The 288,358-nt window shown below is 37.7% G+C and overlaps 1 protein-coding gene across 6 annotated transcripts; it reads right to left on the bottom strand.

Annotated features, from left to right (window-relative positions):
* Positions 1-14,596: 14,596 nt before the first annotated feature.
* On the bottom strand, positions 14,597-185,847 carry PEX5L (peroxisomal biogenesis factor 5 like). 6 transcript variants are annotated; one of them, XM_057740111.1, is made up of 15 exons: positions 185,719-185,847; positions 184,193-184,264; positions 117,323-117,427; positions 107,379-107,490; positions 99,350-99,544; positions 95,970-96,093; positions 94,541-94,637; positions 84,640-84,735; positions 29,465-29,581; positions 27,087-27,230; positions 24,083-24,153; positions 22,589-22,786; positions 21,750-21,915; positions 21,208-21,365; positions 14,597-14,801 (listed from the first exon to the last, which is right to left on the bottom strand). In XM_057740111.1, exons 1-15 carry the CDS (start codon positions 185,809-185,811, stop codon positions 14,597-14,599), a joined length of 1,953 nt encoding a protein of 650 aa, XP_057596094.1. In that variant the 5' UTR covers positions 185,812-185,847. The 6 variants fall into 6 exon arrangements, with proteins under 6 accessions (XP_057596094.1, XP_057596091.1, XP_057596097.1 ...); XM_057740108.1 differs by having other exon boundaries at positions 95,970-96,096; positions 185,719-185,822; XM_057740114.1 differs by lacking the exon at positions 117,323-117,427.
* Positions 185,848-288,358: the final 102,511 nt, after the last annotated feature.

The following is a 288,358-nucleotide window of genomic DNA, read 5'->3' on the forward strand; positions in this document are numbered from 1 at the left end:
TGGAAGGTAATTCTGTGAGGCATCCAGGCAGAGAGAAGCAACACAAACATTTTTGTTGGAGTTGGGAGCAATGTGAGTTACACAATGCCTTCCAGAAAGCAGATTTTTCTACATAAGAACCAATATATACAAGACCCCAATTAAAAACCAAAAGCAAGTGAGCCCAAACCCTGTTCCTTCAGCTTTGCTAGAAGCTGCCAACTTTGCATTTATTTTTCAAGCATATTCCAGGTGCCAAGGATGTTAGCCACATGAGGGTGTTGGGCGATTTGTTTCACTTTGGGCAACATTCTCTTGTGGTTTCCCCTCCCCAGGTATTGTTTCCTCTGTTCAGAGCTGGGTGTGTTGAAATACGGTGCAAATCTGGCCGCTCCTCCTGGCCTCAGCAGAGGCTGAGGCTGTGGCCCGCGCCTATCTGCTTGGCAGGTTTTGACGTTGGCTCCTGAAAGAGTTTGTGTTTATTTTGCACTAACACAGTTGTTGTTTAAAATATCTCAAATGTTTTTGGAGACTATTTGCCTGTGATGGAAAGAGAGATGGATGATTTATTGCTTCAATTGTTTTAAAATTAAAAGCTATTCTCACAATCTAAGGTCCCTTTATGTCTCTCTCTCTCTTTTTTTTTTCTTTTGCAACATACCAAGTAAATTGCTTCTGCCTTTTGCAGGTTCTTATCCATCAGTGGAACAGGTAACTTGAAACAGTGACTAATTTTATTTCTCTTTAGGGTTTCTTTGTGTGGGCAGTGAGGCTGCGGGTCCCATCAATAGTGGAATATCCGTGATGGCAAGATTGTACTTCTGTGAAGGAGGGAGGGGCAGGGCAGGGGGAAGTCTGCTCTCTTTCTCCACTGGGTGCCAAGTTGCATATTGGAGTCAACTGAGACCATTCTGTGGTTCCTTTCAGTTTGCTGGTGGCTTTCTTAATGCAGGTATAAGCAGAATCAACACTAGTTGCATCTAGGGATTTCAGCATTTTTATGACATTGTGTTTCTAGGCTGTATGCGTTTCCTATTGCTGCTGTAACAAATTACCACAAACTTAGTGGCTTAAAACTATACACTTGTTAGGTCAGAGGTCTGGAGATGGGTCTCACAGGGCTAAAATCCAGGTGCTGGCAGAGAAGCTGTGGGAGAAAGTCCATTCCTTGCTTCTTCCAGCTTTGGGAAGCTGTTGGCATTCCTTGGTGTCACTCCAGCATCTGCTTCCGTTGTCATATCTCCTTTACTGCCTCTCCTGTCTCTTTCTTACATAGACCCTTGTGATTACATTGGGTTCACCCAGATAGTCCAGAATAATCTTCCCATCTGAGGATCCTTAGTCACAGCAGCAATGTTCCTTTTGCCACGTAAGGTGATTAGGATTTGCACGTCTTTGGGGGGGCGGGGCGTTATTTTGTCTACCGTATAGGCTAATTACTACTTAAAATGTGTTTATTCAATTCTTAAAATTTTTAAAAGAACGAACCTAAGTATTTTTAAAAATCCAAGTAAAATGACTGACACATCAGTGTTGTGCCATCTGTTTTGGTGAGGGAATTAGTGGGGAAGGAAATGATGGGGATAGTGAGGGGTTGTTTACCATTCAGAGAATTGTAAAGTTTCAAGACAGTGTTTGCAAGCCAGCTGCTGTTTATGTTCACTTGATGTATCCCATCATGTCCAGTGGGAGAGTTCACCGGTGTGTGTATGCGCCCTTTGAACTCACGGTCCAGCTTTTCAAATGTCGTCAGTAACAAACTTCAGTCGTGGTGGTGAAATTTAACATGAAAGTGGTAAGTAACTCTTGTCCCCATGTAACCAGTTATTTAAAAATCTACTAGAAAAAGTCTTTCAGTGAGGTAGGGAGGCAGGGTGGGATGATGGCCAGGGTAGAAGCATACAGACAAGTTCAAATCCTGTTCCCAACATAGACTAGCTGTGTGACTTCAGTAAGCACTTAATATCCTGAGACTCAGTCTTCTCATCTATTCAGTGGGCGTAATAATACTTGTCGTGAGTTATGTAAAGCATCTGACAATTTGGTGGACACAGGATACTTTTACTGTGCTATTTTATGTCATCATTTTAACCCACGCAGCATTTTGACTCTATGGAGGTTTTGACCCATTGTTTCAGTCTAAAAAAAATTTTTTTTTAAAATAATCAATTATACCAACATTGATGACTTTTTTCAAAAGTTTTTTTCTGGAGATAATTCCATTAAGCCAATTTATTTTGTTAATCTGTATAGCATGGTTCGTCATTCAATAACTACTAAACATCTCTGTACTAGGCATTGTTTTTCTTAGACTTCTCAGTAAACAAAGTAGATATGGGTCTTTGCCCTTGCTGAGTTAATTTTCTACTAGGGAGAGACAGATACTAAATATAAGAAATAAGTAAATATAAGAAATAAGTAAATGATACGTTAAAAGCTGTCGAGTCCTATGGAAAAAGGAAAATGTAGATCAGGGTGAAGGTGCAGGTTGAGGTACTAAATCAGATACTCAGAGAAGTGCCTGATCAGGGAAGGCATCATTTGTTTTTGTTTTTGTTTTTTTAATATTTATTTTTATTTATCTTAAATTTATTTTTGGCTACATCGGGTCTTAGTTGCTGCATGCGGGATCTTTGTTGAGGCATGTGGAATCTTTTGTTGCACCAGGCAGGCTTCTATCTAGTTGTGGTGGGTGGGTTTTCTCTTCTCTAGTTGTGGCACACAGACTCCACGGCGCACGGGCTCTGTAGTTGTGGCGCATGGGCTTAGTTGTCCTGCAGCATGTGGGATCTTAGTTCCCTGACCAGGGATCGAACCTGCATCCCCTGCATTGGAAGGCAGATTCTTTACCACTGGACCACCAGGGAAGTTCCCAGGGAAGCTGTCATTTGGAGGTGAGATTTGAGAGAAGACTTGAAGGAGGTGAAGGTGTCATGCAAACAGATGTTTGGGGGAAGGATATGCTTGGCAGAGGGACTAGCTGGAGCAGTAGCTCCAGGGCGGGAAAGTGTTTGATATGTCAGAGAAGCAGCAAGGGGACCAGTGTGGTTAGAGAGAAGGGAGGGAAGTGGGGGAGGCAGGTAGGAGAGGAGGAGAGAGGGAGCCAGATCACCTGAGCCCAGGGGACATTGGAAGAGCTTGGCTCTAGAGTGAAATGGGGAGGCATTACAGGGTTTTGAGCAGAGCAATGACTTGCTCTGACCAAAGTTTCAGGGAGATTGTTCTGCCTAGATGACAGGAGGGGAAGGACAGAAGTAGGGGCTACTGTGGTAAGAGAGGAGAGAGGATGATGCTTAGAGGGACAGAGGGTAGCAGTGGGGGTAGTGTGGATGGGCAGATTCTGGATACATTTGAAGGTGAGACCAATAGGATTTACTGGTGAGGTTTGAGGGAATGAGAGAGTAAGACTGTACCCAGAGTTTTTGTTCTGAGCAATTGAAGAATGTAGTTGCAATTAACTAAGGTAGTGAGGGTGTGGTGAGGTTAAAGGTGGTGGTGGGGAAAGATGGTCAGGAGTTTGGTTTGGGACGTGTTGAGTTTGAAATGCCTGTTAGACCTCCGTGGTTGATGTTGAGTAGGAAGCTGGACATACACAACTCTGGACTTTGGTAGAGAAGTCTGCACTGTAGATATAAAATTGGGAGCGGTTGGTATCTAGATGGTATTGAAAAGCCATGGGCCTGGGTGGGATCATCAGTGGAGGGAGACAGGAAATAGAGGTCCAGGGGCTGAGCCCGTCAACATAAGTCCGGGAGAAGACGAGCCAGCAAAGGAGACTTGAGACGAGTGACCACCACCATGCACAGAAACCAAGGGCATGGTGTCTGGAAGTGGACGCCAAGTGAAGAAAGCAACTTGAGGAGGTGAGAGTGACCAAATAACTGTGAGAGGTTAAGTAAGATGCGTGCTCTGTGAGATTGGTCAACTTGCAGTCATGTGTGGTCTCCATGGGAACAGTTTGGGAGGAGAGGAGTTGCACAGGATGAATGCAGACCACTCGCTGGGGAGTTTTGCTGCAAAGGATAGCAGAGAAAGTGGGGTGGTCACTGATAGGGGAAATGGGTGGGATTGAGAGAAGCTTTTCCTTTTAGATGTGAGAAATAAGATGGTCAAACAGAAAGTACAACATGGAGGACGTAGGAGGGATAGAGAAGGAGTGCTGATCTGCTGCTCTTGAACAGGCAAGAGGATCCGGAGCCAAAGTCGGAGCTGACTTTAGGCAGGGCCTGGAAGACCTGTTGCGGGTAGGAGGAGGGCAGAGATGGAGTGCAGACGCCATGGTGAGGAGACCAGGAGACTGACTGCTGTGAGTCTGGGCGTTCCTTCCTGTTCATTTTCTCAGGGAAGTAGGACGCAAGGTGGCCAGCGTAAGAGGGAGTATGGGGGAGACAGGATGTGAGGAGCAGAAGGTAAGACAGAGTTACCCAGCTGAACTCTTCCCAGACTTTGACCTTTTTTCTATTTTAATTAACTTAATTGGTAACAGCTTTGTAAAGTTTATAAGGACGGGCGTAGTCTTCAGTTTGTTTTCCGTCATCAGCTTGTCCCTGCTATAACTTTTGCTGTTACAGATTCCCCTTTGCAGCCATTATTTCCACTGGGTCCAGCTTTACCAGGTCAAATTTTGCAAATCTCAATTTTGTGAAGATGATTTTGTTCTATCAACTTTTAACCAATAGCAAATTTTACTATGAGTAGTGACAGCCACTGTCTTGGTAATTTCTCTCAAACCTACTTTTTCCCAGGTCAGTTTTTGTCTTTTTTTTTTTTTTTTTTTTTTTTAGTATTAGATGTGATCTTTAGTCTGTTTCTAATCTCTAAGACATTTTTTTCACCTGGCACAATTGTTGCTATTATGTTAATTATTTGCAGAAATACTAATAATGGACTGGATACAATTATCAGTAGAGCAAAGGTTTAAGACCTGGGTGCCCATCAAGGTTAAAATGACAGAATAGAAACATGCAGCCGAGGAATCTGGCACATGATAGGTTCCAGTAAATGGAACGGCTGTACTGCCTGGATTCCACCTTTCTAAACTCAGTGGGCAAACTCTAGCAGGGCACCTACTGAGAATCAGTAGTTTAGTTTCCCAGGGCAAAGTACTAAAATTAACCATTGTTGCCTAAAGTTCTGATTTCTTAAGATGATTACCAGGCGGCATTATTTCTTATGTGGTGTAAGTAAGGAAAAAAAAAATGTCAGTCCTTTGTGAGCCCTGTTGTTCTGGATAGGTTAATGTATTAACTTAAGGTGCCCCGTAAAGAAATGTAAGAAACCATTCAAATCTTGGGCTGTGTTTGTATACACACACGGAGTGAAGCAGCTATTTGAGGAAATTAATATTCATGTTTAAAAAGTGTGTGGGGGGGGTAGGAGACATAAAAAGGGTTTGAGTTATGTAAGAGGTGGGAAGAGGAGCCACAGTTCACCACTAGGTAGATGGAACTTTACTGCATGTAGAATAACTGTGAAGTGGGAAAAGAAAGATGTACAGCTTGATTTTACAGAGGATTTTTAATCCCACCAAGGTTAAGTGCTGCCTCAGATGGAAAGAGAGGGCAGTGAAGAGGGAGAGCTTGTCCCCAGCTCCACGTGGCTGGCTTCTTGTCATTCAAATCTCAGCCCAAACATCAGGTAAGAGAAACCTTTCCTGACCACCTATAGATAAAGGATCCCCGTCACTCTCATACCTTACTGGCCCTGTTCTCTAGCACTTTGCAGCACATGGCATTCTTATTTGTTAAAGTATTTGTTGATCTCTCACAGAAAGCTAAGCTCTTCGAGGGCTTGATTTAATTTACTTACCACTGTCCTGCACTAGAACAGTACCTGTACTTAGTAGGTGCTCAAATATTTGACCCCCCCCCCAAAAAAAAGAGAAAGACCCTAAAACAAATACATTTAAATACTTTTATTCTAAAAAAAAACCCCACAAAATCCAATTTCAGCTTAAATAATATTTTAGTGTTTAAAAATTAACAAAGGAAGGAGGTTTTAAAGTTTTGTTTTGTATCTAAAAATGCATTCCTGATTTCCAGATAACTCATGCAAAATCGTACGTAGTGATATTCAATAAAAGGACCTTTTACCCAGCAGTACAAATTGGATTCTATTTGATTTGAAGCAGTTCTGATCCCCAGTATCCCATTTGGAAAGATTTCTGAAAAGACCTTGAAGCCACAGACAAAGTTTATTTGAAAACATAGTTTAAAATTACACAAATATAAATACAATTTAATAATGTGAAAAAGGGAAGGCATGCTTCCAATTAATAGTACAAAAATACTACCTTAATCTTGGTACTTTGCAAATTATGAGCCAATGGAGTAAATTAAACACATCAATATAAGAGATTTTTATGGTAGTAATTTTATTTCAAAGAGCAATGCAGGGAAATACTAAGATGAAATCTTAATACCCAACAGAGTTGTGCTATGATATATAATATTTCACTAAACACACAGACACATTATCATGTAGTATGCCAATCACTTTTATGCCCCTGCTCCCACTGCCATTAATTTCCTATAGGTCACTTAATTTGGATTGGTTTTAATTTAAAAACGCAATGTAAACATTTAAGGTTGAATTTTTTTCTGTTCTCTATTTCAGCTTAAGAAATGAAATCCCAAGATTTTAAACATTATTGAGCATGATAAGGAAACATCACAGAAGAATTTGTCTAATGGTATTTTAGGTTAGATATGCAATATTCATAGATATACAAAATATATAGAAATATCTTTTCTAAATAGTTAATAAATGCTTGTTATAGTTTGTAAAAAGTTTACTAAATTAATCAGGTTTATTTTCAATAAATGTAAACAAATTTGGGCAATGAAAATTGAAGAGGGTTTGGGTTACATGATATGGGGATAGGGAATTGAAACTAAATTGGTAGAATTTAGGCTTGGTACATTTCCTTTCTCTACTGATAACACATTCCATCATGAACATATTTCTCACGTGACACAATTCTTTGATGGTATTTTTATAAATCTCAATGAAAATGCTAGACTACCTAAATGAGTGTGTATATTCCTTAGTTCTTTTGTGTCATACTACTTCCCTCTCCAAGAAATTCAAAGGGGGAAAACAAAAAACACATGGGTGAGCAAAGAACACCTCCTTCTTTTCATCGTAGTTATTTTGAGTGCAGGTTTCTAGAAGTGTCCCAATGAGTCTGTCGGGGTTTTGCTGTGACACTACAAGACAGTTTTCTCTTGGAGAGCAGTCCTAAGAAAACAGTTCTGAGGTTGGGGATTGGGGCACTTGTTTCCAGAGTGTTACTTTGGTATTTCTGCAGAGCGTGCAGGTAGTGGAAACTTTACTCAAGGCAAAATACCCCCTGAGAGGAGAGTTTGTGAAACCTCACACTTGAGTTTTCTTTTTTTTTCTCCTCTTACCTGTTAATGCCTCCACACAAGGGGCGTGGCTGGGAGTGCATCTGCATGTGGGGAGGGGGAGGAAGTGGTGACAGAGCTGTCACTAACATAAAATGCCCCCAATTGTCTTACTGAGCTCTGCTGCCTCCATTTCTGGTTTCCTTGTCCTTATTTTCTCCTAAAGCAGGGCCACAGAAAGTCAGTGAGTTGGTTCTGAGTGATCGAGAAATCACCTTACCAACCCTGAATTTCAGTGTTTTTAGACATATTGACCACGTCCAGTTTCTCAAGGGATGTGGGCCCAAGTAGCTCACTTGCCATACAAATAGGGCCGTGTTGAGGACAGTAGTGTGGCCAGACATCCCACATGCTGTGTGACATTTGTGGAAATGAAGGTCCCGGGTCCACTTTGCCTTGTGATGGTTTTCACGTGCCTGACATTACCCTGACCTCCCCACCTTATTTAGAATGTCAGCATTTCTAAATTAGAAAAACCTGCAATGCACTGGTTCAGAATTTAGAACCCCAAACCGTGCTGAGGCAATCAACATGATTTTGTTTAGTAGCATTCAGACATGTGGGTTTTGTTTCTGTTTTGCATCTGTTGTGCCTCAACTGGTTTTTAAAAATTGTTTGGCTGTCTAAATATCTGGATTCCTCACAGGATTAGGTTGGCACTGGCTGCAAGACTGCATAAACCAGACGTGTGAATCTCTGTAAAGTTCAGTGTGATCAATCTCAAGGACAGGATATTAAAAGCAAATAGAAAAACTGGAACACAAAGCTCATGAAAATGCTTCCTTGTTCAGAAGCAAGGAAAAATAAGCTAATCTATGAGACTTAATCATGCACAGGGTAAATTTACATTCAGTAAAGTTATCTTGCATGCTTTGGTTAATATTTGAGTAGGCAGATTTGCAAGTACTAATGCATGCGTTATTTTGGTACCTGAGGTTATATGTTTTACTTTTTAAAAACTGCCTTTTTACAAACCTTATGCCAGAGTTCACCTACAAACACTCTTAAAAAATATATAGATCTATCTACTTCTTAGTTCAAAACAGTTTAATTTCAACCAGTTCTATAAATACTGAAATGATAAGGAAACTGTGCAGTAAAATCTGGCGAAGGAATACATTTGAAATTATTTTACAAAGTTGAAATCATGCCTTGCATGTGTAATAATTTCTAAAACAGGAGGCCTCAAAAAGATGGCACACAAATTAAGCCTTTAGAATACCCTGTTACTAGAATGCTTCTAGAAGCATTTCAAGCAATAAAACAACAATTGCAACAACAACTAACTTAAATTACAGTCCAGTCCTGTGGAACTGATTCAGGGACAAATGAGGAAGGGATACAAAACAACCATCTTGCTTTTTCTTTCTATTCCCAAGGAGCTCACAAAATTTATGGTACAGAGTTTGGGAGCTCCTGTTATAAGTAGGACTAGCTACAGTTGTATTCGAGTCTTGCTTGTAGGGCACAAATATACTAGAAAGATTTATCTAATATTAATATCTAGACATGGTGCTAAGATCTTATGTAATAGTTCTCTTCAAAGAAAAGAATGAGGAAAGTGGCAAAAAAACTCTGAAAGTGAGTGGGCTCTGGACATTCCAACCTGGTTATGTGCTACAAATTTGCTATTCTAGTTGAAACACAGATTGACTGAGAAAGCACAGCTCATAGTGTTCTACTAACGTTTCCCGGTGGATAAGATCTGCCTTTCTTTCAAGGAGTCCTGGGGAGTGAGCTTGGGAGAAAGTGAAGAGAGGGATGACTCAATATGATTGGCCCAGTAAGTGGATGCCTTATTTCTCCTTCTCCCTAACCCTCCTCTGCCTCACTGTGAAGGTACAGGAGCACATGGAAATAGCCCACCAGATACAGTTGTATTTTGAAATTCAGTAATGATCACTGGCCTTCTCTGCATTTTCATCCCATTGACTAGTGAAATTGGTCTTCGAAAGTCACATTTATGAAACTGAGTGGTCATTCTAGTAAAATATTACCATCTCTAATTTATTACTATTTATTCCTCAGTAACACAAGAAAAAAGATACTCAAAGCCTTCCCAAAGTGCCCCAGAAGGTAACCCAAAACACCCCTTTCAAATGGAAAGAGTAATTTAAATGACAGTTTCACACCATGAGGATAAGATGCCAAAAAACAGTTCTGCCTTAAAAAAAGTCATAGTTAAAAAAAAAAGTATGCAATAAAGACTGTTTTAAAATCTTGCTACTTAATGTTTGGTGGTGCTCTGATTTACGTAAACTTTCACTTGCTTTCTAGTAACTGTTTTCACTAAATTTTGTTTAAAAGTATCATTATATAAATGAACTTATTTACAAAACAGGAATAGACTCACAGAACTCACGTATGGTTACCAAAGGGGAAACATGGCAGGAGGGATAAATTAGGAGCTTGGGATTAGAATACACACACTATTATATTAAAATAGCCAACAAGGACCTACTTTATGGCATAGGGAACTCTACTCAATATTCTGTAGTAAGCTATATGGGAAAAAATCTGAAAAAGAATGAATATATGTATAACTGAATCACTATTCTGTACACCTGAAACTAACATTGTAAATCAACTATACTCCAATAAAACAAAAACAAAATTCAAAAAAAGTATCATTGAAGGAAAGATACCCCATGCTTTTGGATTATAAGAATATTGTTAAAGTTGCCATACTACCCAAAGCAATGTACAAATTTAATGCAATCCCTTTCAATTTACCCATGACATTTTTCACAGAACTAGAGCACATAATCCTAAAATGTATGTGGAACCATAAAAAATCCAAAGCTGCCAAAGCAATACTGAGGAAAAAGAACAAAGCAGGAGGCATAACCCTCTCAGACTTCAGACACTACTACAAAGCTACAGTAATCAAAACATCATGGTATTGGCACAAAAACAGACATAGGGATCAATGGAATAGAGTAGCGAGCCCAGAAATAAACCCACACACCTACAGTCAATTAATCTTTGACAAAGGAGACAAGAATATAAAATGAATAAAAGATACTCTCTTCACCAAGTTGTGTTGGGAAAGTTGGACAGACACGTAAATCAGTGAAGTTACATTACACCTTCTCACCATGTACAAAAATAAACTCAAAATGGCTTATAGACTTTAATATAAGACATGACACCATAAAACTCCTAGAAGAGAACATAGGCAATACATTCTCTAACATAAATCGTAGCAATGTTTTCTTAGGTCAGTTTCCCAAGGTAATAGAAATAAAAGCAAAAATATATAGGACCTAATCAAACAAGCTTTTGCACAACAAAAGAAACCATAAGCAAAATGAAAAGACAACCTACAGACTAGGAGAAAATATTTGCAAATGATGTGACCAACAAGGGCTTAATTTTCAAAATATGTAAACAGCTCATACAACTCAACAACAAAAGAAACAACCCAATCAAAAAAATGGGCAGAAGACCTAAATAGACATTTCTTTAAAGAAGATATCTAGATGACCAACAGGCACATGAAAAGATGCTCAACATAGTTAATTATTAGAGAAATGCAAATCAAAACTATAATGAGGTACTATCTCGCACTGGTCAGAATGGCCATCACTGAAAAAAATCTATAACAAATGCTGGAGAGGGTGTGCAGAAAAGGGAACCCACCTGCACTGTTGGTGGGAATGTAAGTTGGTGCAGCCACTATGGAGAACAGTATGGAAGTTCCTCAAAAAACTAAAAATATACCTCCCATATACCCCAGCTATTCCACTCCTGTCCATATATCCAGAGAAGACCATAATCCAAAAAGATACATGCACCCCTACGTTCATAGCAGCACTATTCACAATAGCCAAGACATGAAAACAACCTAAGTGTCCATAGGCAGATGAATGGATAAAGAAGATGTGGTACATATATACAATGGAATACTACTCAGCTATAAAAAAGAACAAAATAACGCCATTTGCAGCAACATGGATGGATCTAGAGATTAACATACTAAGTGAAGTAAGTCAGAAAGACATATACCATATGATATTGGTTATATGTGGAATTTAAAATATAACATGGGGCGGGGGAAGGGATATTTAGGGAGTTTGGGATTGACATGCACATGCTGCTATATGGATAACCAACAAGGACCTACTTTATAGCACAGGGAAATCTGCTCAATATTATGTAACAACCTAAATGGGAAAAGAATTTGCAAAAAATAGATATATGTATATGTGTAACTGAATCACTCTGCTGTACACTTGAAACTATCACAACATTGTTAATCAACTATATTACAGTATAAAATAAAAAGTTAAAAAAAACTGGAAACAAAGACACAAATGAACCTATCTACAAAACAGAAACAGACTCACAGACATAGAAATCAGACTTATGGTTGTCAAGGGGGAGGGGGGAGGGGAGAAGGATGAATTAGGAATTTGGGGTTAGCAGATGCAAACTATTATATATAGAATGGATAAACAACAAGGTCCTACTGTATAGCACAGGGAACTATATTTAATATCCCATGATATACCATAATGGCAAAGAATTTATAAAGAAATGTATACATATGTATAACAATCACTTTGCTGTACAGGAGAAACTGACAACATTGTAACAATCAACTATATGTCAATTCAAAGAAAAGTATCATTGAAAAACTTCTTGGGCAACAATTCTGCACTTCTTGACAGGTAACAGCCTATGAAAATTCTGGTTCTGACGGACACAGATGTCTTGGAGAAAATCTTATTGAACGCTCCGCACATTACCAAATTATGATGGGAATGGAAGGTTGTCTCCTCTAACACAACTCTTTGGAGTGTGAAGTTACTTTGTATTCCAAAAACAAAATAAAACTTGGGCTGCAAAATCTGCCACCACTTAGCAACAATCAAATTAAGTCACAATATTGCACATTTACCATACTGTCAGTCTTTAAATTGTTACTGATCTCATGTAGGTCGTGCCCGCAAGGCTAAGAAAACAGCCTTTCGTTATTGCAGATTCAGTGACTGTTGATTATCGAATGACATCATAAACAGAACACCTGCAAAGCTTGCTCCTCGTGGACTATGATGGATGCAAGTCAGCTGGCCAGCCAGTGAATGCACAGGGATTGGGAAGGGGGAACGTGCAGAGAATGGATGCTGTTCTATCGGGGATATTCAAGCAACAGCTGTCATGGGTTTGAGGCTGGGCCCCAAGAGTCCTTCCCAGACTGAGTTTCTAGGATTCTAAAATTCTAAAAAATACCACTTATTCTTTAGAAAATACTGTTGAGCTTTACTTTGCTTCTCAGACTTCAGGGAAGGAGGCCAAGCCAGGGTTGTGACTCCTGTCCAACAGGGAATGAATGGCTTAATGCCTCTGCCTCCTGCTGGCCCTCTGGAGGCATCACCTAGCCCAAGGGAGCTTGATATGAAGATAAAAGCCTGGCACCACCACAGTGCCCTCAACTCTCTTGTCTTTATAAACTAGACTAGGTTTTGATGTACAGAAGCCTCAAGCACTTGTCGTTTCATGTGTCCTGGGGACCCCTTCCTACCCCAGAGACTTCCAACGTAACAGAAGAGAGGATTTCTACCTGTACCTAGAGTTCCATGTCCTGCATGTGTGTACATTTCCTCTCCTCTCCCCCAGCAGACGCTAACTCCCCAGTCAATGATACTCTTGACCCAAATGCTGTTTTGCATGGTAACTATAATCATGATGTAACCAGCTATTACGAACCAAAGAACATGAAGAAAAAGTTGGGATCAGATTGCTTTGGGGAAGATTCTGGAAGAAGGAAGGAGACACAATGAAGAAGAATGGGACAACTTACCAGGACAAATTGCTAGAATTGGACATCCGTGAAATTATATTTTGGTTAGCATTTTGCAGACAATTTTTCTAATTTTTTAAAAAACGATGTCTTTCCAACTAATCACCAAACTCCCAATAGGCACGAAGCATTCTGAGGAACTGAGTGGAATGTAACCAGTTAAATAAAACACCACTGCCAGCAGGAAATTCCTGATACTTGACAAACGTTCAAAGTGAAAGCCAGGCATGCATCTTCCATATTAAATCACTGACATTCAGTGAGGACCAGCTAGAAAATACTGATCACTTAGAATGCAAAAGGGTGAGCAGTGCAGATTATTAAGGAACTAAGAAAACATAATTTTAAGGAAAAGATGTATTTATCACTCTTAAGAAATACTATTTAAAATGTTAACAGTTTAAAAGGAATATTAACTGTGCAGGGCAGTTAGAAAGCAAGGAAAATATGTTATTTAAGCAAGTTAATGTTAATGCAATAGAAATCACAATATCATCAAACTTTCTTCCTGCAGAGAATTTGTGAAGAGATGCTACCTCATCTCTTGCTTAAGTTCATACAGTTCCAGAAGAGCATGTGACATAAGCATTTACACCTTATGTCATATCTGCTTTAAGAAAAAACATTCCTTCAAAACCCTACACTATGAAAAACTATTTTCAGGAATTTTTATTTGGTCCGTTGATCTAACAAGGCTGAGTTCTCAAATCTTTCACCCCCAAGTTAAAAATTGGAGCAACAAAACAAAACTCCAGCAAGGCATAAATAAGATATTAAAGTGCATATATACAGTCCCAGAAAAGTTTTGATTGGGAAGAGCAAAAATTTCTAGTGCAAAAACTGCTTTTGCCAGCAAAGCTCCCTCTCTGGAATCAAAGGGCTACAATAAAAGTTAAAATTGGAACATATTTAAGCAATGCCTCTCTTCAGTTAAGAGTTAATATATGTGCATGCACCTTGGCCCAAACTATGGTCAATCTGGTAAAAGGGGACAGTTCAGAAACAGTCAGAATTCCCTGATCCAAGGCAGTGCTTTCTCCAGGTGTCCCATGAGCAAGTTCCTTAGATGTGTCATCAGCTGCAAGTGGGGACAAAACCCCAAAGAACATACTTGCAATATGCTTGCAGCTTGTAAAGAGTATTCACACACAGTTACTTTGTCTTGGTTTGTCTTGTGTCTCTCAGTTCTTCTTTTGAGCCGAACCTTAACTCCCTATACAACATTTTGTGCTTTTGTATCTAAACAGAGGCTGGGCATTGTCTGTAGGAATTCCCTTGGGTTATATCACCATGGCCTTTTGAACATCCGTTTTATCCTTTTTGGAATTCATAATAAAGTAGTTTTGCATTTCTCAGTACAATTACCCAGATGAGGGATTCTTATTTTTTATTTTTTTCTTTTCCTTCAAGGATCCAAGTTGAAAGCTCTTAGGAGGACATCCAGGTCACCGAGATTAGCTGCCTGGAAGAGTTCCGGTTGGTCCATCAGAGAGAGGGCAATTCTGAGGGCAGCCCAGATATTCCCAGAGATTGCAGGATGAGGAACTTGCTGTTGATTCCTGCTCTTTCTTTGCAAACTGAGGGCAGTGAGAAAATTGCTGACCGCTTCTCTAAGAGGGTAGAAAAATAGACATTTAAAAAGGCAACAGATTTCAGAGTTAGCCAACTTAGAAATAAAACAAAAATGAATTAAGTTATCTCAGTCTAAAGTCCTAAATCACCTCTCTGGTGTTTTGGATCATCAATCCACTTTCTGATTCTCTCATCATTTCTTTGTGAAAAGTCATTGTTAAATATAGTGAAATCAGAAAGAAAAAAGGAAAGCAAACTTTATTTTAGGTATGTCATGTGGGACAGGAAGAATAAAAGCAAAACCATTGTTAACTCATTAATGCATTTGATCTTCCCCCTACTCCAGGAATGATTTGAAGACCTAATACATTTGCATAAGTGATTTATATAACCAGGGGAGGCATCTGGCCTTACTCAGAAACAAAATTTAATTTTTCTAATTAGTTTAACTTTTCCCAAAGTAGGAGGCAGCTGGGGTTGAGTTGAGTTTGTTATCAAAGCAGTTGGGCTTGAATCCCAATTATTTAGCCTTAAGCATATTTCTTCTCCAAGCATCAGTTTCCCCAACTGTATTACAGGGAGAATAAAAGTGATTTTAAAGCTTTCTTGTGAGGTGTGGCTGAATCATTTATGCGAAAGCTTTTATTAAGTTAGGTCAGTAGTTCTCCATGTGTGGTCTGGGGAACTCTGGGGATCAGTGAAGTCAAAATTATTTTTATAATAATACTGAGATGTTATTTTACCTTTTCACTCTCATTTTCTCATGAATATACACTGGAATTTTCCAGTGACTATATGATGTGTGATATCCCAATAGATTGAATGCAGAAGCAGAGGTGAGAATGTGTCTTCTATAAGCAATATATTAAAGAAATTTGTAAAAATGATAAAAGAATGTCATTCTCACTAAACTGTTTCGGAGAATAATTTTTTTTGTAAAATATATAATTTAACATGTAATTAGTTTCTTATTATTTTTAAATGAATCTCAAATTTCTTTCAATTTCTAATATGGTAAATATTGATAGGTATAACTCACATAAACAAAAGCCCCTTGAGTTTCTCAATAATTGTTAAAAGTGTAAAGGGGTCCGAAGAACACAAAGCTTGTGACCTGCTGAGTCAGATGTTGTCCAGAGGCCTAGTTCCTGTGGTCCAGGGCTGCTCTGTTGCTCATGTGCCCGGTGTACCTGCTGGAACTGCCCTCTTCAACTTCCCTGTCACCTGGAATGTGTATTATGTATCTGACAAACTTGTCTTTGCGAAGAATGATGCCTCTTTAATTTGTGTCTTCTTTATGCTTCTTAAAAGCTTTTCACACCCTTGATCTCATTTAATCCTAAGAGGTAGTCACTGTCAGGCCTCTGGTAAGAAACCACAAAGAAAGCGAGGATGGATTTCTGATTCCAATGCACATGATCCAGGCATTTGCTCATCTGTATTGTTAGATATGCCTGGAAGTAAAGGGTGACTGGGGAATGGTTGCACCTGGGGAATGGAAGGGAGTGGGTGTTCTTATCATCCCTCTTCTGGATTTCTTGTGACCAGGCAAGAGGAGCAGGATTTATAGCCGGTGCACACAGAGAGTTTACTTTGGAGGCCCTTTCTGGCTTCCTGGGCACAAGGTGGCAGCTTGGATGACAATGACTGCATTTCCTCTCATTAGGCCAGTGAGAACTCTGGGGAAGGAAGATGCTGGAATGGCCTCCTGCACGGGCTGCTCCTGCCCTGGTGTGTGGCAGTGGTCTCCAAGGGCCGTGGAGAGTAATAGTATAGTCTCACCTGTTAGCCTCGTCAAGCAAGTCCAGGTTTTTCTCACGAGGGTAGTCTAAACCTGTTCCCCAACTTGAGAACTAAGAGTCCTTTTGGGGGACTCAGAAGATTGTACATGTACAAGTGTGAATAATTTTCAAAGATTACACACATATGTATGAATAAGTTGAAATTGTTTTAAATGTTATATCATGATTAATAAAAAGCACATGCATTTAAAAGCATTCTTCACTTTATAGTCGTTGTCCCTCATTATACGAATACTAAAGACGTCACCATCAAAGGGGATGAGATTAATGTTTTCAATTAAAAAGGGGTCCTCACGATTGAAAAGGTTACGATTTTTTGGTCTAAGTTCTACTTTGTAGCTCCTACTGACGAAAGGGTAGCATTTTAAGCTCCACCCAGGTTTCACACCAACAATTTCCTCTGCTTGTTTCAACTGTATACAGTATGAGGAGAGGGCTTGCCTTTGACTCTTTATAGGACATGTGAGATGACAAACAGCGCGTGTTATAGCTACAGACACAGACACCTGCAGTTCTTGAGGGAGAGGTCCCAAGACTGGTGGATACCAGCTCCTGGCTTTCTTCTGGGCCATGTCCTAAGCACACACTTATACTGCAAGTGAAACTTATTTTCAGAATGCATTTAAGGCTTATGTCTCACTGGATGGTCTTTTTTTCTCAGGAAAAAGTGCAAGATTTTTATTACTTCAAAGAGTTCCCATATCCTACATGACAATAAAATATCCACATATTTTAGCCAAAACATTTTGCTGTTCCAAAGGATCTATTGATCAAAATGGACAGATATTGCAAACAAGAATACAGGAATGTAGGATGCACAGTTAAGTTTAAATTTCAGATAAACAATGAGTAATTTTTAGTATAAGTTATGTCCCATGCAATATTTAGGAAACACTTATCTTAAAAACATATTTGGTGTTTATCTGAAATTCAGATCTAGCTGGGCATTCTGCATTTTATCCGGCAACCCTAAAACTGATTTGTTCCTGTACAGGAAACTTTCTGCTTGAGATTAAAAATTCACACCTCAACAAGTTTGTCCATTTCTACCTCTACAGATTTTCATGGCCTCCTGCAAATAGTTGCCCTACTGAGTCTTACATCTGTGAATGCCAAGAAAGTATTTTATTGGCCCCTTAAGTACTTTTTTCTACACTAAGATACAATTAAAACTCATCTGGAAGCTTTGGAAAATTTACATGCAAAAGGAGGCTTTCTAAAATTTAGCATGTAAATCAATGAAGTTAGAACACTACCTCACACCATACACAACAGTAGACTCAAAATGGCTTAAGGACTTAAATATAAGATGTGACACCATAAAGCTCCTAGAAGAGAACATAGGCAAAACATTCTATGACATAAATTGTGCCAATATTTTCTTAGGTCAGTCTCCCAAGGCAAAAGAAATAAAGGCAGAAATAAATGAGACCTAACCAAACTTATAAGCTTTTGCACAGCAAAGGCACCATCAACAAAATGAGAAGACAATCTATGGAATGGGAGGAAATGTTTGCAAATGATGCAACAGACAAGGGATTAATTACCAAAATATACAAACAGCTCATACAGCTCAATGTCAAAAAACCAAACAACCCAATAAAATAATGGGCAGAAGGGAATTCCATGGTGTTCCAGTGGTTAGGACACCGGGCTTTCACTGCCAAAGGTGCGGGTTTGATCCCTGGTGGGGAACTAAGATCCAGCAAGCCACGTGGCGTGGCAAAAAAAAAAAAAAAAAAAAAAAAAAAAAAAGGCAGAAAACCTAAACAGACATTTCTCCAAAGAAGACATGCAAATGGCCAATAGGCACATGAAAAGATGCTCTACATTGCTAATTATTAGGGAAATGCAAATCAAAACTATAATCACACCGGTCAGAATGGCCATCATCAAAAAGTCTACAAATAATAAATGCTGGAGAGGGTGTGGAGGAAAGGGAACCTTCCTACACTGTTGGTGGGAATGTAAATTGGTGTAGCCACTATGGAAAACAGTATGGGGTTTCCTTAGAAAACTAAAAATAGAGTTACCATATGATCCAGCAATCTTACTCCTGGGCATACATTTGGAAAAGACGAAATCTCTAACTTGAGAAGACGTGCACCCCAATGTTCAAGGCAGCACTATTTACAATAGCCAAGACGTGGCAGCAGCCTAAATGTCCACTGACAGATGAATGGATAAAGAAGTGGTATATACATACAATGGAACACTACTCAGCCATAAAAAAGAATGAAATAATACCATTTGCAGCAACATAGGTGGACCTAGAGATTATCATACTAAGTGAAGTAAGTCAGAAAGAGAAAGACAAATATCATATATCATTTATTTGTGGAATCTAAAAAAATGATATAAATGAACTTATTTACCAAACAGAAACATACTCACAGACACAGAAAACAAACTTATAGCTACCAAAGGGGAAAGGTGGGGAGAGAGAAATTAGGAGTTTGGGATTAACAGATACACACTACTATCTATAAAATAAACAAGGATTTACTGTATAGCACAGGTAACTATATATCTTGTAAGAAACTATAATGGAAAAGAATCTGAAAAATAATATATGTGTGTGTGTGTGTGTGTGTGTATATATATTTATATAAACTGAATCACTTTGCTGTACACCTAAAACACAACATTGTAAATCAACTATACTTCAATTCTTTTTTAAAAGGCCTCCTTTAGTGAATTCAAAATGTCTATGTGTACATATGTATTTATTTACATCTCTCCCTGTTCCAAAAAAAAGGACTTCAGGTGTCATAAAATACATATACACAACCAACCTAGTAAGTGAATAAAGAGAGTAAAGATAAAATCAGGTTAAGGAAATCAGACAGACCCAGGAATGAAGCTAGTATATGGAATGGATATCGTCAGGCTGATGTGCAGGGAGGTGGCACAGATCTGCCTCTGGCCCTTTGCACAGCTGGTGTAAAGAAGGCCTCTGCAGTGGCACATTTCACAACGTCTGCAAGTAAAACAAACCGGTTGCTCAGGAGCCACTCAGCTACTCTTGGTTTTGACCTAAGATCGCCTTAGAGGACAGAGTATAATCCAGTGACTAATGTTCTTCCGAAGATCCTTGGAGTATAAATGCAGCAACTAGTTTCTAAAGCTTCAATATCTGCCAGCGGCACAATGCTCTAACACAGTTCAGAGACCGCAATTCTTCGGATGTCAAAAGAATGCAATCCAGTTATGCAGCTCTCTCATGACTTAGCTAAATAAGGATGAGGATACTGAGGATACTGATGATGGCAATGATAATACTCATAATAATAATGCCTACTAGGTAGTGAGCATATGCTCAGTGCTGGGCAATTACACTTAACCTGCACGCTAATCCTGCAAGGTAGAGCTTATTACCTCTTCTCTTATGCAAGTGAAGAAACTGAGGCTCAAAGTTATGTGTCCAGAGTTATAAAACCAGTAAATGGCAGAGCTGTGATTTGAACCAGAGTTTGTCTGATTCTAAAAGCCTGGCTCAGGACTTCCCTGGTTGCACAGTGGTTAAGAATCCACCGGCCAATGCAGGGGACATGGGTTCGAGCCCTGATCCAGGAAGATCCCACATGCCATGGAGCAACTTAGCCCGTGAGCCACAACTACTGAGCCTGCATGCCACAACTACTGAAGCCTGTACCCTTAGAGCCCGTGCTCTGCAGCAAGAGAAGCCACCGCAATGAGAAGCCCCGCACTGCAATGAAGAGTAGCCCTCACTCCCTGAAACTAGAGAAAGCCCTCACACAGCAAAGACCCAACGTAGCCCAAAAAAAAAAAAAAAAAAAAAAGCAACGTAAATCTCTCCCCCCCGCCCCCCCACTGCCCAAAAGAAAAAAAACACCTAGCTCTTTCTGAGAATGAGAAAGGGTTTACATTTTTTGTGGAGTTTAAAACTAACATTAATTCTCCTTTTTTCTAATTAAGAAAGTAATACCGGTTGATTTAGAAAAGAGAAAAAAAAATAGGAAAAGAAAGAAGAAAACAATCACCCAAACTCATTACTGAAAAGAAATAAAGGTCCTTTATGGTCCGTGTTGATGGGGAACAGATAGAGGATCTAGGCCTACATGATGATGAGGGGTCACGAGAGGAGGAAAAAGACATTGCAAACACTGAACCCACCATTTAAAATTTTTCCTTTTTTTAAAATTAACTTTACTGGTAAATTAGGTTTAGAAAACTTGGATTCTTGGTTGTGCTGTGCCAACAACTGGCCTTGAGACCTTCTTAGTCATTCTGCTGTGTTCCCCTCCCCCTCTCCCCAAGGTTCTTTTTTTCCTTACCTGGGAAATGAAGGGTTGAACTACTCATGTTTCTCAAAGAAGAGTTGCTCTTGGGGCTGTTACAAACCCAGATGACTTGTCCTAACCCCCAATCAAAGTCTCTGGGAGAGGGGGCTGGGAATCTACGTTTCACAAGATGCCCAATGGCTGCTGTTCTCTAAAGGTTAAGAAACACGGAGGCAAACTCTTCCTTTGTCAACAGCCCTCGGGATCTGAAGCTCTGAAACGTACCCTTAACAAGAGGAGATTACAGAAGGAGGTATTTTTACTGGGAAACAAGCTTTCAGGTTAGTCAGCCTCAGCCCTGGCATGGCCCTTGGCTGTCAGCCTGCTGCCATACTCACCTGTAGGCACCCAGGTTGATGCAGCTTATCCCCAGGTTGTATCTGGACCGGATGAAGCCTGGCTGAATCTCCAGTGCTCGAGTGTAGGCCTCCACAGCTTCCTCACTGCGGTCTCCGTTCGCCAAGGTTGCCCCAAGACGGTTCCATAATGAATAGTCCTGACGACAAAATTAGAGCTCTCTAACAACCTGTACAAGCCACAGTGACCTAGTATGCCAACATTCCCTGTTAAAGGATGACAGCTAAAAATGTATCCAGTGCTCATGGATAAGGACTGACTGGTGAATTACTCAAAAATCTTTATGGACAACCCTCTGAAATGACTTTCATTCATCAAAGAGCAGCTACCATTGGATGCTGTCAAGAATTCATGTTTCTATTTTAGGTATCTAAGTATTAACAGCCACTGTAGCAAGTCATTAGTACTGATCACTTTAAACCATTGGATGCAGGGAAATAAAGTGCAGCAGAAATGCACAAAATGTAGCCTGTGAAAACTTATTTTTAACAGAGAACCTTATGGTATCTTGCTGTGCACTTACCTCTGGCCGAACAGTTAAGGCAGCGTTAAATGCATCTATTGCTCTATTAAATTCTCCACTCAGGTGGAACAGTACCCCCAGACCTGTCTGCAGGTCTGGGTCAATCATATCTCCATTTTGGTGGGCAGCCTCCAGATATAATTCCTTCACTCCTTCCAGAACAGAGCTACAAGGGAAACGAGTTAGATATATAATCCAAATAGTCTGAACATAAACAATTTACTATTATGTTCTCTGTTCCAGGAGAACATTGCATACTGGAAAAATCTTGCTTAAAATATCTTAGCTTAATGAGAAGACTCTTAATACTGCAGGTTAAAAAATACTTGCTGATTTTCACAAAATATTTTGTTGTACACAAATAAGACTGTGCTAAGTAAGGTAGTGACAAAGAGAGTTCCATGGACCCTACGATGCCAATGTAGAAAATCCCAGGGCTAAATTTCCCAAGCCTTCAGTGACAATTTAACATGATTTATTGCTGATAGAAACAAAATTCCCGGAAGAAAGAATTTTCCCTTTTCCGTATAATGAATTCTCAGGCTTTATAAAACTTGGCACATTGATATTTATTATAACTTATTTTAGGTTAATTACATGTCCAAATTGTTTGGCTTTGAAATATGGTACTCAGATAAACATCTGGGAGTGTCCACAATGTAGATCATGTGTCCAAATTTTGCCTCTGTTTCTGCATCAATCTTTTTTAGTTAGTGCTGTTCTTCCTGCAGAATGCTGTCCTACAAACCATCCTGAAATGGTTGGTGGTGGAGACCTGAGGCTCATTAATTGCCTGGAAGGTGATTGTGTACATGGATGTAATTTAATGAGAAGGATACCTATCAACAGGAGACTTAGACATCCGCCGGGTGAGGCCTGGAGATCCCTTCTTGCTTTTCACAAGGTATTTGTACTTTGGATTTTGCTTAATCCAGTTCTTTAAAGCTTCACAGGCATCCTGCTGATGGCCAGTGTTAGTGTAACTCACGGCTAAAGCCATCAAAGCTTTCAAGTTGTTGGGCTGCAATTCTAAGCACCTGAAACAAGGCAAAATAAAAGCCAATTTCAGATTTTTTCTTTGGAGCCAGAGTCTGAACAGTTCTTTAGAAAATTTGAGGTCTTTATTAATTAATGGTGCAAAAGCATTGCTAAGTTTAAGTCTCTGGAAAATACCATATTTATCTATCTGAAAATTGGGACCTCAGAACATTTTTAAGAAAGTTAAAACTTAGCCTGATGAGTGCTAGGTTTGGTAATTTTAATGAAATGGTTTAATAACTATACAAAATGTGGCTAATCCCTGCACATAATTTGTTAGTAATTAGTTTATCTAAACAGAAGTAGAGAATATCATTATTTTAATGCTGCTCTGCTATCAATATATAAAATGTATCCTATCCACAAAGTAAACTGACTTGAACTAAATTTGGATGTTACGAGATGAAAGATTGAATAGTGTTCCGTAAAGGAGAGGGGAATTCTGCATGTTTCTAGCTTACCGCTGTGGGTTTAGGAGGCACAGGCTACAGCCGCTCCCCCTCATGTTATCCCACTGGCCTCTGACAAGGGCTATTCAGACTTAGATGTGCATGAGAATCATCTGGGGATCTGGTAAAATGCAGATTCTGATACAGTAGGCCTGGGGGGCGGGGAAGGGGGAGCGGCCCGAGGCTGTGCAGGTCCGACCAGCTCCCAGGTGATGACGATGCTGGTGATCTGTGGCTACGACTTTGATTAGCACGTCCTGGTACCTATATCAGTTCTTTAGGAACAGGTTATAAATATATGGTTGTATCATAAATATTTACTTATTTATAAGAAAGAGTAGGGAAAGGGAAAGTCTATTTGGTAGAGGCTATTTTTAGCAGGGTTTAAATAGGGGCTCAATCAAGCAAGACATGATGCTACAACTTTAGTCAGGGGCTCAGGATTCTGAAACTATCTCAGGATTTTCTCCGTAGACACGTGGAGCTAAAATTACATTGAGATTATTTTGTATGTTTTTCCTGAAGAAAACTTTCAGATGCTGCAAAAGGCTAGAAAGCTAAAAAGAACTATTGATATAATGAGTCTATTTTATGACTGCTTTTGACATAGACTCTTTTGTGCCAATGAAGGTCAATTTGTAGATGGTAAAACATTGCAATTTAAGAACATGATTTCTTCATAAATTGTTTTCCAGAGCTAAATGTAAGTAATACGTGGCATCTTGGCACTTATCCTGGTCACATTTTTTACAATGTACTTAAGGGTCAAAACACAAATCTGAAACGAGGAGAAGTCCATTAACAAGTATCCACCAGGCCCATGATTTTGCACTTAGCTTCATCTACCTCTGGAGGGCGACAATAGCTGCTTGTTCATTTTCATTCTCTGCCTGGGTTATCCCGAGGAACTGCCATGCCTACAAAAAACAACTGATGTCAACATTGCAAGAGGAAGCAGCACCACTCATGTGCTTTTGTTGGTTTGTTTACATGTGACAGATCCCTCTGTGCAGAGCAGACTGTCTCGGATGCGAGAGCTTGTAAAAGGGGAAAACGTCACATGCATTTCTTCATTCAAACTCTCTCGTGACATCTGGGTCAAGATTCTCTGTCACTGTTTACAAACTCTAAGTATTTATTCTCTCCTGTGGCTCATGGAAACCTGAATTTCTGAGATTTCATGATACCAGGTATTTTAAAACCAAAAGAAAAATATATAAAAGTATGCATTTATCAGGAAAAGAGGTAGAAAAATAACTTAGAAATATAGCTAAACAGTCTAAAATTTACAATAAGGAATCTCAAGATGTACAAAATAAAATTAGTTTGTATAAAGGAAAGTCAAGCAATTATCATAAGAGGCAACAGGAAATTTAGGAACCGGAGGAAACAAACCCCCCTACAATGTGTTCACACTTAATATAGTCGTTCAAAAGCACGAAACACATGTAAAATGCAATATAGTGTATATATAATTTTATAGCCTACATTTACACTTTAAACTACATTATTAGCACTTTCATGTTTTTATAAAATCCCCCCACCTATAATTTTTAATTTGAATTTTGTTAAATGGATATCCCATTATTCCCTCAACCAACTCCCTTGTTGCTCTGCATTGTTTCTAATCCTTTGCTATGGTCAAAACTGTCAAGAATATCTTCAAGCAGATATCGTTTTTCACATCTGGAATGAAAAATTTTAATATAAAATTTTCTACTTATATACTTATAAGAACAGTAAGCCCAATATGCATCAAGAAAACCTCTCATTACACACATTGTCCTCAAATTTGCTGGGGGGTGTATCAGTCTTAGGGATTTAAAAAGGTTTGTGTAACTCTCCCACCTTTGAGAATCAATGCTATGAACATTTTAAAACAAAACTCTATGTAAACATATAGAATCATCTTAAAGTACTGTAAACATTTTATCAGCTTTCCCCCTCATGGGTTATTATTATATATACCATACAAGCTCATAAAAAATACTGAATATTTCTCCCCCAGAGTATCAGTGATCTTTTAAGTCTTTCAAATATATACAGAGAAGCTTCTAATTTGATTTCACCTTTCATACACCTTAGAATGCTTCTTAAGAAAAGACTGATGAAACAGTCTTTCTCTGAGGGCATCTTCCTAGCCTCTGGGTGTGGTGTCATTTTCACCATTCACAGACTGTCCATTATCTTAGCCTTGGGGTCTCCATCGGTTCAGAAGCCCTGGGTCCTTGTCTAGGATCCATTCGTTACCAAGTGTCCTCATTTTCTTTTATGAGTCTGGGATAATAATGTATACCTTTTCATTAAACTTCCCAGGGTTGTTGTGTCAAATGATATAATATATATGAAAACACATAGCATTTAGAAATGTAAGGTGATATTTTGTTGGGGGAGGGGCGTTGTAGTTTCCTCAATGCAGTGACTTTCTCTTCTACATCGATATTTAGATCTTTTAGAAATTCCAATATTTTGGTTCAGAATTCCAACTCTCAATTCAATCTCATTTCACTGACACCATTTTGACTAACAAGATACTAAGGGCTTTAAGTAGTAATTAGTTTACTTGTTCTTTCTACACAAACTAAGTACAGCCAATAATAATGATGAAGGCTAAATACTGATGTGCCAGGCACTAAACCAAGCATTTTATCTGTATGAACTTATTTAATCCTCACAGCACCCAATGAGATAGTTATAATTGTGAGGAAACTGAACCTTAGAGGCTTTAAATGGCTTGTCCCAGATCACGTGGCAAATGGCTAACAAGTGGAAGAGCAGGGATGTGAACCCACAAAGTTAGGACAGCAGAGCCCAGAAGCTTAACTACTACATTCCATACTGCCTTCTCAGCACTGTATATATAATAAATTTCTGCAAATTCCTCTGAGAATATCCTCCTATAAGATGTTTCCTGAAAACCACCTACAGACTGAAAAAGAAGCTTTTATACCTGCCAGTATCTTACTACAGGCCTTTGGAGTTTGGGAAACTTATTGGACCGAGATAAAATTGCAGAAGCTTCTTTGGTAGTCTCCCAGTCTCCATCTCCAATCACCCTTCACGTCTCAGAGAAAGAGGCTTTTCGAACAGGCATATCTGATCGTGTCCTCTCCCACAGTGGTTCCCCATGGCTTTCAGGATGTTCAGTTCTTGGCTACCTCTTCATGCCTCCTCTCCCGCCACTGTCTCTTCCACCCTGTCCCTCTGCCCATCCAAGAACCATTTCCTCTTAACAACAGCTGGACTCCCCTGCAGTTTTTAATCCTCTCTCCTTCAAAACTCAGCTTTGGATTCACTTGGAGGGGCAGGCTGGGTCAGACCCCTTCCTCTCTGCTCTCCTAGCATCCTGTGCATATTCTGACAATCATTTATTACACTGCATTGATTTATTTACTTGTCTTCCAGACAGATTGCAAACCTGTCCTTTCAACTGGTCCATTTTTTCCAGCTTTTCAAAATTTTAAGCCAATGCCTGGCACAATTCTTGGGACATAATATGTGCTCAATAAATGTTGAGCGAGTAAATCATGGGTGAGATATGGTGTGGCTCTAGACCCAAACAAAACCATACTCTGCCCCATGAAAACTACTGCTGAGCCTCCAGGCTGGCAATTTTGATTTTTCATTTCTTGTCTCCTTTTATTTTGGGGCACCATAGACACTGCAGATTTGGTTAGAAAATGGGTACCTATTCGTAACTTTCAAACACATATCAGACTTAGCCACATTAACTACTTTGGGAAACTTTACTTGATGAAAATGTCACCTAGTAGAACTCTCTGTCACCCTCTGCCCCTTGTTAGCACATGAAGCCCCTTTCTGAGCCTGGCAGGATAAAGGGAAATGACACCTCTGCATCTCCAGGGTCCTGAAGAATTGCTGCCTCCATGAACAGGATGGTAACTGGCAGGTCCCCTTCCTTCAGCCTTTTTAAGCCTTCTTCAAACGCTCCAGGCCAGTCCTTGAAGGGGTTTTCAGTGTGAAAGTAATATCCCTGCAACACAGAGAGGGGCCAACACAGATCCATTGATTTCACTCTAAATTGTTACATTGTCAGTTCTTTTTGAATTTAATTTTATTTATTTAAATTATTTATTAATTTCTATTAAGTTTAAATTGCTGCTTTTTCCTTATTGTGACTGTAGTACATTTTCATGGTGTAAATGTTAAATAACATTATTTTGTTACTGAATAATACAAAAAGAAACAGAAAGTTACCTATAATGTCCGCAACCTAAATAAGATCACTGCTAATATTTTGGAGTCTGTTTTCCTTCTAATATTTCTTTTGTGCTTTTTGTTTTAGCCATTTCCCTGCAAGATTTTTAAAATACTGACTTCTGGGACATATTTTTGCTAAGTACTGCCACTCCCTTGAAATAATGCCACATACTATACATCTTATATACAATGGCCCTTTGGAGGGCTACAAACCATTGTAGTATCATCTAAGATTTTTTCTATTCCTCAAATCAGTTTTTGACCTCCTGGGAGGCTATATCTCTGCATTGAGGATGCATGTTTTAAAGTTACAGATATTCCTTTATTGCAAAAATTTAAACAATGTGGAATGTACAAATAATCTTCTAGTATTTTTCTATGAGTATATAAGTTAAACAAGTTCATATTATATATGCAGGTTTGTAGCTTAAGCTCCACTTAGTTTTAGTTATTAAAATTATTTATGTTATGCTAAAAAGGAATCAATCCTCTTTTGATGACATTCAGGTTACTTTCAATTTTTTTTTGTTGTTATCATAAATAAAGCTACAGTGAAAGTCTCATGCTCAAATCTTTGTCTGCATGTAATTATTACCTTAGGATAGACTTCCAGAAGGATTTATTAGGCTAAAGGCTATGAACTATTTTTAGGTCCCTGATATATATAGCTGAATTGTTTTTGAGAAAGTATGTCCTGACAAACCCTCATCAGAAGAATCAGAGATATTATTTGTTGCGACCTTGTTCGCAGAGATGATTGTAAAATCCTTCCAATTTGATAGATACAAATAAGCTAGTCTGTTGATGATGTTACTAAGGTTTTTAAATATGTCAAATGGAGACCTTCACTCTCCACAGGTGCTTAAAAGACAAAACTCTGTCAAAATCCATAAAGGACGACCAGCTTATGTAGTGGTGGTATTAGGGATACGGGGACGTGGAGTGGAGAGCTCTGGTGCATGAATTATAGCCCAGGGACTGATGTTCTGCATCAATGTTTTCTCTTCTCACTTACTCTTAATGTCTTTGTGGAAAATTAATTTAATTAATTTTAATGAGATGGTTGATCTGATTATGAGAGTGCCTTGCTTCCTGTGGGACAGAAGATACTGGAAGGAGGAAGGCATTTTAATGACTATGTATATTGCTAATCCCCTAGGATCAGAGGGTATTCATCATAGTCCCCAGTATCTAGAGCAGAGCAAATGGTAAAATTTGTTGGATTGAACTAAATATCACAGAAGTTATACAGAATTGAATACAATTGAGAATTCCTCTACCACAAAAAACCATGACATAAACATTTATATCTATTTCCCTTGTGTAAGAAAATTCTATCTTTCCATCTCTTTCTATCTTTCAAGTCATTTAAACTTATTTCTCAAGTGTTCTCTTTTTTCCAAGTGCTTTTAAAAGCATAAATCCTAGAGCTACTGGGACTTCACGGGTATCTGGGTGGCTGTTGACTGTACTCACTCATTTGCTGGGGCTCTTTATCAGGGGACTATCTGTGAGGACTCTCCTTGGGACTTGACCTGGTTGTGTGAGGGGTATCTTTCCCACTGAGTTATTTGCTAGTTGCATGAAGACGAGCTGTGACATACAGCCCTGAGCCCCCCTTCTCACCCTCTTGCTCATTGATTTCACTTCTGTCAGCTTACTGCCACGGCTCAAACATTGTGGGATTCGCCCCATTCTTATTCGAACCCACCCTTAATGTTACTTCAGTAACGGGCCAAGCTCTGGTTGGCTGCCAAACTGTCTATCTTAACATTGGTGAAAAAATAAGGGTACTCCATTCCAGCTTTGCTGCCTTCACGCATTGAATGATTACACCGTTTTCATCTACCAAAATTTCTTCGAGGTCAGATTGACACTAAATAGTCTCTTTAATTCTTGGACTCTTCTTTTTTTTTTTTCACAAAATAGTTATCAACTAATTTATAAAAATATGATCCAAAGAGGCTAAGAAAACTAGTCAGCATATGTAAGAAGAGAAATGGTCACCTTCTCACTAGCTGAGATTGTAACCTGGTTCTGTGCTTCTTGGTTCTCTGATATCCAGTTCCTCCGGGCCATTTCTTCCCATTCAGCTTGCATCTTATCCCAAAACTCTGTGTCTGACTAGGAGACAGGAAAAATGAAGAGAGATGGATATAAGAACAGGCTATATCATTTATTTCCAGAGTTTTCCTCATAGATAAAAATGAATTCAGAAGAGGAATGAAGTGTTCAAACTGGCCACATCCAACGATACTCATGGTTGAAGAGCCTCTGGAGGGTACTCAGTGCTCAAAGTGTCAAACTGGATTCGTTGTGACTTTTTCCTGGAGGAAAATAGTTACCATCTGAGGGACGAGGATCACATAGACCAAATTCAGCTAAAAATCCATTATTTGAACAGTTTCAAGTGTGGGTACCAGGCACACATTTTAGGAAGGACAGTCTCTCCTAGAGTTGCTCCTAGGCTAAGAGGAATTAGAGCAGCTGCTTTGGGACGCCTGGACAGTGACTTGGAGAGGTAGCTGGCCATGGACAAGGGAAAGCAACATTCATTGATCCTGTTTGGTGCCAAGTACTGTGCTAGGAGAAAACGGATCCTAGAGGGTTATGGTCCTAAAGCTGGGATTGCACAGGACCTGAACCACAGTCTGTCTTCTAAGCCCATGCTCATCACCTTACGGCAAACGAGGCCTCCTGGTGCTGAAGAAAGAAGGAGACCGGCTTTGGGTGTGAACTCGATTGAATCCTCTTCAAGGTCTTTTCTATAGCAGGATGATTTTTGAAACATACTACTTTGTGTTTTCCTCTTTATAACTTTCCTTTATGTCTTCCAAAGGGGAAACCAGGCCATTTGCTCTCCTTTATTTCAGGGGAAATGTGTGTTCCTGGACTGAGGCAGAATTTTTCTGCAAGATCTGCCCCTGTTTGGCTTCTATTTTACTAAGCCTGAAGAGAGTACTTGAGGAGATACTGGAAGGAGAAAGGTGTCCAGGGAGGAGAACAAAGGGTATCTCAAAGAACTTAAGAGAGGAGGAGGAATTTCCATGGGCAGGAAAAGAGAAGGAGGGTGGTGGGGCTGAGATGAGTTGGAAATGATGCTTAGCTTTTAGCTATTTCCTTGGCAAATTGGCTTGACCTCCAAGAGGATGACAGAGGGTGTGCTAGGAACTCTGATCCTCACATGACAGAAAAGTAGAGAGACACTGGATTTTGAGGAGCCATGTGGGGCATGGTTGGCTGTTAGCAGTCCGCATGACAGACAAGAGGATGGAGGCTCTGTCCTTGTTTTCTGGTGCCACATAAGCCTTCCATATTTGATGCCTGAGACTAAGTTACCTGCCAGAGATGCTCAGAAGCTACTTTATTTTCCTTAAACAAAGAAATGGGTATTCCTTGAACATGTGAATCTGGGACTGAGATCCAATTTCTGTGCAAATCTCAATTTCTATGATTCTAAATCCTGTGACTTGTTAACACCCCATCAAAGGTTGCTCTTCATCTTTTAATCCTCCCAGTCTCACCCTCTACTCCACCCTCATGCCTGGGTGGTGGTTGTTCTGTGGTGGGACCTCTTCTTCAAAGTTGCTCTATATGATAAATGTAAGCTTATTTCTTCTGAATACAAATATACAGGGAGAAAGGGCCAGCCCAATGTGATTAATCCCAGGCTACTAAGTAAATAGTACTTCTTGTTCTCCTTCATTATGTCCAGAATACTCATTGCTACCCCAGATATGGGTCCTGTCCCTTCAGTAGAGGCCTTCCCTTCACAAAGGCTCAGGACAGCAGGCATCTTGATAATCTGTTCAATGATTCTTTCTGGTAGAACACCAAATTGTGCAAACAGAATGATCTCAGATATATTTGCAACAGCTAGATAAAAGACTAGAAGAAAATATCCTACCATGTTAAGAGTAATCTGTCTTTCAATAAAGGGATGATGGGTGCTGTTTTTCCTGCTTCTTTATGCTCTTCTGTACTTCTTAAATTTTCTGTATTTTTTATAATTTAAGAAAGGTTAAAAAATAATAAAAAGAAAAATGATCTTTCTTTTTTAAAAAACCATGAAACCTGCACATTTAGATACTGAGGAGACTCTTTCTTGAATATGCAGGTTAAGCTTGTCTGCATAGAAACAAAGAGAAATCTATCAAGTGAATTTTATAATATTTACTGACTTTCCCAAGCCCCCGATGGGTGATGTGAAATGCCAATGACTTCAAGTACTTTCTAAGACAGTCAAATTTCCTTAGTGAGATTCCTTGGAATCTAAAGCTATTACAAGTCTTTTGAATGAAAATGAGGAAGATTATGTAATGTGTACATTTGGATTACAAAAGTCACCTTTTCTGCAGTTTCAAATTAGAGCAGTAGATGCATAAATAAGACTGCTGTGGAAAGAGAACCTCAGTTGAGGTGGGGCTGTCGTGCCCTAACTTAATGAGATACACTAGGACTGACTGTTACCACTTAGAATAAGTTCTGCTGACTAATTAAAGTGCACCGCACAGTTTCATTTAATTACAGAAGACTACTTTTAGCACAATCAATTTTCATCTGGTCTCAGAATCCAGACTTCATTCACGTAACTGCAATTAACCCTGCTTCTTTTTTTCTATTCCTAATCAATTTCAGAGAAACCTGAAACATATTTGAGTTTTAAACATTTTAGACATGACTGAGGGGATTTTATGTATTGATGATTTTCTTAGCTGTTCTGGGATGTTGGTAGATTGTTTTTTACACTCTATAGGTAATAAATTATCTGCTTACACCAGAAATGAGCTATTGTTTACAATCCATTTTCATTTTTAAAATAGCTTTCTGATTATAACAATGGTAGATAGTCATTAAAAACTTGGGATATGCAGTGTGGTGGTGAAGAACAGAAGCTTTCTCCTCATATGGACCTGGGAACAAATTCTGGCTCCATCACTGGCCTTCTGCAAGTCCCTTAACATCTCCAGGTCTCATTTTCCTTATTCTTAAAATGAGTATAGACTAGTGATCTTGGTTAGTCATTATTAGCACTAAATGAGAAAACGTATCTGTGTCATAAAGCACATGGCAAACGCTCAATAAAAGTAGGTGTGTTTACTAGTGTTTTTGTACCATTGAGAAAAATATAAAGAGTGAAACAAAAATCACCTACAAACTCAAAGCTCAAATACACATCTGTGAGTATTTTGGTGTTTTAATTTTCTGTATATATAAATATATACCTTCTTCTAGATACCTTTCCTCTCTTCATTTGAATTTTTCCTTTCTGCCTAATTACTCAAAAATAAGAGCAAGAAGATTACTGCAAAAATGGACTGTTACATGGCAATTAAAATGGCATTTATGAAGTTTATTACAACATGGAATAGGCCTTGAGTTATAATGTTCCTTGATATGTAGTATGAGCACAATGATAGAAAACAAGTAGTATGTAAGGAAAAAAAAAGACTATAGAGAAATGCATCTACAGTACTGCGTTCATGGGCTGGGATTATGAAGAATTTGCCCCATCACCTTGCCTTGTACTTTTCAGCATTTCCCAAATCTTCTATTGCTAGCATGTGTTATTTTAGTGTAAAAGTAAGATTTGCTTAAAAAAAAAGCTTACATCATTTCAGTTTCAATTCCTCCACGACGTTTTCTCCAAAGACCCTACACTAGAGGAATCCCTTACCTCTCTGAATTCCAATACCAAGGTTCTGGATCGGTGGTTTGGAAGAAGAGAGGTATGTGCTAGAAGCTGCCATTATCCCCGTGAACTTGAGCATGTCATTTATACTCATCTGTACATTATTTTTTGTCTTTTGTAAAGCGAGAAGACTGCGCTCATTCGACAATAGCTCAGGCTTCTTTTCCTGTGCAGTTTGACTCAGAAGATCAGAATAAGGGGGAAGGGAGAGCACAGTCCAGGATCACGTTTTTCTTGTGGAAGGGGGCTGTTCACTGATCCAGCCTGTTCACTGATCTCCATAAATTATTCTTTAGAACATTTCCCTAGAAGTATATTTGACATTTTCCTTTCACTTTGATTGTAAAACTAGTATATAAAAATTTCTGTAAGAACCATGACAAAATTAAATATTAATTAAAATATGAAGAATAAGAAAATAAGCAATTTAATTTAGAACCAGGGAATTTTAAGGGATAGCGGCATGTTATCAGCTCCCCCTCACCAGTCTATTTTGGTTATCTTGAGTTAAAATAGAGTTCCTTTCAATTTTGAGGTCAAACATAAGTGTTGCTTAGAAAGATCCTGGGGTTGCGTTGTGAAGGAACTGACGGATGTGAGATTACATGTCCGTTTTGCCTGTGAGGAGTCTGACTTTCCTTTCACCTCTTTAGACATCCATTGATTAACTGTCACTGGATCAAAACTTACAAAAAAAAGAAAAACCCACCAAACAACCAAACAACCCATTCTGCATATGCAAGAGAAAAGAAAGTACCCCTTGCAAGGTGTGGAATGAAGATCACTATGCAAAGCTGGATAAAGTCTTTACCACAATAAATGATTTTCATTGAAGTGACATTATATGCAGATGAGTTAAGGACCTCATTGCCCTGGATCTAGTAGCACAGGCTGGTGAACTGTCTCTGAAACGTCCCCATTCACGACTTGTTGACTGAAAGCTCAGCATTAGTTGAGGATTCCATGTGGCTGCCCTAAGAAGATATTCAACGTAAGGCTGCAAAGATGTGCAGCACCTGATCAAGGATAGGATGGAATTTCTTTTCAAACAAAACAAAACAAAAAAATCGAAGTATAGTTGATTTACAAGGTTGTGTTAGTTTCAGGTGTATAGCACAGTGATTCAGTTAGACATACATATATATCTATTTTTTTTTCAGATTCTTTTCTCTTGCAGGTTACTACAAAATTTGAGTATAGTTTCCTGTGCTATACAGTAGGCCCTTGTTGGTTATCTATTTTATACATAGTAGTGTGTAGATGTTAATCCCAAATTCCTAATTTATCCCTCCTGTCCTCTTTCCCCTTTGGTAATCATAAATTTTTCTATGTCTGTGGGTCTGTTTCTATTTTGTATATAAGTTCATTTGTATCATTTTTTAAAAAAGATTCTTCATATAAGCGGTGTCATATTTGTCTTTCTCTGTCTGGCTTACTTCACTTAGTCTGATAATCTTTAGGTCCCAGGGATAGGATAAAATTTTGATTGGTCAGAATTAGTTTGAGTTCTGGGTGCAGCCCTGGGTGTCCCACATAGTGAGGGTCACTGACAAACTGGAGTCTCTTCAGGCAGGAGTGGATGGGCAGGAGTAAGCCTGTTTAGGAAGCAACCTGGTAAAGCAAGGCTCAGAGGGGTGCTGAGCGCAAAGCAAGCAGTTTTTGCAGACAGCAGAATTAGGATGAATGAATGGCAGTTCCAGGGGGACAGATTTTTATCAAACACAACATGAAGCTGCCTGAAAGTGGAATGGGCTTCTTCTTCCTCAGAGGGATGGGTTCCCTAGTATTAGAAATCTTCAGAGACACAATGACCAATGTGAGCAGTGCTCTACAGATGATTCACGGGTCAGTTTGACCTGATGAATTCTATAGTCCCTTACAAGCCTGAGTGTCTTTGCTTGCAGTGTTATTAATGAATTGATTTATTGAGTCAAACAGGAAGGTTCAAAATTAATAAAATCTCTATGAGATAAGAAATGGATCTATCATACATGCACCATTCTCAAGCTAAACAGTATAAGGAAGGAAAACAGGCTTTGGCATCAGGTAGAACAATATGCAGTTCTGGCTATGCTCCTCATCATGTGACTTTCGGCAATTTACTTTATCTCTTTAATTCAGTTTCCTGGTCTGTAAAATGGTTGTGTGGGTTAAGTGAAGCAATGTATGTAAAGTGCTTAGAATTTGTAACATAGAAGAACTAAGGAATTGGCAATTAATGTTATTTTATGTTTGTAAATGAAAAAGAATACATGCCAGGATAGAGAGAGGATGCAATCCCACAAACTGTAAACTGTGGTTCAGAAGGGTTGAAAAACAAAAATATTGGTACTAGCACTCAACAGAGATTTTCCAGTTGCCTCTGGGTTAGACATGTTTCCCTGTATAGTGGAGTCGGCCATCACTGCCAGTGTTGGCAGCCACCTGGGTAAACAGCCTGAGGCTCTCACCAAACAACATGCCAACCTGTTAACTGCAGAAACATGGGGAGGAAAAATTGGAAATGATGGAATGGAGAGGAATGGGCACGGAAGTTGGAAATAATGCAATACAAGACTTGAGGAGACTGTCAGAGGCAACCAAAAGCCATTTCTAACAGAGAATCTAAAACAGTTTCCTGTTCTTTGCTTTCTATTCTCCTTCATCTGGCAAGTGGCAAAGAGGAATGGAGTATTAAAGCACAGTGAACACAGCCTGTTGTCCAAATGGGCAGGGGTCATTTTTGAAAGGGCTTTTACGGTATTTATTAGCAAATGAACACCTTTGCAGTACCAGAATTTCACATGATTATATCTGTATTTGTAGTCCCAGTGGTACTTGCATTCATAACAAGGAACTGCTCTGAAGATGCCCTGAAATGAGGTTTGGAGACTAAGCCTGGGGTTTGCTGCTGCTTTGGGAGCAAGGTTTTGTGAGGCCAGTTTCTCAGAGGTTACTTATTTCTTGCAGGCCTCCTGGCTGCTCTGTGGGCTGCCAGCAGCATGAGACTACAGGGCTACTTTACCACAGGCTTGGGAGATGTGGGGGACCCTTGGGTTTGACCCTTGTCTCATGTTCCATGTGATAAGTCATGTGGTGAGGGAAGGGGCAGGTGGGTAGTTACAGTGTAAGCCCTGACCATCAGCATTTCTGCCTGTAAAGCAAGTGCCTGACTTAAGCTTTCATTGCTGAGGTATCTACTTCAAAGAGGCACCCACTTCGAAGACAGTATCCTCTTCAAAATTGGCTATCTTGAATAAACACATCGCAGGCTACAAGACTACATAAAAAGCTAGGATGTCCCCCCCATCCCCTCTATTACCTCCTAGGCTCCTTTGTTTTAGAGTTCTTTGACAGCCGACCATTTGGGAAGATTGTTTTTTTCTCTTCCTGAGCTTTAAATTCCCACTCTTATATTTTAAATTCACTAATAAAGAGTGAGCCATTGAAACCCTAGGCCCCCACTCTCAAACCCAATAAAAGGAGAACCTCAGACCCATGCTTGTGTTCTTTCTCTCTACCTGTGACTTTGCTGTGTGGCCCCAGGTGGGCAATGTAATTTCTAGGACCTATAAGTAACAAACCTTTATTTTCCTTTAAAAGTTTCCTGATAGTTATTGCTGAGGGCATCTTGCAATCATAGTAAGAACCACAAGGGCCAGCCCAACCACAACACTGGTTAGGCGGAGACAGGCACAGAACAACAGTGAACTGCAAGCAATGTGACTCAGTTCCAAAGGGGTTTAATTCTCCATTAGCCATGCCTACAAGTGGGGAAAGTTACTGGGAAACTCCCTACTAGCTTTATAAAATAAGGTGTTAGAAATATTTGCTAAACCCAAACTATATGTTTGAGCTTGCATCACAGTGATATTAAACAAAACAAAAACACACCTAGGTGTGGATGCTACTCTCAAGAAGCTCACTGTCCAATGATAAAATAAAAATAGAAATAACTGTAATTCAAGAGAGGGTGAACAAATGTTGCAAAAAGAAATAAAGTTACTTGCTCAAAATCATACTATTATTGGTAAATAAAAGATCTGGAATTCAAGATACTTTACTCTTCCCTTTTAGGGCATATTGCATGTTCCAAAAATGGCTACAGTGGTGTTTCTGGTCCCCCAGCCTCTTCAGAACTTTGCCACATTCCACTAAGTGCTGGAGTTTATGGCCATGTCTTTGAACACTTGCCTTGACAAACAGAATGCAATGGAAATGAACTGGTATGACTTTTGAGGCTAGATCCTAAAAGGTGATACAGCTTCTTCCTGCCTCTCTCTTACTTTCCAGCCTTCACCCTTAGAATCTAGCCACCATGCTGGAAGGAAGCCCGAGCCTTAAAGAAAGGCCACCTGTAGGTGTTTTAGCCATCTACTGCATGAAGGTCTCAGGTGGCTACCAGCCACCCTCTCTGAGCCCCACCCAAATTGCAGATTTGGGGGCAAAGTAAGTATTATTGTTTTAAGTCACAAGTGCTGGAATAATTTATCACACATCCAGAGTAACTGGAACATATTTTAGGTCAGAGGACTGGAGCAGGGAAGGGGGACTAGGTGTAGACAAGGGACCTTATGATGGGGCTTCCTAGAAGGGTTGGGCAGGCTAATGATGTGTGGTAGCATTTCCTCAAAAAGTGTTGTAGGAACAAAGACTTCTGTGGTCAAACAAGCTTGAGAAACTTTAGGTTAAACCAGAGGCTGTAAATTGGTGGCCTATAGGTCAGGCCTATCCAAGAGTCATATTTTCTACCCTCTTATCCTAGATGTGAAATTTCACATCAAAACTTGGATTTCAGGAGAGCAGACAAGATGGCAGAGTGGAAAGACCCTGAGCTCACCTCCTCTCACAAGCATGCCAAAATCACAACTATCTGCAGAACAACCATTGATGAGAAAAACGTGGAACCTACCAGAAAAGATCTTCTATAACTAGAGACATAAGAAGGAACCACAACGAGAAAGGTAGGAGGGGAGAACTCTTGATATAGTCAAATCCCATACCCCTCAGGTGGGCAACACACAAACTGGAGAAAAATTATATTGCAGAGGTTCTTCCACAGAAGTGAAAGGTTGAGCTCCATGTCAGGCTCCCCAGCCTGGGGGTCCAGCACCAGGAAGACAAACCCCCAGAGCATTAGGCTTTGAAGGCCAGTGGGGCTTAACTGCAGGAGCCTGTTAGGACTGGAGGGAAGAGACTTCACTTTTGAAGGGCACACATAAATCTCATGTGCACTGGGACCCAGGGCAAAATTAGTAATTTGATAGGAGCCTGGGCCAGACCTGCTGGTCTTGGAGGGTCTCCTGGAGAGATGAGGGGTGGCTGTGGCTCACCCTGGGGACATAAACACTAGTGGCATACTGGGGAACATTCAAATGTGTGAACACTGCTGCTGGCAACTGCTATCTTGGTTCATTAGCACCCAAACCTGGCCCCACCCAGTAGTCTGTAGGTGCCAATGCTGGGGCACCTCAAGATAAACAACTAACTGGGTGGGGACACTGACACACCCATCAGCAGACAGGCTGCCTAAAGACTTCCTGAGCTCACAGTCACCTCTAGACATGCCTCTAGACACAGCCCTGCCTGCTAGAGGGCCAAGACCTAGCTCCATCAGTGGTCAGGCACTGGCCCTTCCCACCGAGAAGTCTGCACAAGCCTCTAGACCAGCCTAGAGCATATAGCTTAGGTGATGAGAGTGCACTGCTGGGAATGCATAGAACATCTCCTACAGAGGGCCACCTCTCCAGGGTTGAGAAATGTAACTAACCTACCACATATATAAAAATACAAATAGTAATTGAGACAAAATGAGGTGGCAGAGGAATACCTTCCAGAAAAAGGAACAAGGTAAAGCTCCAGAAGAAGAACTAAGTGAAGTGGAGATAGGCAATCTACCTTAGAAAGAGTTCAGAGTAATGATTGTAAAGATAAAGAACTCTGGAGGAGAATGATTGCACAGAGTGAGAAGCTAGATGTTTTTAACAAAAAGTTAGAAAATATAAAGAATAACCAAACAGAGATGAAGAATACAACAACTGAAATGAAAAAATACACTAGAAGGAATCAATAGTAGACTAAATGATACAGAAAAATGGATCAGTGAGTTAGAAGACAGAGTAGTGGAAATCACTGCTGCTGAATAGAAAAAAGAATGAAAAGAAATGAGGACAGTTAAGAGACCTCTAGTACAACATTAAGTGTATTAATATTCACATTATAGGGGTCCCAGAAAGAGAAGAGAGAGAAAAAGGGCCTGAGAAAACATTTGAAGACATAATGGCTGAAAACTTCCATAACTTGAGAAAGGAAACAGTCATCCAAGTCCAGGAAGCTCAGAGAGTCCCATACAGGGTTAACCCAAAGAGGAACACACTAAGACACATTGTAATCAAAATGACAAAAATTAAAGATAAAGAGAGACTATTAAAAGAAGCAAGGGAGGGCTTCCTAGGTGGCGCAGTGGTTAAGAATCCGCCTGCCAATGCAGAGGTCACGGGTTCGATCCCAGCTCCAGGAAGATCCCACATGCCACGGAGCAACTAAGCCCGTGTGCCCCCAAAAAAAAAAAAAAAAAAAAAAGAAGCAAGGGAAAAGCAACAAATAACATACAAGGGAAGTCCCATAAGGCTATCAGCTGATTTTTCAGTAGAAACACTGCAGGCCAGAAGGGAGTGGCATGATATACTTAAAGTGATGAAAGGGAAAAACCTACAACCAAGAATACTCTACCCAGCAAGGCTCTCATTCAGATTTGATGGAGAAATCAAAAGCTTTACAGACAAGGAGAAGCTAAAAGAATCCATCACCACCAAACAAGCTTTACAACAAATGTTAAAGGAATTTCTCTAGGTGAAAAAGAAAAGGCCACAACTAGAAACAAGAAAATTACAAAATGAAAAATTCACTGGCAAAAGGCAAACATACAGTAAAGGTAGGAAAATCACCCACACACAAAGCTAATAGGGAGGTTAAAAGACAAAAGTAGCAAAATCAACTGTATCCATAATAAGCTGTTAAGGGATACACAAAACAGCTGCAAAATATGATATCAAAAACATTAATCATGAAGGGAGAATACAAATGCAGGGTTTTAAAAATGCATTTGAAATTAAGAGATCAGCAACTTAATACAATCATGTATATGTATAGACTGCTATATGAAAACCTCATGGTAACTGCAAACCAAAAATATATAATATGTATACACACAAAAAAGAAAAAGGAATCCAAACATAACAGTCTTCAAATCAAAGAGAACAAAAGAAGAAAGGTGGTGGTGGGGGGGGGGAAGACCTATGGAAACAAATCCAAAACAATTTTAAAAATGGCAATAAGAACATACATATCGATAAGTACCTTAAAAGTAAACTAATGCTCCAACAAAAGACAGAGTGGCTGAATGGATACAAAAACAAGACCTGTATATATGCTGCTTACAAGATGCTCACTTGAGATCTGGAGACACATACAGACTGAAAGTTAGGGCATGGAAAAAGGTATTCCACCCCAATGGAAATCAAAAGAAAGCCAGAGTAGCAATACTTATATCAGACAAAATTGAATTTAAAATAAAGACTATTTCAAGAGACAAAGAAGGACATCACATAATGATCAAAGGATCAATCCAAGAAGAAGATATAACAATTGTAAATATATATGACCCAACATAGGAGCACCTCAATATGTAAGGCAAATATTAACAGACATAAAAGGAGAAATTGACAGTAACACAATAATATTAGGAGACTTTAACACCCCACTTACATCAATGGACAGATAATCCAGACAGAAAAGCAATAGGGAAACACAGGCCTTAAATGACACATTGGACCATGTGAGATTAATTGATATATAGAGAGCATTCCATTTGAAAACAGCAAAATACATATTTTTTTCAAGTGCACATGGAACATTCTCCAGGATAGATCACATGCTAGGCCACAAAACAAGGCTCAGTAAATTTTAGAAAACCGAAATCATATCAAGCATCTTTTCCAAACTGCAACACTGTGAGACTAGAAATCAACTACAATAAAAAAACTGGAAAGAACACAAACACGTGAAGGCTAAAGAATATGCTACTAAACAACCAATGTATCACTGAAGAAATCAAAGAGGAAATAAAAAAATACTAGCGACAAATGAAAACAAAAATAGGATGATCCAAAATCTATGGGACACAGCAAAAGCAGCTCTAAGAGGGAAGTTTGTAACAATATAAGCTTACCTCAGGTAACAAGAAAAATCTCAAATAAACAATCTATTATTACACCTAAAGGAACCAAAGAAGAACAAATAAAATCCAAAGTTAGTAGAAGGAAAGAAATCATAAAGATCAGAGCAGAGATAGATGAACTAGAGACCAAGAACAGAAAAGATCAATGAAACTAAAAGTAAGTTCTTTGAAAAGATAAACAAAATTGATAAACCTCTAGCCAGATTCATCAAGAAAAAAAGAGATCCCAAATCAATAAAATCAGAAATGAAAAAGAAGTTCCAACTGATACCACAGAAACACAAAGCATCATAAGAGATTACTATGAGCAACTATAGGACAATAAAATGGATAGCCTAGAAGAAACAAATTTTTAGAAAGGTACAACCTCCCAAGGCTGAACCAGGAAGAAATAGAAAATATGAATAGATCAATTACAACTAATGAAATTGAATCAGTATTAAAAAACTCACAATGAACAAAAGTCCAGGACCAGATGGCTTCACAGGTGAATTCTACCAAACATTTAGAGAAGAGTTAACACTTATCTTTCTGAAACTATTCCAAAAAACTTTTTTTTTTGGAATGCATAAAAAGGAACATTTCTAAACTCATTCTATGAGGTTACCATCATCCTGATATCAAAACCAAAGATATCACACAAAAAGGATATTACAGGCCTATCAGTAGTATTCTACTGATGAACACAGATGCAAAAATCGTCAGCAAAATACTATCAAACTAACTCCAAGAGTACTTTAAAGGCATCATACACCATGCTCAAGAGGGATTTATCCCAAGGATGCAAGGATTTTTTAATATCTGAAAATTGATGAAGGTGATAAACATTAACAAATTGAAGAATAAAAGCCATATGATCATCTCAATAGATGCAGAAAAAGCTTTTGATAAAATTAAACACCCATTCATGATAAAAAAAAACTCTCCAGAAAGTAGGCATAGAGGGAACATACCTCAACAAGAAGAGGCCACATGTGGCAAATCCACAGCTAACATCATACTCAATGGTGAAAAGATGAAAGCATTTCCTCTAAGATCAGGAACAAGACAAGGATGCCCACTCTTGCCACTTTTATTCAACATAGTTTTGGGAGCCCCAGTCACAGCAATTGGAGAAGAAAAAGAAATAAAAGGAATCCAAACTGAAAAGGAAAAAGTAAATCTGTCTCTGTTTTCAGATGACATGATACTATACATAGAAAATCCTAAAGACACCACCAGAAGTCTACTAGAGCTCACCAATGAATTCGATAAAGTTGTAGGTACAAAATTAATATAGAGAAATCTGTTGCCTTTCTATATACTAACAACAAACTGTCAGAAAGAGAAATTAAGGAAACAATCCCATTTACCATCACATCAAGAAGAATAAAATATCTAGGAATAAACCTACTTAAGGAGGCAAAAGATCTGTACTCCCCAAACTATAAGATGTTGATGAAAGAAATGGAAGATGACACACAGATTGAAAGACATACTGTGTTCTTGGATTGGAAGAATCACTATTGTTAAAATAATAATACTACTCAAGGTAATCTACAGATTTAATGCAATCCCTATCAAATTAAAAATAGCATTTTTCAGAGAACTAGAATAAATAATTTAAAAATTTGTATGGAAACACAAAAGATCCCAAATAGCCAAAGCAATCTTGAGAAAGAAGAACAAAGCTGGAGAAATCACACTTCCTGACTTTAGACTATACTACAAAGCTATACTAAATAAAACTGTATGGTACTGGCACAACAAACAACACATAGATCAATGAAACAGGATAGAGACTCCAGAAATAACCCCACACACTTATGGTCAATTAAAGAGGCAAGAATAAGTGGTTCTGGGGAAACTGGACAGCTACATGTAGGAGAATGAAATGAGGACATTCTCTAACATCATACAAAAATAAAGTCAAAATGGATTAAGACCTAAATGTAACACCAGATACCATAAAACTCCTAGAGGAAAACATAGGTGGAACACTCTTTGACATAAATCACAGCAATATGTTTTTGGATCCATCTCCTAGAGTAATGGAACTAAAACCAAAAATAAGAAAATGGGACCGAATCAAACTTATAAGCTTTTGCATGGCAAAGGAAACCATAAACAAAATGAAAAAACAACCTACAGACTAAGAGAAAATATTTGCCAACAATGCAAGTGATAAGGGCTTCATTTTCACAATATACAAACAGCTCATACAGCTTAATATAAAAAACAAACAAAACAACCCAATCAAAAAATGGACAGAAGACCTAAATAGAAATTTCTCCAAAGACATCCAGATGGCCAACAGACACATAAAAAGGTGCTCAGCATTGCTAATAATTAGAGAAATGCAAATAGAAACTATAATGAGGTAATGGTCAAAATGGCCATCATCAAAAACTTACAAGTAATAAGTGCTGGAGAGGATGTGGAGAAAAGGGAACCCTCCTACACTTTTGGTGGGAATGTAAATTGGTGCAGCCACTATGGAGAAAAGCATGGAGGTTCCTTAAGAAACTACAGAAATAGAGTTACCATATAATCTAGCAATCTCAATCCTGGGCATATATCCAGAAAAGACAAAAACTAATTATAAAAGATACATGCACCCCAGTGTTCATAGCAGCACTATTTAGAATAGCCGAGACATGGAAGCAACCTAAGTGTCCGTTGACAGATGAATAGATAAAGAAGATGTAGTGTGTTTGTGTGTGTGTGTGTGTAAAATGGAATACTACTCAGCCATAAAAAGAATGAAATACTGCCATTTCCAGCAACATGGAAGGACCTAGAGATTATCACACTAAGTGAAGTAAGTCAGAGAGAGAAAGACAAATATCATATGATATCACTTGTATGTGGCATCTAAAAACAATGATACAAATGAACTTATTTACCAAACACATATAGACTCACAGACATAGAAAAGTACCTTATGGTTACCAAAGGGGAGAGTAGGGCAGGGATAAATTAGCAGTTTGGGATTAACAGATACACACCACTATATATGAAATAAACAACAAGGGCCTACTTTACAGCACATGGAACTATATTCAATATCTTATAATAACATAGTGGAAAAAATATATATTTACATAGCTGAATCACTTTGCTGTATACCAGGAACTAATACAACACTGTAAATCAATCATACTTCAATTAAAAAAAACCCCCAGATTTCAGACATTTCATGAAGATCTATTAATATCAGGCCCACATGTCTAGAAGCAGCAACTCTCTGGTGGTATGTGTGATCTCCACTTCACCACAGTCACCAGCAGATCATGACCTTTACCTGCCTGGCTCCTGGAGGTAACTGAGTTTGCAACTTCTGGACAAATGTGAGCTGGTTCTTTTCTGCATGACTTCCTGGAATCTTCATCTGCTAACATGCATTTTAAATATTTAAGAGGGGTATTTAAGCAGTAATCCGTAAATGTAATTACCTTGAAACTCTGTGTGTGTGTATGTGTGTGGTGTCAGGGTTCTCTAGAACACAGCTTGGAAAATGCTGATACAGAGACCCAGAGCATAAGCATCTGAAACAGAGCTCGTTGGTGGGATAAGTTTGGTATATCCTGAGAAGTTATCAGGGATAGGAATTTACCACACATTGTTTTTATGTAATTGTTTCCAGTGGAGACTCATCTCCAATTAGCCAGCAGGTTCTCTGATCCTCACATCTGCTGTGTGAATCAGAATTCTTCAATTTTGTTCTTGTTGTTGTTCCAGAAAGGAAAATGAAACTCAGAATGTGGAAGGAAGAATTAAAATAATTTTTGTATGTTTTTGAGAAGACAACGTATTTGATACATTTATCATTTTAATACTAATTAGTCATTTAAAATGTCCTTTGAAACTATGTGTAATTGCGTATACAGATTGGACAAAGACTTGTTGCCTTCAAAATAATTTAAATAAGAGAATATCTTTGATAAAGGAGTAATTTTCCAGTGATCAACAATTATTAAGTTCTGTGCTTGGTTCAGGGTCTGTAAAACATGCAAACCTTCTTTATGCTGGGAATAGCAATTAAGAGCAGGAGTTTTGGAGTTAGACGTGATCAGAATCCCAGTTCTACCACTTACTTGTGGTGTGACCCTGAGTACATCACTGAGTCTCTCTGTCTCAGTTTTCCCACATTAAAATGGGAGTAACACTCCCCAGACAGTATTGCTATGAGCTCTGAGTGTCATGATGGATGTAAAACACTGGGCTCAGAATATGGAGCCCACCTGGGGGCAGCACAAAACTACAACTAAAGCAAACTTGGGACGGCTGGACATGTAAACCAGTTCTTTCCTCCATCCCTTTCCTTGGCTTCAGGGCAAGGCCACCAGAGGCACTAGTTTAGGAGCACTCTCCTTTATACCAGTTTTTCCTGGTGATAAAGACTTTAAGTTGCTGTACCTAATATCCATGTAGACACTGCCTTCCATGGTGGAAATCAGCCCTCCCTCATCCTGTCAGGATATTTAAGGAGAACAAAACTGAGCCTGTCATTTTGACAGGAAAAGTCAGATTAAAAATTCACTCATACTGTATTGATCATATTGTACTGATATTTTGCTTTTCTCCTTTTTCCTTTTGACTACTTGATTGTCACAGTGGTGGACCACGCGTGAAGATAGTCTAGATCCTGTTTATTACCTAATGAGGATAATGGGAAGGAAAATGGTGGAAGCGGCTTTCTTTGACACTGAAATCAAACTGGCTGACTCAATGGCAAAGTAAAGATTCGGATGAGCCGCCAGAAGCTCCCCAACCCTGGATCAGGGTGGTGTTGTCATGTGGTGAGGGGACCGTGTTCATGCCACCTTGAGCGAATATCAGCTGTTCATAGCTACTGTGGAGCTAGGCAGTTTCTGTCACACTCACCAGTGCCTTAAAAAATTCCAGATGGTCAAAATTACCACACATTCTCCTTGTGTATTGATTTATTGGCCTGTGAGCATTAATTTGGATAGAACTGGAGAAATATTTTCTCTGCCGAGGATACTAGGCATTGGATCTAACTTCTTGGCAGCAGCTGCCTGTTCTCAGTGTCAAAGCACAGAAGAGAGGCCCAGTAAAATGCCAGGCCAGAGACTCCACGGGCCCAGGAGAAAATATGCTGCTGGAACACTCGTTTCTACACAACCTGTAGAGGAGGTTATGGATGGAGTGACATGCCTTTATTTTCAATTATACTGCACTTGCAAGACTTGCTGGGCTTTAACAAATGCTAATACCTGCATTGCTCTCAGGAGCGATTATGTAATTAGGAACACATTTTGAAAGGTTAGGCACAACATTTTGAAAAGGAAACACTTAGATGTACAAGATGGTATTGTTTTTCTAATGTTTTTATAAAATGGATTATTTTTCATATAGAACCCTTTTCATTGAGGTAATCCACAAAATTTGTATCTTCTCAAAGTAATTTATTATATACACACACATTTAATTCTCTCATTCAGCAAAATTATTGGCAAGCCTGCTCTGTAACAGGCAGTGTTCTAGTCACTAGGGTATAGCAGTGAACAAGACAAAAACTGATCCTGCTACTGTGTGTAGTCTGGTGGGGCACAGATAAATCCAACACAGTGCTGTAAGATAAGGGGGGAAAGGTTCTCTAGGAACAAAGAGGAGGAGAACCCAATCTAGACTTAAGGGATCTTCCTGAAAGCAGTGAAAGCCAAGTGAGATTCTAAGAGTGAACAGAAGTTAGCCAGGTAATGGAGTGAGGGACAAATAGCATGTGCAAAAGCTAGGAAGAAGATTGCATGGCCTGATGAGGTATTATGCTGCCAGTGTATACATCAAGGTGGGAGACAGAGTTGAGGATGTAGAGGCAAGAATGGTCCAAATCATGAAGGACCCTATAAAGTTAGGTCCATGAGTTCAGACTTAATTCTGTAAGTGGGAAGTCATTATTCAGATCTGTGTTTTAGAAAGATCATTTGGCTGAAATGAAGAGAATGGGATAAATGGAGCATTCCATTCTCTACTCTGGAGGCAGGGAGACCAGTTCCAAGGCTGTTATAGTTGTGTGTATAAGATGATGGTGACCAGAGTAGTGTGTTGGCAGTAGAGATGGAGAGAAATGGATGGATTTGAGAGATATTTAGTAGAATCAACAGGACTTGGTCTTTGATTAGATATTTGAGGAGAGAGATTTGTGTGTTGAGGGGAGAGAGATAGACAGAGACAGAAAGAGATAGAGACAGAGAGAGATGAGGCCTTTTGCTTGGAGGAGCGTCCTCCCTGAGTTAGAGAACAGAAAAGGTGAGGTAGGGTTGTGGTGAAAGAGCTCGGATCTGATGTGCAGTTTAAGGTGTCTTTGGTATGAGGGAGCATTGGCGTTGATTAGGCTGTGGGCTATGGGGTTTGGTCTCAAGAGAACAGTCAGAGCCAGAGATGTGGAATTTGGAGTCATCAGCATGTGAGTGGTAAACTGGAATCACAGGCGGGGACTCCAGGGAGAGGTGTCAGGAGAGAAGAGCAGGCTGCCCAGGGTTGCACTCCAGGAACATCAGCAATGAGGAACAGGCAGAGGAGGAAGAACTCACTCGGGAGAGAGAGAGAGTTTGGGTTCAGAAAATCCGAAAGAAGAGAACTGTTAAGTGGAGGAAGTGTTTAACAGTGTCGAATCCTGCAGAGAGAGCGTGGACAGTAATGGAGATGTGATTTTGGCCAGAGCAATGTCCACGGAATAGGAGTGGAAGGCAAATTGCCACGGATTGAGAGCAAGTGAGAATACACACACACACACATATACACACACACAGGGTCATACATTGGAACAGTAAATACAGCTATCTCTGGAGTGTTTGTGGAGTTACTGAGACTGTGAAATAGCTGAAAAATTCCAATCTTCACTTAGTTGTTTTTTTCCTCCTCAATTGAATGTATTTATACCTATCCATCCACCTACCTATTTACTTATTTATCAATCTCATCTTTAACTGTTAAGCCAAATGCCTTATTTGAATCATAGGCAAGGCTAAGGATGGGAGTGGGGTAAGGAAAGGAACAGCCATGTTTTCTTTTCCTGTTTATTGTCTCATAGGATCTGAGCATCATTAAGAGGAAGGAATACGTCTTCGGAGCATCTGGTCCAACCCTTCCCAATGGGGATGAACTGGGAGTGGGGAGGGGCAGAAGAGAGACACATTAGGAGGCTATTATAGTAGTTTGGGCTGAGACCAGGCTGACTGCAAAGGGAACAGAGAAGAAAGACTGAATCAGAGGTTTTCTAAGTGAAGAAATAAGAGGATTTAGTGAGAAAACTGCATTGCTTCTTACTAAAAGCAACAGTATTGTTACCTTGATGTGTATAATTTTTAAAAAGCTTTCAAGTGTATTAACTTATTTGACCTTTATCAGTGACTTCCACAAGGTCACCAGCTAGTTAATAATGAACCCAAGGCCAGACCCACACCTCCTAATTTCCACTCTCACAACTTTTTCATTAATGCAACCTTGTTTCCTTCATCCTGCTCTGCAGCTCGAAACTTTCCTTAGCGTTAAGGATCAATCAAGGTTGTCACTTGGCAAATATTATCTTGGTGAGGAAAGAGCAGAACAGAGCCCTTCTGCTTGTCTCTTGTCACTTAATTTTCTGAGACAAACCAAGTTCATTCTGCTTAGAAATACAAGGTCAATGATACCACACTCAGCTGCTTTTCCATCAGGAATGAAGGAAACGGCAACGGAATGTTAAAATGGGACTCTTTCAGTCTAAGTTTTGGCTGTGGTTCCAAAAAAAGGAAAGAAAAAAGAATGAAACAATAGGTGCCTGACTTGCAAAAGGAATGGCTATATATATATATAAATATCTATCTATCTATCTCCCAACATTCAGCCTGTAATCCTTATAAAAGGGCTAATGTTGAAGGGGCTGGGGAGAGCATTTCCATGCAGTGAAAGGTCAAGGATGTGTGTTTCTCATGACCAGGTCTGGGCAATCTAGGGGCGAGTCAACCTGAGCGATCTTGAATTCTATCTGAGCGGCCTTACGGGAAGGTTGAGGATGGGTGACCTTCTCACTGGAACTACAGTTGGCTATTCTCAGCAGAAATCTCAGTCCTAAAGGCACTCCTAGTTTGGGGAGGCAAGGAGCTCTAAATTGTGACTGTGGAAGGGGGCATGTAATTATTACAGAGGACTGGATGTCTGAGTTATTTAAACAACATTGTTCTTGAGAACCAAAGTGTCTGGAGGACTTTTTATCATCATAGAGTGACTAGAAAATCTATGGGACTCTTACAGATTGAGTTGTGTTCTCCTCAAAAATATTGTGGGGCCTAACCTCTGGTGTCTATGAATGTGATCTTATTTGAAAATGGGTCTTTGCGATGTAATCAAGTTCAGGTGAGGTTCTTATGGTGGACCCTTAATCCAATATCACTGGTATCCCGATAAGAAGAAGGGAATTTGGACACAGACACAGAGGGAACACGGCCCTGTGAAGCTGGAGGAGAGATTAGAGTTATGTAGCCACAAGCCAAGGAACACCTGGGGCTACCAGAAACTGGAAGAGGCAAGGAAGGATCCTAGAGGCTTCAGACGGGGGTGGGGGTGGAGGCGGAATGGCCCTGCCAACACCTTGATTTCAGAATTGTAGCTTCCAGAGCTGTAAGACAATAAATTTCTTTTGTTTTAAGTCACCTGGGTTGTGGTGCGTTGTTACAAAAGCTGTAGGAAACTACTACAAGTGACCAACCTATGATTTCAGTCAGAGGCTAGCTCACAAATGGGGTTTGAATAGGCAGAAGAAGATACAATGAAGTTTTCTTTTACTCTTACCCTATGAAGTTCTGCCCATTAATTGAAATGCTAGCCTAGTGCCTGATACATGTTCAACAAATAAATACCCACTGTGAATGAATGGTTTCCCTAGCTTACTGAGATGTACTTTTTCTTACATCTTATTTCATTTAATTCTTCAAATGGGCTTATATGCATTTTTTCCATTTTTATAAATGAGGAGGCTGATGTCACAGAGATTTAATAATTTGCCTAAGGAAAATGGTTCAGAGTGCAGAACTGAGATTTGGACAGAGGTCCTCCTGACTCCAGTCTGTATTTTCTTCCTACTCTACTATCATCAGATTAATCCAGAAACAATCGGCAGGATGTCCAATGGCCTGAATCCTCTTATAGTTCATGTTCAGAGAATTATGCCTCATTTTTCAAAATTATTTTTTTAAAAGTTTTATTATGGAAACAAACATGGACAAATAGTAATTAAAAAGCACAATGACCTGTCATATAACCATCACAAATTTCAACAATTTTCATGAAAACTATTTTTAAACCTTACATAAATCACATAGATAAAACATCTTTATATTTATGTGATTAATTGATGTTATGTTTTTATATCTATATGTAACTATATAGGCAGAAAGAGAGATATCTCCAAATTTACACTCTGAGATGCAGGTCCAAACCCCCTAAAAGCTGACCCCCTTCCTGCCATCCCATCCCAAGGGCACGAGGACAGGTCACCAGAAAGAGGCCAGCTCCTCTGTCATAGGGACAGGACATTGTGTCCTTCCAATCCATCATTCACTAGGAACGCAATGCTGTGGGGGGCACCTTTAAGAGCCCACGACTGCTGAAGAGCCCCCATGAGCAAAATCACTGCAGTCACAAAGGCACTGTGTTGGCTGTGGGCAAACTGACTTCGCAGCTGCTACTGAGGATGCTCAGTGTGGCAGATTACCATGCCTCATTTTGAAATGATTTCTTAGAATCTGGATGCAAGAATATATTTTCTTGGCAACTTTGGTCCTTAAAAAGACTAATTGAAAAGTCCACCTATAGGAAAGTGCATAGGTTGGGTAGCTCAGATAAATTGAACATGTATCAAACTCTGGATTCTAGATCTGTGCTGCTTTGTTCTTGGATCAAGGAACTCACAGTCACTTGGAAGGAATTTCTTTGGGTGTTGAAAAGTATTCTGGACCAGTGGTCAGAAGATGTGGACTCTTGTCCTGGTGCCACAACTCTTTAGGGGTGTGATGTCAGCCAAATCAAATAACCTTTTTTCATTTCCACATTTGGGGGACATTTTTCTATAAACTGTAAAGAATTATATCAGAGTTAGGTGATGTTATTGTGTTTTCATAAAAACACTTTTCTTGTATGATTTAAGTGTCTGAAGAGATGTGACACAATATATTAGTCAATAACGGCTGCTGCTAACTAGCTAAGCAAAAACAACCCTGCTTAAATTCCGTAAGGATGAAACTGCATTAGGGGCATTTTTTTCCCTTGGAGACAGAGCTTGTGACTTATTTTTTTAAAAGGATCTTTAGAATCCGAAGAACATTGCTGACTCAAGGGAAATGTAAAGGTCAGTTGTTGCATCTAAGCTGTGCTGTCATGACATTTGAATAATTGGAAGGCTTTTTTTCAGAGATAATTGTAGTCCCACACTTCACTAAGTATTTAATACAGTAAACTATAAACATGCTCTGTTTTCATACGGGAAACTCCCCAGAGCCTATTAACTGTCCAGACGGCAGGAAATAGAAGGATTAAAACATATTTAAATTAGGGATCACCCAAATCTTTCAAACTAGATTTTAGTGGGTGCTAAGAGTGTATTTTAGAGACTTCCTAAAACTCATTCAAAGTATGAGAGGGCAAAGACTTTTATTTCATTTAGGTCTTTGTTTTGGGGTTGACTTTTAAAATAAAATACTTAAAAAATTTAAAAAAATTATGTAATACTCTTTCCTGATAGGCAAATTAGAAAAAAAAATAGATAAGCAAAAAGAAGAAATAGCCCTATTAATTTTACTACCTAGATATAACAACTGTGAACATTTTGGTATATCTCATTTGGGGTTTTTCCTTATATTTATGCATAAAAACCATTGCTTATGAACTCTCAGTCTTAGGGCCAGTTGCTTCCTCCTCTGAGCTCCAGTTGTCTCATCTATTAAAAAGGAGTTAAGTATATACCTCATATGGTAGTTTTGAGGAGTGAATTTCATAATACTTATAAAATATTTAGAAGAGTGTCTGGAACATAATAATGTTCAATAAATGTTAGCTATTTTAGTTATTTCATTATTTACTTGTGAAAACGGAACCTTACTGTACAAGTGGTTGTTTAACCTTTTATTATGGACATATATGCATGTCAATAAATATACAACTGGGACTTCCCTGGCACAGTGGCTGAGAATCCGCCTGCCAATGCAGGGGACACGGGTTCAGTTCCTGGGCCAGGAAGATCCCACATGCCAAAGAACAACTAAGCCCGTGTGCCACAACTACTGAGCCCATGCACCGCAACTACCGAGCCTGTGTGCTACAACTACTGAAGCCTGTGTGCCTAGAGCCTGTGCTCTGCATCAAGAGAAGCCACTGCAATGAGAATCCCATGCACCGCAACAAAGAGTAGCCCCCACTTGCTGCAACTAGAGAAAAACCACACACAGCAACAAAGACCCAATGCAGCCCCCCCAAAAAAAATACACACACACACACAACTGTTACATCATTTTAATGACCTACTAGTATCCCATTATATAGATTTATCTCAATACATTTCACCTTCTCCTATTATTGCTATTGTAAAAATTTGTGTCAAATATCAGGGGCATGTATCTCTACGCACAAGTGATTATTTCTTTAGGATTATCAAGGAATTGTTCAGTCAAAAGGAAAGAAGCGTTTGGAAGCTTTTGGTATATTTTGAAATTGCCTTTTGGAAATATCACACAAGTCCATTCTTCCACTAGTACTGACTATTATTATTTAAAAAAATTCTTTGCCACTGTGGCCGCTAATGATGCCAGACATATTTTTTTTTCACATACATATTCCTGGTTGTTAGAAAATTTGTAAAACTGTCTCTGGCTGGTGAGAAGACTTTAATGATTCCATTTATTTAATGGTCATAGGACAATTATGGTTGAATATTTCTTCTTGAGTCAGTACTGGTAAATTATATTCTACCAAGAATTATTTCTCTAAATTTTTCAACTTCTGATCTTTTTTTCTTTACTATTTTAAATCTGTCTTATCTTCAGATAGTCTTCCCTTTTCACTTTTAATAGTATGTATTTGTGCCTTTCTTTTTTCTTAATCAACATTATCAGAAGTTTGTCAATTTTATGAATCTTAAAAAACCCTAAGTTTTTGGCGTTGTTGCTCTTTTCTATCTTTGTTTTCTAGTTTGTTAATTTCTGCTGTTATTGTTATTCTTTTCTTCCTATTTTCTTTGGGTTAATTGTTCTCTAACTTTTTAGTTGTCTTAAGCTGATGCTTAATCTACCAAAGTTTAGTCTTCTCTCCTAAATTTTTTTTTTTGGCTGCATTGGATCTTTGTTGCTGTGTATGGGCTTTCTCTAGTTGCCGAGAGTGGGGGCTACTCTGTTGTGGTGTGTGGGGTTCTCATTGTAGTGGCTTCTCTTGTGGAGCATGGGATCTAGGTGCATCCGCTTCAGTAGTTGTGGTACAAGGGCTTCGGCAGTTGTGGCTCACGGGCTTAGTTGCTCTGCAGCATGTGGGATCTTCCTGGACTAGGCATATTCTTAACCACTGTACCACCAGGGAAGTCCTTAAAGTAAATATTTAAAAGTATCTAATACCCTTGAAGTATTGCTTTATCTACATTCTACAAGTTTCATTTTGTTTATTCTGAAGGGTGTTTTTAAATGACCAAATATACGACCTTTTGCATTGTGGTCAGAGAAGATGATTTACATGAAATAAATCCTTTGAAATATGTTGAGACTAGCTGTATGGCATGATCGAATTTGGTAACTGTTCCTAGGTGTGTCTAGAAACAATGTATATTCTGCAACTGTGTGCAGCATTTTATATATGGGCACTAGATTAAATCTTCTCTATCTTTACTGATCTCTTTCTGCATCATACCAATTTCTTAAAGAGGCATATTAAAACAGCCATTGTAATGGTAGATTTATTTCTCCTTATAGTTTTATCCATTTTTGCTTTATATATTTTAGAATATATCTTTTTAGTTTTATACAAGTTTTGGAATGGTTTTATCTTCCTATGAATTGAGCCTTTTATATTGGTTAGAAATTCTTTTTTGCCTTCAGTATTGCTTTTGCCTTAAGATGTTTTGTTTTGTTTTTTCTTTTTCTTGTACATGATGCTAATAGCTATGTCAGCTTTCTTTCTTTTGATTATAGTTTGCTTGGTATACACTTCCATAATTTTTCTTTCAGACTTTTTGTGTCCTTATGCCTTTGGTGTGTCTTTTATAAACAGTCTAGAATTTGTTTTATTTTAAATCTAATCAGCTAATCTGTGTCATTTAACTGGAGAGATAGGATAATTTACACAATAACTTATTTTTGTGGATTTATTTCTCCGTCTTATTTTGTTCTCCTTTTCTCCTTTTTGCCATTGTTTTAGATGACCAAGGCTTTAGAAAATTCTTTAATTCTATTTTTTTTCTCCCTTAATAGACTGGAAGTCATACATTCTATTTTTATCATTTTCGTGATTAGCCTTAAAAATTTAACATGTATATTTCACAAAAGTCTAAAGTTAACACATACATTTATCCTCCTGAAGAACACAAAAACTTAGGCTCAAATTGCAACCATTATTATATTTTTTCTAAAAGTTCTATTTTTTTCCAAATTTGTCCAGTTACTATTGATAGTCATTTGTCTTTTACTGGTGCTTTCGATTCCCTATTTTATTTATTTAAATATATGAAACATTCTTCTCTTATATTCTATATCTGATAATTCTCAAGTCTTTGAGGTATGATCTATTTGTTGTTTCTGCTAACTGTCCCTCATGGTTTCCTTTCTTATGTGTTTTGAGTTATCTGATCTTGAACTTACATATTTTGGGAAATTTATCTGTGAACATTTCCTGGGGCTTGGTTTGAGAAGCATTCCTTTGGAGAGAATATGTGTGTGTGTGTTTATGTATGGATGTCTATGTATGTGTATACTTACGCATGTGTATCATGTATGTGCACATGCTATGTGTCATGTATGTGTGGTTTAACATACACGTGTGTATTTGTGTTTGTTTATATATGCATATATGTGTTTATGTGTGTTTGTGTATGTTTATGCACCTGTGTTTATGTATGCGTGTATGTGTGTGTTTATGTGTATGCATGTTTGGCAGATGGCTGGAGGTACCACCATGCGAGGCCACTTTAAATTGAACGCTTGACTTAATATTTTTGGGACCACACAAGTATGGAATTACAGCCTAACTTGCATGAAGACTGATCATTGTTCCATATTCTTTTAGAAGACCTCACTAACCAATTTTATATACTTTTAGAATTCCTCAAAGTTTCTGGTCTGTTACAGTATTCCTATCTTATTATCAATAAATGATACACATTTCCCTCCCTTGCTTATCCTTCATTGACATGTGGCCCTTCAAGTTCCCTGGCGTTTTAAAAACTTAACTCCCCACTTTGCTTAGGCCCAAGATTTTGTTTATTATCAACCATGTGACTGTTAAAATCCTTAGCTGTAAGTAAATGGGATTAATAGATAATTTAAGGTAGCTACTAGTGTTAGTGCTTGCTTATACTCTGAATTTATTTTCCTACTTCACATTTTCGGCCTCAGGAGACTTCTCTTCCTCTGTTTAATGCTAATTCACACACTTAAAAGATTTTTAAAAATTTAATATTTGCATTTAAATATTAATATTTATAATAGAAGAGTTGAAGAGTACCTAGTCTACCATATTGCAGGCCTTTCTTTGTATTTTTAACTTTTTATTTTCTATGTTTGATTATACATTCAATGCATAAAGATTCATAGTTATTATATCTTCAAGGTAAAATTTACTTGTAATCAATATAAACTGTCTGTTATTCCATTTAACCCTTTTTGGTTTGAATTCTACTTTACCTAGTATTGTGTCTAGTTAATCTTTGCCCATGTCATTGTTACTAATTTTTCTGTATAATTATGTTTTCTGTATAATTTTGTATTTCTTTTAAAAAAAATTTATTGTAATTTATATTTGAAACTGTGAGAATATCTGTTTTCTAATAGAAAAAATTAACATTCATATTTATTGTGAAAATTGACTTTGGCTCTTTTAGCCCTATCATTTGCCATACTGATAAGTTTTCTTCTCCTGCTTTTTGTCCTTTATTAATTCAAAAGTGTTACATTAATTTTTATTGTATTAGCAATTACCATTCAATTAAAGACAATTTTGACTTTTTATTCCTCTACTAATTCAATAACCAATATAATATTGAATTCCTTCATTTAAGGTGAGAGATTATTTATCCTTTTAATTCCTTTCCACTTCTACATTAGCTTCCGAGTATTTGCTGAAAAAATCAAGGTTATAGCCCTAGATTGTTAATAAAGACATTATGCATATTTTCTTTCAGGAATAATCTTAGAATATTTTTACAAATTCTTACAAATTTCTGGCATTTTAGTGGCATCCATTCCCATCATTCAGTGCTGATAAAGATTTTTTTCCACCTGTGTTTTGTTTCTTTGATAATTTCAATAATAATTTGAGACAGAGGAATTAAGTGCAGGTTAAAAACAGACAAATAAAATTCAGAATTCAGAAAATTAAAATTTGACCAGAGAGCAGACAGCAAAAGCAAGAAGAACTACAATCCTGCAGCTGAGAAACAAAAACCACAATCACAGAAAGGTAGACAAAATGAAAATGCAGAGGACTATGTCTCGGATAAAGGAACAAGATAAAACCCCAGAAAAACAACTAAATGAAGTGGAGATAGGCAACCTTTCAGAAAAAGAATTCAGAATAATAACAGTGAAGATGATCCAGGACCTTGGAAAAAGAATAGAGGCAAAGATCAAGAAGATGCAAGAAATGTTTAACAAAGACCTAGAATTAAAGAACAAACAGAGATGAGCAATACAATAACTGAAATGAAAAATACACTAGAAGGAATCAATAGCAGAATAACTGAGGCATAAGAACGGATAAGTGACCTGGAAGACAGAATGATGGAAATCACTGCTGTGGAACAGAATAAAGAAAAAAGAATGAAAAGAAATGAAGAAAGCCTAGGAGACCTTTGGGACAACATTAAATGCACCTACATTCACATTATAGGGGTCCCAGAAGGAGACCAGAAGAGAGAGAGAAAGGACCCGAGAAAATATTTGAAGAGATTATAGTTGAAAAATTCCCTAACATGGGAAAAGAAATAGTTACCCAAGTCCAGGAACCAGAGTTTCAGGCAGGATAAACCCAAGGAGAAACATGCCAAGACACATACTAATCAAACTGACAAAAATTAAAGACAAAGAAAAATTGTTAAAAGCAACAAGTGAAAAATGACAAATAATATACAAGGGAACTCCCATGAGATTGACAGCTGATTTCTCAGCAGAAACTCTGAAAACCAGAAGGGACTGGCATGATATATTTCAAGTGATGAAAGGGAAGAAACTACAACCAAGAATAATCTACCTGGCAAGGATCTCTTCAGATTTGATGGAGAAATCAAAAGTTTTACAGACAAGCAACAGCTAAGAGAAATCAGCACCACCAAACCAGCTCTATAACAAACACTAAAGGAACTTCTCTAAGTGGGAAACACAAGAAAAGGACCTACAAAAACAAACCCAAAACAATTAAGAAAATGGTAATAGGAACACACATATCGATAATTACCTTAAATGTGAATGGCTTAAATGCTCCAACCAAAAGACACAGACTGGCTGAATGGATACAAAAAAAAAAAAAAAAAAAAAAAAGACCCATATATATATATATATATATATATATATATATGCTGTCTACAAGAGACCCAATTCAGACCTAGGGACACATACAGCCTAAAAGTGAGGGGATGGAAAAAGATATTCCATGCAAATGGAAATCAAAAGAAAGCTGGAGTAGCAATACTCATATCAGATAAACTAGACTTTAAAATAAAAAATGTTGCAAGAGACAAAGAAGGACACTACGTAATGATCAAGGGACCAATCCAAGAAGAAGATATAACAATTATAAATATATATGCACCCAGTATAGGAGCACCTCAAAACATAAGGCAAATGCTAACAAATATAAAAGAGGAAATTGACAGTAACCCAATAATAGTGGGGGGCTTTAACACCTCACTTACACCAATGGACAGATCATCCAGACAGAAAATTAATAAGGAAACACAAGCTTTTAATGACACAATAGACCAGATAGATTTAATTGACATTATAGGAGATTCCATCCAAAAACAGCAGATTACACTTTCTTCTCAAGTGCACATGGAACATTCTCCAGGATAGATCACATCTCGGGTCACAAATCAAGCCTTGGTAAATTGAAGAAAATTGAAGTTGTATCAAGCATCTTTTCTGACCACAATGCTATGAGACTAGAAATAAATTACAGGAAAAAAACCCATAAAAATGCAAATGCATGGAGGCTAAGCAATAAGCTACTAAATAACCAAGAGATCACTGAAGAAATCAAAGAGGAAATCAAAAAATACCTAGAGGCAAATGACAATGAAAATGTGATGACCGAAAACCTATGGGATGCAGTGAAAGCAGTTCTAAAAAGGAAGTTTATAGCAATACAATCCTACCTCAAGAAACAAGAAAAATCTCAAGTAAGAAATCTAACCTTACACCTAAAGGAACTAGAGAAAGCAGAACAAACAAAACCCAAAGTTAGTAGAAGGAAAGAAATCATAAAGATCAGAGCAGAAATAAATGAAATAGAAACAAAGAAAACAATAGCAAAGATCAATAAAACTAAAAGCTGGTTCTTTGAGAAGACAAACAAAATTGATAAAACTTTAGCCAGACTCACCAAGGAAAAGAGGGAGAGGACTCAAATCAATAAAATTGGAAATGAAACAGGAGAAGTTACAACGGACACTGCAGAAATACAAAGCATCATAAGAGACTACTACAAGCAACTACATGCCAATAAAATGGACAACCTGGAAGAAATGGAGAAATTCTTAGAAATGGTCCAAGACTGAACCAGGAAGAAATAGAAAATATGAACAGACCAATCAGAAGTAATGAAATTGAAATGGTGATTAAAAATCTTCCAAAAAACAAAAGTCCAGGACCAGATGGCTTCACAGGTGAATTCTATCAAACATTTAAAGAAGAGCTATCCCTGTCAAACTCTTTGAAAAAATTGCAGAGGAAGGAACACTCCCAAACTCATTCTACAAGGCCACCATCACCCTGATACCAAAACCAAAGACGTTACAAAAAAAATTACAGAGCAATATCACTGATGAATATAGATGCAAAAATCCTCAACAAAATACTAGCAAACAGAATCCAACAACACATTAAAAGGATAATAAACTGTGATCAAGTGGAATTTATCCCAGGGATGCAAGCATTCTTCAGTATACACAAATCAATCAATGTGATACACCATATCAACAAATGGAAGAATAAAAACCATATGATCATCCCAATAGAAGCAGAAAAAGCTTTTGACAAAATTCAACACCGATTTGTGATAAAAACTCTCCAGAAAGTGGAGATAGAGGGAACCTACCTCAACGTAAAGGCCATACATGTCAAATCCACAGCAAACATCATTCTCAATGGTGAAAAACTGAAAGCATTTCCTTTAAGATCAGGAACAAGACAAGGAAACAAGGATGTCCACTTGCTAATTTATTCAACATAGTTTTGGAAGTCCTAGCCATGGCAATCAGAGAAGAAAAAGAAATAAAAGGGATACAAACTGGAAAAGAAGTATTAAAACTGTCACTGTTTTCAGACGACATGATACTATACATAGAAAATCCTAAAGATGCTACCACAAAAATACTAGACCTAATCAATGAATTTGGTAAAACTGCAGGATATAAAATTAATGCACAGAAATCTCTTGCATTCCTATACACTAACAATGAAAGATTAGAAAGAGAAATTAAGGAAACAATCCCATTCACCACTGCAACAAAAAGAATAAAATACCTAGGAATAAACCTACCTAAAGAGGTAAAAGACCTGTATACAGAAAACTACAAGACACCGATGGAAGAAATCAAAGATGACACAAACAGATGGAGAGATATACCATGTTCTTGGATTGGAAGAATCAATATTGTGAAAATGACTACTACCCAAAGCAATCTACAGATTCAATGCAATCCCAATTCAATGTGGCATTTTTCACAGAAATAGAACAAAAAATATTAAAATTTGTATGGAGACACAAAAGGCCCTGAATAGCCAAAGCAATCTTAAGATTAAAAAAAAGGAGCTGGAGGAATCAGACTCCCTGACTTCAGACTATACTACAAAGCTACAGTAATCAAAACAATATGGTGCTGGCACAAAAACTGAAATATAGATTGATGGAACAGGATAGAAAGCCCAGAGATAAACCCATGTACCTATGGTCAACTAATGTATGACAAAGGAGGCAAGGATATACAATGGAGAAAAGACAGTCTCTTCAATAATTGGTGCTGGGAAAACTGGACAGCTACATGTAAAAGAATGAAATAAGAATGCTCCCTAACACCATACACACACACAAAAATCTTCAAATGGATTAAAGACCTAAATGTAAGACTGGACAGTATAAAACTCTTAGAGGAAAACATAGGAAGTACACTCTTTGACATAAATCACAGCAAGATCTTATTTGACCCACCTCCTAGAGTAATGGAAATAAAAACAAAAGTAAACAAGTGGGACCTAATGAAATTTAAAAGCTATTGCACAGCAAAGGAAACTATAAACAAGATGAAAAGACAACCTTCAGAATGAGAGAAAATATTTGCAAATGAATCAATGAACAAAGGATTAATCTCCAAAATATATAAATAGTTCATGCAGCTCAAAATCAAAAAAACAAACAACCCAATCAAAAAATGGGCAGAAGACCTAAATAGGCATTTCTCCAAAGAAGACATACAGATGGCCAACAAACACATGAAAAACTGCTTAACATCACTAATCATTAGAGAAATGCAAATCAAAACTACAATGAGATATCATCTCACACTGGTTAGAATGGACATCATCAGAAAATCTACAAACAGTAAATGCTGGAGAGGGTGTGGAATAAAGGGAACCCTCTTGCACTGTTGGTGGGAATGTAAATTGATATAGCCACTATGGAGGTTCCTTATAAAACTAAAAATAGAATAACCATATGACCTAGCAATCCCACTACTGGGCATATACCCAGAGAAAACCATAATTCAAAAAGACAAATGCATCCCAATGTTCACTGCAGCACTATTTACAATAGCCAGGTCACGGAAGCAACCTAAATGTCCATTGACAGAAAGATGGATAATGAAGATGTGGCACATGTATAGAATGGAATATTACTCAGCCATAAAAAGGAAAGAAATTGGGTCATTTGTAGAGATGTAGATGGACCTAGAGACTGTCATACAGAGTGAAGAAGTTGGAACAGGAAAAGAAATATCGTATATTAATGCACATATGTGGCATGTAGAAAAATGGTAGAGACGAACCATTTGCAAGACAGAAATAGAGACAAAGACGTAGAGAACAAACATGGATACCAAGGCGGGAAGGGGGGTGGTCGGGTGAATTGGGAGATTGGGATTGATATATATATACAGTAATATATACGAAATAGAGAACTAATAGAACCTTCTGTATAGCACAGGGAACTTCGCTGTACAGTAGAAACTAACACAACATTGTAAAGCAACTATACCCCAACTAAAAAAAAGGGAAAATTAAATTTTGCTTAAATTGCATTTAACTTGAATGTTAATGCAATGCTTCTTCTACATACTGATACATCCTTAAAATGCATGAATCCAACTCCAAGTGTATTAAATAATGGAGGTCTTTACTACAGCTTTTCTTGAAGAAGTGTTAACAGTCCCTTATCTTGAAGCCATAAATTCATTTACTTCTGATGAGTTGTGTAAGTTTTGCTGGGATTCAGGAGATTTAGATTTTAGATCCACTACTGTTATTAGACTTGGGAAATTTTACTTAAAATCTCTGGAGAAGGCAACATTATGTACGGAGGGTCACTGTCCTTGGACCTGAAAGGCTTGGGTTTGAATTCGATCGCTACTTACTAGCATATTACTATGCACCTTTGGGGAATTTCTCCATCTACAAATGGATTACTACTATTTAACTCTTAAGATTATTTTGAGAATGAAATGTGATAGACTATGTACAAAACAGTACAGGCTTGATAAATAACAGGTGCTTACTAGTGTTACAGCATGGTAGGATAACAGCAAATAAAGATATCTTAAAATAAGGGATTTGAAAAATAATTTAACCGATGTATTGATTCATTTCACTAAGAAGAAAACACTTAAGACTTTATATATATATGTATATATACATACATATATGTAGTCTCATCCCCCTCACCGTCCCCTCCCCCCCATCACCGCCACCCCAGTGCTCTGATATAGCTTGCTCTGTAATTACAGGCTTTTAAGGAGAAAAAAGTTTTCAACACAGGCTATTAAGTGTGTTGGTTGTTATGGAGACCATAGTCTCTGAACTAATCAGCAAATCTAGAATCTGATAATCTTGTTGAAAGAGGAGTCTTTCTCCTTTGAGAAGAGAAAATCTACTCTTTCTGGTAGAAGAGGTGGGGATTCATTCTGGCAGGTGACATCTTATGGTGTAATGATATGGATTTTCCTTTCCCTTTGGCCTTGAGGTAAGGAAACATAAGGATCTGACTTCTAAATAAGATTCAGGAAAAATTCCAGTTTCAAGAAGATTGCTCAAATTTGTTTGCAAAATCAGGTATAGATTAAAAAGCAACTGATACAAATTAATGTTTTTTAAGTAAAGACCTAACTGTCCCTAGATTTTTATACTGTTCTTTAATATGCTGTAATTCAGGATCATGTTTTTTACATCAAAAATTTAAGTGGAGCACAGCCCTCAGTCTAGTTTTTAGACTGACACCCCATAAAATCATAAACATTGCTACTTGGTCAAGTTTTCCTAAAGAAAATAGGGCAGAAATGTCCGAATGAGTGCTAGACTATCAAATTATGCTATTGTGCTAATGTCTTACATTGAAGAGAATAAATAGAATTCTTTGGGTACAGTCAACAGAAGGTTGAATTGTACTTTTCAATGCCATATAAAATCATGTAAATTATATACTTTTCCTTCATTTGTACTGAGAACAGTTTGTGACTACGTATCTGTGCACCATTCTGGGGAGTGGAGACACAACAGTAAACATGACAAAGTCCCCACTGTCGTGGAGTTTCCAGTCTAGTAGAAGGACACGATAATAAAAAAAATACATAGACAAATGAGTAAGTTCAGATGATTATTAGCACCTTAAGAAATAATTATATAGGACAAATATGGATAACTTCTTTTAGAAGACTTCTTTTAGTGGTCAAGGAAGACCTCTTAAAAGGGGTGACATGTGGGCCAAGACCTAAACAACCCAGGCAAGAGCATTCTGGGCAGGGAATATGGAGATAGGCATGAGCTTGGAGGGATGAAGGAACAGAAGAGCCAGCGTGGCTAAAATGTCCTATGGGATGGGGAGGAGGGACAAGAGGGAATGACAGCAGTGGTCAGATCATGCCCTGTGGATCATGTCCTATGGACCATAAGCAAGGACTTTGGATCTCATTTTATTTGTGATGGGAAGCTACTGGCAGATTTCAACTGCCATTATTGGCAGGGAAGTAATAGGATCTGATATACTCTTTGAGAAGAGAACATATAGTTCTCCAGGGGAGCAAGACTGGAAGCTGGGAGACAAAGTAGGAGGCTGTGGCAGTGCTTTGGGCCAGAGATGCTGCTGGTGTGTCTGAAGTTGTGAGCAGAGGATATAATAGATGTAGTTTGATTCCTTTTGTTTGGTCATTATTCCAACAGGTCCTCCTACTGGATTGGCTGTGAGGCTGTAGGGAAAGGAAGGGCATCTTCCAGGATTTTGGTTTTAGCTGACTGTGGTGCTATTACTGAAGTGGAGTAGGCATTGGTTTGGAATGGGAGAATAAGAGTTCATTTTTTTGACATGTTACCCATACAATGGATATTAGAACCCAAGTGGCAGTATCAATAGGCAACTGGATATCCGATTTAGGATCTCTGGGGAAAGGTCAAGGTTGAAAAATCACATTGAGAGAGCCATCAGGGTATAGGTGGTATTTATATCCATAGGGCTGAAAGAGATGGCTAAGAAGAAAATGTAGATGGAGAAAAGAAGGAGCGAGGGTTGTGTCCCGGGGCTCTGTAATATAAACACAAGTGGAGGAGCCAGCAAAGGAGACTGGGGAGGAATGGCCTGTGAGGCAGGAGAAAACCAGTATCTAGCACGATGCATTGCTTGGCACAAAATACACATTCCACACAAATCTGCTGAAGGAGAGCATGAATGATCTGGCTTCTGCCTCCTCTGCCTATCTCTTCATCTCATCTCCCACTGCTCCTCCAGGCCCACTCTGCATTCTAACCATACCCAATGACGCCTGCAGGTCCTCAATGCACAGACAATCATCTATGCCTCATTTCTTCCCTCTGCTTTGAGTGCCTTCCCCCTTCTGCTCATACTCCCTTTCTAAACTGTGAGTGTGATGCCTGCTCTTGGAAAACCTTCTCTGTCCCTGTATTAGGATTCTTAATTATCTTCCACCAGATTCTGAACAAGCTGAAGGCAAGGATAGCTATCTCTCATTTTGGTATCTCTAGTGCTTTTAATGTAGAGTCTGAAAATAATAGTCACTTAACAAGCGTAATGCTTTTTTAAAATGAATAAATGAAGACACCATTCAATTTGTGAGGGTGACTTCACATTTTCCCTAGCTTATGTATTACCTGCCCACCCCTCAATTCTATGAGCAGGTTTCTGGTTAGTTTACCAAACCCACAGAACAAGGTGGCACAGCACGTTCAGAGCTCTCTACTTGTGTGTATGTTACTGAAACAGAGGATGCCTTCTGTTCTGTGCACATCTCATCCATATTTTATACAAGAGAAATCTCCTTTGACAAGTTTTTAGAAACATCACCATTTCACCACAGAAACGATTTAGATATCAACAGTGTAGAAGAGATAAAAAGTATACAGCATGGCTCAAGTCATATCATAAAGGTTCCTTACGCAGTCAGCATCATTCAGTGGATTCATGTAAAATGCTCTTGTTCTTTTGAAAATATTTCAAAGATCCTATAAAGATCATGAAGAAGTCCGATGAATTGGAATAATTTTACTTGATCACAATGCTGCTCAATCACTCTTACGTTTAACAATGAGGCAACAATACACATGCACCATCAATTCCTCAAAGCGGCTGCTAAAACACAGATGTGACACAGCTGTGATGTGGAACCAAGTCCTTCTATGCAGTTCAGATTTCATCAAGACCTTGTACCCAGAAATCTGTGACCAGGACAGGCAACTGTTTCTATTTTCATTTGCAAACGAACGGTGCATAACAAGGTGTAAGAAAGGTTCACATCAAATGGTCATAAACACAAAGAACAAAGTGAGCCTTGGGGCTAGTGTTCAGAGCTAAAACAGGAGCCTATGTAAGAGAAATTTAAAAAGAGGGCTCTTATTCACGTCATTAATCCTTCCTGAATCCTGGTACAATTGTAAAGCACATCAAACCATATTTTTTCAGCATGGGAAAGAATTATTTTGTAAGCGGCATAGTATTTTCAGTCATTTTAGTTGAACCTTGAGTATTTGTCCAGAACATATGACATATTCCTTGTAATTCATTTTGTTGAAATCTGTTAACTTCAACAAGTATACTAATAAAGGAAGGAAAAACACTAAAGAGTGATAGAGAAAATCTGGGAAGAAGGCTAAGAAAAACAATAAAAAAACATGAAAGGAATAGTCAGCCAATAATAAAATATATAAAGTATTATAAAATACATAATTTAATTATATATAGTTTATATATAAAATTAAATTATATAATTCAGTGGCCAATTAAGATGACAAAGGACATATAGAAATGGGAAAAACTGAAAAGACAAATATATATTCAGTAGGTAAACAGGAAGATGCTTGTTTATTTACTAAAAATATGCTTCAATCCTAGTGATATCTTCTCTTTGAAATTATTATTCCCAAGTTTAAAAAAATTAAAAATTGAAAATATACTGTCCTTAAGAACTTCATAGGAACACAGATCTAGGAATGATTTTGGCAGAAACTGGAAAGTATACTCTGTGTGATAGAGCAGCAAGTAATCTTGCGTTTCTCCCTCACTATCAGAATCTTGATAAGGAACTTGTTAGGTAAAGATCTGGTAATTAGAGAATTTACTTGGGGTGAAAAATAACTGAAGTCAGTGATGTAAGTTCATGCAAGGAATTCAGAAACAAATCCAATCAGAACTAGATGCTCTCTTTTCCCATAATGGCTTAAATTGCTGCGGTAGGAATTTAGATTATACATAAGGAAATATATTCTGATTGAAATGATCGCAAGACATTGAAATGGGTCACCTAGGAAAGTTTTGGAATATTATTTCCTAGCAACTGCTAAAAATAGAACTGATACTCAGGGATGGCCCTAGGCAAATGTGAAGAATCATAGACTCACAGACCGTGACAGCAGAAGACAACCTTAGAAATCATCAAATCCAGAGGTTCCCAAATTTGTCTTTACACTGAATCACCTAGGGATCATTTCAAAATTCCCAAACTGAGGCCACAACCAGGGCCACTGCAATCACAGTATCTTGGAGTGGGACAGGCATCTGGATTTTGGGAAGCTCCCCAGGTATTTCCAGTGGGCAGCCCAATTAGGGTACCATGGACCTAATGAATGGTCTCAGGTTACAGATAAAGAAACTGAGGCACAGAGAAGGAATAGGACTTTTCCAAGCCTGCTAGGGCAGCAAGTGGCCCAGGAGAAATAGAGAGCCCAAGTTTCCTGACCCTGAGCTGACACACAGAGTGTGTTTTAAGAAAAAAACAACATGTTTATGTAATCAATACATTATTATAATTTAAAAGAATCATTGAGGGGGGTCGAAAGATGGCGGTGAAGTAGAGGGACATAGAATGCATCCCTCTGCACAGATGCATTGGGAATGCACCAAAAGACACAATAATTCCCACAGAGAAACAAAAGAACACCAGCAGATGACCTTGGGCACCAGAAAGGACTGCAAGGATCTTGACATAACTGGTAGGGAGGCATTTATGACAGCTCAAAGAGGGTGAAGTGGCTGAGCTGTGGCAGAAGGGAGGAAGTGAGAAACACATGGAGGGTCTGCACCACGGCTCAGTGTTCCTGGACTGAGATGTCGATTCACAGCTGAACAGGGGGTCTGGGAGTGGGAGCGTGGGAATTGGAGAACTGGTTCTGGGTGAGAAACATTGTTGGGGAAATGGACAGAGAGGACAGGAAGGAAGAGGTCTGCAGCAAGGAGTGCCTGCCCCAGAGAGATGCAGGGCCATGGTGGCAGCTGGATGCTCCTGGCTCATGTGCAGAGGGCAGGAGCCACGGGCATAGCCTCTCTCTCTCTCTCAGCACCTGCAATGGGCAGAGGAAGGACGCCTGTGGGCCAAGCTAAGGCACTCAGGGATAACAAAGACGCTCGGGCGGGGCTGGCTTAGAGTGCCGGCAGCAGAGAGCAAAAAAGCCCTGAGAGAGGCCCAACTCTGAGACATTCTGTTTACACCTGAACCACCGGCGTCCCTCTGCAACAGGCACCTCCACACCTGACTGAACTGCCGTGACCCAGACAGTGCATCACTGCTCATTCACTCCCAGGGGAAGGAGCCACTATGGTACCCTCTCTCTCCCCACACACCAGCACTTACAGACAAACAATAAAGCAAGCTCTGCTGGTCGCGGAATGATACAAAAAACCCAAGGCGGGTAGAAAGACACTTACAGCTGAGACTCCAAGGAAACAGAAATATTAGTATTAATTCTATTGAACTGGTCCATTCTGGGGTCAGTTCTAGTTTTTTTTTTTCTTTTTCTTTTTCATTAATTACGATCTTAGCCCTAAGGGATCTACAAGTTTTATAACATATTTTTTTATTCTATTTCTTATTCTGTTTTTATTTTTAGCCTTTTTATATATTTCTATTTCTAGCTAAGTTTTTTGTAGTGCTGACTATATAACTCTCCTACCTTATTTTCATCTCAATCTTTTATACATTTCTATTTCTTTCTTTTTATTTTCATATTCCCAGTCACACTACACTTTTCTGTTGCCCTGTCTTCTATCTTTTTTAGTTTATTTTATCTTAACATACTCATAAGCAACGTTATTGATCTGCTCAGTCTCCTTGCTTTATTCTCCAGATGACACACCGCCTTGGTATTTATTATTAGGTTTTTGTCTTTATCTTAGTTCTTAGTATAATTGTCTGATTTCATTCTGAGAATCTCCAGTCTGTCTGGTGGTACTCCAGCTCTTTTTTATATTTGATCCTAGCTTTCAATATCTCCCTGGATTTGTGTTTGTGTGTGTGTGGTGTTATTTGCTTGTTTGTTTGTTTGTTTTTGCTTTTGTTTCTGTTTTGTTATGTTTTGATTTTGAATTTCTGTTGGTTTCTTCTTTGAATGTCTGATAGCATACTGGGGTTCTTCTGTCAGGTCTTCTAGTGCCTTATGTTCTACTGGACTCAGTATTTGTGTGTCTCAAACATGTATGTGTTTCCTAGACTTAGTATTTGTTTGACTCAACACTCTGCCATTAGTCTGGGGCTTGGACAGTCTTCTTTAAACCCCTTTATTGCTGGGACAAGTAACCCCTGAAGTTTGGACTACCATGGGAAAACAAAGAAACACCATGCAGGCAAAGGAGCAGGAAAAAAACCCCACAAGACCAAATAAATGAAGAGGAAATAGAAAAAATGCCTGAAAAAGAGTTCAGAGTAATGATAGTAAAGATGATACAAAATCTCAATAACAAAATACAGAAAATACAAGAAACAGTTAATAAGGGCTCAGAAGAACTAAAGAACAAACAGCAATGGACAACAAAATAAATGAAATTAAAAATACTCTAGATGGTATAAACAGCAGAATAACTGAGGCAGAAGAACGAATAAGTGAGTTGGAAGATAGAATGGGGGAAATAACTGCCACAGAGTAGGAAAAAGAAAAAAGAATAAAAAGAACAGAAGACAGTCTCAGAGACCTTAGTGATAACATTAAGCACACCAACATTTGAATCATAGGCATCCCAGAAGAAGAAGAAAAAAGGGGTCTGAGAAAATATCTGAAGAGGTTATAGTGGAAAACTTCCCTAACATGGGAAAGGAAATAATTAACCAAGTCCAAGAAGCACAGAGAGTCCCATACAGAATAAACCCAAGGAGAAATACACCAAGGCACATACTAATCAAACTAACAAAAATTAAACACAAAGAAAAAATATTAAAAGCAGCAAGAGAAAAGCAACAAATAACATATAAAGGAAAACCCATAAGGATAACAGCTGACCTTTCTACAGAAACTCTGCAGGCCAGGAGGGAATGGCAGGATATATGGAAAGTCCTGAGAGAGAAAAACCAACAGCCAAGAATACTCTACCCAGCAAGAATCTCACTCAGATTCGATGGAGAAATCAAAAGCTTTCCAGACAAGCAAAAGTTAAGAGAATACAGCACCACCAAACCAGCCTTACAACAAGTGCTAAAGGAACTTCTCTAAGTAGGAAACACAAGAGAAGGAAAACACCTGCAAAAACAAACCCAAAACAATTAAGAAAATGTAACAGGAACACACATGTCAATAATCACCTTAAATGTAAATGGATTAAATGCTCCAACCAGAAGACACAGACTGGCTGAATGGATACAAAAATAAGACCCTTCTATATGCTGCCTATAAGAAACCCACTTCAGACCAAAGGATACATATAGACTGAAAGTAAAGGGATAGAAAAAGATATTCCATGCAAATGGAAGTCAAAAAAAAGCTGGAGTAGCAATACTCATACCAGACAAACTAGACTTTAAAGTAAAGACTATTACAAGAGACAAGGAAGAACACTACATAATGATCTAGGGATCCATCCAAGAAGAACATATCACGATGGTAAATATCTATGCCCCCAACATAGGAGCACCTCAATACATAAGGCAAATGCTAACAGCCATAAAAGGGGACATCGACAGTAACACAATAATAGTGGGAGACTTAAACACCCCACTTACATCAATGGACAGATCATCCAAACAGAAAATAAATAAGAACACACAAGCTTTAAATGACCCAGTAGACCATCTCGACTTAATTGATATTTATAGGACATTCCATCCAAAAACAATAGAATACACTTTCTTCTCAAGTGCACATGGAATATTTTCCAGAATAGATCACATCTTGGGTCACAAATCAAACCTTGGCAAATTCAAGAAAATTGAAATCATATCAAGCATCTTCTCTGACCACAATGCCATGAGACTAGATATCAATTACATGAAAAAAACTGCAAAAAATACAAACACATGGAGGCTAAACAATACACTATTAAACAACAAAGAAATCATTAAAGAAATCAAAGAGGAAATCAAAAAACATCTAGAAACAAATGACAATGAAAACACAACAACCCAAAACCTATGGGAAGCAGCAAAAGCAGTTCTAAGAGGGAAGTTTATAGCAATACAGTCCTTCCTTAAGAAACAAGAAAAATATCGAATAAACAACCTAACCTTACACCTAAAACAATTAGAGAAAGAAGAACAAAGAAACCCCAAAGTGAGCAGAAGGAAAGAAATCATAAAGATCAGATCAGAGATAAATGAAAAAGAAAGGAAGGAAACAATAGCAAAAATTAATGAAACTAAAAGCTGGTTCTTTGAGAAGATAAACAAAATTGATAAACCATTAGCCAGACTCATCAGCAAAAAAAGGGAGAAGACACAAATCAACAGAATTAGAAATGAAAAAGAAGTAACAACAGACACCACAGAAATACAAAAGATCATGAGAGACTACTACAAGCAACTATATGCCAATAAATTGGATAATCTGGAAGAAATGGATACATTCTTAGAAAAATACAATCTTCCAAGACTGAACCAGGAAGAAATAGAAACTATGAACAGACCAATCACAAGTACAGAAATTGAGTCTGTGATTAAAAATCTCCCAACAAACAAAAGCCCAGGGCCAGATGGCTTCACAGGTGAATTCTATCAAACATTTCAAGAAGAACTAACACCTAAACTTCTCAAACTCTTCCAAAATATAGCAGAAGGAGGAACACTCCCAAACTCATTCTATGAGGCCATCATCCCCCTGATACCAAAACCAGGCAAAGATGTCACAAAAAAAGAAAATTACAGACCAATATCACTGATGAATATAGATGCAAAAATCCTCAACAAAATACTAGCTAACGGAATCCAACAGCACATTAAAAAAATCATACACCATGATCAAGTGGGGTTTATCCCTGGAATGCAAGGATTCTTCAGTATATGCAAATCAATCAACGTGATACATCATATCAACAAACTGAAGGATAAAAACCATATGATAAACTCAATAGATGCAGAAAAAGCTTTTGACAAAATTCAACATCCATTTATGATCAAAACTCTCCAGAAAATGGGCACAGAAGGAAATTACCTCAACATAATAAAAGTCATATATGACAAACCAAAAGCCAACGTCATTCTAAATGGGGAAAAACTGAAAGAATTCCCTCTTAGAACAGGAACAAGACAAGGGTGTCCACTCTCACCATTATTATTCAACATAGTTTTGGAAGTTTTAGCCAGAGCAATCAGAGAAGAAAGTGAAATAAAAGCAATCCAAATGGGAAAAGAAGAAGTAAAATTGTCACTTTTTGCAGATGACATGATATTATACATAGAAAACCCGAAAGACTCTACCAGAAAGCTGTTAGCACTAATTGATGAATTTAGTAAAGCGGCAGCATACAGAATTAATGTGCAGAAATCTCTTGCATTCCTATACACTAACAATGAAAGAGCAGAAAGAGAAATTAAGGAAACTCTCCCTTTACCATTGCAACAAAAAGAATAAAATACCTAGGAATAAACCTGCCTAAGGAGGCAAAAGAATTGTATGCAAAAAACTGTAAGACACTGATGAAAGAACTCAAAGATGACACAAACAGATGGAGGGACATACCATGTTCTTGGATTGGAAGAATCAACATTGTGAAAATGACTGTACTACTGAAAGCAATTTACAGATTCAATGCAATCCCTATCAAATTACCAATGACATTCTTCACAGAACTAGAACAAGAAATCTTACAATTTGTATGGAAATGCAAAAGACCCCGAATAGCCAAAGCAATCTTGAGAAGGAAAGATGGAGTTGGTGGAATTAGGTTTCCTGACTTCAAACTATACTATAAGGCCACAGTGATCAAGACAGTATGGTACTGGCACAAAAATAGAAAGGAAGATCAATGGAACAGAATAGAGAACTCAGAGGTAAGCCCAAGCACATACGGGCACCTTATCTTTGACAAAGGAGGCAAGAATATACAATGGAAAAAAGACAGCCTCTTCAATAAGTGGTGCTGGGAAAATTGGACAGCTACATGTCAAAGAATGAAATTAGAACACTTCCTAACACCATACACAAAAGTAAACTCAAAATGGATTAACGACTTAAATGTAAGGCCAGACACTATAAAACTCCTAGAGGAAAACATAGGCAGAACACTCTATGACATCCATCAAAGCAAGATCCTTTTTGACTCACCTCCTAGAATCATGGAAATAAAATCAAGAATAAACAAATGGGACCTCATGAAACTTAAAAGCTTTTACACAGTGAAAGAAACCATAAACAAGACAAGAAGGCAACCCTCAGAATGGGAAAAAGTAGTTGCCAACGAAACAACGGACAAAGGATTAATCTCCAAAATATACAAGCAGGTCACGCAGCTTCATACCAAAAAAGCAAATAACCCAATCCAAAAATGGGCGGAAGACCTAAATAGACATTTCTCCAAAGAAGACATACAGATGGTCAACAAACACATGAAAAGATGCTCACCATCACTCATCATTAGAGAAATGCAAGGCAAAACCACAATGAGGTATTACTTCACACTGGTCAGAATGGCCATCATCAAAATATCTAGAAATAACAAATGTTGGGAGAGGGTGTGGAGAAAAGGGAACTCTCCTGCACTGTTGGTGGGAATGCAAATTGGTACAGCCACTATGGAAAACAGTTTGGAGGTTCCTTAAAAAACTAAAAATAGAACTACTAGATGATCCAGTCATCCCACTACTGGGCATATAACCTGAGAAAACCATAATCCAAAAAAAACATGTACCGTAATGTTTATTGCAGCACTATTTACAATAGCCAGGACATGGAAGCAACCTAAATGCTCATCAACAGATGAATGGATAAAGAAGATGTGGCATATATATACAATGGAATATTACTCAGCTATAAAAAGGAGTGAGATTGAGCTATATGTAATGAGATGGATAGACCTAGAGTCTGTCATACAGAGTGAAGTAAGCCAGAAAGAGAAAAACAAATATTGTATGCTAACTCATATATATGGAATCTAAAAAAAAAAAAAAAAAAAAATGGTAGTGATGAACCCAGTGACGTGACAAGAATAAGGAGGCAGATGCAGAGAATGGACTGGAGGACACGAGGTTGGGGGGGGGGGGCGGGGGTGAAGGGGAAGCTGGGACGAAGTGAGACAGTAGCACAGACATATATATACTACCACCTGTAAAACAGATAGCCAGTGGGAAGTTGCTGTATAATAAAGGGAGATCAACTCGATGATGGATGCCTTAGAGGGCCGGGACAGGGAGGGTGGGGGGGAGTCATGGGAGGGAGGGGATATGGGGATATGTGTATAAATACAGCTGATTCACTTTGGTGTACCTCAAAAACTGGTACAAGAGTGTGAAGCAATTATATTCCAAAAAAAAAAAAAAAAGAATCATTGAAACTGTCAATGAAAACTAATAATCTCTGAATCTCACTATCAGAGATGTTATTAATCACTGTTGATACATTTGCATTTCCTTCTATCCTTTTCTCAAAGTTTATGTGTACTTAAAATTCTGTAATAGTTTAGATCACCCCTATGAGCATGGCAGTAGGCTTTCTGGAAATCCGGGGAGCCTGAGGTACTGGGGCCGTTGGGCGATGCTCCGGCACATCGCTGCCATTTTCTCCTCATCCCTTGATGAATACACAGCGTGAGGCCCCATCTTTTCTGACACCTGCATTTAGCCAGAGAATCAAATGGATTCAGGATGGACTATGTAAGTTCTTCCTGAGTAAAGACACAAAGCCCAAGTGTAAAAGGCCTGCCTTGTGGGCTTAGTGTCACCAACAGCTGCACACGCATATTAGGGACTCTAGAGGAAGCCAGACTGAGAAGCGGCATCTACTTCCACTCACGTGGCCACTTCACTTCCATTATGCTTGGGATCCTTGTCTGAATAAGTCAGGACCTTCCCTAAATTTACAGTGTGTGTTATGTGTGCATGTGTATATGTGTGTTCTCACCCATCCTGGGCAGCCTGAACCATGCAAAGCTATTATTTTGAATGGGGTAAATCTTTATCATTGATCCAAATAATCACTGTGAGTTGACAGATCCATTAAATCAAACTTCACTAATGAAAGAAATAATTCCAGTTTCGAAGCCCAAATTGTTGCCAGCTGGCCAATTAAAACAAACCTAATTTATGAGGTCACTTAAATCTGATGCTCACAATTCACTGTCTGTTCAGCACAGGTAGAGAATGAACATGCTTCAGTATCAAAAACCAGCTTATTTTGGAAAGGAAGGTTCTGTTTAGAATACCAAATGAGTCATAAGAAATGATTTAGACAAGGACGTGGCTAACTTGAAATGGAGCTTTCTCAAGTGTGTTCTTTACATCAATGGCTTCGATAAACACCGTTTCCATCACAGAAACACATCTGAATTTAATTAAGGGATTGGTTTTACTTATTCTGTGAAAATGAAATATTTTTTCACATTTGAGTTTAAGGATAGAGTGATCTATCTACTTCCCTTCTGAAGTCAGAGCAGGTAGTCAGTCTTGTGTATGTCTGCATTTTCACTCTAGAGCCACACAGGACTGCAGAAACAGACTATCTGACTGCTCAACTCTTTTCTATGACTACCCAAGCTTTTTGATATAGGAAGCAAATGGTGTTAATAACCATAATATTCTGACTTTTGGACTTGACTTGAGGTTACTTATTTATCCACTTTTATTCTTTGGATATAAAGTAACTAGCATGGGATATCCCTGGAAACCTTTACTCTCAGATTTCACCATGCAGTCAGTTTTTCATGGGAAATCAAATTCATCTCCAATTCATCACATGTGGCTCATGTATCATATTGATAATTTCTAGCTATGTTTTAATACCTCTCTGCCTTTTACTTTCTCTCCACACCTCTAGCCCTCTCGGTTCACTAAATATAGCTGTCCATGTCAGGGGTTGATGTGTATTTCAAATAATACCAAGTTACTTTAATATAAATTAAAACCAATATATTAAAGAAATCTGATATAAGAAAAAAAATACATCTCTAAACCAAATTCCAAGTTAGAGTAATTTTTAATACTGTATTGATCACTATCTGAATTCAGAAGTTCCTCCCTTTATCAACAGCTCCAAGGTAATGTGGGTTCTAGTTCTGCCTGCAGTGATCTGCAGTGTGTGCTTGGGCAAGTCCCTTAGCATCTCTGAATTTCAGCCTTTCCTCTGTGTTGATGGGGCAGGCCCCATGAATCCCTGGCATGGAGCACTAACTCTAAAATAGCCTGTGACATCTCTCACAGTTCAGTATCAGAGGTTCCAGAGAAGACTGGGGATCTCTGGGAATGTTATTAAGATCAGTTTATGATGGTTAGTTTATGTGTCAACTTGACTGGGCTATAGAGTACACAGACATGTGGTTGAACATTTCTGTGTCTGTTTTTATATGAGATTAGCATTTGAATTGGTAGACTGAGTAAAGCAGTGGCCCTCTCCAATGTAGGTGACCATCACATAATCGGTTGAGGGCCTGAAAAGTACACAAAGGCAGAGGAAGGGAGAATTCTTTCTATTTGTCTGCTTGAGTTGGGAAATTGGTCTTCTCCTATATTCAGACTGGGACTTATACCAATGGCTCTCCTGGACCTCAGGTCTTTGGGTTTGGACTGAAATGACACCACCAGCTTTTCTGGGTTTCCAGCTTTCAGATGGCAGATTGTGGGACTTCTCAGCCTCCAAAAATGTGTGAACCAATTCCTTATAGTATATCTCAGTCTCTGTCTTTATCTCTATAACCTACTGGCTCTATTTCTTTGGAGAACACTGACTAATACAAGATCTAAGAGGCTGGTGATTGATCATCTTGGAGGAGGAAGAAGGACTGGTTACCCTCATGGAAAAGAACCACTTTCTTAATCCATAGGAATTATTTATGTATGGAACATCAACTATGTACCTTCATTGTGTGGTATATTATATGCCCTCATCAAATGAATAAAGGAAATTCAAGATGCTGCTTTGCCCACAGGGAGTTTACTAATTCTTTACTGAACTCTGTAGGGTTGTGTGTTTGATGTTCTACTTATTAAACGAATGAGCAGCATAAAGTGTTTGTCATTAAAAAAGAGATCTCTCTCATCATCTAGTATTTTGATTTTATTTTATAAAAAGCCTTTTGAAACCAAAATGGACAGATAGCTCTACTGACCTGAATATAGCATTAAAGACTAGAATTATTTTAACCTCCGACTTCACTACTTGACAAAAATAAGGTATTTAACCTGCAGATCTTGTTTTTGTTCCTTTTCAATAAACCAAGATGAATAATATTCAACATTACAGGAAGATTTACAGAATAGTGATGATTGGTTTACATGGCACAGAATTGCTAACTTAGAGAAGGGGTTTTGAAGATACAGAAAACAAACTTATGGTTACCAAAGGGGAAAGGGGGAGGGAGAGGATAGATTAGGAGTCTGGGATTAGCAGACACAAACTACTATATAAAAAATAGATAAACAAGGTCCTACTGTATAGCACAGGGAACTATAGTCAATATCCCATAATAAACCATAATGGAAAAGAATATGAAAAAGAATATATATATGTGTGTGTGTGTGTGTATGTATAACTGAATCACTTTGCTGTATACCATTTGCAATATTATAAATAAATTATACTTCAATAAAAAAAGGGGATTTTATATGTTCCAGATAAATAGAATGACAGTATTCCTCCTACAGAAATTCCTAGAAAATTATTTAATAGTTGGTCCTAAAAGTTAAAAAAAAAAAAAAAAAAAGTCCAGGAGAGAGAAAGAGATATTGAGAGAGAGAGGCTTTCTAATATTCCTACACATATCAGAGCTGGAGGGTACCTGTGGCAGAGACTGCTAGCTGTCATTCAAAATACACTTTCCTTTCTTCTGTGGTGGTAGAACGGTGGCCATTTCTCACTTGCAGATTGGGGCATGGGTGGTGGTGGAGCTGGTGGTGGTGTGATGTGTTTGACTAAGCTCCAGCCAGCAGAGTGTGAGCAGACGAGATCTGGGCCAGAGCTTTTAGGAAGGTGGGCCTGCCTCCTTCAAGCTCTCCTTCCCCTGATGGGGGCTGGAGAAACAACATACCTGGAACTTGGTTTTGACCATCCTTAGGGAGGATAACACCCTAAGGGGTCAAGGAGAAACAAGTTGCAAGGAACCTGGGACCCTAAATGGTGGCACTGAGCAGATCTGCCTGTTAGTCTGGGAGTTAAGGGAATTTATCCAAGCCACTTTTTGGTCTGGAGCTTATAGACCATCATACAAATATGATGGTCTAGAAGACCAATCTGTAGATAACTGAGGTTTTGTTAGAATGGGTCAAGTCACTACTATATATAAAGCAAATAACCACTAAGAATCTACTGTATAGCACAATCTACCCAATACTCTGTAATGGCCTATATGGGAAAAGAATCTAAAAAAAGTGGATGCATGTATAGATATGACAGATTCACTTTGCTGTACACGTGAAACTAACACAACATTGTAAATCAACTATACTCCAATAAAAATTTTTAAAAAAGAGAACGGGCCAAGTCAAAGACTTAATTACTTTAGTATTTACACAATGGATATCAAGGGACAGTGAAAGAATACAGTAACTGTTCAAAACACCTACGTAAATTGTGGGTGGACTCTAAATATCGCTATTCCTTTAAACTGCTTACATACATTTATCTCAGACCATCTTATACCACTTTGTACTTTCACCCATATCACCTATGAGGGTTTAATCACAAGTCACTCGACAATAAGACTCATCTATGCTTCAAATCGTTTTCGAAAATCAATTTTTCTTTGTTTAAAATGGAAGGATATTGAATCGTTATGAAATCAACACTGCCAGTTTCCCAATGAATTCACAACACATCTAATCTTTATGTGATTTATCTACACTCTAACGTGGGAAGCACGTTCGCGAACATGACATGCTAATAAGCTTTAGGAAATCTGTATCTTAAGCAGTTAACCTCAAGATCCCTTCAATATTGCCCAATGTTTCCATATATTTTCAGAAGATTTTCTCTTTTTTGGATATTGAACCTAAGTCAGAATGATTTAAGTAGTGTTTAATCCATTAATCTCTTCCATCTACTTCAAAGAGATGACACTGTCATAGAAAGCAAGAGAAAATATGAGGGGGTGGTAGAGATAGTTAATCTTCTTGGTAGGAGGGCACCAAAGTCAGCAGTTTCTTACATAATCCTATGTTAACAAAAGGAGTTCAAGTCTCCAATTCCCTTCAATCACTGAGTATTTCTGAGGTGCCTATCAGATGTTACATTGTTTTGAACATGACATTTCCTAGTTAAACTTAACAGAGATAAAGAGGGTCACTCACATTTCCAGACCAAGGAATTACTAGTTAGCATTAAACTCTTTCACTATCCATGTTCTTAAACAGTAATTACCAATTTGCCTGTGCTTTTTCATATAGTGCTGCTGAGGGAAAGTTAGCCTGGAGTCTGAAGGAGAGTCATCTTGAGAGCTATGTCCTTTGAGATAGGACACAGAAATGGGGAGTTAGGAGGTAGCTTTCAATGACCCTTGTCAGGGCACAAAGTTCATCTTCTGTTAGTAAGTTAGTGATATTTTTTAAACACACACTAAGGAAGAGATGTGTAGATGAAATAAATGCATTAAAGGAAGAAGTTGCTAATATGTTCATTTATTTATTCAGCAAAAGTTTGTGGGGCCTTGGTCTGGGCCAGCCTCTCTGAAAGGTGCTAAGAACATAAAGAAAGATGAGACATGGTCCCACCTGTAAAAGGTCAAAATCTAATGTGGAGATGGACATGTAAATCCACAGTAACTATACCATGGGATAAACTATACTTGATGATCTCCTGAGCTGCAAAATACCTGCAATTCTTCCAGATCTCTAAGGGCAGAGCTATCTTACTCAGTTTTCTATTCCTAGCACCTAGCCCACAGGAGCTTCAAACATGTCTGATGAATTTGTTGCTATATCAAGTTTATTTTGAAGGCTGAGGCACCTAGAGAGACTACCTAGCTAAACACAGTACCAGATGCTGGCTGACTCTTTTCCTCCCTGCTAACAGTGATAAGAGGTATTTTTGATGTGCTGTTGCAGGTATGCTGACTGCCCATGTGACCTCCTCTCTCCTCTGCAGATGCAGCACAGGTCTCTCTAGGGATCTCCGTTCCTGGGAGGCAGCTTCAGGGCTCACTGAGCTCCCAGGGCTCCTTCCCTGCTTCTCATTTTTGCACCTCCCTGTGCATCTTTACCAGGGACTTGTTAAAGCTGACAGTGTGTTTAGGCTGCTGGCTAGGAAGAAAATCCAGGAGGAAGCATGGAGGAAGCTGCTTCAGGGAAGAGGCATTTTTTTGAAATCCCAAATAGGAATATTTAGCTCTTTGCCCTAAAATTACAATATTTTGAGCGGAGATGAATTTGCAGTGATTTTTCAATAAAATGTAAGATATGGAGGCAAAAAGCTTCACCCACATGAGGCCTCACTAGATCTAACTGTTCAACCCGAGCTTGGAGCAATGTTAGTCTTTGCACATTAACAGGTTCCCAGGTCATTTAAGATACGCAATAAGTATGCACATGGTGTTAGCTGTCTTTACTCTAGTAGAAGAGATGGAATTTTAGGGCATTTTAGCTCAATGTTAGTTAAACTGCATGTTGTCAGGTATTATGTAGTATAAGTATAGACAAGTTCATACTGTGCAGAATATAAAACATGCCCAATGTTACTCATGGTAAGATTGGTTGGTGTTACCTGCATTGTAATAAATGTGCCCCATGGACTGACACTGAGACCAAGACAGAGGACACTTCAGTACAGTCCCTGGTAGAAATCTGTATGCTACAGACAGAATTGTTTACATCAGCTATGAAAATGCAAATACTAAATTACATTAGAAGATATGGCACTTTATAAGCAACATTAGATAGACTGAAAGAAGTGTGTCTCACATTAGATGATGAACAATTAGCTATCCATCCATCCATTAACTCAACAAGTATTTATTAAATGCTTATTAGGTACCAGGCACTGTTTTAGATCTTGGGGTACAGTGTTAAATAAGAGACAATTTCCCTTTTCTCACGGAGGTTATATTTTAAAGTGGACTGAGAACAAGCAGACAAATAAAAACAAACAGCGGAATACAAAGTGAGAAATATAAGGAGGAAAACCAAAACTCTAGGTGCTGTGATAGCAGCTGGTGGTCAGGTCCAGCTTTTCTGAGGCGTTCACGCCAAAGCGAAAATTTGAATGACAAGAAGGAACCTGCCACGAGGATCTGGGGGAGAAATGTTCCCTGTAGAGGAAAGACAAAGTGGCGACAGCAGGCAATGAGGCTGCTGTGCAAGAGGAACGGAGAGCACGGTGGTGCCCCGGAGCTCTTGAGGGGATGGGGCACAGAAGGAGCTGGAAAGGGGACCAGGTGCCCGGTCACGAGGCAAGATGATGACTTAAAAAAAATGAGGGTTTAAGGATGGAACAGAATGTGAAATAGAAGGAATACTGGAATCAGATGATATAAAAGTGGAGACTTTGGAAAAATTCAACTTGCTCCAGGCATGGTTTTCATCTGGGTCTTACTAGTGCTTAGAACAGTGTCTGATGAAGCCAGTCTGCGGTGCTATTCTTCATTGGTCTTGAAATGAAGAATGTGGCACTTTTAGTTCTCTTAAGAATCTGAGATTCTACTATAGTACCTATAACTTACCACTTCTTTTCTGATTACCAACATGTTACGACAGAACATTTGGAAAATACAGATAAGCTAATAGAAGAAATTAAATCCCTCCAAATCCAGCCACCCAAGGATAACTACAGTCAACATTTGGGCACAGACACTCTTTACACTTATACAGTGCAGTGATTCAGAATACGGGCTCTGGAGTCTGGGTGAAAATCATGACTTTGTAACTTGCTAAATGAGAGCTGGTCATTTTCAGTCTATTGTAATTGCTTATAAAATGCCACATAACTGTCTCCAATATCTTTAAGCTTCAGTTTTCTCATCTGCAGAATGAGAATAGTAATATTACCTTCCTCATAGGACTGCTGTGAGGATTAAATGAGAATCCATGCAAAGCTCCTGACGTGGTGCCTTGCACGCCGTATGTATTCTAACATGTTGGGTATTAAGCTATTATCATTTTATGAATTTGGGATCATATTGTAAAACTGTCAGTATATAAATTATTCCAATTATTGCTGGACATTTTAAAATGATCTTAAATATTTTTCTATGATGTAGTTTTTGATGGTTACACAGCATTTTACTGTAGAGATAATAACTTAGTTAATTCTCTGTTATGGGACAGTTGGGCTATTCCCAAATTTTTGCTATTTAAAAAAATTCTACAGATAAAATATTGCAAACTTTCATGATTATTTCTTTAAGATAAATTCTAAGAAGTAGCTGGGTCAAGGGCCATGTATATTTCTAAGACTCTTTGATGCATTTTATAATGTCTTCTACTCTGGATTTAGATTAAACCCTGGATAAAAATAATGTCGGAAAGTAAGTAGTTCACGCATGTTTGCAATTTTGAAGGCCTGATTTACCATCAGCTTAGTGAAATAGAACCCCTGCCCCCACGACTTGCACCTTTTTCTCCACAACTGTTCACACCTTCTGGTCAGCAGCATCCTCCCTCATTCCTTAAGGGAGCGTCTCAGTTCCAGGCTTCCAGCTGGGCAAACGTGCTTACGAGTTTCTGCTTTGCTGGGAATTCTGTACTTACTATTCACTTCACTTGAAGCTAAAAACATATAGCATTCTTAGTATTTTATAAATCTAAACCCCTCATCTTATAATGAAGAAACTAGAAGGGAGCAAATGATTTGTCTAAGTTGGACATCTGGTCCATACCATTGTTAGACAACGACTCAAAGCTAGCTCATTCCTTGATCTCTTGTACCTAGTTCAGCAGCCAGCACATACAGACAGACAGTAATGTTTGCTGCATAACTACTGGAAGTAACAGCCTTTTAGGATTTTTCAGCTGGAAAGGACCATAGAGATGCAGAAAAATGAGACTCATATGGTTAAAGAGATGTATGTTGTTATTTAGGTATTAGCGACAAGTTAGAAGGGATTCACCTAACTTTTGCCTTGTTTCAGAGAGGGCAAAGCCTGGGGTAAGAAACCTGGTAGCTGCTGTAGGCCAATTTCAGCCCAATTCAGGGAAGATCTTTTTAATAGTTAGGATTGTCCAAAACTGAAATAGGTTTTCTTGAAAAGAAGTGTTGCTCCTAATTGGAAACATTCAAGTAGAATCAGGGTATGTTTGAATAAGTAGTTTATTATGTATGTTTGAAAAAATTGTTTTGTGTGCCTGGTTAGGAGAGATGACTTCTAAGGTCTCCACTAAAACTAAGATTAAGTGATTTTACGAAGAGATAGACAGATGGACAATTTTTTCCTTGTTGATGTTACTATGTAATTAAGTCTTTGGGGTGTGAACCCATTGTCTCATTATAAATGGGACCAGATAAATTATAGTCTTTCCTGCCCCAAGATTCTATGGTTCTAAATAATCTTCTTTTTAATGTTAATTCAGTGTGCTATACACAGTAGGCGTTCAAAAGAAACTTAAATTAGCTCAAGTCCGGAAAAATCTACAGTTAAGAGAAACTGAGCTACAGGATCCATGCAGTTGAGCAATTTGATTGAGCTCAGCTGGTCTCAATCAAATCTATCACTTAATCACATTCAAGAGCACTAAATATACATTAACTTTTTTTTAATAAAAAGAATTAAAATTAAAAGAAGAAATTTGGGTGGATTGTACTGTGGTGAGATAAAAGTGTTCTCTTATTAGGTTTCTGAATGACGATATGAAATTTGGCTGGAATTATTTCCTAGAATATAAAGAATCCTTTTAATATTAAATCACAAGTCTGATTTAATTGCACTTCAAGTATGGAGTTACTGAAAGACTACCCATAGTATAATCCTTTCATCCAAATTCTAGTGGTAAGATGGCCACATAAATGAGCCATATTACAGGAATACTTTCAATTTTCAAGATTTCATATCAGTAATAGAAATGGAGGTCCTGACACGTTCATACTTGGGTTGGGTGCAAAGCTCCCCTCTCAAATAGTCATCTAGCAAAGCTCTGGTGAGAGTCCTAGATGGCACCCTGTGATGCACTATGTGCTTCTACCCAGGAAGGAAATGGATAAAAACAGCAAAGGATGCTTTTTTTTTGGCTTCCCTTTACCTTTTCTTTCTTTCCTCCTCCTCCTCTCTCTCTCTCTCTCAGGCTAAATAAAGAAAGTAATGTTCAAATTAAATGTTTCATTTGATTCATCAACATTGCCATTGTTTTGAACAGTCAACAGTAAAAAAAAAAAAAAATATGACTCAAGATTAGGCTATCCATTGATTAGAATATCTCAGCCCTGCCTTTTTCCCCACTCAGGAGAATGTATAATATTTCAGGGGCATTAAAACCTTCTATGTTTCGGACGTTGTGCTAGATGCCAGAGAGATAAAAACATCAGGCATGAGCCTTGGCCTCACAGAAGCATAGCAAATGCATAGCATAGGTTCATTTTGGGACCCAGACGAGGCTCAGAGTTCTTTCTGACCCAAGACTCCAGAAGTCACTGCTAATCTACCACAGAATTGACGTAAGAGTGACATCTATTAGTCACGCTGGGTGGTAAGTCAAAAGTTATATGGTAACAGGTCTCATTCCAATAATCATAGTCATGATTATTTCATGTCTATAAAGACCCATTTCATGTGTACTCTGCTGAAGTTTGATTGTTTTGAATTCCACTCTCAGAAACATGAAACAGAAAAACAAACCAAAAAACTTACCTCTACTGCTGCTTTTGCCCTTTCAAATTCCTCTTCTAAGGAGTGGTTTCTGGAAAGCAATGCACTTCCCCAGCGCTGTTCTTTGGTCAGTCGAGCCTGAAATAAATAAAACACTTGGTGTTATAATTTTGGAATCCTGTAATACAAAAATACAAATATTTTTCCTTTTCCCATAGTCCCCTAGAATTTAAGAAACCTGCAACTGATGTCATTTTTGGAGTACTTTGCAAGCACGATGGTGCCCAGACTGGGATGGTGCCCAAACTGGGATGGTGCCCAAACTGAGATGGTGCACGCATGCATCTTCGAACAGTGAGTCTCGGCCCTGGTTGTATTAAAAATACCCAGGCCCAGCCTCCTAAAGGTCTTACTTTTCATTGGTTTTGGTTCAAGGCATTGATAGTTTAGTAAGTCTCCCCATGTGATTCTAATATGCAGCTAGGATGGAGAATCTCTGTTAGTAGGCTAGACCTGGAAGCTGATATTCGAGCTTTCAGCTTGTTAGCAGGACCAGCCTCAGGTGAAACTGTGAAAGTTGCAGATATGGAAGGTAGCTGCTAGATCCTTCTCTTTATACACTCAGCTGAGCTTTGTGCTGAATTCTCTTTCTTTGCCTTCCCTCTATTGGCACACATCTGTCTCATGTCCCATTTCCTCAGGACGTTGCTCTCTGCTAAATAATAGTCACTTAGATAGAATCATGTCTGGTAATGCCAACTGCTTTGTCACAATTAACAGGCAATATGATACACATCTTAACTTAGCTACATGCAAATATTTCCAGAAGGTCCCCCACAAAGAGTTTGCTGGAATTTAAAAAATGTTAATTTTAAATTTCACAAACAATGAGTACATTCTTTTGGAAAACAAATAATCATGGAAAAGAGGTGTAATTCTAGACCTTTTTTCTTTGAAGTTATATATTTATGCACCCATAGGTAAAATATCACAATGTATTTCAAAAAGTTTTGAAATGTGAAACATACATGGTATGCTAGTCTGTGGCTTACTTGTTTCTATTCAACAATGTGCCTTGGAGAGTTTCCACATTTTGTACTTACAGATCTACCTCTGTCTTTTCCCAGGGATTTCCTAGTAAGCATACACTATAATTTTAGAACTCTCTCCAAGAGCATTCAGAGTGTTTCTGATTTTTCTCCATGTAACTGCTTGTTTTCTTCTCTATCTTCTTGCTTTGCTGTGGGATCCACGTTGGTAGGATTTTGTCTGATAACTTGTGAACTGCCCCATCCCAAGTCCAGGGCCTGACAAGCGATGCATGCCCGAAGGATGCCTGTGGACAAACTGCAGGAGGAGGGATTGCACTGCTAAGGCAACTAGGCCTTGAGGAGTGGCGGGAGAGAGGCTTGGAGTGAAGTCCCCCACCCCCTTTCATTGCAGGGCAGGGGTGGCTCCTTGGCCATGTGGTAGATTGCTGTCCTGCAGGGATGCTCAAACCCTGCTTCTCTGGGAATTACTTGAACAGGCCTGGGCCCCACCCCAGACCAGTGAAGTGATCTCTGAAGGTGGGGCCCAGGAATTAAATGTTTGAAAAGCTCCTGTAGTGACTTTGAAAAGCAGTCATGTTTGAAAACCAAAACTATAGCGAAACTGCTCTTCACCCAGCACGTACCATCTATTCCGCTCAGCTGCTTTTAATTCTTTCTCCACCATCACTGGTCCTCAAGAGGAATCCCCATCTTTAATGATTACACGGTGGTAATACCAGGGCTCACGACATGCCAGCCGCTGTTTCAAGTCCTTTACCTACTCTAACTCATGCTGTCTTTTCAACAAGCTGAGGTAAACGATTACCATTAACTCTACGATTTTGAGGCACAGAGAGCTTAATTAACTTGCCCCTAGTCTCACAGCTAGTTAAGTGGTAGGGCTGGTGCTTCTGGGCCATGCTCACAACCACTGCATGCATTGCCCTCCACAGGAGGCTGTGCTCAACTGGCCATTTTAGGAAGATGCAAAATATAGAAAAGCTGTCCCTTGGAGGTTCATGTATGGTTGAGGGAGTTAGCCAAGAAGCCGTCTAGGATGCTGTGGGCTGAAAATAATAATAAAGTAATTATTAGGAAAATTTCCGAGCATAGACAACAGTCAGACTGCATTTTGCTTTAATGAATGTGAAAGGTTAATTTATAGGAACATTAATTTATGTTTTCTCCTCCTTGTTGTATTTATTCCCTGCTGTATCCCTGGCATCTCCTGCAAACAGTAGGTGCTCCATAAATAATCAGTAAATATTTGTTGAAAACATGCTATCAGGGAATTTATGACTGACTGAATTAAAGATGTTTCTGTCCCCTACTTTCAGAAGGTAGCTATGTGTTCTCAGTCAAGGTCTCCTGGACAATCTAGAGTCTAAGGAGAGTTTATAGGAGATTGAGAGGGAGTTGATTTTTTTGTCCTGTGCCTGGAGTGGCAGAGGTCTGTGCTAGCAAGCCCTGATTTTGGGGGTGGGGAATGGCTGCAGGATGCCCTAGTGGGGTACCTAGTAAAGAGCGAGGCCTGTGAGCGGCTCAGGGTTGAGGCCTCTGGAGCAGTGCCTGTGGTCAGAAAAGGGAGGGCGATGAGGGCAGGTCGGGGCCTGCCTTGGCATGAGTGCCTTGCTCTTTGGTGGACCAGGTCCAATGGCCACCATAAATAAGCATCCTCCCTTGTTCTCTGAATCCTGTGGAAGCTACTACCTTTTTCTAATCCAGGCAACTGAGGCAGGGAGGGGGAGACTGATACAGGTTCCAGAGATTAGGATGTGAACATATCTTTTGGGAGGCCACCATTCAGCCCAGTACAATCCCCTCATCTGACCCTCTTGGGTGACAATATATTTGACTAACAAATATAAAGGTGCAGATGATTCATAACCTTTTAGAATTGATAGCTTGTTAGGGTGTTACAGCCTGGTAGAGAAGTTAACCCCAAAGATGATAGGACTTTATTGTCTTGTAGAAAGTTAATCAATCTTGTATCTAACTTGGTAAACTTATTTTGGCATTTCTTTCCCAACTGGCTATACAAATCTCTGTTCCTTAATCCTTTGCTTTTGGAACCAACTCTCATCTTCCTGCTGGTTCATTTATGAATGAAATAAACAAATTTTAAAAAATGTGGATACATGGTAAGAAATAAACTTTGTGCATTTATATAATAATGTCATGAATGACATTAGGAGAAGAAAGAGAAAGCACTAATATTTTTGTCCCAAGGCACCTCCTTTCATTAGAGTCACTTTTCACCCGTGAAATATGATCTGTCTTTCCTGTTAAGCCTGACCTAACAGGACTCCATTACTGTCACTGGCTTCCCTTCATCAATGTTTCACGACCCAAGTGGATTATGAATCACACGATGCGAAGGGCACCATATATCAGGAAGAAGAGGAAAATCTCTCTCTCTGGATTCCAGACTTACAGTTCATATTCTCTTTACCGCCTAAAACCGCAAGTGTAAATAGAATCTTACTGTGCAAATGAAATCTTATTTTGATAGTACAATTACTATTTAGGTTAGTGCCATTTTCCACATAGTTAGAAAAACCTTATGTTATTACTAATTCAAATGTTATCTACCTCACATTTCAAAGCCATTTATTTTGCCCAAGGAAGCATAAAGTAAATGCTATAAAATGTAAGTAGATACTGAATGTAAACAGGGGCAGTTTTCAAGCTGAGGGTGGTATACATCTAAAGGTTCTGAAACTTTTTAGCAGCTCAGCAGTGTGCCCAGACATGCTGATTTAGGACTGGGAACGAAATACAGACTATAACGCACAGTCAAGATCAGCCTTCTTTTTGAACAACACTTTTTTTTTTTTTTTACATCTAATTTCATTACAGGCAAAACTGTAATATGGGAAAACATAGAAACAATGCTTGTAAACTGCAAATATTTCTTAGCATTTAAGTAGAGGAATGATAAACAGGACAATTACACCTGTAAGTTTAAGCTGCAGCTATTTTGGTAGCACAATGGCTGTAATAGCAGTTCTCAAGCTATAGCATGCATTGGAATCACCTGGAGGTCCTGTTCAAACACAGTTTGCAGGCCTCCACTCCCTGGGTTTCTGAGTCAGTAGGTGCGGGGTGGGGCTATAGAATCGTCATTTCTAACAAGTTCCCAGGAGATGCTGACACTGCTGGTCTAGGGACCACACTGTGAGAACTTCTACTCTAGAAATTGACATTATGTGCATGTAGGTGGAACTCTGCAGTTCACAAACATACTCTGACGTAGGCATTTCCTTTCTTCTTTGCATGATTTTGAAAAATTCTCCACAGTTAACAGCAACCTCCTGGAAGTGCCTTGCTTTAGAAACAGCATTTTAATTGGTTTAAGCTAATTGGATTTTAGGGTATTACAGTCTCCAAAGAAGAAGAAAGCATTTAATTTCCCCAGCTGTTGATTGCACTGAATGATCTGCACGAGGTGAAGGGAAAGAAGAATTAAATAACTCTAAAAATAATATTATGCTTTGTTCTCTTTACTCAAAATTATGACTGTGATCAACATTATGATTTGCAAATGACTGTATTTGTGGCTGTGGTCATCCTAGCATAATTTTGTTGGCTAACCTCTATAGCAGTCGTTCATAGTTTCTCATACAATTGCTGGAGATCTTCAACCCAAACACATTTTAAAAAAGCTTAGCATCTTTCCAAAAGAAACTGAAGGAGAAAAGAGATCTGCTTAACTGTAGAAAAGAAAAATATAACAACTAGCAGATCTTATATAATGGTCGTTAAAAGCATACTCTATAAAGTCAGACTGCCTCGGGTCAAGTCCTGATTTACCATTTAGTATTAATGGTGACCTTGGACAAATTACTTAATCTCTATAATCCTCACTATTTTTTTTTTTTTTTTGCCATCCGTGCCGCACAGCTTGTAGGATCTTAGTTCCCTCACCAGGGATTGAATCTGGGGCCCTTGGCAGTGAAAGCGCGGATTCCTAACCGCTGAACCACCAGGGTATTCCCAATCCTCAGTATTCCCATCCGCAAAGTGTATACTCACTTCAGGAGTCTGTATAAGAATTAAGTGCAATAATTCATGTAAATAATACACACAAAATGCTCAGTACATAGTACGTGCTCAATAAAATTGGCTTTATTAAATTATCATTTTTCTGGTTAGTGGTTATCAGGTGTGACTGGAAATTCATTTAAAAAATCTGTGTTTAGACCACTTTTGTTTAGTGGTTATTGCAGACTACTTAGACTCACGCTAGAAGAGATCATCTAAACACCCGCCTCATTAAGATGGTCATGATAGTTTTTCTTAATCAGTCAATAGACGTTTACCATAGGAAGTACACAAAAAAACTGTGCCTTATGTGTCAAGAGCAAATTCCCAGAGTTTCGTGCAAAGGTGGATAGCTTATGGTTCCCATCTCCCTCCAATTATGAAATTCTATGTTATGGAACATCAAGGCAAATCAGGGCTAATTTTTAAAGGAGATGGACAGTCTATTAGCATACATAACTAAAAATCATTTTTGAAACTAGCTTCAAAATGATGAAAGAATAAAAATAAAATTTTATTTTTTTGTCCTTTAACCACTAGTCTCTACTTCTGAATTTTTTAATGGTTTTGTTTCTTTTTTGTTAGCATCCCTTGTTTTTTCACTTTAAAAAGTATTTGTTGAGTACCTAGTAAGTGCAGATTTTCTACTATGCTGAAAATGATCTTCAGATTTCTTTCCTTCTTTTTTGCCTTCCTGTTGTCCTTGCCTTTCTTCCTTCTTTGCTGTGTTCCTTCCTTCCATCTTCCCTTGCTTTCTTCCTCATTGGTACCTCACTGTGTGTGGCCAGAAAGGGAAAAGGGAAGTTGATGTGGTTCCTCTGCCATCTTCCGAAAAGCAAAACTATATTTACAGTGTACTATCTAATTGTTTCTACTAGACATAAAGGTCTTCATACTTCTTACAATCTGTCTCATTTTTTAAACTTTTCCACTGCCTCACTTACGGCTTTATGGATAGTAGACATTAAATCTCATCTGTTGGAAGCCATTAGCATTTCTAAGAGTAAGAGGTTGAGAATGAATTTGGAAGGGGAGGCGCAAAATTGTGTACCGCCTCGGATCAGATGACAATCCTGAGTCATCTTCAGAGTTTCTGGAGGAAAGTGATATTCTTTAAAATCACTTAACTCATGTTAACCCGATAAACTAAGTAATAATCAGGACTTGCAATGAGAAGGGAAATCGATGGTGTGTGAGTTCTCTCAGGTGGATAAGCTAGATGTGGCCGATAAGAGGTGATGAGTGATGAAGAACAAGGGCTGGTGGGTGTGATTTGAGTGCTGATGCCTCTCCATCTTGGCTGTGTCACCTTGGAAAAGTTACTTCTGTTCTCTAAGATGCATTTCTTATCTGAGAAATGGAGATAACATTAATTCCCAAGATTGCTGTAAACATTTCAAATAGTGTATTAGAAATATATTACTATTAACATGCATTTCCTTTTACATTACTCCTTTAAAAAGTTAGAAATTATTTGCACTTTTAAAGTTTAAATTGTTCTGGTTTGGGATACTGCCAACTTGATGGAATTAGGACAATGTGGAAGGAAGCATTTGCTCTGCCAAAATCAGCAAAATCAGAGCGTTACACGATTGTGACTCAGTGTTTGGAGAGCCTGGCTGCTGCACCTTCTTGTGAAGTCCAGATTAGGGTGGCAAGAGCCTGTCTTGGAGCTCTCCTTCCAGTGTCCAGACTTGAAAAAGAAATGCGTGAACCATTACTCTCTGGCAGAAGTTGGATTCTCTTTCTTTTGCCTCACCACTATCTCAACTCATTTATGAAAAAAACTAATTTTATATCATTACCTTCTGTGTTTTTCTTCAATTCTTCAAATGTTCTTAAATTTTTCAGATTGCATGATTTCTTTAAACAATTAACTCCAGGGAATACAAATTACACAGTTTGCATAATATCAAGAAACTTTATTCTTAAATATACAGAGATTATATAATTTATTATAATCTCCTGCCTCTCTGGTTAGTGTATTCAAAATACTATTCGAAAGACACTAGTCTATGTTTTTCCTTTTCCTCATCTTGAAAGAAAATTAACTAACATAAGAATTCTTCTCATTGTGAGCCTTCATTCTCTTTGTGATTCTGAAGTACACTTTTTTACAACATTTATTTATTTATTTATTCACTGTGTTGGGTCTTCATTGCTGTGTGCAGGCTCACTCTAGTTGTGGTGAGTGGGGGCTACTCTTCATTGTGGTGCGTGGGCTTCTCATTGTGGTGGCTTCTCTTGCTGAGGAGCATGGGCTCTAGGCATGTGGGCTTCAGTAGTTGCAGCACACGGGCTCAATAGTTGTGGCACATGGGCTCTAAAGTGCAGGCTTAATAGTTGTGGCCCACAGGCTTAACTGCTCTACGGCATGTGGGATCTTCCCAGGCCGGGGCTGGAACCCGTGTCCTCCCCAATGGCAGGTGGATTCTTAATCACTGTGCCAACAGGGAAGCCCTGAAATATGATTTTTAAGCAAGGCCTGTAAATAGCTCCTCACCTGTTAAGATAATTTATATTGGCTTGAGAGAGAAGAAGACATTTCCTTGATTTTCCTGTGAACCATTTGAGTGATAGTGGAGCAGTAACAAATTCCGGTGAGCTGAAATTGTTTAATTGAATAGCTGCAAGTCAGTTTTAGGTTGAATTTTTAAACCACTTCATCATCTTATTTATGTAGAGAGATAGTATATTTAAGAGCAGTATGCATCTAACAGTAAAAACACCCGTCTTTTATTACAAATAGATGAATCAATCTTTTCTCTTGCTTTTCCACTTGAGTGACTTAATACTTTAGGTGATTAAATCCCTAATTCATGAAATTTTCCTAATTTAACCATAGGTTGGAATTAAAACTAGATTATAAATTTCCTCAGTAGGCAAATCTTGTTAAGTAAACATGCAGTTGTTTTTTAAAAAACAACTTAAGGGATAAATGCTTTATGAATAATTGGTAACCTTCTAAAAGAATTCACTATGATTTACCTAGACAGAACTATCTCAGGGCATTTTACATTATGTTTTGGAGGACAATATTGGGAATCTCATACAAATTTTCCAAAGCACATTGTGTTTGCTTAGAGGCACAGCGGTGAGTAAGTGGAAGGACAATGTGGTGGGATGAAATCAGACAACCAGCGGGAGAGTAGCAGTCGTTGGAATAATAAGATAAGTGTATTGTGGGTCTCCACGGCAACCGAGGACCCCAGCTGATCCTCCTTCCTTCCAGCTCCATGTGGAACAGCCCACCTGTGCCAAGCCTCCCCCTGCTGCAGAAACAAGTGTTCTCTTGCTACATTAAATTGTTCCAAAGATTCCAGTTTATGAAACTGGATTACTTTAGCTGAGTCTAAATTGCTGATGCACTTATCAAGAAACGTTTCTCTATCAATTTGCTTTTTAAAAAGATACATTTAGAATAAACAAAGATGAAGAAAATACATTTTCATGCTACATTTACAATTCATTAAGCTTCCCAGGGTTATTTGTTCTGGAAGTTAGCTGACTTGTTTTCCAGCTGAGTTCTGGGAGCAGTAATGCCCACTCCTCTCTTGTGGAGGGTGAAGCGTACCCAGTGGGGGCTGTTAATGGCGTAGAATGGTTTCCATATGCCTTCCATTTCCTATGTGTCCTCCTTGTCTCTGCCACTTACTGGTTGTAAGTGTATTGACAATTTTTTTAGTCTCACTGTGCCTTAGTTTCCCCCTCTATAAAATGGGGGTATTAAACACACTTAACTCATAGAGTCATTTGTCAGGATCAAATGAGCAAATTAATATATATTAGAAGGGCTTCTCATAGCACTCAATAATATTTGCTATTATATAGTTATCCCTTTACTCACTTTGGACAATGTATCTTCCTGCTTAGTTTCAATAGCTTATCTAATAAACTCAGGAGAACCTCTCTTGCTCATTTCATCCCGCTTATTTCCAACTAGATTGTAGATGCATGAATGTGGACACATTTCTTAGGAGATCAAGGCTGTACCCTTGTAAAGTGTTTGAGAAAATGAAAACACTGAGACTCACTTGGCCCTTCTTGGCACAGTCTTAACCACAGGAGGTAACTAGTTACAGACAAGCCAGTTACATTGGAGTCGAGGGTCAAGTAGCAGACAGGAAGGTCTTGTTCACACTCTACTTCCACCAGTGATTAGCTGGGTGCCCCAGTAAAAGCATTTTGACTTTACCAAGACTCTTCAAAGACCTTTAAAGTGAGGCCAATAATAATTCACAGAATTACTTGAGTATTAGATATAAAATATGGAAATCACATACTAAAGTCTCTAATACTTAGAGGGTACCCACAAATGGTAGTTCTTAGTATTATAATGATTGCTAATACTGTATTTATTCCTTAGCAACACATTTATTTTAATGTGACAGTCAGGATCCTGATATGTGAGTACCTTGGTCTGCGGGGCAAAGTTGTGAATGAATGCTCAAGATGTAATTTCCTTTTCTTTGTTACATAAATAGTGCTAATACGGGAATAAAACAGATTTTGTATTAGAAAATAATGTAACAGGAAGGTAGAACAAGGAAAAAAGCTAAGTACATAGTGAGTTTACTGACCCATTTTCCAGCTAAATCTATCTATCTATCTATCTATCTATCTATCTATCTATCTATCTACCTACCTATCTATCATCTATCATCATCATCATCTATCTACCTACCTACCTACCTATCAATCATCAATTATTTTAAGCATTGAGACAGATACTGAGTGAGAAAGCACATGAAATAAAAAATACAGAGAAAATACTTCAAATTTTTTTTTGGTGAAAATTTAAATAAAATATTTATGACACAAATTATCTATTAGAAAAAATAGGTGCACTGAGGAATTGGTTTTGGTACCTGTGTTGGAGGCACTAATTCCAGCTCCGAAGCTGACTCAGAGTTCAGGGCGCTTTTCCCACCACTCAGCTCTGGCTGAGATCTGTGCTCTGAGGACCTATAAGGGACCCATAGAGGAAATTAATGTAAATCGAGAAGCAAATTCAGCTAGAAAGCCAGTCAAGAAATCTGGTTAATTTGGATGCTTGAGAACCATGGTAACAAAGCTCTCAACAGACTTTTGATGAAAAAGATAACATATATTTCCGTTATAATGACCTCGTTTGGAATTTATGTGGCTGCAATGTGTTAGGTGTTACTGTCTCTGACTGATTTTTGAATTCAGTTCAGTTATATGCAAAAAGTAAATAAATGCAAAACCATTTTTGTTACAGAAAGTTCTGCTCCATTAAAAAAGTAATTTTTGGGTGGGGAGGGGAGCTTCTCACAAAGTGTCTCAGTGAGACTTGATCTTTATATAGAATCTGAAATGTCATAATAAATGGAGATGTGTGAGGGGCAACAGGAGACTAAAACACACTGTCCTTTAGGAAGCTTTAAAAACGTGGTAAAATTCAAGTGGTTAGTCTTTCTCATGGGCAACCATGGATCATTCTTAATTAGTGCATTATTTGACAGTGGCGATTAAGAAAGTCAGAAAAGGTTACCTGTGGTAGCCAGAAACATTTAATTTAACTATCATTCACATAATACATTGAATACACACATATGTGAACATATACATGCATCTATTTTGATAGGCTGGCTCAGTTACATGTTCAGAAAATTATCAACAAATATTGGACAAATATTGAATATTAAATTATGAATTTACCAAAATCCTTATTGGTTGAATTTCTGACAATTCAGAAGAAATAATTTAGTTTTAGAAGCCACAGTTATTAACACTGATAAATAGGGGGTGATAGATGGCAGCAAGCATCTGGATTGACTAGCTCATTGGCTATTTCAGTAGATGAATACATGACACATAAATGGCTATTTTCTTTCTTTCTTTTTTTAGTTTTTTTAGAAATTTTAATTTAGTTTTAAAAATTAAAAATTTTTATACAATTTTTAAAGGTTACCCTCCATTTATAGTTATTACAAAATCCTGGCTATTCCCCGTGTAGTACAATGAATCCTTGTAGCCTTACACCCACTAGTTTATACTTCCCACTCCCCCACCCCTGTATTGCCACCTCAACCGATAACCATTAGTTTATTCTCTATATCTGTGAGTCTGCGTCTTTTTTTGTTATATTCACTAGCTTGTTATATTTTTTAGATTCCACATATAAGTGATATCATACAGTATTTGTCTTTCTCTGTCTGACATTTCACTTAGCATAATGCCTTCCAAGTCCACCCATGTTGCTGTGAATGGCAAAATTTCATTCTTTTTTATGGCTAATATAAATGACTATTTTCTGATATTAAAATATCTTACCATAAAAGTTCTTTTGATCCAGTTCTAGATGAGCTTGATTTTCTCTCTGCCATGGGATGCCCCTTGCTGTTTCGATCTCCATGAAACTTTACATCATCCCATTTTTCCAGTTGTGTTTGAATGTCTACTAAGGAGACAGGAAAGGGGTGAAGGGGACAGGGGGAGAATATGAGGTGTAGAGAGAAGAAGAGAGATGGATTAAGACTGAGAAGTCTTATACAAGTGAACTTTACTTAATCGATGCTCTTCTACCCCAAGACTAAAGGTTGCATGAAAATTAATTAAAACATGTACAGCTAAGTAAATATGGGACCTATTAAGAGAAATTGGATTGCTTTTACAGTTAAACAATCAAGTTTATTTTTTCACCTGAATTCATTTAAAGAGCTATGTGCATTCTGAATTTTGTGTATGAGCCCATGGGATCTGGTATAGGATGATGGTATGGTGTACTCTCCTACAGGCCTCCAGCTAAGGAGGTGGACTTGAGGCACTTCTGACACATTCCTAGAAAGAAATTCTGTTTAAAGAGATGAGCCTCGTTATTAAAAGGAGGTGGGAAGAAACCGGAACACTTTTCACAGTCTTTGTTATAGACTACCTAATTTTTCACCAAAGAAGGGAATTTATAATGGGGATAGAGAGGACGGAGGCAATGGAGAAAGTTAAGTGTATGAACCATTGTCTCCCTGTGGCTTAATTCTTACAAAGAACCTGGCTGGGTTCTCTCTCATGAACAGGTGTGTGACTGTGAACAATCCACTTAAACAACCTTGGGGGCCAGTTTTTTCATTTATAAATAGATAGGTTTGCAGTCAGTGTCCTCTAAAGTCATTTAAATTAAGAATTTTTTATATGACTTCTTCATGGGACATTTTCTCAAAAGCAGAGAAATGAAAGTTTCATTTGTTTGTCGTATTTTATTGTAATGTATTTAACACTATTTCCTTATGCATATGTATAAATTTCATTTATTGAAATGGAATAAACCTAGAACACATGGTGCTGAGGAGATATTTATAAAATTTTCCTCCAAAGAGACAGGCCTCAAGAAGGGCCGTGGCCGGGGAGCGTGGAGCCCACATGTGCCACGGTGCGAGCAGTGTGCCGGTTCTCTTCCTTTTCTCTACGATCCAGCCTTGCTGAGCTCATACTACACCCGTGATTGTGACAGCTGTTCACAAGCTTCTGACTTTCAAACCTCTATTTCCTGCTCAGTTCTCTTTCCCGAGTTCTAGATTTGCTCGTTTAACAGTCCATTGCACATCTCTACAGAGACGCTCCACAGTTTCCTCATATATAACAGGTTTGAAACTGAACCCAGCAGGTTCCACCTTGCCTTCCTCCCCACCCCCTCCTTTTCCTCTTGTGCCCTCATCACTTTCTATCTGAGTTTGGCACATTCCATGTGTCTTCCTTGCTGGCATACACACATCTGCCCAGTCCACAAACTCTGTCTTAATTTTTGTTTTGACCCGTCTCCCTCTCACTATCCTCTCTGTCACTCTCTTAGATGCCTGTATTGGTCTCCCTGCCTCCATTCCTTTCTCCACACATCCAACAGAGAAAAAATTTTCTAAATTAGAATCTGTTGATGTCACTCTCCTGAGTAAAACCTCTTCAACCCTGCCCTCCCCCCAAACTTAAGGGCGTGGCATCTAACTCCCATTATCTGACCCTTGGCAACTCTCAGATTTATTTCTCAGTACCCTACTGTTCTTGAATACTGTGGCAATGCTTGTATTTGCTTGAAAAGGCATCTTTCTGTGTTTACTTGAGTATGAGACTCCCTTTCTCTTCTGTATCAGGAAGGCCCTGCCCCTTCTTCCCCACCTCTCTCTGATCCATATTTTTCATCTGGAAAATTCTTACTCATCCTTCAAGGCTCTGCTCACATAGTACCTCCTATAAGATACCTTCTATTAACCCTCTGGCTGTGTGAGGGGTTTTATGAAGGTGCACATGTGGTAACTAACCTGGGCTTTTCTTTATTGCAGCACATAGTACATATTCTGATTATTTAATCATTTTTCTCTCTCTCCACTAGACTGTAAACTTACTAGCGGGCGGAAAGCTTATTATTTATCTTTGTATTCCCAGCACACAGTATGGAACACAATAGCCATTTAGAGAAATGTTTACTGAACAGATGAATAAATTAATTCACAGACATCTAACATGTATGTATCACAGTGCTAAGCGATTTTACATACACACACACACATCCCCTTTAACCTTCACAACTTTATGGATAAGTTACTAACATGCTCATTTTATGGATACTTACCCATCCATGTTTTCCTTGGCTTTCTGAAACACCTGTTACCTTTCTTTCTCTTAAGAAAGGAGAGCTTAATTGACTGGTTCCATGACCTGAGGTTAAGGTCTCCTTCCTCAGGAAGAGGTACAGTGGAGAGAAGTATGGGCTTTGCAGTTAATTAGAGCTTGGCTCAAATTCCAGCTCTTTCTCACACTAACTGGGATCTTGGGCAAGTTATTTAAATTTGAAAATTTGGTTCCTCATTCATTTCAAAGAGTTGTGATAAATTAATGGGCTAATACATGTAAATCATGCAGTGCAGTCCTGGACATTGTAAGTCATCAATAAATGGTAGCTATTATTGTATTGGACGTATCCCCACGCATGTTACATGTTACTGTTCCATCTGGTTATTCCCAGACCCTGGATTAGAGTTTTCTCTCTCTTTCTGGACTCTCTTCCCCTCTAAACTGAATTCTCCTAGAGAGCAAGATTCGTGTCTTATTTTTATTGTAACTCCAGTGCCTAGTGTGGTGCCTGCCATCTATCAAAAACTCAATACACGGGGGCTTCCTAGGTGGCGCAGTGGTTAAGAATCCGCCTGCCAATGCAGGGGACATGGGTTCGATCCCTGCTCCAGGAAGATCCCACATGCCACGGAACAACTAAGCCCATGCGCCACGACTATTGAGCCTGCGCTTTAGAGCTTGTGAGCCACAACTATTGAGCCCATGTGCTGCAACTACTGAAGTCCACGAGCCTAGAGCCTGTGCTCCGCAACAAGAGAAGCCATGGCAATGAGGAGCCCGCACACCACAATGAAGAGCAGCCTCCACTCACTGCAACCAAAGAAAGCCCGTGCACAGCAAAAAAAAAAAAAAAAAAAAAAAAAAAAACACCTCAATACAGGGATTGTATAAATAAATGTATAAATCCACACCAGTTCTGCAAAGTTGAACTTCTCAATTGCTATTTAATCACAAAGAAGTGTGTCCTGCCCAGGTTCCTACAGAGAATTAATCTTTTCTACTGCTTTGCCCACGGTTTTAATGTCATTTGTAGAACTTTCTTGTTGTATCAAGCACAAGTGAACAGCAGTAGACACAAGCTATTGCCTTACCTAAGTCTAAGGATGCCATCTCTGAGTTTCGGAGAGCCTGGCTTCTCTGCTCAGCATCTGCACTGATGAGGTCAGACCCATCAGCCTTTTTCTTGAAGGACGAGGTTTTCGATGAGGTCTCCAACTTCTTGGCTTTGGTTTGGGTTTGAGAGACAGGTTCACTCAGGTCAAGGAGATCTAAACCTGTGGTCAATACTATCAAAGATGGAAGAGGTTAAGAGAAGCTCACTCACTGCTCTGAAATTATTTTTTAAAAATAGGTTTCAGTTGGGTGCAGAAGGATTTTGTGTTTGTAGTGTAGGTTAGAGGCACCAAATTAAGTTAGCTCACCACTGATTTATAAAAACAGTTTGTATTTAGACTGGAAACTTGCTGCCTGTTCTCCTTTATTTGGCACAGTAGAAATTCACAGAATAGGACTTAGCTCAGCCTCACCAGTGATGAAGGTTTGAATGGAATTAAAATGATAAAATTGAATCTGAGTTCAGGTACTATTTACTTTATTGCTTTGCTTTATTTATATAGAGGTTTATTTTAGAGTACAGTTTTTACAGAGCAATCTATCATATTCAGAGAGATGCTTGCAAAACAGTGATGAGGAAGATTTGGTAAAGTTTATGAATGCCTTTGTGTTTTAATTTCAAACTACTAAAGTATCCAGGGTATAAAGGAATGCTGTTAATCATCTTTTATTTAATTAAGCAGTTCAGTCAGAAAACGGCTTGCTGTTTGGGCTCACACTAGAGAGGTATTTTATAATCCATAGTTGATGAATAGGGTACACATGTTAATGCCTTTGCTGCTTAATATGCAAATTTAAATTTCAATGTAACAAACCATAAAATGGTTACACTTTTACTTCCCAGCAGGTTGATTACATTGTGTTAAATACTCTAATGAAGGCAGAAATAATAATTTGTTCAAATGCAAACTAGGAAAATGAGAATTAAAAAGGCAAGTTCTGTAACTCTTCATTCTTCTTTCTCTTAAGTGCAAGTAACTGGTATTTGACTAGCTCACTTTGAGAAATGGAAAATTCCTATTAGAAAAGGTGCCTCCAGTCCAACCTCTCTTTCAGCCGCAGGGAACCTTGGAGGCTGGCTTCTGAACTGGTCTGATGGCTTCCTGACCTAGGATCACTTCACCCAGCTAGCTTAGGAAACCCACTAAAGTGACAGAGACAGTCCTTGTGCTAACCCTTCCTGGCACCCTCTATGACAGCTGATGCACTGCTCCTTCTCTTCTTTGATATCCTGGCTTTTCCTCTTGGTAGGAAATAGATTTTTGTTGACATCTCAACACTCTTCCATCTATTTCCCCCTTGCATTCAAGGCAGGGTAAGGACTTAGTTCACAACAAGGATTTCTTTAGTACTGAACTGTCCTCATGAGCTAACCATCCTATAGGATCCTTATGATAGGATGTAAAGCTTTACTCTCAATAATCTTGCTTTCTGATTTCAATCATAAATCACGACAGTTGGATGTTACTGGTGAAGTGGAAAGACCTGGCTCTACTACTGCTTAGCTGAGTGACTTGGAGTAAGCTTCTTGACCTCTCTGAGTTTCAGTGTCTTCATCTGAAAAATGCAGAATTAAGTCTGTACTTTAGGTATGATATGAAGATTAAATTATCTAATTTGTAAATCGAATGTGTAAAGTGCCAGGCATCCCATAGGCATTCAGTAAATGTTATTTCCATTTTTTAGTGGCCAATTTGTGATGCTTTTTTTTCCCCTTTTCCTTTTTTGTCGATCTCCTATTTTCCCCACTCTTCTCTATTTCAGGCAAGAATCAGATCCATACACTGACAGAAAGAGGAAACACCACTGGGAATAAAATGGAAGATGAGACAAGGATATTGGTTCTACAGAAGATGCTATGAAGTAAATTTATCATAAAATGGCCTGAAAGTGTCATCTCATCTGAGTTTATCTTGTCCCAGTCTTCCTGATGAGATAGGAGCCACTGTCCAATGTAAGATGCTCTGGGCTATGAGGAGTGTTTCGTGGCTAGCAAGTATTTGAATGTGAGGGGAAAGAGTGGCTTTCAGAGCTCAGCTGCCTGGCTTGATGTCTAAAATTTAAGCACGGCAAGCAGCCAAGGTAGGCTAGGATGCCACACATTTCATATCCTTTGAATGTTTAAATAGAAATTTCCAGGCCACTGTTGTGTTGGCAGGGATTCTAGGCCCACCATGATTTCCTTATAACAGAAGCAAGGAAGTGAATAACAGTCTCTGGAATGCCATATATGTCTTTTTACTAATTGCACAAACAGTTAAGAATTAGTCATTTGTTCCTACACTTCTTTTAGAAGCAAATTATATAGGACTCATCTGCTTGTATATAGGAAGTCCATTTGCTACAGAATAATAACTGATGAGTATTAATTTAATTCTATATCTGTTTCTCACCATTCAGAATAAATGAATTACTCAAAGACTGAATTGTGAATTCAAACTTGGCTCAGTAACATTCTTTCCCCCTCCAAACTGTCCTCAGCACTTCCTGTGTTTGTTCTGAGCTCTCTGTTCCTTTGTTCTTTTCCCAGCAAATGTGAACCAACTGCTTGGCACACACAAAAAGCCTTATTTGTTACCCAGTTGATGAAGGCGGTGCCTTGGAGGTTGAATGGCAAGCTTGAAGCTGAGAGAGTCCCTGGGGAACAACATTTCAAAAGCATAGAAGGATGTGTGCAAGCTTTTCACTTTGTGAAGAAAGACAAATCTCATTTTAGCATGTGAGTGTGTGTGCACGTGCGCAGTGTGCACTTTAGTAAAGATAAAAATAAGGGGTCTCACTGTTCCATATGGTGTTCAAAGATAGCACACCTTAGCATGGAAGGGGGTGTCTACTCTACTGATTTTTTCAACCTGATTTAAAAGATTGCCTTAGGTACATAAGGGTTTGTGTTCCAGAATTTGCATGTTTAAATTAAAATAACCACCTGTTATAGTGGGTGTGAAACTGTGTGTGTACAAATGTGTGTGTGTGTGAGAGAGAGAGAGAGGGGAGTGGGGAGAAGGAAACAGAGAGAGTGGCTTGAAGATGCTAGATTGCTGGCTCTGCAGACGGAACACAGGGCCACAAACCAAGGTATTCTAGGTACCATCTAGAAACTGGAAAAGGTAAGGAAATGAATTCCCCTTTAGAGCCTCCAGAGGGAATGCGGCCCTCCCAACACCTTGATTTTAGGACAGATGAGTTCCAGAATTGTAGGATAATAAATTTGTGTTGTTTTAAGCCACTGAATTTGTGGCAATTTGTTACAGCAGCAATAGGAAACTAATACAGCTGGTAGGTCAGTGTCCACACAGGATTCAAATACAGTCCCATCACCCCCAAAGCCATGCTCTTCACCACTGCTCTCTAGACTTTATGTGAACTTGGAAGGAATGTGCTGCCTCTGTTGATGTGGCTTTGATTATTTTTTGTTTTAGTTACCAATTATTTGCCAGTTTGGGTAGTCTAAGGCATAGTTTAAATAGCTGGCAATCTTAGAAAGTTTTTATTTTTTGATAACTTAATTCCATTGGGTGGAACTTCCTGAAGATAGAAGATGTAATACGTTACATACGTATTTGTTTCCATCTATCTCAAGGACACTTGATTGAAGATCGCAGCCTATTGAACTAGAAGGCTCCTACGGGGCACTGAAGATGTTTATGAATACTAGATTACTTGGGCCCTGGGAGGTGATGCTGCTTAGAACAGTTAGGATAAAATAGAACCTATTATGAAGCACTGATATGATACTTTAATGGTAAGTATAATGCTATTAACACCACTACTGTATAATGAGCCTCAGATTTTTAGTGACTTCTCTAATGGAATAAATCTACAAGGAGTGGTCAGAGAGGAAAGACCATGGACAGTCCTGACTGGGGCAGTCACAGAATGTGCTACAAGGAGCTGATGAAATCTCTGTTCTGATTTGTAAGCTACTCTGGCATTTCAGAAAACATGGAATTCTTTAATATAATGCTTACAAAGCAAACTCCTTTAGCAAATCTTTCCTTCAGGAAAGATTTTGCCAGTGATGTCAAATAGATAAATTGGACTTAAAAAATTCACCCAACTTTTGCCTTTTTATTGGAATACACAATTAAAGCTACTTCCCAAATTTCTAAGTTCTCTAAAGAGGCTTGCCATTGGGTTCATGGCTACTTGGGTTTTATAAAAATATATTTGGAACAAAAATTAAACTAATTTTGCAGTTAAGATATTTAATTAGCTGTCTGTGATGGCATTGTGAACTTTGTTATATCTTTCCCCTTATATATGGGTCTCTTTGATAGGTATACAGGTCCCATAACAAGGAGTGATATTATCATTTTTTAATCCATGAAAAATGTTTCTTCTATAGTAACTGTCCACCTAATAGCTCAAGATTATGGATAATTTTTTTTAGCTTGTGTAGATAGATAAATGCAAACCAAGGACCCCCTATTCTTCTTGCTCTTTAGAAAGGAGTCCTTCCTATACTTTGACATATATTAGATTTTTTTGAGTTTATAGGCCAAGAAGTTATTACTGCCAGTTTTAAAGTAATTATCCTATAACATAATCAGTATCTTAAAAATATTTATTTTCTAATTACTTTCAGAGCATTTGACATATGCATCTGTGTATAATATGTACTTATTTGCCACTTAGAAATCAAGGATATTAGCAATCTTGGTCTACATACCACTTAAGGATACAATTTGAGAGGGCCAAAGAATTAGCTGTCCATCCAGATTAGAGATGAATAAAAGATAATTTAGGATGTTAATGGCAAAAAAAATGGAAAACATCCTTGTTTGATCAGCTTGAAGTTATCATTGGATGACAAAAGTTAATCCAAATATAGAAAGAAACAGAAAGTAAAAAAAATAATTGAAATACTTAAAAACAAAATTATAATTCAGAACTTCTATGAGGTAGAAGATTGACATGTTCTTTTAGGGTCAGAGAGAAAAAAAAATCTGTCATTTGACTGACCTTTGGAAGAGATAATTCCTATATTGTTTACTTTGTGTTAATTTATATAAGAACTATATTCCTGATACATTTTAGGAGTTGTCAAGATTGTGGCACGCTGGCTTTATTTTTTCATTGGAAGAAAATGCTGAGTATAAAAGCCTCTCATCTTAATACAAGGTTCTACAAATTTCTGCAGATTTCCCCCCATATTTTACTCCAAGACTGTTTACTATCCATTCCTTAAGTGTAAAGACATACATAAAGCTTGGAATATAGTAGACACTTAATGTTCAACGACTGTCCTGATTTTGCAATGTAATTTCATACTATTCTATAAAATGATGATATTCCATTTAAAATGACTATTTTTTAGAAATTTGGACAAAAAATGATAACTATAACTTTTGCCCCGAATCTTAGCTATAAAATTATTGGACCACGTTAGAATTCTTTCCAAGGTGTTTGTATGCTAAAACTTTTCCATTTTAAAAATGTATAATAATGTGAATTATGTTGCATATTGAGATATAAATTGTGGGTCTGTAATAATTTTAAAAAAAAGAACCATAATCCTTAGGGATTAACAAACATATAGTTGCTTCTGCCTTGACATATATTTTTAAGATGAAAAAACGTACGATCAAACAAGACTCTTCCTTAAGGATAAAAATCTGTGTGACCCAGATGCACTGAATGCTGAGGCCAAGAAATGAAAAACCCATAGTTTCAACATACCGTTTTCCCTAACCTTTTACTTTGGAGGGTGTTATGGATTGAGTTGTGTCCCCCCAAAACTCATATGTTGAAGTTTTAACCCCCAGTACCTCAGAGTGCAACTTTATTTGGAAACAGGGTCATTGGAGATGTAATTAGTTAAGATGAGATGGGGGTAGGGTAGGCCCCTAATCAAGAGAGTAAATTTGGACACAGAGACTGCCATGCATACTGGGAGACATGCGCGCAGAGAGAATGTCATGTGAAGATTAGAGTTATGCTGCCACAAGCCAAGGAGCTACCAGAAACCAGGAGAGAGGCCTGGAACAGACCCTTCCCAAGCACCTTCAGAGGGAGCACGGTCCTGCTGACACCTTGATTTTGGACTTCTAGCTTCTAGAATTGTGAGACAATACATCTCTGTTGTTTAAGCCACTCATTTTGCTGTATTTTGTCACGGCAGACCTAGGAAACTAATACAGAAGGCAATACTGTAGGTATTGGGATTGCAAGAGATTACACATTCTTTTGATTTTTTTCCTCCAATATTTCACAGGTCTCTCTATGTTAGAAAAATTAAGGTGAAAAGCAGCTTTTGGGTTAGATATTATGTTGCTCTCTCTGGTGGGCCCTTCCTATGTGACTTAGTTCTATCATCACTGAGTGTTGCAAAGGGTACCAGAATCAAGATCTGAGAATTACGCTTTGCAGATTTTTGCTAGAACAGCGGGAATTTCTCAGTGTATCCCATTCTCATGGATTTTCTTGCAATTAGAGGCACCAGGCTCCTCTGTAATTTTCTGGGGGAAGCTCAGTTTTGGAAGGGTGAGCTCCAGTTTCATAGATAAGGAAGATGAAGCTGATCTGATCTGATCTGAACTTGTTTCATTTCCTGCCTAAAATGTACCAAGTACAATTTTATTTCTTGATAACTCAAAGCGATAGTTGAATTTAGAAAGTGATTGCTTTGGTGTGATATAAAGAAAGTTAATGCACTTGAAAAGGGAAGTGTTGGGTGTACTGTTTTCACCCAATATTTCGCGGTAATGGTAACATCTGTTAGAGCTTACATGGTGTTAGCACTTACATAGATTGCCTCATTTAATCCTCCCAAATAACCTATGAGATATAGATTTTACTATTATTAGACAGATGAGGAAATAGGCTTAGTTATGCAACTTGTTCAAGGACACAGAGCTGCTAAGTGGCAGAGCTGGGGCTGGAAATCACGAAGTTTGACTTCAGAGTCTGTCAACTACACTCCCACATAAAGTGGCTCTATCTTGTGTTAGTTACTCTTATTGTAATTTTTAGCACTTCTTAAAAATCACAATTTCCTTCACTTGTGATTTTCTTCACTTACTTAAACACATAATAAAACTATACCAGGTAGCAGCAAGCTGAGGACATGACGGGGAAATGAAATGAACAAGACAGTATGTAATTATCCTCTCCTTTCTCCATTAAATTATCTCCTGCAACCTAACATAACCTTTGTTCTTTGATTCTGGACATCATTTTTCATTCTTATTTGAACAACATACCTTTGAATGTGAATGTTGACTGAATGAAATCAATGCAGAAAGGCTGCCTCGGATCCAGAAGGTGAAAAGTAGCTTTTGAGTCAGATCTTCTGTTGTGGCTTCAGGGTGGGCCGAACCTAAGTGACTTAGTTTTTACTTCAGTGAGAATTGTTAAGTGCAGAGGATGCTGGAGAGGGTGTGATTGATACACTGGCATCCTGTATTCACTCATTGGATGGCTACGTATTAGTCCCTATACAGATAGTTTACTGTTTGATTATGTTTAATCCAGAACAATGTTCAAATAAATTGCTGTAAGAAGGAGCAAGTAACCCATTTACATGACAAAAAAAGAAAAAGAAATTGTCTAGATAATATCCCAAGTCTCTAGGACATTTTAATTGTCACTCAAATCCACTTGAAGGGGCTGCCTATATTTTTATTTTACTGGCCTTCAGTCATACAAAATATTTTCTGCCAGAACTTGAAAAACCTTACTCTGAAAGAGATGCTTTTGTTTTAAAGATATCCTATGTGATGTGACTTGAAATACAAAGATGTAAATATGAAAATTGGCATTGACAAATGACTCATTGCTAATAGTGGTACTCTCTAATGTTCAGCAAAATTGGTTGGATAATATCCATTGGATTTTCTTGTGTAAAGAAAAGTGATTTATTGGTTCATGTTGACAGTACATGTTCCAAACTTTCCTTTGGTTGCGAACATTATTCTCCACTTAAAATGCATTGTGGAAAGAAAATGCGCATTTTTCTATTGTGAAAATTAACTCCACTTGAAGATCAGTTAAAAGTGAAAGAATTACCGGCTGTGTTGGACGTTACTGGCCTTGCTATTGCCTCCGATTTGGTTTCACAGAGAAAGTCATCGATGGAGGGACTCAGGAGGGGTCTGCTTTCTTGCTGTTCATTCACCAGCTGAGAACAAATGAACACAGGTGTCAAAGGGCTTTGTCAAACTGAAGAATCAGATGAATTAAAATGCAGCCTTGCAACAAAATGAGAATAGCAAGCCTACCAAAAAATAAATCCATCAATAAATCATGGGGTAGGGGCAAGAAAGAAAAAAAAAATCAAGGGATGGGAAATGAGCCTTTTAGCATTGTCATATTTTTGATGCAGCCAACTTCAATTTTTAAAGCTCAAGCTTTTTTTCTCCTCCTAGAATAGTTTTGGAATTAGTCTCTAATTTCAATATGTAGAATATGACACCTATTGAATCACAGTTCTAAGGGCCAATGTCACTCTTCACTTGGGCAAAAGGTTCCTACTGAGACCTGGAACAGTGGCTTCAGACCTTGAGGTGACACATTCTGTTTAAGACTAGTCAGTCAGTGCTATGTGGTAAGAGCACACACATACACACACACACACAGATACGTGTGTGTGGATAAATGCTCTTTTTCTCCCTCTCTTAAAAAGCTCAAGTCACCTAAAGGCCTTCCTTACATTTCCTTGGAAGGTTTAGCAAACATTTTGAGAGAGTAGAAAATATTGTTATATTAACTGTACGGGTATCCAGTATATATGTTTGTGAAAATCTACATGTAAGATAGATTTCTGTGAATTCAATTATATTTCTCCATTGGCTTGTTCTCTAATTTCAGATATCTTTCAGTTTGATTTTTATTAGGTCTCATTATCAGTGGCAGCTAACTATTTACTTTCAGTTATTCTGCACCTTTTTGAATCCAAACATCCTTAAGTTCCGTTTCTATGGTTAAGGGAAAAATTACACTTAACGTACACAAGTCGTTAGCCCCTAAATGAACTGTCTTAGTTTTTTGGGAGTTTTTATATTGGCCTTTCTTAAAATGGGCATAGCCATCTAGTTTTCTACTTGTTATAAGAAAAAGATGTGCCACATAACTCTAGATTTTAAAATACTTATTTGCAAGGCTGTATTTTGAGAGACACATAAAATAACAAATAAAGTGTTTTGAAGTATTGCCAAATTAAAATATTTTCTATGACGCACTTTCACTTCATTGTTTCTCTGGCAGTGTTAGTGGTATTATAGCTTAGAGTTTATGGATGATGACAAGAGACCTAAATAATGGTAAATATGGGAAGAAAAAATGCAATACTATTGGTGAAGGAGGAATATGGAAACATGTGGTGATCATTTGGGGACTGAAAACCAAGAGGCACCTTTGGTACTTTTACACATTCTTGCTATTATCTTAACATGGATAAATCTCAGATCTTCACTAAAGTCTAAGATTTTGACATAGAGCTAGCAATTTAATTTTTATGCCTATTAATTTGTACTTGTTACCGAGGGCTAAGCATTAAGAATGCTCATTTTCTTTTCTTTTTTGTTTTTAGCTCTTTATTGGAGTGTAATTGCTTTACACTGTTGTGCCAGTTTCTGCTGTACAACAAAGTGAATCAGCTGTATTTATACATATATCCCTATGTCACCTAAGAATGCTTATTTTCTTTTAGTGTTCAAACTACAGAGATAGAAAAATTTTCAATTATTTTAAGTTTTAGTGTTACTATGTACAAAGACTCACAGACTTCTCTAAATTATCTGAGGTCTGTTTTGGTCGTAACCTTTTTTGGGGATGCTCCTTTAACCCATGCATGAAACTCTTGAGTTTCTTTGCATTTTGTTTTCTGAATTTGAACATTCTTGGATATCACCCATTCTATTTATATTGAAATACGTTTTAATATTGAGGGACTATGAGCCTTTCATGTTTCTGGGATAAAATATATTAGAACTTTGGTAAATGCTATGGTTTATGCCAGTTCTTCTGAAAATGTGATTAGTTTTCCAGGATCTGTTTTTCATTTACAGGTATTTCATGTAAAACCTGTGTTTATGCAATTTCTTAAAGACCCATACATTAATGTATATTTCTTGGTAGGACTTGCCCTTTTAACTTTATGTGCTTAGCGTAATGAACCCATCTAGCATGATATCACCATAGTGATGTAGTCCTGATGTAGCAGCAATGCCTACCTCCAGGCTGTGTCATTCTCACGGCTGTCAAGTGAGAGCTGGATTCTGCTGTGCTACAAACATCACGGAAGATGAAGGTCGCCATCAAATATGGCACCACACTATACTCACAGAAGTTATTGCAACAGACTTATGTTTATTATGTTGTACATGCTCACTACTAGGTCTTATTGACCCAGGCTAAAGTGAAAAAGGTGCAAAAACTCAGTACAACCAATACAACTCTGACTTTAAAATATGTATGTGTGTATAATAAATGTGTATGTGTGATGTCATAACTCTCTTTGTTAGCCATTATTTCTCTGAAGAAGTCTGATTTTATTGATATAGAACTAAGAAAATGTATTCTCTTAGTCATGCTTTTCAGAAATGTCAACTATTATGTAAAGATACGTATGGTTTATTTTCCACAAAAGCCCGCTTATACTTTTTCTTTACTTTGGATACAGTTAAATTCCTTTGTAAATAAAAGGACTAATAATTTATTTCCAAATCAAAGCTCAATGAGTAGATGTGTAGGTTAGACCTAGATTACCTATAGTTTTAGAAGACCAGGGTATTAGATTTCTGTACATACTTTTAGCTATAAACACTGAAAAATTACAGTCTAAATTTAATAAAAGAATTCTAGAATGTGAAACCTTTCCACATAAATATCTAAATGGAAAAACAAAGGAAAGGCACAATTAATTGAAAGGCCTATCCTCTTAGGTAAGTCTGCTTTATCAGAGGTAACAGGAATTTTTTTTTTTTTGAGTCTCTCTCCTCATTCAAAATTCAGACTTATTTTCTAGAGAAAGCACTTCCAGCACTCAGATTTTCTCAGCATAGGAAGAAAAGAATACCAAAGAGAAGGTTGTTCAGAGAGACCCTAGAGAGCCCAAAACTAAGGTGTGGCTTCTCCTTATAAGGTCTTTTCCACACCTACTGTCTCATTTGTGACCACACTTCACCCCTGGATTGGAGTTGTTATGTCTGTGCCATTCCCATAACTGAGCTGTCCCTGTGACTTTCTTCCATAGATACAAATCAAGGAGGAAACTTCATATTACTTTCTGAGCCTGTGCTTTTCAAGCTAGAGCACAGTTTAGCTGTCAGGAAATGCTGAGATTGGAGTAGGGGATCGCGGCAGCGCTCAGGGGTAAAAAGGATGAAGGGCCAGATTTCAGATAGCATGGAAAGGTAATTTGGGAACTGAAGGTTTTTTGGTTTTGATTGAGATATGGAAGATGAAACAGGAGATATCACGGAAAAAAATCTTTTCTTATAAACTCTGAGGTCAGAGGCTATGTCTTACTCATATTTAGATCCTTCACAACTTCAAATAGAATGTCTTCATATAAGAGGGGTTCAATAAATGGCTACCAAATGGGACAGTAACTTTGCAGAAACTGAAGATATAAAAATATCTATCTTAAACAGTCCAATTTTGAACTGTGTCTTCAGTCAGATGAATTTAAGAATTATTATTTTAGTCATACTAAGTCCCATTTTGTTTTCATTTGTATAGATAAGAATGGCTTTTCACATGCCCCCCTCCTGATTTTCAAACAAATTTATGATTTTCCTATGGTGACTTGAGAATAAGCAAACCTTTTAGGTCATAAAGGAATATTGCGAACTGAACTGAATCCCCCAAATAGATCCCCTAAGCTTTACTCCCAAATAGTATGCCATTTCTTCTGTCTTTATTCATCGGTAGGATATAGCTTATTGACTTTCTCTTAGAATTACTTCCTTCATTTTGAAAATACTTTATGAACTTACCTCATTTCCTCCTTTTGGCACAGAACACATTGATGTTATAAAAATAATAAAAGGTGAGTCAAAAGGTTTCCAATTTTTTTTTTTTTGAATAACTGAGATGGAGTGATTGCAATTTTGGTCCAATCAGATGATCATATCTGAGTTAAAATGACCCACTTCATTAGTTGCCAAGGCCTTTGTCTCAAATTTACATTTAAAAAAGTTCCTTTATTATCCTTCTTTGTCCTCTTTTCAATATTTAGATTAGTTCAAAGGCCTTTTTAATGGTGACAGATTTATTTCTCTTTCAGGACTCCGTTCTATTGACACACTGTCTGGAAACCTTCTTCAGTGCTAGGCAGCAAATGCTTTCTTATAGCATCTCCATGTGCCCATGCTTTACCCAGTTTTATAACCTTAGTTTTATCTGTTTTCCTCCCACTAGACTATGATCTCTTTGAAGGTAGAGATCTCATCTAATTAATTTTTGTATCTCATAGTAGCAGTTTAATAAATGTTGACTGATTTTTTACAGTCCAATTGAATGGTGAATTGTACAAAAGAATGATTGCATGGGCATCCTCAATTTCATACTGGGTTTGATCAACTCATAGAGAGGCCAGTGGTCCTCAGAAATGTTTACTAAATTCTTGACAAATTTTAAACCATAAATCTAAGTACATTTCCCCCCACTGTCACATCACTGAAATGCTTGGAAACCTAGAGGTACCTAAAGGAACATTTCCAAATGCAAGGCTTCTCTACCAAGAAGTCGAAAATGCAGAGTGAATACCTAATGAGAAAAACTGAAATAAAGGCATGGACCTGCCTCATTCCATCTTTGGAAGCAGGACATGGACCAATGCAAATGGGAGGCCAGTGGCACTTCAAGAAATAACACCACTACCTCACACAGGGATTTTAAATCAGAGATTCAAATTTGTAGATTTTGAGGAAAAACCATTACATGGTCAGTGGACATGGAAACAAAAGGAAATAGCAGAAGTAAGAAGACAGGTGAGAACTTGCATGTAGGAGCTTCTTGTCACTCAGAATTTAAAAGACTATTGAACCTTTACACCTTCCTTGTAATCATAGGTTGTAAATGAAATATTCAGTCAAATGCCTTCAATTTAGACCAGTCAGTTGATGTGGCTAATAGCAGCCACCACCGGACCAAATTGGTTCTTATTTTATATTGATACTATGTTTAGTGTTGAGTAAAATGCAGACAATATCATCCAGCTTTAATAAATTATTGTCTGTTTTAAAACTTTGTCTAAAAATGCATTTGCCTTAATTCAACGTGAATTTCCTTAATTTAAATGTTAAAAAATTAAATTATTCTATGATCTAATAAGCTACAGGAGAATATTTAACCAAGATGAAAGGAGAGTATTTTGTTTTTAAATACTGCCTGCTATTTAAGCTCCAGTGCATTAAAGATGGCTTGTTTTGTGACAAGTATATTTATCATTAAACAATATATTGCTTAGGTGTTTCATTAAAAAACACAGAGCTAAAGTTTGTGGTAGCTTATATCACTAAGAATTAACTCCAAACTAAAATACATTTTAGGTGATAAAAAAAGGTATATAAAGGATAATAATTCATTATTCTACAATTTTACGCTTCAGATTGATGATCTCAATCTGTTTAGTTTAAAGTAAAATATTCTATTTTTATATTTAAACATTTTAGTATTTAAAGAATAATTTTAAAAGTTAAAACATTGAAGCTAATAAGTTTAAAAATGGTTGACAAATATCTCACGTTTGTAATGTTGATTTAAAAATTTGCAAAAAATACCAGTCTTTTTACCTTATCTAAATAACAGAAAAAAATTAAGTTTTGTTTTTATATAAATAAAAATACAAATATGCTTTCAATAGCTATATCTTTATGCATTTTGAAAATTCCTGTATTATTTATATTCTTTTGATTAAAAGTACAATATGTATCATTTAAGTAAGTTTTTGTTCATGATTTTGTAATTAAACTATCTGTTTAAAACATGGCTTTATTAGTCTTATCCAAGTTTAGAAATGTGTGTAAAGCCCATCAAAATAGTCACCACATTAAAACTAAGTTGACTGACTCAATCTATTGAAAAGACAAAACAACTAAATCATTACTATTCACCCCTTAAGTATTCAGCCTTTGAAGGCTTTGTCATGGTAACTCTGCCACCCAATGGAGTTAGTTTCTCCTGAGTTAATAGTACTAATAACGGTACTGCCCCATCCCCAGTTCTATATATACGGGTCCCAGGGGATCTTCCTGTAAAGGATAATCATGTGATAGTTTTCAACTCTTTGACTAATCTAAATGTCAACCAACTGACTACAAATACTTTGCTGACAGGACAGTTAGGCTTATAAAATGTGACTCTATTTATGGGGAACTGAACAAATATTACCGTTTACAGTTTGGGTAGTACTAACATCAAGGCAGGAAGAATATAATTCAAGCAATTGTTCCAAATTAGTAATAGAAAACCCAAACAAGACTGTACTTAGCAGCCTTGTGAATGTTTTTCCAATCAAGGACATTACTCTTTTTATCTTTATCAGACACAAAATTAAATCAATATCGAAGTATAAGGAGTGGGGACAGATAGAAAAACAACGGCTGAGTTTAAAAAAAATTCCCTTGACAAGAAGAGGTTTGGAACACACAGTTTTGAGACACTGTGCCCTACAGCAAGAAACAAATGGACTATACCTTGCTAACAAAAGTAACAGGGGAGGTGGTTAAATTGAAAATTTCTGAAAGTTCCTTATGAGAAAAAAATATTCCCTAAAGCCATTTCATTCTCATAAAGAAGAATAAAAATATTTCTGATATACTCAATCTTCTGGCACATAGTTTTCTCTTTTAGCCTCAAACTGGATTTATTTATACTGTTACAGTCTAGAGCAGTGCTGTTCAATGGAAATATGAGAGCCTGGTAATTAAAAATTTTCTAGTAGCTACCTTAAAAATAGTGAAAAGAAACAGGTGAAAATAATTTTAATAACATATTTTATTTAGCTCAATATATCCAAAACATTATCATTTCAACATGTAATCAATATAAAAATTATTAATATGATAGTTACATTATTTTCCTTTGGGCTAAATCTTCAACATGTGGTGTGTATTTTATACTCACAGCATATTTCAGTTTGAGGTATCTACAAAGCACTCAATAGCCATGTGTAGCTAGTGCCTACTCGATTGAATAGCACAGGTCTAGACAAGGTTTATTTCCTCCAAGACTTGATGGTTCACATATTTTTTCCCTTCAAAACTCTCATCAATGCACATTTGTTTCCATATTGTTTGACTTAAAGTGTTAGTCTAGGACAACATGAACTTGAGCTTCTATGAAGAGCTTGACATATTGTTTAGCAAAAGAATTAATAATTAAATGAAACAAAAAGAGCAAGTCTCAGGGATCCGACAATTTCTGAGTTCAGGTCACCTGGCCAACTCCTTTGTTTTGTTCAATTTATTCAATGTACTATAAATGACTTGACTGGAGGATGCTTGGCTAAATCTCTCTAAAAGTGATCCCAATAATCACATAATACAAAAATACTTCAATATAAACTATTCTACACTTACCAATCTGTGGAATGAATAGTTACTAAACAAGTTAGGGACTCAGTGTTTCAAGGACTTATTCTATATTTTATCAATTATGATTGTCCTGAAGGCATTATTGAGAGAGTAGCAATTAGCTTCAGATATTTCTGGAATCTATGAATGAGCAGCTGGCATTGACACACCAGTGATGAAGATGAGTCAATGTGTCCCGCAGTATGTAGTACTATGTCATAGGGGCTTTACAGGAGACACGGGACAGACATGTTTCAAGACACTAATACATTCACACAAAATAACGAGTAAGAATGTGGTATGGTACACAGATTGGATGCTGTGGTTGCCATGAGAAGTACTCACTTTTTCTGATCATTCTGCTGCTTTTTGGCTTGTGCATGCCACTGGTGCATAGCAGGGAAGAAGCCACTTGTGTATAGTGGAAAAAGTATATCAACTAATAAAACCACATTTGACCGAGAAATAATTGTATCACAGCTGTCAGAGGATTAATTTCATAAAGTTGTCAACACAATAGGTGCATTGCATTTTATGAATCAGACCTCCCCGTTTGCTGATTCATAAACTAGCCAATATGCAACAAGGATACGATGCATCAAAGAAAGCATTACATCATCGTCATGCAGTAAAATTGTAACTAGCACCTCAAAAACAGTTAATGCAACATTAGACAGGGATTAAAGAAGGAACTTGGTACACATAAATGTTCTGAATATGAGAAAATGGTAATAATCACAGTTTCTTTCCTGATTTAAAAAACTGAAATTCTTATTTTGCGTTAAATTTAAATTCAAGTTTAGGTTATAGTGTTAATTTTGGACATTTGAAAAGGATTACTGGAAAGCACACAGCAGTGCATGGTTTTGAAGAAAGAGAATTTTGGGCATTAGAGCCTGTCCTGAAATGATACTGGCAGCACAACTATGCCAATTGCAGATTTGGATAGGTCTTATCTACTGATGAATATGGCTCTGCCATGAACCGAGAACTCCAGTAGTTCTCACCTCCCAGAGCCTTCACCTGAGGAACTGTAGTCTGTACATTTTGGACATGGATTCTATTACAAAGTGCAGGAGATCAACGTAAAACTGTATATGCTTTACTACGTAAACTAAGTAAAGATTGGAGGCCTTGGTAAATATCAAGCAAATTTCTTTCCAACTATTACTTTGTGTTGCTAGGAAGAAGCATCTCTTCTTTTGGATTAAAAAAAAAACAAAAACCCCAAAAACGAAACAAAACCCCACAATATAAGATTATCCCAAAGTCCTGGGAACCTTTAACAACTTTTTTTATTATTCAACTTTGACATTATATGTTGTTATAATTTTCATTACTTACAACATAATGTTTAGAATGAAATAAAACCACACATGTTGGCAGCAGCTGGGGATGTGATCTGATGATACTCTAAAAATAAATTGCCATAATTTAGCTTTTGATATAAATGCCTTTCATGAGGAATTTAAATGGACATTTTTCTAAATCTAGACATGTTCATATAATTGGAACTGAATCACTGCATTTACTATTGCATTATGGAAAAAAAAAGAAATGTTTAAGATAACAATCTAATCTAAATTATAAGATAAATGCAAGTAAAAATATTTTGCATTTAAGAATTTAAAACTGATAGTTCCACAGAGTGGTGATGAGTATATTATACATATGTATGTGGATTTTACAGGGTGTTTCAAAAGTCCCTGAGGACATACAGGATTCACTCTCAGTGTGTCTTTGCATACAAATGCAAACCTTTTTCTATACTTGTTATAATAAATGCTGAAAATGGCCCTCATGTGCTTTTAACAGAGATGATATTTTTGTTGTCAAGGTCATTAAGTAGAAGAGGGGTCACAAATGCCATTTTCTGCATGGAGACTCAGGGACTTCTGGCTCATTCCTGTAAATGAGTTATCCATATAAATATGTATAGACATATATGTAGTATGCATAGTCACAACATAAATATATTTAACAATTAAGAAAATTTAGATATTCTATTGGTAAACTGACATATGTATGCAATATAAGTTGTATTTATTCATAGGAATTTGACTTTTTTTTTTTTTTGGTTGTTGTTGTTCAAATGTACCATTATCTTAATTGTTATTTCTTTCCCAAAGTTGTTAACAAGACTCCTTTATAAAGAAGCAACATGTTTTACTTGCACATACATTTTCTTTTTCTTTTTTTTTAACTAAAGTTGAGTAATGAAAATTAATATTCATGAATAAGTAACTAAATAATGGAATTTTCCTTTTTTTAGTAATTTTGGTTTTCATTTTATATTGTATAATTGTTTCATTGAAACTGTGTTTTTTAAAAATTGGATCGAGTTAATGTTTTTTTTTTTTCTAGTTAAAAATCACATCTGATATATTAACATATGTCAGCTTCCTACAGGAACCCTAAGGGTCTGCCCACCTGTGATGTCATAGTAAGGAGGGGCTTTTCTTCAGCAGACTCCTCCCTCGGTATCTCCTTCATCACCATGGCAACAGCCTTATCTGCCGCCCTAGAGCCTTTTCCCTATAACAGTGAAATCAACAATGACTTGTGTCAGGAAAATCTTTAACTGATTATTTATCACAAGATATTCTAATTTTAAAGAGCAATCGAACATAAATGAAGAGGTAGGCTGCTGCAAGTGAATCTTGAGGCTTTTGGCTGAGGAGAAAACACACAAAATCTGAAAGAAGATTATTTGTGAACTTTTTAGTTAGCTACTTTTTTACCTTTACAGCTGACATATTATATTTAATTTTAACATAGTATTTTATATGTATAATATATTTTAAGGCAATTTACATGACATGACAATTTTTATAGTATCGATTTAAAAACACTATGGATTGCCTGTTATATTCATTTAAAAATTGTTTCTATATAATCCCTAAGTGTTTGAATGATAGTGAGGGGTCTGGGATAGGGATTAGGATCAGGGTCTCACTCCCACAGAGGACTTTTGCTGGGTGGTCTCTGGAGTCTGTCATTTTTTAGTGGATCAGGCATAAAAAGTAAACGTGTCATAAAACCTCTCAAAGTTCTTTGGCGGCCTAGCATCACAGGAAATCACCCAACTTGTTTATTTTGGGAAGGTAGTATAAAAAAAAATTGCAACTCTCAATGTTCTTGAGATTAAGAAATTTTAATAGAATTTTAGAAATGTCTTTTAATTGGAGAATCTCATAAATTCAGATGTAAATAAAGGAAGATTAATAATAGAGGGTCTGATATATTGATATGTACAATTTTTTGGTCTCATACAAGCATAATTATGGACTGTAAAAGGGTAGGCTGGCTTTCTGTGGTTTTAGTTTACCAGATTATTAAGTTTTTGAGAATAGATAGGGCATAATGGAAAATAAACAAAAAACAAAATGCCATCTTCCCAACCCAATTAGCAACATCTCATACTATGTAAAAATTAAATAATCTATAAACACTTTAAAAACAAAAACTTCCATTTTTCTTTGGTCTCTAGGTAGTGCCTTCCCTGGAGAAAATAATCTTATACTAAGTGCACACGTGAATATCTGTGTCGTAAATCTACCTAAAATACAAATGTAGCACACAGAGATATCATAGGCAAAGACACAAAAATGGACATTTGAGGGTCCGTTGACTGAAAGGGAATTAAGAGCTAGGGTCAATATTAACTCCAGAGGTTAATAAATCTTGATAGTCTCTATGCAACTAAAAAGGATGGAATTACATTATTACCTTTGGTTTGCACAGGGTTTTGAGTATTTAGAAAGTAGGTTGACCCTAGGAAGCAGAACACTGTCCTTTTTTTCAGGCATTGCCTTTCTAAAATGTAGCAAGTGGCAGCTTTTATTTATGAGAATAAAGAAAAACTTTCTGTATAGTTACTGCATTAAAAAATGTGTTAATCTTTACAATGCTGAAAGTTGGTTTGGTTTGTTAAGAACTAGAATTGAATGACAGTGTGTTATTTCTATGATAGAATATCAATTATTAGAGAATTTACTCAGCAGATATAACAGTGGTAATTTTCTTACGTGTTCTGAAAAGTTTATATGGGCACAATCCTTAGATTCACTAAATTCTGGAAGAATAAAGGGCAACAGTGATTCACTGCATGACAAGTTGGGGTGCATAATGACCCCAGGCTTTTCCTTTACTGAAGCGTCACCTTCCTAAAACAGAGATACATACAATTCTGAATTCTGGGAAAAAGATTTACGGCACTGTTAAACTATTTGACTTTTTTTCAAAATATAAAAATTATTTGGATAAAACATTACATACTATAAGCTCAGTATACCTTTGTAAGCTCCACTCATTTATAGACTATATATATTTAACACATATTTTTGCAGCTTATTTTCTCAAAAGAGCAAAATCATTTGTGAAGATTCTTTCCATGCTCCAAGAAGTTTAATAATATAGCAATAAACCATGTGGCATGCTTATATTTAAATTCCTAATATATTTTTAAAAACACATCTAATGTTACAAGGTAAAATTTAAAAAATAATTCAGACTCTTTTCTTGGGCTAAGAAAAAAATATCAATTGATAAGCATCTCAAAAAATTTCAGGTCACTATTTCAATATACCATTTATTTGAAATGCTACCAATCCGTAAACTATGTATAGGTGTTTTTCACATGTGCAACTATACCAGCTAGAATTAGCAACAGACATGCCATTTCACTAAAACAAAAACAAAAGGAAACAAAAATTAGTCCTTTCATGCTGAACTCTAGAACAAAGCAGTGGTCAGCTAGAAAGGATGTATAATAAACACATGCGGTGCTTTTTATTTCTTGCAGAAAAACCCACCAAAGCCAGGGTCAGGTCACTTTTTTGAAGACAGTGCCACTTTTTCTTCAAGGTTACACCTACTACCTGAAAAGAGTCATGACACCCAGGTTAGTGCCTGCTAGCAACTTTTTTTCTTTATAGCCTTTTGGCTTTTGTGTTATTACCCCACGCGCCTCACTGTTTTACAAGTGTGGTACAGTCCGAGAACAGAGCAGGAAGGTCAGCCACGTGACATCTCCATGGTTCCAGATTGAGTGTCTAAAACCACTGCCAAATCATGTGAATGCGTTCATATATGAAAGCAAGACTCCCCCAGGTTGTATTGCCACCTCCACCCAGTATCTTAAAATCAAGCTGTGTCATTTCCGACTTGTCCATTTATCTTGTTGGATAATGCTTCTGGAATTCAGAACCTGGCTGATAACTGAGTTGGTAAGTCATGAAACTATACAACTTGGCTTATCAGCAGCTCTGCAGGGCTGACAGTAATACAGCTGTGCAGGTTTTTTGTTTTTTGCTTTTTGTTTTTTTAATGCAGTGGCTTAAAACATTGTAAGAAATATATATGCATAATTATCCATACTTCAAGCTCAATTTTCTAAATATAACTACACCATAAAGTCAATATTAATCTATTATTTGAAACATCATGAAGACAGCAAAAAGGAAATACACACTCCCTATACACTCAAGCATATAAACGGATTTAGATTACATTAAACTGGTATGCTTCTAATATGTCATTCTAGACACAAGAGAAGAATAGTGAAAATTTACAAGTTGATTATCACATCATGACACCCTCCAGCAATTATTTCAGCCTATTTCTTTTCAAATAATACTTCAAAATCACCTTTTCCCACTTCCTTATTGAATCTCTTGAGATATTTTTGACTGTTTAGACAATAGTCTCATCATAAAGGGAAACATCCCTCTTTTATGGTGATTTGCTGTAGAAAATTCTTTGATTTTTAAAAAATTTCTTTTATCATTTTCTTCCTTCACAAATGAAATATACAAAACAAATAAATTTTCTAACAAATAACAATTCTTAAGAGTAAACTTTTAAATTAATTTCTATTATAATACTAGGCATAAATGAATGAAACACAGGGAGTACAGCAAGTGACACTAACATTTATTAAGAAAACTCAATTTTGGCCCACTTCTTTTTTTTTAATGCAGAATATAAGAAACAGAGTAGGAAACACTGGAAGTCACAGAATCTTCTCAGGCCGGATACCAGGCTGTGAAGCTGTCATATATCCTCAGAGGTGCAGGTGTTGGCCCCAGGCCTGTCTCACAGGGAAGGAATCTAACCTATCTGGAGAAGCTACTATGTGCTGAGGACTCTGCTGGGTGTTTCACGCGTTTTTACTTGTTTGATTTCATGAGAGCTCTGTGGGGTACATATTACTGTCTTCGCTAGACAATTCTGGGTGTTGAGGCTAAGAGACTGTGTGATTTGGCCAAGGCCTTAAAGCTAAGCCAGGATGGAAACCCAGACAGACTTCCCAGCCTGTGTGCTTCCCTCTCTACCACACTATTCTCTCTCCATTCGGCTTTGTGAGGCTGAAGGGCTCTCCCACACCACCCTCATCGACTGCCCTAAAGGCAGGTTGTTCCAAAGGTTTCACCCAAGTTTGGGGCAGCAATCACTTCCCAGTATAATTGCACCGTATGGATCTAAGCAGGCATTTATGAGAAATATTTTCTTCCGTCTGCAATGGTCAGTAAGAATCAACCACCCGTAACTTCACTGAGCACATTTCTAACAAAATGCTTTTGTTTTTTCTGTCTTCAAAGAAAACGAACTTAAGCATTTCAGGTACACATACTTCTTTCTATTCTGTAGATCTTAAAAGGCTTATAAGCTTTAGCATCTCTCTAATTCTTATTAAAAGCTAACTCAATGCCATTAAATGCCCTCTTTACTAGGATTTTCCTGAGATCTGTCTTGGACACTTGAAATAAAATAAGTAATTTCAGAGTAACACAGTCCATTCATAAGCAACTTTCTAGTTGCCGATTCTATTACTGCTATTATGGAGTTTGTAACAAAAATTATTTTTATTATTCTTAATCTATCAACAATAATACAGAGGTTCTTTATCAGAGATACTAAACAGAAGAAAGGGAGATAAATTAGGGTAAAAGTAAAAGACTACAATACTAGACATCTCTGCTAATCCTAAATTAGCCAATACGTGAATTTAAAAAAAGTCTTCTTTTTGTTCTGACTGTAAAATTAACGTGTGCTATTACCAAAAATTGAGGAAAAAACAGAAACAAGAAAATAAAAATAGCAACCCTAACATTTTCATGCATTTCCCCCCAAATTTTATATTTACAATATTGGATTTTAAATAGTTTTTGTAGGATGACTGTTCTAAGGATAGACAAACTACAATCAAGTTTACAAGTGGGAATGTATTGAATATATTTCTTCATATATACATACACATGAGCAAATATCTGCCATTTAGATCATTTTAGCAACATTGTTTGAAATGAAATGATATTCAATATTGCAGATGCTGAAAAATTATATATCTCATAAATTCCAGATCCTGGACTTACATGCACCTGCAGGAAACTGTCCACAAAAAGGTTAATTTCTGACGGCTATTCTTGCCTCTCACATGCAGAGCCAGGATAACCTTCGTTTACTCGGGAAGGTAAATGTCATGGTATCATGCTCTCTTCAAACTTCTCTTTCAACACAGGAAAATGTCAGAGCAGTGTTCCCTGAACGGTGGCGATCTCTGCCTACCGTCTTATGTGCTTTCCTAGTTGTGTGTTCCTGTAGATTTCTTCCAATATATAGTAGGGGTCAAACCATGCTGGTTCTATCACAGTAACCTCTAACTCATCCACCCCGCCCCCAATAGAATGTTTTGTAAATTTTAAAAGTGGTACAAATAGAACTAAATCCGAGCATACTGGTCAATCCTTGTTTCTAAACATCCTGAAGGAAGCACAGATTTAGATGTAAACAACTGGGAAGCATGGACAGAATTCTCTCTTTTCTTAATTAGCGATTCATAAGAGGAATTGAAAAATCATAATGAATTCACCATTGGTTCAGTGATCTGTTTATAGCTGGAAATAATGTGATTACTGATTCCTTAATAAGGGTAGTCAAGTTAACAGAAAGGAAATCGATGCCTCTAGTTAAAATAATGACACATGGCATTAAAAAGGAAGATATCTAGTTGATTCTCCATATCTTTCTCTCTTACCATCTTTTTCTTTTTTCTTTTTCCCCTCCAGGATTGTTTTTTCCAGATGACTCCCCAGACCATCACCTTTGCCATGAAGTCTTCTGAGGTGAATGAGGACTGATTCTAATTACATTCTACTATATAACTCCTATGCCCTCAGTTTGCGTTACGTGCTATTTGGCACTTTTTGTTGTATGTGGTGTACGTGTATGTGGTGATGGGAGAGTCGTGGATAACAATCTCTTTAATTCTAAGCCTCCACACATAAAAGTCGCTGGGATTCCAAGCCCCTTGCATGCACACTCACTACCCTTGGCCTGAATGATTTGTGTAGGGACTCTTTATGACTTCTATAGGTCCTCAACCTTTGGCCTTCATGGGTCCCTTCCTCCATAAAAAAATGTAGAAGATCGTATTTTATGACAAAGCTTTATCAAGAAAAATATAATCCAGACTGGATTTATTATTACACATTCATTATTATAATAGTCATTTTGGAGGTTCCGATTTTAAGAAAGATATAGTTAAAGATTTTTATGGGTCCTTAAGAGTATTTTGGGCCCTCTGAACTGTGTCCACTGTGCCTAGTGAATAAGTTGACCCCGGGTTGGTGTCTTCTCATCAGTCAGTATGGTGTCCCTGGGCTGCTCTCTCTCTCACCTCTGGAGCTGCTGCTTCCATCACCTCCTCAGCCCTTCCTTCGCAGCTGTTCCTGCCCTAACAGGCCCCCTTAGCACCACCACTGCTCTCACTACGTCTGTTAGCATTCAGGGTGTCTCCCCTAACAGGACTCACAAATCATTAATGGGTGCCCAATCAGTAGCTTTCATCTTGTAGTTCTTAAAACACCCTCAGAAAACCGGGAACATTTAGGCCTGAAGCAGAAAACACTGGTGTGTAAAACTGTTACGACTCTTAAAATGTGGTTTCTCCCTCAGAAAATAAGCCCAAGCACTTTAGGCTCTCCTGCCTCAAGGTGTGCTCTTGATCATCCAGGAACACTTTGAGGAAGTCGAGTCAACCTCTATCCCTACTTTTATTTTAAAAAATCAGCCCTCAATGACTAGAGTCACCAATTGGTTCTAAAGTACTCCATGTCATTTTTTCTAATTACACAGTGGGTCACTTGAGGAGCAGAATTGCCCCATATCCAAAATTCCTGAGTTGTGTATGCAGATTAAGCTGCTCCCAGGGACCTTGTTATAATCCTTTATTTTGTAAAATGTTCTCTGTCTCATCAATGAAACTGCCTTGTGCGAGCAAAGATTGTGCTTGTTTCTTTTGAACTACTTTGCATTATTTGGTATAGTGATAGACACTCAAGTTAACTCAGTAAATACAAGCAACTATTAAATACCTTTTTCAAATTATTTAAGATACTGAAATCACATAATATGGCCAACTTTGATGGAAGGTGATTTCGAATTACATAAAAAGTCTTAGACATTTAAAGAAATGAAATAGTTTCAAGCATCTAAATAAAAATTCATTAAAATTAATAAAGCGTTGCCAAATAGAGATGCTTAAAATCGGCTCTGAAGGACAGATAAGACTTCTTTTTAATTAACAAGATCCCTTTGTCCATAATTTACCATTTGTTTGTTCTCTGAAGAAGGTTAAACATACCCCATCTCACTCCTACCTTGTCCCCAGGCTTATTTACTCTGTTTGCTTAGCAACCTTTCCTGACAAATGGTCAAAGTCACAACACTCAGTTCTCATTCACCTATAAGCAGTTCTCAATTAGTGAAGTTTTACTCTCAGGCTTACTCTGATTAACGTGGCTTTAAATTACTTGGAATCTATTTCACCTTAATATTGAGTTTATTATGTACCTGTAAGCGACTTTTGCTACCTAAAGTGGTCTGGTTTAAAAAAAATTGTTTTCGTTTAACCTTGCTTGGCTTTATGCTGAGGATGACATAAATAATACGTAGTCAATAATTAAGAAGTAACTGTAGAATCTGGTGGTAAGTTTTCCTTTCTGTTATGATAAATCCCAAATTTGTTATTTATATTTATATAAATATATTTATGTTTGAGAGGGCTTTGATGATGGTGTGAAATATGTAATCAAAAAATGTAATTGTAATTCAAGGGTTACTCTTGTTATTTTCAATTCCTTGTTAAATATCTCAGATAATTTGCAAAACAGGCATTTTGGGGGGGGTTATTTTTAAGTAAAATGACTAAAATGCAAAACCCTAAAGATTACTTTGTTATTTTTTTCTTTTCCAAAGATATCCTCCCAAATACAAGTACTCCAAACTGCTCGTATCTTACTTGCACAAATGGGTGGATGTCCAACACTTAAGAGAAAGTAGGGTGTTCTGAGAATCATTCATCACCAGCATGGATAGCTGCTTAAACTCTGCTGAGTCAATGGTGTTTTGGGCACAGGGGGAGGTGAGACATGGCCTCTTCCTGGGAGGGGTTAGGAGAAGAGGTATTGAGGTCTGGTGTCTAAGTGTTTGCAATTAGCTAAGGTGGGGCAGTATACAAGATAGTAGAATGTGGAAAGCTGGTGGTAAGGAAACTTGGGAGGAACCACGTACAAAAAACTGGTTTCTTTATCATTCCTGTCTATTCCACATAGTCTTGATTGGAAAATTTTCCAAAGTAAATATAATGAATAAGAATCCCTGTAGGTAATATACATGGTTAGGATCCTGAAACAGTTCCCTTGAACTGATCACCTATGAAACTCTTTCTTACCAGTGATTAGATGCATCCCTCAACTTCTTGCCCCTAGTAAGTAAAATCTAGTTACCAAGTTAAAAAACAAGTCAGAAGAAAGAATTGTATCCCTTTACCAAATTGGAGGCCTTTAAATGTTGACTGTTGTTATCTTAGAGCAAAGAAACTGAATCCCGCTTCCTTTAAAAAAAACAGATGTAAAGACCATATGGTAAATATATTGTTCCTAAATTTTTGAATTTGAGATAGCAAATTTATGCAGATGTCATAAGGTAGAATTACACTGTGTCCATTTTCTTTTTAGAGGACGACTAGTAACTAGTGAACTTGAAGTCCCCTTTATGAATGTTTCAGGTAAATTCTATTACTAATTTATGAATAAGAGTTGTGGGCTTGGAGTCTGACTATTCAGTAGCCTTCTTTTGTAGCTTTCATTTCTGGCAGGTGCAAGTGTTTTTACCAGCTTGTTCTCCAGTCACCAAATGCCTCAGTTTTGTTGATATAACTTAGGAAAACTACATTACAGAAACTAGGCTAAATTCACAAGCTACTAGCCAAACAGGTCTCAGCTAAGGTACTCCATCTGCCTGACTTCCCTGAAACAGCTCTAAGAGAGAAGCTGAGGCTTTGGGCATTTCTATTCTAAAATTTTGGATCAGACTCTGGCATCTCTGTTTATCTTGGTAGCCCTCTGGGCGTCATCGGCAGTGTGTGAGTTGACTCCTCCCTAATGCCTTCTGGTTCCTTAAAAGGATGAGCAGTCTTTCTCACTCTGTGGAGAGGAGTTAGGGAAGGTATGGAGAGATCTCAGAGCAGCGCCCCAGTCACTGTGTGGCCAGGGGATTAACAGCTAATGGAGCCAGTGTAGCCTCCATGGTCAATGGAAGGGAAAGAAGGATGGCCATGTGGCATGTTGGTACCAATACTGGGACTGGAGTCAGAAGACAGGAGTTTCAAATCCCAGCTCTGCCTTTTATAAATTATTCTAAGGCTTCATTTTACCTTCGGAAAATAGGGTAGAAATACTACCTAGCTACTTCATAAATTTGTGAGAATTAAATGAGAGTGTGTATGAAAGCACTTCCACAATGTCTGGCACATGGTAGGTATTTGATAGATATTGACTCTGAACTGTTACTGCTGCACTCATGGACTATGTGGACTAAGTGTCCTTATGAAGTAGGTAGCAAAAGATACAATAGTATGTTTGTGAGATTCATCCATGGAGTAAGTAGCAATAGTTATTACATTCTCTCCACTGTACAGTATTTCATCATCTGAACATACCACAATTTATCCATTCAACTGCTGCTGGACATTTGGGTTGTTTCTGGTTTTTGGTTATTATAGAAACCACGGTAATGAACTTGAGTTTAGAAGCCATAAGGAACGTAAGAGGGCCAATAGGTATGAAAGCAGAAAAGAGATTTCAGTAACAGCAACAGAGGCAGAGAAAGTCGCAATATGGATAGGAGACCGGGTTGGGGTAACCTAAATCAAAAAGGACTAATAAGGCACAGAAATCAAGGATCCGAAGCAAGACCAGGATGCTGAATCTAGCCACCAGGAATGATGAGAAACTAGTTTCTAATGAGTTGAGATTAGTAACTGTTATGGTCTGAATTAGAATTCATATATTGAAGGCCTAACCCCCAGTAGCTCAGAATGTGACTGTATTTGGAGGTAGGGTCTTTATTAAAGTGGTAATTAAGTTAAAATGAAGTATAAGGGTGGGTCCTAATCCAATATGTCTCGTATTCTTACAAGAAGAGGAAATTAGGACATAGAAGGAAGACTATGTGAAGACATGGGGAAAAGACAGCCATCTATAAGCCAAGGAGAGAGGCTTCTGAAGAAGCCAATCCTTCTGACACCTTGATCTCAGAATTCCAGTCTCCAGAACTGTGAGCAAATAAATTTCTGTTGTTTAAGTCAACCAGCCTGCAGAACTTTGTTATGAATGCCCTAGTAAACTAATACAATAACGAAACAACTACCTATGATTACAAAGTAATCTTACTTTTATACTTTAATAAATTGTTTAGAAACATCAAAAGACAATTCAGTTACAGGTTTACTCAGTTAATTCCTTTTGTGATTTCTAATCTGATCAAAAGGACTTTGTAGATACCGAAAACGAGGAATTCTGAACCCAGGTGGCCAAAGTTGGGATATCACCACTGTGGTGATATCCCATCAGGGACGATGACCTACTTGTCAGAGAGTGTTGCCTAAAAGAAATTCAAATGAAGATTGTACCTGGAGGGGCCACCCAGTGCCAACAGGAGCGTGCGTTCATTCTCAAACTCAAATTGAGCTTTTAGTCACATGACCTCCAATTATAGTTTGGAACTTGAAAAGAATTTTCCTGTGAAAAACAAATTTCTCTTGGTTTTGAAATCTGAATGCTCCATGGAAGTTATTTCCAACTAAAAGTTTATTAGATTATATAAATTTTAGAGACTTAGATTAGTTAATACATACATCAGCTAATATATAATGGTTATGCACATAAACAAAGAACAATTAAAAAAATAAAACAACTGGAAAGTAATCATTTATCACAGGTAGTGGGCTTTTTTTTTTTTTTCCTTTTCAAAAGTTCTTGCTAATATCTCTGCAGCTTATTTTGCAGTAGAGCTCACAGCTTGTCCTGAATGAAGATGTCACTTTGGGATGATGTCCATAGGGGACTTTAAATGAATCAGAATCCCTGGAGTGCCTGAATGTTTTAAATAAAGCCAGTTTCCCTCTTTCTAATCATCTAATCTGTAACTCACACTTATATTGTTATACAGATGATGTACTAGTTCATTTTACTGTTCTGTCAAACTTTCTGGCTAAAATCACAGTTTGATTAATTTCAAATATAGGACACCATTATAATTATATCAATAGATGAATGAAATTTGCTCTTGAAGCTACCATTTAAGTGCTTATTAAAAAAACAACCTCTCAATTCTCTCCCCCATTGCATGTTTTGACATCATGAACGTGACAGGCTGGATTAGGAGGACAATGAGGTAGGCCATTCCAGCTGGTCAGTATTTTAGAGGTTTTGAAGCCAGTGTTTACCTTGTGCCTAGACTCATGTCCCACTCTCTACGTCACATATTTCCTTTTTTGGAGTTTCTCCTCCAACTGAAAAACCAGAATGGGAAAGAAGTAGCTGTCAAGTTTCTGCCTTTTCTTGGGTATAATTCCATTTGCCTGTCTATCAATTCCAAGTTGTCAAGGGATACCCTCACCCAATGGTGTGTGGCAACATGGCTTTATATATATGTGGTTACTGAGGTTAGACAGGTGCAGTCTGGGTTGACAGAGCATGGGATATTAAGTTGGAAACCCAGGGTTTGAGACACAGAAATAACACTTTCCATTTCTGTGTGACCTAAGGCAGAGAGCTTAGTTTTCTCTAAGTTGGAGAGTGAGATTGGTACTAATAACTGCCTCACTGACTTTGCAGGTTTTTGTGATGATCAAATACATAACATATAAAAGTGAGTACTCAATATGCACTAATGATTGTATAAATCAGCAAAATCCCATTAGCTGAATAAATTATTTTCCATACGTATTTGGGAGTCTACAGTATCTAAAAGAAGTATTTATTATTTTGAAAGAGTAATTTGATAAGGTTATACAATATTGAAATGAAAAAGTTAATGGACTTCCCCTAACAATAGAAAAACAAGGCATGTCTGGATCTGACCCATTCAGGTAGCAATGGCAAAACTCCAAGGTACCATTAGATTGCTGATGAATTCACAGAGTGCATTATGTGCTCTAGGGTTGACAAATGTAGGGCCATATTAGGAAATCTATTCAACCAGAGTTATATAATCACAATAAAAAGGATGACTTTCAACTTTCAAAGTCTAAGAAAGGATTCAGCATAGAAGACTTTAAGATTGTTAAAACATTTCTAGCAGTTTATATATTTTTATTAACGAGTTCACTGGTTTGTCTGATGAATTTTAAATAGACACCACCTTCATATCTTGTTCCTAATTCTGAAGAACTAAAACAGTTTGGTGGATCATTGAGTTCATGGAGGTGTTGAGTCATTTCTACACCCTACTTTAGATAGATTGCCTATATAGCCTATACTGGATACAGGCATATGTCTATAATCTGTGTCCCAAGGCACTATAAATAGGCAGAAGAGTGATTTGATAATATTAATTTTAAATTGCCTACAAAGTTTTCCTCAGTCTCCTAAAGATGGATTCTCTGCTATCCCCTACATTTTCTTCCTCTTGAATCTCAGATATATATCAAAATAGATTAAATTAACATTTAAAATAGATTTGGCCTGAACTCATTTCAACTTACTAAATAATGAATTCTGGTCTATTAGGTTCAAAGATAAAAGCAACTACCTGATACTGAGATTTCATTAGACAGATTGAAATTGATTCTAATTCTAGATAGATGTTATGTGTATAGAAAAAATTAATTTCTTTAAGATCCTAGTTGTTCCCACATTAACATATGCCAGAGTTTATTAAGCTTTACCAAGTTTCCCAGAAAGGGTGAAAGGTCTTAGGTTCTCCACTTAAGCTATTCCTCTAAACACTAAATTAAGGAAAGCTCAAAATGGTTTAAATCTATCAAAATTTATTTGTCTGAAAATTTACCATTACTCTTCCCTCCTCCATAGATTAACAATATCACACTATTTCCTTTTAGCCACTTATAACCTGTTCAGTTATAGTAAAAAAAAAAAAAACCTAATTAACCAGTATCCTCAATTAATTTTTCCAGAAAATATCATGTTTAGAAGAAAAAATTAATTTACAAAAAAACAACCTCATTAGAAGTATACTAAAAATTCTAAGTTATGCCCCACAGCCAGTATATACTCAGCCCATCACTGACAATTACATCTGGGTACCACTCAGTAAGGAGAGAGGCACTGAGCAATAGCCTTGAGGACTGTAATATCTCTATTCTTCAAAGAAAGAATTAGGTATAGTATTATTGTACTTAGTAATAGAGAAAGAACCATTAATACATTTTAGAAAGATCTGCCACTAAAAAAGTTTTTTTTTCTCCTTTTAGTCAATCTTGATGTGATGAAAAATTTCAATTAATAACAACACTCAAGTAGCTCTGAGTGTTCTGGTTAATTGAAATCTTGTAATATTTCGCTAGACTCAAAAACACAAAGACTTCTTTTTAATTTCTTAAACACTGTTTTTCCTCAAATGTCACCACCAAAGTCATAGAAGATCAGTTATTTTAAAAGCTTATTTCATTTTTTCCCTTAGTCCATCACAGATCACAGTTGCTTTTAGGTGTGACATACATGTATGTCATGTATATATTTTCTGTCATACTTAAACATACATATTATATATGTTACCTAACACTACATCAATATCCATATCTATACCTACATCATGGCTAATTTATTCAACTGAATAAAAATGTTAGATTCATTTTCTAGTCTTATTTCCATCTATAATAAACGTTTATAAAAACCTTATTGCAAATGCCTTTTAAGAGATTTTAAATTTTAGTAAATATATAAAAATATATAACATACTCTGTTGTAGAACTTTGTATATTAATCAAAATTTATAAATTCCAGAAATATTTTTTCTGCTTGACCTTTCCAACAGCTTAAAAAAATTTCTTTCAGTAGGTTTAGAGTTATGCTGACATTTTCTTTGAAAAGTGAAAATGAAGTTCACATTTTTACCGTCATTTTAAAAAAAACGCTTCTTTTTTTTTTTTTTTAAAGAACACACTATCATTGCTTAGCCTATGCATGTGCTCTCATTTTATTCACTTTTCTTTTCTTTAAGATTTATTTATTATTTATTTATTTACTTTTGGCTGGATTGGGTCTTCATTGCTGGGCCCGGGCTTTCTCCAGTTGTGGCAAGCGGGGGCTACTCTTCACTGCGGCAGGGGGGCTTCTCATTGCCATGGCTTCTCTTGTTGCGAAGCATGGGCTCTAGGTGTGCAGACTTCAGTAGTTGTGGCGTGTGGGCTCAGTAGTTGTGGCACACAGGCTTAGTTGCTTTGTGGCATGTGGGATCTTCCCGTGCCAGAGCTCAAACCTGTGTCCCCTACATTGGCAGAAGGATTCCTAACCACTGTGCCACCAGGAAAGTCCCCCAAATGCTTATTTTCTTAGAGAAGATTTAATTGGAAATAGAAATGTGTTTCTTGACTTTGGATATTTTAACGTCATACTGGTTTCAGTTACAACAATAATACAAACTATATCACAGTAAACAAAGTGACTGACAGTTTTTGAAAGACTTTAACTTGGATTTCTCTTTTATGGAACTTATTGCCTATTTCAGTCTCTTTTAATTAGTACTGTAGAATTTTACTCATTTATTTGTTTTCAGTTTAAATTTTGTGAAGGTTTATAGTTTTATTTAAAAATCATACCATGTCAATATTTTTATCTTTTTCCCCTTCTCCAAAGTGAACAATGAAATTAGGTATTTTATATGTTGGGATCTTTTATAAATGTGGTTTCTCTCTATATGATATTTGTGACTGCAGAGGCAAGAGCAAGAGCTGACAAAAATACATGGGCTGGATCTTTCATTTGATTAACCTGGGTTTCAGAAAATTTATGTCTCAAGTGCCAACATGGCTCTCAGAATGTCAATCTTCCTACAGGGCATCAAATTTTGACAGAGGATGGTCCAAACTGTATGAGGTGCCTGGCATCATGAATATTCTTGAGAGAAGGGGCTCTTTGTGACTGGTCCCTCCTTAGGTCTGCAGCATCCTCTTCTCTCACTTCTTTACCTGCAGCTGCCCTCTCACCAGCTCTTCTGTGCCACTCACCCCACCAGTGAAGGCTGTATGGAGGCAAGTTTCTGCATCTCTGCAGAGACTATTTTCTTCACTTGAAATTCCCATCTCCTCATCTCTACTTGTTGAATTTAATGTATTCTTCTAGACCCCACTCAATCACAATTTTTTCTTTGCCGTAGTCTAGACTTTGATCTTCCTGAAGTTGGACAGTGAGTCTCAAATTCTGTTGGTGTTGGCACAAGCACAGTGTCTTGTGGGTACCGAGGTGCTAAATGAAGCCTTGCTGTGTGAATGAATGAACGAGCAAATGAAGGCATGGGTAGATGGACAGAGGATATATAGTCCTACCTGCCTAACACTTCTTGAGTTTTCTTCTAAACCTGGGTTACAGAAGTATGACAGCATCTCCTTCCCATACCCCTCACCACTAAGCAGAAACTGGAAATTTTGGCTCCGGGCTAAGAATTCAATGGAGTCCTCACCTGGGATAATTTAAAGCCCTTTGATCTCATTGCAGTAGCCAAGGGAAAGGCTATTATGAGTTTATGGCTCATCTGTGGGTTTTTCTGCAAAGCCTTTTGTGGAGGTAGTGAAAATCACATTTACTTTGGATCAAAACATAGTAGGAATTTGAAATAGGGAGAAAGGAGAGAAAGAAAATTGTCTAAACAAACTCTGCATAACTAAAAAAAAATTTTGGTGGCAATTTAGTCCTCTCTTCTACCTCCTTCCCCTTCAAGTTACATCCCCAAACCTCCAGTGATATCTGCTGGAGACACACATACCTTCTGTAAGATGCAACTTTTTTATTTGTAATTGAGGTATAGAACCATGTTCCACATTCATATTGACAAGGTGTGGAAGAAGGAGAGAAAACAGAGAAGTGACTTGTATGTTTGTACCACATATGAAGAGCTCAGAACAGTGTCTGATACAGATTAGGTTGAATGAATTTTTAAAAATCCACAAACACCTCTGACAAAGCAGAAGCAGGAGCTCAGAGCCAGAACACTTAGTACCCCCCAAATGTGCAGAAATCTTGTGAAGCGGTGCTGGGATGGAGAGGCACTAAATTTCACAGTGCAGGAGTGCTTTGAGTCAATCTTATTTTGATCCTATGATTCAGGGAGACCCAACTGGCATAGAGGTTATATAAAATAAAAGAGAAGAGACTGTAACTTTAATCAAAGATGCCTTAAGGAGGGACTAGTACATTCTTGTTCAGCGATATTGAAACCAACACAAATTAAAGTCACCCAATTTTTGAAGATTATTGGGGAAAGTTGAAAATTGATGTTGGATGTGGAAATACAGTGATTATGTGTTCTGTCTGGAGGAAGGTAGAAAGCATTTTCTGACTTTCTGAGTTAAACAATCTCCTGAACAATATGAGAATGAAGGAGACAGGGGGAGAGTGTTGTAGAGTTACCCCTGGAGAAGATGGTTGTGTGCATTAGATGTGCTCTTCACTTTGACGCCTCCAAAAATAAAACAGTTCTTTACTTGATGTTTAATGGTGAACACAGCAATTTCTACTTTTTGGGAAACTACTCAGAACTGTAAACTTATTTGAAGAGTGTCATGGTCCAAAGAAGAGATGAACATCAGAGCATCTAGCTAATTAAAATAACTATCAAAATGGTATTAAGCATGTTATAGTTTCCCGTTGAATTCTCACAAACACTTCTTTGAAGTGGATATGATTATATCCTCATTTTAGAGAAGGGGTACTTGAAACTCAGAAAGAATAACTTACCCAAAGACAGGTACCTAGTAATCGTGGTGGTAGTAATAACAGTAATCCCCTACTGACATCTAAAATGTACCAGGTATTGTGCTGAATACTTTACATCTATTTCAATTGTACCTAGGTCATACCAACTCTTTGAGGGGTACTTCTATTACAACCACTTTACAGATGAAGACACTGAAGACAAAGAGAGTTAAGCAGAAAGAGCTAGTGTCAGAACTGGGATAGGGGCCCAGAGTCTGACCTCAGGGTCTGTGTTTTTAACTACTATGTTTTATTGTGTCTTGTTCGAGCTGTGATCAGAAGTCAAGTCTGTCTAACGCTGGGGCCACACTCTTAGCTGTGCTCCTCTACTACCACTAGGTTCTTTCTTAGTAATACTTCCGAATTTTCATTGCAGTTTATTTCCTCCTTGGGCAAAAATGTATGGATTCCAAGTAACCATATGTGGATAAATTCCTAGTGCTAAACAGGCCACAAAGCTGATGCGAAAGGTGAGCACAAGGATTTGGGCACAGACACATTCGACCCCCAAGCCCATGCCCCCTCTTCTATACGACGCTCGATAGCGTGACAGGAAAATCCCTGAAGACACCACAGCAGAGCAGCTTATTTAGTGTCACTGAAGTGATTCATCAGTAGAAGTTCCTTTCTACCTCCCTCTGGACCAAAAGGCAGAAAGCCTAGGTTTAAATCCCAGAACTTCCACTTATGAGGGTGTCGCTTTGGGTAAAGTTGCCTTTCCGAGCTTCTCCGTTCTCATCTGTTAAAATGGGAATAATGATACCCACTTCACAGTGCTGTGTGAAAGAACTCAGCAAAGGGAGTGAACAGTGTGGGTGTTTGATAGACATTAGTTTCCTTTTTCTTCTTCCTTGCTCTTTTGTCTCTCATATCTCTCTTCTCTTGGGCAAGACAAGAGATAACACCATTTTTAAGTGATTTAAGCACTGTGCTACAATTGGTGTATATCTGTGTATACTTCATGAGAATCCACAGATGGTAGAGAAGAAATCAGGTCCTATGAAATGAAAACATTTGAGAATTTTTTCAGTCTTCAAGTCCTATTGAATTCTCTAATATACCATATATTTCAGGCCAGCTCAAGTCCAGCCGTGCGTTTGGAAGCACATTCCACAGATACCAGGACTTGATCAAGTACCATCTCATTCTGTGCTCTTATGACTTCACATCCGTATAGCCTGGATTGTCTTTTGTGTCCACCACAGGTACTAGCACAAAGGGAAAGGCAAGGTCAGGGAAGTAACAAGACACTCTGTCAAACTCTTTATGTTGGAGAGCAAATAGAATTCTTAAAACACCCCAGAAAAGTAGGTCCTAATACTTCCTTTGATAATGCTGAAGGTTAAAGTGTCAAGGTGGGATTTAATCTGGGTTTGTTTAACTCTGAAGCTGAAGATCTTCTGACAGCTACATCAAGCTGCCTCCCTCTAGGTACTTGATAAGCACAAGCTGAATGGAAATAGTTTTTAGGCTCATGAAAATCTTTCCCAGCCAGAACTGCTCCTCGTTAAAGGATAGGTCTATTTTGGTGAACGATTAAGGGGATCCTTCACAGGCACCCTTGAGTCAACACTTGATGGAACTCAGGCTGCTTACATGTAGAAGTTGCAGGGTCAGCATTTAGGAGAATGTTTATTTCCATTTGAGTAGTTTGTCTGCAAATAGGATAGGCTGCTACTGGGTGAGTAGTTCACAGTAGGGCTATAAATGCATCGTATTTCTGTGATGAATAGGAAGACAAGCTTCACAAGGGCTTTCACTCAACTCTCTATCTTTGAAATGAAAAAAGAAAAAAAATCAAACAACAAATAACTTCTTTAAAATAGTTAAGTGTCACTTCCTTAAAATATTTAAATGTTAGATGTTAAATGTTTGCCTTTCTTAGATCTGGAGAGAGACCTGACAAGATGTCCATCAGAAAAAAGAATAAGGAACTGCCCTTGTAGGTTCTCTGCTCCCAAATTTATTCTCTGCAGCCAAAATATACTAAAGAGGAAAGAGGAAGCCCAAGCTTCTGATCTGGGAGGAACCTCTATAATGGCCGTATGTCATCTCTCTGCTCCTAATCAGAACCAGTTCTCTTTCCTTCAGATGGCTCTTTCTTAATCCTTTTCTTTTTAGAGGGGAACTCACTTATGCTTCCCCTTTCCCTTTTCAACTTCTTTTTTGACTTAGGTTAGGTCATTAATAAAGTGAAATTTGTGTTTAAACATCCATTCTGTTATCTCTAACAGAGAACCTGAAACACCCATTTTTCTGAAGCAAAGTTTAAGTCAGAAGCATTTAGACAAAATGTATCACGGTTTTAAGTGGGAAAAGACAAACGTATTAATGGAGAACCTATTATGGGACAGGAATACATTGCATGTTGAATCTAATTTAATTCTCACAAAAATCTTTCAAAATGAAGGTATTATTCTGCCCAAGTTTAATAAAAAGGAGATAGACTTAAAGGAGTTAAGTAATTTGCTCAAGATCATTGGGAGGATATGTACCTGTTTCCTAGAACGCCTTCATAAACTTTTGTCCTTACAAACTTAAGTTCCACAAGTATAGATAGGAACCACATTAGTTTTGTTCACCATGAAATCCCTATCACGTCAGAGAGTTTTTCACACTTAGTAGGTGCTCAGAAAGTATTTTGAAATAAACTTATTTGCACCTTGCTATATAAATGGATATAAGTTAGCTTTCAAAATTAATAAAATAGAGAAAGAAAACACATAATCTCTGTATATAGATTCAGTGTAGCATAATATAGAGTCAAAAGTAAGTCTGGTACGCCCATAACTGGTCTCATGGAACGCTTTGTGCCGAGCTGTCACTTATACTCAGCAGCTTCCTTGCGGCAGAGCAGGGCTGAGGGGAGGGGCTATGTTTATGTAACGTTCACAGGGCAGGGAAGATCTTATGGTGCTCCATCATGAACTGACACCAGTGCCCAGCAATCACTGTGTCCGCCTTCCCTGTCCAGCACCTACATGTAGAGGTCAGGCCACTGGACCAACTGACACTTGGGTTGCTGGAAAGCCCGGGCTGTTTTTTTCTTAAATATGTTTTGTAATACTGCACAACCAAATCTACCCTCCAAGGCCCTGGGGCCTCATTGGTTCCACTGATTGAAAGCTCTTTCTCTTCCATGGACTTTAGTTTAAGCCCAGTAAGAAAGAGAAATCGAGAGGGGAAAGAGAGTACCATCCTTCTTCCAGGCCCTTGACTGCTCCTTGGCACTGGGTCAAGGTTTGCACCTACCACACCATGCATGACTCAGATGCCCTCAGGTCCCTTTTCTCTACAGTATGTATCCTGTGGGTGTTTGGGTTGAAGCACTACCTGACATTAAAGGAAGGATTTGGAGAGAAGAAAAAAAAAAAAAAAGTCTGGTACAGAAATGAATACCACGAGTTTCATTTTCCTAAGATACTTATTACTAACTGGGAACGCTGAATCCTAATCAGTTACATAATTTCTAGTTTCTTTAAAACAGGAAACAAACCAATTGCTCTGGACATCTACAGCTCTTCTAAAAAGATATTTCTCTATCTTCCCAGGGAATTCCACCCTAGGAGAGGGTACTAGATAATATAACGTCATGTTCTAAAAATGTCTTTAAGGGAGTCATGGTAATGAGGGCACTCTACTAGGCTATTCTCACTGTGTCTTTCCACACTGTCCAGTAGCCTCATGCTAGAGCATAATCCAACAAACGCCATCAGGTCAATTGGACAAAAGCTTAAGGAACTAGCAGAATGAAGACTTTTACTTACGATCTTTGTCGGCACAGGTAGTACTCATCTATCTGATGCTGGCAACTCATATTTCAACTAAATCACAAATATATTCTGCTCAATTATTTGCTTAGTGTCCATCTAAAGTTTTTCCTATCTATGCCCTCAATCTTTATGATTATTCTTCCAGTACTTCGAAACCCACAAAGTATTATCACAAGAACAATGGGAGTGAAGTAAGACATATGTGATCCAAGAATCTGAGAAGGATGACTCAGTCAGCATCCTCTCCCTTGGTGTACAGGGATAGGGACAGCTACTGTGTCATCCGGAGCATGGAATGAGCACAGTCACTGGTTCTTCCTGATATAGCTTGCAACCATCTGGGCCTCGCACATCCATTCACATTCAGGCACATCCCCTACTACTCCAACTCCTACATCTTTTGGCAGGAAATACCCACACAGCTGGATTGGATTCATAGGATGTTTTTATTTTTTGCCTCATTAAACTGTAGCTTTCCTCAAGCAATGTGTGTTTTCTTTATATTCTAGCTCAGAAATCATTTAATGGGAAGAAGGCATCTCAGAGAAGTGCTTCAGGAAAAGGCTTTGCAATGGGCAACAAAAGTACGTTGCTTCTGATTTACGGAGCGTCTGCACAATTCTTTCTCCTCTGTCCCCTGCGATACACAAGTATTTACTGTATATTCTGTAACAAGTTCTCTCTGGAGCTGGCTAGGCAGATTTGTAACTGCTGTGACTATGATTTGTTGCCTGTAAGATTATGGATTAGAGAGCAGTAAGTCAGCCAGTCAACAAATGTTGCCAAGCACTGTACCAGGTTGAGGAGATAGTGGTAAACAAGACAGATGCGATCCTTACAACTTAGAAGCAATGAGATATAGTCTACAAATATTTTCAAGTGTGATAAATGCCATCAAGGAGAAGCACAGGATGCTATAAGAAGAGACAACAGCGGGATGTAAGACAAATACCTTTTCCTTTATTTAAATGTGCCAGGATAACATCTCCTTCTCTTGCCTGTCCAGTGCTGCCTTTAGAATTTGAGAGCTTTCGTGCTTTAACTTCTTATATCATCTCTCTATTTGATGGACAAAATATTCACTGAAACTATTATAAGCTGGTGATCAAATGCCATTCAGTTAATTTAAAACTCTTCATTCATGTAGGAAGATCAACCTTGCCCTTTATGAAAAAGAATTCCATATTCATTTCATAGGAAAATTTAATTAGGAACTTTAATATATTGGTTGCTTTAAATTCTCTGTGAATCAATCTGTTCAAAGACGTCAACTGAATTTTTGATTATTCCAATAAAGGGAAAATTGGCATAAATCTTTATCCAGTGAGATTGGATTCACATTCCTCCACAGAGCACTGGAAAACCACCATTGGTAGGAGAGGAGCAGATGGCCGTGGTTCTCAAATGCAGCACCTGCAGCAGTGGCTTCAGCAACACCTAGGAACTCATTAGAAATGCAAATTCTTGGACCCTACTCTCAATCTACTGAATCAGAAACTCTAGGGGTGGAGCCATCAAGCCATGTTTTAACCAGCCTTCCAGGTGTTCTGGTGCGTGTGCTAAAGTTTGAAAACCAGTGGCATAGTGGTTAAGATCATGCGTTTGGAATCACACAGATCTGGATTCAACTCCTAGTTCTACCACTTAGTAGCTGTGGGACTATAGATAACAACCTCTTTAAGCCTTCATTTCCCAATCTGTATAATGGGCACAGTAATAATAGTGTCTAACTTGTGAGTTTGATGTAAGGATTAAAAGAAGCAATGCTTATAAAAGTAGGTGAGCACAGCAAGTATTTAAAAAGTGTTGGCTGTTATTTTTAATTAAGTTTTAGCTGTGTTTCACTTACATGACTGGACTAATGGGGTTATTGACCTTGTCTATGTGCAGGACAAAGTGGGGCTCTGTTTATTTCTAATCAGGTGACATCCTGTTCAAGTAAACAGTATCAAAACTATCATCAGAGCTATCAAAGTATTTCAAAGACATGTGAACTAAGGTATATAATCAAGAGCTATCCCTTGGCCACCACGTTGGCAGCCCTGGGTACGGCAGGCTTCTTTCACACTAGGAGGTTTTCACAGGCTTCAGTTTTATCTGGGGTAGGTCTGACCCAGACCCTATCAGAGCATCCTCTGCCTGGGACTCTGTGATGACGTCTTCCCTGTTGCCTTGGCAGCTCAGCTGATACCTGTCTCTTTAGAACACTTTCTCTGAACCTCTCCTAAGGCACTGATCATTTCTGCTGTGTATTATGTGTATTATAGCTAATTATGAGCATGCTGTTACTCCCCAACTAGATGTCACCTTCTTGAGACAGGGCCTGAATCTGAGTCATCTTCATACTGCCCTCAGCATCTACCGTCATGCCTAGCCCCTGGGATGGGATCAGCATCTTTGGGATGAAAGTATGAGTGCATTAATGTTTTCAAACCTAAGTGGAAAAGCTGAAACAATGTACTTTATACTCTTACCACAGTAGATAGGCACTCGCTGTCAGAAAAGAGATCATCACCTAGGAAAAAAATGGAAGCAAGTGGATTTTTGTCTCCTAGACCCAGGTGGCAAATGCATATTCTGTTCTCATTAAGTACTTGTGATTTCAGGCCAGTGATTCAATCTCTTAGGACCGTGGAAATATCCCCACCTGCAAAGAGGATGGTATTTCCTTGCCACCTTATACTTTAAATATATTAAGAGGATCAATAAAAAAGTTAGATTAATCTTTGTATTTTAGGATATAGTGCCATATACGGCACATAGGAGGTGCTCAATCAATATTTATTGAATAAATGAATGAAAGAAAAAGGGCTGTGAAGCACTGAACTTGGCAGAGTAAGAAGAAAGCAATTAAGAAAATATAATAAGATGACATCACTTTCATCTTAGAAGCCAGACATTCTGGCTCTTTCTTAACTCAAGTTGGAAGACTCTGTGCAGAATCTGAGAAGGTAGAATTGGAAAGTGCAGTAGAAGGAAGAGTTCACATTAGAAATTCATCTTCCTCTTTCCCAGGCAGAGATGCTCAGAGGCCAGAGGAAGGGACTTGCTTAAAAAAGGTTTCACAGGCAGCAATGTGTTTTTAACAATAAAGCTGGTCATTCTTTGAACTCTGCCTAGTGTCATGTTTCTTTTTTTAATTTAATTTTTTGAACAGGTGATACATGGCTCAAAAATTTAAAAAATTAAAGAAGATAACTAATGGAATATCTTCCTCACACCCTATCCCCCATCTCCCCAATTCATCCATCCACAGTGCCCCATCCATAAGTAACACTGTGATTAGTTTCTTATGTATCCTCCCAGAGCTTCTTTATGCTTATACAAGGAAACACAGATACTATACACATTTTTATTTTCCCACCCTTTTAATGACAAGAGGTAACACACTTTACCAATTATTCTGTACCTTGTTTTTACCACTTAATACATCTTAAGGTTTTGCTATATCAGTACATAGAGAATTTCTTCATTTTTATTATATCTGCATGATATTTAGTTGTAAGGGTATACCTTTATGTATCTAGAATCTTATTAGTAACTATTTTCTATTTTTTGCTATTAAAATCATTGCTATAATAAATAACCTTGAACATAGTGCTACGTATTTTCAAGGAGCAATGTTAACTCACTATCCCTAAATTTAGGAAAATTATCTTGATTTTAGGTCAGACAAAAACAAATGAATATGAATATTCCATAAGTGATAACATTTCAGTTACTTGATTTTATTATTCTTTGTAACTCTGGCTACTCTTCTCTTACATAATAATTAAAATATTATAGCATAAAATATAAGCACAGATAAATTCATTAAAGAAAATGTCAGTATGGTGAGGTTTCTGATGGATTCCATTGAAAAGTACTTTCTCTCTGTGGTCTATACTATGTGTCATTTACCCTACACACACCTTTACTTTTGATTTCAAGCCAATCCTCACCCTCCAAATGTCCCTCCTAGGTCTTCAAGATCCCTGTTTTGGGCATCAGTATTCATTCAGTAGCTCAGGTCAAAACTCTTGGACTTATCCTGAGTCCTCTCTCTCCCCTCCAACATCCAATCCATCAGCCAGTTTTGTCACCTCTACCTTCAAATTAAATCTTGAATCTGACTACTTCTCATCACCACCACTGCTGCCACCCTGATCTCATCTTTCACCTGGACTGCTGAACTAGCCTCCTAGCTGATGTCCTCTTCTCCCTGTTGCCTCCTCCCCACCAACGCCCTCAGTATTCTCCTTAACAATTGGAGTGGTCTTTTGAAAAGGCTAATCACAATTGGCCACCATTGACCTTTCCCACCTTGAACACTTCTCCTGCTCTTTCACCACGTGCCCCAGTCACAATTCCTGGTCCTGGAACAGAACTGGACTCATTCTCAGCCCAAGCCTTTGCAGTTGCTATCCCCTTTGCCTGCCACCATAACCTTGTGGCTTCGTTTCATGTTCAGGTCTCAACTCAAGTGTCACCTCCTTAGACTGGCCTCTGATCACATTATCAAAAATGGTACCTCCATCACTCTTTACCCCTTTATCTTGTGCTTATTCTCTTCACAGGACTTACCACCAATTATGGGCATTTTCCTAAGTGTCTGCTGATGTCTCTACCACTAAACTGAGACTCAGCAGAGCCTGGGCTTTCTCATTTGTTGCTACAGCTGTAGCATTTATAGTAAAACATAGTAGGTGTTCAGTAAATATCTGTGGAATGAATATATGGATTATAAAATACACCTTTGCTAGTGCAAATTTTCTAGATAGTTTTGGAAATGACATAGTATTGAAAGCTAGGCTTCAACTCATAGAAATGCTATCACCCAAAACAGCTTTCATAATGTCTGTGTAATGTCCCATTTTAGAATGTGTCATAAAAAAGGAGTGGTGTGGAAGCTGACAGATCTGAAATAGTTTTAAGTATATATATGTCTTTGGAAATTTTGGGCAAATTGCTTCAATTCTCTGTTTGAACGATACAAACTCAAGTTATATTTTAATTTTCTATAAATTGAACAAGCATTTCTTGAACATCTACTGTGTTCCAGTCACTGTGCGGGTCATTTGGGATCCTCGGTGAACAAGGCTGATGACAGCACTCCTTTTGTGGAGTTTACAGCTTAGTAAGCTGTGGTTGATGGGTGGTTCTAGTTAATTAGGCAAGGAGAGGTTGGGGAAACTTCTGGGCAGTGGGGACAATCCTGCCAGGGCAAGGAGGGTGGCACATTCCGAGAAGGGGAAGCAGGCCAATGGGGCTGCCTGTGGAGCGACAGGGAGAAGTAGGCTGGGGCTACCCTGTGTCACTCAAAGTGTGCTGTGCAGACCTGTGAACTGTCTGTTACCATATTGCGATGAGATAGGTATGGAAGTTGAAAGTATGTGTTTAGAAATTTTTATAGCAACTTCACAAAGCAATTTTATGTTGTTTAACCTAATAATAAAAACTTGAACTTAAATTTTGCATGACTTTTGGTTTTCATTTCATTTATCTGAGTAATTAATCTTTATTATATTTATAAAAGCATCAATCCACAACAGATTGGACATTAAAAAGCAAAAGTAGCCCTTCAGTAAAGATAGAGCAGCTGTGGGCTGGATCTTGTTTGGTTTTCATCCAAGTTTGGTTTGCATCTTTTGAGAAATAAGCATCAATGCAGCAAATGCTCATGTAGCTGGCATAACAATGAACAGTTTGAATGGGAGGTAAAATGTTTCAGCCAACAATTTCCTTTACCTCAATAATAGCTGAGTAAAACCAACCTACATGCACTTACAGGAAACTAGTAGTAAATTGTGAGACTTTGGAAGGGATTTATTCTTTCCTGGATCTCCAGATCCTACTTAATTACAGGGAGAAGTTCGATAATATTGCTGAATTAAATTACAGCTATAATTCAGAATAGTCACTCTCAAAGTTTTCAGCCTGTGACCCAACTGAGAGCACCTGTACCACTCCCGTTAGACCCCTGCTTTGTCCAAGGCTCAGTTTCAGGAGAGAAAAGGGCCATCTGCAGATGGGGAATGAGGCAGGGCTATGGCCTCACTGGGAAACACACACACTTCCCATCCCGAGCTTCAGAAACAGGATGCAAAGTGGCTTTTGAAAACAATTAAGAACAAGTGGTGAGTGGGGAAGAGGTGGCATTTAAACAGTTGTGAATCTGAATTACAATCTCAACTTTCCATCTGATTCTGGCTTGAATTTTAAGCACTTTCTTCATTTCCCACAAGTAACCATCAGTTACCACCAGCAGCACATAGTTCTTTCTGTGTCAGATCTAAAGCTCAGTGATTCTTATAAAAACCCAGCAGTACCTATTGATGTTACAGAGAAGAATTGAGGACAAAGGACTGGAGTTGGCTTACACTCATTCGGTTTTATCACATGGTGAACAAAATCACCAGAGCATAAACCCCAGTTTTTGTTGAAGGTAATTAAACGCAAACACACTCCAGCAAAATCACCAAGATCCAAGCTCGAAGCCCCTTTATTCTATTACCCTTCAAGTACATCCTCTTTAGCCTGATGACTGAAATATGGAAGCAGTTGTCCCCGTCAGTAGTGTGAGCTATTGAGAGCCCAGCTGTAATTCTATCCTTCTTTTCTGACTCTAAGTTATATCCCAAAGGGAAATGTGTCATGCTAGTAGGACTCCCATGGCAATGACTTAGCCCGTCAAGTTTTAATAGTCTTATAATGGAGAAAAGCGGTGGCAAAGATGATTCGAAACAAGGGATAATCCTAAGTGACATGTTTAGAAATCCTGATTTTGTTTGTTTGTTTGTTTGAAGAATAGCTCTAACCTCCTCAATACAGTTAAAATCAGGTTGATTCCCTGGCTGACAGCAGGGGGCAGCAGATCAGAGTTGGCTCCAGCTCTGTAAAAGCAGTTTCAAAGACGGAAAATTTACTGCAGAAAAATCCTCAAAGTGCTTAAATCTAAATATGGGAAACTGAAGAGTTGATTCCTCATTTAAATTTTTAAAAAAAGATCTGAGTTAGCATAAAGAGTTTTGCATTTATTTTCAGTTCATATTCTAGTTTATATTAGGTTGAACCTCATGAAATTGCCATTTTTTTGTGTGTGTAAGCAAAAGCTATTAAGTGTTGGCAATTTCAAAGGGTTAAAGCAAATATTTTGAGCAGAATTTAGATATAGGACTTCTCTTCAAGAGACATGAAGAAGAGCACATGTTCGCAGGCAGCAACAGACCTTGGTTTAGAGAGACAGTGATGAGTCCTTGTGGACAGTGAGGCCAGGTCCTGTCTAATGGGCCTGTTCCCCACAACTGGGATCATGGGTATCCCCCAAACCCTTGTCCATGATGTCTGTTTCTGAACCAAGCACTTCTTCAGCTTCGGTCACACTGCTCCCGCCCACCCTGTGAATATTCACCTTGCTGTCCCAGTCATTCTCTGCTCACCAGATCAGAGCTCAGCTCTGGTTAAAATCACAGGCTCCACAGTACTCTCCTTCCTTTCAGACCTCCTATTTGGAAAATAAGGTTTCTGTGTCTGAGTTGCTGAGCCTTGAGTAAGTTCTTCTTGGTTTGTTCTGTCAGTGGTTCTCAAAGTGTGGCCCGTGGCCCGGACCAGAAGCATTAGCATCACCTGGGAACTTGTTTACAGAGCAGATTCTTGGCTCTAACCTACTGAATCAGACATTCTTGGGGTAGGGGATCCAACAGTGTGAGCTTTAACAAGCCTCTCAGTGATTTGAATGTGTGCTGAAGTTGAGAACTACTGGACTAGGTCATAAAACCGAGTATCTCCTCTGGTCTTTGTTGTCTGTTGCCTTTTACAGCCTCCTTTTTCTAGACAGTTTCTAATTTCCTTCCCAGCAGCTTAAAGTTCAGCTGAATCCCAGGCTTGTAGCTGGGTCCCTGTTACAACAGAATGACTTCTCAGTTGCCAAATGCCACCCTCCTAGGATGCTGATATCCTCTACTCTGGGTTCTGAAATGTTAGCCTCTGCTCATCTGTTGGAATGCAGGAAGCTGGCCACAGGTGTCAATTGCAACTTGGTTTGTGAGGCCCATGAACTTGGTGATTTGCCTACTTACATGAATCTCCTCTGGATGGCCTCTACCCCCCTAGATCTGTTCTGCCTTGGTGGGCAGGTCCTATACTGCATCTGGTTGCTTGTCTAACTTGTTAGGACCAAACAACCATCTTTAGATTTGAAATATGGTAAATGCTTCCTAGGTTGTTTACATTTGAGCAATCAAAATAAGAGGAAATGTTAGGCTCTGTCATTTAAAGTGGATACCTTAATTCTAAAAGAGGCCCCGATTTTTCCTTTTTTCCCCTAAAGACATTTCATGCTTAGTCAAACCTTTCATCATTTTCATCTCTATAGTGAAATGGAGGAAAAGGGAAAGGCCATCTCATACAAATGTGAATTTTGAGAAAGAAATCATATTATTTAAGCACAACTTCAAATTTTCTTTCAGACAACACCTGCTTGCTTAATTGTCCATTTCCCCGTTAGACGTTGAGTTCCTTGAAGAAGGAAATTTTTGTCTAGTTCATTCTTGTATTTCTAGCACTAGCTTGCAAGATGGTAGATACTCAACGAGTGTTTGAGAAATGAATGAATGGAAACACAAACACTCTCACATGAAAAAATAAAAGATCTATTTATCCAGATTGTCTGGATTATTAAATATTACTAAAAGAAAAATGGACTGTTTGCATTTGACCAAGATCTAAGCTCAATCTCTACTGTCATGTTGAAGATGGGGAGCTAGAGTTGAATGAGTGCTAGGGTTGGGTATCTCTGCAATAAAGAGCCTGGCAAAGCTACTGTCCTTAGAATGTAGATCATCATCTCACATCTTAGGCTGTTAAGACCTCAAGGAACCCCCTTCATTTTTTTGGAAGAGGAAACCGAGGCCTATAGGGGTGAAGTCAGTTTTATAAGGTCACCAAGTTGGTTGGTGGCAAAACCTAGAACAGAACCCAGACTTCCTGACTATTAATTCTTTTCCCATTCTGCTTTAGAAATCGTGTTTGGCGTATATTTATAATGATAGAATCACATTGGAAAGGATGACTTTTCCCCAAATACTTTTTTTCAAGATTATAAATATCTTTAAAAATGACAAGATGCCTGAAGCCGTATGCTCTGATGTATTTAAATTATTCTTATCTGTTTCTTTTAAGAGAAACTTGCTATGTGTTTTTCTCCTAAAGAGGTTCAAAGAAGTGTGGTTTCCAAGCTTGTAAATTAAAAATTCCTTGGATACAGCACTGTCCAATTAACTCAAATGCTAACCAGAGGGGTCCTGAGATATTCAGTTAATTTTACATGTATCCTGAACTCAATTTTGTTCAGCTTCACTTGTAATGAAAGAAATAGAAATTAAAATGAGATGTCGATTTTTGTCTATCAGATTGGCAAAGATTAAAAAGAGTGACACTCTCTTGGCTGGAGTATAGGAAAAATAAGATTCATGTGCTGTATATGAGAGGGAAATTGACATAGTCTTTTTGAAGGGCAGTTTGCTGATAGAGTCAAACTTTTAAATGCACACGGTCTCCTATCAACAGTTTTGCTTCTAGTTATTTATACTAATGATATCAGAAAAGTGCAAAGATGTCCTTGTTCAAGGATGTTTATACCAATGTTATTTAGAGGTATGAAAACCTAGAAGCACTCTAAAATCTATGTAAAATTTTGTTTTATGGATTACATTATATTATAATGTATATAACATTGGGAATCCATAAAACAAAATTTTAAACAGTTATTAAACAACATAAATTATATTTACCAAGATCTAAAGATCTCCAGGACACAGGGAGAAGAGGAAAAAATACAGTTCAGCGCCTCAGTTACAGTATGATCATACTTAAATAAAACTCTGTGTGTGTGCGTGTGTGTGTGTGTGTGTGTGTGTGTGTGTGTGTGTGATTATATGGAGGCACGTATAAGGATAACCCCCAAAATGTTAAAAGTGATTACCTTAAGATGGTGAATTTGATGGCTGCTTTTTTTTCCCTCTTTATGTTTGCATGAATTTTATACATGAGCAGGTATATATAAACTTTATAATTAGAAAGAAAAAAAATCTATCTTCATATTGTAAATAAAATGAAGCTGAATATGTTTTATTGCCAAATTATGCTTTATGATATATTGAGGAATGAACACTAGGCAAATACACCTGACATTTCAAAAGCCACAGGTGATTGGGTTTCAAATATAATTTGATTTGAATCTTAATTTAAATTGGAAAAATAAAAGTTAACTTAAGCTCCATTTATGTTAACTTTTTTTTTCTAAAGACACTTTTGATGGACTAATTCATGATCCCAGACTTTCCTCCACACACATTTTGTACTGTTTCCCGCAGTGAAGGCTATTCTGAACCATGTGTGTTCCTCCTGATCATGTACCCAGTGACTCTAGTTACCAGGAAATCTATGGCCAGTCATGGAAACGACAATGGCCACCTGCTGCAGAACTGCTATGTGCACATGTGCCTTCCATGCAGGAGCTGTCACCCACCGCACCAGCCAATGCTGCTAACATTGGCACTACAGGGAGCTCATCCTAGGTTAAGTGACTGGAGGCAGTGGAGCAATCCATGACTCCCTCTTTTGAGAATACTAATTTCAACACCCGTGAAATATCTATTACTGAAAAGCAAGCATTTCAAATGAATTTTTAACTGAAATTGGAAAATAGTCTAAAATTTAGAACCAGAAACATTGATAAAATATAGATAGAATTTTAACAGTTCTAAGTAATTATGTTGAGTCTTTACTTTTCCTCTTCCGATTTCAAGGTACAGCAAGGGGGCCTGTGTGTCTGGTGTCAGGTGAGAGTGGCAGGTACTTAAAGCACACTGTTGAGTGAATGCAGTTTCACCTTCCATTAAACTTTTTGGAGCACTAGAGTCTCTGAAGAGCCCCATTGCCAGAGATTCTGATTCAGTAGATCTGTGGGCAGCCCCTGAATCTGCATTTCTAATAAGCTTCCAGGTGGTGCTGATGGACAACCTTGAGTAACATTGCTTTAGTTGGCAGTCCGTTCCCTATATTTTCTGACACTTGAGAGTTTGAATTGTGGCCCACCCTGACATGCGTGATGGAAGAAGAACACTTCTCTATCTGGGAAGGTTGTCACAGTACTCAGAAGGACCCAATGGGACACAAAAGAAGAAGGACTATCCTCCCAGACCAGCTAGGAAGATCTGCCAAGTCCAGCCTGGTAGCTGATGAGGATAGCAGATGCCCTGGCCAGCTCGCTTTCACATCCAGTCTGCACCAACCCTCTCCAGACTGAGTAGGTTGGCATACAATTTGTGCATACGAATAGCTGCTACTCTGGAAGTTGTCCTATATGTATTTGCATAGAGCAAAATTTACATTTACATATACCCCATTTCTGTGCAAGCAGATATGGTAGGATCTATGCATACACATATGAGGAAGATTGGAAAGGATGTGTATACTGAACCAGGAATTAAGCTAAATGTCTGTTAGGTAAACTGGACTATTTAGGGAGAAGGAAGTGCAGTGAGAATTAGCATTTATGAAGCCTCCATTAGCTACCGTGAACTGTTAAGAATCCTCACACAATGTCTCAATTACTCCTTAGTACTAATGACCTAATGAGATGGGCTCTATGGTCCTTATTCGGGACATGAGGTCTCCGAGTCCCAGAGGTGAAACAACTTGCCTAGTAAAGATGAAGTTACTGAATGGCAGATCTGGAACTCAGTTTTATCTGACTTCAAAGTCTATATTTTTTCCACTCTACTCTCATTGACAAAACATGAAGAAAACAAATAATTATTTGACCAGAAAATATTACTATGAATCTAATATCAATTTGTATTCCATAGACCATTTATTATCGTGGTTGTGTGGGTTTTTGCTGAGTACACAAAAGGGCTCGATACTAATACTCCAATTGTTTGGAAACCACCAGCTCTAAAATATTGATCGTCTTACGCGGTAGTATTTGATTGAATTAATGTAACTTTTCAAAACATTTTTTTCTTGGCTGATGCAATCTCCTGTGTTAAAGAGTCATTGTGTTTGTGTGCCGCCCCATTACAAATGGTCAGATGTCAATTTTAAAGCATTTTGGATAGCAAATGACCAGATTTTGGCAGAAGTAATCTGGCCAGGAATCAAACCCAGAAGAAAAGCCAAGCTTATGAAAATTCCTGGATGATTTTGTTGTTATGTGAGAATTAGTTTTTAAGAAGGTTGCATATGTGGAGGCAGAGGAAATGAGGGAATCATTGAGGTGAGAAGACTTAACATTAGCCCTAAATTACAATATGAAATACACTGCTGTAGCCACAAAAAATATTTTTGAAGCATTTATGACACAGAAAAATGAAATGTAGAGTGTTATGTGAAAAAAGAGAACCAAAGTGTATATGCAGGTGATTTCAGTTAAGGAAAACCAAATAGGCATAGAAAAAAAAGAGATTCAGAGGAACTACAACAAAATAGTGTTATCTTTGGGATGTGCTTATGGGTCATTTTTACTTTCTTTAAAGCTGTGTGTAATTTTTGGTTATTTTTTACCATAAGCATAGATTACTCTAATAAAAAGAAATTCACCTTTTATTTTTTTAAGTTAACCAACTGATTCTTTCCCTTTTCAAGTTTAAAGTAAGCAAGACAAGTTATTTTGAAAATTATCATGGTAGCCCCCCTTCTATTATGTGTGTGCATGTGTGTGTGCATGTGTGTGCGCGCGTGTGTGAGAAGAGGGGGAGGGGCAGGGGGAGGGAGAGAAGAAATGGAGAGATGGAAACAGGGTAGTGAGGGTGTTAGGGCTGGGCCAAACAGTTCCTGATTGTTGATATTTTTCTTCTGGAATCAGGTTCACACACCAGCAATGTACTTCACCATCTTTCAGGATGAAAATGCCGATACATTTCAGATGCGATTCATCTACTCATTTGAACAGGTGGAGAGGAAAAGAGAGGAAGGCGAGGAAGGAGTTTTTGTCTGTGTTCTTGTGTTCTTAAAGGATGAAGCGAGTTACTAAACCTCTCAGAAGACTTGGCATTTAGGAAATGTTAGCTATTATTATTGAATCAAAAGGAACTATTTTTAGTTTCTAATCTAAGCTTTGGATCTAATGATTTTCCCCTTTTTGTCCCTTCTAGGTAACCTAATTTTGCTCTGTTAACTTTCAGGAAAATCTTCAATTTGCAAAAGAAGCTTGACTATCAAGGAATTAGGTCTTTGCTAGGAGGGCTGGACAAGTTTTGTGTAGGTGCCCTTGACAGGAGAATGGACAGGGTGTCATGTGCCTCCCTGAGAGCCTAGTCACCAAGGAGAAAGATTAGGATGAGTAGGGATTTATATGATTCTTGGCCTTCCAGCCTTTCTCTCTTATACTATCTCTGAGATCGCCTTGAAAGTCTTAATCCTCGCTCTATGGCTACAAACACTGTCTTCAGCACTGAGAAATGCTGGGCTGGGCTTTCTGAAAATGAAACTAAGGAAAATACACTTGACAGCTTGCATGACAGCATGTTTCCCTAGTTACTCAGTTATGTTCCAGGTGTATAAAACCATCCCTGAATGAGGTTGGTGCATCACTGTGTGCTAAAATGGCATCAGTGGGCTATTGCAGTCATCTAAGCAGTCAACACATGTTTACTGTGTCCCATATACAAAGTACGAAAAAATATAAACAAATGTATAAAAGCAGATGCTATCCTCAGGAGCTTCAAGTAATCTTGTGTGATGGTGTTTACCATGTTGCGATAGTAAAAAGTTCATATTGTTTTATATTTAGAGAAATACTAATAAAATCCAATTAAAGCATGGAGTCTAGTTAATGGTAATGTACCAAAGAACCAATACTGGTTCATCAGTTGTGGCAAATGTACCATACTAATGTAAGATGCTAACAATAGGGGAAACTGAATGCAGGGTATGTGGGGACTCTCTGTTTAACCTTTGTACTTTTCTGTAAATCCAAAACTATTCTAAAAGAAAAAGTTTATTTGAAAAAGCCAAATAGCATTTGTTAAGCTCTGCAAACACACTTTCGATCTTTCAACCCTGGCTTCCTTTCATGTAACCATCATATGACGATCAATCGCCTTAATTTATTCTCTGCAGGAAAGTCCAATGTGTTCATCAGTTCCAGTTGTAAGTCCCAACTGCACAGAATCTGGGCTTTGGGGTTGCCCTTGCAGTGCATATAAGATGTATATAACCAGATGTGGTGGAAATCAGGTCAGTTCTTTGGCTTGGGGGAAGCAGGGTGTCCTCAGTGTTTCTGGTTCTAAGGATTTGGTAATTCTGGAATCTTAGTTCAAGGATGTTGGTGTCATTTCTCAGGGGCATCCAACATTCACCAAGTTTGGTGCATTTGGGACAGGAAGGAGACAGGAAGGTGAGGCTTCTCTTGTGTAAAATGATAATGCTGTCTCCTCTCTGGGCTTCATCTGAAAAGTAGCCTGGTATCTACTAGGTGTAGCATTGCTCGGTTCCTCTCAGCTCTGTCCAAGTAGAGCAGCAGCACTAACACCTCTACCACCTCTGTTACCTCCACCTCCACCTTCTCCTCCTCCATCTCAACCTCTACTGCTTCCACCACTTCTTCTACTCTATCTACCTCCCATCACCTCTGCCACCACCTCCACCAGCATCACTGCTACCACTACCTCCTATACCTCTACCGACTCCAACATCACTTTCACCATCACCATTCCCACTGCTATCACCACTACCTCATAATTATGGCAACAGAAGGCTTATTAAACATGATGGTGATTGACTCTGAAGAGGTAAATATCTTTAAGATGAACTCTGCAGAGATGAATATAGAAAATGGGGTGAACCCTCTCAAGCAAAGCTCCAGAGAGATGAAATTACTCATGACATCCAGACCAGAAATCCTTCTTTTCACCTAGTTAAGTGTGGGCTAGCTGACCACCCTCTTTCCCATTAGATTCAAAAGAGTACAGATGCTAGATGCACCCTGCCCATTCCTGACATGGATGCATGAGATGTTAGAAGATATTTAATCTGCTAATCCTTTCAAAATTGTGCATCTGCACACAAGATTTTCAAATCCAGTTACTCTGGAGATTCAACAAGAGCTGTCTGGTATAATTAGATCAGCATGATGAATTCAAATCTCTGAGCCATCATTTAACACGTTGGTGGGTAAGGGAAATAGTGTGTTTAATAAAACTGTCTGCATCCATTGGGATTGGCATTATAAGGTTCATTAACATAACCACATGAAATAAGAGTTGATGGGGAAAATACCACAGAGCAACACAATGAAAAGGTGAATCCTCTAAGTGGGGAAAAGGAGCTTTCAAAGTAGACATGCCTCAGGGAGGGGGTGCAGGGGCAGGGGCAGGGGAAGTCCAAATTCCTTTCTTAGGGTGTTTCAAATTCATGGGAGTCACTGTTCCATTTCAGAAGCCGACTTGCCGTGGGGGCGGGAGGTGGGGGTGGCGTGCTGCATCTTCTAAATGCTCTGGGACCTGCAGTTGCTGTGCTGCACACGTCATGAGACCGGTGCCTGCCTGTCTTAAGCCATTAGACCTGAGTCTTAAATCTCCTCTGTGGTTCAGCGTACAGTCACCTATTGCATTAGAAGTTAAGTTCCTAGGCAGCAATTGTCAGAAGTGTTTTATCCACAGGAATCATAAAACACGAGCCCCCGATCAGATGGCCGGGCCTAGAGAATAGCTTGTGAACTGGGGGAAAGACTGATTCATGCTCTTGTAACTCTGCTGCAGGACTTGGTGCCATTTGAATTCCTCTGGGAAATTCACTGCACCTAAGAATTATACCTCAGGTTCCTTGTCATGAAAATTAAGTTTCCTACATGGCCTTCTTTTTTTGAGGGTAGAGGTTTTAGGACAATAATTTTTGATTGAGTAGGCATCCTTTGAAATAAAGATACTTTAAAAAAACCCAGAAGTCATCAGCCTTGAAAAACAGGATTAATACCTCTCACTAGAAAGTGTCAGTAAAGGCTTCCTGAAATTCTTAGCCTGGTGGTTCTCAATGTGTGGTCCCTATACTAGAAGAACCTGAGTCACCCAAGCACTTGTTACAAATGCAAACTCTCTAATTAGTCAGAAGCTCTGGGGTGGGCCTTGTGTGGATGGTCATTTTTGAAGCCTTAAACTAAAGCAAGATATTCTAGAGGGTTCTGAAGAGAGTGAATAAAATATTTAGATCTTGGAGAATTATAGCTTCAGAGGAAGTCTGAAGAAAGCAGAAGCTGGATCTTAATTTTGAATGCATGTGGCTTTCTGTGTTAACCACAGACACATAAACTTTTAGGCCTGGAGGAGACCTTACAACATACAGCCCAGTTAGGGCCCTCATTTATACAAGTGCAGAGAGGTCCAATGAGTTGACAATTCACATTCCTAAACTTCCTTCGTTACCCAGAGCTGAGCATCCCAACTACCATGTTCATGATACAGGAGGATACAGTTGGGCCAGGAGCTGCCCTTGATCCCCACGGAGTAACTGGGCAGGTATTAAGTAAGGTTTGTGACCAGGCACATCTCCTTGGAGAGTGGCCTGAGAAGAGCAGGGTCTGATGGTGCACAGCTGAAAAAAGTTGGGAAGCACTTAACCAGAGAAAGAATGAGTTCATGTTATTTAGTATCAACTTACAGTCCTATAAAATGAGGGTGGATAAAAACAATAAAATGAGACTGGTATGACCACAGACAAATAGTTCTCCTGCAGTGTATCCCAGAAACGCTTGGCACTGAGACTCCTCAGCATTTCACAAGGTGCATAATTTTGATTTTATTCACCAGAACCCCAGGGAGGAGGATGGAGCATGTGCCTTGTTGGGTACCATTCATAGCTGGGAACCTGGCCACACTTCCTAGGAACTGTGTACAGAGGGGACAGTCAAGTCTGAGGATCCTGGACTTTGGGTACGGATGAGCAGAGAGGGATGAAAACCAAACATGGAGGAGCGGGATGGGCAGGGAAGGAGGGAGAAGAGAGAGGGAGAAGGACATTGATTTTAGCAGTTCCTGTGAATGGGTAAGTTTAACGAGAGGGAAAGAGATATTAGTGAGAGGCTTTCTGTGCGAGGAGCTGTGAGACCCCCCCCTTAGTCACCACTATCAGGAAACTTCATTAATTATCTGCAGAATTTTTTTTTTAAGCTCTTCATTGGGATATAATTGCTTTACACTGCTGTGCCAGTTTTTGCTGTACACCAAAGTGAATCAGCTGTATTTATACATATATCCCCATATCCCCTCCCTCCCGCGACTCCCTCCCACCCTCCCTATCCTGGCCCCCTAGGTCACCACCCATCATTGAGTTGATCTCCCTGTGTTATGCAGCAGCTTCCCACTAGCTATTTTACAGTTGGTAGTGTATATATGTCAATGCTACTCTCTCACTTCATCCCAGCTTCCCCTTCACCCCCCCACCCAGTGTCCTCAAGTCCTTTCTCTACCTCTGCATCTTTATTCTTGCCCTGTCACTGGGTTCATCAGTACCATTTTTTTAGATTCCATATATATGAGTTAGCATATGGTATTTTTCTCTTTCTGGCTTACTTCGCTCTGTATGACAGGCTCTAGGTCCATCCACCTCACTACAAATAACTCAATTTCATTCATTTCTATGGCTGAGTAATATTCTATTGTATATATGGGCCACATCTTCTTTATCCATTCATCTGCTGATGGGCATTTAGCTTGCTTCCATGTCCTGGCTATTGTAAATAGTGCTGCAATGAACATTATGGTACATGTTTCTTTTGGGATTATGGTTTTCTTAGGGTATATGCCCAGTAGTGGGATTGCTGGGTCATATGGTAGTTCTATTTTTAGTTTTTTAAGGAACCTCCAAACTGTTTTCCATAGTGGCTGTACCAACTTACATTACCACCAACAGTGCAGGAGGGTTCCCTTTTCTCTGCACCCTCTCCAGCATTTATTGTTTCTAGATGTTTTGATGATGGCCATTCTGACTGGTGTGAGGTGATACCTCATTGTGGCTTTGACTTGCATTTCTCTAATGATTAGTGATGTTGAGAACACATCTTCTCATGTGTTTGTTAGCCATCTGTATGTCTGCTTTGGAGAAATGTCTATTTAGGTCTTCTGCCCATTTTTGGATTGGGTTATTTGCTTTTTTGGTGTTAAGCTGCACGAGCTGCTTGTATACTTTGGAGATTAATCCTCTATCGGTTGTTTTGTTGGCAAATACTTTCTCCCATTCTTCGCTGGCAAATATTTTCTACCAAAAAGGGTGTTGTCTTCTTGTCTTGTTTATGGTTTCTTTTGCTGTGCAAAAGCTTTTAAGTTTCATGAGGTCCCATTTGTTTATTTTTGATTTCATTTCTATTATTCTAGGAGGTGGGTCAGAAAGGATCTTGCTTTGATGTATGTCATAGAGTGTTCTGCCTAAGTTTTCCTCTAAGAGTTTTATAGTGTCTGGCCTTACATTTAGCTCTTTAATCCATTTTGAGTTTACTTTTGTGTATGGTGTTAGGAAGTGTTCTAATTTCATTCTTTTACATGTAGCTGTCCAATTTTCCCAGCACCACTTATTGAAGAGGCTGTCTTTTTTCCATTGTATCTTCTTGCCTCCTTTGTCAAAGATAAGGTGCCCATATGTGTGTGGGTTTATCTCTGGGCTCTCTATTCTGTTCCATTGATCTACATTTCTGTGTTTGTGCCAGTACCATACTGTCTTGATCACTGTAGCCTTGTAGTATAGTTTGATGTCAAGGAGCCTGATTCCACTAGCTCCATCTTTCCTTCTCAAGATTGCTTTGGCTATTCGGGGTCTTTTGCGTTTCCATACAAATCATAAAATTTCTTGTTCTAGTTCTGTGAAAAATGCCATTGGTAATTTGATAGGGATTGTGTTGAATCTGTAAATTGCTTTGGGTAGTATAGTCATTTTCACCATGTTGATTCTTCCAATCCAAGAACATGGTATGTCCCTCCATCTGCAGTATTCATCAAAGCTGTGGGTATCTGTTTATTTGAAATGACACTATTCATAGCTTGGACTGTGTATGGCTCCAGTTACATTCAGGTAAGATAAACTCTGTACAGGATTCATATCGCTCTAAAGGAGCAGCAACATTATGCTCCATTTTTGTTCTGCTTGTATTTTTAGAGCAAGATAAAACTCCTTAAAAGCAACATGGATTCAATCCTGAGAGACAATTTAGAGAAATTTCCCCCTCATTTATTGAAGATTAAAGAAACTAATACATTTGTACAGTGGTATGAGCTCATTATTTTAGTCTAAATAATGATCTGCTAGCACCCAAGAGAAATAAGTGACCTACTACTGCAGTGTTTAGAGGTTTTAAGGTGTAGAAGACAGAAGGGAAAGAACATTAGCAACCTTCTCTCTTCCCCCAAATCATTTAACGAGTGCTTACTATATGCCAGACACTATGGAGACTGGAAAGATGAATAAGATACAATCAATGGTCCTTTACATTCAGGGAGATTGAAGTATAAAAGTAGTGACAGCCAGTGGATAAAACGTAGTATGAAAATGCCATATGATAGAAGTGTGCCAAGAGTGGGACGCAGGATTAGAAGTACCATTTATTACTTATGGCAGGCCAAGTGCTATTGTACACATTAAAGATGTACTTACTTATTTTATTGTTAAAACATATATAACATGAAGCTTGCCATTTTAGCCATTTTTAAGCGTATAGTTCAGTGGCATTAAGTATATTCACACTGTTGGGCAACCATCACCACTACGCAAAGCCACAACTTTTTCATTCTCCCAAACTGAAACTCTGTACCCATTAAACACTAACTCCACATTCCTCACTCCCCCAGCACCTGGCAACAACCACCATTCTTTCTGTTTCTGTGAATTTGACTACTCTAGATTCCTCATATATATGGGACATTTGTCCTTTTGTGTCTGGCTTATTTCACTAAATATAAGGTTACGTAAGCATTTAATATGCAGTATTCATGTAATTCTCATAATTATGTCAGGTTGGTAGCATTTCCCCCATTTTACAGAGGAAGTAACTGATGATCAGAGAGTTATTGGCTCAAAACTCACAGATAAGAAATAGCACAGCTGGGATTTGAACCCTGGTCTGTGTGGTGCTAAAGCCTTTGCCATAACACTGATTCACCTGGTAGCGAAGAGAGGGGAGTCCAGGTAATTACAAAGATTAAACAAACCAACAACCCAAACCTTTCAGGTATAGCTCACACTAGTTATAGGATTAGGGCATTTCTGCCTTTGAAAGTAACAATATTTTTAACCAGTTATTTCAAAAAGAAGGTTGACAGGAGGGAGAGGCTCTGGATCTAAGGTTCGCTCTGCTTTTCACAATTGTGAGAAAAAATTGTGCTGCAGTCAATACATCTATCACTCTGTGGAATCCTCCCAGAAAGGGGCTGCGAACTGAAAGTACTTGTGACAGCCTTTCCTGTGTCGATCCAAACAAGCAAGGGCCATATTTTTCCTTCGAGGCCTCCTTTCTTGAGGCTGATACTTCGGATGTTTTGACTGTCTTAGAGCCCTTTGCACTGGGGCCTGAGGACGGCCACTTCCCATGCAGCATACCTCTGGGGGCTGTTTGGGAGAGGGATATGTCTGTAGCGGCCAGAGCACTGACCACACTCTGGGACTGCGGTGATCACTAGCTCACCTGGAGCCTCTGACCACTGCTTCTTTGCCCGTGCCCAAAGCCCCCCCGCTCTCCAGCGATGAAATCCCCTCCCTTTTGAATCTCTGGGTCCTCACCCGTCTCATGTTGCACCCAGATTCTCCCTCCCTGCCCAGGCCCATGAGATGGATGGCTTCTCCCCCACACCTGCCTTGCCTGGGGGGGCACACACTGAAGACGATAGGCAAGCACAAGGTTCACCCCTCAACTCAGCCTCCCAGATCCCACACCCTGGTTTAGCCACTTGAGGCAGGCTGCCTCTGGTGACAGAAGCGAGAATAACCAAAGGAGAGTTTCAGGCTGATCTTTTCTTTCTCTCCCCATTATGTCCTTTTATGTTAATTACAGCAGATATAGAGGAAAAGAGTATAACATGTTTGGCATCAGGAGACCTGGGTTCCAATTCCAAATCTATTAGCTACAAGCTGGGTGTCCTTGAGCAATGCACCAATGTCCTCTGAACTTCCGTTTTCTTATCTGTCAAATGCGGATAATAATAATACTGATATCTAAGGTTGTTGTATGACTATCAAATGGTATAACACATACCAAAGTGCTTGTAAAAATAAAACACTGCACAAAAGTTGATCTTTTTTGTTAACTGTATTTACTTCTAGGACCATACTTAGCTTTCTATTTATGGTACGTGAAGGTAGGTGCTCAGTTCAAAGCAAAATTTTTATATTAAGTTAGCTCCACCATCAGCATTTGCACTGCATGACCACTCACTGTATTGCCCAGTGGTCGTCTTGGCAGTGGGGAAACAAATCATCTCATCTTTTAGCACAGAGATAGCCAAGCCAATACTTATTCCTTGCATAAATGAGTGAATTGTTCATTTGTTGCACAGTGAATCACATCTACTTCCTCATTTCCTAAAATGAAATCATCTAATGAATTGGATGAACGAAGATGAAAACTGGCTTTTAATTCATTTATTCAAAGTATTTAAATGTGTAACAATTAGCCTGCAGTAAATTATTGTAAGGAGAACAGAAACTCATGTTCAATTAGTCAAATTCTTTGCTGTAGTGTTTAGATATGGAAACTCAGTTTCTGTCCACTGAAAGCTAATTCTCTGGGAAGCTGAATGCAATCTAAATTCTGTGAGCAATGTTACTTCTACCACGTGAAGAATCACAAAAAGACAGACAAGGCGGTGCATGCAAAGCATGTGACATCTGTGGCCCACTGCTGTCATTATATAAGAGACAGAAGAACAAGGCTTGAATTCTTAGATGCTTAAGTCAGACAAAGGTCTCTTGAAGGGCTCAGTCACAATTCTCAACACAATGCTTAATTCTACCAACTCTGCTCCATCTCCTTTTTCCTTTCTACATCAACTATTCAAATTCCTTGGGCAAAGCAGAAGGAAACAGGACCAGTTAAGGCTTCCTGGTAAAACTGGGTAGCTCAAATATTCAGAGCAAGAGATGCTTAATTTTAATGAGACTCTCAACAAACTTTCCGGAAGAATATGTCCTCCCAAAGAAACTACAATGATCATAAAAGTTGGTAAACTTGTCGTTCAAATTACAGTTAGGACCATTTATGAATGCACAGACTGCATTCCCATATAAAAACAGATCATAATATCGATAGCTTTCATCAGAGCTTATTCCAAACTTAGAGAGTAGAGAGAATATACCAGAAATTTTAGAAACATGAGTCCACGTCAGTTCTTGTTGGAAGAACAACTATTAACTCAGACGACAGCAGATTTTTGCCTTCAGAGATGCGCGAAAGATGAAATGTTTTTACTCAACCCAGCCTGTAAAGAAGAAACTTTTATTCAACAAGAAACAAAAGACTATGGTCCCTGCTTGAAGAGCTCGAGCTTGAACTTGAGTTCAAATCCAGTCTTGAATACTCAGGCAGTTTTTTTAACTTCTCAACCTTAGGGCTCATCATTGGTGAAAATGAGGATAAAACTGCTTACCTCACAGTGCTGTTGTGCGGATTAAATGGAAGGTCTGGAAAGATGGCCTGGCATGTATCAGGAGCTTAATAAATATCAGTTTCCCTTTTTCTGCCCTGTAGCCTCCTCCAGTTTAATAAACTTTTTTTTTTACAAAATTAATTACGCTCCTTAAAATGATCATATCACCTGTTATTGGTGTATTGAGTTTATAAGCCAATTCTTGTAACTCTCTTAAGCTCTCCCTTTATGTCCTCTTCTCAGTGCAAGATTGCCTTTCAATATGTTTATTTCTTGACATTTTGTTGTAATGTGGACCTCAAAGTCATATTTGAAATGAGAAAAGCTGTGCAGGGCTTGCACTTAGAACTTGCTGTCTGGTTTAGAAACAACAGAGTGGAAAAGTTTAAGACAATTTGCAGCTGGTTCGCTTGTGATTCCATTGGATAGAACCAAATTAGCTGCATTCTCCGTATCACATCCCCAGTAAGCAGGGAGGGGCTAGTGGATGGGAATTCTTAGGTTTTTCTTGTTTGATGTGGTTTGGACTGTGTGCAACAGACTAGAGCTTGAGCACTAGGACACCAGGGCTGGGACAGATTTGCTGAGTGATGACTCAGGATTCCAAGCTGGTGTCCCCACTGAGGGAGGGTATTTGGCACAGTCATTAAGAGCACAGACTTTTAATTCCACTTGAAGTCCTCTCTCTGTCATTTACTATCTTGTGCCCTTGAACAACTTTCTCAGTCTAAATCTCAATGGCCTCACCTTTTAATTGGGGTTAATGGCACCTGCCTCTCAAGGTTATTGATAAAGGTGAAAGAACTAATGTGTATAAACCTCTTATGATGCCAGGCTAGCTGAGACTTCAGCCTCCATCGGGGTCCAGCATCTTGGTAGCTCCACAGTGCCCAGCAAAGTGCATGGCACATACTAGAGGCTCAGTAAATGTGTAACAGAATTGTACCTTCTGTCCACGGAAGGAATCTTTCCTTAGGAGTACTACATCATCTCCTTAGCTCAGTGCCCCGTTCTCCTGGTGCAGAGCTTGTGTGCTTTCTGGCAGCCAGTTCCTCTGCTGGGCATCTTTGATGGGAAGGTCTATTAAACATACCAGATCAGAGTCTGCCTCCTTCTACGTCCTCTCATTCGTCTCAGTGATCCCACTCAAGGTCACATGGTATATAGTCTCTGCCTCTTCTATGCGGTTGCAGAGTGAAACTGTGTGACTATGGTATTTTTCAAAGCTTGAAAGCTGGTGGCCTGCAAGCTAAATTCAGTGTATAGTTACATGTGTCTTGTTAACCTGCCATGTTGAAAAATTTTGCATCTGAATGTTCTCATTGGGGCATTCATGTTCCAGTTTGTCACAGTCCTTACCTCTCCCTATGGCCTTATACTCAGCTTCACTCTTTTATGTGATCACCCCTTACCCCCAACCTTTGATTTTGTGACCCATGGTGAGCACAAAGAGGAAGTATGATAAATCAGAAATGATCTGAACTTGAATCCAGGCTCTTACTGGCTGTATGATACAGAGTAAGTGGACTAGCATCCATGAATGGTAGATGGGTTGCTCCCACCTGCCTTCCAAGATTGTTGTGAAGATTAAATGAAACAGTTCCTAGGATAGTGCTGGGCGCAGACAGGGACTTAGGAAATATAAATTCACTGCACAACAGCCCTATCTCCCCATGAAATCCCTTGTTTACAGGTCCAACATGGAGACTGAAGAAAAAAAATATCAGAGATGAAAAAGTTGAGTGAGTAACTATTAGAATAGAAGCGATGATGAGAACAGAAAGCAAGGAAGAAGAAGATAAGACACAAAGCACACATGGATTCTTAATAACTTCAAGTAGAGTCAGCAATAGGGTTTCAATGGCTACTGAAAGGTCAGAAGCGGGGGGTGCGGTGAGCTAGAGCTGAGCCCAACTCCAGACCAATTAAGTCAGAATCCCTGTAGGCGGGACCCAAGCCTCAGTTTCTTTTTTTTTTTAAAGTCCCCAGGCTGTGGCAGTGTGCAGCTATATCTGAGAACCCAGGAGCCAGAGGCTCTCCCACGCACACAGCACACAGAGCCAGGAAGGGCTTCAATTAGTGGAGGCAGATTTTGCCAATTCAGACTCTCCTGGACACCAAGGGCCCACCTCTAAATGTGTAGAATAGAGCGGCGATATACGTGCAACTTTCATGACAGAAAGAGAAGGATCGACGCCCAACACCCGCCATAACTACCTCTGTGGGCCAGTGTCAGCAGCGGTGGGTACGCACCGGGCAGTCGCTGGCCGTGTGGGGCGTCACGGCGTGTGCGACGTGGACCCCTTCCTTCAGTAATTTTCAATTGGATGGAGGCTCTCGTAAACTAGTGAGCAGGGCACACACGGCAAATCCCTTCCTGAGGCAGGGAGCAAGTGCTCTCACCTGGCAAACTGGCAGTGTTCTTCTCCATTCTACACACTAGGTACCTCTGTCTATTAGAAACAGGATTGAAATTCCTATGCCTTAAATAATGCTGTAAAAAAGTTTAAACTTAAACACAAACTCAAACGGTGATAACAATAGTTATTATTATAGTTGCCATTAATGCTGAGTTCGGATTAAAACCGAGGTTGGTTTGGAAGGCTTATTCTATTCAGCAGCTTGATTCTCAAAACAAACAAACAAAAAACAACATAGAGTACTGCTATGACGTAAACAGCATTCTTTCCTTTGTAGTTTTTGTAGTTTACAAAAATCTTTTGTAGTATTTTTTACAATAACTATATTTTACATATTATAATCAAAACTTTTTTTAAAGAAAAAAAATGAATGGTAAGTACAGGGGTCAGATCTATTATTTAAAACATTGTTATTAATCAGATACTTTTTCTTAATTAAAATCATTAACATCCAGGAATAAATAAAAATGTATTCGACTTTCCATAGTTATAAATAAATTTCCTGGATTTATATTTCAGAGCAAGGGACCTGGAAGTTCAGTTCCCATTCTCATAAAGGTCTTTGCATTTGAGACAGACACCTCCTAAAGTTATTAAATGATCAAACCTCACAAAAGAAGTGGCAGACAGAACCCTGATGCAATCCTTACTTAGCAAATTGTCTTCCTTTCTGTAGGACTTTAGTTTCTGTTTGGTCTTTATCTTAAAGCACCTGCCAAAAACAGCTCGGCTTCCCCCTCTCCGGTTTGACTGTGGTCAGCAAGGTGAGAAATTACCAGGAGGAAAATGAGAATTTGGAAGTGGGTGCTGACAGAGTTGTCATCTCACCAGAGAAGATGAATGAGGAGACAAGTAGGAACGCAGCACGGGAGAAATACAATTAGGTGGGTAGAGCCAAGGAGAGAATTAGAGTTCAGCGAATTTCTTCCCTGCAGGAGCTACCCATTCAATCCTGGAAAATTATAAATGCTACTATCACTTGTAAAACTGGGTAGGCACAGGCTACATTTTTTTCCTTTTCCCTGATTCCCCCTCTCCACCAGCTGCTGAAAAAGCAAAGTACTAGATAAACAAAAGGAATGCCTACCTCAGATGTTCTCTCTGTGGAAGCACAGGACACTTTTATTAATCTGAAGGCACTAAAGCTATTAATGCTCATTGTTAAAATAAACTTTTAATATAATTATATAAACTGGCAACTAAGAAGTTTTTAAGACACATTTTTGCTGATGTTGATTTTTAACACAAGCAATCAGTATATCTATACACCTGGGAAGAGACTTTAATAATATTTACTTAAAGGCCACACAAACAGTAAGCAGGTCCTGTGACTAGTTTTCCTGGTTCTAATTGCATTGTGTCTCTTCTATTTTGAGGAACTACATGGCCTTTTTTTTTTTTTTTGTAGATTTCTTTAGATTTGCAGATGATGATTGGAACAGCATTATTTCTAGATTAGTTGCATAGATTTCTCACTATTTTTTTTACTTTTAGTCAGTTTTGTAGTATTTTATTTTTAAAAATTGTTTTTTGGGGGAATTAATGAATTGCAAAATAGTTTAAAAATCCAGCATCCAGAGATAATCACTTTCAATAATTTAGAATGTTTCCTTAGAGTCTTTTCTACTAAGCATGTTTTAACGCAGTTGGATCTTTCCAAATTTTTGTCTTGTGTTTGTGTTTTACTTAATATGTTGCAAACATTTTTTTCATGTCAGTGAAATCTCTGTCAGCATGATTTTAATTTGTATGTAGTATTCTATATTATGGACGTACCAGAAATTACTTCCTTTTTTCAAAAAATGAAAGGCAAACCAATTGCTATCTTTTAAATTTAGAGCCCCTGAAGTCGCTGCTTTCATGTAACGCACCTGGTAGAACTGCACACAAAGTTGCCCGTGTTAATGTTGGACTGCCGTCCACAGCAGGGAGAATGGTGTTTTGTTCTCAAGTACAAATAAAGAACCTGAGTGGGGCAGGTGGCCTTCTTGCCCCATTCCCACATGCTACCTTCCTTATGCAAGATGGAACCAACGGTGTCCTCGAAGGTAGGAGGAATTAGCAGCTTCATTCCACCAGCAAGGTGGAGTCAGCAATAGTCTTATGGTCATGGAGGGACCGAGAGGGACAAGCATTTATTAAAAATCTACTGTGAGCAGAAGAGTGCTAGGTGCTGGGAACATCAAGATGAATAAGATGTAGTTTCTTCCTTATAAGGGTTGGCAATGCTGGCCCAGTCTGTACAACTGGGTTTCAACCTCAGCTGCTCTGGGAACCTGTCCTCATCTTGGCTGAGATCCTGACACCTCGCCTAACCACTTGTCAGCCTCTTTCTCTGAACCATCAACCTCCGCTGAGGGTCTGCTGTAAATGGATGGGTTCCTTAGAATTGTGGAACTGTGGCTGAAGCACAGAGCACTGCCTGAAATCTCACTGCCACCTGAACTTTCTGTTAGTGGCACTTGCACTGCAATGCCCGCTTCTTTATGTTCAGGTCTGATTTTCCTCCCTTCCTGCTGCCATGTGGTGCCGGGGTCTCAGCATGCCCCATAGTCAGACTTGCTGGACAATTAGGGCAGCCTTATAAAGATATCCTTCTTTCCTATCTTTTCACATTTTTACTTGTTCTCATAGCATCTAAGGGCCTGTTATATACACTACACTCCAGTAAGCACTAAGGGGCTAATGCAGGAGTAAAGACTAGACAGTTACTGAGGCACTTAGAATGTAGTTGAAAATTTACACTAAAATGTGTAAGAAACAAAGGTAAGATCAAGATAACATGCCCCTCACTGACACTGTATGCCCCGAGGGGACAAAGCAAAGGAAATATTTGTGTAGGGGAGCTTAAAACACTGATGAGGTAAGTGATGAATGAGGAAAGGCTAAGATGAAATTGGTGAGCATTCTGAAACAGGGGAACATGAGAAAGAGCTTGGACCAAAATGTGTGTTGTCTAATGGCAAAGGGTATCAGGCTGCAGTGAAATTATGAATTCCACAAGATCCAAGTGCTGTTGGATCCAGGTCCTAGTCCCTCTTGTAGTGCTAAATGCTGGAGACATCACTGCAGATACTTTGCATATTCCCTAAAAACAGTTCTCCTGTTTCCCACCCACACCTTAATTAAGCAATATTGGACTCTGTGATTTTGTAAGATAAAATTGTTAAGAAAAATTTTCAAAATGTGTGATATATGCTATTTTCCTTTGTCATTGACTTCAGAGGTGAAATTTATTTTTGACAATTTTAGAATGACAATTATGGCTGAGATTGCTAGTTTTCTACCCCAATATTTTTCTCCCTTAGTAACATGCTTTTTAGTTGGACATATTACCCTTCAGAATAAATGACTCTGTATTTCCTAGGAGCTGCCCCTTTCTAGTAGCCAGACGATCATATGACTAAGTTCTGGGCGATGGAATATAAGTTAAAGGACTCTATGGAACTTCTGGGAAGTCTCCTTAAAAGAAGGGGTGGATGAAAGAAAAGGAAAAGGGGATAAAAAAGGGGGGGGATAGAGAGTCCCTGCCCTTCTCTCCCCACCTTTCTTCTTGCTTCTTGGAATTCAAAGACAATGGCTGGGGATTCAATAGCCATTTTAGAATATAAGGAGTAGGGCTTCTTTCAAACTACAGTGGAGCGGAGAGCTTGAAGAAGCATGCATCCCTGATAACTTTGGGAAGCTCCTATGCCTGCCCTGGATGGCGAAACTCCAGACTTCTTTTTAAGTGAGAGAGAAATAAACTTCTGCCTTTTACGAGCCACTTTGTTTAGACATTAATTTCATTAATATATAGAGAGCGTATACTTCTCAAGAGCAGGAACAATATTTATGCCACTTGGCCCATACTGGGTGTTCAACAATTGTGATGGTTGACAATGATGATGATAAAATTAAAAGCAATGAAACGAAGTAGCTTGAATAAACTGCATAGTTATTTTTATTTAAAGATTCTACTGCTGATGCTATTTAATCTATTTGTATGCAGGTGTTATCAAAGAGGTCTGCATTACTGAATAAAAATTCTTGATCTACTTAAAAGACTTCATTTCGCTTTGTTTTGAGAAGCAAGAAGGCTGTATCATTTATATGTGTCTTTAAGCTGGCTTCCACGGTGCTGTGAGGAATGTCTCTAAGTGACCCATCCTTAGTGATGGAGAGACTGTGAGCTCTGGGGGCCTCACCATGACTCAGGACAGAAATGGTGGAATGATGTTGGGAAATCCATTCCCCTGAAAGTGAAGGAACAAACAGCCTCTCTGAGGAAGAGACTCAAAGGCCAACATGCAGCAAATCATGAAGGAAGTGGAAGAGCTGGAAAGGGAGACCAAGGTCAACCACTAAGAATACAGTGAGAAGGCAAACGTTTGGCAACTAACGAAGCTAGAAGTGGGCAAAGGATTCAAAATATCCTCAAAGATGAAGTGTTTTGTATAGGTAACCTCCTTTATCTCCTTTAGTCTTCTGGAAAAATTATGACATATTTTAACTCTTGTGTTTCTCAATGTTGTTAATTCCACAAATCCCAGAAGGGATGTGAGGGGTGCTCTCATATAGCTACCAGGAAATTTTCCTGCTTCTTAAGTTCCAAAGACATTTCTGTTTTGTTCTTTTGCACCTGCCTTGGATAGCTTTACTTAAATAGTAGTTCTACCAGAACAAGCTCAGGAATTAACTTTTAGTGGGAAAAAAAATCTGCCATGAATACAGGAGCTTTGGTGCTCGGAATGGGAGAAAAACCCGGTGAAATGAGCCATCTTTCCAGCACAATTTATCTTTAGGCCAATTATGAGTAAAATATAGGCATAGTTGTGTGCAAACTAGAAAATAGGACGCTATATCCTTCATTTTTATTTGTTTCTTGTGTTTCAAGAGAACCCTCTGATGCTCACTTCCATTATTTAGCACTTGGCTTCTTCCAAAGAATCTCCAAGAAGGGACTGGCAATTCTGAAGCAGGTGACCAGCAGGGGCTTTGTTTTGACCCTGACCCAGCCCCACCTTTCTGTTTGCTGTCTGTGACTTAAAAAATTTTTTTTTAAAAGAAGTTTCTTTTATTTAAATTCCAGTGGGTGCTAGGCAATGTACAGTAACTAATGACTGTGTCTTTAAAATAAACAAAATGCAGTACAGTTTAACTTTCTTGATGACTTGTGGGAAGGCAGTTGGTGGGAAGAACATGGGCTTTGGAGGGAGACTTTATTTCAATTCCGTTTTTCCTGTTTTACTAGTTATGTGACTCTTTTCAAGTTTCTCAACCCTTCTCAGCCTTGGTTTTTTTTCCCCCTATTCTTAAAATTTGGCATAATAATAATATATCTCAGATTACTGTCTGGCACATAGTACCAATAGATGCTCAACAATGTTCATTCCCTTTATTCCCACCCCTCCCCACTTCTGTCATAATGAAACTAAATCGGACAGTTGGGATATAAAGTTTGATCTACCCAACTCCACAAATCTCATGCACAATGCTTATGCATGTGTTTAAAACGAACTGTGCTCAAGCTGACTTAACTAAATTTCTCTTCACTTTGTCTCCAAATCTGGCTTCACCATGAACTTTAAATGTTATATATGTTTTTTGGATTTTTTTTTTCTTCCTGATAGGCTGGAAGTTCTGAGGAAGCTGATCATGGGCCTCCCTTGTGATGTCAGAAGCAGATTTCTAAATAAGGAAAAATAATAAAAACTCATTGGTTGTTACTACCCCTTCACACCAGTGTACCCTGAAATAATTGTTCCAAAGACAGCTTTATTGATAGAGGGCCTGATTCCCTTCAAAGCTATATAGAGCAGTTCTAAAATGCCAACTTATTTTGGGAGAGGAAGTTCTCCTTTTCTTTGGCACGTTGCTGAAGCTAATTTTGTTTTTCTGTGTTTTGAGAGATATGATGCGACTTTTCTGCTAACTCATTATGAACTCTGCATGCTTTTCATTTCTATTTTAAAGAAGGCTCAAGTGTTAACAACATACATCTCGGAGGGCAGATGTATTGTTTTTACTTGGAATATGCGATTTCTTGACTACTAAATAAAGTTTAGAAGTTTCAGCGTAAGTTTTGCTTTTCCAGGAAAAAAAATTTGCTCATTGAAAAAAATAGAATCAGTAGTGATAGAAACACTAATGTTACTTCTCTGGAACTATTTATTTATAATGTCATCTTTTCAAGACAGTTGAAAAACATAAATATGAAAACATCCACTTTTTCTCTCATTATGATTAGAGAGAAATTTATCAAAAGAATCATTCAAAAAGAAATGCAGTGTAATTATATCACTTGTAAATTAACAAAATTAAGCTACACTTTGCCTCTTTTCCTACATTTTACTCATCTAAAAGTAATAGTTCTGCACGTATTCATTTTTCTACAGGGGATTTCATTTTAAAATTGCTCTTTAACACAAGAGATTGATTCAAAACCCCAGGGCCTTAGAAAGTGGCTTCCTTGAATATCGTACCGTTTTGGATTTATTCACAGGAAGTAATCCTCTTGAGTGGTTCAGATGATTTTTTTAAAATTTTTTTCAATTTTTTAGTTTTCTTTAAGAAATTCTTCAGGAATTCTTGTGAGATAGAAGTAGGGAAAATATTATCACTTTGCTGATAGGGACATCAAGGCTTAGAGATTTGTTCAAGGTCAAAGAGAAAGTCATTGGCAAAGCCAGAAACTTGTATCCTAGCATCCTCATTTGTATTTGAATTCTGCTAAACTAACTTCCTGTACTCCTTGGATCTGCATTAATGTAAGAATTTTGCATTTTGGGACCTGAGCAACAATTTTAAAATCTAGAATACTTACAAAAGACTATATATTCTAAAATGCATTCACAATTATTTCTTTTTATCATTGTCTTTCAATATGAAGAAGTCATAAGACAAGTCTATTATCCCATTCATCTAAGCTGCTTAGACTTCAATATAGGTCTTTAAGTCTGTGTAATTTTTTGGCATAGGAATATCCTAGTGGGTCCATACATCTGTGTCCTCAATCCTTATGGTACCAGAGTAAATTATATCCCAAGTTATTTGTGGCTCTAACAATATTTAGTCAATTTCCCTTCTCAGCAAACTTAAAACTTCATGCAAACCAAATTTATGCAAATCCATGTTTGTGATTCGGCCGTGGTCAGCCTCAGGAAGCAGAATCCCTTAAAACTGCCATGTAGGATGTGATTTAAACTTGAGGTTTTACAAGAGCAGTGCAACGTGTGTGGTGGCATCTCCAGTGATATTTAAAGGTGCAGACGGATATGAAAAGATGACAATGTGCAAATTCCCATAAATATGCATAATTTATGGTAAATCAGTATATGTCTAATCATAGCAATATACACAATTTTCTTACAATCTCTTCCTTTCCTTTTTAATTTGATAACTTGCACCCTGAAAGAGGGAAAGATTTGGATTGTCACTGCACAAGCCAGGGAAAGTTATGGGGCAAAAAAATGCCTAAGGATCACCTTGATTCAATATAAGGCAACTATTAAAATGATACCTATAAAAATTAAATAATGATGTGGAACAAATGAGTCTAGCATAATGTTACATAAAGAGGTAGATACAAAATTGAATGCATACTAACTGCAACTATGGAGAAATTTAAATTATGCTTGTGACTATGCAAAAATGAGAGAGTATGTAAGATGAAGAGTCCTTGGGAACATGGGTGATAGTTTTGATTTTGTTCAAAGTTTCTGAGGAGGGTTTTGTATATTCATAAACAGAGTAACCAGTGAGAAGGGACCCCAAGGGTGACTGTCAGCTCTCCAGCACCAACAGGTAAGGCTCTTGGAGGAAGGCTGGCTGCTGCTTTTGGAAGGATGCACGAATCACCAGGAGCTTGGAAGGGCAGAGTTGTGGCCAGTGAAAGTCTGAAGAGGTGGCAGAATGTCAATTCTCAGACCACTATTCTAGATGGGCAGGCAGGGAACCTGGAGATCTGCCAACAACCTGGAATAAACTAGCGCTACTGACTAGTTCAGCAGGGACTTTAGCTGGAGAAGGAAGGTCAGCTCCTATGGGGCAGCTGGTGGAGTGACATTTCCAGAGCACAGCAATCTACTCCAGAAACAGAAAGATACTCAACAAATGCTGAAGTGATGGACTTTCTTGTTTTGTTCCAGGCATGGAATTTTTTCAAACGTGGTGAGCACAGAGAGAATTCTAGGTGCAAAGTGAGGATTTAACTTATCTTGAGAAGCACCTCAGATGCGAGGACTCAAACCTGTGTAGCAACCCTAATGCAGTACTTGCCTTTTACTGGTTACCTTGCAAGGCTGCCTGGTTACCTGGTCCTACCATTCTGTGCAGTGCAGGGTCCCAGCAGCATTTATCCAAGGATGGGGCAACTGCCCTTTTTCATAGATTTGCTTTTGGGCATGTGTGTTTATGACTATGTATCCACACATTCTCTATTTCTCTCTTTCTTTTACACACACACACACATACACACACACACACAAGAATACTGTCTTTTGGAGGGAGAATATTTCTTTTTCAATTTACCCATCTTAATTGATTTATGCTTTTCTTTATCCTACACATCTTTCCCTTACAAACAGAAAGTTTTTCTCAGATTTTACCCTGTTACATTCCTAGCATAGTCATAATAACAGATATCCTTGATAAGTCAGGGAAGCAGGAGGAAAGGATAACTTCCTAACTGTGAACTCTTTGGACCCAGGGCAGTCATGCACAGCCACATAGGCTGTGTGCCCAGCACATCTCCTTCAGGTTGTGCAATGCAGCAGCCTGGCATAAAATTCCCTATGCCCTAGCGTGCATTGTGAAGTGGGGATGATGGTACCTACATCATAGATTTGTTGGGAGGATTAAATGAGTTCATGTATATAAAGTGTTTAGAACAGGGTGTAGCACATAGTAAATGTTATATATGTGTGTGTTTTTATTAACCTCTTACCAAAAGTGGTTTCAGATTAGAAAGGCTTAAGGCAAAGATTACGTTCATAAGTTTCACCTCTTGGTCTCCATCATCTATACTTTCTTTACGAAACAACCTTGGTCACAGCACTGATTACTGTGTAGGTTCACTTTAATGAATGACGCTGGGAAGGAATATTTGCAAGGTTAGGAACAGTTAAATAAAGGACTGAAGATGCTTAATCTGTCTTAACTCATTTTCTTTTGTAGTCCTAGGAAATAAAAGTCTAATGTCTTTACCAAAATAATAACTGATCCTTGCTTGACACCAAAAATTTGAATAAGCTAAAACAGGGCTCCTCAAACCACAGTGTGGATTGGAATTCCCTGGAACGCTTGTTAAAACCAATTTCTGAGCCCCAACCTTAGAGACTGATTCAGTCTGGGATTCAGAGTATGAATTTCTAACAAAATGCAGGTGATGCTGCTACTGCTGGTCCATGCACCTCTCTTTGACTAGCCAGGCTCTAAAAAACATATTTGGTCACTACTCCCCCAAACCACGTCTTGTCCTGGGAATACACTGAACACTGGGGAGACTCTGTAATTCTTTCAGGACTATGACCAGGGAAATAATACACATCATAGAGGCCTGAAGGTCCCTAGGTACTCCCTGAAGTCCTCAGTTCCAAATCTGCTGCAGCACCTGCACCATAACTGCCTATTGACTGAAGCTCCACAACATATTATTGGCTTCTTAAAGGCCATGCCTGTGTTTATGTCATTGCTGTGTCCCAGCACCTGGCAAACACCTAGTAAGAAATAGGCTGTTAAAAAGTTTTTGTAACATAAATGAATGAAATAGGAGGTTAGATCATTTCCATCAAAATAATTCTATTATTTTTTTCAAAAGCGGCATCCCATATATCTTTGGAAGTTAAGTTACCTCACAATTAAAAAGAAGATAATTTCATTTTGCTGACATAATTTATCTTAGAACCAGTTTTTAAACATATGATTCTCTGCTTAGTTGTCTCCCCTGTATACTGAAAGTTAAATGAGGCCATCATCCCCTGAGCTGGTTCTGCTGGGTTCCCCACTGCTCTCCCTCCTGTATCACATGAGAGGAAGGACCTTGAGGACAGGGTAGAATCAAGTCCCATTTTTTTTTTAGAACAACAAAAGTTATAAATGTGCTAAATGCAGCTAAACACTTTCCCCCACAGCCAAACCCCAGAAGACACATAGCAAAATTGTTTACATATCAAATTTCTATAACAATAGGTTCTCAGATTTTTCTGTTTTCCCATTTGCTCCTTATTCTTTTTAGGAATAGACTTTACTTTTGTTTTCTCTTTTACCCTTCTCACCCCCCCCCCACCCCCACCCACCACCTGTGGGGTTTAGGAAGTCTATCTGCAGAGCTAAGAGGGGCTTGCTTGTTCTCTTTCTCCTCTCCTAGCATGTGGATTCTCAAAGGGGAAAGTCTATAGCAGAACCATGAGGAGGCCTCCTCCCCTCCATCTATATCCTTCCACTCCCAGGGGATATATCAGAAGATTTTGTGTGTGTATTGTATATGTATATACACGCACAGGACAAAGGCAAAAAGGGAGCAAGAGTGTTACACATTTGGGGTGCTTCAAGTTGTTCAGTATGAATGGGGCATGGAGAAGGATACAGGGTAGTCAGTGGCTGGACCATTCATGGCCTGCAAGCCCAACTGAAGAGTCTGCATTATATTTGGGAGACAGCGAGAAGCATCACTTCCCTCCATGTCTATCACCTGTAAGCCAAGCAGTGCTGGGGTCTGTGCATGTCTTGTGTGGCTACTGTGGCTCATGAAACCACAAGGGAAGGATTTTAAATCAAGTTTCTTGGAGTTTGGATGAAAGGGTAAGATGGCTCATTCATTTAGTGAAAGACAAATTGCTTCCATTTTTTTAAAATGCAAAGTTTCCCAGGTTTTATATCTTTAGCTTACAAGTTTAAGAATAACTAAGCCTATTTGTGAGCTTCAATTTGTTTTATTCTGTGCTAAACAATGTGATTTAAAAAATCCATCAACTGATGCACCATCACTCATTTGTTTTTCAGAAGCTACTCCCATAGTTCACAGAAATTAATGTGTCAATTTTGGGGACACATTTAAAGTTTAAAGATAGAAACTGAGAATGTAGGGAAGTGATAATTGGACAACCTTTGACTGGAAGAAAATGACTTCCATGCTTAGTGTTTTTCTACAAGAATACATTAATTATTCACGAATTATACAAATGAGATAATTTAGTTAGAAAAAAGTGATGAATGAATGTTTTTTTCTATTCAGAACATCTAGCACAAAGCCGAGATGGTACATTCTCTCACCACTTCTTTAATAAGTCACTTATTCATATATTTCAAGAATGAGATCATTTGGTCAAAAAAATACTACGATGAGGAATAAATAACAATTGTATTGAACGATCATCTATGTGGGCATGTGTTCTTCCTGGATCACAAGATAGGAAGGAAGTGGTACTCACTCTGATTGGGGATAGACCATGTGAAAAATTAATGACTAAAAATGGAAATGACAAAATTATAGAGTTGTCTTAAAGAAAGAGGAGGAAGCAATGGAGCCTTAAAAAAAAAGCAGGTTTGCAAGAACTGTGTTTCTGTCAAACCTTATATACGCAGTGTCAGAATAAGAGATGCATTCCAGAGGCAGGGATCAAAGAGTGGGGCTGAGCAGAAAGCAAAAGACACGTGCTGCAAAGTCTGGATAGGAGAGAAATAAAAGCCCAACCACAGAAGTGACAGAGTCAGAGCAATGGCAGAGCACAGGCATCCAGGTCCAGAATCAGAAGAGAAGGAAGGGAAGTCTAGTCTCTAAACTCTCTCTGCTACTTAAGTATCAGAAAAAGAAAAAAATATTTGTATGGTCTTTCTGTTCCTTAGTCATTTTTATTTATCTGATTTTGAATTTGTAACATAAATCATTTCAGTATAAGTATCCTACCCACGACTGTTTTTTGAAGCCCTTATGACCATAGACGCTGATGGAATCAGTAATCAGTGAGATCACAGGCAGGGTTCATTAGACAAAGCGCTGGTCACCCACTTCAGAATGGACAGACTAGCAAGCTAGATGCTGAACTGTGGGCCTGGGTCACAATCCCCACAACCAACTGACAGGGAGATGATACGTTGATCCAGGTGGAGAAGACCTGAGAGACGATTGTGGAAAAACCCTCTGCTTCAACGTGGAGGAAACACTCTGCTAATCTTGTTAGCGGGGATCTTAGGAGATTCAAATTCTGCTTTTAAAATCTTTAATATCCGTACCCTGATATACACTGGGAAGTTTTCACAAAGTGTGTGAGAACCTCTTTGTGAAGTAGGAAGCCTCTCAAATAAACATCCTTTCATAAAGGTCTATCAGACAAATTTAATAGAGTTAGTTGTGCACTTGAAATACACACTCCTCTCAAGTGATTTTTCTGGATTGACTGGTATGTTTAGCTTACCAGCAGGAGGGACTTTAGAAGAAAGGATAAGAAGCAGTTTAATTTTAGGAAGGCAGTTATAGGGGTAGATGAATGCAGCCAGGATGAGAAGCTGCTGACCCGAATTCTAATATTTCCTGTGATACAAAATAAGCTGGTGACACAGTCAAGCTACTTCCCTACTCTAAGACTCAACTTATTTTGGTTGAAGAACCAATATAATTAACTTCTTAGCAGCAGCACCATTCTATCACCCAAAGCTGGTCTGCACACCTAGGTGCTGCCTTACTCTCTAAGGGGTGGCACCACGTGCTTTAACCACCTCCTCTGTTCAAAGTGGCTGGGAAGGGGCTCCATGGAGCACAGTTTTAAAACCACTGGATTAGATTATCTTCTGAAATTCCTTCCAGCTAGAATGCTTACAGTTCTCTGACTGACCAGATGAATCTACTTAAAACAACACCAGCACCAAACAAAAACAAAAACAAAAACAAATCTCCCAAAAACAAAACCAGTAAAAGCACAACAAACCTTCCATAGAGAAAGGCTGAATGGTTTCTTTTAAGTTGTGTTCCAAACGGCTGAGTTTAAGCATTACTGTCCCTGGCTGTTATTTTCATATATCACATCATTTTTACACACAGCATGTCAGCTCATGTCATTTCAATTTTGCATTTATTTTTCTCAGTGACTAAACATGCTGCCAGCACTTCTCCCCATTAGATTAAAAAAAAAATGGGCTATTTGAAAGTTACTTACATCTATGTATTTTTCCAACTTGAAAGTCCAGTTTTTTATGCTGCATGTAATGAGCATAGGCTGTACAATAATGTCTTAAAATAAAGATACATAATGGCATTTGAGATGTTTGTTGAACTTGAAGTGGTAACTCATGGTCTTGCTCTTTCGATGATTAAAGTTTTTAACTGAGCCCTATGGTTTGCATTACTGTTTGCAAAATTGGGGAAGATGGACTGGTGGAGGAAAGCTGGGTGCTTGCTACTCTACAAGGCGGGTACCTCTCTGAGATGCTAAATTGGTAAGAATAGGAGGTGGTAAAAGTCCTGAATAGGAAATATCAGCAGTACTTTCTGCTTACATATAACTGCTCTAGTCATTTTATCAAATGGGGATTTTTTACTTTCTCTTTTTGAGGTACTTGAACCTCTGGGGGGACTGAAGGCCATCTGACAATTATATCTTAACGTCCATTATTTTAATCAGATCGACAACTAGGTTAGGTTAGTTTTCAAGGGAGAGGGTGTAAAGCAGGAGAGAAATGGAGGACAGCAGAGACCCATCTGGGCCCATGTCAGCATCCTACTCTCCTCAGATCTTAAGAGTCTCATGAGTATAACTGGTCACAAACTGGAACCCCAGGGCTGTATACAGACCTACACTGTTTTGTTTGACTATAAATTGTTATAAAATTTAAAAATTGATTTTAAACATTTAAAAAGCAACAAATTAATTGCTTCTCTTGAAAAATTAGTATATGTGGTGATCCTGAGCCCATTTTCAATAAGATGGTGATTAGCTGGGGCTGGCAGGTGCTGCCCCTTTTAGAGGGGCCAGCTTGTGGCCTTAGCCACTGTCTTCCTCACTCCCTATTTTTCTTACACAAAGTCTATCACCCTCATTTCTCTAGTTGGTTGATCCAAAGAGGCATTTGTATCTATGATCTCAGAATAGACTTTATTATTTAGAATTATTATGACCCCATCCTGAAGAAATCCAAGGGGATTCTATACCTACTAAATCTAAGGCTTTCACCATCAACTCTCACCATTCACCCACCCCAGTGCCTGACATTTATAAAGCATGCCATGCACTTTGCTAAGCATTTATTTACAGAAACTTATTTATCCTAACAACTACTTTATGAAGTCAAGAGAATTTTCTTCATTTTAGAGCAGAGCAGCCTGAGGCTTAGAGAGGCTGGTTAATTTTCCAAAGATAATATAGCTGCAACATGGCTATAGCCTGTTTTCACTCAGATTTCATTCCGATTCCTGACTGTGAAAGCCTTGCTCTTAACCATTCTATAACTTTGCTAGATTCACAATGGCTAACACGTGCAGAGGCAGAGGAGCCAGCAACCCTGAAAAGGCACCAGACTAGAGTACCCGACAGTGTCTTATAGAAGGCACGCAAACTGCTTACTAGTAAAGCAGTGGGAATAAGCAAAGCGAAAATGTCATGGGGCAACAACCAATCCGATATGCAGGAAGCAAGGGGAAAAATCATGAGACAAAACAACGGTGGCCCTGGATTCTAGACTTGGCTCTGACCAAAGGAGGCTGAGCTGGACACAAGGCTCTCCAGAGGGGCATCCTCATTTGAACCTCAAAACAGACATCTGAGCCAGATGGTATTATTCCATTTTACAGATGAAGAAACAGAACTTTCAGAGAACTTAAATTGCTCACTTCAAGGTCTCCTGCTTAGTAAGTGGCATAGCTGAGACCAGAAACTAGGACGATCGCCTCTTACTTCATTTCAGGTCTCTCCTGCCTGCCTCTGTGTCACTCTATAAAGAGTGACCCTCTACATTTTCTGGCCTTCTACCTTCAGATCTCACTAACATGTCAGAAGACTCTGAAATTAAGATATTAGGCCTGCCCTTTTTTGTTTTTGCTAGAGTCAGAGGTGATGTCTAGGGGAATCAGTACACTACATTGAAATGCATGAAGTCAAAAAAACAAAAACCCTCTCAGCACTGTGAATTTACAAGGGAAAAATAAAGAAAGGTACTTTGCATTACTGTGATTTCCACCGCACCCCCTTCCCAAGTACCAGGAACTCAGAACTATTTTCATATTACTTGACACAAGTAGGTAATACTTAGGAATAAGAGATAAGTCAAAAGGCCTTTATCCCAGTAATTTTTCTATTTAACATTGTGCAAAACTTTCCCCTTGCCTTGTGCAACGTTTATTGATGATACATAGCTTTGCTGACAAGGTGGCATTGATTGGACTGCAGCAGTGAATCTTTGTTTACGCCAATGCTGATTTCAGATAGGCAGCACATTTGAAAAGCTTCCGTCTCCCTCATCACCCATAAATATGGCTTATTTTCATTGGACCGTTTCTCATCTATCAATCTCTCTGAGGAAAATGCTACTGAGCCTATGTTTGCTGTGAGCACAGTGGGGGCAACCACAACTGCATCATGTGCTTGGTCCTTCCAGGGACTCACAGTATCCTGCTTCAGAACCTCCAGGCTGCCCACCTTGTTTCTTTTCTGCAAGTCTAGAAGGGGTTTCTGTTCTTAGTGACCAACTTGGAGTTCCAAGAAGGTACCCAGAGAGAATGCTATACATGATCCCAAGAGAGGGGGTCTCATGCTTTACAAGTCTTCTCAGACGTAAATGGGATCTGAATTATATTTAAATGAAGTCACCACATTGATATGACAAAAAAAAGCACTGGCCAGATGGTGCTGAGTACAACAAGGCAGTGACACATATCACCCCCATTCCTTTTACTATTTATGAGTCTGAGAATCAGGTCAGCTGCTTAGATGGTGGTATGACCACAATAATTGTTAGTACCAGAAGGAAGCTCAGTATCTTTTCCTGTTAATCTGTTTTTCTCATTCTTCCATTTTTCTTTCATGTTGGCCTGTATTTTCTTCTTTAGGGTTCATTCCCACAGGATAAAATTGCAATCCTACTCAAATGCTTATGTGCTTCTGGAAACACAAGGGGGTGGCTATGCTTTGTCTCTTCTTTTTTTTAGGGAAAAGTCAAAGAAATTCTGGTTTCCATTGCTTTCTGCTCAGGTTTCTCCTACAAATTTACAAGGAGACTCTCATAAGGGTTTTAGGCTAAGAAAGGTATGTGTTGCTTCTCTCCATGGTGTTTCTCATGTCTGGTCGAGGCCCTCCTGGTGGAGGCTCTGTAGGCACAGGAAGGGTGAGTGGATGGCAACAACCACTGTTCAGCTCTAATTTTGTATACATTTGCTTTGAAGGGCATTTCTCCCCTAAGGTATAGGGTCCAAGAAGGAAGTAAATTGTTAAGGAGTGGAAAAGGTTATCCCTGTGAGGGTTCAATAAATAAATATCGGCCAATTATGATACTTTCTAGATGGTTATTTTATATAATTAGAGCACTGAAGCAAAACACTACTTAATGCCTACCTATGGGATGACCAGTAATAGGCGACCGTAGAGAGCTATGTAGGATGATAGATGGTATATTGAATTGCAGATCAGGAGGGAAGGCTTGTTTCCAGTGCTCTCTCTGTACCTAACCGAGGACTCAGAGCAACTCGAGTCACCTTTCTAGATCTCAGTGTTCCTGTTTGCTAAATTGGGGTTGTGGAGTGGTGTTATGGACTGAATATCTGTGTCCCCTCCAACTCCATATGTTGAAGCCCTAACCCTTAATGTGACCGTGTTTGGACATAGCCCTGTGAGGAGGTGATAATGGTTAAATGATGCCTTAAGAATGGGGCCCTCATAAGAGGAAGAGATACCAGAGCTCTCTCTCTTTCTGCCATGTGAGGATGTGAGGATATAGTGAGAAGGTGGTCATCTACAAGTAAGGAAGAGAGCCTTCACCAGAAACCAGCAATGCCAGCCTGTTTATCTTGGACTTTCTAGTCCCCAGAGCTGTGAGAAAGAAATGTATGTTGTTTAAGCCATCCAGCCTATGATATTTTGTATGGCAGGCCAAGCAGACTAATAGGTGGTGATGACTAGCTAATTAAAATGACACAATGGTTTACAGTTTATAAAGCACTTTAACAAATTCATCTTCTTGGAGAAACTCTAAGAGCTGGGAAGAGCAGAGTATTATTTTACAAATAAGGAAATATCTCAAATCACAAGGCTACCACAAGATCACAAGGCTACTAAGTAGAATTCAGTCAGATGTAAACCTGGGTCTTTAAGGGACCTTTAGTTTTAAAAGGCTATGGTTTTCTTGTTTTTGGCATCATTACATTGGATATTTATGAATTCTAGTTTTTAGGTTTCCAGGTAATGCCCAGTTGAGGGCATTACCCTCATACATATACTTTTTCTGTTTAGAACTGCAAGAGTTGTTTCCTTCGACCCAGCCGTTTTCAAAGTATAGCCTGGGACCAGCAGTGGGAACCAAGGACTTAGAAATGCAAATTCTTGGGCCCTACCTCGACCTGCAGAATCAGAAACTCTGGGGCAGGGTGGGGCCCAGCAATCTGTGTTCTGAGAAGCCGTCGAGGGGATTCTGAGGCTGCTAAAATTGGAGAACCATGGTTCTGATCCATGTACACTTGTTCCCTTTGTAATGGGCTGACATTTGACACTTCCCCACCTTATTGCACTGAAAGGTACACAGCTGCGGCTCTGAGTCCTACAATCAACTCAATCTACAACATACTGTTAGAACTATTTTGAAATGCTTGAACCTACAAGTGTATCCTCTTTACAATTATAATATTCTATAATTTTGGTCAGCCTTGATTACCTCCTTTAAGTGTGCTTGGAATTTGAAAACATTTTATGAAAAAAGCTATCTTGGTCAGCATATCACAAACTTTGAGTTAAGCTGACTCTATTCTAATTAAAAATAGTAATTTAAAATGGAATTAATTTATTATTTATTCAAAGTAGCTAATGTTTTAATCACTTATTCAAGAAACTTGACCATCTACTCCCCCACTCCCATCCCTGATATCTCAGTAATTTCAAAGAAAATTCATTTGTACATGAAATCTATTCCTAAACGAGAGGCACTCCCAATCAGGAAAGAATATTTTAATAAATAGTAAAAATAATCCAAAATACATATTTAAAATTTCTTTTAATATTTGTTCTAGAAAACTAAATATAGAACTAATTCTGTATATTTTATTATAATTATATGTATATAATAATTATATATGTATATTTTATATGTTATATAATTATACATAAAATGAAATATGTGTATATATTAAAACAAATGTCTGGGGTTTAGAGGTATAAAGATTTTTATCCATTGCTTCCTTTGATTACTTTCCTATGCTTGAGGTTTGAAAACTAGGGATTTCTGGAGAATATGGACTTTAGTGCCAATGTGATACATTTATATTTAAATGACTATAGAACTATGTGGATGTGTGATTACATATTACATGGCACCTCCTATTACTTTAGGACATCAACACTAATCTAAGAATTCTCTGGAACATTTTCATATGTATCTCAAATAAATCTGGCCACTAAAATTTCACAAAGAGAGAAGCACAATATTGCCTTTTAAGAACAAAACTTTATAACGTTTCCAAAATTACCTTTTCTTATGTAGAAATAACACAGAAATCACTTTTCACCCCCTTGAATGTTGGCAGCCAGAATGAATGAACAAAATCCTCATACTCTGGGCTGCTTCTGTTATTATTTGCTTTCATAAGCAAAACTGTGGGCTTTCTGTGGAAGTACAAGACTTGCAAATCACATGACTGATGAAACGGCATATAGCTTGCACAGCATTTGTAGAGCGACAGCTTCTGAATGACAGATTTAGTGAGCTTAGTAGACTTCTGCCCATCACAGCACTCCAAACTATTTTATTTAAAGCTTTTGCAATTATATGAAGATTGACTAACAAATTTCTACCGTTTCTGAAAAGACATAGGAAGACTAAAGTGAACATAAAGATTCCTCCCCACCCCCGCCAAAGTATATATAATAACTATGAGATGAAGCAATATTAGAAAAAGTATTTTACACACATTCACACATAAACACACATACACTTTCAATGTTGATCGCTGAAACTTAGGAAGAATTTTTTGTAGTGTGATAAAAACTAACTAGAGTGTTTTCCCAAATATTTTACTTCAAGGTGTCAACATTGTCATTGTTTCAACCTAGGATATGCTCATTACATCAACACCAAATAAACCTTCCCCAAAAAGAAGGACTACTCTTACTGCCAACAGTAAACACCAAAGCCAACTCATATTCATAATTACTCATCTTTTGAAACGTTTTGACACGAATGACTCAGCAAAACTGGGTCACTGCCAACTGGTGCCAACTGGTCCAATGGCACTGGAGGAAACATAATAACTACAGAGACAATAGTGACTGAGAAACTGAATCCTCCCTCATTTGATCCAGGTAAGAAAAGCGTTATTTTCTGAAAAAGCAAGAAAGTGGGTTCTCTTTTTAAAAGATTGCTTAACAGTTAATAAAATGTGTTTATGCACAACAATATAAATTTTGTGAAAAGTGGCAAGAGAATAAAAGAACAATGACTCCCTTTTCTGTATCCCCAAATTCACTTAAAACAAAAAGAAGCTTTAGGGAAAAATGAAGAAAAGAAAGAAAGAAAAGAAAAGCAGCTTTGGGGGTAGAATGATACTAAAGAAGTACAAAAAGTAGGAATTTAACTTCTACATGATTAAGGAAGAAATAAACAAAATTTAATAGAGAAATGTATAGGTATGTATGTTCTCATAATATACTCAATTGTATTTTACTAGTTCATTTGCCAGGGAGGTCCAGTCCTTTCATCGGAATGCCAGTCTACAGGGCAGGATCTATGGGAGATGGAGATCACACACCCTAAATAATTAATCTGGCATAGTTAAAATGATAGCTAATAGCCCAGCAGAGCACTCAGGCTCCAGTCCCACTTATCTTATTAACCCAACTGACAATTTGGCACTAAGTAGAAACACAGGGCCAAATCCAACAGTCTTCCACCCTGGTCTTCTCAGGAGCAGGAGAGTGAAGATAAGGAAAGGAAAACTTGAAGGTAGTTTGTGTGAACCCTGTAGTATGGACATATTCTGCACCTCCTCGGGAGATGCTTTGTTTGGCTAGTTTTCCCCAGAAGACCACTTCAGTTACCTCAATTATTCCAGGCCTAATAAGCCAGTCTGTAAGTCAATTGTTTCTGGTGGCTATCTTCCGATGGTCATTTTTCCTTTTTTCAGAAATAGACACAATGGCTCCTTTAATGCAATCACCACAATGCAAAACAAACTGCATGATTAGGAAATTGTCCAAATTCAACTTGGCTTTCGGTAACTTGATAACTGCCTTCTCTCTAACTTCTTCATCTGCTCAGATTCCCTTGAATTATTTCTCTGTCTCCACCTGTGCTGACATCAGAATCAGAGCCACTTACACATGAAATAGATGTGCAGTTATCTTGTCTCCCTGATAATTAACACAGACATTAAGGGCTAATGCCAATTCAGTGGCATGAGCTGGATACCTTCCATTACCTGGTATGTCATTGTTTATGGTCTATTAAGCAGTTTTCATTTTACCTTATGGGCCTATATGAAATACAAGCTAGATGTTTCTCAAATCTAGCAGTATTTGGCGAATATTAAATAGCTTCTTTTCTTTCTTTTTTTTTTTTTAATCTCTGAATTTACTGCAGACAATCCGAGAAAGTAAATTGGGCAATATGTATTAAACTTCTTAAGTTTTTTAAAGTCTTATATCCCTGTCCTCCTAAATTATATTCATTGTTTTACACTAATAGTAGTGTTTCTCATTTTCAAAGTAATAAATTTTCTGGTTCTTCTTTAAATATTTTTTTTCCAACCAAATTATCCTTATTGTACCAGTTCATTTTTCCAGTGGGGTTTTTAATTTCCAAAAATTCTCTTATCTTGCTCTGCTTTATTTTTCATCATTCCTTCATACAGGACATACATGCTGACATCATGCAGAAGTCAGTGCATCAGAAGCATTAGACAGGGAGGCTTAGCTGCTTTCAAAATCTATCTTATTATGCAGGCCTCGGTTAGACAGGCTAATATAGCCGCCAGGGCAGGGCTGAAAGCTCAAAGGCTTCAGTTGTCAAAAATCTACAATGCAACAGTAGAAAATGTATGTAAGCATTCACTTACCTGCTTTTGATCAACAACTATTTCCAGGTCTTCATCACTGCTTAGTTTTCCATATCCTTTTTCTTTACTTTTCTTGTGAAAGAATAATTTTAAATGGTCATTTAGTTTCTTTCCATTAATAATGTTAATTCCCACTTAATACTTTTAAAGATAAAAGTCTTAGCCTTGCTCACTCGTCATAATACATCATTCTTTATGCCAATCTCTCATGGAAAACAGCAAATATCTTTATTAAACTGCTGGCTTCTGCTTAGCATCTCCCATCCAAATAATACCTTTAATCCTTTTCTGAATATTGTTATGCTTCTTTTTTCAATTCTATATTTTCAGAAAAGATTCTTTAATAATTCAAGATAAATAAGCAATTCCTTAAAGAGGTCCAGCACATTTTTCTTAAAGACTGAAACTGCATTAATGATTATACTATGCTTAAGACTTCAATTATTAAATGTTTAATTTTAATCCTTTATATATTTTTAAGAATAAGCAAGTTTAACACCACTCAGATAACAAATCTTCAGATTTTCTATATTTGCTTATAAATCTGATGCAAACACTGGAAAAAACAACTCAAATAAGTTTAAAAAGGTAAATAAAATAATTTTCAAAATTAAGTAGTTTGAAAAGTTGGAAGAGTATAGACAATTTAAAAAAATGTACTTTATTGGCATTTTCCCCCCATCTACCTTCCCCATAGTAAAAGTTATAAAGTGAGAAAAGGACATAGATGGTGACAGCCATTTTACTGCTATGTTAACAGGAGAAGGATAATATGTCTGAGTCTTTTTTTCTCTTTCTCCCAGTGCAATAAAGGAAATATCAGGAATGACAGTTGTTTCTTCATAATTTCAGAAATCATAGTACCTCCGTAGAGGACCATTAAGAAAAAGAAAAGAAAATTTACTACATCATTAGCTGTAATCCAAGGTTATTATTTTTAAAAAAAAAAAATCCTTGCTCTCAGTATTAACTATATCAACTAGAATTAAGGGAATTAAAAATATTTCTTATGTTTGCATCCACTGTGCCATGTTAAGATCCTCATCTCATTGGGGGAAGAATGACATCCTTCAGTGAACATGACATAAATCTTCTTTACACTGTGGGACACGATTCTTCTTTGTTTTTTCTTGTATAACATTTCAAAAGCAGATTTCTACCCAATAAACATATCTCCTATTTTTGTGGGTTTTTTCCCCTGTACTAAAGAGATTTTCTGAATCTTCAAGTATTAGGATGCATAAATAAAATCTGAATTCTCATTCATATATTAATGAGTTTAGCCACTTAGAACAGAACAGATGGCCACAGTATTTCTCTCTATTATTATTCTTGTCCTCATTTGAGGTTCCATTTCAGGATTGATGGAAAACAAAAAGAACAAGGTTGGTTTCAATCAAGCTGACTTCCTTCCTATCTTTTGCTTTTGTATCTTTAGTTCACTGGCTGCCATAAGATAGTGTCCAGAGACCCTCTAATGCAAATCATTTAGAAATGCCTTTCCAAATATTGATCTGTATACGTACCAAGTAGCTCATTTGCATGACCCGATTTCTGGACCAAAGGACATTAAGTAGAGTTGGAATGTGGGTCTTTCCATCCATTTCACTCTCAGACATCCCAGAATTCTTTGCACCAGCGGCAGTGGCTTCATTGCCAGAACTTGCTGACCAGAGAACCACAGATCTTGCCCAGCAACAGTATTTGTAATGTACCACAATAATCGAAGCACCCCTGAATCACTGTCTTGACTTTGTAGACACTGTGAAATTTTGGGCTAGCACAGAAAAATCACTGAAACTAAAATTTCTTCTTTTCTAGCTAATTCATATCCAAGCACTTCTATGTTCCCTGACTGCTGTTCTAGCTTAATGCTCAAAAAAACCCCTCCATCTATTATTAATTATACACATTTTTATATTTCATCTCATGCATATGCGCTACTCAGCTTCTCTGTCATAAAAGCTTTCAATTTCCCCTTTTTAATGCCCCACCCCAGCCTTTCTTGTGATTAGCAATCAATGCTAATAGATATAACAACGTTGACATTCACAAAAGATAATTCAAGATTGCCATTTCTGCCGATACCAGATTCTACTTTTCCAATTTAATCCCAACTCCCTATCTGGTTTAGTACTGAATTTTTCCAGGAAGAGGCTAGGTCAGGGAAGGAGATTATATCCCCAACTACTGTAAGTAGAAGTTGGCATTTTCCAAGAGTGGGAGGAGGCACTTAGAGTTCTGAGTTTGTACTTAAGCCCCTAGTCTCCAAATAGCAGACAACTGTACACAGAGTCAGAAGCCTTCCAGTTTTACTCTAGAGTTAAGCAGTATTTTCTAGCACACCCCATAACCCCAGGGGGATTAAACCTTTTCTAAGCCATAATGGTTATTCGCTCACTTACTGCTTATTTCTAGTGCGAGTATAATCCTCTTTCAAGCACTCAGCTTCCCACTTTGACTGCTTAGATCAGCCAGCCCAGGCAGGGATCTTCAGCTCTCCTCCCTCCTCCCAGCCAGGAATCCCTATCTATGCACTTTATCAAGCACAAAAAGCAACTCCATAGCTTCTGCGTGGTCTTTCACATTAGCCCAAGGACTGAACTATTAGGAGAAAGAAAGCTAAGCTCCCCCACTGTCCAAGCGTGAGGAGGCAGGGCTTCTGTGGGAGGAGAGGCAGAGGGGAATCACTTCCTGTGCTCCTCCCACCTCCCTTGGCAGCCACTGGAGCTAAGCATTTCAGCTGAGGCAGTAAGGTTAGGCCCCTGTCCGCCTCAGCCCCAGCATGCTGCCTGCTGAGAGCCGATGTTGTGCACTACTCCCTTATGTTCAGCTGAGGAGGGAGCATCAGTGCAGTGGAGCTAGAATGGCGAGGACCCCGAGGTGGGAGAAGTGAGGAAAGAGAGAACGGAAACCGTCATCCTTTGCTGAGAATGTCTCCCTCCCTGTGAGAAGCTTTCAACTTAGGATAAGTGTCCAGTCTTTGAAACTCCAAACATAGTCTCTCCTTTTCCCAACACAACTATGAACCCTTTCTGAGAAACTGGAAGAAGAACGATCTGATTATTTGTTAGTACTGACGCATTTTTTAATACCACTGAATCAGAGCTGCTGTTTTCTTAGGAACGTTGAGCCTCACTAGTAATCTGTTCTCTTTGTAAATGTTCCATCATCTCTCCTTAACCCTATCTACCTCCACAAAAGTGAAACAGAAAGATGGGTTTATTTACTTGAATTAAATAAACCATAAAACTTGGCAACTGTATAGGAAAACTGTATATGGCCACAGATAGCGAATGTATTACATAAGAAAATTTTGCAAGTAAGCAACAAAACAGTAATAAAATCTGATGGGATAGAGACCTGAAAAGTGAAGCAACTAATGTTCATTTTAGAATAAGAGTTACAAGAGTTTATGAAAAGGTAAGAGTTTTAATTGAAAGCTACTAATTGTATATGGGATGAATTAAAAGGATTCATTATACTCACTAGGAATGGAATGTTTACATAAGGGAAGTTTTGAAAGGGAAAAGGAACACTTGATTTAGTTAACTGTACAAATTAGCCTTGATTGTAATTTATGCCTAACTATAGATGTCAAAATAAATGCAAAGGTTTGCATATAAATATTTCAAAAAAATTTATTACTGTTACTTATTCAATACTACAATGTGATAAATACTAGACCTGAATTTATTAAAGCAAAAGTTAATGAAGATATATAATATGCACAAAAGAAACAAAGACCTTCCTACTCTCTTCGTGGTTATCAGTATTCAATTCCTATCTTCTTATCTTTCCTATCTTTAATACCCCCTACTCTATCACCTTCCTTCCTGCAGCCTGCAAAATTGCTCAGTTTTCCCTGTCCTAAAGATGACTTCCTCACATCTGCTTTCCTCTAAAGACATTCGTGTAATCTCTCCTATCTCTTTACTGTCAAACTTGAAAGAGTGGTCCGTGCTCACTAGCCATAGTCCTTTCCTTTCTCTTCACTTCTAAACCAATCACAATCAGGTTGCAATTTAATGCAATTGCATTCTTTTTTTTTTTTTTTAATTTATTTATTTATTATTTTTTGGGGGGTACACCAAGTTCAATCATCTGTTTTTATACACATATCCCCGTATTCCCTCCCTCCCTCGAGTCCCCCCCACCCTCCCCGCCCCAGTCCTCTAAGGCATCTTCCATCCTCGAGTTGGACTCCCTTTGTTATACAACAACTTCCCACTGGCTATCTGTTTCACAGTTGGTAGTATATATATGTCTGTGCTACTCTCTTGCTTCGTCTCAGCTTCCCTTTCACCCCCCGCCCCCTCCCAAACCTCGAGTTCTCCAGTCCATTCTCTGCACCTGCATCCTTGTTCTTGTCACTGAGTTCATCAGTACCATTTCTGCATTCTTGACAGTCACCAGTGGACTCTTAATTATCAAATTCTCTAGCAGCCCTTTTTTAGAGCTAATTATATGAATTAATCCCAAATGCAATTTATGATTGACTATAGATGTCAAAATAAATGCAAATATTAACTTCTTTCAGTGGTCAGGTCTGTATCATGTATTTTCAGAAATGTCCTTGCTGTTATTTACATTATTACACCTGTTAAATGGTGTTGCCACCAGCTGAATAGACTATCCATGAGACGGGGGAGGATTGGGAAAGGAGGTGCTGTGCTAAGAAGATGCTTGCTGAGTCTGAGGTGTCTGTGGAAAGTTCATCCAAGTGGAAAGATCCAGCTGGCCACTTGGATATATGGGTCTATATTTTTAGAAGAGAGGTAAGGGCAACACATATGGATTGATGGAGATAATTAAAATTGTAGGAGTGGTCGAGCGCATTAAAAAAGAAAACATAGAAACAGGAGAGATGAGGACTAAGGCTGGAGTCCCAGAGAATTGTTATATTTAAAGAATGGGCCAAAGAAAAGAACCCAATGAAGGAGGCGGAATAGGAGTGGTCATAGGTATAGGAGGAGAGCCAGAATGCAGTCAAAGGAAAAAAAGTTGTAGATGGTGTCAAATGCTGATGAAAGGTTAAATAAGGAAGGAGAACTGCACATTTTCACTGTATTTGGCATTTGGGAAGTCATCAAGGATGTTAGGAACAGAAGAATTAGTGAAGGTGGAACCAAGATTAAACTAATAAATACATTGACGGTAAGGGTGAGAGAGAACTTATTTTCCCTTAGAAAGCTTAAATGAAAAGGGAAAGAGAGAAAAACGTGTTAAGGCGGTAGATCTCATCTTAAGTGTTCTTAGGCCACAGCTTAAAAAAGAGAAAGAGAGAAAGAGGGAGCAAGAATGCTAGTGAAGAGACAAAAAATACAGGGCAAGAATACTGGGAAAGTTATAGTTTTACCCTTTCCCTTGTGTAAAGGTATGTTTACAGTTCAGGAAGAAGCAGTAATGAAAGTGAAAATGTAGATACCGAAAGGTGAAGTAGAATAATTCATGAAGCAAGAAAGTAGGAACAAAGTGCTTTTGGAGAAAAAAATGCATGTTTCTCTTTTGAAATTTACAATTTTGCGATATATATTTACATAAGAAAAATCTAGAAGGATATATACCAAATATTAAAAATCCTTTTCTCTGGGTAATGGAATTATGCATGATCTGTGTGTTCTCTTTATACCTGGGAGTTCTTTTTGAAATAAGAATGAATTTCTTTTATAATAATAATAAAAAAAGAAAACAAAATGTGACTGCTCGAGAGATCCACAAAATTGCCATAGAAAGACTCATTTAAAGTCTACTTTGCAGAAAAGCGACTGGGTCAGGTCTCTACCCTTCTTTTATTATGTTTCTGGAGGAATAAATGCTAATTTTTAAAAAAATGTACGATTCATGTTACAGTTATTGCTTCTGTCCCTTGTGGCAAGTGTGGTAGGATGGTGAAGTGGATGTTTTGTTATTGCATTTAATATGCCCCCTTCCCCTTCACTCTCCCTTGCAATATTAAGCTTTCAGTTTTTGATATCATTTTGGTCCCACGTCCCTTCTTTTTTTAAAAGATCCGCAGTGTCAGCACATCTACTAACACCACTGCTGTGGGAGCCAAAGAAACAATGAAAGGAGAAAACAGAAAATGAGGGAGGAGTTTCCTCCCAAAGACTTGGAATAAAAGCTTGAGAGTTTCTCCATTGAGGACATAAGCCTGGACAGACCTTTTACATAGAAAGTAATCACCTTACCAATTAAATGGACAATTTGCAGATCTTTTATTTTTCTTACAGATGGAGGAAATCAACCTTCTGAAGGGAAAATGTCATCATTACAGAGAATCATTTGCAGAGGGGCTTATTACGCTTGGCATTTTTCAAGAACTATTTTCTTTTTCTTCTTTAGAGACATTCACAGTTGTGTTCTTCCCCCACCAACTGTGAAGTTATGGCAAAACAAAATAGTCACAGAATGCAATTTTTTAGTTTTGGGCCAGGCTTGAGCAAACATAGCATATGGTAATCAAACTCAGTTCTAAAGGTACATTGCTGGGTGAAAAAAGAATTGTAAGCACAACAAATATGTTGATGCATTTTAAACCATGTTTTAAATCATATACGTATGACCAGATATTTAGTAATTTTTTGATTTTGAGGCTAAGTGTAACTGGGAAAATAGATATTCCAGTTACTTACTAGTTGAACAATAAAATGGCAGTGATGCACATTATAATTTTCACTATAGCTTTGCAGTCCCCCCTTAATGCTGCTTTCCTATCGTTAGAGTATTTCTTGGTTTATAAGAGAATAACCTGAAGTTTTAAAGCTTCTTAAAATATTTTCTATTTTCCAAGTTTTTCAAAGATGAGAATTCTCTGACATAAATATCCATTAAGATTGCTCAATCTTGGACTTCCCTGGTGCTGCAGTGGTTAAGAATCTGCCTGCCAATGCAGGGGACATGAGTTTGATCCCTGGTCCAGGAAGATCCCACATGCTGCGAAGCAACTAAGCCTGTGTGCCACAACTACGGAGCCCATGTGCCACAACTACTGAAGTCTGTGCACCTAGAGCCTGCGCTCCGCAACAAGAGAAGCCACCGTGATGAGAAGCCCGTACACTACAATGAAGACTAGCCCCAGCTCGCGCAACTAGAGAAAGCCTGTGCACAGCAATGAAGACCCAATGCAGCCCAAATAAGTAAATAAATTAATAAATAAAATTTTACAGTGAGCACCTGTATACTTACTACCTAGATTCTACCACTAACATTTTATTATACTTGCTTTTTGTATATCTGTCCATCTATCTGCTGATTTTAAGGCTAAGTCTAATTGGGAAAGTATAGAACATACAGTACATACTACTTTTAAATTACAGTACATACTATCACATTTATAGGTTCTTTCCTCTAAGGTTTATTTAATTTAATTTAATTTAAAAACTCAGAAGAGCAAAACCATTGGTTTAGTAAGCTTCCAAAATAAGAGCACTAAAAGTTTAGGATTTGTTACCCTACAGCAAATCATTCCTCATTTGAAAAGCAAATCAGTGAACTACATTTCTAGCATTACGTGCTAGTGCCAGGTCCTATCACTAAAATTAGGGAAGAGGATATCTGATCAAAGGGCTGAGATTTTTATAGTTCTCAGTCAAAAGCAAGTGATCAAACAACTGAATTTTTTTGAGACAAATTCAGGGTGTGATAGGCAGTTCCAGTTGATATTAATCATCATGTCCTCAATTTCATATCCTTTGATCATCAATGTTTCCTGCAAATGACTTCACCTTACTCTGGGCTATTCGGTTAAGTATTTACCTCTGATACATCCAACAAAAGTAGCAAGGCTCAGGCAGAGCTAGGATGGCTAATGGCTATGCAGTGGGGTTACATATGCTCTAAAGAATAGTACATTACTTGGGTGGTTTATTGAGATTAAGTAGGCAGGAAACCAAAATTAAACTTGAAATTTCAGTTATGTTAGATTCAGCAATGTTCTGCATTACTTTGAGGACAACAAATACACTCTTCTTAATCCTCCCTCACTTCCAAAACCAAACAAAACCTCATAACCTCATTCAAAGAGAAAAACAAAGAATGATGTCCTTCCTAACAGGAAAATTCTGAGTCCAATTCTTTCATTTGAAAGGTTCTTGTCTCTACAAAAATCACTTTCTCATTTCCTCTAGACTAGGCTCTTGAAGGGTAAATGCAGGGGCATAGCATGTAATAACTGATATATAACAATTGTTTCCTGTCTGCTGAAGACAGTAATGATTGTAAAATGATATACATTTCAATCTATTAGATTTCTTGACATCATGTGGTACTGGTGCTACTTCCAAGGCAAGGTGAAACTAAAAGCACTCCCATTTGGCAATGTTACCTGTCATCACTCAAAAAGCAGGGCCGGAGTGGTTGTTGGTGTAAGACAGGTAAGGGGCCTGAGAGAACTGATATTATTTTAGATCCTCAAATGGCATACAAACACTACTATCATATAAAAAAGTGTCTTCCCCTCCCCCCCCAAAAAAAAACTAATAAAGGGGTAAACTAAGTATTCTATATTTTTGCAGCTTGAGAAACATAAGAAATAATCTATTTAAAACTAAGACTATTACTCAGTGCTCTGCTTCTGATGCCTATTGACAGGGTTCCTTATTGTTTTATGCACTGGCCCCCCCAGATGGGGCTGGAAGCATGCTACTCCAGTCTCAGGCACAGGTGAGCTTATCACTGGCCTCTCCAGGGGTTCCTTTTCCCTCTCACTGGCGGTTGGTGCACCTGGCATCGCACACCTGCTGCTGACTCTTTATAACCACTGGTCTGGGCATGATGATTTTATGTCCTCGTGAAAGAAAATAGCAATCTTTTTACTTTAATAAAAAGGAAAGAAAAAACTAGCGGCTTCTATAGGTATTTTGTTTCCCAAGCATATTCTGCCTCTATTTTCATAATGTCTCTAAACTCACACATTGCGTTGATGCTTTGGCAGTGCTTGAGCAAAATCTGTCTATGAAATTTTGTTTCTGACAAGAGTCAACCCAAAGTTTGGGCTTCAGCCACAAAATCTATGCAGAAGCTTGTTTACCTTTAAGCTACATCCATGTGACTCACTGACTTAGAACCAGCTTTTTAAAAATTATGGCTGAAATAACTTGAGGATTTTTTTTTTTTTCATGTGGATCTACACACAGCCACTACAGCTTAGAATACATCTTTCCTGTTCTTGACAGTGATATTCCCTGGAGGTATAGCCCAATGCTCTTACCTCTGGGCTCTCCCCTGTGGCCTTGATAACCTCAGGAATCCTAACTCAGCACCACAGTCCTTGCCATTTCTCCATCAGTCTCCTGATGGCTTCTTTCGTTCATCCGTTTTCTGCAATGGCTTATAAATTCATTGATGACATTATAGATAAGACACGGAAATCCCTAGAAGGTGGGCAGGTCTGGGATTCCCATTCATCTTTGTCACGGGTAAGGGCTTCCAGGCAATCACTTACTGAGGGAGCTCTTCTCAGCCATAGGACGTACAGGTGCAAGAAAGATCTGGGCATAGAGAGCTCGTTTATCCACTGGACGTATAACAATCGGTGAAAATATTAAATAGCAGAGTCCAGAGGATATGTAGCCAATCACACACACTAGTTTTTGAAAAACATCAACTAACACCTTGCTTGATATAGAAAGTATTACTGCTACTGAGGGGGAAAATAAAGCAGCTTATAATGAAAGGCAAAGTTTAAATAGCTTTATTTATATAAAGTATTGTTACCAACCACCTGAGATCAAATATCCTGTAAATCCTTGGCTCAAGTAAAAAGGAGTTTGATGGCTAGAAACTGTATATTTGAGTCACAAGGCATTTTTTTTTTAATTTGAGAAGATCCAAGGTAGAGTGTGGGACGATGTCAGACGTTCAAGTACTTGATGAGTTTGTTTAGACAAAATCGTATTAATTTAGTACAAGGGTTGCTTCATGTTAATGCATGATCACCTTTTTACCACTAGGTATGCTAGATTCAGTCAATACAGTTATGCGATAGTAATCATGAAAACAGTAATCGGTAGTGGATCACTCCTGACATTTTCAGAAAATACGATATCCATTACCAGAAAAAAGCCACAAATGCATACAAATACACATGGCATTTTTTGCACTTTGTTGATTTTTACAGGAAATTCCATATGACTTAATCAGCTGGTAAGAAAGAAATGGTCTTCAAAATATAAACAACTATAAAATCTTCCTTATTTGGTAATGAGATAAAGGATAGAGGGAGCTTCTCAAATATGGTAATTCTATTTTTCCTTGGCGTATGTTCATTTTTTTTAAGCTCTTTATTGGAACATAATTGCTTTACACTCTTGTACCAGCTTTTGAGGTCCACCAAAGTGAATCAGCTGTATTTATACATATACCCCCATATCTCCTCCCTCCCGCGACTCCCTCCCACCCTCCCTATCCCAGTCCTCTAAGTCATCACCCATCATCGAGTTTATCTCCCTATGTTATGAAGCAACTTCCTACTAGCCATCTGTTTTATATTTGGTAGTGTATATATGTCAATGCTACTCTCTCACTTCATCCCAGCTTCCCCTTCGCCCCCTCCCAACCCTGTGTCCTCAAGTCCATTGTCTATATCTGCATCTTTATTCTTGTCCTATCACTGGGTTCATCAGTACCATTTTTTTAGATTCCATATATATGAGTTAGCATATGATATTTGTTTTTCTCTTTCTGGCTTACTTTGCTCTGCATGACAGTCTCTAGGTCTAACCATCTCATTACAAATAACTCCATTTCATTCATTTTTATGGCTGAGTAATATTCCATTGTATATATGTGCCACATCTTCTTTATCCATTCATCTGTTGATGGGCATTTAGGTTGCTTCCATGTCCTGGCTATTGTAAATAGTGCTGCAATGAACATTATGGTACATGTTTCTTTTGGGATTATGGTTTTCTCAGGGTATATGCCCAGTAAGGGGATTGCTGGGTCATATGGTAGTTCTATTTTTAGTTTTTTAAGGAACCTCCAAACTGTTTTCCATAGTGGCTGTACCAACTTACAGTCCCACCAACAGTGCAGGAGGGTTCCATTTCTCCACACCCTCTCCAGCATTTATTCTTTCTAGATTTTTTGATGAAGGCCATTCTGACCAGTGTGAGGTGATACCTCATTGTGGCTATGACTTGCATTTCTCTGATGATTAGTGATGTTGAGCATCTTCTCATGTGTTTGTTAGCCATCTGCATGTCTTCTTTGGAGAAACATCTATTTAGGTCTTCTGCCCATTTGTGGATTGGGTTATTTCCTTTTTTAGTATTAAGCTGCATGAGCTGCTTGTATATTTTGGAGGTTAATGCTTTGTCAGTTGCTTCGTTAGCAAATATTTTCTCCCAAGAAGAGTGTTGTCTTCTTGTCTTGTTTATGATTCCTTTCACTGTGCAAAAGCTTTTAAGTTTCATTAGGTCCTGTTTGTTTATTTTTCATTTTATTTCCATTATTCTAGGAGGTGGGTCAAAAAGGATCTTGCTTTGATTTATGTCATAGAGTGTTCTGCCTAAGTTTTCCTCTAAGAGTTTTATAGTGTCTGGCCTTACATTTAGCTCTTTAATCCATTTTGAGTTTATTTTTGTGTATGGTGTTAGGAAGTGTTCTAATTTCATACTTTTACATGTTGCTGTCCAATTTTCCCAGCACCACTTATTGAAGAGGCTGTCCTTTTTCCATTGTATATTCGTGCCTCCTTTGTCCAAGATAAGGTGCCCATATGTGTGTGGGTTTACCTCTGGGCTCTCTATTCTGTTCCATTGATCTACATTTCTGTTTTTGTGCCAGTACCATACTATCTTGATCACTGTAGACTTGTAGTATAGTTTGAAATCAGGAAGCCTGATTCCACCAACTCCGCCTTTCCTTCTCAAGACTGCTTTGGCTATTTGGGGTCTTTTGTGTTCCCAAACAAATCGTAAAATTTCTTGTTCTAGTTTTGTGAAAAATGCTGTTGGTAATTTGATAGGGATTGTGTTGAATCTGTAAATTGCTTTGGGTAGTACAGTCATTTTCACTATGTTGATTCTTCCAATCCAAGAACATGGTATGTCCCTCCATCTGTTTGTATCATCGTTGATTTCTTTTATCCGTGTCTTATATTTTTTTGCATACAGGTCTTTTGCCTCTTTAGGCAGGTTTATTCCCAGGTATTTTATTCTTTTTGTTGCAATGGTGAATGAGAGAGTTTCCTTAATTTCTCTTTCTGCTCTTTCATTGTTAGTATACAGCAATGCAAGAGATTTCTGCACATTAATTTTGTATCCTGCTACTTTATTAAATTCACCGATTAGTGCTAGCAGTTTTCTAGTAGAATCTTTAGGGTTTTCTATGTATAATATCACGTCATCTGCAAGGAGTGGCAATTTTACTTCTTCTTTTCCAATCTGGATTCCTTTTATTTCATTTTCTTCCCTAATTGCTGTGGCTAAAACTTCCAAAACTATGGTGAATAATAATGGTGAGAGTGGGCACCCTTGTCTTGTTCCTGTTCTTAGAGGGAATTCTTTCAGTTTTTCACCATTGAGAATGATGTTGGCTGTTGGTTTCTCATATATGGCTTTCATTATGTTGAGGTAATTTCCCTCTATAGCCATTTTCTGGAGAGTTTTGATCATAAATGGATGTTGAATTTTGTCAAAAGCTTTTTCCTCATCTATTGAGATGAGCACATGGTTTTTACCCTTCAATTTGTTAATATGATATATCACATTGATTGATTTGCTTATACTGAAGAATCCTTGCACTCCAGGGATAAACCCCACTTGATCATGGTGTATGATCTTTTTAATGTGCTGTTGGATTCTGTTAGCTAGTATTTTGTTGAAGATTTTTGCATCTATATTCATCAGTGATATTGGCCTGTAATGTTCTTTTTTTGTGATATCTTTGTTTGGTTTTGGTATCAGGATGATGGTGGCCTCGTAGAATGAGTTTGGGAGTGTTCGTCCTTCTGCTTTATTTTGGAAGAGTTTGAGAAGGATAGGTGTTAGCTCTTCTCTAACTGATAGGATTCGCCTGTGAAGCCATCTGGCCCTGGACTTTTGTTTGTTGGGAGATTTTTAATCACAGTCTCAGTTTCAGTACTTGTGATTGGTCTGTTCATATTTTCTATTTCTTCCTGGTTCAGTCTTGGAAGATTGTACTTTTCTAAGAATTTATCCATTTCTTCCAGGTTATCCAATTAATTGGCATATAGTTGCTTGTAGTAGTCTCTCATGATCTTTTGTATTTCTGTGGTGTCAGTTGTTATTTCTTTTTCATTTCTAATTCTGTTGATTTGCGTCTTCTCCCTTTTTTTCCTGATGAGTCTGGCTAATGGTTTATCAATTTTGTTTATCTTCTCAAGAACCAGCTTTTAGTTTCATTAATCTTTGCTATTGTCTCCTTCATTTCTTTTTTGTTTATTTCTGATCTGATCTTTATGATTGCTTTCCTTCTGCTCACTTTGGGGTTGTTTTGTTCTTCTTTCTCTAATTGTTTTAGGTGTAAGTTGAGGTTGTTTATTCGATATTTTTCTTGTTTCTTGAGGTAGGACTGTATTGCTCTAAACTTCCCTCTCAGAACTGCTTTTTCATTTTATTCTTGTACTACTTTAAACATTTTATATATATTACACTTTATGATAAAAGTAATTACTAAAATTTTATTTTAATACATTCTATAGATTCAAAATATCATTTTTTTCCATAAAAGAGACTTAGGTGTCATGTCTAAGGTGATAATGGAATAGATTTTGCCGTATATTTGGTCTACTTTACCAGTATATTTTCAGATTCTTGAGGTCAAGGGCTGTGTTATTCACCCATCCTCTAAGCAGTTTTGATCATCTACTATGAAAGTGCTGAAATCTGGGGCTCTAGAGCCCACAGGCAGGTGTGGTCCCCTGTTCTCAGAAGGCTTGATGACTACAGGGAAGGGAGGTAATTATAAACAAGCAATTATAAACTTGTGAGGAAACTATGACAGATGAGTCTGGAGATGTGAAGGAGACCATGGACTTTGCTTTGTGTCAAGGCCAGAGGAGGCCTGGAAGAGACACTGGGATCTGAATGATGAGGACAAGCCATCTAGGTGGAGGAGAGGGCCTGTCTGCATGTGGGCTTGGGGAGTCAGCATGCAGAAGAGTGATACAGAGGGAAGACCAGAGGTAGGAGGTGGCAGGGCCTTTGGTCTGATGCAGAGTTGGGTTTTGGGAGGGTGATCTCAGATGAGGCTGCAGAGGTAGGTGGAGTCTTGAAAATCACATCTTTATGCTAAAGGTAGTGTGGAGTCATGCAGGGTTTTAAGCAGGAGAGCAACATTATCCAATCTGTGCTTAGGAAGCCTACTCTGGCTTAAGTGTGGGAAATGAATTGGAGGAAAGAAGAATGTAGGCAAGGAGAACAGCTGGGAGTCACTAAAGCGGTCAGTGTGTGTCAAACATGGAATCTTTATAATTGGTCTACTGTCAGTTGAGAGTTGACCACACACCAATTCTATTATGACATGCTTAATTCATCATTTTGTGTATCATAAGATTAATTTTTCAATACTGGTGACTATAAGTGATAAAAGCATTTGTATTTTCTGTAGTCAGGAATTAAATTAGCAGCGAATGGGCCTACAAATAACACATTCTAGGCACTCACTTATTTTGGTAATACGTAAAATGATTTTAGGAAAAATATGATGAAACAAAAAAACTTTTGAGAGATAGAGACACATAGCTACAGAGAGAGAGAGGAGAATATATTTTGAATAATATAGAAAAACATTTTGCATTTAATGAAGGATATTTTTGCATTCTGTAAAGTTCTAAAGCAACATCTAAGCTTTTCTTGTTGTTTCTTGCTATTTGACAAAAACAAAGGGAGTCTGTTTTTAAAAAAAATACAATGTGAAATTGTTCAGTACTGCAGAACATCTAAAAGGATTTATTGTGATTTTTAGACACCACCAACAAGAATTCTTTATGCAAACATAAGAACTGAACTGTCCAGGGAGTATAAAATATTGAAAAGGAGTGTATTTACTCATTGCTTCCATCACATCTCACTTGTTTTTAACTTGTCAGAGGATAAAACTTATAATGGGGGAAAGCTGGAATAAGGTGAGGTAGAGTAAGGTAGATTCAACCACAATATTTATCTTCTTGCTCACAGTTTCTTTGGGGAGTCTTGCCAACTTAATGAGACACTCCTTTGTTATTAATATTTAAAAATAATTACATTGTATGCAAACTATTGAAGGATATTCAGCTACATGTAAGCAAATCTCAGAGCTACAGAACAGACTTCTTACTACAAGACCACAGCATCCCAGTGAGTACAGATGACTACTGACGGACTTCTTCCATCTAAACTTTGCAGTTTTCCTTTTTTTCCCTCTTTAGGAATCAAAGCCCAAATCTTATATGCTTGTATTACGGAGGCTGTCACAAAATTATAAAGAGACAATGAAAAAGGCTTCTTGAACAATACAGAACAGAGAAATTTCAGTGATGAAGAGCATGAACTTCATATCAACTTGAGAGCACTGGAAGGGTCTCTTTGAAGACTTCTTGCAATCTCCGATTAATAATCGAAGTGAATACTATATTGTTAAAATAGTACTGAGAGACAGAATGCCGACTGCAGCTCAATTAATTTAAATACATCTTTAGAAGCAGATGTAGATTTTAATAAAGTGTCTTTTAAAAACTCTGCACTCTTGCGAAACGGTCCTGGGTAGGCGAGTGCGGGGGTTGTAGAGAAAGACAAAGCGAGGCTCCAGTAGTGAACAGCTACTGCTATGCACCCCAAATGGAAAAAGCTTTTTAAGATTATAAAAACCGAAGCTTCTCCTTATATGAAACACTAAAAAAAAAACTTTAAGTGCAGAAGTGTGCTTATCACATTGTTGTTGCTTAGTAAACATTTAATGAAATTCTTTTGCTTTACAGCTAAAAGGAAAAGATTAACTGCCATTACTCCTGACTCCTCTTATTCTCTCTTGTTCATGTCATCCCCCCAGATGTTTACACACAGACATACACATACATATGCATATAACTATATAGTTCATATATATGTATATGTATACATATGTATTTTTATGACATAAAAGTAGAAGTGGTATAAATACTAAACTATACTTTTTATTCAACAATATATTGTGACTATCTTTTCACACTAACACACATTCATATCTACCTTACACATCCAAATCCACCTTACATGAGGTGTTTCTGTTAAGGAAGTTTAAGAAATCCTGAAAACCAACAGAATGAAGAAGGCCTTTAACACTTACACAATGCTAGCTCATGAGTGTTGTCCACAGAACCCTGGTGGTTTCTGAGATTCTTTCAGGTGATCTGTGAGGTTAAAACTGTTTTTCATTATAGTACTAAAATGTTATTTACCTTTTTTTGCTGTGTTGCCATTTGCATTAATGGTGCAAAGGCAACAGTGGGTAAAAATGTTAGCACCTTAGTAAGAAGGTGGCACCAAACTGTACTTGGGAACTGAACTGGCCACTTCAAAATAAACGAAATAGAATTTTTACTTGAAAAAAAAGACTGACAGACAAACTATGATTACTTAGATTTGGAAATCTTACATTTCCACCCTCCCCCCCCCCCCCAAATAAACGAAGAGAGTCTTTCAGGGAGAATAACCAATTTTTTTTTGCCAAAATTCAAGCTTTCAATGGAAGTTAGAATTTTGGAAACCTGTATTTGCCACTGTGAATTTGCCACTGTGAGGTTGATAACTTCCAAGTAGTTAAAGATGTTCCTGATGAGCTCAGTGACATTAACGAAGTATTTTTTGATATTATATAATGAAGTATGGCAACATCTAGAAGAGGTGCATAAGTCAGTGAACTAACTTTTCCGAATGACATACACATGGCACGTTATCAAAACTGTGCATGAATTAAAGGTCCATCTGAAGTGTAAGGAAAAACAATGGATTTTAACACAAAAAGTACACAGAGTTTATTGATATCAGTTAAAATGCCACACTGTTACTTTAAGAAATGACATGTCCAGTTTTGATGTAGCATCCATAATTATTTGAAATGGCTATTAAAATACTGTACAGCTGTATGAAGACAAATTTTTCTTTTTATATTTCAACCCCCCAAATTGCAACAGATTAAATGCAGAAGCAGATATGAGAGTTCAATTTTCTCCCATTAAGCTCATACTAATGAAATTTGTAAAAATGTAAAATAAAGCCATGCTTCTCACAAAAATGTCTATTTTTTAAAAATAGAGTTTAAAAATGTTATTGGTATTAGCAATGAGTGTTATTGCTATTTTCAATGAATTTAATAAGTATATAGTTAAAATTTCTCATAGTCTTCTTTTTTAATAAATACCAATAGATATAATCCACAGAAACAAAAGCTCTTTGGGGTCTTTAATATTTTTTACGAGTACAGAAGGACATTGAGACAAAAGTTTGAAAACTGTTATAATCGAAAGAATGTAAACTTGTTCTGAGGTGGTAGAATAATTTACTCTTGGAAAATTAGTTTTTATTTTTCTTCTCTTTAATAATGATAAACAAAGTCAATTTATCCCTTTTAGATTCTGGTGGAAAATTCCATGATAGACCATGTCAAAAATTATCCAATTAGTCTTATGATAAATTGCATTGTGTGTTGCTTAGTATATATCTGAATTATATTTAATGACTATAGCTTTAGAGTTTACAAATAATTATTACTTATTACCTTTACTTTTTCTAGGCAATTCCATGAAGGTAGGTATTATTCTCCTTATTTATATTAATAGCTGAGGAAATGGGTTCTAAGAAAGAAAAAGCGCTTTGTCTATCTAGAAAACACTAGAACACAGAATCAAATTCAGGTCTGCTGACCTTATGTTCTGTGCTCTTCTTCATCTTCGGATGGGAAGGTCTTCTGGGTCACCATCAGCACAGGCTATGCGCTTTCTACTTCACAGTAGAAACAAGGCTGGGTATTGCCATACCTTTTGGATCTGAGCAAGGATCCTGACTTCTCCCAGCCCATTTCCTCTGCCTATATATAAGGCTGATGGGAAATAACATATGCCGAGTTACGTGGAATAGTGCTTAGTATACATTAGGTCCTGTTGTTATTATTTTTCCTACTTAGTATAACAGCGTAACCCTACACAAGGCCAGAGCAGCTTGGGTTTCACCCAACTCTTAGATCGAATACGAAAGGGCTCAGTCAATAAGACAGAAATAGATGAACAACGTGCAAAAAAAGCTTCAAAACAATTGCAGGCCTGAACAGCAACAACAGAAATGCAGCCTTTTCCAGGCTGGAAGCCAGAGATCATTCTGTATATGCTGTTGACCTACACCTCAACTTTGCATTCTAATTTAGAGGTGACCAGGTAGGTCAATACATCACTCTTCTGCTTGCCAGGGCTGGTCCAAACCAGCTTTGAATGGCTGCTAGATATCACCACCTTGAGTGGCTTCTTCCCATCCCCATCTCAGGCCGCTGGAGCCACAAAAAAAGGCTTGAGAACCCAAATAAGCCCGTCTAACCCTTTAAACCCTATTTTCTTTATGTTTTCCTCTTTTGGTTCTCTTGGCTTCACACCTGGAGCCTCTCTCCCCGCAGTGCCTTCAGGATGAGTCAGGCTTTCTGGTGGCTCCTGCGGAGCCTTTCAACTACATGATGGTCAGGGGCAATGCTGGTTAGATTTGGCTGGATGTGGAAGCAGATGAGCCAAATTCTGGCAATTAGGGAGGTAGGAGTTTCTGGAGGCAGTAGTTCATTAGGAGAGGAATATTAATGGTATTAATTTAGCTGTCTTTGTACATTGATCCCAATGTAGTACGTATTCATATTTATACCTAATAAGATAATAACTAGTATTTATAGGAACAAACTCATATATATTCTTTTCTATATATAGAGAGACAATAATGAGAATGACCCACTAAGATTTTTAATTTGTTATAGTAAATCTACCTTTGGGAGAATGGTTTGCTATGCACCAGAATGAAGACTTTACGTATGTTATCTCATTTAATTCTCTTAATAATACCACGAGTTTGTATTCTTCTTCGTTCTCAAATGAAGAAATGGGAAGTCCTAAAGTTTTAGGAATTTTTTCAGGGTCATGTCCAAGATCACACAACCCATAAGTAAGTAGCAGAGCAGAATTAGAACCTAAGATTTTCTGGCAAATCCAAAAGGCTGGATTCTTTTCAGCTCAGCCCCTTGCCTCCAGCATATTTCCATTCGGTTGAAAGTTGGGATGACATAATGCAAAGATGCATGTGTGGTTAAGTAGAATAAGAAAAAAAATCAAGAAAAGTCAACAGCCCTTTAGTTCTTTTTCAGACAAACATTCAGCTCAAAGCTATATAGCGGAGAGGTAAGAGGTCAGTCTCTGAGGTCAGACTGCTTGGTTTAAAGCCAGCTCTGCCATGTACAAACTGTATGGCTTTGAGCAAGTTAACTCCTCTATGCCTAAGTTTTCTCATCTGAGAATAATAACAGATTATTTAGCTCCTTGAGTTGTTGTGGGGAAAATTTAACTAATACATGTAAAGTGCTTAGAGCAGTGCTTGACACATAATATTCAAATAAATAAAATCTATTATTAGCTGAAAGCTTTCCTTCCTTCCCTCTCATCCTTCCTTCTTCCCTCTCTTCCTTCTCTCTCCCTCATCTTTTCCCTCTTTTCCTCCCTCCTTCCTCCTCCCTTCCTTTCTTCTCTCCTTCCTTCATGAGTTAACAGTGTGTAGCCACTAAGCAGTCTTTCTAGCAAGATGGTAAGACTCATCAAAGGTGGTTCAGAACCTCAATCTTGAAGTTAAAACATTTTTTTGGACTGAGATTTAAAAATAGAACCTGGTGAGAAGCAATTCTTGCTGTGTCAACTTTTAGAAGGCTGTACTGAGAAAACCCAGCAGAGCTTTATTTTAAGAAGACCCTGAATGGCTTAGCTGCAGTTCATGGGCACATCAGAACTTTCCCTTGATGGTTCGCTTTCCTGTGAACCTAAAACCAAGGAACAGGAAGAGTTCTGGCCTGACCAAACCTCCCCCTTGCAAAAAGCCGACTAAATCGAACTCGGGTGCTGCTGTCAAGTAACTGGAACAGAACCCCAGCAGTGAGCCTTCGCTGCCGACCCTTTTGATGTTCAGCTCTTTGTTAAATCTACTTTTAACACAAACTGGATTTTTTACAGTATGTTTCGGGGATGATGCAGAATGTTAAGGATACAGGAAAAAAAAAGACTACAGATGATGGATTTGGAAAGTAGATAGAGAAGGACTTCAGTTTGTGTTAGCATCTAGGTGCTAGCCTTGTTTTCATCACTTTTTTCTTAGTGGGCTGGTTATCTAAACGCTTTTGAGCTCAGCTTTACCATTTTCAAAGTGAGGGTTTATATGAGATGATCTTTAATATTGTTGATTTTATGATTTCTTTTGAAACTATTGGGAAGCCAGTTAATTAGTAATTTTATAGTGATTAAGAAGAGGACCATTGTTAATTAAAGAAAGAAGCTAAGCCTAATAAAACATAACATTAATTCAAATACTGAGGAGGATCTGGGGTCTTCCACAAGCTGCTATGTACACTTCCTACATATTGTCGAACTCAATATAAGAAAAGACTGCAACAAACAAGTCTCCATTCTGATGTAACAAATAGAAGCAGTTGAAACTGGATGTGAAAATATGTTTCTCAAGAAGGAATATGTTGGTGCTTTATCATCTTTAAATGTATGTGTAAACATCTGCTCAGGAAAAGTAATCAGGCAACAAGGTATAGAAGTCATTGAAGGGAGTGAAAAGTAGAGGCACAAATGCAGTTAGGAGCCAAATCACAAGTAATAAACTTGAAAGAAGATGTCAGCAAAAGGAATGGAATTGCCAAGGTTTGGCAAATTGGTGTTTATATAGAAATGAACTTGGATGTATATTCTATTTTAGATTCTGTACTGAAAAATAAGTGAAATGCCATTTTAAGATAAAACTTTAAAAGACAATTTTACATATTATGCCCCAAAGAATAGAGGATGGGCTTGGAATGCTTTTTCTGGCACTGCTATTGGAATTGACTGAATTCACTGGCATTTTTTCGCACAGGCCTCCAAGGAAACCAGTGGTAGGGATAAGTGTGAGGCCACAGAATACTGTAGAACTAAATTGCCCAGCTCCATCCAGTACAGGCAGCCAGGAACCATGGCCTGCACTCGTCTTGCCTGTCCAGCCAGCCAGCACCAACTGCAGTTTCTGATACAAAGCAGCACTCAGTAAATACTAAAACTGTTCACTGATTGATAAGGATTGGCATCCCCCCATCCCAGGTTAAATAAGACTGTTGTACCCATGAAACCAACCCACCCTTCCAGTTCTCTGTTATCATTTCCACCATTTTACTAAAATTTATGTAAACTTAAAAAAAGTATTCAAACGTGTTAAATCAAGTAAAACAGTTGTACTAGTTCATATGCTAATATTAATATTAAAGATGAAACAACTGAATCACACAGAAAGATTAAGTTATTTGTTCAAAATCAAAATTAAAAAAAATTAGATAATGTTTATCCTTAAGAACATATGCTGCAACATTCTCCTTTGGGTTCCAAAATTTGACTAAGAGATGCACACCCTTTCCTATCTTCACCTCCCAATTCTTTCCTACTATTTGTCGAGTTCCTAATATGCCCCAGTCACTGCAGAACACTCAGGAGACACAGAAATGAATTAGGTCAGTACCCTGTCCTCCAGAATCTCACTAGATAAAACGATTTCCCCAAATTTCCCACTCCATTGTATTGTAAAGATATTTTCAATAGTTATTACAGAATTGTTTCTGGCGATCATGATCTTTGAAAATGCAACCAAATCATTTTAAAATTAAAAAATTGTAATTTAAATTTTGTAATTAACAAATTTTAATCTACTAAAATTAAAAAAATTGTAATTAAGCACAACGTGCTGTGCTTGGCACTATACCAATGTAAATTTTAAATAAACTTTAAATTTCTGTAATATTCAGACCTGTTTACTATATGCAATATATAATATTATAAACATTCTACATTTGAATAATACATTAGTGTTTACAAACTTCTTTTATTCATCTGCTTAATACTTATTGAATATATCATTACTTTGTTCTCATAATAACCCTATGAAGTAGTATTTATGATGGGCCAGGCATATTCTAAGCATTTTACATATATTTATTCTCCTAGTTCTCACTATAACCATATGGGAACTTTATCATTTTCATATACAGATAAGGAAACTGAGGAATAGAGAGGTTAAGTAGCTTTCCCAAGGAAGAGCCAGGGTTTGTTCTATACAAATGTCCAGGTTCCACTCAGAGATTTTGATGCAATTGGTCTGCGGTGGGCTTGGGCATCAGTATTATTTTAAAAAAGTAATCACTTAAAAACACCCCTCAGGTGATCCCATTGTGCAGCTAAAGGTTGAAAACATGAGTGAAGTCAGTGTCCCTATGTAAGCAGTGGTTTACAATCAGAACAATTGCATTTCTGACTAATGTAAGAAATGATTAAGTTTAGGGCAATCTGGATCAGTCTATAGACCCCATGAAATCCAAGAGTCTATTGTATTAAGAAATTGGCTGAAATACAGAGGGAAGATTTATTAATGTCTGTAGCAGGGAGGTGAAGCACTGGGAAAAAAAGAGCACGTGGCCTCTCTTAGCATAAGTTCTTAGATTCAGCTGCTCCCTGTATTACAGCAGTCTAATAAAGTACAAACTGATACAATGAAATCCTTTTTGACACAAATTTCTAAATCTGGGGCTGAGCAGTTGCAGGGTTCTCCCATCTCTTGCACTATAGGATATGGTCAAGTGTAAGAGTTATCTCAAGCTTGGGTAGGATAAAGCCAGTTATGTGAGAACATCAGAATGTTAGAGCAAAGACACAAGGCCAAGGTGACTGTATCCAATGCAGACACATGCTTTTGTATAATAGCTGGGTCCTCACAGCAGATGGCAATTTCTTACCATCATTGCCACAAAGACTGAGCCCTTTGCCTGGGGCCTAACCAAAGCTGCTTTCTGAGCTGTTTAAGACTGCAACATCCTTTCTTTCCATCCACTCATCTCTGGGTCTTTATCTCATGGTTCTTCCTTCTTGCCTATTTTTTAGGAGAAAACATTGCCTGACAGGATGAAGCCCTTCACCTCTGGTTAAGATCTTATTTCCCTCACACGGATTTTGCTACTTTGCTTCACCAATTATTCTCTCACCTGCATTTTCCATCTCTCACTCTCCCTTAGTTCTTTCCCTCTGTGTATAAACGCGCATAGCTCTTCTGCTGCCTAAATCATTTCTAAGGTCATACTATCCTTCCTCTTTCTCTTTACCTTCTCTCTTAAACACAAGAGTATTTCTTTTTTTTTTTAATTCAAGAAAGTAAATCATACAAAACATGTAACAAAGTATATTTTCTTTACTTTAGTCATTTACTGGATACCAACAAATCAAATTTAGACTATCCTGTTTCCTTGATATTTAATTATGATTGTGTTTACTTATGAAACTAGTATATTAGACATTTGGTTTTGTTCTTAAAAAATAGAAGGAGATATGAATGATGTCACCTCCTCAGCCCTATTTATGTGTGAGAGTTTGTGAGGAATAAGAGTGAATCCTACCCAGACAGTACCCTCAGAGAGAAAGTAGTCTCGTGATTAAAATGAAGACAGAATAGATGTATACGAAGCAGATACCCTCTAAGGTGATACTTGATGTGATCTATTCTGCCCAGAATCATGGAAGTGTCCCGATTATTAGATTGTTAAAGGTTTATTCAAGCCATGTACAAATGGGAAGATGTAGAAACAAACTTACTTCACAACTGAAAGGAATCTAAAGAGCATTTAGTTCAACCTCTGTTCCTCCAACATTACAGGTAGGAGAAAAAAATGAGGCCTCAGAAAGGCTGAGTGACTAAAAATCAACCACTGTGTGTTTATAAAATAGTGATTTTATGTCAGAGCTGGAGTAGGTAAACCAGGAGATGTGATGGAAATGAAACAAATGGTTATTCTGCCTCCATAGCTTTGCCTTTTCCAGATGTCACATAGTTGGAATCATACAATATGTAGCCTTTTAAGGTTGGCTTTTTTCACTTAGTAATATGCATTTAAAGTTCCTCCATGTCTATGTCTTTTTGTGGCTTGATAGCTCATTTCCTTTTAGCACTTAAGACATTCCATTGTCTGGATGTGCTACAGTTTATCTGTTCATCTACTGAAGGACCTCTTGGTTGCTTCCAGGTTTTAGCAATTATGAAGAAGGCTGCTATAAATATAGATGTGAAGGTTTTTGTGTGAATGTAAGTTTTCAACTCCATTGGGTGAATAATACCAAAGAGTGTGGTTTCTGGATCATATGCTAAGAGTATGTTTAGTTTTTTAAGAAATCACCAAACTATCTTCCAAAGTGGATGTATGGTTTTACATTCTCACCAGCATGTATAAGAGTTTTATTGTTCCACATCCTGACCAGCATTTGGCATTATTGAAGTTTCAGATTTTGACCATTCTAAGAGGTGTGTAGTGGCATCTTGTCATTTTAGTTGCGTTTCCCTGGTGACATATGATGTGAAGCATCTTTTCATATGCTTGTTTGCCATCTGTATATCTTCTTCGGAGAGGTATCTCTTAAGGTCTTTGGCCCATTTTTTAAAATCAAATTGTTTTCTTCTTGCTGAATTTGAAGAGTTCTTTGCATATTTTGGATAATAGTCTTTTATCAGATGTATCTTTTGTCAATATTTTCTCCCAATCTTGTGACTTTTTCTAATTCTCTTGACATTGTCTTTTGCAGAGCAGTTGTTAATTTTAATGAAATCCAGCTGATCCATTGTTTCTTATTTTGCTCATTTTTTTACCCATTGAGTTTCTGATAGTATAAAAATGATAAAAAAGGGACCAAAGTGTATGTATATATATATAATTTTATAACTTGCTTTCTTGATCTAATATATTATAATTTTCCTTCCTCTAAATATGTGTACTCCTACAACATCATTTTCAATGGCAATGCAGTGTTACATAGTTTATCACCGGTGATGGACATTTTAAGTTTTTATTGAATTTTGTTGTCATTGCTTATAAAATAAGGCTTCAAATCATGTCCTTGTAGCTAAACCTATGGGCACATCTTTTGGAGGGAGGTTGATAAGTAATGTTACCTGTATTTATTTTTCATTGTGCTTTCAAATAATGATCTGTGAATTTGATTTGAAAACACTGTTTTGATCATTTTAAGTTAAATATTGATATTTTAAGCATATATAGATATATGGAACTTGACATGAATGCTTTAATGGGATGATGTATGTTATTTTTGTAGTCTAGTCTTTATTTTGTCTGTTTTTTTTTTGCTTGCCTACTCCTCCTGCCTCCCAATATATTCATATCACCAAATATAGACATTATCCATCTCATGCATAATTAACATAATTAACAATATGTATTGTCTCTATTTTAGTCATAGTCAAACACACATATTTGTAGGTAAATACACTTAATCATATACACACATACATTAGCTGGGAATGTCATTGTCTTACATTTTACAATTAATATATGACACTTCTCTGTGTCTTATTTTTTTCCTCTCACAATAATGCCTTATAAACAGTCACCTAAATTAACCTTCATAGCTCTAGTTCATTCTTTTAATGCTTGCATGTTATTCTAGGTATGGATGTATCATGACTTTTCAACCATTTTTTAAAATGGGCATTTGCTTGGTTTCCTTTTTCCCTCAGTTCTGAACAATGCCGCAACTAGTATCTTTGTACATGTTTCCCTAGATTCTGGTTGTTTTAGTTCTATGAAGTAGATTCAGTAGGAATCTACTCCACAGAACTAAATAAAAAAGTATACATACTGTTAATTTTAAAATTGTTTTAAAATTTTGCCAGATCATAATTATACAATTACACCTTTCCTCCACCCTTGGCTTAATAGATATTAACTGCTTTAAATTTTTTTCTTGGTCTCATGGGTATAAAGTGATATCTTTCCTTTCATTTCCCTATAAGTTAATTTGAACATCTTTTCATGCTTGTTGACCATTCGGAGTTTTCCCCTAGAAAGCACTACGTATATCCTTTCCCCAGTTTTATATTGCGTGGCTGGTCAATTTATTGGCAATTTGTGAGAATGTTTTGCATAGTATGGCTATTAACCCTTTGTCAGCAAGTATTTTTCCAAACCTATATTTTTCTATCACTATAACCCTTTTTGGGTGCATGTTCTTAATTTTTCTATCAAGAAATATATTTACTTTAGTTTCAAGTGCAGCTAGAACATTCAGCTGCCCTAGAATTGTAGAGAGACCACCTAACACATAGTATTTTATAAGACTGAGATAATGGCAAACATAATAAAACTCTTCCTTTCAGAACAATTTGACAAGTATAGTTAATAATCTGACTAAATCAGGAAAGAATTGCAATCGCATTGTAGAATGTCCCATAAAGATCTAAATTACCTTATATTTTCATAGCATGTTAAATCTGGAGGGGATATTATCTTTAGACAAATCTTCATTCATTTCACAGGCTAGGAAAGTATGATAGATGTGACCAAAGAGTTTCTATTTTCAAACAGAGAAAAGAGTGATATAAATCTAATCCGTTCTGGATTATTAGTGGAGATGTAAACTGAAACAATTCAGGTGAGGATTTGGAGCCTGGCCTCAAATACCCTATTGAGACTTTTCTAAATAAAGCCAGAAGTCTCAGCAGCTCTGTAAACAAGTTGATTCAGAAAACTCAGTCTCCAAAGGGAGCTTAGCTCACTCTATTCTATCATGCGAAACATAGAAAACATCTGTGTCTTAATCCTTTATTAGAACAATCTGTATTGTACCCCATGCTTAAGTGTTACTGAATGAGGAGTATATTAGGTTTTAAGAAAGACTGTCTAATTTCTGTGGCTTCAGACTGTGCACTAAAAACAAAACAAAACAAAACAAAACACCACCCTAAACTGCCATACATTTTAATACCAAACTGCAGAGAGCCAAAATACTATAATTATTATTATTTTTTTTTACAAATGAACAATAGGAAATTTTTGATAGAACTCTCATATTTTTCATTAGATTACACATCATTTATTACTTGTTTTTTTTAAATACATCTTTATTGGCGTATAATTGCTTTGCAGTATTGTGTTAGTTTCTGCTGTACAACAAAGTAAATCCGCTATATGTATACATACATCCCCATATCTCTTCCATCTTGAGCCTCCCTCCCACTCTCCCTATCCCAGCCCTCTAGGTCATCACAGAGGACTGAGCTTATTGATATTTTAATCTTTCAAATAAAGTGCCCAAACCTATGTAAACTGAAAAACCATTTATTTATATACATATATGTATATATATAGGCCTTTATTATCTAAAAGCTCCAGAAGCCTCAGATCTTTCTCTCAAATTCAATTATACAGTACAGCTGTCTCTCAATTTGGAAGATATTTTTTTACATTTTCCATGAAAATGTCATAAATTTAACCTAAAAATTTTCTAATGAGGACAAAAGGCAAATAAATAATAATTACATTTTACCTAATGCTCATTGACAGGCTACTTTGGCTCCCTTTGGTTATTAAAATGATAATATTAAAAAAGCAATTAAATTTCTTAAAATCTAGTAGAAATCTGTTCTGCAAATAAGAGAAGAAGGTTTACACAATAATGATTTGAATTTAAGAATGAGGCATATGAGGTAACGCTCTAGCAAGTGCCACTGTCCACTGCTTTTATCCCAATCAGTATCTCCCTTGACTATTTATACAGAGAATCTTACATTTTTCTCTTCCACAAGAGATCTGACAATTTCAGTTACAAATAGAGAGTGCTATTTGGAAGAGCCTTTCCAATTTGTAAGTAGCATTATTTGAATAGTAAGAGTTTAGAAAAGTCATCTTATATATTTATTTTTTGCTCTTGAACTGCCTAAAAGAACCCTGAAAGGAAAATTAAATCCTGAGAACCTTACTAGTGAATTTCTATGGCCCTCAAACTTAGACCATAGAGACCTCTGTTTAGAGACCTCTGTTGCTAGGTGTATAGACAGTTAAATTTAGTAAAAGCATTTCAGATGATATTTTCACAGTTTTATATTCATGATAGGTAAGCCAAATTCATTTTAAATTATTGATTAAAATATTTACTATATTTACCATTTGGTAAAATTTGGAAATAAGAATGGAGACTCAAATTGCAGATAACGTTTTTTTGGTCAAGCTAAAGGAAACTATATTTGGTTTACAAAATATTAAAATAATGTCTAGTGATGTGAGAGAGTAGCACTGACGTATACACACTACCAAATGTGAAATAGATGGCTAGTGAGAAGCTGCTGCATAACACAGGGAGATCAACCTGATGATTAGTGATGACTTAAAGGGGTGGGAGGGAGGCTCAAGAGGGAGGGAATATGGGGACATATATATAAATACAGCTGATTCACTTTGTCATATAGTGGAAACTGGCACAACAGTGTAAAGCAATTATACTCCAATAAAGATCTAAAAAAAGAAAAAAAGAAAGCTATGAGAAGAAAATCCTCTTTTATAAGTAATGAATAAAGTTATCATAAAACTTAAAAAATAATGTCCAGAACTATAGGTATGTTACTATGAATGAAAATGATATCAATTCTACACTGGGACCCAAATATATACCAAACAAAATGAAATGGAAACTTGGTACTGAGCTATCTTAACCTGTTTTTTTTTTTTTTGCAGAGAATCAGTCTTGCTGTATCAAAACCACCTGATTTTTGTTAAAAATGACATCCCTGGGCTCCACCCAAGATACTGAAATCAAATCTCTGGAATGGGGCCCTGGGAGCTATGCTTTCAAAAGCGTTCCAGATGGACTTCTTATGCACTCAGGCATGAATAACACTGACTTTGACAAAACAGACTATCTAGTTGACTTCACAACTGTTTGATATGACTCACTCTATAAGATTTTGAATAAAAGAAATGCAAAACAAAGACTAGATTACCTAAAACTAAGGTATTTCAGATAAGTCAGATTAGTTAAAATTTTGCTTAATATTTTTGCAAATGCAGGATCTAGAGTACATTAATTTTATGAACTCTGCCAAAGGCTTAAAAAATATTTTTAAAATAAAATTTTAGTTCATGAATGTTTTTTTCTTATTGTGTTAATGTTTAAGCATAAAACAGTAACTTTTCCCCCATAATATATATAGAAAGACAGTGTAATCTTTCTGATTGGAAGAGAAATAATGTGTTAAAAAAAGGCATTGAAAATGATGAAATTATAATGAATTACTCTATATTAAATTACAACTTAGAACAGAAAGATAAATTGAAAATAGCTGTTATTTTGAGTCAAAACAAATCAAATGAATTGATAAGTGTTAAGACAAATGAATTTTGAATCTTAAGACAAATTAAATGAATTGGTGAGTCCTAATTTACTCCTAGTACAGGTATGCTTTCTTTCTTATCTGTTAAAACTGAAATTTTTACAAATGCGATATGTCACTATTAGACATGAAATATCTAGGCATAAGGGCATCCATCTTACCATGTTTATCTTTAAGGAGGCTCTTGCTATTCTTCTTAATTCAAACTTTTTCAATATAGCTTCAATCAAGTGACAAAAAATTACTCAGTTTTCCCTTGAAATGGTACCCATTAATAGATTCATTGCTTTCAGGTTGTTCTATGCTTCAATCTTGAATAATTAACAAAACCTCTCTGCTTTAATTGCTAATCTTTCTCTTAATGGCAGTCTATGACATTTTTAATTAATTACTTCAGCAACCTCATTTCCATTCATATCAAGGTCTTACATTCTCTTCTTTCCATATTTATTATTTTTGTTACAAGTGTACCTAAAACCCAATCCCTGAAGTAATGAAGAAATATACAAGCTCAAAAGCATGTCCTAAACCTGTGAAGATAAACGTACCTATTTTTTTTTTAAAGTATCAACGTTAGAGGAAGATGGAGTGAGGGCCACTGGGAAGAATACAGAAAGTGGAAATTAACCCTCAAATCACATTTACCAATTACTAGACTCTTTTGGTGCCATTCTCTGCTTTTTTCATGCAGCTCAACAGCTGATTTTTTAGAATGAAGTGTTTTTATTAATCTGTTTGCTGATTTCAGGTTAATCATATAATTGCCAAAGATTAAATAACTTCATTGCATTGTGTATAAATATAGTGTTGATGGGTAAGTGATAATTTCACTCATCATTGCTATTTCCAATTGGTTAAGGAAATTTCTAGCTTTTAGATAATTTATTTTTCCCATTCATCAGCATTTAATCTTTATATATTATTCTCTCTTCTCCATACCTTGGTCATAAGAATTGAGATAGTCTGCAGATAGCATTTCCTTATGGATTCACTTACTAAACAAATAATGAGCAACTACAATATGTAGGTGTAGGGGGTTGTATACAGATCACATTCCTTAACTTTTCTTATATCTTTCAACTTTGGCTCTGTCTTGTTATATGCCCTCATAAAGCCAAACAGGTTAATTAATTCTTTTTCTCAACCATTAATTAATTAATATTATGCCTACTTTTTTACCATTTATTTACCATTTATTTATATTTATCCTTACTCCAAAAAATATTTGAAATAGTTTCACAAAATTAAGGAATCAGACAAGCAAACAATATTTAAAAAAATAAAAACACAGGAAAGCCAGTTAAAATGACCAGGGAAGAAGATGATTGTAGGAACCCATCATGGGTTATTTAGTTGAAGTTCTCACTACATTTAGATCTGATCTCCAAAACCAGGGGGAAAATATATTGAATTTTATGATCTTTACTGTCCTTTTAAAGATAAGGAGATCATGTCTTTCCTCACTCTTCTGGTGTTTTTTTTTATTTTAATATTTTATCGTATTTAGAATAAAATCCACAGTCCTTAAGGTTTAGACTTGCACTGTTCAATATAGTAGTTTATCACATACGTCTAAGTACATTTTAATCAGCTAAAGTCAAGTTAAAATTAAAAATTTAGTTTCTCAGTTACAGTAGCCATACTTCAAGTGCTCAATAGCCACAGGTGGTCAGTGGCTACTGTTTTGGGCAGTATAATAAATGGAACACTTTCATCATGGCAGCAAGTTCTGTTGGGCAGAGCTATTCTAGAAGTCTCTGCATGATCTGGCCTTTGCTTGCCTCAGTGACTTATTCTTTTCACCTGCTCACTCAGCTCTAGCAACAGCTGGCCCCTTGCTAGTCTCAGACATTCCAAACTGGTCTTGCCTCAGGGCCCTCCCACTTGCTATTCCATCCATCTAAAACACTGTTCCTCCAGATATTCACATCTCACTTTAGGTCTCTGCTCAAGAAACCTTCTTGGAGAGTGCTGATCTAAATACCATCCACATTATTCTTTATGCTCTTATCCTGCCTTATTTTTCTTTTCAGTACTTGTCACTGCATTATATAGTTTAGTCTTTCTTTTTTCCCGTCTCTCTCTCTCTCACTAGAACATAATTTCTATGAGATCAGGGAGGGTCTTTGTTTAGTTCACTTCTATATGCCTGGCCTACACAGCAGGTGCTTGATAAATGCTTGTTTACTCTAGTGGTTCTCCACTGAGGGTTATTTTGCCCCCAGGGGACATCTGGTGATGTCTAGAGATAGTTTTGATGGTCAGAACTGGGAGGGTGCTACTGGCATCTAGTGGGTAGATGGGAGGGATGCTCTGCATATCTTACAATGCACAGGGAAGCCCTGCACAACACAGAATTAATTATTGGGCCTAAAATAATTCAATTCTCAACACAAGTTGAGAAACTTGTATTGACCCTCTTTATTAATTATCCACTGAGAATATATAACAATTACTCTGGTGGGGCAAAACTGAATCACAGGAGTGGTTTACCAAATGACTCAGCAACTAATATTTTCTCCTAGTTCACTTATATTTAAAGCAAATGAAATTAAAATATGCCTAAAACTGATATTCTTCAGCTAACTTTTCTCATCTGTATACTTTCTCATCTCTATACAATCTTATACTTTTATCTGTATAAAAATGTCATTTCATTTAAAACCTTCAATAATATCCTCTTTTTTCATCTTTGCCACATCCCACTGTCCCAAATGTCTTTTCCTGTTTATATTTTGTGGCATTAACTATTATTAATTTTGTGTGATTCATTGAGGTATTAAAAAAAACTCTCCTTTAACATTACTCCTTTTTAATATTTCTCATGAACTGGGTTAAATAATAACAGAGAATTATCAAGGAGTAGTGGACAGGATGCTGGTCAACAGGACACCTGGGTTCAATACAGGATCCTCCACTGATTAGCTTATGTGGCCTTGAGCAAGATGTGCCATTTAAGTAAGATGCAAAAGTGACAGCACCTCTCACAGGGCTGGACTCAGTAAAAGACTGCATCCATCCACACCTTCCCTTTCATCCAGTCAATACTCTGTGAACAACATGACCTTGAAAAACTTCCTTGGAGATCTCTACCTAAGACAAGGTTAGTTGTCAATTATAGTGTATTATTGAAATCCAAATCATGATGATTCTAAAAACTCTCTGGGAAATGAAACTTCAAAAGCAAAGTTGGATTAGAAGTTCCTTCATATCTTTTTGTTGCTGAGAGATTTTGAGCATTAATGGTGATTTAGCTACTCAGAGCAGGTGGCTTCATTATCTTAAAATGTGCCAAATTACACTAATTACCAAAAAGGGCAGTGTAAGCTATATTGTAAGAAAACGGTAGCATCCTCTCCTGAAAAGATGACTGGGGAAATGCATGCCACGTATGGTTTCTAAGATACTTAATAATTCAGAAGTTGCCAAGCAATTTGCTAATGTGACCTTCTTCTCTTTCCCATCTTTTACCATTGTAGAAAATTATAAAGAGCCTTGTTTATTAGGTCTTTGCGATACTTTGCTTAAGTGACTTTAAAGGAAGTAAAATACTTGATTTTGAATGCAGATAAGATGTTTGCTAATGCAGTCTTTTACTTCTCATGACTGAACTGTGTTTCAATTCCTGGATGATCAGTCACTCCCTCTTTCCTCCCTTCCTTCCTCCCCCTTCTCTTTTTATCCTTTTCAAAGAAATGACAACAGACCACATTTAAAGGGCTATTTTTTAAACTCCAGAAGACTGAAAAGAGTAAGAGTTTTTCAAAGGTAGAAAGCAACCAGGAGCTAAACTTTGGAAGGCAAGGATGATGATGGGCATAGCTTCTTAGCACTGCCTGTCTGAGAAGAAACCATAAAATTCAATATCTAACTTGGCAGCTGGAATCCTTATAGAAAGAGAACAATCTTGCCCCTTTAATTTTATTTTCTCCTCTCATCATCTCATGGCAATCTGCCTAGTGGAAGAGAATCATGGAGCCTAAAATAACAATCCTTAAATGGCTTTATATCCATCACCTTCATGGTAATCCCATTTGCCTCAGGTTTGGTAAACAGCCCCTTACAGAGTAGTGATACAATTTGTAATTAGACTTTTAAAAACTACTCTGATGAGCAAGGAAGAAAAGGATTCCCAATTTAATTTGCTTATAAATGTTATGATAATAGACAGATATTTTGCCTTATTGATATTTTAATGCTAACATCAAACGATCCATTTAAGGTTACTTGAACAGTAGCATAAAATTTTTGTACAATCTTTTTATGAGAAAGAGGCAAATAACCTCCCTCTCTCACCATCTCTATCACTACAAACTGATAATAGAGATTTCATTAAATGTAAATAGATAAATATATAAATAAAAGGAAAGCAACAACCCCAAACTGGTAGGTTTTGTTTTGGAGTCAGTGCAATTTAAGCCTAATATCTTCTTTAGAAGAATTATACAATCACAATACTCGGCAAGGAGAACTGATGTTTAAAATGCTGACCCTGGTTCAGGTACTCCAAAAAAAAGGGTTGAATTATGTTTAAGTTTATGTTTAACATACTTTATTTAGTAAGGTGAGGACATAATAATAGACAAAAGAATTCAACAACAAGGAGGAAATAAAAAGGTTAATGATCCTCATTTTATGGAATATATATTATGCAAGAGAATGATAAATTCCAGGGTATGGAATATATAGCATACATGGGAAGAATATATTAAATTACCTATGGTAATCCCTTTTAAATGTTATTTTAGTAAAGATTTCCTGACTTTGTATGATCAAACTATTCTTGGGGATGCAGAGTTAATTTTAAAATGTATCTCTCTGAATCACAATAAAAAATTAAGTATTCATCCCATGGAGCTAAAAAGAATAGAATTCTATTCACAAGTTATGTTACTAAGGGAATTTCTTTTTTAATTATTCAGCAATCTTCAGTAAGAAATTGCAAATGGTTCTCAACTGAGCTTTCTGTAGTTTTCATAGCAGTACTTTTTTCTAGATTGTTTTCATTTTAGGAAGAATGATCAGCTTTGTTCCCTTGAGTAAATCAGTATTTATTTTTTATATAATTTAACATGTAAGAATGATTTTATACAAATATAAAACTATAAATGCTTGGTTTTTAGTAAAGAAAATGTACAACAATGTATTGTCCATGTTACATTTAGTCATGTTTAAGCATTAAATATAACACATATGAGTGTAAGTCTCTGTGTCTGTGTGTGCACGTATGTTTAAAATTCTCAATACTTTAGTCTGAAGTCAGGAAGCCTGATTCCTTCAGCTCCATTTTTCCTTCTCAAGATTGCTTTGGCTATTTAGGGTCTTTTGCATTTCCATACAAATTGTAAAATTTTTTGTTCTATGTCTGTGAGAAAGGCCATTGGTAATTTGATAGGGATTGCCCTGAATCTGTAGATTGCTTTGGGTACTATAGTCATTTTCACAATATTGATTCTTCTAATCTAAAAGCATGATTTATCTCTCTATCTGTTTATACTACAAAGCTACAGTAATGAAAACAATATGGTACTGGCACAAAAACAGAAATACAGATCAATGAAATAGGATAGAAAGCCCAGAGATAAACCCACATACCTATGGTCAACTAATCTATGACAAAGGAGGCAAGAATATACAATGGAGAAAAGATGGTCTCTTCAATAAGTGGTGCTGGGAAAACTGGACAGATACAGGTTAAAAGAATGAAATTAGAACACTCCCTAACACCATACACAAAAATAAATGCAAAATGGATTAAAGATCAAAATATAAGGTTGGACACCATTAAACTCTTAGAGAAAAACAGAGGCAGAACATTCTTTGACATAAATTGCAACAAGATCTTTTTTGATCCACCTCCTAAAGTAATGAAAATATAAACAAAAATAAACAAATGGGATCTAATTAAACTTAAAAGCTTTTGCACAGCAAAGAAAACCATACACAAAACAAAAAAGACAACCTTCAGAGTGGGAGAAAATATTTGCAAATGAAGCAACTGACAGGGGATTCATCTCCAAAACATACAAACAGCTCATGCAGCTCAAAATCAAAACAACAAATGACCCAATCAAAAAATGGGTGGAAGATCTAAAAATAGAAATTTCGCCAAAGACAATATACTGATGGCCAAAAAGCACATGAAAAGATGCTCAACATCACCAGTCATAAGAGAAATGAAAATAAAAACTACAATGAAGTATCACCTCACACTGGTCAGAATGGCCATCATCAAAAAATCTAGAAACAATAAATGCTGGAGAGGGTGTGGAGAAAAGGGAACTCCCTACACTGTTGGTGGGAATGTAAATTGGTACAGCCACTATAGAGAACAGTATGGAGGTTCCTTAAAAAACTGAAAATAGAACTACCATATGACCCAGCAATCTACTCCTGGGCATATACCTGGAGAAAACCATAATTTGAAAAGATACACGCACCCCTATATTCATTGCAGCACTATTTACAATAGCCAGGACATGGAAAAAATATCCATCAATAGAGGAATGGATAAAGAAGATGTGGTACACACATACAGTAGAATATTACTCAGCCATAAAAAGAGCAAAATAATACCATTTGCAGCAATATGGATGGCCCTAGAGATTGTCATACTGAGAGAAAGACAAATATCTATGACATCACTTACATGTGGAATCAAAAAAAGGGTACAAATGAACTTATTTGCAAAACAGTGGTAGAGTCATGGATGTAGAAAACAAACTCTCAGTTTCCAGGGGATGAGGATGGGAGGGAGGTGTACACATGTACACTTTGCTGTACACCTGAAACTAACATAACATTGTAAACCAACTATACTGCAATAAAAATTATTTAAAAAAATTTAAAAAGTAAAATAAAATTCTCAATACTTCAGATTAGGTCTCAGTAACTCAAAATGATGGCAGAGAACATTTTTTTGATAAAATAACTTAATCCTTAACTTAATCTTTAATACATAAGTTTATAAGTTTTACTACGTATAAAATTTTTACTTCTATTATTATATTCCTAAATTCATGTCTTAATCTTTAATTTATCATTTTAATACCGGTTTTCCATAATTTTTGGATCACTTGCTAAGACTATTAGTCTTGATTCTACTTGGTATCTTTAACCATGGCTTGGAACTACAAAGCATCCCCTCAGAACTTCATTTCCAGAGAGAATTAAGTTCAATAATGTATGTGACATGCTTGGTAAAGTGCCTAGTATATAGTAAGCACCCTGTAAAGGTTGGCTATTTTGATATCCCCTCATTCCTCTCTTTGAAACTGTCCCCCCTGCCCCACCAGCCTCCTGGCCTCTACTCTTGCCCCCTTCACCAATCCATTCTCCATTGCTGCAGCACTGTGTCCCTTGTTTACCCTCTATGGCTCCCCAATGCCCTCAGCACAAAGTCCATGATCTTCACCATGGTCCTTAAGGCCTCATATCAAGTGGACCCTGCCCATGTCTCCTCTCTCATCCCTCATATTCAACTTGTAAGCCATGGCCACATTTTCATTGCCCTCTCTCTCCAGCCTCTGGGGGCCTTTCCTCATTCCCTCACTAACTCTGGCATGTCCCCTAGCTCTTGGTGAGGACATTCCTCTGGGAAGCCCCTTCTGATCCCACATTCCCACTCAGGTATGATTTAGGGCCCTTCCCTGTGCTTCTGCACTTATCTGCCTTCTCTAGGAGGCTCTGAAGCCCACAGCTGTCTCTGGCTGCTCAGTCCCTAGCACTTGTGTGGCACAGGGAAGATAATTGGAATAAAATGTAATTAGTATTTCATGGTATCCTGAGGATATTCAGCTCCACTTACAGAAAGAATAGTGCAGGAAAAATGACTAAAAATTAATGGTTATCATATTGTGAATGATTTTGTACTTCTTTCTATTTTTCTTTATTGTCCAAATTTTCTACAGTAATCATGTATGACTTCTATGATCAGAAACAAAATCTTAATTTTGAATTGCCTCTTAAGTTTTGTCGAACTTCTCTAGCATGTCTGCTTTTCATTTTCCATTGTGAACTGCCAGAACTGCCAGTATAGACTGATGGCATTGAGAAATCTCAGCATCATCAGATGGGAAATGTGATAACGCATCCAAGCTGATGCCCTTGAAGAGTCTGAGAGCAGAATGAAAATTAATGAAATCTGTTTTATGTTTTCTGCGACATGTCAGCAGGTCTCTCTTAGGAAATTATTAGTTGAGGAAGGAACCATCCTTTTGATTCTGTGCTTCAATGAAGGGACAACATACAATGTACGTGACTTTAGTGCTAAGAATAGGCAAAGAAAGGAGACTCAAATTTCCCAAATTACAGGCATTTGGAGCTATTACTTTAACTAAAACTTAAAAAACAAACTAATAGGTTATAGTTTCCAGAAAGCATGTTGGAAATTTAAACCTGGGAACTTGTTAAAAAAACAAAACACAAAATAAACCACAGAAAGTAGTCTGGCTTGACAGAAGCTAACTCTTAAGTCATATAGGGATAGTCTTAAAAATGCATAATAAAAAATGTGCTCTATCTTATATGACCTTATTGAAAAAATAAGACAAATCTCTTTCCATTAAATTCTTTTTTCTTCTTGGAGGGGGAAAAAACACAACCACCCTGAAATCTGAATTGGTATTATTATGGTGATTTTGATCTTGCAATTGCAGCTATCTCACCAAGGCTTTTATTTCATCCTTGCAGTATACTTACCATAATACGCTGGCTACATGTCAACATCAGCATGTTCTTTCCATCATTTTAAAACCATGTTACAGCATCAACATAGAGTACAAATGTGACTAAGGTATACTCCTTTCAAGTAAGGGATCTGAGAAGTGGATAATCCATGTGTAAAAGTGCTGTGAGAAAGGAACGGATGAAGTGCTGTGGGGATTCCGGGTGGAAAGGACTTTGTCTTCTGCCTTAGCAGAGCCTTAGAGAAACGTTTTGCTGAAAGACGAGTTGGCTCTGTAACCCTCTTGAGGACAGGACCATACCTCATTCATCTTTGTATTCTTTTCTGCTAATACTCCAATAAATGCTTAAAAATGCGTGTTTAATAATATTGTACACAAGTGGGTGGACTCTGGAGCCAGATTTTCTGGGCTCAAATCCCATCTTTGCCAAGTTAGAGAATGAGCTACTGGAACTTAATTATAATGTACAGAAAATGTGTTTTCTCCAAAATAAGGTTTTGTTTTTAAATTGTGATGTAACGTTGTATACTATCTGTTCTCAGTATAACAGGAGAAGAATAAAAAGAACAAGCTCCATTCATGGTATAGGCGTCCATAATTGTCTCCCACAGTGAGATGGTCTTTGATGTGACAATCATCCTGTATTATTGAAAGCCCAAACAAAGCAACAAACCTGATGTCTAATTGTATTGAACTAGAATTTCAGAGTTGGAGGGGCCCTCAGACCATTCTGTCTGTTAATGTCCTCATTATTCAGGTGAGGAAACCAAATTGTAGAGAGGACTCTAGTTAGAAGAATGGAAGGCAATGATAAGAGAGATTTGAAATAAATTGTTGGGACTCTTGTCTTGATTTATTATACAATATATATAATAAATAAAAAATAATAAATAATAAATAAAAGAGTATAATAAATAAATAAATAAATATAATAAATATTTAATAAATATATATAATATATAAATAATAAATAAATAAAAGAGTATAATAATAAAATATAATAAATAAAAGAGTATACGTGCAATGAATAATCAACGTGAAATTATAGAAAAATAAACTGGAGGTATTTGAGCTTAAGTTTACAGAGACAGAAAAATACTGGCTAATAGTGATTTAGACAACAGATGGGCATGAATAAACTGAGGAAAAAACATTCCTTTCCATAAAAAGCAAGAAGTGAAGGCTATAATGCTGCCACCCCCCCCCCACCAAAACCATGTAATAGCCCATCTTTTTGTCCTTAATTCTATCCTTCATTTTATTCTAGTACCTCAGTCTCATCCCCAGGAAAATGTGGAAGGTCATAACACGGAGAGGAATGACTTTGACTGATGGTTAGATCACAGCATTCAAAGCTTTATATAAATCCTTATTTCTAATGTTTAAGTTAACTTCCTATTAACTACATGTCAGCTCAGTGCCATGAAATATTTTTTTTTGATATCTATATCCATTTCTCTCTATATGTGAATGCTTATGATCCTGCCTTTATGGAATTTCTAATTTAAAACGGATGAGACACACAAGGTGGTAACACAGAACTCCTATCCTTATGTGACCTTTAATTTGGTTGTTTAATTTATCCTTGAACATATCTAGTTAGGTTATCTGTCTGGGGAAGAACAAGATAGAAGATGATTGCTGGTTTCTCTCTCAAGAGAAGCAGTTGTATACTGCCACAGCAGCCGGAGCCAGGGTGAGTTCCAGAAGTGCTGTGCTCTCGGTAAATGCCTGGCCTTTACTCCGAGGTGAAGGATGCTGAGCTGCCAAGGACTCAGACAGAGGATGCTCATGGATGGTTTATCACTTTCAGGATGTAAACACTACATTTAGTTGTAAAGCATTTTTCTTAAGTGTTGCTGTTTATTATTTTAGTTAATTTATTTGTATCAATGTCTGAACACTTTTTATAAATATAAAGTTTCATATGTATCATCTGGGCTCTTTGCTTTGTTAATCAATACCTAAATCAACGGGAATCCTGAAGAAGAGAGCATCACTGATTCATGAAGAAAAATATTTAACTTAAAATCTTATTACTGAAATTTTTATTGTAAAAAGAGTGATGCTCATTAACATGTTATATTTATATATGAAGTTATTTTTCTACAATGAAATTTTATACTGGGTTAACTTCTATAAAAGATTTTCTCTAGTGGGTAAATTGCTGTGTCATGATAAAAGGAAGAAAAGATTTGTTTACAGATTTAAGACTAATTTTTCATATGAAGGAAATTAGGAGAACTACTATACCACTATATTTTTGACTTATGAATAGCTTGAAGTGGCAGTTTACCAAACTCAAATGTTTACCTATCCCTAGACAGAAATATCTTTAATAATTTTCTCTCCGTTGTTTTGGGAAAGGGACATTTTTTTCTCACATAACATCTGGGGTATGAAATAACACCAAAAAAAAAAAAAAAAGGAATATATGGATTACCAATTAAAGCCGTAGGATGCCTTCACAGATTTCTCTCCCTTTATAGACTACTAAAATGTGTTTTAAAGCTGTGGTCAGTAAAAAGCTACCCTTTTCAACCAAGAAAAAAATTTTAAACTATTATATTTAGGGACTATTTTTTGACACTTGATTCAAAACACTGTAAATATGGTCTACTAATTAATTCTCAAACTGAGTATACTACTTCTGTAAGTCATGTGCAACTGAGCTATATTTTTAAATGCTTATTTTCCATATACTTTACATTTAATTATATTGCCTTGTGAAAATTCCTGAATTGTTTCTTTATTTTACTTAAATATGATCTTGTTATGTAAGTCTTCTTTTGTCTTTCCAGATAAATCAAAAAATCCCTAAGGAGAGGGAGTATCATAAAGCCTTGTTTCTATAAAAAGAGGTGCTCAAAAATATTTGATAATGAATGAATAAGTATTTACTTCTATCAACATGACTTAGATACACACCTTTCAGAAATGTTTAGTTTCAGAGAAAGGAATCAGGTTTCAAAATAAAGAAAAAGTAAGATAAAAAATGAAGACTCAGGGTGGGTGGATATCAGGTTTGCTGAAGAGATCTATTTCTTATTCTGCTATGTTTCTCAGATTTTATTTTAGCACCCACAATTTGGAAATCAGATAAGATTTCCTGGGAGTGTGGCCAGAAAATAAATTGTATTTCAGTCATTTACATATATTATGGTTGTACAGTGTGTCAGGCACTGTATGGAACATATACATTACATGAAAATGTCTTTTTCCTCCAAAGGTTGTGTTCTGATTTCACACCTGCACACCATATACCTTATATGAATAAAACAAAACACATGTACTAATTGCTGTTATGATTAGCTTCATACTTGCATTTTTTCCATCATTTGGTAGGTCTGTGTTAACTTTATTATTAAATGGGTTGGAGTTGTTTTGGCCACTGTGTAGCTCATGCAAGCATATTCTAAAGGAAATGATACTAACTGTAGCATTGGGAAACTATACCTGGCTTTGCCACTAACCAGTTGTAACTGACAATTACCAGAAATGCCAAGTAACTAACAATCTGTGCCTCTGTTAGTGATATGATCTATCCTCCCGACTTGACAACAGTGTCATGAACAAGATTTTCTTTTTTTTTAGTGAAAAGTTCTGGTTAAAGACAATGCAAACATTCATGATTGTGTAGCCCTTTCCAAACCTGCCTTTTATTTGGTCTGTTTTTAGGGAGGAGAAGAGCTCCTGTTGATCTGGAGACCTTGTTCTCTGTGATAGGAGATTGGCTGCTGCTCCGAACAGCAGCAACCGCTTCCCAGGTACAGCATTTAGACCATTGCCAACAAGCCTGTCATTCACGCCTGCCTGTCCTGGCTGGTGACATCCAGTTGCTCTGCTTCTCAAAGGGCTCCCCCTGCCTCTGAAATGGCTCTTGGAGATTGTTGCAGATTCAGTTTGTTCAAGTTGTCTGGGATTTTTGTTGTGATCCAGGACCACAGGGCTAGAGTTTCTGGATTGCTCTTTTAAAGGCATTTTGGAGCCTCAGAATTCAGTATAACCAACACATTTTATAGTCAGGTGTAAATGGTCAATAAGAAGAAAGCATTTACTTCTTTGAGCTCTATGTATTGGCGTCTATTGTAATTGTGTGCATAATGGAGTAGGACGTGAGAAGGAAGAAAAAACAAATGATTTTTTCCGTTACTAAGCGGGATCGCATCCTACAAACTGTGGGAGAGGGCCTTCGAATGGATCAAACAGACTAAGGCCAAATAGAGTCACAGTTGGGAATAAAGTCAAGAATTTGAACTCTAACTCTCTGCATTTTTAGGTTTTTATGTAAATTGTGATTCACTTGTACAGTCATGCTCACTCAAAGGATGCATGAATAAATGTATAAACTTTCAACTCACTTGATCAGCTTTTATTGTTCTCTAATAAATCAGTGTTAGTCAAAAACTTTCACTGCTCCCAGATATTAAACTTGCTAGCTTCCTATAAAAGAGAGCTCCTAGCTCCCGTTAGAGCGTTCATTTCTGATCTCTACTTTTGACTAACAAGGTCACCTTATTTTAAATTTTCAAAATGGCAAGCATAGCTTTAGGGTCTACTTTCCCATTTTTATTTATCATTATACTTCGTCCTCCAGTTCCCTCTAAGTGGGTATACCAAAGGCAGTGTACAAAGGATCTGAGGCTATATCAGATGAGCAGCACACCAATATCTACATTTTTTGGGGGTTCACTGAGGAAATGAGATAAAAGGAAGTAGAAATACTTCTCACTGCAGCTAACTTAGTCCATTGATTGGTTTGAGGGTATAATTTCCATTATGATAATCTTGTAGAATTTTAAAAAAGGGGAAGTGCTAGTCTCTGTTGTAATGAGACACTGTATTAATTGGCTACTGTGAGCAGCCCTTTTCATCCTCAGTAACATAAAGGTATCTCTTAAGCAGAAAATCCAGTGTTAAAATTTGGCAACAAATCTATGTTCTTATTGTTGAGTCAGAAATCAAAAAATCAAGCTTTTTTATTACACACTTTAGTTTTCTACTTTGAGATACTCAGAGAGGTTCAGAAACTTGTCTGAGGTCACACAGGTAGATTAATACCTTACTCAGAAAATTTCCCCATGTCTTTGAAACCATAAGGAAAATGTGAAGATCATCTACTTAAATAATGCTGTGACATTCATTTCACTCATAATAATATAATTCATGGGGGTGAATAACATGATTATTATTTATGTTAAGCAAATCATGCAATTAACTGATAAAAGAAAAATCCAAATCCACATGACCCAATATTACAACTAAGTAGAAAAAAAGGAGAGTAAATATAATATTAGACTAATGTTATGGTAAAGTTGGATCAATAGTTTTTTCCTCTCAGAATCCAATTTCATAAATACATGATAAACTCTACATATCATTTATTGAAATTGCTTTTTTATTATAAGAAATATATCAACATACTAATTTACTAAATTTTAGTTTAGAGTTATAATATAATAGTACTGGGGAAAGATTAAGATTCTGTTTAGTCATTCTGTAGATGAGAAAAATTGGCACTCATAGAGATTAAGAGGTGTTCCCCAAATCATTCACTGGTTAGGGCAGAAAGAGGCCTGGGATTCAATTCTTTTGCCTACTGGCTCATATGATTTCTTTAGTTCTTTTGTTATTAATCAGACAGGAATCTGAATGTATTATTCAGGATTAATTGGTTTTTAAAGGGAATAATCCATTTTCATAATTTAATTTAATTCCATCTTCAAAGAGCCTGGATAAGATTCTCAGTCGATACTGGTCTATGAGAATCTCCAGAAATTTAACTCAAACCAAACAAATTAATTCAGACTAATTAAAAGATGAATTAAGATTCATGACTTAATCCAACAATGTTCTGTTCACCTGCCATGAGCAGGCTCTGTGCTAAGTGTGTTAAAAAGATGAACAAGACACAGCCAAGGGAACTCACCAAAAACCAGGATGAGGAGATGTGAGACAGACGTCTGCACAGGTGCAGGGTGCTAGGAGAACAGAGGGGAGGGTGTCTACTCCAGCCGTGGAGATTCAGGGAAGACTCCTTGTAGGAAATAAATGTGAACTCCTTTAACTGAGTTTTGAAGGATGAGCAATGATTAACTAAGTAGATGAAATGGTGGGTGTTCTGGTTAGAGAGAACATCATTAGAAAAGGCAAGATCCATGGAAGCATGGGTGCAGTTTGGGGAAGCGCCAAAATTTAGCAAGACAGGAGTCCAGGGTGCTTATGGGGAAGCTATAGATGAGAAGGCCAGATAAGAAGACTTTACAGGTCATACATTTTTTTAAGGATTTTATTTGTTTATTTATTTATTTTATCTTTGGCTACATTGGGTCTTCATTGCTGCATGCAGGCTTTCTCTAGTTGTGGCAAGTGGGGGCTACTCTTCATTGTGGTGCGCAGGTTTCTCACTTTGGTAGCTTCTCTTTTTGTGGAACATGGCTCTAGGCACGTGGATTTCAGTAGTTGTGGCATGTGGGCTCAATAGTTGTGGCTCACGGGCTTAGTTGCTCCGCAGCATGTGGGATCTTGTCAGCCCAGCGATTGAACCCGTGTCCCTTGCATTGGCAGGCAGATTCTTAACCACTGCGTCACCAGGGAAGCCCGGTCATACGTGCTTTTGGAGGCTAGTGTTTTCCGCATGTTGGTGTGCACTAAATTCACCTGCAGAGTGTTAAAATGCAGATTCCCAGTCCTTACCTTCACGGAGCCTGATTCAGTAGGGCTGCAGCAGTTTCCTGTTACCTGTGTTTTTAACCAACATTCTAGATAACTATTCTAGAGGAGATTGCACTTGAAAAAACACTGTTATAGATGATGGTGTACCTTGAAAGGAGTTTAAATAGACGGGTGATATGATCAAATTAATGCTGTAGCAAAGAGGATGGTAAGATAGAGGTAATCTTGGCAGCAAAGGGACTGGTTGGGGAGCTATAATAACTCTTTTTTTGTTGTTTTAATAAGTTTATTTATTTACTTATTGGGTCTTCATTGCTGCACACGGGCTTTGTCCAGTTGCCACGAGCAGGGGCTACTCTTCATTGTGGTGTGCGGGTTCCTTATTGCCGTGGCTTCTCTTGTTGCGGAGCATGGGCTCTACGTGTTTGGGCTTCAGTAGTTGTGGCACATGGGCTCAATAGTCATGGTTCACGGGCTCTAGAGCGCTGGCTCAATAGTTGTGGCACACAGGCTTAGTTGCTCTGCGGCATGTGGGATCTTCCTGGAGCAGGGCTCAAACCTGTGTCCCCTGCATTGGCAGGCAGATTCTTAACCACTGCACCACCTAGGTGCAGTCCCTACAGTGACTCTTTAGATAAAGACAATAGAGTGATCTAAGATGGTGACTGTGAGGATGGACAGAGTACAAGTGAATTAGGAAATAAGTGCTAGAGCATTTAGATTTAATTTGGGGAGTGAGAGAGAAAGAAGAGTGAATGAGGGAGAAAGAGAAGAGGATGGTTCCCAGATTTCTGACATAAGTAACTGAGTAGGTGGTAGTGCTATAAAACAATCCAGGAAAATACAAGAGGTGGGCTTTATGGAGGTTATTGGTGGTGATAATGAGTCCAGTTTGGAACATATTGACTTTGAGCAGGATCAGGTATCAAGGTGGTCAGGTAATGGTACTGGTGTTTAGCTGGGAGGAAATAATTGGTTTGTAGATACATATTTAGGCTGAGCATAGATGCCAGATTAACTATGTTTTCAGTTTAGTTACTTTAACATTTCTTTACCTGCAAACAGCCTATCTATTTAAACATTTATTAAAAATGGCAGAATCATATGCAGAACAAACCACAAGTAAAATAATAATTTTTGACAAGCTAGGTACAGAATACTTTAATTCTTAACTAGACGATCAGTTAAGACTAGTGCTTCCTTGATATAACACAGAATATTTACATTCTTTTCTTATTGATTCTGAAACCAGGACATGATCACATAAATGTACTAGAAGTTGATCCCTGAAAAAATTAGTTTTAACAAAATCAACTATAAAAGAAAATGATTTTTATTTTGGTACTTTTAATTTTATATTGCAGTAGTTGATCAATGCTATTATATTCTGACCTTTATCATGTTATTTCTTTGCCTTACACTCCTAAAGTAATGGAAAGTTTAAAATTAATTTAAAGAAATTAGGGAATGGTAGTTCCATTTAAAGTAGATATTTTAATATGAGGTGAGATTAGTAAGACCTGTGCATATTTCCAGTAATCTTGATCCTGCCATTTAGAAGTTCTCTTTCAAGAAAGCTGGTATTTTCTCTTTCCCTGAAAAAAATGAATCTCTAAGAGCAGAAGAAATTAAGAGAGCTCCCCCAAACAAGCAGTGATTAATTTTTCAATACTAAAGTCAGGTATTTTAAAGATGGGGTTAGTAGAGGTTAAAGTCTTAAAGTAAGAATTTTTACAATAGCAAAATACAAAATAAAACATAATGTAAAATATTTAGATAAGTAGCAGATTTTGGGGAGGATATTTTGATTTAGTTTATACATACAACCCAAGATTCTGCTTCTACACATGCAACCCAAAGTGACTACAATGAAATTCTGAGCCTGAGTTAATCCACAGCCTTACAATTTTCCTGGCTTCCTGGGCATTTCTGATTCTAGGAAGGCTTTCTGCACGAAAAGATGGATGTCTCACAGCTGTTTGTACTCCACTAGGCGAGTGCACCCCATTACAGACAAAGGCAGTCTCAAGGTACCAAGTTAATACATACAGATGTTGAGTTCAGAGAATTGATAGAGCTGTATGGATTTAACATCTGTCTTGCATAAATGGCAGGAAGAATGCATTAGCTTCTACCCTCTAAGGTCATGCAATGTTCCAGAAAACTTACAAAATCCTTTTGTCCCCTGTTAGTTGAGTCCTTTTGCAGTAGCTGAGTTAACTGACGGGGAGATGTGGTCTGAATTTGCTATGCAGGCTCAAGCAATATAGCAAAAAACCAAACACCCAAATTCTGGTCCTCAGTCCCCAACCGATTTGATACAGAAGTTTAGGTGAGACAGTCAAACCCTGTGAGCTGCATTCTCCTTATCAGCATGACAAAAATAAAATACCTATCCTTTGCCAACCTCACTGAAGCATTTTAGAGATTAACTTTTATAAGGCTCTTGCAAAAAGTGACTATTGTAGTAGAGATAATCAGTATTCTATCACAGCTGAGAGTTCTGCCATATTGGGGATAGCTTTGTTGAAAAGTAACTGTTGTTATTTGCAGAATGGGGAGGAGAAGGGCAGCAGGATCCTCCCAAGTAGCATATCCTTTAAAGAATTAGGAGAGGATGGACTTCCTAGGTGGCGCAGTGGTTAAGAATCCACCTGCCAATGCAGGGGACACGGGTTCGAGCCTGCCCTAGGAAGATTCCACATGCCGCGGAGCAACTAAGGCCGTGTGCCACAGCTATTGAGCCTGTGCTCTAGAGCCTGTGAGACACAACTATTGAGCCCATATGCTGCAACTACTGAAGCCCATGTGCCTAGAGCCTGTGCTCTGCAACAAGAGAAGCCACTACGAGGAGCCTGCACACCACAACGAAGAGTAGCCCCCACTAGAGAGAGTGCATCAACTAGAGAGAGCCCATGTGCAGCAACAAAGACCCAACACAGCCAATAAATAAATAAATTTATATAAAAAAAAGATGAATAGGGAAGTTTCAAAAAAAAAAAAGAATTAGGAGAGGTTGATCTTTGGTGTCATAAGAAATAACAAGTATCTTGTTATTAGGAAAGCTTTTAAATTTATTTTCCATGATACGGTTATTAGTAAACTGGAAAAATCTGCCTCGACCAAACCCTCAGAGATGTATTGGATTACTAATTAAGGGCCTGATAATAATAGACTCCTAGAGCTGGAAGGAAAGCCAGTAATATTCTAAGTCAACCATCTTCCACAAAGACTAGCAAACTCACATCCAATCTATGTTTGAGTATCTTTGGTAAAATTGAGTTCCTTTCTCCACCTTTCATTATACACCCCCCCCCCCCCACATACATATGGTTGTACATATTAGTTTTCTGAGCATGTCTGAATCACAGGGCACAAGTCAGGTCTGAAATTCAACCCTCTAACTCCACTTGCCAAATTATGCGCCTGGGTGTGAGATTGTGTCCTCCAGGGAAAAGGAGACTCGTTGTGTATTCAGCCCACTCAGAGAGCATCTCTTTTTATAATTTGTCCAGAGAAGGCACATATCACTGGCCTAGTTATTTCCTCTCTCCTATTAGAGAGAGCCCTGCCATGTGATTTTTTGAATCTTTTTACCCTGTATCTGAATGAGAAGAATTACTCCTCCATATCTCAGGTTCCCATATCAGAGTAACTGTGAGAGACACAATAATAAGATTTCCATATTTAGACAGGCTCACAAAATAGACACATCCCCTGGATGACCACTGTGAGTGCCGCTCCTTCCTTGGATTCCTGGAAAGATGTGCTTGTGTGTATGTATCTGGCAAGGTCAGGGCTAGAGGTGTAAGCAACCCTTACAACTGGGTGTAAGCAAATGACGTCCTTGTTGGACAGTTTTAACAAATGATGTTCCATCATCTCAGCAGTCACGGGTGTGTGTGTTAGCACTATTATCAAAATCACTGTTGACAACTAGCTGAGGTGGTGAGGAGGTGTCTAGAACCTTAGAGGCATGGATTCTAATTCCAAGTGACCTTGGCCAGTTAGCTAGAGATACAGTTAGAAACCATTAGGAGAATCTATTATATTTCTAAACCTGCAGCCCCAGACTGTCCTCAGGCTGTAAAAAAAGGTTGAACCCATTAAACTGCGTAGACTGCTTTGACAGTGGAGTGTTGCTTAATTACAGTGGCAACCTAATTATAAGGTTTATAAGGTTTCCCTGTAATTGATTCCCTTTCAAGTGTGTGGAAACTTCACTTGATATGTATTTGCTCCTGAACTCATGGGAATAGACCGGATTCTGGGGCCATGTGTCTTAGAATCAGGAAGATAATGCCAACTGCACTTTGGAGTCCTTATTCAGGACAGTAAGGGACTCTTCTGAGTATTTCAATTATTTATTCTTTCATTCTTTCTTTCATCCATTCATTCACCAATTCATTCTTTCATTCATTCAATAAATACTACATTAATAGCACGTACCTAGCACTACTAGTCTCCAGGGATATAAAGATGTATTGACTATATAGTCACTGCCACAGATGGGCTTACAAATAGTTCAGGAGACTGACAAAAGTAAATAATTAAATAATTAAAGCTAAGTGTTAATCATGGTATTAGTGATGGATATAAGATGTCAAGTAGGCATTACGGAAGACATCCCTAATTCTGCATTGTGTGTGGGGGGGTGGAGGAGTGGGAGAGTGCCAGTGGAGGCACAGGGCAGCATTCACTGAAAAGATAACATTTGGGTGTAATATAAAGGATGAGTAAATATTCAGTGTATAGAAGGCAAGAGTTGTGGGATGGGGAAATGAAAAAAAAAAAAAAATTCCAGAACTATGAGAGAAGAAGAAAATCAAGCAGTTGTCACCATTGTAAACAACCAAGGATAATAGGCACTGCTGTGGCTAAACTTCTTCCACATACAACATATACAAAACACTTTGCCATCTCTGTAAAAACTTAAGAACTACCTTATCAAATTACCAATGGCATTTTTCAAAGAACTAGAACTTCTGTGACTTCAGACTATACTACAAAGCTATAATAATAATAATAATAATAATAATAATAATAATAATAAATACAGCATTGACACAAAAACAGACAGATAGATCAATTGAAGAGGCTAGAAAGCCCAGAAATAAACCCACACACTTATGGTCAATTAATCCATGACAAAGGAGGCAAGAATATGAAATGGAGAAAAGACAGTCTCTTCAATAAGTGGTGCTGGGAAAACTGGACAGCTCTGTGTAAAAAAATGAAATTAGAACATTCTCTAACACCATATACAAAAATAAACTCAAAATGGATTAAAGACCTAAATGCAAGACTGGATACTACAAAGCTCCTAGAGAAAAACATAGGTAGAACACTCTTTGACCTAAATAGTAGCAATTTTTTTGGAATCCATTTCCTAGAGTAATGGAAATAAAAACAAAAATAAATAAATGGGACCTACTCAAACTTATAAGTTTTGCACAGCAAAAGAGACCATAAATAAAATGAAAAGACAATCTATGGAATGGGAGAAAATATTTGCAAATGATGCAACTGACAAAGGCTTAAATTCCAAAAGATACAAACAGCTCAGAGAGCTTAATACCAAAAAACGGGCAGAAGACCTGAATAGACATTTCTCCAAAGAAGATATTCAGATGGCCAATAGGCACATGAAAAGATTCTCGACATCTCTAATTATTAGAAAAATGCAAATCAAAACTCCAATGAGGTATCATCTCACACTGTTCAGAATGGCCATTATCAAAAAATCTACAAATAATAATGATGGTGAAGGTGTAGAGAAAAGGGAACCTCCCTGCATTGTTGGTGGGAATGTAAATTGGTGCAGCCACTGTGGACAACAGTCTGGAGGTTTCTTAAAAAACTAAAAAAGAGTTACCTGGTGATCCACCAATCCCACTCCTGGACGTATATCCAGAAAAGATGAAAACTCTAATTTGAAAAGATACATGCACCACATTGTTTATAGCAGGACTGTTTATAATAGCCAAGACATGGAAGCAACTTAAATGTCCATCAACAGACGAATGGATAAAGAAGATGCAGTATATACAACAATGGAATATTACTTAGCCATAAAAAAGAATGCAATAATGCCATTTACAGCAACATGGATGGACCTAGAGGTTATCAAACTAAGTAAGCGAAGTCAGACAAATACATGATATCATTTATATGTGAAATCTAAAAAAATGATGCACACTTATATGTGGAATCTAAAATATGACACAAATGAACCTATCTATGAAACAGAAACAGAATCACAGAGAACAGACTGGTAGTTGCCAAGAGGGAGGAGGTTGGCGGAGGAATGAAGTGGGAGGTTAGGGTTAGCAGATGTAAGCTTTTATATATAGAACGGATAAAAAACAAGGTCCTGCTATATAACACAGAGAACTATATTCAATATCCTATGATAAACCATAATGGAAAAGAATATAAAAGAAGAATGTATATACTGGTATAACTGAATCACATTGCTGTACAGCAGAAATTAACACAACATTGTAAATCAACTATACTTCAATTAAAAAAGAAACATAAGAGCTAACCCTTACAAAGTCATCACAACATATGGGTATTTCTATTGTATTCTTGCCACAGATGGGGAAAGTGAGGTTGAGAGAGGGTAGGTTATTAGAGCAAGATCCCACAGATAATACGTGATGAATCCAGGATTTGAACTTGGGGCTGTCTGAACCTGAGCCCAAGCTCCTAACCAGTATGTTTCTGTTGCCTCTTCAAATGTGAGGGATCTTTAAGCAATGTCTGATGCATGTCATCAAAAGTGTTTCAGCATCTTCCCGTGCCCCTCATTTTTGGGAAAGGCAATTAATTCCAGAAGTCTGAACCGTCAACATCTAGCCCTCAGTTTCCTCATATGTGAAATGACAAAGTTGTGCCATGTGAACTCTAAAGAGCTTTATATCTCCAAGATTCTATTTTAATTTAATCTTGCCCCAAGCTTAAGAACACTTTCTTTTTGTCTTACATAAATCTTCCTAAAGACTTACGTAATAGGCTGCGTATCAATATTAATGACTCAAATGCATAGGGCATTTTGATTATAATCATTCTTTGGATGAATATGAAACACTAATGTGCCCAGTTTTCCACACTAAATTCCTGCATATGGAGGGAAAAAATTTTCTGATCATGAAGGTACATGATACGTATTTTAATCCCTTGATTAATTACTAAATTCTTCATAGGGCTCTTTCTAATTTCTCAAAAAGAATAGAAGTGAGCAGTAGATGGACACTGATGAATGATGGAGGGATCATTCTGCTCTTCTTTGCTGCATGATTTAATAAACCAATATATTCCAGCTTTACTGTATTTTCCTGCAGGCCTGTATGTAATAGCAGGTAGTACCAAATAAGCACAGGGCTTAAAGAGAATTATTTTCTTTTAACTCTTATCCCTTAAGGCCGACTGAACTCTGGTTGAGTCAAGATAGAGAGGTGTCTATTTTACTTTCAACCAATTTATCTATAAAATGTTATACTGGACACTGGCTTTTTTTTTTTTTTTAAAGCTCTTTATTGGAATATATTTGCTTTACACTCTTGTACCAGCTTTTGAGGTACACCAAAGTGAATCAACCGTATTTAGACATATATCCCCATATCCCCTCCCTCCCACGACTCCCTCCCCCACTCCCTGTCCTGGCCCTCTAAGGCATCTCCCATTATCAAGTTGGTCTCCTTTTGTTATACAGCAACTTCCCACTAGCTATCTATTTTACAGTTGGTAGTGTAAATATGTCTATGCTACTCTCTCACTTCGTCCCAGCTTCCCCTTCACCCCCTACCCCAACCCCGTGTCCTCAAGTCCATTCTCTACTTCTGTATCTCCACTCTTGCCCTGCACTGGCTTTTTAATTTTTTTAACTTTCCCAAATCTAAACTCTATATTTGGGAAACTGTCCACTTTTGGAATCTTGGTGGTAAACAGACATGCACTTTCTCAGACTACCTTGCCCACAGGGTATGGACGTGTCGACTCAGCTCCATCAACCAGCTACACCTGACCTCACTTTGAATTGAGATTTGGGGGCACATAGTTATGGAAGAGCATTCATTCTGGCAGTGAGGGGCAAACACTGAAGCTCCAACATGTTGTTTTCATGGTCCCTCCATCTGGAGCCTAGTAAGTTCCCTAATTTTTTTTTTAAACCTTTTAAAAAAAACTTTTTATTATGAAATAATCACAAACCTACAGAAAAACTGCAAGAATAGTACAATGGACTCCCATAATACCCTTTTCCCAGATTTACCAATTTTTAACATTTTGCTATTTTGCCCATTCTCTCTCTCTCTCTATATATATATGTAATTATATCATGCATATTATTATTTTCATTATTCCAAATCACTTGAGAGTAGGTTACATACACTATGCCCCTTTCCGCTTCATACTGCAGCATGTGTTTCCTATGAACAAAGACATTCGCTGCCACAGCCATAGTTTAGTTATCAAAATCAGCATATAGGGTGCAGTGGTTAAGAATCTGCCTGACAATGCAGGGAACACGGGTTCAATCCCTGGTCTGGGAAGATCACACATGCCATGCAGCAATTAAGCCCATGTGCCACAACTACTGAGCCTGCACTCTAGAGCCTGCGAGCCATAACTGCCGAGTCCACATGCTGCAACTACTGATGCCTGTGCATCTAGAGCCTGTGCTCCGCAACAAGAGAAGCCACTGCAATGAGAAGACCATGCACCACAATGAAGAGTAGCCCCTGCTTTCCGCAACTACAGAAAGCCAGTGTGCAGCAACGAAGACCTAACACAGCCAATAAATAAAAAATAAAAAATTAAAAAAAACCAGCATATATAACACTAACACTAATCTAACCATATTCAAGTTTCAATTGTGCCAACACTGTGCTTTATGACAATTTTCTTTCCCAGTCCAAGATCTAGTCCACAATCACGTACTGCATTTATTTGTCATGTCTCTTTAGTCTTCTTTTAATTTGTAAACATCTCAGTTTTTCCTTGTTTTTCATGATACTGGCATTTTTGAAAAAAATAATCTGCTTATTTTATAGAATATCCCTCATTTTAGGTTTGTCTGAGACTTTCCCGTGATTAGACTCAGGATGTGCATCCTCAGCAGTACTATTAGAGGAGTGATGTGTCCTTCTCAGGGCATTGCATGCAGAGATGGACATCCAGTGGATCACCTTACTGGTGATGTTGATTTTGATTACTTAGGGTGCAGTTTCTCCATGGAAAAGGCAAAATTTTTTGTTTTGTAATTTATGTGGGTGATGTTTTGATGTCATGTAAATATCCCGTTTCTCCTCAAATTGCCCCTTGCCTCAGATTTAGCATCCATTGATCATTTATTCTTGCTTGAATGAATTTTTACTATGATGATTGCAAAAATGTGATTTTTCTATCTTCATCATTCCGTCTACACTTATCAATTGTTCAAATATACTTCTAATAAATTCCCTTTATGCTTAAATGAGCCAGAGTTGTTTTCTATTGCTTATAGCTAAGAACTCCTGATAGATTTACTTGTATATTTAGGCAACTAGTTTCAAGAACCTATCAAACCAGTTTACTCAAATGGTTGATCTAGTCAGTCCAAGGAGAGACAGTGAGGAACACCTTTAGGAAATAAAAATGATACATCTTTTCACGGCACTTCATTCCACTTTTAAAACAGACTTAGAGACCAGACTTTTTTCCATTGTCAGCCAAATAAATGACTACTGAAATTGAGGATATAAAATATCAGTTAGTTTCTTAAGGAGACTATTTGACATTACATATCTTCAATTTTAGTAAGTTCCTTAAGAAACTAAAAATAGAGCTGCCATATGATCCAGCAATCCCACTCCTGGGCATATGTCTGAAGAAACACATGGTTCGAAAGGATACAGGCACCCCAATGATCATTGCAGCACTGTTTACGATAGCCAAGACATGGAAGCAACCTAAACGCCCATTGACAGATGAATGGGTAAAGAAGATGTGGTACATATATACAATGGAACATTGTTCGGGCATTAAAAAGATGAAATAATACCATTTGCAGCAACACGGAAGGACCTGGAGATTATCATATTAAGTGAAGTAAGTCAGACAGAGAAAGACAAATATCAGATGGTATCGCTTATATGTGGAATCTAAAAAAAATGATACAAAGGAACTCATTTATAAACAGAAACAGACTAACAGACTTAGAGAATGAATTTATGGTTACGGGGGGAAGGGTAGGCAGAGGGATAGATTGGGAGTTTGGGATTGACATGTACACACTGCTATATTTAAAATAGATAACCACCAAGGACCTACTGTATAGCACAGGGAACACTGCTCAATATTCTGTAATAACCTAAATGGGAGAAGAATTTGAAAAAGAATAGATACACGTATATGTATAACTGCATCACTTTGCTGTACACCTGAAACTAACACAACATTGTTAATCAACTATGCTCTAATACAAAATTTAAAAAAAATCTAATAATTACACTTACACCAAAAGGCAGTAAAAAATCAATTTTTGTGACTAAATGCCAGAAAACATTTGGATATTTAAAAACATCGAGCAGTTTATTATAATGCTTACTTTTCACTTAGATTTTATTGTAATTCAAAATAAAGAATAATAGTGTAATGGGAATAGCACACTAGGATAAGGCTGCTTTCATTCCAGTACTAGCTCCACTAATTAAGTTATATGGGATCTTCTGAGCAGGTCTCTTACTTTCCTGGACCTCAGTTTCCTCATCTGTGAAATGAGATGGTTGAATGAAACAATTTCAGGAGTCCTTCAAACTCAGGATTCTGTGACCTCAAAACTGAATATTACTGCAATTATTGGAGACATAAGGAACTGTCAACCCAGAAAATTCTAATGAGCATATATGGATCCAAGATTATTCTGGTATAAAGACCTAACACCTGTGAGATAACTCCCAAGTTATCCAGAGAAAAGAAACATCAGAATAATTTAGAGGACAATTTAGTTTAAAGATGCTATAGCAGTCTTAGGCTGTCTGAGTAGACGTCTTTCCCAAGAGATAAATAATCTCACAGTGTTTGGATTGGTCAGATCACATCTTGAGCAGCATGTCTTGTTCAGAGGGCCATACTTTCATGGAGTCATTAAGACATCAGAAATGTCATTATGAGAAACGACTGAGTGAACTGGACTGTTTATCTCGGAGAAGAAAAGATTTAAAGGGATGAAGACGTAATAGTTCTCTAAATATTTGAAGGTTTGTTTTATTCAGATGGAACATAATAGGTTTGCTGAGCTTTCTCCAGACAGAAAAACTATTACCAATTGGGTGGAGGTTATGATATCAATATAAGAAAGAAATTTTATTCAAACATAGTTTTGATAGTTGCTCTTGCCAGCTCCTCTGTCAGGTACCTCATCATGCCTCTGTGATGTCAGAAAACTACCCAAGAATCAAGCTTTTTGCTAAGGGCTTAGTGCAATAGATCAGGTCCTGTTCTCTATGTAGGTGTTTTCAGATCAGTGCATCTTAAACGTTAATGTGCATAAAATCACTGGGTATCTTGGAAAATTCAGTTTCTGATTCAGTAGGTCTGGGGTGGAGCCTGAGATACTTCATTCCCAACAAGCTCCCAGGTGTTTCATGTGCACATAATCACCTGTCCAATCAGATGTTATATCCCTGTATTCCATATAAGAGGATACCGTTCCATAGAAGCATGTATGTTACAGTTAACACCCCTGTGAAAGGAAGTAAAAAAATGTTCTGCAGCTGTAGCAGCTTCATCTTATGATGTTTAAATATTTTCCTTTTTCTCATCTCCTTGAAGAAGTTCCATATATTCTGACCTTTCACTATTTTTGATCGCTTTGCATCATGGTATTGGTATGGCTCTGTTCGATGCTCACCCATATACTTTCAGGTAACCAGGGAATATTCTCCCCAGGACATACTGGGTTTTGCTTCTTATAGGTTGTTACTTCAGTCAACTATAACCACTTTTGGTGGGACACACTGACACACACACACAAACACACATGCCATCTCATGGTGTTTTTCACTGGATTTTGTGCACAGGCATATTGGTTTTGGGTCAGAGGCCTGCTATGTGCACAGGGCTACTGTGCTCTGTTCACATTCAGCTCTCCCTTCACTCTTGGCCTCTTCCATCTCCAAGCAGACAGCTTACCACAGTGAGAACTGGGTACTGTATCCAGAGTCTTCTTATCGTCATCGCCTTGAGGAAACTTTTTACCTAACCCTGATATGATACCAGTTTTAACCCTCAAGGATGTACAGAACAATTCTATCCCCTTCTCACATAACAATCCTTCATATATTCACATAAAGTCATCATGGTCTCTTTGAGTCTTTACTTTCCAAGCTAAACATCCCCAGTTCCTCCTATCATTGCTCATACGAAACGTTTCTGAATTCCTCCACCGTACCAGTTGCTTTAAAAACTGCATAATTTTTTAGAGGCTGTGTGGGAGTGGGAATTTGTGGCTCCCTAGGTAGATTTCTGGCATCTGGCATCACAACAGCACCAATCAGCTCTTGGAATCGCCATGATTTATAGATGACCATATGGCATTCTGTTTGGAAAAAAAGTTTTTGCTACACCAACTCCCACTTACAGAGTTTGCCTGGTTTCTCAGGGGTATCTATGCATGACCAGGGACTTTGGGGAGTGGTGTATATACCTGCAATGCAAGCTCTACCATTTGGCTTAGGTTCACTCCATTTCAGAGCTGTTGGCAGAGGTCTGTGTGTTTCTCTTGAATGAAATGGTGGATAAGCAGCCTCTTCTTATCTAAATGAGCTCATTATTTTTCAACTGTGCAATTTTTAATGGTCATTGTCTAAAAATAATAAAGATAAATCTAGTGAAATCTTACATGGAGAATAATAATGGCTATTATCTAATGCAGTTTTAATAGGAGAAGTAATATATTGGTACTAATAAGGATCAGTCAAAAATGACAACATGACACCTAAAGTCAAGGAACAAAATAAAAAATAAATAAGTGGGACTATATCAAACTAAAAAACTTCTGCACAGCAAAAGAAACCATCAACAAAGTGAAAAAGAAAACCTATGTAATCAGAAAAAATATTTGCAAAACATATATCTGATAAAGGGTTAATATTCAAAATTTTATGCAACTCAATAGCAAAAACCAAATAATCCAATTAAAAAATGGGCAAAGGACCTGAACAGATATTTCTCCAAGGAAGATATAAGAAAGGCTACACGTACAAGAAAAGATGCTCAACATCACTAGGAATTAGGGAAAAGCAAATTAAAACCACAATAAGATATCACCTCACGTCTGTTAGAATGGCCATCACCCAAAAACAAGAAATAACAAATGCTGGTGTGGATGTAGAGAAAAGGGAATTGTGCTCTGTTGGTGAGATTGCAAACTGGTATGGTGACTATGGAAAACAATATGGAGGACTCTTAAAAATTTAAAAATAGAACTACAATATGATCCAGCAATTCCACTTTTGGGAATATGTCCAAAGGAAACTAAAACACTCAAAAAAATATCAGCACCCCCATGTTCATAGCAGCATTATTTACACTTGCTGAGACATGAAAACAACTGAAGTGTCCACTAGTAGATGAATGCCTAAAGAAGCTGTGGTACACGTATATATACAATGGATTACTACTCAGCCATAAAATATGAGGAAATTGTACCATTCGCAACAACATGGATGGACTTTGAAGGCATTATGCTAAGTGAAATAAGTCAGAGAAAGACAAATACTGCATGATCGCACTTTCATGTGGAATCTAAGAACAAACAAACAAACTCATAGAAAAAAAGATCAGACTTGTGGTTTGCAGAGGCAGGGGGTGGGGGAGAGAAAACTGGAGGAAGGTGGTCAAAAGGAACAAACTTCCAGTTATCAGATAAAATAAGAAAAACAACGGGACAAAATATACAAAACAATGATTTTTAAACACTGGAAAAAAATGCCTCACAGGATCCCCGAGAGAAGGGAAACAAGGTGAGCCCTGTAATTGCCCTAGCATACTGCTGGGGAAGAGTTTCCAGGATACAATGTAGGAAGCGAGAACCCCCCAAAGGTCTGGTATTCTCAGTAAGTCGAAGAGACAGAGTGGAGGATTTGAGAAGGCCTAGGTGTTAGAATATACAGGGCACTGTACTAGGGAGAAGTCTGAACAGAGTGAGAGCTCTGGAGACATGCGGGGGCTTTCCCTCTAGTTACCCACTGAGTTCTGATCATGTATGTGAGGAAACCACCCTCAGACCATCAGAAAGGAGCAGGCAGAGCAATTCTTAGAGCTCAAACAGGGCTATAAAGAGTCCACATTCCCAGAGCCAAGTCAAAAAATCTGATGAGTGGGACATCAGATAAAGTACTCAGATGGATATTACCTCAGTAGAAAGAACAAATTAGTCCTAGATCAAAATATTTTGGTAGCTTCTGGTATCACATAAAAACTCTTAAAAGCAAACCTTGAAATCATCAAACTGTTTCCAAGTATATTAATTGTGTCCAAACACAAAACTCAAAAAAAAAAAAAAAAAAAAAAAGGGAATTAAAAAAAAATCCAGCACTGAACAATGTAAAATTCACAATGTCTGGCATCCAATTAAAAAGAACCAGGCATACAAAGAGGCAGGAAAACATAGCACATAATGAGGATAAAAATCAATCAATAGAAATAGTCCACAAAATGACAGTTATTAGAATTAGTAAACAAGGACATTAAAACAGCGACTGGAAAATGTACTCTCACGTGTTCACAGCTTACCTGCAAGGTCATAAATATATTCTCTTATATACGTGGCCTGGGCTTTTGTGTACATGCAAAATAGAACTCAAGATTCACTTTTTAGAAAATTATATAGATATCAATGAACCAAGAATCATTAATTGACAAAGAACATTTTCCTCTTGCAATGCAGGTGCCACCTCTGTCACAAAGTACTTATAAATTAAAAAGAAATGACATTGTATGACAACATTGGCAGTGTGCTATATTAGACTTTGGGCTTTGAGCAATTAGCAATGGCCTTGATATTTAACCAATAGGGTATTAGCTATCTTCCTGTTTATATTCTGTAAAATATAATAATATATAGGATATACAATTCTTTCTTAACAGGCTGGGAAAAAAGTCTTCCATTTGGTATCCCTAGTAAAGGGGACGGCATAGGTGAGGAGGGGTGGGAAGTGGGTGAGGTGGAGATGAAGAAAAGGGTCACTGAAAGAAATGCAACCTCCAATTCATAGCACCTGGTCTCTGATCCATGGGTTACATGCGGTAGTTCAAGATGATTTTTTCCTCCTTTAAAGTCTGAATCATAAAAAGTTTTCATATGTCAGAAACTTGGCAACCCCATTTTCTTTATTGGTGTATTTGAAATGACATCATGTTTAGATATCCCCAAACAGATTGGACTTAAAGACACATTAGGCTGGGATGTGCCTTCACTTTTAGTACAGGAAATGCACACCAGTTATTCTATAAACGTATCAAGAATTTAATTCTAGAATATAAAGTTTTTAAACAGCTCTAGCTTATGCCTATGTTGGCAACATGTGATCTCAATGAAAAGTGTAAAAAAAGCAGCCTGCCAGATGTTTTGACTACATGGTGCATCACATCTTAATGTTTCTTAGGTTGGCAGTGGTAATGCTAGAGATTCAGGATTTTAAAATTAACAAGTTCTGTTTTAACCTTTTCTTAGTCTTTACTTTAAAAATGTTTTATAGTCAAAACATTTGTATGCTGGAATTTTTTCTTTGAAACACATGTTTTTAGGAAGAATGTTTATAAACCATAAACAAAATCTAGGAAGAACATATTGTGTTTCTTACAGTAAGTCTATAAAGTAAACTGTTGGCTGGTATAGCTGCAGAATGAGATTTTCAGGTTAATCAAATATTCAGCAATATTATACCATAAGTATTACAATTTTTAAGTGTTAGAAGCTCAATATTATTCTCATAATGCTTTACAAGCATGATTTGCTTGTAAATATGTCAGAAGGCACTTCAGTATCTTGCTGGAGCTTGTGTCATAATTTTGAGCATCAGCTTCACCATACATGAATTTTCTCCAATAGAGTTCTAGTTAATATTATTTCAGACAATAAATTCATGTCTGAAATAAATTCATTCAAAGAGTATTAATACTGATTATCACTCATAGGAGGACTTCGAGGCGAAAGGGCAGGTACTATTTGAGCCGGGGGTGGGCAGTAACTACCCATGACCAAATCAACACAATTAACCCCAGTCTTAGGCCAGCATTACCTCAATCTCCGTAAAACAGAACCCCCCACCCCCCAAAAGATCCTCCTAATTTTCAAAGATTTCCCCCTAAAAATGTAAATACGCTGTGTGTGGGGGGAGGGGTATACTGGTATTAATTATATTTTTGTTGGCAAAGGATAAAGAAATGACACAGGATAGAAACTGGTGGCATCAGGAGAAGAAAAATGGATCTTTTAGAAAAGTGGAAGTACCCATGACAAATATTATCTACTTTACAGTTTTGTTTTAGGGACCAGTTATGACAAACTGCTGTTACACATGCTGAAAACATTCTATGACTTTACCACATTGGACTGGCTTCTTATGTTTGTTGTTTCTAGTGAACCAAATGAGTCTCCAGTGGCCATATCTAATGTATTAACGTAATTATGTTATCCAAGCTATTCCCCTTCATGAAAAAAATTAAAAAAAAAAAATCTAAGTCATAAGTAAAGACAAACATAAAACCTCTTTTGGGGAAGACAAATAAGTGGCTACTTTTTGAACAGTTAATGATCTTATAATTTTTGTCATTTAAATTTTCTTTAGTTAGTGTCTTGTGAAGCCAGAGGGTGTGGAATTTTTCCTCGGCGGGCTTGAATAAGTCAAAAAAGTCTGTTTTCAATGCCCAAATAAAAATCAATTACAATTATGAATATATATTTTTTGTTTGTCTTCTGAAATAACTTTCTTTTGTAACAAAAAATACTACTGAGGATCCTTTATTAAAAATAAAAAATTCTTAGTTCAAAATTGAAATTATATTGCTTTGTATTTATACCATTTCAGAAAAAAGGTTTGGTTAAGGGGACATTCAGAGACATGTAATTATTTTGCTCTAATTGGCAGTGTTAACTCACATGCACATACACAAATAAGTATCACAGTGCAGAGCACACAGCGGTATTGGAGGCATTAAGATCACAGGTCATTTATCAGGAATAGAGAGTTGGTCAGAGCTGAAGCTAAAGTGTATTTAAACACCATTGGCCCCCTTGATCAAAAGGGAAAAGGAAGTAAATCTAAAACAGTCGCTAAAGAAACAACCTTTGCTTTAGTTGCTGGGGTGATGAATTCCCCTTGGAAATAACTGGTGAGGCACTTGGAAAACAGCGCAACTCTGGGGCCCTGATCTGAAGAAACATACCTGTGGCATTCACTTTGAAACCAAGAAATCTACACTACTCTGCTGTGCTGTCTATCTATCTGTAATAGATGTCAACTTTTATCTTCTAATGAACTAGCAGAGTAAACCAAATGTGTACTTGTAAAAGTTTGTGGCTTCTAAAATGAATTCAGTTTCTATGGTAAACTGGATGAATTCGACATATGTATAAGAATTAATAGACTTTATTTACAAAATCATTAAGTTGCAAAAACAAAGCCACTACAGGAGTTTTAAATTAGACTATGTTTTTAAGACTTCATGTGAACACCTCCCCCATTTCAGACTGCCTATTAACAGAGAATTTCATTTTCAAATCTCTTGGATAGAGAAAAGAGAAGAATTAGAAGGCACAGCTAATGACTGCAAATATTTTCTGTTTCACTCCTGTTCTAAGGTATCAGCCAAGTAACACCAGTGTTTCAAATGAACTCCAAAGTTGGCAGAAATGTTAGTAAATCTGCTCATCCCTGGTCCACTTTACCAAATATGTATTCAGATTTTAAATCACAAATGTTTTGGAGTGTTTGGACTATGCTTCTTCTCTCTTGTGATTAGAGTCAGGTATGCACAGGAAGATGATGCTATCTCTGATAAGGAAAGATTCTTCATTTAATCTAAATATACCAACACAATGGAGATTTTTGTCTATAGGCTAAATACTATTCTCTGGGGAAAAGAATGGGTTTTTAAAATGTCAGCAAGTAACTATATGATAAATTAGGTTGTAATAAGTGTTTCTTTGTGGGGGGTATTCCCACTCAAATGATCATATCATTTAATAGCTACTGAACTATTAAAGCCTTAGAAGTTAACATCAATGGTCAATAGTAAATAGGAAAAAAGCATTGTGCTCTGAAATTTTGGCAAGCATATTGATTACAGTCTTTACTTAGTAATGTTTCCAAGTTAAGCTTGGCAGCAAAGATTTGTGAGTTTTACTGCAAGCCATCATATTTGCTGTTACAGCAGTGCACAAGCAAAAAACATTAAGGCAGGAGCATATGCAGAGTCTTACATTTTGTTTATTCTCTCAAAGTGAAATGAAACCCTTAGACATTATTCTAGACAATTTTAAGTAACATCATTCCTTGAAATATTCAGAAAATTGAGTTTAAATTATTTTGGGGGTGACTGAGTTTACCAGATTGTTGCTTCAATTCTTCATTCACAAAAACATATTTTCAAATGAAAAAAATAATGTGGAAAGTTTTAGTAAATTGCCCAAGTGGTCAATTATGAATTTTGTGTGAATGAGCAATTTTCTGAAGATTGACTCCATTTACTAAAATCTTCCTATTTTTACTCCCATGGAGAAACTGTTTAGGGATGACAAGTAGATCATACATAAAATTATAAGTATCATTCTTGGGTGAAGATGAAATATAAAACTATGGTAATAATCCTTTGTTAATTTTTAAGCTGTTATTGTTTGAATGGTTCTTTGTTACTAAACTTTCCAGTTAGTGTAGCTTTAATAAGAAACATGCAGATTGTATTTATTATATATATTTAGAATATGCTTCAGGCACTAATTATTGTCCAACAACTGTGATATAATTCTATTAATAAGTTTCAAAACAGGATGATGTCAATAATATGGGAAATGCTTTTAGAATTCTTTTAGTGCTGATTCAGAATTCTTACAAAACTTAGGAATATTATACAATACCATTTTACATAAAAGTAAATTATAATCCAAAAGAATTTCCCCAAAGACTTGGAAATTAAATATTGGGTAATGCTAAGTCACAAATGCAATAACATGTTAATTTACCTATTTTCAATTGCTCTAAAGACACAGAAGTAACATCCTCAGCATTCACACACATTACACACTAGGGTGAGAACACCACATATGATAACTGTATTTGACCATCTTTGTAATGGAAAGGAAGCCCAAACATCAAGTCCGTGACTAAAGCATTTAGGAACGGTAAAAAAAGAGCTCAGTTTATACTCTAGGAAGCTGAGTTAGTATTTCATTTTTTCTCCTCAAAGCATACACCTGCCTTTATAAGGAAGAACCAACCATGTGAATGAGAACTGGAGTCAAGGTTAAAGTAATCTTGCCCAAGAGAGTAGAGAACATCAGAGAGAAGCAGTGTCTCAGCTCAGATGAGCTTTAATAACCAGAGGCCAGCACCTCCCCTGAAAAACATTAGAGCCTCTTGGACATATGTTTGAAATTCATCCTCCTAAGTCATCCTGTGACTACAGGGATAGGTGACAATGTCCCATCACCTGAAGTGGGAAAAATACAGCACAAACCATTTTAAAAATTATCACTTTAAAAAATAATATGAAAGTGGCAAAGTGTTCCAACTGTCAAGAAACCTTTGCAGATGTTAAAGGAAAAGCTTTGTGTTTCCCATTATTGTTTGCCCTTCAGTTGACATACATGCCGAGTTGCAACAATAGGATTACAACGGAAACACGGTCACCTCCAGGTTTCCTCTTTTTGGATTCCTTGGTCATGTTTAAAGAAACATGCTCAGGGAATGCACAGAAAACAAACTTCCCAACCAAAGTTCTGAGGTCTTTCCTCCCCTTCTCCCACCCTCAGAAACCCATCTAGTTTTACAAATAGCACCGGACTGAAATGTCACGGTCATGTTGCACCACTTCACTTGTTGAATTGTATGAAGGCAGTTGCTTGACCACACACAGCAACTTGGTGAACTGCCTTGCTCTTATATTAGCCCTCAAGCTTCCTATCCAGTTCGATGGAAATGTCTTACCTGCATGTGTCCCTGGTACATTCTGCTACGGCTTCTTTAGGGCTCCCTGAGGCTGCCGGGTGCTTTCCCCCCGTGCGTACTTGCACACCAACAGCGGGGAGAAGGTGGGTTCTCAGAGGGTGCCCCTGAGCCCGGTCAAAGCTCCAGGTTGCCTGGCCGGCGGTGGCCCCTTGACAGAGCTGCGGGCTGCCGGGAGCTGTTCTCCGCTCGGGTGCTGAAAGCGGACGCAAGGGAGCGCGCGGAGGAGGCGAGGAGCCCCGGCAGCCACGCTCTCCCGCAGGCGCAGGTCCTGCTCGCCGGGCGAAGCTAACGCTCACTCCTTCTCCGCCGAGCACTTTCTCGCTTCCTGCCTGGCTGCTTCATGTCTCTCTCACTCTTTTCACAGAGAACCCCTTCCCCCTCCCAGCCCTGACGTGAGCGCTCTCACCAGCCGCCGCAGCAGCTGCCGGGCGGGGCGCGCGCAGCCTCCCGACCGCGTCCCTGCCGTGTGGCCGCGGGCCCGGGCACGCGCGCGCGTTCCCGGCGGGCCCTGGGAGCGGCCCGAGGGAGGCGCGCGCCCCCCTGCGCGCGTGCTTGGGAATGTGCGCACATGGCGGCCGAGTGCCTGGGTGGTGGTGGTCCTGTTCCGCGCGGCTTCGGCTTCCAGCGACAGTCCAGCGGAGCTGGCGGCTAGTTGCAAGAAAAGTAGGAGGAATGTGCATTATCTCTCCAGGAGCCATCAATACTGACTAAGCCCATCATCCTACGGACAGAATAAGCCGAGCGTGGGGGTTTCCGAAGAGTTTACTTCTGTTATGATTCAGCTCTTACAAGTTATCTCCGTGTCACTTGGTGAATAAAGCCTCTCCCCACTCACCCCACCCCCAGTTCATTGCTGACCGCCCTAAAATTGCAAGCTCCAGTCCCTAAGGGCCTTTCACGATTTGTTTTTCTCCCTAGCACTTAACATCACCTAACATCCTGTATATTTTATATATTTATTGTCTGTCTCTATATACACAATGTTATTTCCATGAGATCAGGGATATGTGGGGGGAGGAATGTATCTGTTTTTGCATAGGTGTTTCAGAGCACAGTACAGTACTTCCTGGTACTTGGTAGGCACCCTCTAAATATTTGTTGAATGGATGGGTGTTCACTATATAACATATAGGTAGAGTGGGGACATCCCTGGTGACGCAGTGGTTAAGAATCTGCCTGCCAATGCAGGAGACACGGGTTCAATCTCTGGTTTGGGAAGATCCCACATGCCAATGAGCAACTAAACCCAAGTGCCACAACTACTGAGCCTGTGCTCTAGAGCCTCCGAGCCATAACTATTGAGCCCATGTGCCACAACTACTGAAGCCTGCACGCCTAGAGCCTGTGCTTTACAAGAAAAGCCACTACAATGAGAAGCTCGTGCACCCAACAAAGAGTAGCTCCCACTCGCTGCAACTAGAGAAAGCCCGCAGGCAGCAACGAAGACCCAATAAATAAATAAATAAAAAAATATATATAGAGTGCATTTAAATATGTATCAAGTTGAAGAGACTGGATAGTTTGATATAATGTTTATATTACAAATTTACATACATACATATACACACAACATGAGCTGGTGTATGTGTGTATAATGTGATTACCTACTTTTGTTGGTAAAAAGATTTCCAATCACAAAACATGTCCCCCACATTATATAGAGCATGATATAATCCCGCGAATCTTGCATATAGCATGATACACTTTTCATAAAGTTAAAAAATAAAACCAAACTCCCTAGGAATATAAACATATTTGTATATAACTTTATGAAAAGAAAAGCAGTAGAACAATTAATATAATATTTAAAATGTTGGTGACACTGGTTGAGGGGAGGTAGGGGAAAGGGATGGGGAGGTATTTTATATGAAGGTTAATTGTCAGTGTCTTAGCTATTAAGTTGGGTGGTGATTCATAGACATGTATTACCTAAAAAAATCACTATGTAACTAAATAAAACAAAGCCATGCATGGACTAGTGAGGAGAGAGTGAAATGAACCAAAAAACTGATTAATCCAATTCAATGCATCTGAGGTCCTAAAACAATCAACCAAACAAACACAAAATGACTCAGACTTGCAGGCAGGAGACATGGATTCCTATTAGATCCCACCAATAGTTAGCCCTGGACAATTTCCTTCACCCTCTTTAAACTCAGTTTTTTTGATGTCTGAACCCTGCATGATAAACTCATTGTTTTACCTTGAAAATTGAGATATGTTCATAAGCATTGTAAACTGTAAAGTACCATCCAGTTCTTGTTTTATTGTCTTTAATAGGATAGAGCACTGGAAATACGAGTCAGTAGGTAGAAGTGCTACTTCTGTCTCACTACCTCACTTCTCTCCTGGGCAAGTGTACTAATTCTCTATTCCTTACTTTTGAAATAAGGCAAGTATCTGCCCAGCCTACTGCACACAGCTGCTGAGGACTGAATGTATGCAAAGGGAGTTGTCAATTTTAAACTACCATATGTGAGTATATTAAAAGGATTTTTCAGTCCAGAAAACATGAGTGATGATTTCCTGAGACCTAAAGCTCTATAAATTTAAAAGAGAAAAGTTATTTATTATAAAATGCTTGCATGTTGCCAATAGTATAGAAACCCTGGGGGAAATTCTAGTATTTGATTTGAAAGTGATAGAAATCGGTGAAGTAACACTGGGGACAAAATTTTCCAATCCGTTATATGCTTATTTTTATCTAATGGCAGATTCAAGGAGCAATCAACCATAAAAATTTGAACCTATATAGCAACTACCTAGAGTTGAAGACAGAAGTCAATATACCCTCTTTTTAAAAGCTAAGTAACTCATTTAGCTACTCCTTATATTCACAAAATCTCAGGAATGTAAGTGCATCTGTGAAGGCATCCCTCTCTTCATTCATTCATTTATTCATTCATTCATTTTTATTAAGAACTTAGTATGTGGAAATGGTGTGCCAAGTGCTGAAATACACTGATGAATGAGACAGACCTGGTTTCTATCTCCATGGAACCCACAGTCCAGCTCCCTGACAGGAGTACATTTTACCAACCCAGAAAGATAAATCTGACTAGACTTTTCTTAAAACAACAACTCTACAGAGATTCCATAATTTTCCCGTTTCTCCTATTTACCCTCTTCTAGTCAAACATTTCCCCCTTGGTTGTGAACTTTGTGGTACAAATTTCCTTCAAAGTCTATAAATATGAACTTTGTGAGCAAAGGCATTTGGTTGATTACCAATTCAAGTGTCAGTATCTTGAGATACTCTTGATTCACAGAACCATGTAGCAATTTATATGTTTCATTTGGCTAGGCACAAAATTTTCATCCAGATCTAGCATTTTAGCTCAAGTAATATGGCGTTTTGGTGCAAAAAGAAACTTTTCAAGTGCAAGTAGACATAGGAGCAGAAAATTGATAGGATAAAGCAGGTGTGAATTTTATGATACACATAACAAAAAGCTGAATCATAATATATTTGTGGAAATCTTTTTTGCAAATCAGATTGTCTTTAAGAGATCTTGAAAGGAGAAAATGTGCATAACTTTCTCCATCCTATGACTGCAGGAATGGTGAGAACTGCATCTTTGTGTAATCTCTAGTCCCTCTAGGGAATCATTAAGGTAAACTGGCAGAAAGCAAACAAACAGACCAGAGATGCAGCAGTTTGAAAAAGGTGAGGTTCTTTTGGAACAAAGGCAAGTGGCAACGGCTGTGTGTCTTCTTCTCTGATACCAGAAATATTTGAAAAAAAATGAAAATTGTTGCCATACATCTATATACTTTGACTTTCCACAGGATTTTCTAGTTTTCTTATTAATAACTGGAATCATGGAAAAACAACTTTGAAGATGAATTTGTAATATGCGTCAAACTCAAACAATTACATCTATGATAGGAAGCAAAAGAAGAATGTATCTGTAAACACTGTGAAAGGAACAGTTACTAATGAATCTTTTCTAACCAACCTGCACACAGGTATATATCTCAGTGGCAGTAATGTTGCTATCAGCAACAGTTTAACTTATAAGTGGCTGGGCCATGATTGCCCGGCTAAACCCAGTATAATTCGTGTTATGAAGGCAAATATTGTTTCTGAGGAAAATAAAGATAATCTGTGTTTTATTCCTTTCCCATGGTTGTTTTGCAACCTAAGATCGACATGATTTAATGCCAGACCCAAGGTCCAGAAAATATTTCGCATTATAAATTTAAAGACCCTTGTTACTCAAAGTGTGGTCTGTTGATCAGCAGCATCAGATTCTCCTGGTTGCTTATTAGAAATGCAGACTCTTGGGCCCCATCCCTGACCTTGTGAATCAGAGTCTGTGTTTTAACAAGGTCCCCAAGTGCTTTGTATGCACCATCAAATTTGAGCAGTACTGTGGCCTAGAAAGTTTATTTATTCATGTAAATATGTGGCAAAGCTAACTCTTTTGCCATGTTAGCACATGAGCAACATCAGTGCCAAGAGAAAAGCACAACAAACATCATTCTCCATTTATAAGATAATCTCACTGTATTTTAGCGGCCAAAGGACCTGGCACAAAATCAGAGCACACCCAGCTTTCTTACAGCAAGAAATGTGCTAATATTGCTTGCAATTGTAATCACTATAATAAAATTAAAGAATCGAGTGGTAGCAAAATATATTTTGTATTGATCAAATTAAGTTTTGTTTATTAGCAAGTGAATCCTCCTGCATGTTAAATGGCTATTGGAAATTCAGAATTTATTAAATCTTGTAAAAAGCTGAGTAATAACGATGATGTCAGTAGGCTCGTGGACTTAAAAAATTAGGGATAATAGTCTTTTGGTGATTCAACCATTCTTTATAATCTGTACAATTCAAACCCTGTGGCTCAAAGAGGGTGTAGGAGAGAACAAAAGTCAAAATAACTGTAGACCCAAATTAAAATGACTAATTGGTCTTTATTGTTCAATCAGAGGGAGGAATATTTTGTTAAAGTTTGCCCGATTGCCCTTTGTATCTCTTTGACTCATTGAATGGGATTAGCTGGTGTTCGGGGCATTAGATCTGGAAAGAATTTCAAAAGCCCACACAGCAGACCCCAAGGTGGTGGAGAAATTATGATTGAAGAACAGTATCAATATATGGACTCTGATGACTAGGAGATGGCAGCAATGTTCTTCCAAATGAACAAACAAGGTGGATGCTTCAGAGTTGGGCCTCCTATTAAACCAGTTTGAGAAATCACACTAAAATAATTTACACTTTACACTTTTTAAAAATTTTTTTGTTTTTATGACGATGTTCTTTCAGCAATCTAATATTGCTTTTAATATTAAATATACTTTCTGGAGTTTCTTAGTCCTGGTGAGGCAACAATTGCAAACAAAACTGTCTCTTGCTTTTGCCTCCTTTCACCACCATCCTAGCAGACTCCTTCCACCTCTTACCAAGCTCAAAAGCTAGTTTTATCACCTTCATCCATCTCCTAGTCCAAACTATCATCTACATTGCAGCCAGATTAATTTTACAAAGGCCAGCATTGATCATCTTACTGCCCAGTTCAAATACCATATTGGCTTCCTGTTGCCAACTAATATCCAAAAACCTTTTACTCATAGTCACGGAATATAGTTTGCCGTGCAGAGTCATATCTTCTAGTGTCTTTTTGCTTTGAGGAACCATCTCTTCCCCACTCTGGCCCATTTGTATGGTGGGAAACATTTTACTACTAGCCTTTTGGGGTGAAACATGTGACCCAGGCTGAGCCAACCAGTACATTCAGTCCCCATTGGTTACACATATGACCCAAGTCAACCAACCAAGGCAAATGGACTCAGCTGCAGGACTACACAGGAACAGACTGATTCTTTATAAAACTGGGTGTTCTAATGATGTCAGTTGGAAGCTGCCAGCATCCAGCACTCCCAATCTGAAGGAGGAAGAATCTAGGCAAGCTCCTGGGGACAATATTTGAGCTAACTTACACTTAAAGCTAACTTACCTATACTTTTAGTTTTTTCAGCTAGTACATTCACTTTTCTAATTGAATTGGATTCCAGTTGAGTTGGAGTTTCTGGCATTTGCAGCCAAAAGAATACTTATTAATACAATGGTCTTCCACAAAACGGCCCCTGTCTTTTCTCAATTCTGTGTATTCTCTAACTTTTGTAGTAACTTTACTTATATATTATTCCCCAAAGACAGTCCAAGTTACACTTCTACTTGTTCCTCTTGTTGGAATGTATTCCCTCTCCCTACTCCTTTGGAATCATTCATTTTTCAAGTTTGGTCTCAGATTCTATTACTTTCATGAACTTTATTGACCCTCCAGTTTAACACACCCCCTTGCTGGGAACTCCTTTATCATAGGAAATTCTCTTAGTTCATAATGTTTTTCCTTTGTTTACTTATTTCTATGTTTTTTGTTTGTTTGTTTTGCTTTTTTTATTCCTTATTAAATGTAGGCAGATGGAGTCAAGAACCTTGTTTTATTCTTTGTTTTGCTTAAATAACTTACAGCATCTTGAACAGAAAATTCTCAATAATTCAAAAACATAAATTATTTTGGGTGTGTTTGGAACCGTATAAAAGCTTTGAAAATAAACTAATTTAAAAATAATTTACTCTGAAGGCACATTTCAGATATGGTTCTTTAAATAAAATATTACTGAAACTGTTGATTTTATGCAGACTCACACAATGCTAAGGCTGAAAAAAGCTTATGGTTTTTGTGGTCTGAGTACCTCCTTTTTCAAATAAAGAAAGGGAGGACCAACAAAATTAAATGATTATTCTTGACATGCTTTGACAGATGTGAAACAAATAATTAATACCCTAAGGGAAGAAGTGCAATGGATGAATTGTTGGACTTAGGAAAAGTTGCAAGTTTTTATGAGGATTTCAGGCATTTTAGACATGTGACAGAATCAAAGGTTTACCTCATATCAATGAAAATGATCTTGGTTTTGCCACTCACGAAGAGAGGGGATTTGATTTTTTTAACGAGTTCTTGTTAGAGGGAAAGATAAGCAATATTATATCAATTAGAGAGGTGATATAATCTACAAAGAATGGAGAATTATTTCTCAAGGTAAATCCATGGTTTCCAATTCTCCTTCAGATAATTCTCTTTTCTTAGATTATCCTATTCCTGTTTACCTACTGTTAAGACAGGTGTATAAGAGAAAATGAAAGCTTAAGGCTTTTTTGAAAGGGAAATAAGATTTTGATGTGATATATAATGCCTGTGGGTAAATGCTTGTAAAATTATAATTTTTTAGAAGTAAAATAATCTTGGTATTTATCAAAACTTAGGTGATTTTGTAGATCAGTGATAGAGATTAATTTCTTTTTTTTAGATTCCACAAAGAACGAATCACTAGAATCTTGTATATTATTGTAATAAACATCCATAATGCCTGAGTTTATACTCATATTATTTCCTTTCTGGACTAATTTATAAGAGTCTCCTAAATTTTTCACCTTCCTCTTTCTCTTTATTCTAATCAATTCTCTATAATGAGAGTCAACATTCAAAAATAAATGTAAATTAATTAAAAAATCCTTCAACTTTCTCCAATAACAAGAGGATAAAATCCACATTATTTTCAAGACAAGCAAAGCTCTTTGCTTTTTTTTCCTTCCAAGCTTCTTTCCTCATAAGTCCCCAGTATAATCCAGGATTATCCAGCTCTTTGCTGTCCCTGGAATATGCTGCACTGGATCACACCTCTGTGCCTTCACACATGCTGTTCCCTCCATTTGCAGCTCTCTCTCTTTCTTCTTCTCCTTCACATGCTGGGGAATCCATAGGTTTGTTTTAGGACATTGCTCAAGTGTCATCTCCACTGTGAAGTTTTCCCTTACTCCTGCATACCTTGTTTGTGACTGCATATTGGTGTTATACACATGCCATGGGTGTTATCTCACAAGAGTATGCTTATTGATTTACGCATCTGCCTCCTCACTAGGCTGTGAGGTCCTTGCAGCAGAAGCTGTGCTTATACATAGCTGTGTCCTCAGGTCTGAGCACAGTGCCTGGCACACTGTGAGTGCTTACTCAACATTTGGTGAATGAATAAACTTCCATCTTTCCATTAACAATATGTTTTGAGTTTTCTGAAGTGATGCATCAGTTTTTAGTGAGTAAATATGCAAATAAAACCATGTCAATGGTAGTGAAGAAAAAGAAATTACTCTTTTTTTTTCCTATTTAACAAAATAAGAAAGTGGGCATTCAAAACAAATGGAGTCTTTTAAGCCCTCTAATGAAGAGTTATTTTCAGGCACATGCAGTATTAACTAAGATCCACAGAAGGGCAGAGCTCAAAGGGATGTTGATTTTACAGATGAAGAACCTGAGGTTTAGGCAAGTTAAGGGACTAACTTGATCAAGGCCTTGGTCCTGGCCAACCTCTATAACCAGCTCAACATCACTGGAATCCCAGGGCTTGAGTGCTTCAAGAAAAGGAGTGTAAGAACTACCTGACCAGGCAATTGGACCTTCCTGAAAACCAGGACAGGCCAGAGGAAGCCTAGATCAGTGTTGAAGACGTGATTCTTCCACCCAATGTGAAGATGAAAAACTTCTGAGGTGAGGTGAGGTGGGGTGGGTAGGAAATGTGATAGACTGTCTGCTGGAATGAACTGATAATGCTCATTTATACCAGCAAGTACTCCTAAGGGTATTGATTCAATCTGGGAAATGGGAATATAGCTTGAGCTTTGGGATCTCTCACACTTTGAGAAGAAACAATATTCACAACATAGAAAACAGACAATGGGCAATTATACTTAATATGCAAATGCTTTTATGAATACAGTTTTTAAAAATAAATAGTCCAATAGGAACATGGACAAAACATGAATAAAAATTATAAAATAAAGAAGTATAAGTGGTCAATAAATACAGGTGATAAACAAACAAAAAGTTAGCAAAAATAGCAATGAAAGAAATGGTTACTTGAATATAAGAGCATTATTGCACTTATCAGGTTTGAAGTTTTTAAAAAAATTTTTTTAAAGAAAATTCTCAATATTGAGAGATATTTTAAATGAATACTTTCTTACAGTATTAGTACAACTTTTCTGGAGGATGGTCTGGTAATATGGATCAAGAGCTTCAAAAATGTTTATGCCTGGTGACTTAGTATTTCCACTTTCAAGAATTTAAAAATAATCACAAAATTACACTAAGATTTATATGTGAAGCATTGCTTATAATAATGGAAAACTGAAACAACTTAAACAATGGCCAACAATAGGAAAGTGATAATGTATTAATTTGGATATGATGGAACCCTATTCATCTTTAAAAATAGTGATTTGGATACTAAAGCATGCAAAATGTGTGAGTAAATATTAATGAAAAAGTGGTTTCTGTCACAATATTAATAATAGCAGAATGCATATATATATCCTATATATATATACATATAACCTATATATGGTGTGTGTGTGTATATATATATATATATATATAAAATTCCTTGCTATCTGACTCTCACTGTATGAACATTCATTGTAATCACTTGTAAAAAAAAATTACCCCAAATTGACTAACCAATTCACTATCCAAATTCATTATCTAAATTAAAAACAAAACTATAAGGGTTTTGCAAATACGGTCTAGGGAAGACTCTTCAGTTGCCCCTGAGTCCTGGCAACAGGGTGAACAGGTCGGTGCAGGCTCATTGCGCCTGTTCCCTACAGGAGTGTAAACAAGCCTTGCGTTATCACTGCCATCTTCCCCACCCTCTCCCTGATGGTCTAGATACTCAACACCACCAGAGATCACTTCTGTGAGGCGCCTAAGGGTTCTGCCAGCCCAGGTCCAACTCAGATCTTATTTTTATTATCTAACATTATTTTATCACTTCTGTTACAGTACATATTTCCAGTAGTATAGAGGGAAAATGTAATTTGTAGTTGCTCATGTATAGTCTCTATGTGTACTGCATGTAAACATACTAAGTTCATTAAGAGTTTAATAATTAGGTGATTGATGTTTTATATTATGCAGAAATTCTTGGTAGATTGTTACATTCTTGCTTTAGAGTATTTTAATAACATTTGAGGAAATCACTTGGAAGATTTTGATGGGATGAGAACTTTTTTTTTTTTTTTTGTATTTACAGTACTGGAATATGGCTCCTGTTAATTGAATATCCAAAATTTTTTAAGAAGCAGATTATATTCAGCTAATGATGATAATGACAGATTCTTGTGAATATTTTTGATTTTTGTACTGGAATTAAATGCCCCTGAAATATTAGCAGTGTCTCCTCTGTGATGCTCTGAGTTTATGTTGTTTTATGTTATACTTCCATGTTTTCTGAATTTTGTAAAATAAGATTTTGCCATGGAGTTTTTCCTGTAAAGCAAAAGAAGGAAGAGTGACAAAAGAGGTTCTCAACACTTGACTTTAGTGACTTCAGTGAGGGGGGAAGAAGTTGAACCACATTTGTATAAGGGTGTGGGAAGAATGTGCTTTCACATAAATTTATCATGGTTAAAAACCTATGTCTATGACATGGGTTCTGAGAAAAGAGTTTATTAATAACTACTTAGTAGGATCCTCTTTTTCTCTTTTGTACCTTAAGAATTCATGTCACTTTGTGTCTCTTGAGTGGTATTGTGAGCCAGAAACTAGAATCACAAATTCTAGGCACCTAATAGTACATCTTGTACTTATATTATTCGTAAAGAAGGAACATGAATATTTACAAGTATTGTTAAAACTGTTGTAGAGACAACCAAACAGTTTCTATAACTCAGCTGTCCACAAGTTCTCTAGCCTTCAGGATTCTCTTTTAGTAAGAGCAGTGGAGGTTCTTTGCAGCATTTGATTCGCAGGACTCCTGTTTGTCCTTACTTTCTCTTTCTGAGACTTCCCAGGGCGTACTTATAGGTGCCCCATTTACCTGGATGGCTTCTTTGGGTTTCTTGCTTTCTCATAACTATTCTTCAGGCTTCTGAAGCAAGTCACATAACACTCTGTTCCATGTGTGGACATAGGTCCCATCTGAGATCCCCCAAACTTGTAAGACCAGCCTGTGTTTTTTTAAAAAAAAACTTTATAGAAGGCTTGAGGTTAACAGAATGGGGTTTATAATGTAGAAACTGAAAAGCAACTGAGGGGTAGATACTGCTATTTCCAACTGGCCAGTCTCCCATTTCCTTTGGCTAATACCATATTAGAGGGGCCTGCTCTTCTCCCTCATTTAGGATTGATTTTGAACGAATAGTCTCTGTTCTTGAGTCCAGGGCCCCTACACCTCAACATATTTTTGGATTCCAGAAATTACACTCAGTGAAGAGGACCTTTTATTTGTCACGCAGGGTAATGTCACTTCTCAGTGTCCATTTGAGATCAGGATCTTGCTCTTTTAGTTGCCTTTCCAAAGGCCCATTTCTCAAACAAGAGTTCTGAGTGCAAAGGCCCCCATCATGAGTAACAAAAAGAAGTATAGCAACTTTGAAACTGAAGGATGTTTCAAAAAGTTTCAAAGCTCTTAGAATCAATTCCTTGTATTTATTAGCTCAATTCAAAGAACTTGATCTCTCTTCCCATTAACCCTCCATCCTCTTAAAAGTCTTTGCACTAGTTATCTATTTACATTTTGTCAACTTGATGATTGGTGATGACTTAGAGGGGTAGGATAGAGGGTGGGAAGGAGTCGTGGGAGGGAGGGGGTGTGGGGATATATGTATAAATACAGCTGATTCACTTTGTTGTACAGCAGAAACTGGCACAACAGTGTAAAGCAATTACACTCTAATAAAGAGCTTAAAAAAAAGTCTTTGCAAACAGAAAAGTTTTCCAAGTATTTGAGTTAGTACGTCAAAGCAGCCCTAACACTGGTTGTTTGGGAGTATGTGTGTAGGGTGTTTTCCAATGCGAACTTCAGCAGTCATGCTTTCTTTTTACCCCTGTTACCTTTCCAATGAGCCATGGATGGTAAATTAAAGGTAATAACACTGAAATCATTCTTAACAATTTAATATATACAAAAATATCATTGAATCCCAGTTCAGACACACATCAGACATATGTAGCTTTTGTAAATCACTGAATTATCATTGGACCTTAGTTTCCTCATCGATAAAATGGGGATAACAATATCTACCATTAAGATATGTTGCAAAGATTATAGTGCTCTGTAGAGCACTGAGCATGATGTTTTGCACATCATAGAGATTAATAAATTTTAACTATTGTGATTATAATTATAATTGTAAAGATTACAACTTCAGCTCCTATGTTCCTCTTTCCCTCTGTCACAATCACCTGGCAGAAACCAAATTCTGATTAAATCCAATCTTCCACTATTTTGATACCTGCTACACATTGCTGGCCTCATCTTAAATTCAGGCCACAAATCGCAAGTAGGTCTTTTGTGCTGTCCAGCAATCCTTCATTTCCTTAGTCAATCTAGTGTTTCGTGCTTCTGATCCTCAACGGCTCTTTATCTCAGTTCACTCTCAACTGACTACTTCAATTTTTTATTTCACTGGGTAAGTAGGAAGAACCAAGAAGAAAATTTCCACACTCTCTTACCACCTCATCTATTAATCTACTTGCATCTGTGCCTAAATGCTTTACTTCTTTTTTTTCAAAAGACAAAAGTTCTGCTCCTGAAGCCAACTCTTTCCCTTGTTAACTGGATCCCATTCTCTTTTGTCTCCTTAAGAACTTCATGCCTGCAATTTTTCCATCTCTCTCCTACATTATAAACTGTCCCCACTTTACTGCTCATTTCCATTAGCCTAAAAACATGGATATCGCCCATCTTAAAACAATACATTCCTGACTCTATTCTCCTCCAGCTATCAATCTTTTCTCTTTTCCATTAGACCTAAACTCCTTAAGAAATTTGACTATTCTAGATGTTTTTACTTTGTTTCTAATTGCTCAGGAATCTAATCTATAAGGCCTTTTGACTATCCTGTGTCACCAAAAATGCTTTGTAGAGGTTGATGATGACCTTTTTGTCATCAAATCTAACAGTTCTCAGTCACCATCTTACTTGATGTGTTGGCAGCATCTGATACAGACTGTCACCCTCACTTCTTAAAACACTTCCTTCATTTTACCACTCTCTTTTGGCTTCCTTCTGCCTCACTGCTCCTTCTTCCTCTCCACGGCTGGTTTCTTCTCAGCTGAACATGGGTGTGCATGAGGGCTCAGTCGGCCCTGTCTTTATCACCATTTACTCTCTGGATGATCTCATTCACTCCCATGACTTCTTTACATTGATGATTCAACACTTTTGTCTCCAGCCTTGTTCTTGCCCACGAAACTCCAGGCTCGTATTTCTAACTGCTTACCTGACATTTCTGCTTACATGCCTAATAAACACTTCAAACCTAATAGTCCCCCAAGTCAAACTCTTGTTTCCCACTTCCCTCTAAATCTGTCCTTTCCACAGCTTTCCCATTCTTCTAGTTGTTCAGGCCAAAAACCTTGAATCGTCCCTGACTATTCTCTTTCTGTCATATTCCAAATCCAATCCATCAGCAAATCCTGCCCACTCTACCTTTGAAATAGGCAGACTCCTTCTTTCTACTTCTCCAGTTTCCACTCTGGTCTTTAACCTGGACATGCACCTGACTGGTCTTGCTTCCACCCTGCCCCTCTGCACTCTTTTCCACAGAATCCAGAATAACTCTTTTAAAACACGATTCTGCTCAGTCTGAGTCCTTAGGCCTGCAACACTACATGGTCTGCCATAGTAGCCTCTCTGATCTCGTCATCTCTTACACTTCCGTTGGTTGTCAGTTGGCTCCAGGCAAACTAGCCTCCCTGCTGCTCCTCCACCACCCCAAGCGTACTTCAACCTTGGAAATTTGTACATAGAAGGCTCTTCCTCCAATTATCTATAGCGCTCATTTTCTCACTTCCTTCAAGCCTTTGCTCAAAAGTTGTTATCAAATATACCTCTCATCATTCTATTGGAAATTGTTTTTTGTCCCAGTTTCTAATTCAGAGCTCCTAAAACCATTGGCATTTCCAGTGAGGAGAGTGATACAGGTGTCTTTTATTATGTTAATGAGGCAACTTTTGGATGCACTGAAGTATGGGGGCTGGTTGCCAGTAGAGCCAACTAGGTGATTAGAGGGTTGGAACTTTCAGTATTCCCCTCACCCCCATCCTCCAGGGAGGGGAGAGGGACTGATGAGCAGGTTTTACTGACAACTGCCAATGACTTAATCAATCATGTCTACGTAATGAAACCTCTATAAAAACACCAAAGTACAGAGTTCAGAGAGCTTCTGGGTTGGTGAACATGTGGAGACTCAGGGAAAGTGGCCTTGGAGTGGGCAGGGAAGCTCAGTGCCTCTTCCCCATACCTTGCCCTACGCATCTTTCCCATCTGGGCATTCCTGAGCCATATCCTTTTGTAATAAACCAGTGTTCTAGTACGTAAAATGTTTCTCTGAGTTCTATGAGTTGCTCAAGCAAATTAACTGAATCCAAGGAAGGTGTCATTGGAATCTATAGTCGGTCGGTCGGAAGCACAGGTAACAACCTGGACTTGCAATTGGTATTTGAAGTGGAGGGCAGTCTTGTGAGATTGAGCCCTTAACCTTCTGAATTTGATGCTATCTTCCGGTAGATAGTGTCAGACTTGAGTTCAATGGTAAGACACCCAGCTGGTGTCTGAGAATTCCTGTGCGGGGAAGCCCTACATCCACCCCCACCACTCCCCTCACACACATTAAAACTGGTGATCAAAGTCCTTAGTCCCCTTAACTGAAATACTAGTTTTACAAAACAAAGACTTTGATTATTGCTATATCCTTAAATACACACACACAAATACATATACATATACACACACGTATGTATACATATATGTACACATATATGTGGATGTATTTTTGCATTTCATGTGTGTGTTTACATCTTTGCTGAAAAGATTACAATTCAGAGGACCTTCAGCTAAGTCTAAGTTATATTTATCTAGGGCAGTACTCAGGGTCTGGACTCTGTAAAGTGCTCTGTAAAGCATTTTCTCCACCTGACCTCTTGCTCTGCTTGCTTTGAAGTATGTTTTCCTCATTTTCTCACTCCATTTTGATGTTTGCTGATATGGACCAGTATTTCCGCCTCATATTCCATCTAACCACAACCACTGGCTTCAACTGTTATGCTTGACTCACTTTAAATAGCCATGTCTAACCTGATCTGTGATTTGCCCTGACAAATCAATTTCCCTACTGTGTACTTCACATGCTATTTGGTGGCACAGCCAGTATCAGCTCCATGTACCATAACTTCCTCCCCAGTGCTTCACCTATCACACTGTACTCTCAGTGCATTCTGTATGGAAGGAAAAAAGAAAATAACTCAAATATATCCCATCAAGCAGCTATGAGAGCACTTGAACAGCTTTCAATGAGGACTATGGGGATATATGATTTTCAAACAGTCAAACGTCTTATATGACACCAGATTTGAAGAAAGCTATCCAGCCACTATTGGGGTTTTAAGCCAGTCTTTGAGTCCCATGGTTTCTTTTCCATTGATTCTTTGGCTCCTGGAGAAGTCATCACTTTCTCCATAGTCATTAAATGGCAGAAACAAATTTCTCTTCCTGTGAAGCAGCCATTGGCAGCACAGAAACCTTCCTAGGAATGTTTATAGGTTCTTAGTGGGAGTGAGCAATGTTATAGTCTTCTAGAAGGCAACCTAGAAAAATGTGTTACATTACAAAATGTGCAAATGTTTTGGCCCAAAATTTCACTGCAAGAAATTTGCTATAGGGATATACTCATTAAAGTTTATCATGATAAAAACTCAAGGATGTTCACTGTAGCACTCTTTGAAATAGAAAACTTTTGGAAACTACCTAAACTCAGTAGGGTCTTGTTTAAAGTGGATTTGAGAAATTAATTTTTATGTAATCATTACCAAAGACAAGATGATTTTTATTATGGGTTTAGTGGAAAGATGGCTATAACATATTAACGATTTAAAAATAATATTATAGAACATTATATAAAGTATGAACACATTAACTTAAAATATTTACTTGTGCATAGAAGTCCAGGCTACGTTAAAACTGTTAACAGTGGATACTAGGAGGGATTGGGATTATAGGAGGGGTGTGTGTGTGTGTGGCGTGTGTGTGTGTGTGTGTGTATTGCAGCGGTGGGGAGGAGAGTGTGTGGAGATGAAACAGAGTTCTCTTGGGCTATTTTCTTTATTATTTGATATTTGAAAACAAAATTATAAAATAATTTTATAATAAAAACAATTTAATATTTTATTTTTGAAAAAAATCTGTGAGACCATTTGAAATTTCTAATACAATAACATCTTGGATTATTGTTACTGGCTATGCCAATCTTGTGTCACTTTATGTCTCCAGCACCTAGACACCATTGGGGTCGATGGGCCCATTATTTCCTTATCCTCTCACCACAGGGGGACTAGTATTTACCCTTTGCTATGCCTTCATATAATTGAGTTTTCATAAAACATTTAATAGTGTTAGCTATTTTAAATTCCCTCTCTCTCATCTATCTATCTATCTATCTATTGATCGATCTGTCTATCTAAATTCAGATACTGCAAAGCAGCCTCAGGATCTTTAATTTAGAAATGCAACTACTGGATTTGCTGTTGAAACATCTACCATTGGGGGTCTCTTGACAATGATAAAAATTATGAGCCACATTCTCAGGCTCCGTGGCTGTAGCAGTGTTCTCTGAGGGTCTGAAAACTGCTTATTTTCTCCCCATGCACCTAAAAGCTATCTCATCGCTGTGAAGTGTTCTTCAGATACTGACAGAGTAAGCCTAGAAATAACATCTCAGAAGCTTGGGGGAAATACTTCTTGTTGCAAAAGAAATAAACAAAAATCATATTTGGTGATTTGCTTTTCTTTTTTAAAAAGTATAAAAGGCCAGAGAAACTGGTGGTTCCTGATGCTTCTTAATTTTGCTAACCAAGTTCCTTGGATTGGAAAGAGATTGCCTTCTTTCATGCTGAGGGAAGCAGAAATGGAAATTATTCACACTGTTGTTTAGCTCGAACACTTGGGAATTTATTGACAGTTCAGCAAAAATAGCCAAAGAAAAGGGGAAAAGGCTAAGCAGTCTGTATTTGGGCAAGTCCTTCTTTTGCAAATACAATCACGTGAGGTCACGTGTCCTTTAAGGCCATTAAAAGGACTCATGGAAAAGGAAAAAGCTATTCAGAATTAACACTTAAAGAAATCCGAGAAAAGCTGTTTTCTTTTGGGGGCTCCTTCCCCAGTCTGCACTCCCCTGCTCTCCTTCACCCAGATGACCATCCAGCCTGCCTGTCTAGACCAGCCTGCCTGGTCCACTCTCATCCCTCACCCACCCCTGTCCTGCAAAGCAAAGTTTACCTGACCCATGTTGCATTCTCTTGGGGCCCAGATATTAGGCAGGCGTGTATGGAAAGAACTGCTGGCTAGCCTTCAGGTGCGTTGGCTTTCAGAGTTTCCTTATAAGAGATTATGAGGAGCAAATGCATAAAATAAGCATGAGAGCTTTACGGCTTGTTAAATATTATATAAATGTAAGGTTGTTATGATCATGTCCTGTCCCAACTACTCAAAGCTCTGTGAGCTTATGCAGGTCACTTAATCTCCCTGGGCTTTTGTTTCCTTAGCTGTGAGTAAGGATGAAGACAGTGACGTCCTCCCCAGCACTAAAGTCCTGTGGGTTATTAATGTCAACTGGTGCTAAATGCCATTGTTAACGCAGGTTTTTCTGAAGCACCTCTTCAGCTCAAGGAAGTGATTAAAAACCTTGAGGTGATAACAGAAGAACTATTTTGGGGAAGAAGAGCAGAGGGAATACTTTTGGTGGTTCCCAGATCTTGGTGCTGCTGTTGAACGGAGCCGGGAATGGCATGCCCAGCATTCTGGAAGGAACGCTGTGGCAGGGAATCAATCCAGGGTACACATTCCTCAGGCTAAAAACTCAATACAAGAAGTGAAGTTTTAAGGATTTTCTTTTGTTAATGAACAAAGCACAATATCATTAGAATTTTTTTGAGAAAAATTATCTTTTTTTTTTTTTATGAGCAATCTACCTTTCAAAATTTATTTATAACAGTACTGTCTCTCCCTAAAATATTGAGAGTCTTTCCAATCTTGGGAACTATCATTAATGTAAATACTTTCAGGCATGTGGGTCACTTGCTGAGAAAACCAAGCCTATGGCAGAGTTCAGTATTCTAGAAATAAGTTCAGCTGGAAATCAGTGTCTTATCTATCAGCTGCTCGTAACATTCAAGGTTTTTTTGTTTTCCCAAGGAGTACTGTGAGGATCCCAATCATCTGATTTACTTATGCCATGTATTCCTTTTCCCTGGCTTAAAGGATTCTCTGCAGCAGGGATTAGGTAGAGGCCATAGTTAAGGGAAATTTTGATAGGACTGGTACCCTAGATCTTAATAGGCCATTGACGTTACCTGTACTTGTGCATACATCCTCTCACTCCATCTTCCCATGAACCTAGTGAAGAGACAGAGGGGAAGATGGCCACCATTTTTTGGACCCTCGTCCTATTGAGAGGTTGGGTCTGTGTCCCCTGTTCGTGAATCAGGGTTGGCCCTGTGACTGCGTAACCAGGAGAATACGGAGCAGGCATCACTGAGTCCATTTCCGGGCCCAAGTCTTAAGAGATTAGCAATTTCAACTTCTTGTCTCTTAGAACAAACTGTCCAAGAGCCCTGAGCTGCCTTGTTAGAAATCTAATTATTATACTTTGAGACTGTCATACTGGAGAGACCACAGGTAGGTACCTTGGGCCACAGTCTCAGTTGAGCCTGGCCTTTCACACAATCCTGAGAAGGCACACATGTGAGAGTGAAGGCATCCTGGACCTTCAGAATAGCTCATACTCAGCTGAATAACATGGATTGACCTCAGTCAGTGCTGCATGGAGCAGACACATTACCTGCTCAATTTCCTGATCCAGGAATCATAAGCTAAAATAAAATGGTTGTTGTTTTAAGCCACTAAGTTATAGGGTAACTTGTTACACAGCAATAGGTAGATAACTGGACAGACAATAATAATCTCATTTTATAGATGAACTCTGAAATGAGGTCCAGTATGCCACTGTGACTTGCTTAAAGACTTGAATAGAAACTCTCTTACCAAAAGTAAAGTCTATTATACCACATTCCTTCTTTATGATAATAATACTTATCCACTTTAAAGTGTGGTCTTTTTTAATCCTAAGACACAGTCAATTTGCATGACTTATTGCACTGTTCCAGAAAGCTCAGGGCAAAACTTAAAACTCAATTATATTAATTATAGATTGTACTCTTTCCTAGTTTTCTATCTCTAATTTACTATCCTATCTTACATCTTTTGCTTTAAGCTGACATAAATCTTTTTTGGAGAAAAGTGAAACATTTATAAATTTAATAAAATACTCATCACTGCCAAATCCAATTGATGGCCCTATTTTAGAGTTGCCAGATAAAATACAGGATATGAGTATCTAAAATGTATTCATTGTTTATCGATGAAATTCAAATTAATTGGGCATTCTACATTTTTGTTTGCTAGATCTGGCAATGTTATCCTCTGTGCTAACTTCAAAGAACTGTTTCCTATCTATTAACTTTGCTACTCATCTGGTTCAGGGGGATCTCAACAGAGAGTTGTAGCTCAAACCTACCTGGGTAGGAACTGGTAAACAGGTAGCCAGAGTTCAAAAAGATTTATGTGAAGCCTGAGGGAGTATCTTCACCAAACATCAGCCTCAGGCAGAACTCCAGCAAAAAAAAAAAAGTTGATTTATTTCCTGCTTCCACTCTCCAGCCTCCCTGCCCATCTCTTTCTTCAATCCTGGGATCCATTCCCACAAGGCCCTGCTCAAACTAGCTCTTATCATTTGTATATTAAATATGTATTGAGAATCTACCATGTGCCAGGCACAGTCATCAGCAGCTCTTGAGGACTGAATCTATAAAAGAAGCCCTCAGGGCATAAGAGGAAAAGACCCACAATGTACTCAGAAGCAACATGATGCATTTTATATTTCACCATGTATAACAAAGTCCTGTGGGAAGGCCTTCTAAGGAAGGTTGTATTTGAGCTGAGAGTTGACAGAAGTAGGAGTCTTCCAGGTGAAGGGGTTTGGTGGGTGAAGGACATTTCAGTCAGAGGGAGCAGCAAGTGAAATCTCCTGGAACAGTCAGTGTGGCCGCAGTGGGGAGAGGGTAATACAAGTCTGGAGAGGAAGTTGGGTTGTGAGAACCTTAATGGCCAGCTAAGGTAACAGGATATTTTTTTTTTTCACACAGACACTGCGAGCAATGAAGATTTTTAAGCCAAAGAGTTACACAATAAGATTTAATTTTTAGAATGCTTCTGGGAGCAGTGTGCGGGATTGGCCAGAGTAGGAAAACTAAATAGGGGACTGCTTTCCTAATTATGGGGGTGACAATGAGGTGCTAAACCAGGCGAGGGGCATTGGAACTGGAGAAGGGGAGCAGAATTCAAAAGAGAATTCAGTGAGAGAAACGTGAGTGCCATGACAGCTTGTTAAAAGTAGCTTTATAGATGGTCTTTGATTATTAGAAGTCATCAATATAGTCATAAATACACTTTTAGTAGGAAATCCCAGGATCTCTGACAATGGAGATACTGTTTTAACATCTTCAAAACAAATTAAGGAGATGATTCTTTACTCTGTCCAGTCTTAAGAATTTTATTTGAATAAATTTATTTATTCATTCATTCATTGGCTGCATTGGGTCTCTGTTGCCGCACTCGGGCTTTCTCTTGCAGTGGGCGGGGGCTACTCTTCATGGCAGTGCGTGGGCCTCTCACTGCGGTGGCCTCTCCTGCCATGGAGCACGGACTCCACATGCACGGGCCTCAGCAGTTGTGGCACGTGGGCTCAATAGTTTGTGGCTTGCGGGCTTCAGAGCACAAGCTCAGCAGTTGTGGTGCACGGGCTCAGTCGCTCTGTGGCACATGGGATCCTCCCAGCCCAGGGATTGAACCCGTGTCCCCCGCATTGGCAGGTGGATTCCCAACTACTGTGCCAACAGGGAAGCCCCAGTCTTAAGAATTTTTTGATTGCAACCTTTACGAAAAACACTTTTCTTAAAGTAAATTCTGAACAATTTTGTTTTACTAGTCCTAAACTAGGTCTAGACAGTCAAAGTGAAATGGAAGGCTGGAATAAATATCTAGATAATTTGAGCAAACTTCCTGCTCACCTAGGTTCATACCTTGACTGCCATTTATTAGTCACATGATAAAGGCCAGTGCTCTTAAACCCTATATCCTGTGTTCTCATCTGTAAAATGAGGAAAACAAGACCTACCAGCCTGCCTAAGTTTTCATAGAGATCAATTGTGACAATTATTATATAACATACAGCCATTGCTATTAATGTCTTAAACTAGTAACATAATACTAGTGAATATTTGCTGAGTGCTTACAATGTATCAGACTGTGCTAAGGGACTTAAATGTAGTCTCTTACTAATTTTTACAATGGCCTATGAGATGGATACTATTACGGTCCCCACTTGATAGATGAGGTAACTGAGGCATAGAGAGATTAAGTAAATTGCCCAACATCACATGGATAGTAAGTGATGGAAGTGGAATTCTAACACAGGTTGTCACCCATCCATGCTCATTCGGCTACACAGGACTGCATCCTTGCATCCTTCTGTGGAGCTCTTTATAATTTACACACTTTTCACACACGTGTCTATGTAAAGAATTACTAGGTAAACCTTGCTCAGTACCTACTTACACCTCAGAAATTGTGTTTGGCACTCATTTAGTCCTCACACCTGTGAAGTAATTATCTGGTGAGGAAACAGGTTTAAATTTAAGCAATTTCCCTAAGATCACCTAGAAAAGCCTCAGGACTGGACAAAGTAAGGAATCATCTAACTAATAATACTACTGGAGCTAGGATTTAAAGTCACGTCTCCTAATTTCACATTATTTTTCACTGCTTAATGGTGCCTCATATGTTCATATGTGCATATGCCTCCATGTGCACTTTCAAAGGGAAATCTGTGCCATAAGGGAGTCTGTGACTTGCCAACTGGACTCCACTGCCCCCACCATCAGGACCTGCTGTTAGTAGTCATAGTCTCCCTGTGCTTCTGGGTAGACGTGTGGTGACAGCGAACAGCTTGGCTTGAAGAATGTTATAGGAGAATTTCCTGACTTGTATTCATGATGCCCCCTGCTTATTATTGCTAGAAGGCCAGGTGCTGTCTGAAGCCCAGCTTCATAAAGTTAATGCTAATAAATATTGTTATAATGTTATAGCTGAGATGCTCAAACTTTATCATGAATAAGAGTCACCCAGGGAACTTAATAGAAATCTAATTTTACTGGCTTAATCTCCAGAGATTTTGGTTCTGAGGGCCTGCTGTGGCATTTTCTAATAAGCACTCTAGGTGCTTGTGATGCAGGAAATTCTTGAATGATATTTTGAGAAACACTGGGATGTACTCTTTTCTGTTCTCTATCACCATGACAATTCACGTCCTACTGCATTAGTTTTTGTAAGGGTTGGAAAAGCAAGATCGTAAAAGTAGTCTTTGCCATGAATTCAGAAATGTCTGTACTAGGGATTTTGGTCTGGTAATCTTTCCTGTTGTGAGTTCTGGGTGACTTGACATATAACACATGTCATTTGCTCTGGAAATGCCACTGTGTAGACCTCCCAGCATCTCAGCTATAACGTTATAGTGGCTTAGATGTATACAATGTATCAGTAGATGAGTTAAACCAAAACTACATAAAAGCCTACAAATAAAGAGGAGAAAAGGGAAAGCTAGCAGTGCTCTCTATCCGTGACATGCAGGTTATTACTGAATGTAAGCTGTGTTTGGTGTAACTGTTGAAATCACATAAACAAAGGGAAAAGGAATATAAACCATGAGGGTTTGAAATGTGTGCTGAATTAAGACTTGTCCTCCTTAAGCAGGTTCTCAGTATAGCTCAAGTCAATTTTTTTAATGCTCACATTTTAAAGCCTAACCAGTGACAGAATTAAGCCATTAATTCCTTTCCCAATTAATAGAAATGTTTATCCTTTAACCTACTTTGTGAAGTTCATAGAACATGGTTTATACTTAATGAATATAATGAACTCTTTTCCTTTCAAACCTTCTTTTGAAAGACTGCCCCCGCCCCCAACCAAGAAAGGATCTGTTATGTTATTCTAACATATAAATGGCTGCTGTACCTGGTTACTGAGTCAGCTGTGGCTAACTAGGATTAGTAAATTAAACTATATCCCAACATCCCAGAATATTACTGAGAATCTGATGCTAAGAACTGCCCTGAAAAAATGAGCTCACTAAATCAGTTCTATGAAGGAATTTATGTGTTTCTAAGACTATCATTTATTGGGTGAATATTTACAAGCTAAAAACTAACCTCTGGCTAATAGCAATATTCTTATTTTTAAAAAATTGGAATCTTTTATGTCTATATAATTGGGCAAATTTATGATCAACTCTAAATTTCTCTTCTTTACAATGATTAGAAATGGAATTAATCTTCATGGCATCTGTACAGAGCCTGGAATTTTGAACATTGCAACAACAGAAAATCACAGGTTAGACTTTACTTGTGGATGGCCACCTTTACTTTTTTTTTTTTAATTTTTTTTTTGGGGGGTACACCAGGTTCAATCAACTGTTTTTATACACATATCCCCATATTCCCTCCCTTCCTTGACGCCCCCCCCTCGAGTCCCCCCCACCCTCCCTGCCCCAGTCCTCTAAGGCATCTTCCATCCTCGAGTTGGACTCCCTTTGTTATACAATAACTTCCCACTGACTATTTTACAGTTGGTAGTATATATATGTCTGTGCTACTCTCTCGCTTCTTCTCAGTTTCCCCTTCACCCCCCACCCCCTCCCATACCTCGAGTTCTCCAGTCCATTCTCTGTATCTGCTTCCTTGTTCTTGTCACTGAGTTCATCAGTACCATTTTTAGATTCCGTATATGTGAGTTAGCATACAATATTTGTCCTTTTCTTTCTGACTTACTTCACTATGTATGACAGATTGTAGTTCTATCCACCTCATTACATATAGCTCCATCTCATCCCTTTTTATAGCTGAGTAATATTCCATTGTGTATATATGCCACATCTTCTGTATCCATTCATCTGTTGATGGGCATTTAGGTTGCTTCCATGTCCTGGCTATTGTAAAGAGTGCTGCAATAAACATTATGGTACAAGTTTCTTTTGGGATTATGGTTTTCTTTGGGTATATGCCCAGGAGTGGGATTACTGGATCATATGGTAGTTCTATTTGTAGTTTTTTAAGGAATCTCCAAATTGTTTTCCATAGTGGCTGTACCAACTTACAGTCCCACCAACAGTGCAGGAGAGTTCCCTTTTCTCCACACCCTCTCCAACATTTGTTGTTTCCAGATTTTGTGATGATGGCCATTCTGATTGGTGTGAGGTGATACCTCATTGTGGCTTTGACTTGCATTTCTCTGATGATGAGTGATGTTGAGCATCTTTTCATGTGTGTGTTTGCCATCTGTATGTCTTCTTTGGAGAAATGTCTATTTAGGTCTTCTGCCCATTTGTGGATTGGGTTATTTGCTTTTTTGGTGTGAAGCTGCATGAGCTGCTTGTATATTTTGGAGGTTAATCCTTTGTCCGTTGTTTCATAGGCAATTATTTTTTCCCATTCTGAGGGTTGCCTTTTAGTCTTGTTTATGGTTTCTTTTGCTGTGCAAAAGCTTTTAAGTTTCATGAAGTCCCATTTGTTTATTCTTGATTTTATTTCCATGATTCTAGGAGGTGGGTCAAAAAGGATCTTGCTTTGATGGATGTCAAAGAGTGTTCTGCCTATGTTTTCCTCTAGGAGTTTTATAGTGTCTGGCCTTACATGTAGGTCTTTAATCCATTTGGAGTTTATTTTTGTGTATGGTGTTAGGAAGTGTTCTAATTTCATTCTTTTACATGTTGCTGTCCAATTTTCCCAGCACCACTTATTGAAGAGGCTGTCTTTTTTCTGTTGTATACTCGTGCCTCCTTTGTCAAAGATAAGGTGCCCATATGTGTTTGGGCTTACTTCTGAGTTCTCTATTCTATTCCATTGATCTTCCTTTCTATTTTTGTGCCAGTACCATACTGTCTTGATCACTATGGCCTTGTAGTATAGTTTGAAGTCAGGAAGCCTGATTCCACCAACTCCATTTTTCCTTCTCAAGATTGCTTTGGCTATTTGGGGTCTTTTGCGTTTCCATACAAATCGTAAGATTTCTTGCTCTAGTTCTGTGAAAAATGCCATTGGTAATTTGATCGGGATTGCATTGAATCTGTAAATTGCTTTGGGTAGTACAGTCATTTTCATGATGTTGATTCTTCCAATCCAGGAACATGGTACGTCCCTCCATCTGTTTGTGTCATCTTTGATTTCTTTCATCAATGTCTTAAAGTTTTCTGCATACAGATCTTTTGCCTCCTTAGGCAGGTTTATTCCTAGGTATTTTATTCTCTTTGTTGCAATGGTGAATGGGAGAGTTTCCTTAATTTCTCTTTCTGCTCTTCCGTTGTTCGTGTATAGGAATGCAAGAGATTTCTGTGCATTAATTTTGTATCCTGCTACTTTACTAAACTCATCAATTAGTGCTAGCAGTTTTCTGGTAGAGTCTTTAGGGTTTTCTATATATAATATCATGTCATCTGCAAAGAGTGACAATTTTACTTCTTCTTTTCCAATTTGGATTCCTTTAATTTCTTTTTCTTCTCTGATTGCTGTGGCTAACACTTCCAAAATTATGTTGAATAACAGTGGTGAGAGTGGACACCCTTGTCTTGTTCCTGTTCTTAGAGGGAATTCTTCCAGTTTTTCTCCATTGAGAACAATGTTGGCTTTTGGTTTGTCATATATGGCTTTTATTATGTTGAGGTAATTTCCTTCTATGCCCATTTTCTGGAGAGCTTTTATCATAAATGGATGTTGAACTTTGTCAAAAGCTTTTTCTGCATCTATTGAAATGATCATATGGTTTTTATCCTTCAATTTGTTGATATGATGTATCACGTTGATTGATTTGTGTATATTGAAGAATCCTTGCATCCCAGGGATAAACCCCACTTGATCATGGTGTATGATTTTTTTAATGTGCTGTTGGAGTCTGTTAGCTAGTATTTTGTTGAGGATTTTTGCATCTATATTCATCAGTGATATTGGTCTGTAGTTTTCTTTTTTTGTGACATCTTTGCCTGGTTTTGGTATCAGGGTGATGGTAGCCTCGTAGAATGAGTTTGGGAGTGCTCCGCCTTCTGCAATATTTTGGAAGAGTTTGAGAAGGATAGGTGTTAACTCTTCTCGAAATGTTTGATAGAATTCGCCTGTGAATCCATCTGGTCCTGGGCTTTTGTGTGTTGGGAGATTTTTAATCACTGCCTCAATTTCTGTACTTGTGATTGGTCTGTTCATGGTTTCTATTTCTTCCTGGTTCAGTCTTGGAAGATTGTATTTTTCTAAGAATGTATCCATTTCTTCCAGGTTATCCAATTGATTGGCATATAGTTGCTTGTAGTAGTCTCTCATGATGTTTTGTATTTCTGAGGTATCCGTTGTGACTTCTCTTTTTTCATTTCTAATTCTGTTGATTTGCATCTTCTCCCTTTTTTTCTTGATGAGTCTGGCTAATGGTTTATCAATTTTGTTAATCTTCTCAAAGAACCAGCTTTTAGTTTCATTTATTTTTCTTATGGTTTCTTTCCTTTCTTTTTCATTTATTTCTGCTCTGATCTTTATGATTTCTTTCCTTCTGCTCACTTTGGGGTTTCTTTGTTCTTCTTTCTCTAGTTGTTTTAGGTGTAAGGTTAGGTTGTTTATTCGATAATTTTCTTGTTTCTTAAGGTAGGACTGTATTGCTATAAACTTCCCTCTTAGAACTGCTTTTGCTGCGTCCCATAGGTTTTGGATTGTTGTGTTTTCGTTGTCATTTGTTTCTAGATATTTTTTGATTTCCTCTTTGATTTCTTTAGTGATTCCTTGGTTGTTTAAGAGTGAATTGTTTAGCCTCCATGTGTTTGTCTTATTTGCAGTTTTTTTCCTGTAATTGATATCTAGTCTCATGGCGTTGTGGTCTGAGAAGATGCTTGATATGATTTCAATTTTCTTGAATTTGCTGAGGTTTGATTTGTGACCCAAGATGTGATCTATCCTGGAAAATGTTCCGTGTGCACTTGAGAAGAAAGTGTAGTCTGTCGTTTTTGGATGGAATGTCCTATAAATATCAATTAAGTTGAGATGGTCTAATGTGTCATTTAAAGCTTGTGTGTCTTTATTGATTTTCTGTTTGGATGATCTGTCCATTGATGTAAGTGGGGTGTTCAAGTCTCCCACTATAATTGTGTTACTGTCGATGTCCCCTTTTATAGCTGTTAGCATTTGCCTTATGTATTGAGGTGCTCCTATATTGGGGGCATAGATATTTACCATTGTGATATGTTCTTCTTGGATGGATCCCTTGATCATTATGTAGTGCCCTTCCTTGTCTCTTTTAATAGTCTTTACTTTCAAGTCTAATTTGTCTGATATGAGTATTGCTACTCCCGCTTTCTTTTGACTTCCATTTGCATGGAATATCTTTTTCCATCCCTTCACTTTCAGTCTATATGTATCCCTTGGTCTGAAGTGGGTTTCTTGTAGGCAGCATATAGAAGGGTCTTGTTTTTGTATCCATTCAGCCAGTCTGTGTCTTTTGGTTGGAGCATTTAATCCATTTACATTTAAAGTGATTATTGACATGTGTGTTCCAATGACCATTTTCTGAATTGTTTTGGGTTTGTATTTGTAGGTCTTTTCCTTTTCTTGTGTTTCCTACTTAGAGAAGATCCTTTAGCACTTGATGTAAGGCTGGTTTGGTGGTGCTGAATTCTCTTAACTTTTGCTTGTCTGGAAAGCTTTTGATTTCTCCCTCAAATCTGAATGAGATTCTTGCTGGGTAAAGTATTCTTGGCTGTAGGTTTCTCTCTTTCAGGACTTTCAGTATATCCTGCCATTCCCTTCTGGCCTGCAGAGTTTCTGTAGAAAGGTCAGCTGTTATCCTGATGGGTTTTCCCTTATATGTTGTTTGTTGCTTTTCTCTTGCTGCTTTTAATATTTTTTCTTTGTGTTTAATTGTCGTTAGTTTGATTAATATGTGTCTTGGTGTATTTCTCCTTGGGTTTATTCTGTATGGGACTCTCTGTGCTTCTTGGACTTGGTGAATTATTTCCTTTCCCATGTTGGGGAAGTTTTCCACTAGAACCTCTTCAAATATTTTCTCAGAGCCTTTCTTGTTTTCTTCTTCTTCTGGGATGCCTATAATTCGAACGTTGGTACGTTTAAGGTTATCACTGAGGTCTCTGAGGCTGTCTTCTAGTCTTTTTATTTTTTTTTCTTTTTCCTGCTCTGTGGCGTTTATTTCTCCCATTCTATCTTCCAACTCACTTATTCGTTCTTCTGCCTCAGTCATTCTGCTGGTTATAGCATCTAGAGTATTTTTAATTTCAGTTATTTTGTTATCCATTGCTGTTTGTTTTTCTGAGTTCTTATGAACTGTTTCTTGTACTTTCTCTATTTTGTTATCGAGATTTTGTATCATTTTTACTATCATTACTCTGAATTCTTCTTCAGGCATTTTTCCTATTTCCTCTTCATTTATTTGGTCTTGTGGGTTTTTTTCCTGCTCCTTTGCCTGCATGGGGTTTCTTTGTTTCCTAATGGTTGTCCAAGCTTTTGGGGTTGCTTGTCCTGGTGATAGAGGTGTTTATAGAAGAGTGTCCAAGCCTCAGAGTAATGTCCAAGTATTGGATTAAATGAATATTCAGTATTCAGCATATTTCTGAAGCTGGGAAAATTCTGAGGGGCTGAGGTGGGCCCATTTTTCCTGGTTTGTCATGGTGGTGGTGAGATCTCTTACATACCAGGCGAGGAATTCTTTATTCAGGTGTTTGGCAGAATTTATGCTTCAGAATTTCCACATGGCATGTTTCATTATAAAATACCTCAAGCTTTCAAAATATGCAATCTGTCAACATGAGACCACTGTGGATATGAGTTTGTAGTTTCAATAAGGTATTAAAACATGCAGTGTGATGCAGGCGAAGGCTGGGCACATCTCTGAAGCCAGAGCAACTGCTTTTCTGGAGAGGAAGCGAGACTAGCTAGCTATCAGGATCCTTTCCAATTTACACTCTCCACTCAGTCAGAAGGCTCCCACACAGCTCGGCTTCCCTAGAGGAGTGGAGCTTCAAGAACTCTGCTCACAGCATCTCCTCCTCTCTACTTCCACCCCCTTCCAGAACAGACAGCCCATTCTAACTAGTGTCTGAGAGATGAAAATCCGCCACCTTTACTTTTGACTTTGAACAAATATTGATTGAGACACTCATATTTACAAGATGTGGTGCTAAAACTGTAATAATAGTTCCTAATTTATCATAATGCCTTGCCTCACATAGTACAAAGTGTTTTCCAATGCACATGACCCTCACTGATCTGCCAAAACCCTCCCAACATGCTAGGGAATGTGCCATCACCCTCGTCTGACTTGACCACTACAGGCCCACTCCACTTCTTCTCATTGTATAATTAAAAAATCGTAGGTCAATTAAAGGTCTATTACTTAGACAAGGGAAAAAGAGAGATCTAGAAACCAAATTAGTGAAATCAGTTGCTCAATTTAAACTACAGATATAATTTTCTCTAGTCTGTTTTTATCCAGATATTAGAGAATCATTTAATTATTTTTAATGAGATAAGTCAGAATGATATTTTAAAAGTAATATTTCTTAAGAATACTTATGAACTCAGAAAATTCTCATGATGTAATGTTATGTGTCCACATAACTGTATATGCAATATAATCTTAATTTTAAAATATCTTATGTACATATTCAGACACAGAAAAAAATGCTGGAAAGAAATACATCAAAATGTCAAAGATAGGAGCTCAACTTCATTAGTCCCTAGGAAAATATAAATTAAAACCACAATATCCACCAAAATTGCTGAAGTGAAAAAGAAAGAAAATGTCAAGTTTTGGTGAAGATGTGGAGTAACTAGAAGTCTCATGCTCTGCTAGTAAGAGTGTAAACTGATACAACCACTTTGAAAAACCATTTGGCAGTATAAACTGAACTGAACGTGTATGTATCCTACACATCCTATGACTCAGCAATTCTATTCCTAAGTAAATATCTAACATAACTGCAAATATATGTTTACCATAAAACATGTACAGGAATGTTCATATTAGAATTAGTTGTAATTGCCATAAACTGGTGCTGTATTCACAGCTATGAGAATGAATAAGCTATAACTATAAAAAATGACATATAAATTTAAGAACTCTGTTTTCTTAATGTTGAGAGAAAGAAGATGTTTTATAAATGAAAAGCAGACAAAACTCAATTATGGTATTAGAAATCAGGATAATGGTGTTTAACTTTGGTGGAGGATTGTGACAAAAAGGCAGCATGAAATGGGGAGGATTCTGAGTTACTGGTAATATAGCATTTTTAATCTGGGAGCTGGAAGGAAGCTGGTTACACAGTTTTGTTTGTGAAAATTTACTTATCTAAATACATATGATTATTGAACTTTTCATAGGGTTTTTATGCAGCAATTTAAAATCTCCCAAAAAGAAAGAAAAATTAATAGTTGTTATCCTCCACAGTGGGATATGGGCAAATTTTAGATACTTATTTATACCTTCCATTATTTTCCAAATTTTCTATATAATGAATATATAATACTCTTATAATTAGAAAAAATGTATTCAAAGGAATCTTTTCCTATATAGTTTCTTGAGAGGTGTTAATTATTATGATAATACTTTAAATTGCATGAAAAGAATTCAAATTAAAAATGAATCTTTTATATCTGCTATCCTATAGTCCTATGTGGTGCTCATGGCGTTATTTCCTACTTAATTAGAATTCAAGAACTGAATATTTTTTCAATATGAATATTATTTCATTCCTAGATTATTCTTATTGACAATTGATTTTGAGAACTAGGTAGTTCATACTGTTGCAAAGAGAAGTGTCTTACAAAAGAAGAGCATTATGGGGAGAAATTTGTTCTCCCTGCCGTTCAAACTCATTTCCCTGGCCAGAGAAGTCATTATCTAAAAACTTGAAAATATTTTTACTTCTGCATTGCATAAGTGAATTATGAGATGTCAGAGAAAATTATACTGTACCAAAGGTCTGCTATATTCTTATCTAAGGAGACTTCATAATAATACTGAAAATGATAAGTGGTGACGTGAACCAATTGCCCAAACGTGCCCAGTTTGTGATTTATGTGAAATTATGTCAAGATAATCCTAGTTACTGCATTGTACTTAAAGATTATTTGTAACAAAACATTTGTTTAAATCTGAATTCTCATTAAAGACATTATTGATCAATATTTATTGAGTATTCATTATATACTAGGTTTTGAGAAATAGAGCAAAATGTCAAAATAACATGGCTATTTCCCTCTATCAAACTCCACTGCTTGGAAGATAGTATACAGCAACAGTCTGAGATGGCAGAGAAATTCAGATGCAAGAATATCTAAGCATGGGTTTTTGTGTATAATATAATGTGATTAGGCTGATAATTTTTCACCTTAAATAGTTCATAATTACAAAGCTCAGAAAAGTTTGCATTACTCTCATATAGTTTCCAGAATAGATTAATCCATAGTACATAATTGTGAAATTACATCCAAGTGAGAATCTTTACTGCTTTCTTTTAATCAATGCCACCTGCCTTTCTATTAATAACCATAGTTGTTTATACTATAATTTTTTTCCAATTTGTGCTTGCGTAAAATGCCCTTTACTTCAGAGACGGATGAAAACAATTTGAAAGGCTCTTTAAGAGTCTTCAGAAGACATTTTCTGAACTTAAATTATATTATAATAACTATTCCCAAAACAATATTAATCATGACTATCTTGACTCTATTTTTGAATAAAATATGGTTCCACTTTAAAATCCATTCAAACAGAAATTATAAAAAAGATAAACATTTCATCTGAGTGCAATTTTGAAATCTTTTCTTCTAGGTTCTGGTTGAAGAGTCTTGAATGTGTTCAATTAAGGTTTCCCAATTATTTTTATGATTTTTGATTGTGATGTCACAGATACCGAAACTCTGAAGAAAGTAGCTAGTCAGAGATCAAACCGTATTTTCTGTAAGTAGCAAATTCACCTACAGAGAAGTCATCATTTTACCATTTGTGCATAAATAAATACAGCATAGAGTATCCCTAGAGAACAGAGAATTTCACTCCCTTATTTGATAGTTGTAGTAAATGAACCCCAAAGATGACAGAAGCCACATCCAAGAACTCCTTTGCTTTTCATAGGTTATACTTTGTCAAATACATTGTCTTATGATAATACAATGAACAATCAAATTATTATAGTATTAATATTTGCAATTTTTCCCCATGAAGCCTTCTGATTAGAATCTAAGAAGTAAATATGGCTTCCTTAGATGTTAGTTATGTTTCAGCCAAACCAAACTTCTAGCAGCCCTCCTCAGTCTTTGGCCATGTTTTATACTTTCTCTGTTCTTCATCTGGTTACCTACTAGTTCTCTTATTATAAACAGCTAAATTAAAGCCCACTTTATTGTTATATTTATGGGACAGAGTGTAGTTAGGCTGTTTGCGTAATTTACGCCTTTGCCTAATATTTACAGAAATGAATAACAAAAATACCAAGAACAAAAACAGATAAAATTTCATCTTTAGGAATACTAAGGGCATGGCCACAAAGTTATATTACAAATTTGCCAGATGTAATACATTTGGATGAAGACAAATGAGGACACAAAGGTTTGGATCAGTAAGTGGGTGAGGATGTTTCAGTGAAGAAAGAAAGCCATGGAAGAAAAAGAAGGAAATGGCCTGTTTGAGACTCATCCTTTCTCCACAGAATAGGAGAGGAGCAGGTCTAATGGAAAAATCACATTACACTACAATTTTAACTCCTAATGGGTTTTTAACAGGAATATGGTGCATGGCTGGAGGCAAGATTAAGCCTAAAGAGAGCTTGTAAATAATAATTGGTGGTGGTGGTGGTGGTGGTGGTGGTAGTGATGGGACATTTGCAGCTACTTAGTGAAACCTGTAAAAGATTACTTAGGGAGACCACAGCTAGGGAACAGTTAAATACTAGGCACTCTTTCCCTAAAAATAATGGAAAGCTCCTAGAGCAAGGTACTCAAATTTTCATAGAAGTAGGCAGACATAACCCACCAGTTATATCTGCCAGACCCACTGGGCTTTGGCTACCAGTTTCTCCAGTTTACTCTTCACTCACCCCCTAGTAACTGAATGACTAATTAAGAGCTATGGGCTTATATACTAGGTTTTCAGCTCAAAGTCTAAGGGAATAAACAAACTATACCTATGTAAACTGGGAATAGGATCTTAGTGAATTTCAATGGCAAATAAAGAGTCCTTAAGCTAGACTGATGGAAGAAGTAGCACATCCATGAAGGGGAAAAAATCAGTATGGTCTCAGACTTACTACCTTCATTAGAAGTAAAAGACTATGGAACAATGATAAGAAGTTTTGAGGAAAACGAATGTTGTTAATCTTCAAGGAAGGAGTTCAAAGCTTCTCTTCATTACTTCTTCCACCCCAGGAAAGAACAGAACTGATCTCCGTTAGATCCTATAGAAACATGTACCCTAGGCTTGCTAATAGGGAGAGTCCTTAGGTAATGAAAAATTAAAAGATCACTGAAACTGGATATGCCTCTCTCTTCTATATTTCTCCTTCATAATGCTGAGGTGTTAAGGACCAAGAACCTTGCTTGACTCAGCATTATGGAAGGCAAATAATCCTAGATCAGCATTCAGAATTAAGGAAAAAATAATTATCTATATTTCTTGTTTACATTGCACCTGGTGCTGGTATGTGTGTATTTTATCAACCTGGAGAAAAGAAATAGGGCCTATCTTAGCCTGATCTTGTCAAAATCTATTTAAGCCTAATTTGTTTACAGCCTAGGAATAGTTCACATAGGCCATTCCAGGCCAACAGAGTTCTCTGCATTGGGCTGTGCAAAAGTATTAACAGGAGTAAACTAGGAATGACTCACAAAGATATGAAGTTAGAAAGTAATCCAGGGTTTCTGTTCAAGATGGGGTTGTGATTTCATGTTTGAGTCTTCACTTGCCATTCTAAATATATAGTAATGATAGATAAACTCTAAAGTGAAAAGACATGCTGACCCAAAAATTTACCTGTGCATATGAAAATGCAAAAGAAAACCAAAAATAGTAAACTAAAAGCCTACTAGACTTTGGGACCAGAATTAGGCAAATCTAAGATGGAGTAACAGAGTCTAAATGTGCCCCACGTAAGGTAGCAGACAAGGGTCAGGCTTTCTGCTTAAAATAGGGGTTGTGCTAGAGCTCCATCATCCATGAAAGGAAGTTTGAAAAGTTGTGAGCAAAAATTTCCTGAATTACAGATAGAGTATATTGAGAGATGAAAGTGAGAACAGAATCAAACCTAGGACCTGGGTCAGTCTACCTACTGGTTCATACTAAATATTATCAGGTACTTGAAAGGGGACCCTGGGACTACATGGAATTTACGACAACTGTAAAACTGTTAAGCAAGGAGGAATGTGCACAGTGGTAAAAAACAAATTCCCACAGAAAGTAAGAGTTCAAATTAAAAATTCAAACACACTAAGAAAAATAATACTGAGAAAACCAACAAAATTAAAAAGGAGGAAGTAAATTAACTTCAGGCTAACTTTGGGTTAACTTGCAGGTTAATCCTGAACATAAAAAATGTAAATACCGGAATAAGAAAATCAATATTTGGCTAAACTATAGACTAGGAAAAGCCAAAGGGAGAATTGATAAACTGGAATATAGCATAGGAATTCAACCAAAACTCACAGAAAGAAAAGTTAAAAGACAGGTTGATCAACTTATCAATTGATTCTAATACAAATTTAATAAAAATCCAGAAATGAGGATATAAAGAATAGTAGAAATGAAGTATTCAAAGACAGGAGGGTTAAGGATATTCTAAAATTCATGAAACACACGAGCCTCATTTGAAAATGCCCACTGTATTATTTCTCAGAGCTGCTGTAATAAAGTACCACAGGCTGGGTGACTTAAAACAATAGAAATTTATTGTTTCACAGCTCTGGAGGCTAGAAGTCCAAAATCAAGCTGTCAGCAGCATTGATTCCTTCTGAGGGCTATAAGGAAGAATTTGTTCCCTGCCTTTTTCCTATCTTCTGGTGGTTTACTGGCAATTTTGGTATTCGTTGGCTTGTAGGTACATCATTCCAATCTCAGCCTTGATCTTCAGGTGGCATTCTCTCTGTGTCTCTAACTCTTTTTTGTATGTCTGTCTCAATGTCCAAATTTCCCCCTTTTAAAAGGATACCAGTCATATCAAATTGAAGTCCACCCCCAATGATCTCATTTTAACTTGATTACCCCTGTAAGGACCCTGTTTCCAAATAAAGTCAGATTCTGAGGCACTGGGATTAGGACTTCAACATATCTTTTTTAGGGGACACAATTCAATCCATAAAACTCTCCAAATACTGAACAGGAAAAATAAAGTGAAACTTCAGAAAATTAAAGAGCAAGATAACCAAAAAGAAGAGGTGGATGGACGGTAGAATTCTCATCAGCAGCAAAAGTGGCAGCAGACAAAGGAAGAATGTCTTCAAAGAGCTGAGAGAAATTAAGCTAGAATTCCACACACCCTATTAAAAGAATCATTCCAGAAAGGGCTAAATAAATCATTGTTTTCAAACACAGGGAGTTCTAGAAAATTTACCACTCATAGATTCTTGCATAAAAACTTACTAAAATTGAACCTAAAGAGAAAGAGTAAGGGTGCAAGGACCTACAGTGAGTTCAGAAATTGATAACACATCGTAGCAGAGCAATGAACTGCTAAATGTTAAAAAACATATTTTTATGTGGGTACTTTTAAAGAATCTATTTAACAAAATCAAGAAACATTGGGAAATGAGGGTAAAAATTTACTAAGGACTTAAGAAGAAAGGAAAACTGAATAACTAGAGTTTGCTAGAGGAATTTATAGATAAATATATATGGCAAATATATCAGACAAACACAGCCAAAAAGAAAATAGGAGGCAATGGTATTAATATCAAAAAAAGGTGATTTCAGCAGTAAAACTGAAAAAAAATATTAATGTCACAAACATCACAAATTTAACAATCAGGAGGAAAGAATGAGACCCACAATGAGAAAAACAAATCAGTTAAGAAATGAACAATGGTCATACAAAGGTGATTAATAGAAAAAATACAAATGGCCAAGAAATATAAAAATATATCTAACTGCATTAATAATCAGATAAGTGAAAACAATAAACTATGAAATATTATTGGCTTTTGGATTAGTATAGATTAAAATACAGATAAAATCCATTATTAATGAAGATGTGAGGAAATAATCACTCATGTTTTATTGGTGAGAGTCAGTTAAATGGGTAGTTCTTTTTGTAAGTAATCTGGTATAGAAATAAATTATAAATTGAGCACATTATTTGATCCAGGTTATAGTCCCACTTTTAGAAATTTAATGTAAGGACATAATTACAAAGATGTTCTTCACATTGTTTGTAATACAACCTTGAGAATTCAAAGCAATCATTTTAAAGATGACAAGGTAGAGCAGCATAAAACAGGGATGCTCTTTGGCACCCTTCATTATTCTCTTCGACTTTTATCTGAGAGACTTTAAACCACTTTAGCTACTGCGCTATAGAATACAGAAACATAAACTTTTCCTTTTAAATTGAGAATATGATTTTATTGTCATAAATTAGGAGTGGCCTCAACAAACAACAGGAAACCAGACATATTACCTAATTATCATCAGAAGGATGGACCTCAGGTCAGGTGCTCCTAGCCAAAACCATCCTTCTTGGCAGACATCTTCCATTACATCAACACATTAAGGTATCTGCAGTTAATTTATTTTGAAGGATTTCATTAAAGAATTCAATTTTATGGCTATGGTTTTAACACCTTCTCTGAAAAATGCCTAGGCTACAATCATTGAGCCCTGTTCTGTGGTGGAATCACAAATGCAGATATCTGCAGATGCTGGAGAGGTAAAGTACTTGAGTAGAGTAGTCCAAGTGAGAAATGTAGCTAGCTGGGGAGCACAGGATTCTTTGAGGATAATCTCAGTCTTTAGTAGTTAGGCAATTTGGTGGATGTTTCCAATGGTTTCACTCAGTGAATAGGTCCAGTCTTTGCAGGGATCCTATAGCAATGGACAGTGAAAGCTACTGGATTGGGACATTTGATTTAATTTTCTATATCACCAGGTCTCTTGTCCCTTTCTATGAAAGCAGCTACATTTTCAAAATACTGTATCAGTTTTTGCAGAAATTCTGTATCAGCTGAGATTGGCTTGCAATGCTCTAGGACCTCTCTCTCTCAGTTATTTCCCATAGAAGCAGTCTTGTATTTTGTGTGCCTGGGCCACCATATAGGATTGCCTGGGCCATTATATAGGATTTTACTGACTAGCTCAGAATAGTACTTTCCCCACAGGATCTGGTCCAGGCTGTAAGGTATGTTCCACCATCACCTTCTTCAAGAACCAATATTATTCAGGATTAGTAATCTCCATTTCCTATCATCACCTTTCCAGTAATTGAAGGGCATTTCTGACTTAATTGATGAAGAAAGATGAAACTGAATTATTTTCTAGTTCACAGGTACTAATCTGTTGTATAGATTAGGACTACATCAGAATTGAAATAGTCAAAACAAAAACAAAAACAAAGAATTGAAATAGTCCCAGAAGATATTCTAAACAACAACAAAACTGTCTCTTTGGACTTGATTGAAATCAGTTTTTCTAACCTCAGACCTGCTTCTCCCTCCATGTTCCCTATCCCAATGAGTAGGATTAACATCTATCCAGTTTTTCAAGCCAAAAACATAAGCATGTCCTTGATTCCTATTCCTTCCCAACTACCTCTCTTCTAACAACTCCCACTTTGTCCTGTCAATTTTATTTTAATTGACGCTAATTCATCTACTGCCTTTACTATAATTAAGGATACTGTCATTTTAAAAGGCCCCTGATTGTTCTCCTTTGATCCATCCTTGTCCCCTGTAATTTGCTTCCTACACTGCAGCCAAAGTGACCTTTTCAAGATGCAAATCTGATTATCTCACTTGACCACTTAAATCTTTTCAATTGTCTTCAGGTAAAGGTTCCATGGCTTAACATGGAGGTTATAAGGCGTGTAAGGTCCATTAGGATGACATCTGTCTACCTTTCAATCTCATTTTTTTACCACTCCCCTCTGGACCATTCTGAACTATATTCAGTTTTTCCAATAATGCCTTTATCTTTCCCTAACCTTTGGTTCTTTGAACAAATTCTTCCCTCTGGGATCCTCTCCACCTGCTCTTTACCTGGCTAATTTATAAGAACATTTCAAGGCTTATTGGGATATCATTTTGTATAGGATGACTTCTCTGATTCCAAATCTTGGTTCAGATTCCCCCCGGTTGTACTAACTCCATAGTACTTATTATACCAAATTGTAATTGTCTGTTTACTTATCTATATGCAAAACCCCAGTGCACTAGATGATAAATCCCCAAAGGTTGAAATTATATTTGTTTTATTTGTCTAGCACTTAGCACAATGGTAGATGAAAAATATGCTTAAATATTCACTAACTAATGAATGAATGAACAGGAATAGATCTTGGCTAGGGATATTTACTGGGAGTCCAGTCTATCTAGAATCAGACTACGCCAAAATGAGGCTATTATGGGCTAATATTAATATAAACAATCTTTTACATATATTAAGAAGGTTAGAATATTTTCAGCATTTAGCATTGCTAAATATATTTTTGAACTAATATCAAATATGCATTAACGGCAAAGTTCCTTTTAGTAAACAGATGCCATTCATATTGTTATGAACACTTACCAAGTGCCAGCAATGTGTGAACCTCTAGGCAGAATGTTGTGTTAGACGAAGTTTCTGCTTGGGAACTAAATTTGACAGACAGACAATGCGCAAATATAGTACAGGCCTGGGTTATGCTTAACAGAAGGAGGAGAGATAAGACTCTCCAGTCTGTGTGTAAGCTTTTTCCCAAGAGGATATGAAATTCAATATTTTAGAGAA

The sequence above is a fragment of the Hippopotamus amphibius genome, chromosome 6, assembly GCF_030028045.1.
Source record: "Hippopotamus amphibius kiboko isolate mHipAmp2 chromosome 6, mHipAmp2.hap2, whole genome shotgun sequence".
In the NCBI taxonomy this organism is placed as follows: Eukaryota; Metazoa; Chordata; class Mammalia; order Artiodactyla; family Hippopotamidae; genus Hippopotamus; species Hippopotamus amphibius.

What these genes read in the sequence shown, in the direction of transcription:
- PEX5L (XM_057740108.1), bottom strand. Translation starts at nt 185,811, where the DNA reads ATGTCTGAGAGTGAAATGGATGGAAAGACCCACATTCCAACTCTACTT. An exon ending in TCCTTACTATGACATCACAG is followed by an intron (nt 107,491 to 117,322) that starts GTGGGCAGACCC and finishes ATTTGTTCTCAG; the next exon opens with CTGGTGAATGAACAGCAAGA. An exon ending in CCTTAACTGTTCGGCCAGAG is followed by an intron (nt 21,366 to 21,749) that starts GTAAGTGCACAG and finishes TTTTGTCGTCAG; the next exon opens with GACTATTCATTATGGAACCG.